This window comes from Ovis canadensis, chromosome 4 (genome assembly GCF_042477335.2).
Source record: "Ovis canadensis isolate MfBH-ARS-UI-01 breed Bighorn chromosome 4, ARS-UI_OviCan_v2, whole genome shotgun sequence".
Classification (NCBI taxonomy): domain Eukaryota; kingdom Metazoa; phylum Chordata; class Mammalia; order Artiodactyla; family Bovidae; genus Ovis; species Ovis canadensis.
In genome coordinates, this window is record NC_091248.1 from 48,061,456 (window position 1) to 48,284,118 (window position 222,663).

The window sequence follows — 222,663 nt, forward strand, 5'->3', positions numbered from 1 at the left end:
TACTGTTGTTGTTCAGTCACTAAGTTGTGTCCGGCTCTTTGTGACACAATGGACTGGAGCATGCCAGGCTTCCCTGTCCTTCACTATCTCCTAGAGTTTTGTCAAACTCATGTCCACTGAGTTGCTGATGTTATCCAATCATCTCATCCTTTGTCACCCCCTTCTCCTCCTGCCCCCAATCTTTCCCAGCATTAAGGTCTTTTCCAATGAGTTGGCTCTTTGCATCAGGTGGCCAAAGTATTTGAGCTTCAGCTTTAGCATCAGTCCTACTAGTGAATAACCCTGTATAACAGAGTTGAACTATTAATAACATTGAATACTTGAGAAACAGTGCCTAATATCCAAAAGTAAATTATATATAATCCAAACAGTAGAATATATTATAAGGTTACTTAAGTTGTGCTGTCAGAGACTTTAATGACTTGAGAAAATATTAATACTAAGGAAAAAATAAAAGTGTACAAATTATAATCCCAGTTTTGCAGCACACATGCAATTAAATGCCAAGGAAATACCTTAACATGCTAATACCACTAATAGTATTATCTCTGGGTGGTGGGTTCCCTAGTGATTTTATGTTCTTCCTGATAGTCTTCAATATTTTCCAAAATGTTAACAGTAAACATACTTTATTGTTATAGTCAGAACACATGAAACAGGAGAGAGAGAAGGAGAGAGAGAAAGGGACCTGCACATTTTATGTGGAAGTGCTTATTAAAGGGACATTAGGGGCGTGCCACAGGCAATTCAAACCAACTTACATTGGGTCTGCCAGGTAGATTTTTCTAGGTGCTCAATTAAAAGAAATCTGGGTGCTCCTTTTGAAGAGCAGGATAAGTCATCCATTCAGAGAATTTTAGAGGAAGGGATCCCCAACACTAAGGAAGCTGTAATGTTCGTCTTGCTCACCACTTGGTGCCTACCACCCAACTCAACATGTTTTTGAATGAAGAAAAAGACTACCCCAGTTATCGTACAGATTCCAGGAACAAAAGGACTTACTTGCCCAAGCTTGCACAGTTATCCCCATTAAGTAACACCAGTAGCATCCATGGTTCCTTACTACTGCTTTCAACGCCTACCACATCTACTCCTTGTCAGGCACTCTCGGGTGCTTTACAATGTATCAACTTATTCAACCCTCGTAACAACCTATGGGTTAGGAATTGTCATTATTCTCATCAAGTAAGTGAGAATACTGAGTCACAACCTGGATCTAAATTTCATTCCCCTTTTCTTCCCCGCCATTTGATGCACATCCAAATCACCCCCAAATTCGATCTGACGCCAGCTAGTTGGATTCTTACGAAAGGATGCTCCTGCGGCTCATCTGGGTGTGTTTGTGCGTGACGCGGGAAGTAGGAAGCATTTAAAGACCGGCCGCCGGAAAACAATGTCCCGAGGTCCTGGATTTTACTCTGGCTCGCCCCCGGAGCGCCCCTCCTGGTGGACCGAGGGGACCGGGGACGGGAGACACTCCGGCCTCTCTCCCCCTCTACAGTGTAATGAAGCTCTAGCCCCCGGCGACCACGCGGCGCCCCAGGACCGGAGGGGCTGGGCCGCAGACCCCGCCCGCTGCACCTGCTCCCGGGCTCCCGCGTCCCCGCCCCGCGTCCCGCCCCCGCGCCGCGCCCGCGCCCCGCGGTCCCTCCCTCCGGCGTGACGGGAGCACGGGCGCCGGCCGCCGGGGCCGCGAGCACAGCGGAGCCGTCAGCTGTGAGCTGAGCGCGCAGCCCTAGCGGCCCGGGAGCAGAACGCGCCCCACCCCGGGAGGCTGCTTTCCAGCCGGCCGGCGGGCCGACCGCAGCGGGAAGGAGATGCTGTTCCTCTGCGCGGGGCCGGCGCGGGGGAGGGGCCGGGGGCGGCCGGCCAGGGCTCCCCGCAGCGGACTCTCGCCGCCCTGGAGCCCCGCCTGGATCTGCTGCTGGGCACTCGCCGGCTGCCAGGCGGCCTGGGCTGGGGACTTGCCCTCCACCTCCGGCCGCCCGCTTCCTCCTTGCCTGGAGGTGAGCCACACCTGCTCTGAAACCTGGAGTTTGCGGGGGGTGGGGGTAGGGGAGAGGGGGCGACTGGAGGTGAAGGATGAGGGTCATGGCCATTTATTGCTCTCTGCTGTCACCTCTTTCCTTCCTGGGAGGACCGGGCTTTTCGTTTGTTTCCAGGGATGAAGTTGCCAGCCCCGAGAGGCTGGCCGAGAGAGGATGTGTGGCTTTGCTGGCTTTGAGGGGATGCTTTCTGCACTCCTGTGTTTTAAGGGCTCTGAAGGACTTTGCGGCGCTTTCCTGGAGTGTCAGGCTTGAGGACCTGGGACCAAGGGGAGTTTTCACCAAGGGCAGAGGACTGGGGAAGCCCTGCCAGTGGGGTTTGGCAAGCTGGCATTGCCGCCGAGGGCTTCCAGCTCCCCCTTCGCCACTCCCCAGTGTCTACAAACCCCTTCCTTTGCACTCAGCGTCCTGATAAGGCCCCGGGGACTTGCCAAGCCAGTGTGTGGTGTCGCTTGGCATCCTTTTGGCAAAACATGGATGTGAATTAGGAAGAAAAAGAATGTGTACTTAGGGAAGAGGTGGGTTGGTCATCTAGAAAATTAGAAAAGACAGAGTTAATATGCTCCTTTTGGGAGATGTTCATCAGCTGGCTGAAGCACTACTACTGTGTATTTTGAAGTTTGAGATTATCGTTGATATTCAGCCAAGAAAGATAAATAGGAGTGATGAGATTTTTTTTTCCCTGCTTTTGGGAGAACTGTACTTAATAATGCCAAAAATGTACAGGGGATGTCATTGGTAGCTGTACTGGGTGTTTATCTTTCCCTTTAGTGTTCCAGAAAGTGCATCCTCTTAATGAAAATCAATGAGGGGAAGGAAGCAACATTTCTGACCTACTTTGAGTGATTATGTTGAGGAGGATGTGAGGAGTGAATACTGTTTTAGGAAGATTGCTAGGAATCAGGGTGATGGGTCATTTTATTTTAATGTAACAAAAATGGGTTAGCTAATATCCCCCTCTGGGAAGCAAGACCAGATCTTGTTCCTTTGTGTCACTTTTTAATTTTACCCAGGCTCGAATTATAGAATATCTGCATTCTAGACCTCATCCATCATCCATATATTTCACCTTCCTCTCCCACAGTCTCAGTCCTAGGACAGACTGAAATGAAAGAGATTCAGATCAAAGGCAGGTATACCAGCACACAGTAGTGTTATAATTGGGGAAATCAGGGCAAGAGCTCAGCGAACAGCTGTGTTTAATTTCAGAGCTTATTAGGATAATTAGTTGTTTAATCTGTGTTCTATCACCTGGAAATAGTCCATTCTTCCAGGCTTCCAGAGAAAGCCCACTTTTTGGTCATCTTCAGATTGAGTAGTTATAACGGGACAAACTTAAAACCTTGCCTCCAGCCCCTAGTCCCAATTATGCAAAACCTTTTTTTTTTTTTCCCCTGAAGTGAAAAGTCAGATTCTTGTAAAATTAATTTTTACTGATGGAGGCTTTACTTGAAACAGGTGAAAGTGAGGGCTAATGAGGGCTAGTGAGGGGGTGGTGGCCACTAGAGCTAGACCGATCCTTTAGGTGAGTACATGTTCTACCCATGCAGACCCAGACAGGATGGAGTTGCACCCTGAGACAGATACAGTGAAACCAGAGGCAGGGGGTTGACTGAAGGTTCCAGAAGGCTGTGTTCAGTTAACTATAGTGAGTTTACAAATTTCACTTGACTCAGTTCCTTGATGTTTCAAGTTCGAATTGATGGGAATAAATAAAATTATAGGAGGACGCTCCTGAACATGCCTGTGGCTTGTGTTTTTAGAAATGGTGACGCGCAGATCCAGTTATGTTCTGATGACTGACGAACAGTTAGTAGATGTTTAACTGGGAGTTAGGGGTTCCTTTGGCGGGGCCAGGGGGCTGAATCTGCTCTTTGGCCTCTGGTCTAACCCACTGAGCTAATTTATAGAATTGATTTTTTTTCTCTCTAACTTTAAGAGGGATATGAGAATGGAGGAATTTTTCAGGCTTTGAGGGGAAGAGTTGGCTGGTGCTTATGTGTGGGGAGGGGCCTTCCGGTGAGATACAGCTATGGAATGTAGGCCAAACCCTTGCGAATAAAGATATAACACTGAAAAGTAACTATTTTGTGTCCACTCCTGCCTGTTGATCCCTTTCCACTCATTATTAACAGAAAAGGAATGCCCCACATAAGGGATAGCACCACTGTGGTGGGGAGGACAGTGAGAGCCGTGAAAGTGAGGGAGGGGTATGAGGCTGGAAACCAAAGCCAGCTCTTAATGACAAGGAGAGGATGTCGAAGGGAAAATCTGCAGGTGATTCTAAACCTCATGGCTGCCAGTACTTTCAGCCTCATCCTCATTTATCAGTATTTTTATAAAAAGTCATCATGTTTAACTGAATCATATAGACTCTCATTTTCCTTGCCTAGTTTTGGCAGAGGAGAAGCAGAGAAAGCTGACCTGGGGAGAATCTTTTTATGATCCCTTGAGTTCACAGGAGAGTGGCTGGGATACGTGCGAAGTTTCACTTAAGATTCTTTGCAGAGGATTGGACTCTGGGTGAAACTCATATAATACAGCTTCCTTTGTCAAAGTCATTGATTATGGAGCAGAGAAGGCGAGAAAAGTGATTACTTTGGAATGCTCAGCTGGGGATCCAGTCAGTAGGGTGGATGCACAAGCGCAGACAGAGGAGACAGTAATAAAAGTACAGTCAGTGTGCCAGCAGTTGAAGGACACCAGTAGGATATGACTTTGATAAATGGCGTTTAAATTAAAACAACAACAAAAAACAGGACTAAACATCAGAGAGTATAGAACTAATTTTCTTCAAACTATTTATGGGGGAACTTAAAAGGATAAGTATCTTCTAGGTTTCTGGGTATCTGCTTTACACTTGTAAAATGATAGTGATAAAAAGAGATCTTTCTGTCTCAATTGTGAGCATGAATATGAGTTAAAAGTGGGTATGAGTCAAAGGAAATTTTACAAATATATGAAAGTTGATGATTGCTAGCTGAGTAGCAGAGAAGGCAATGGCACCCCACTCCAGTACTCTTGCCTGGAAAATCCCATGGACGGAGGAGCCTGGAAGGCTGCAGTCCACGGGGCTGCTGAGGGTTGGACACGACTGAGCAACTTCACTTCACTTTTCACTTTCATGCATTGGAGAAGGAAATGGCAACCCACTCCAATGTTCTTGCCTGGAGAATCCCAGGGACAGGGGAGCCTGGTGGGCTGTCGTCTGTGGGGTCGCACAGAGTCGGACATGACTGAAGCGACTTAGCAGCAGCAGCAGCTGAGTAGACCTCGATCCTGATGTTTCAGGAAGGGTCTACAGAGAAACGTCAGAGGTTCAGAGAAAATAGGCTTATCCAAGAATTGAATACAATGGAATTTTTGACTCATTAGTGGGACTGCCAGAGGAACAAAAAGATAAAAGCCAACAGATGATTCAGAGTTGGAGTAAGGAATTAGAAGAGAGAGTGCATGAGAGAAAAGTGCATAAAAAGAACAGAACTAACTGAATTATGTATGCATTATTTAAATTTGGAAAATTAAATCACAAACTCGCTTGATTCTTACTACGATGTTCTATAGTCCTACATAATATAATTCTTCTGGTTTCTCTGAATCTTGATTGAATCATGACTTTTTGGCCAATGGTTTTTATTCCACCATTGCTGAGTTTAAACCGTTACTGTGCTAGGCAAAATGTCAGCTGATGTGAAATTCCAAATTAAAAAAGTAAAATTTAATTGGGTAAGGATGAGTCAGATATGGAAACTAACAATTGCGGTGAAGTGATTTGTTGCCATGAAAGAAGAAAGGGGCCGTAAAGCTAGTGGGAAGGATAAAAAAAGGCCCTGCAGAAGAGGTGAGGGAGTCCAGAAAGATGAGTAGGAATTTGCCAAGCAAACAAGGGTCAGATGTGAGGTTGGGCTAGTTTAGGGGAAGACATTTTTGATGTAGAGCGCAGACTGAAAATGGCAGCAGCTCAGAACAGTTCCTCTCTAACTGGATATAACTAGAGTGCTGCATGCTATGAGGAGCCTGATGAGAGATGAGCCTCAGAGGCAGGCAGGAGCTGATCATAGAGGACCTTCCATCCTGCTAAGAAGCTGCTCTTCATTTGGTAGGTGATGGGAAGCCATAGAAGGGTTTAAAAATCACAGGTAAGAAAATATAGTTTGGCAACAGTATGGAAGTCACATAGGAGTGGGACATAGAAAGAGGTGAAGCCTGCCAGGAGCAGTTGTAAGCGTCCAGGTAAAGGATGGCAGAACCTCAGTTGAGGAGTAGTTGTGAAGATGGAAAGAGGGAAGGTAAAACTGCCTGTGGGTAGATGTGGAGGGTGAGGGGATGGAAGGTTCTGCCTTGTCTAGAGGCTGGTGCCTCCAGCCTCCATGAGGAGGAGTATGAGGAAGAGGAGATAAGGAGCTTGGTTCTCGAGAGCCGACCTTTCAAGGGTTCACTATGCAGTTAGGTGGCAGGCCCTTTGGCTCAGGGCCGTGGTCTAGGCTGGAGTGGAGACATGGAGCTCACTTGAATGAAAGGCATGGTTGACCCTGCTGGATTGGATGAGATCATCCAGGGAGTGAGCACAAGAAGTGAAAGATGGAACTTGGGTTTTACTGATGTTAAAGGGGGCAGAAACTGAGACGAACACAAAGGAGACAGATAAGGAATAGCAGGTTTCAGGGAAACACAATAGTGTGGAGTTAGGGGGAAAAGGAGTGCCTTTGGTGAAGAAGAGGGTTGTTTGTAGTGTCAGTGGTCCAAAGAAATTCAAATAAGATGAGACCCGAAAAGCGAAGTTTGAATTTGACAGTTAGCTCCCTGGTGCTCTTGCCCGAGTGGGTCCTGTGGAGTGGTGGGATGGTACTAACTGGCAGGTGAGGTAGTAGTGATGGCATGCATGCATGCTAAGTTGCTTCTGTTGTGTCTGACTCTGTACGGACTGTACCTCACCAGGCTCCTCTGTCTGTGGGATTCTCTAGGCAAGAATACTGGAGTGGGTTGCCGTGCCCTCCTCCCCAGGATCTTCCTGATCCAGTGATCAAACCTGCATTTCTGATGATTACTTTCATTGGCAGGGGGATTCTTTACCACTGGCACCACCTGGGAAGCCCAGTAGCAATGGAGTAGTGTTTTGTTATTATGGTATTCCAAGATTTGCTAAGAAATTGGGTCATCCATGTCAAAAGTCAGAAGACTTGTAAGTGGTCCTATTTTCTGTTTGAGACTTTGATGGGAATAGTTGAGAAATAACCTTTAACCTTTCTGTAGGAAGTCTCTGAAGGTCATGGGCTGTGGGTTAAAGGCTTAGGGAGTCTAAAGCCATACTGTCACTGAAGAAGTTAGGACTTGGCTTCTGTTTTCAAGCAGTTAACATAATTAATCTTGCCTGTTATGCTTGTGAAGGTGAATTTTCCATTTCAAATTCTTATGCTCAGAACCATTTCTCATGTTTTAGGCAAATGCAAGCAAGTATTCACACCATCAATATTTACAATGTAAAACCAAGAGTTGACAGATCTGTGAAGTGTCATATTTTAGCACAAGGGATAGAAATAGCAGAGCATAGTATAGAGTGCCACGTTTTCCTATCAGAGTGTATTCTTCAGCACTGCCTTGGATCCTAGAATAATTCTTGCTTGTTGCAAAAAAAGTTAAATTTTGGTGGTCATCTCCTTCCCCCTGAAGAAAGTGTTAGTCGCTCAGTTGTGTCTGACTCTTTGCGACCTCATGAGCTGTAGCCCATAAGGTTCCTCTGTTCATGGGATTCTTCAGACAAGAGTACTGGAGTGGGTTGCCATTTCCTTCTCCAGGGGATCTTCTCAACCCAGGGATCGAACCTGGGTCTCGTGCATTGCAGATTATTTATCATCTGAGCCACTGGGAAAGCCCCCCCCTGAAAAAATCAAGGATAATTCTTATCCCTTTTGCCTTTCTTAATTGAAGTTATATGTAATATTTCAACATTAAACATATTTATTATGTATTCATGTACCAGGTACTAGCAGTAAAATGTTGAATAAAATGTGTGGTCTTCCTCATGTTGAGCTTTATAATCTCATGTGGGCAGACTCAAAGTGACACTGTATATCAGGTAAATACATTTGTCATAAGTTGTGATGGGAACTGTGTGCAGTGGGTGTGCAGTGGGTGTGCAGTGGGTGTGCAGTGGGTATAGCGTTTTTAGTCTGGTTGGGGTGGGAGGGATTCCCCAAAGAAGAGATTTTTAAGCTGAGACCCACAGCATGAGTATGAGGCTGTGGGTGGTGATGGTAGAGCATCTCATCCAGAGGAAACCTTTTACTCCTGGATCAGTTCCTATGACCTGCTTCCCAGGTGGCCCAGGTGGCGAGGAATTCACCTGCCAAGCAGGAGATGCAGGTTGGATCCCTGGGTCAGGAAGATCCCCTGGAGAAAGAAATGGCAAACCACTCCAGTAGTCTTGCCTGGGAAATCCCAGGGATTTAGGAGTCTGGTGGGCTGCAGTTCATGGGATTGCAAGAGCCAGACTTGACTTCACAACTAAACCACCACCATGTCTAACCCTTCCTAGAGTACTAAACACAGACAGACTTTTCACTGTTCCAGCCTGTTGTTTGCTCTGGGGCATCCATACCCTGTTCTACAAAGTCTTCACACACAGACCTATCCTGTAAGGCTGGGTGACTTGTACCCAGCCGTGGGGCCACATAAGAGTGGGAGTCCATGCAATGATCAGGGTGCCCAGCCAGCTGCCCTGATGCACATCTGCATCCATCCAGAGGAAAGAGGGCCTTTGTCTGAGTCATATGCCCAGAGCCGGTTCCATTTTCTGATTCACTCAGAGGTGCAGGAATGCCTTACCAGAGGCTCTGAGCACCTGCCCCTCCAACTCACCCAACATGAGATAGACTCATTAGGGCAGGCATTTCATCCTATTCAGCAAATGGTGATTAACTGTCTTCTTGTTTAAGGCACTTTAGGGGTTTTAGAAATGAGCAAGGTACAGGTCCTCTTCTCTGGGGGCACTAATCATTGCCTTGAAAATATCGTAGAGTGAGTGACTTCCACTCTTTTCAGCTATAAAAAGGAATTGATCTTTATAACACATTTAATCCTAATTGACACCTTCTCTTAATTGTACCAGATTTAAGACTCTGAAACAAAAGCCCAGGGATCAGAATATATTGAAGTTTATTCTCAAGTCAATTTACAGCTCTGGAATTCAGGATGTTATTTAACCTATTTAAAACTTCACTTTTATGAGGTTCTTTCCCCTTAGTCCATGGCTCTCAAAATATGATCCTAACACTAGGACTGTCAGTATTCCCCAGGTACTTGTTAGCAATGCCGGTTACTGGATCCTGTACACACCCTCTTGAATCAGAAACTCTGAGTTTGAGGCCCAGCAATCTGTCACAACCAGCCAGCCCTCTACAGGATTATGAGGCAGGCTAAAGGTGGAGACCACTGCCTTAGGTATAAAGTGAGGGATACAGTTTAATTGTCTGAAACCCAGGGATCTGTTTTGTTGTTAGAATTTCTTCAGCTGTAACTCTTGCTAACTTCCTGCTTCTGCAGGGCATCTTTGTTATTGTTGTTTAGTTGCTAAACTGTGCCTACTCTCTGCAACCACATGGACTGTAGCACGCCAGACTCCTCAGTCTTTGGGATTTTTCAGGCAAGAATACTGGAGTAGGTAACCATTTCCTTTTCCAGGGGATCTTCCTGATCAGGCATCAAACTTGTGTCTCCTCCATTGTCAGGCAGATTCTTTACCACTGAGTCGGCAGGGAGGCCCACTTAGGGATATCTAGTATTAATGTTTTAGCACACTTCCTACCTATGTATTTTCTTTTCCTTTTTAGCTATAAGTGAGTGCGTAGTTTATGTAGATGTTGTATCTTTTTCTCTCTTATTTAAGCATTTCCCAATGATATTAATGTTTCTTTATAAGTATTTTTGTAATATTTATAAAATATTTTAATATATGAATATTGCAAAATACAGCATCGTTTGAGTACCTGCCATTGTCTACTTATGAGCCTTTTACTTCAGCCTTTCATTGAAAATGCCCTTTCCAAGGTCAACAATGACCTCCTCTTTGCTATAATAAGTTCATCGGTCATGCCTCACCTTTCCCTGCTTTATTATATCACTGGACCAAGCTGACTGCTCCGTCACCACTGAAACACCTACTTGGCTTCAGGCATCCCGCGCTCTCCTGGTTTTTTCTTATTCCACTGCAGCCCTTCTCAGTCTTTGCCAGTTCTTCCTCATGTCCCTGATTTCTTTACACTGGGACTTTCCTGCTTCAATCCTTAACCCCCTTATTTTTTCTGTCACCCTCTCTCCTCACACTGTGGGTGATGTCATACAGTTTTTTGGTTTTAAATGCCATATGCCAATGGACCTCTCTCAGTTCCCATCTCCTGCGTGGCCATCTCATGGCTTCATGACAAGCACAGCCTGGATGCCTATGCTTGGGTAAGTGTCTCAAACCTGATGCATCTGAAACTGAGCCCCTGCTCTTGCCTGCTCCAGCTCCTGTGTGGTCTTCCCCAGTTTTTTGACTGGCAAGTCCTCCCTTTGAGTGACTCAGGCCTCAACATCTGGAGTCTCCCCTGACTTCTTGTCCTCCCATGTCTCACATCCAATCTGTTAGCAAACTCTCTGGTCTCTGCTTCCGAAGAGCCAGAGTCAGAGCTTCTCACGCCTTGGCCTGCTGGACCACACCACCAGAAGACCTCGCCTGGATGATGGCTGTTGTTTCCCATCTTGATCTCCAGTTTGATCTCAGCAGAGCAGTCAAGAGATCCCATTAAAACATGTGTTATCTTTTGCTCAGAGCTCTTCTAAGGCTTCGTTCAGAATCAGAGATCTGATGGTGGCTTGCAGGGCCAACGTGATCCGGCCTCCATTAAGCCTCTCATGTCATCTTACTATTCCCCCCATTCTCCATTCTACTTCAGCCTTCCCGTTCTCTCTGCTTCTTGGAGAACGTGTTGTGGAAACTTTCCTCAGGGCTTCTGCCCTGGGTCTTCCTTTGCTTTCAGCTCTCTTCTCAGATACCTACTTGTCTTTCTCCCTCATGTCCTTTAGGTTTCTACTCACTTGTCATCTTCTCAGTCAGGCCTTCCCTGGTCACCTACTTAAAATTGCAGCCATCTCTCTATCCCCATTTCATGCTTTTATTTTTCTCCATATCACTTTTCAGCATCCATCATAATATACATTTAAATTATTTAGCGTTTATGAGCCCGCTGTCAGTAACTCTTAAGTTCCATAAAGACAAGGCAATCCCTTCCTCCATCCCTTTCTTCCTACTTCTTTTCAGAGATAAGCTACTGCACTCCAGTATTCTTGCCTGGAGGAGTCCATGGATAGAGGAGCCTGGCAGGCTACAGTCCACAGAGGTGCAAAGAGTTAGACACGAATCAGTAACTGGACACACACACACACACTGTATCCTTAGCACCTCAAACAGTGCCTAGCACTGTGTCAAACAAATGAGTAAATTTAATTTTGATTGTTTTTAATTCTTTGTAGTATAAAAATACATACACAACAATATCATAAGGAACAACACAAACCATTGAATTCCTGATTATTGAAGATATTATAAAATTGCCTCAGAGATCTTAGATTGAAGGATATGAACCATACTGTACTAAACAACAGTGAAAAGTGTTATTGATTTATTTATTATTTTTAATTGAAGTATAGTTGATTTACAGTGTCATGTTAGTCTCAGGTGTATAGCACAATGATTCAGTTTTATATTGATATATTTTTTTCAGATTCTTTTCCCTTATAAGTTGTTACAAAATATTGAATATAGTTACCTGTGCTCTAAGTTGGTCTTTGTTGGTTATCTGATTTATTATAGTAGTGTGTGGGCTTCCCTTGTGGCTCAGATGGTAAATAATCCGCCTGCAATGCAGGAGACTTGGGTTCAATCCCTGAGTTAGGAGGATCCCCTGGAGGAGGACATGGCAACCCACTCTAGTATCCTTGCCTGGAGAATCCCTACGGACAGAGGAACCTGGAGCGCTACTGTCCGTGGGGTCACAGAGAGACGGACATGATTGAGCAGCTAAGCGCACATAGTAGGGTGTATGTCTGTGAAAAATTATTAGTATTAATTTGATGGTGGAAAATGCTGTCTCACTGATGTAATTTGCATTTCTTTAATCACTGTTGATGGTCGGTATTTTTAATGTGACTTAGCTTTTTGTATTTCACTTTTTGTGGAATTTCTGTTTAGGTGTTTTCATTTACTATTTTTCTTACGTATATGGTGCTTTTAATATATACTAAGGATATGATATATACAGTACTTTGAAAACACATTTCCTTATATTTTTTTCCTGTCTACATGCTTTGCAATAATATAAAATCCAGAGAAAGTAATTAATTATTCAGATAATAAGTATGTATATGGAATTACTTCCCTTAACATATAGCATAGGAATAAATTCTAATTAAAAAATCTAATGTTTGATACATAATACTGTGTGACTGACTGAGAAAAATCCTGAAACAACTGCTGAGTGACCAAGAATTCTTGAGTTTCGATTGACAGTCTTTATTCTAAGAGTGTTCTTTTGAAATTTCAAGACCACCCTACTTCATTCGCTGTTTATTCTTTTTCCATGGCCATTCATGTGTTTATTTGTTCATGTGACATTTAATGAGTTCAGATCATGTATTTCTCTCATAGGTAAACTAATCGTATGGAAGTCTATGACTACAGATGGGTTAAGTGCTGTGATGAAGTTATGCAGAGTTTTATAGAAGCAGAGATGGGGGACTGAATCACACTAAGGAGTCCTGGTCTCAGAGAATGTGCTGTCTGAGCTGTTTTGAAAGAGTTCTGCAAGTGCTTTATAGTATGCACAGAGGCCAGCCTATCTTATTAGCCAAAGTAAACTGATTGTGTGACTACACAGAGGAGTTAAATCACATGACCACTTCACGGGCTGGAGTAAAGCCGTATGAGTGACTGTGGCAAGAGAGAACTAGATTATGAGGAAGACTGGGACTGAGGTTTTTGTGAGAAAAACTTTGGGGAATCATTGACATCAGGTTAGACAGATTATTTTGTTTGTCAGTGGAGGAATATAAAAGGGGGTAATATTGGAGGCAGGAAGATCAGTTAGGAGGCTGTCACCTCTCCCATGAGAAGGAAAAAAAAAAGAGCTAAGCAAACGGTCAAAGGGGGAGTCTAGGAGATGGATTTGACAGCTGAATGATCAATTTCAGTCTACCACAACTTCTAGGGGTTTTGCCTTGTGCTACTTGGTAGACACTACCTTTCACTGAGATTGAAAATGTAAGAGGTGAATAGGGCTGCTGGGAGAAAGGATGAGTTCATTATTGGCATCCTCAGCTTAAAGTGCCCAAGGGACAGCCAAGCAGTGCTCTTCCAGAGACAGCTGAATGTTTGCAAGTGCATCCAAGAGGTGACTTGGGAGCCAAGGGGCACATAGTAAGAGGTAATTGAAGCCAGTGGTGTTGATGAGGTCACCTCGGCTGTGAGCACCGTGTGTTGAGGAAGGTGCTCAGGGAAACACCAGCATTTAGAGGCAAGCAGGGGAAGAAGCGATTAGGAAAGAGTGAAAGCACAGAAGCTGACTAAGGGTCGAAGGGTTAGGTGACCAATCAATCTGCAGTATGATACAGGCACATGGTTCTTGATGTTTGGTTAGACATTTGAAATATCATGTCCCTGTGGACAAGATGCAGAAGTATATGCTGAATGATAGTATATCTAGGAAGAGTCTTGGATACGTGAACAAATGTACCCTGAGGTTATTAATTCAAGGACTTAATGATAAACTGGAGGAAGATTTCCAATGTAATAACCTTTGGTCTTAGTCTCTAGTCTCTGTCCTGTTACTGTTATACTTTGACTGTTGAAACAGTAGTGTGGTTTTGAGAAGGCTTAACCAAAATTTGTAAAGTGAGAAAGCTGAGAAAGATGCCTAATGAGTTGGAAAACAGAATTGGGATTCAGGTGATTGCAAAAGGCTAGAGTAATGGGCAAGCATAATTGTTTTAAATGTGGACTGTCCTTTTTGGTTCTGAAATTTAGATATTCAAGTATAAGATGAGGAATTCTTGCTTAAAAGTACTTTTGAAGCCACAAATGTCATGTGGCTGCCAAAAGCAGTGATGGGCAGGCAGAAGGATTCTTTGGTTCTATTAATATAGGCAGAGTGGTTGGCTCATAGAAAGTGGACATTTAACAGGTCAGTAATATTCTTGCCTTGAGAACCCCATGAACAGTATGAAAAGGCAAAAAGCCTCTTGATGAAAGTGAAAGTGGAGAGTGAAAAAGTTGGCTTAAAGCTCAACATTCAGAAAACGGACATCGTGGCTTCTGGTCCCATCACTTCATGGTCAATAGATGGGGAAACAGTGGAAACAGTGTCAGACTTTATTTTTGGGGGCTCCAAAATCACTGCAGATGGTGATTGCAGCCATGAAATTAAAAGATGCTTACTCCTTGGAAGAAAAGTTATGACCAACCTAGATAGCATATTGAAAAGCAGAGACATTCATTACTTTGCCAACAAAGGTCCATCTAGTCAAGGCTATGGTTTTTCCAGTGGTCATGTATGGATGTGAGTGTTGGACTGTGAAGAAAGCTGAGCACCAAAGAATTGGTGCTTTTGAACTGTGGTGTTGGAGAAGACTCTTGAGAGTCCCTTGGACTGCAAGGAGATCCAACCAGTCCATTCTGAAGGAGATCAGCCCTGGGATTTCTTTGGAAGGAATGATGCTAAAGCTGAAACTCCAGTACTTTGGCCACCTCATGCAAAGAGTTGACTCATTGCAAAAGACTCTGATGCTGGGAGGGATTGGGGGCAGGAGGAGAAGGGGACGACAGAGTATGAGATGGCTGGATGGCATTACTGACTCGATGGACATGAGTCTGAGTGAACTCTGGGAGTTGGTGATGGACAGGGAGGCCTGGCGTGCTGCGATTCATGGGGTCGCAAATAGTGGGACACGACTGAGCGACTGAACTGAATACCACTTACATGGCTTCCCTGATAGCTCGGTTGGTAAAGAATCTGCCTGCAATGCAGGAGACCTCGGTTCGATTCCTGGGTCAGGAAGATCCCCTGGAGAAGGGATAGGCTACCCACTCCAGTATTCTTGGGGTTCCCTTATGGCTCAGCTGGTAAAAAAAATGCACCTGCAATGTGGGAGACCTGGGTTTGATCTCTGGTTTGAAAAGATCTCCTGGAGAAGGGAAAGGCTACCCACTCCAGAATTCTGGCCTGGAGAATTCCACAGACTGTATAGTCCATGGAGTTGCAAAGAGCCAGACACGACTGAGTGACTTTCACTTAGGGTTTCCCTGATAGCTCAGTTGGTAAATAATCTGCCTGCAATGCGTGAGACCTGGGTTGGATCCCTGGGTTGGGAAGATCCCCTGGAGAAGGGAAAGGTTACCCACTCCAGTATTCTGGCCTGGAGAATTCCATGGAATCACAAAGTTGGACACAACTGAGCGACTTTCACTTTACTTTCAATACAACTGAGGTGCAGTATTTGAAGAGGGACATTGGAATAGGGTGATGTTAGTTTAAGGTGTAAATTAGGAAGATGAACTATTTGGAGAGTGTCTCCAAATACTTGATGATGGGTCAAAGGAGCTGAGGCTGTTTAGCTTGAAGAAGACTTAAGGGGACCATAGTAGTGAGCCTCAAATAACAGTCAGTGCAGTCACGCATAAGAGATATTGGTGTAGTGCTCACTTAGAGGACAAGATTAGGCTTAGTGCTGATAGAAGAATGCACAATTTAGTTCATCCAAGAAGATGTTTGATATCTGTAGAACCATGTGCTGCTACTTTTAACTCTGAAAGTTGCAGAGTTGTTGTTTTTTAGGACAGACTGTTGTCTTGGGTCACGTCTGTGTGGAACCATGAATTCTGCTTTACTGCACTGCATCTGTGTTACTGTGGGCTTCCCTGGTGGCTCAGGAGGCTAAGAATCCTCCTGCAATGCAGGAGACATGAGTTCAATCCCTGGGTTGGGAAGATCTCCTGGAGAAGGAAATGGCAACCTACTCCAGTGTTCTTGCCTGGGAAATCCCACGGACAGAAGAGCCTGGTTGGCTATAGTCCATGGTGTAGCAAAAGGTTGGCCAGGACTGAGTGACTAACACTTAGGTTCAGTTCAGTTACTTAGTCATGTCTGACTCTCTGTGATCCCATGGACTGCAGCACACCAGGCCTCCCTGTCCATCACCAACTCCTGGAGCTGGCTCAAACTCATGTCCATTGAGTCGGTGATGCCATCCAACCAACTCATCCTCTGTTGTCCCCTCCTCCTCCTGCCTTCAATCTTTCCCAGCATCAGGTTCTTTTCAAATGAGTCAGTTCTTGTATCAGATGGCCAAAGTATTAGAGTTTTAGCTTCAGCATCAGCCCTTCCAATGAACACCCAGGACTGATCTCCTTTAGGATGGACTGGTTGGATCTCCTTGCAGTCCAAGGGACTCTCAAGAGTCTTCTCCAACACCAAAGTTCAAAAGTATCAATTCTTTGGCGCTCAGCTTTCCTTACAGTCCAACTCTGACATCCATACATGACTGCTGGAAAAACCATAGCTTTGATTAGATGGGCCTTTGTTGGCAAAGCAATGTTTCTGCTTTTTAATATGCTGTCTAGGTTTGTCATACCTTTTCTTCCAAGGAGCAAGCATCTTTTAATATCATGGCTGCAGTCTGTGGTAGATTTAAGGGGCAGTTTAATGAATGTATGTGCATTGCTACTGTAACAAGTGAGAAGATAAATCTTTCTCCTTGGTGGTTTAATCCTAGGACACATTCTTTTTTAATCTTTCATCCGTAGCACTGTATTCTAAGATTGCTACATTGTAAACATAAAGCAATGCCCTTTGGTGTTTAACATCCTAAAGTTGAGAACAGGAAGAACTGGCCATTTGAAATGTAAGTTTACCCCTGACTTCTATGTGATAATTCTTGGGCATATCAGTAATGCATACTAGGAGAAAATTTAAGCCAAAATAATCAGTTGATGCTTAAGTAGATCTGAACTTGGTATGCTAGAAAGTGCTTCACTATCTAAATAGCAGGTAAATGCTAACACCACTTGCTTTAACTTTTTTTTTTTATGGTTTCACTTTTCCCATTTGACCTTTTTAAAATTAAAAGCAGTGTATGTATAACATTTTAGAAAAGTGAAGTAATAAAACCATCCTTAATCCCACCAAATAAGCACACCACTCTGAATATCTTAGCATTTGTAATAGGAATAACACATATTTCTCTGCATGTATTTCATGCATGAATTTACATGTATGTTGACAAAATGGGAATATTCTGTACATACAGTTGGTGATTTTTTTTTCGTTTAGTAATATGCTGTGAATTTACTGCCACATTTTAATTCAACTAAAATTTTATTCAGTGCTTGTTGTCAGGTAAATCTTTGACTTTATTCTTTGAAAAGCCAGTTTTAACAAATAATATTTGACCAATCCATAATCCATCGTTTCTCTATCGATTTGTTTTCTATGCCAAATAGGCATATATATTCTTTATGATCTATTATTTTATGTATAACATATGAGGCATATTATATAAACATACAAACATTTATTTGATTCCTTTTGGGCTACTTTGTATCTGTTGGTATTTTTGTACCAAGATTGCTCACAGAGATTTATAATACAATTTTATATAATATTTTTCGCTTTTCTCTCAGATTTCTCAACTGTTCTCACTCCATTTAGTCTTCCAGTTCAATTTCAGAATACTTCTGAAAATTAAAAAAAAAATTCTCCCGGAAATTTTTTCTTGGATTCTGTTGAATTTCATTTATTTGGGAAAAAAATGTCATCTTTACAGAATTATCTTCATATTTGAGGGCAGAATCTGCTTCAGTGTTTGAAGCATTCTGTATTTTTCACCTGCACAGTCCTTTATACCTGTTTTGTGTTACTATTTTCTGTGGCTGTTTCCCCTACCATTTTACCTTTTGATTTTTCCCTGATATATTGAAAAGCTAGTGTATTTTGAAAGTTAATTGTGTATCTAGTTTCTTACAGAGCAGTCTTGGTAATTCTAATATTTTGTCAGTTAATTATCTTCAGTTTTCTTGGTAACAGTACTATTTATTGAATGAGTGTATAAACACTTTACTTATATTAACAGCAGTTCTCACAGCAGTCCATGCCTCTGCTTTTAGAGATGAGGAAACTGGAGGTGAAAGGCAATTAATACCTTGAAGAAGATGACAAAGCTGGTGAGCCATGAGGCTGGGATGTATTTGTCTCCAGAGGCCTCACTGAACCCCACAGCCTTTTACTCTGCCTACCCGGGAGACTGGTCTATACTTAGAGCTCGTGACAGCTGCTTCCAGGAGGCTACATACTGAATTGTATTAAAGGACACCGAGCAGCTACTTATAGATTTTTTCTCTTTTAGTCAATCATTGTCATTATTCTGTTTTCTCAAGGTAGTAATTGCCTTTTCCTCTGTTTCAGAACTCCGCCGTCCCCTCCAAGGCAGATATTAGTGTTGCACATGTCTTCACTGGGGGAGCTCCCTGTACTGCTCACTGGGTCTCACCCTCAGACGGCTGGGTGCACAGTGGGTGCTTTGGTCCTCTTGCCTCCGGGATTAGAGTTCTGTGCAGTATCCCTGGACCAGCTCCTGCTGTCAGACAAACTTTCTGTGCTGGTCAGCTGAGGGGATCTCATTCTGCCTATACTAGATTCTTGATTAGAAAAATGTTTTTAAAATTTTGAAGTAGCAGAGCTGTCTGTAGTATTTCCACAGCAAGCAGCACGTGGCAGGCACTGGACCTTGAGTATGTCTTGTTACTGTCTTCATCTGTGTGTACTGAGAATAAAGAATGGAGATGAAATCGAGGGTGAGGGGTATTGTTCTGATGATGTCTTCAACTACAAATAAAAGGCTAAACTCGGTTGTAAAAACAGTATATACCAAAGACGATTGAGAATAAAAATCGATGGACCACTGTTCTATCATTTTACCACAACTATATTAATGTTTTTATTCCTCTTTTTTTAAAGACTTGTGTCACAGTTATACAAGTCAGACATTGTTCTAAGTGTTTAGGCATATTCATGCATTTAAAAATAATCATCTGTTATTAGTCTGTTCATTGTTCATATGTAAATGATACTGCTTTAAAGTGTTATTCAGATATTTTATGAGAAGATTGAACAATTGCCTCAAACTTTAAAAAAAATTTTTTTGAAGATTAATTGAAGTACACTAAATGACAGACATTTGAAGTATACAGTTTGGTCAGTTTTGACATATGTGTATACTCATGAAACTGTCAGTATAATCATGATAGCCATTTCCAATAGCCCCAAAGGCTTCCTGCTTCCGTTTTGTAATCCAGCCCTTCCTCTGCCCTGTCCCCAGGCAGCCACTGATTTGCTTTCAGTCACTGCAGATTCACGTGCTTTTTCTAGATTTTATATAAAGGGACTCATATAAGCATATCCTTTTTTTTGATCTGGCTTTCTTTCACTCATAATGATTCTGAGATTGATTCGCACTGTGGTGAGTATCAATAGCTTGTCCCTTTTTATTGCTGAGTAGCATTCCATTGTATGGCTCTGCCACATATGCCCATCTATTTTTAACATGGCATAGTTTTAACCATAGCACTTGATATTCTCAAGCTCTGGTATGATAATGTGATCTGTGAATATCAAGAACTCATTAGTGAGGACTCCAAATAGGTTGTTTATAAAGTGCAGCAGCAGCAGCCTGAAATGTAAATGTAAGCACTCAGGGACTTTCAGCATCCTGACATACTCTGGGAGTTAATTTAGTTTTCTGTTTCATTCAGTGCTTAGTGCTATTTCAGACAAATCTTGATTTTTTTGGGAAGAGCTAATCATTTAGTTAGATCAACTTGTTGGAACGGCTTCCATTTGCCTGCCTATCTGCCAAGAGATCATTTCATGATCAGTTACTGAATGCATGTCTCTCAGAGTGCAGGTGAAAAAGGAGGATCTTCCACCACTCATTTGAAGGCTAAAATAAGGACTTTTATTTATTTTTCATTCATAGTGATGAGCATTTGTGGACTGTCTGGATAGTGAGAGAAGTCTTTGTGTTCATTTGGAAGGATAATTCAGTATACTGATTACGAGTTGAAATTTTATTTATTTATTTAGTTATTTTCCACAAGGGACACCTGAGCTCCTTATCAGGTCAACAGACTCAACAGCAATCCTTGGAATTATATTTCTATAAGCATAAATCTAGCAAGATAGCTAAGTTAAACTGTGTGTTTTTTTTTTTTTTTGTGGAATTTTGGTTGACTAACATGTTTGTGTTGAGAATAAGGTAAGAATTCTTTTAGAGTAATGGTGGCTCTGAAAACTCTGGTCTTTTTTTTTCTCCAGAAGGACAAATGTACTGACATGAGTGATGACCGTGAGACAGGCTACCTTGTCCCGTGTAGGGTTATTTTCTTTGTAGCAGCAGGTGAGGACTTTGGTAGGACAGAGAGAACGAATGTCACTCACTTGACTTCCTTGACTGCAAGTTTTGCATCTCCGTGGTGGACACAGAGAAAGGTAGGCTAGTCCTTAACCTGACCTTCTTTTTCAGGTATGACTTGTTTTGGACCTTCCCTTCAAAGCTCGGCTCCTTACCTTTATTTCTTTAATTTCCCACTCTCTATTCAACTCACTGTAGTCTGGCTTTTATCTCAATCATTTCCCTAAATGTCTTGTTATGTAATCCTCTCCTAATTACCAGTGGTTTTTTTAATCCTCATCCTGCTCTTTTTCTCTGCAGCATTAAACCCTCTTTTCTAGGTTGCTCCTCTCTTGCTTTCTGAGATACTTCTGAAATCTTGTATTACTCTATTGTAGATCCTATTTCTTTAGCTAGCTGCTACTCTGTTACTCCTTTGTAAATGCTGGTTATTCCCAGGTTTTTGCACTTGGTCTTTGTCTTTTTACACTGTTCGTGCCGTCTTTGAATGATCTTTACCCATATTTTACTTTATAATCCTTATTTTCTTTAAATAGAAGTAATACATTCTTATTATAAACAATTTGAGTGTTTTGAACAAGAAAAAAGATACCTGCAGTCCCACTATGGAGAACCAGTGTTAATATTTTTCATCCAATTGCCTGTCTTACCTACAAAGTTGTTTAAATGACTCTTTAAATCCAACCTTCAGTGCTTGATTCTCCATCAAGTTCCAAAAGCACATTGACAACTCTTTCATAAATGCCTCTGGTAGGATATCCTTGACTATTTAAAATTAAAAACATCTCAAACCAAATTCATTATCTTCCCCTCTACTTGAAACTAGTTTTTCTTCTTGCTTTCATTTTTGATTGGTTGATAGTCATTGACCTGAATTCGTTGGTTCTCTTTGCATCTCTGAACTCCAGGTGGATCCAATTAGTCATAAAATAGTTATTTTAATATCATATATAAGGCTCTTTATCATGTGGCCTCAGGTGACCTCTCCAGCTTTTTCCTTCTGCCTTTTACCCCCATTTCACCCCTTTTATTCTGTGATCTAACCACAGTTCTCAATTTCCAGAGATTATCATGCACTTCCATCTGTGGATGCTTTGCTCATGGCTATGTCTGCAAAACCATTTCTTCTCCTCAGTACAGCTAACCTTTAATTATTATTCAGAACATGGATTAAATGTCCTTTTGGGGTCTGAAATACCCACTTCCCAGCAGAGTGAATCCGAAGCATAACCCTTTTTACACGGGCTAGGATTTGTCCTGACTAAAGAAGAAGCCCAAATGCAATGGCTCAATTATGAGTGTTTGAAAATATATGAGCATTTATTGTCTGAAAATAAATGACCAGAGACTAGCCTTCAAGTGTATTTCAAGCAGCAGACCTGGGGCTAGTGAGTAGAGTTTATAGTGAGGAACATTTTTCTTTAGACTAAGGAAGAATTGTAACCTTTGAAGATATATCACAGTGAAAAGGACTTTATAGCTCTTTTATAGCTCTTTATCCGTAAATGTCAATAAGCAGTCGCTGTAAATGACTGTTTTTCATGGATCCATTAATTTAATCAACATTGTTAATCACTTTGACAGCCATTGTGCCTGAGGTACACAGATGAAAAAAAAAAATCCTTTAAGGAGTTTATAATCTAATGTAGTGGTTCTCAACCTTGCTGCACATGAGAATCATAGACTAATAACATGTTTCTAGTTTAGTAATCTCTGAGGACAGGGCCCACTCAATATGCCAGCAAATATGGAAAACTCAGCAGTGGCCGCAGGACTGGAAAAGGTCAGTTTTCATTCCAATCTCAAAGAAAGGCAATGCCAAAGAATGCTCAAACTACTTCACAATTGCATTCATCCTAGTAAAGTAATGCTTAAAATTCTCCAAGCCAGGCTTCAACAGTACGTGAACCGTGAACTTACAGATGTTTAAGCTGGTTTTAGAAAAGGCAGAGGAACCAGAGATCAAATTGCCAACATCTGTTGGATCACTGAAAAATCAAGAGAGTTCCAGAAAAACATCTAGTCCTGCTTTATGGACTATGCCAAAGCCTTTGACTGTGTGGATCACAATAAACTGTGGAAAATTCTGAAAGAGATGGGAATACCAGACCACCTGACCTGCCTCTCGAGAAACCTGTGTGCAGGTCAGGAAGCAACAGTTAGAACTGGATATGGAACAACAGACTGGTTCCAAATAGGAAAAGGAGTATGTCAAGGCTGTATATTGTCACCCTGCTTATTTAACTTCTATGCAGAGTACATCATGAGAAACGCTGGGCTGGATGAAGCACAGGCTGGAATCAAGATTGCTGGGAGAAATATCAATCAGCTCAGATATGCAGATGACACCACCCTTATGGTAGAAAGTAAAGAAGAACAAAGAGCCTCTTGATGAAAGTGAAAGAGGAGAGTGAAAAAGTTGGCTTAAAGCTTAACATTAAGAAAATGAAGATCGTGGCATCTGGTCCCATCACTTCATGGCAGATAGTTGGGGAAACAGTGGAAACAGTGACTGACTTTATATTACTGGGCTCCAAAATCACTGCAGATGGTGATTGCAGCAATGAAATTAAAAGATGCTTACTCCTTGGAAGGAAAGTTATGAGCAACCTTAATAGCATATTCAAAAGCAGAGACATTACTTTGCCAACAAAGGTCCATCTAGTCAAGGCTATGGTTTTTTCCAGTGGTCATGTATGGATGTGAGAGTTGGACTATAAAGAAAGCTGAGTGCCAAAGAATTGATGCTTTTGAAATATGGTGTTGGAGAAGACTCTTGAGAGTCCCTTGGACTCTTGCAAGGAGATCCAACCAGTCCATCCTAAAGGAGATCAATCCTGGGTGTGCATTGGAAGGACTGATATTGAAGCTGAAACTCCAATAGTTTGGCCACCTGATGTGAAGAGCTGACTCATTTGAAAAGACCCTGATGCTCGGAAAGATTGAAGGCAGGAGGAGAAAGGGATGATGGAGGATTAGATGGTTGGATGGCATCATCGACTCAATGGACGTGGGTTTGGGTGGACTCCGGGAGTTGGTGATGGACAGGGAGGCCTGGCGTGCTGCAGTTCATGGTGTCACAAAGAGATGGACACGACTGAGTGACTGAAGTGAACTTAACTGAGGACAGGGCCCAGGAAATACATTCCTGTGTACAGGTTAAGAATCACTTGTGTAATGTTTATGTTTCAAAGTGTCATTTATGTGTCACCTACTCTGGCTGGCCATGTGATGTTCATTTATTCTTTGAACAAATATTTATCCAGCCCTTCTTATGTTTCACTTCGTCAATGTGAAAAACAAAGTTTCTCTTCTTACAGAGTTTATAGAATGGTAGAATATAGATATTACACAAATATATGAAGGTGGTGTAAGTCTAAGAAGAAAAATAAGGGAGGTGAGGGGACAGAGGAGTTGTCGGAGAGATCAGGAAAGATATGGCATTTCAGCAGGACCTGCATGAAGAGAGGGCTCAGGCCATGTGGACGTCTTGGAAAAGGGCTTCCAGGCACATGGAAGAGGCAGGGCAAAGATGTGAGATGAGTGTGTCCTTGCCATACTCAAAGGAGAGTGACCCATGGTGGCTGGACTGCAATGAGTGATGGGGCAAGGCAGGAGATGCAGACATAGAGGGCACAGCTGGATGGGGTGTGGCAGAGGACATGGCACCTTTTCGGGCATGTTAAAGACTTTCATTTTAAACTTCCAGAGATATTACAAAAAGTAATATGATTTATATGTAAAAAGATCAACCTAGCTGCTATGTGGAAAACATGCTATGTTAGATTATTACAGTAATCTTGTGAGGCATTAGAGCAGCTTAGATTATGGTTTTGGGTGAAGTGATGGGAAACAATTGGATTCTGGGTATATTTTGTGTACAAAGTATATTTTTATGTATTTGAAAGAGGCAGTAGGCTTTACTAATATCTCTAAAGAAGTGACTTGTAGGTAGAGAAAGAAGAGGTCAAAGACCAAGTGCGAGGGCACCTCTGGAGAGTTCAGAGGGCCCAGGGAGGAAACAAGTGTCCTGGGGGCTAGATAAAGAAAGTGCTGAAGGAGGGGAGATGGAGGGACTGAGTTGTCTCTAGTAAGAGGAATGTTAAGAACTGACGGTTGGATTTTGCCAAGTGGAGGTGGTGGTCTTGAGAAAGCAGTTCTGATTGACTGATAGAGGTGCTCATTGGTCATCCAGGTTGACTGACAGGAATGGACTCTGGAGAGAGTGAGAAGAAAGGAGGCAGATGCAGTGAGAAGAGGCAGCTCTTTTGAGGAACTTAGCTGTTCAGGGGAGAGGAGAGGAGAGACAGGAGCCAAAGGGGAAGGAGCAGATATTTACTTGCCAAGAGTAATGCTGAACAGACATACTTAAGATTCTTTCCGGTGGCAAGATTTTGTTCTATGATTAGTGACTCTGGTTTTATTGGATTTTTTTTTTTTAAAGAATTAAGATGAAGCACACCTTTATTTTTCTATCCTGTTGAACTTAGGACACTTTAGTGTCATATGACTGTCCCTTCCCTCTAGCTTGGAGGTGTCTTTTAGTATTAGGCTGCCATAACAAAGCACCACAAACTAGCTGGCTTTAAGAACAGCTATTGATTGTCTCTCAGTTTTGGAGGCCAGGAGTCCTAAACCAAGATGTGGGCAGGATTGGTTCCTTCCAGGGAAGGGTCTGTTCCATTTTCTCTCCATGGCTTGTAGGTGGCCATCTTCGCCATAGGTCCATTCACTTCTGTCTTCTCCCTTGGCCTCTCTCTGTGCTCTCATTTCTCCTTCTTGTTAGGACATCAGTCATATTGGGTTTGGGCCACCTTAACCTCATTTTATTTTATTTTATTTTTTTGACCTCATTTTAATTTGATTATTTTCTATGGAGATTCTATCTCCAAATAAGCTTACATCTTGAGATACTGTGGGTGAGGACTCATTGTAAGAATTTTGTGGGGGGCCATAATACCTTTACTCTCTGTAGACTCATTTCTGAAAGTTTAATAATGTTTCACATTTTTCTGCTAGGTGGTACTTAGGTATAATCATTGGCTAGTCATTCTGGCAACAGACGTCACCTAGCGGATTTGGACCAGGACGGTGGATTTCCTGATGTAAAAGGGACACACACTGAATTGGACTTTCCGTGAATCATCCTTTTGAAAAGAAATATAAAATGAGTTAGAAAGGTGGTTTTTATTAATACTTTGTATTCACACAGGGTCAGGCTTTATTTAGAATCCTCATTTCTCTCATGAGCAGAAATGAGAGAGTAGAATGAGTGAGCCAGCAGATGCAGACTTTGTCTACATAGGGAGACAAGAGAAGCCATGGTGCCTTCTCTGAGAAAACACCAACCTGAACTCTGTGTATCATCTCCGTGGTCTTACCAAGATGGCAGCACAGCCTAGCTCTCAATAAAGACCAACATCAGACCCCATCATGTATCACCCTTATACAGAGAAGTTGTTTAAGAAGTTTTGTTTGCATTGAGCATCATATAAAGTGTCTTTATTTTTATATCTGGGTGTATGATCCATTGAAGTGTTTCCAGCAAATTTTTGGCTATCCTGTTCTCTCAAAAGAGTTGCTTCTCTTCTAGCATCAGGCTTTTTTGGAATACATGCCATTAAGATAGCCTCATAAAACAGTTTGTGACTCTAAAGGATTTCATTTGGAAACTTAAAATGCGCCCATAACTAATGATTGCAGTTGTCAATACATGGGCCCATTAGCTCTAAATTCTCAGTGCAACAAGGGAGAAGTGTAAACTTAATTGACAAATGGCAAATTTTTTTGTGTGTGTGTGTTTGTGAGCTTATTGCTTCCTTGTAGTATTAAGGCAGAACACAATGCTTTTAAGTGAAGAAAACATCTGTGATGGAAATTAGTGTTAAATAGAATGCTTATTTGGTTCTTTTTCAAGCTACATTTTGGCTTGGGAACCTAAACCTGTGGCAGTGCCCTAAGGTAGCCACTGAGCAAAGCTCTTGGAGACGGAGGTTTAAATAATTACAACTTTTAAAAAATATTGTTTAACTTTAAACACTACAAAAACCCCAGCTGGAAGAAAGTTAATTCTTCTCTTATGTAAAATACCAGCAAGCCTCTCCTAAGGGGATATTCCACAGATTAAGCTTGGCAAGGGTCCAAATACGAACCATATTATAGCAGATGAGTTTTTAGGAAGCATGAGTGCCACAGACCTGGGTATGGCATAAGCCCTCTTGGAGATGGTCGCCATTAACTCTACCTTAGAGCCACCAGAACTTATACAGGACTGGGGAAACAAACTCTTGGAGGCCACTAACAGAACCTTGTGTGCACCAGGACCCAGGAGAAAGGAATAGTGACCCTACGAGAGACTGACCCAGACGTGCCTGTGAGTGTCCAAGAGTCTCCACCGGAGGCATGGGTCAGCGGTGGCCTGGGTCAGGGGCACTGAGTGCAGCTTGTGTGCATGGGACCTTTTGAAGGAGGCCACCATTATCTTCATTACCTCCACCATAGTTTGGCCTCAGGTCAAACAACAGGGAGAGAATACAGCCCCTCCCATCAACATAAAATTGGATTAAAGATTGACTGAGCATGGCCACACCCATCAGAACAAGACCCAGTTTCCCCCTCAGTCAGTCTCTCCAATCAGGAAGCTTCCATAAGGCTCTTATCCTTACCCTTCAGAGGACAGACAGAATGAAAACCACAATCACAGAAAACTAACCAAACTGATCACATGAACCACAGCCTTTTCTAACTCAGTGAAACTGTGAACCATGCTGTGGAGGCCACCCAAGATGGACAGGTCTTGATGGGGAGTTCTGACAAAATGTGGTCCACCGGAGAAGGGAATGGCAAACCATTTCAGTATTCTTGCTTTGAGAACTGCATAAACATCATGGAAAGGCAAAAAGATAGGACACTGAAAGATGAATTCCCCAGGTTAGTAGGTGCCCAATATGCTATAGGAATCAGTGGAGAAATAACTTCAGAAAGAGTGAAGAGACAGAGCCAAAGCAAAAACAACACCCAGTTGTGGATGTGACTGGTGATGGAAGTAAAGTCCAATGCTGTAAAGAGCAGTATTGCATAGGAACCTGGAATGCTATGTCCATGACTGAAGGCAAATTGGAGGTGGTCAAACAGAAGATGGCAAGAGTGAACATTGACATTTTAGGAATCAGTGAATTAAAATGGCCTGGAATGGGTGAATTTAACTCAGATGACCATTATATCTACTACTGTGGGCAAGAATCCCTTAGAAGAAATGGAGTAGCGATCATAGTAAACAAAAGAGTCTGAAATGTAGTACTTGGATGCAATCTCAAAAACAACAGAATGATCTCTGTCCGTTTCCAAGGCAAACCATTCAATATCTCAGTAATCCAAGTCTACGCCGCAACTAGGAATGCTGAAGAAGCTGAAGTTGAACAGTTTATGAAGACCTACAAGACTGTTTAGAACTAACAACCAAAAAAGATGTCTTTTTCATTATAGGGGACTAGAATGCAAAAGTAGAAAGTCAAGAGATACATGGAGTAATAGGCAAATTTGGCCTTGGAGTACAAAACAAAGCACGTCAAAGGCCAACAGAGTTTTGCCAAGAGAACGCACTGGTCATAGCAAACATCCTTGTCAAACAACACAAGAGAAGACTCTACACATGGACATCACCAATGGTCAACACCGAAATCAGATTGATTATATTTTTTGCAGCCAAAGATGGAGAAGCTCTATAGAGTCAGCAAAAACAAGACAGGGAGCTGACGGTGGCTCAGATCATGAACTCATTGCCAAATTCAGACTTAAATTGAAGAAAGTGGGGAAAACCACTAGACCACTCAGGTATGACCTAAATAAATTCCCTTATGATTATACAGTAGAAGTGAGAAATAGATTTAAGGGACTAAAATTTAGTCACTTTAATAGACAGAGTGCCTGAAGAACTAAGGACAGGGGCTTGTGACATTGTACAGGAGGCAAGGATCAAGACCATCCCCAGAAAAAGAATTGGAAAAAGGCAAAATAGTTGTCTGAGGAGGCCTTACAAACAACTGAGAAAAGAAGAGAAGCTAAAGGAGAAAAGGAAGGATATACCCACTAGAAGGCAGAGTTCCAAAGAATAGCAAGGAGAGATAAGAAAGCCTTCTTCAGTGATCATTGCAAAGAAATAGAGGGCAATAACTGAATGGGAAAGACTAGAGATCGCTTTAGGAAAATTAGAGATACCAAGGGACCATTTCATGCAAAAATGGGCACAATAAAGGCCAGAAATGGTATGGATCTAACAGAAGCAAAATATATTAAGAGGAGGTGACAAGAACACACAGAAGAACTATACAAAAAAGATCTTCACAACCCAGATAATCACGATGGTGTGATCATTAACCTAGAGCCAGACATCCTGGAATGAAAGTCAAGTCAGCCTTAGGAAGCATCACTATGAACAAAGTTGGTGGAGGTGATGGATTTCCAATTGAGCTATTTTAAATCTTGAAAGATGATGTTGTTAAAGTGCTGCACTCAATATGCCAACAAATTTGGAAAACTCAGCAGTGTCCACAGGACTGGAAAAGGTCAGTTTTCATTCTAACCCCAAAGAAAGGCAATGCCAAAGAAAGCTCAAACTACCACACAATTGCACTCATCTCACATGCTAGTAAAGTAATGCTCAAAATTCTCTAAGCCAGGCTTCAACAGTACGTGAACCATGAACTTCCAGATGTTCAAGCTGGTTTTAGAAAAGGCAGAGGAACCAGAGATCAAATTGCCAACATCCGTTGGAAAATTGAAAAAGCAAGAGAGTTCCAGAAAAACATCTACTTCTGCTTTATTGAGTATACCAAAGCCTGTGACCATGTGGATCACAATAAACTGTGGAAAATTCTGAAAGAGATGGGAATACCAGACCACCTGACCTGCCTCTTGAGAAATCTGTATGCAGGTCAGGAAGCAACAGTTAGAACTGGACTTGGAACAACAGACTGGTTCCAAATAGGGAAAAGAGTACATCAGGGCTGTATATTGTTGCCCTGCTTGTTTAACTTCAGTGCAGAGTACATCATACGAAATGCCAGGCTGGATGAAGCACCAGCTGGAATCAAGATTGCTGGGAGAAATATCAATAACTTCAGATATGCAGATGACACCACTCTTATGGCAGAAAGTGAAGAAGAACTAAAGAGCCTCTTGATGAAAGTGAAAGAGGAGAGTGAAAAAGTTGGCTTAAAACTCAACATTCAGAAAACTAAGATCATGGCATCTGGTCCCATCACTTCATGACAAATAGATGGGAAAAAGTGGAAACAGTGAGAGACTGTTTTCTTGGGCTCCAAAATCATTGCTGTTGGTGACTGCAGCCATGAAATTAAAAGACGTTTTCTCCTTGTAAGACAAATTATGACCAACCTAGGCAGCATATTAAAAAGCAGAGACATTACTTTGCCAACAAAGATCCATCTAGTCAAAGGTATGGTTTTTCCAGTAGTGTGTGAATGTGAGAGTTGGACTATAAGAAAGCTGAGCACCGAAGAATTAATGCTTTTGAACTGTGGTGTTGGAGAAGACTCTTAAGAGTCTCTTGCAAGGAGATCCAACCAGTCAGTCCTAAAGGAAATCAGTCCTGAATATTTATTGGAAGGACCGATGTTGAAGCTGAAACTCCAATACTTTGGCCACCTTATGTGAAGAACTGACTCACCAGTAAAGACCCTGATGCCGGGAATGATTGAAGATGGAGGAAAGGGGACAACAGAGAATGAGATGGTTGGATGGCATCACTAACTTGATGGACATGAGTTTGAGTAAGCTCCGGGAGTTGGGAAGCCTGGCGTGCTGCAGTCCATAGGGTCACAAATAGCTGGACACGACTGAGTGACTGAATTGAACTGATTCCTCTTCTGGCTCCATGGTTTACCTCATTGATGACCACAGCTCAACGAAATCTGAATTCAGTGTTCTTCCGTCGTCATGAAATCACAAGCCTTCCAGCTTCTCCCTTCACTTTCTCATGTTCAGTGACTCTAGAAAGACATCTTTTTCTCTGGACTTGCTTGGTGCCTGTACTGATGAAATACAGAGAGCATATGGAAGCAGATATATGCGTAGGTCTTGATTTTATGTTTTGGTAGACTGATTTATTTAAGCAAAAGCAAGAGGAGAACATGTTTGTTTAAGGCTTTCCTTTCTACCAGCTGCTGTGTTTTCTCTTTCTGAGGCTGGCTTGCCAGAAGTGTACACCTTTACTCCCACACTATTTGACAATTTCCAATTGATGACTTTCTTTTCAGTGAATTAACTGGCTCCCTGTAAAATGCATTATGTTAAACATGTATCATTTAAGAATAGTGTGGAGTTTTGAAGAACTGTGCTCAAATTTGGTTTTGTTTTTAATTGATTAAAAGTATTTCATGATAAAGGCTTAGTGTTTCTTAAGTATTAATTACAGAACCAGCCTTAATTTACAACAGCTTAAAGAGCATACCATCTAATTTTAATTATTCAGAAGAAACACTTCATATTTATTGTAATTATTTTTTGTGAATCAGTTATTAGAGAGGTAATGTTTAATTGTATCTGCATGTGCCAAAGAGTGGTGGGATTGTCATTGAACAAGGAAGTCAAGAGACCCAATTATGGGGTTTGTTTTGCTGCTAACTCTGTGACCTTGGGTAGCTTGCTTTCTCTTGAACTTGATCTCATTTGGAAAAGAAAGAGATTGCTTTAGATAATCTGTAAAGGTTCCAAAGTCAACATTTGATGACTTTCTTTTTTTTCTGGTTTTATGTTTTTAGAGAAACAGGGACTGTATCTTTGCTTCTTGTTGGATACTTTTGACTGAATGTGGAATTTTTCATGTCCAGATGGTCATGGGCTTCTCCGGTGGCTCAGTCGGTAAAGAAACTGCCTGCAGTACAGGAGAACCGGGATCCATCCCTGGGTCAGGAAGATCCCCTGGAGAATGAAATGGCAACCCATTCCAGTATTCTTGCCTGGAAAATCCTATGGACAGAGATGCCTGTTGGGCTACAGTTCGTGGGGTCGCTGGAGTTGAACATGGCTTGGTGACTAAACCATGACTAAAGCACAGTATGGTCATACCAGGCAGAGGGATGTAGCTTGGTAGTTCCTAGAAAATAAGCCTTGTTTACAAGTAGTCAGTGAGAAGGCTTGGTGAATCAAGCCTGTGCTACTTTGGTTTGACCCAGGCATGTGTTGGCATTTTTTTTTTTTTTTTACCAGCACCTGATTGGTTCTGTGATTTTCATTTGGTCATCTAAGTCAATCAAGTTTATTCTTTGAGTATGAGATACTTAACATTCCTCAGGACAAGAGTTGGGAGCCTTAGAAGGTCAGCCTTCTGTAGTTCTGCCTTGAGTTATAGGACAATCTGGAATAAGGAGGGGTCTTCCCTCATGACTCAGGGGTAAAGAATCTGCCTGCCAAGCAGGAGACGCGGATTTGATCCTTGGGTCGGGAAGATCCCCTGGAGAAGGAAATGGCAACCATTCCAGTATTCTAGTCTGGAGAATATCCCATGGAGAGAGAAGCCTGGTGGGCTACAGTTGTACCACGGGGTCGCAAAGAATCAGACACCACTGACTGACTGGGTTACAGTTGTACCATGGGCTTGCAAGCAGTCAGACACCACTGACTGGGCTGCAGTTGTACCATCTGGTTGCAAAGAGTCAGACACCACTGTCAGTCATCACTGAGTGACTAACATTTTCACTTTTCAGCATATAGGGCTTCCCTGGTGGCTTAGGTGGTAAAGAATTTGCCTGCAATGCAGGAGACTCAAGTTCATTCCCTGGGAAGATCTCCTGGAGAAGGGAATGCCTACCCACTCCAGTATTCTTGTCTCAGAAGTCATATGGACAGAGGAGCTAGGTAGGCTACTGTCCATGGGGTACCAAAAAAGTTGGACACAACTTAGCAACTAAACAACAACAGAATAAGGAAGACATAATCTCATCAATTAAATCCAAGACAGCTAACCTAGGGTTGTTCTGTAGGAAAAGAGTCACATGTTAGTGACGTGAGACAGGCTTGAGTGGAATTTGCTTTTTATTTTAATTCTTGTTAGTTCAGTCACTGATGTATGGCCTTCAACTGCCAAGACCTTGCTTTTCATTGAAAATGATCATGCCACACAGGCATGTTTTATAAGAATCACTCCTGAACAGATTTATACCATAGTTTATAGCAAAGAGACTCAACATGGTAAAGATGTCTATGCTCCACAAATTGATCTATACTTTAAAAAGAATCCTCTAAGATTCAAATATAGTTTCCCGCCACTGAAAGTGTGTCTCTGTTGGAGAGGTACAGTAGGGAATGAAATGATCCTCAGGTTCATAAGATAGAATATATCTCAAAATTCAGACAAAGAAGTGTGACAAGAGAAGTTACTCTAATAACCTACAAATGAGAGTGTAAACTGTTAAATACTTTCTAGAAACAGTTGGGTAATATTTGTTAAGAGCTTTGAAGCATTTTCTCACCAAGTATTTTATACCTACCTTCTGTAATTCTCTTGAGTAAATTGGTTAACTGAACAATGATGTATGGATTATGTGGTTCATCTCAGCATTATTCATAAACAACCCAAATATTTAATAGGTAAGGTTGGTTAAATAGATTGTTTCTTCTATTAAATGGGATACCATGGGACCATTAAATGTGATGACATAGCAGCATAATTATTTACATGGAAAAAGTTTACCATAAGTTGAGCAGGTTAATCCCTTGGACAGAGGAACCTGGTGGGCTACAGTCCATAAGGTTGCAAAGAGTCCAAAACAACTGAGCACAACAGGCTAAAAAAGATGTTATGCAGACTTGGTTGTAGGTATATAGATATGTATATTGATTTGGAAAAAATGTGCAACAGATTTACAGTGAGTATCCCTGTAATGGAAAGATCACGGGTAGTTTCCCCCCTACTTTGCACTCTTACCTCTAATTTTTCTGTCAAGACCCATGGATTCTTTGAGGAAATAGAACATGCCAGTTGAAGCACTTGAGAGTGAGGACTCTGCAGGCAGTCTAGTTGGGTTCAAGTCCCAATCCTGTCACTTACTAGCTGTCCCTTGAGCAAGTCAGTTTATTTCTCTGTCTGTCATTTGTAGAGATAATAATAAGTAACACTAATAATAATAATACCAACCTCATAGAGCTGCTGTGATGATTCAGTATAATTAATGTATGTGAAGTCTTTAGAACAGTTCATAGTAAGTACCATATTTGTGTTAGCTATTGATATTTTTGTAATAACATTAGTAAGTGAGGGACTAGTGGACAGACAAATTAGCCTACCTGGGACTCACTGGTTGAGGAAATGGTCTCTTAGAGGGTCAAGTGACTGAAATAGTTTGGTAAATTTTAAAGAGGAATATAATGATTAGGGGATTTTCTTTTTTTTTTTCTCTACTGTTTTCTTAAATTTTAAAAATAAGTATTGTGGTGACATTTACAAACATAAAATTAACTGTTTTAAAGTGAACAGTTCAGTGGCGTTTGGTATATTCACAACGTCGTGTAACTATCTCCTCTATCTAGTTAATAAATGTTTCTGTCATTCTAGAGTAACCCCCTGTGCATATTCATCAGTTTCCCCTGTTTCCCCTGTCCCTGCAGCTTCGGCAACCACCAACCTGCATTATGTTTCTCTGAATTTATTTATTCTGGGTATTTTGTGTAAATCATATAATATGTGACCTTCAGTGTTTAGCTTCTTTGACTTAGCATAAGGTTTTGGAGGTTGACTGATGTTGTAGCGTGCATCAGTACTTCATTCCTTTTTGTGGCTAATAATCTATGATATATATGTATTATAATTTGTGTATTTATTCATCCACTGATTGACACCTGGGATCTTTCTGTACTTTGGCAGTTGTAATAGTGCTGTCATGAATTGTTTATTTTTATTAAAAAATAGTTTCTTCAGTCAACAGAGGTTTCTTTTAGAAAATTTAGAGAATATGGACATGCATATATGTACAAAAACACAACTGTATTAAAAATATTTTCTTGAAAGAGAAAAATTGGAAATCTTATTATACATTCCATTTTATGGAAGTATTTACCATCTAACATTTCAAAATATTTTCTGATGTCTATAAGTATTCTGGTACATCATGATTTTTAATAAGCAGAATTTATTTTGCCAGTCTCTTCTGTGATTAAAGCTTAGCTTTGGATCCCTATTTTAAGTAATGCTATGATGAGTATCCCTTTATTTTTTGTCAAAAAGTGCTTAGTTACTTTTCTATGGATAAAAAAATCTTAGGAGTATAACTGTTTTGTCAGAATACATATTTTTAAGGCTTTTGATGTATATTGCCAAATTTCCTTCCAGAAATGTTAGGCTGATTTATATTCCTACCAGCAGTATTTCAGTGTCTGTTTCCTCTTTTTTTTTGTACATTAAAAAATTCACAATCATTGTCATTTTAATAAAAATATATTTATTATATTATTATACCTTTATTTCTATCCATATAAAACATTTTATCATATTTACTGTGTTCATCCTTTTTTGAATGCCTGCTTCATGGCCTTAAGTGAATTTGTCTTTTTCTTAATAATTAGAATTTTAAAAAATATATAATGAAGATGTTAGTCTTCACAATCTGTTACAAATGTTTTTCCTAGTTTGCTATTTGTCTCCTCATTTTGCCTGTTGTATTTTGGTTGGAGGGAACTTCGAAGTCTTTATGTAGTGATATCTATCATTCTTTGATTTTTTGGTTTCTACCTTCCTCAAATTTTTTCCCCAAGTCTTTAAGTGATTGGTGTATGATTTTGATAATGAGCAAAAATCCTATACTGTCTTGAATGAATGTGGCTTGAAACTTACATATTGTTTACAAAGGCTTCTTCTCTCAGTATTTTTTTTTTTGCTATATACTAACTTTCTTCAGCTATTTAGAAGAAGACTGCCATTAACTGGAAGCTTCTTGTACCATCAGCTGAGGATCTTGTGTGTTATACTTTAGAGACAGACATAGATTGCAAGAAAACAGGGCACATCTGGGATTCATTCAGGGAACTCATTTCCATGGCATATGTTCCAGTCAGAAAAAATTCGCTTAGTCTTTTCTCTATAGTTTCTCTGTGTCCAGAGTCTTACAATTTGCGTTGACTTTTGAGGTACTCATGTCCTCATTCATCAAAGACAGGTTGAATTTTGTTCATTATACTTTATCTGCCTCTACAGGAAATTGAACTGATTCATTGCTGAGGGAAATTGTTTTTACCTTTTGAAGATCATTTAACTAGAACACCTCATTTCTTAGCCATCTCAATTGATTTATCATACACAGGTAAAATATTCTTGCATCTTAGGGAAACAAATTGTATGAATCGATGGTAACCTAGGTAAGCATTTAGTATTTTTCTTGCATTAAATGTCAGAATGGGAAGTGACTTTTCCAGTGGTATGAAATGGAACATCTGTTTACTGCAGGCTGAAGATGTTAATGAGAAGTGATTTAGTTTTTATCTGCTTGTTTTTGTATTTTACTTCTGAATGATCTCTTTTTTTTTCTTTGTATAAAAATAATACATGTTTATTATAAAAGAGATCAGGAAATAAAAGAAAGCCAAACATGCTAGGATGATTACATTAATGCTTTTGTGTATATCCACTCCATATATATGGGCTTCCCAGGTGGCGCTAGTGGTAAAGAACCTGCCTGCACTGCAGGAGATGTAGGAGATGTGGGTTCCATGTCTGGGTTGGGAAGATTCCCTGGAGGAGGTCATGGCAACCTACTCCAGTATTCTTACCTGGAGAACCCCATGGGCAGAGGAGCCTGGTGGGCTACAGCCCATATGGTCTCAGAGTTGGACATGACTGAAGTGATTTAGCATGCATACATTCCATATATGTGTAGTCATTCATGTATTTTATAAAGATGGAATCGTGTTACACTTATCATCTTGAACCATATTTCCATATCAGGGAAGATATAACACAGTTTGTAATGAGTGCACAGAATTCCTCTGTGTGGATGCATCAAAATGTATTGCAGTAATTCTCCATTATCAATCATTTAGATGTTTCCCACTTTTGGATATTGCAGTTATGTAATAAACATTGTTGTAGCTCTGTCTTTTCTATATCTAGATATTTATCTTTAGATATTTCCTCAGGACACATTCCTGAAAATGGAATGTATACAATTTCTGAACCTTAAAAACATTTTTTCTTTGAGAAATGAGATTGTCAGAAATGTAGAAGTCTACACTAGATATCTTTTCAAATTTAATAGATGAAATAAGAACTTCTCTTCATTGTAGAGACATTGTTTATCTTTCTACAGCTCTCTTTCTGGCAATTCATCTTCCAGTCTAATTTATTTTCCCTCCTGTGGAAAATAAAATTGAGAAGCTCAGTGGGATAGGAATTCTAGAGGACTTGCTTTTTATCTTTTTCTTGTTGGAAATTTGATTTTTTTTTTTTTGGTTACTTTTTGAGGGCAGGTGTTTGGAATGGTGGTTTCCATTCTTCTGACCATGCCTGGCCTGTTTGACATTTAGGAAAGTTTTTACTGATGGTGTTACTGTTTTCCTGATGATCACTACTCACCTTGTCCTAAACTTCTGCCTTCTCCTTCCCATGGACATGAAGAGCCCACCATGTGCAGCTGCTGCTCAGCATAATGGGGATGGAGAGAGGATAGGTTCCATGGCTCAGGAGAGTCGCTTGACATGTTGCAGCAAATAACTCAGTAGGGTCAATTCTTATATAACTGACAAAAGCAATTGAAATATGAACTGTAAATTATTTGGGCATTGCCACACAATTTGCTATGATTTCTGACTATTTTGTGTTCCTTTCCATGCCAGTCTTTTTATTATTTTCTTAGATCTTTATAATTTTATCACTGAAAAATAATTTTATTCCAAGAACAAAGTTATGTTAATGGTTTGGGGCTCAAATATTCCTATATAACTAACCCTAAAATAAAGGTGTCATTCTTATCAAAGTCATTGAGAAATGATGAGTGTTTCTCTGCCTCTTGAAGGTTAAAACAGTTTACTGTCTGTTTGCTTTTGTTTAGACTTGTTTGTCTCAGGTTTCAGCTTCACTGTGAATGGTGAAGCACAGATAGTGCTAATTTAGGAGCAACTTGAGAGTGTGAGAGTAATCACACCTTCAGAGGGATTTGTTGCCAAGAAAGGAAGTTGTTGCTGTTATGTCCAGTGCTTTAATTAAGAAACTGGCCACTGCTGCTGGTCAACGGACAACCAACCTACTTTAAGAAAATTGTTGTGTAAAGTACTCATTCTGAAACAATAAAGGGATGCTGATATTAGAAACATTTGATTTTTGAACGATTTGTCATGGGTACTAGTGAAGAAGTGAGTAGGTCATGTTTGTTGGAAAGACTTCAGGCAGATAGCAGGAAAGAGATGGGATTAAAACTTGTGTCAGAGAACTTCTAAAGCAGATGTCCTGTTTGTGTCCAGTGATCTTTAAAAGTGTTGCAGTTAACAACCGATTGACTATCAAATCTTCTTTGAAAAAATGACTGCTCAGGCTTTTGCACAACTTTTAATTGAGTTGTTTGTTTTTTGATAGTGAATTATATGACCTGTTTATATATTTTGGATACTAACCTCTTATTGATCATATAATTTGCAATTTTTTTCTCCCATTCAGTAGATTGTCTTTTTTGTTGTTGTTATTGATGGTTTCCTTTGCTTGCAAAACTTTTAAGTTTAATAAGGTCCCATTTGTTTACTTTTGCTTTTATTTCTTTTGCCTTAGGAGACAGATCCAAAAATATTGGTATGATTGATGTCAAAGAGTGTTCTGCCTAAGTTCTTTTCTAGGAGTGTTATGGTTTCAGGTTTTACATTTAGGTCTTTAATCCATTTTTGTATATAGTGTGAGGAAATGTTCTAATCTCATTCTTTTGCATGTAGCTGTCCAGTTTTCTCAGCACCACTTATTGAAGAGACTGCCTTTTGTCCATGGCATATTCTTAGCTCCTTTGTCATAGATTAATTGAGCAGAAGTGTGTGGCTTCATTGCTGGGCTCTCTAACCTATTGGTTTGTGTCTGTTTTTGTGTCTGTACCTTGCTGTTTTGATTACTATGGATTCGCAGTATAAATGATACCTCCATCTTATTCTTTTTTCTCAAGATGACTTCAGCAATTCAGGACCTTTCGTGGTTCTATAAATCTTGGGATTATTTGTCTTAATCTGTGAGAAATGTCATGGATATTTTGATAGGGATTGCTTTAAATCTGTATATTGATTTGAGTAGTATGGGCATTTTAATATTATCAGTTCTTACATTTCAAGAATATGGGGTATATTTCCATTTTCAAATTCTTTCATCAATGGTTTATAGTTTTCAGAATATACATCTTTCATTTCCTTAGGAAGTTGATTCCTAGTTTTTTTTAAAAATTCTTTTTTGATGTAATTTTAAAAAGAATGGTTTTCTTGCTTTCTGTTTTTGATAGTTCAGTATTAGTATATAGAAAAGCAAAAGATTTCTATATATTAATTTTGTATCCTGTAACTTTTTGGGCTTCCCTGGTGGCTCAGAGGTTAAAGCGTCTGCCTGGAATGCAGGAGACCTGGGTTTGATCCCTGGGTCAGGAAGATCCCCTGGAGAAGAAAATGGCAACCCACTCCAGTACTCTTGCCTGGAGAATCCCATGGACGGAGGAGCCTGGTAGGCTACAGTCCATGGGGTCGCAAAGAGTCGAACACGACTGAGCGACTTCACTCACTCACTCACTCATCCTGTAACTTTACTGAATTCATTTATTAATCTAATAGTTTTGGGGTGAAGACTTCAGGGTTTTCTATATAAAGTATCAAATCATCTGTGAATAGTGACACTTTTCTCTTTGGGAAAAAATTGGGGTACCTTTTCTTTTTCTTGTCTCATTGCTGTGACAAGGGCTTCCAATAATGTATTAAATAGAAGTGACAAAAGTGCATTCTTGTTCCTGATTTAATAGGTAAGATTTTCATATTTTCACTGTTGAGTATGATGTTAGCATGGGTTTGTCGTAAATGACCTTTACTATGTTGATAAGTGTCCTATCTTTACTAACTTTGATGAGAGTTTTGATCATGAATGGGTTTTGCATTTTGTCATCTGCTTTATTTGCATCTGTTGAAATGATCATGTGATTTTGTATCCTTGCCTTTGTTAATATGGTGTGTCATACTGATTAATCTGTGAATATTGACCACCCTGTATCCCTGGGATGAATTCTGCTTGATCGTCGTACGTGATTCCTTTTTGTATTGTTGAATTTGATTTGCTAATATTTTGTTGAGGACTTTTACATTTTTACATTTATGTTCACCAGAGATAATTGTCCTATAATTCCTTTTTTTTTAATTCCAGTGTCGTTGTCTGGCTTTGGTATCACAGTAATGTTGGCCTCACAGAATAAATTTGAAAGTATTCCATCCTCTTTAAGTTTTTGGAATAGTTTGAGAAGTATAGGTGTTAGCTCTTCTTTATATGTTTGGTGGAATTCCTCTGTGTTGTTGTCTGACTGTGTACTTTTGTTTGCTGGAATCTTTGTTTTTTTTTGGTTAAGTACAAATTCAATTTCACTACTAATGACTGGTCTTTTCAGGTTGTCTATTTCTTCCTGATTCAGTGTTGGAAGACTGTATATTTCTAGGAATTTGTCCATTTCCCCTAGGTTGTTCAGTTTGTTGGCATGTAATTGTTGAATTCTTTTATGGTTTTTTGTACTTATATGTTATCAATTCTTATTTCTTTTCATTTTGTTTATTTGGGTCTTCTCTCTTTTCTTCTTGATGAGCCTGACTAAAGGTTCATCAATTTTATCTTTTCAAAGATCCAGCTCTGGTTTCATTGATCTTTTCAATATTTTTTTTGTCTCTATTTCATTTATTTCCCATCTAATCTTTATGATCTTTATTATTTCCTTCTTTCTGCTGACTTTGGGCTTTATTCTTTTTATAATTCTGTTAGATGATTGGTTAGGTTATTTATTCAAGATTTTTCTTGTTTTCTTGAGGAAGGCCTTTGGAGCTGCTTTTGTTGCATTGCATAGATTTTGGAAAGTTGTATTTCCATTTACATTTGTCTTGAAATATTTTGTGATTTCCTCTTTGATTTTTTCACTGACCCATTGGTTTTTTTAGTAGTTCATTATTTAGTTTCCCACTTTTCTTATATAATTGATTACCAGTTTCTTATTGTGTTTGGAAAAAAACGCTTGATGTCAGTTCTCTTCTCTTGAGTTTGTTTTGACCCAGAGGGCAGCAGCAGGACAAGAAGGACTGATGCAGGCACTCAGCTTGGTTGGGGTGCAGGCTGTGGTGCTCTGGCCACAGACAGAGATTGGTAGTGCTTCTGATATGCTGCCTCTGGAAGCACCAGTAATGGCTGCCCATGTCCTGCTCTGCCTGCTTCGGGTCTGAGCCACCTCTGTGTCTCACAGCTGAGCTTTCATCTCAGCTGTAGCAGCCACTGCCACACTGTGAAGCACCCATGCCTGGAGGGTTGCATGGCTCAGGGTAGAGCACATGCCGTGGTGGTCATGTTAAGCTGTCCAGCCTCTCATGCAGTCTACATTTGCCTCTCTCCACCCTACTTTGTTTTATGGGTGTTTCCGCTTAAAGACATTTTGTTTAATATACATCATTAACTCATTAGTATTGACTTCATGGCTACTAACACTATAGCTTATTCCTGAAGCCTTTCTCTGTCAGGCACATCACAACCTTCTAGGAACACTGGCCGGCACTTTCAGCCTGGTGGTTGGGGCCCATTTTAAAGGGCAAAATTACTTGTGTGTATGTACGTGTGTTAGTTGCTCAGTCATGTCTGAGTCTTTGAGACCCCAGGGACCACCATCAGGCTCCTCTGTCCATGGAATTCTCCAGGCAAGAATACTAGAGTGGGTTGCCATTTCTTCCTCCAGGGGATCTTCCCAACCCAGGGATCAAATCCGGGTCTCCTGCATTATAGGTAGATTCTTTACCATCTGAATTCATATAAAGCCCAAATCACAAAAACTTGGCACAACATATACTCTGAGAAGAGCACTTAGTTACAGTATGACAGCTGAAACAGGAAAGACAGAGCATCATCTTTTTTGACCTCAGCTAGGAAAATGTGTATTGGATGATTCAAATTGTTGCTATCTTGTCCATATCTGTGAATGATGGCCAAAGTGCTATGAATTTTGATTTGGGGGCTACAGACAAATTTTAGTGAGTGGGAGAATTTGCAAGTGAGAAATCTGTAAATAATGAGAACCTACTGTAACTCTTTTTGGTAGAACTTTTAAAAAATAAAATAGGATTGAACTTAATTTCAATTTATCTTGATGATGTAGGCTCATCATTATGAAGATGCTTATGAAGTTAATCCAACATTTCTTTAAGAATCTGTCATTTCTATCCCCACTCTGTACCCCTAGTTTATTATCATTATCTTCTTTATCACCTGCTCTGCCTTCACTCCATCTCTGCTGGTACTTCTCAGTATTGCAGCTTTAAGTTACTAACCCTCTTCTTCCCTTTCCTGATGCTCCTGTAAACTAGGGAAAACCTCAAGATTTTAGGAGGAAGCAGAAAACCGCACTCATAGAATGATTAAGAATAGTTTGTAGATATGAGTTAAATTCAATAAATATGAGTGTGAAAATGAGAGAGGGACTTGAATACATTACCTTTGTGACAGCCACTTCCCTTCTGACTCAGAGTCTTTTGTTAACATTGTTTTCCACGGGATATGAGATGCTTCAGAATGCCATTTTTTTTTTGCCATCAGATTAGTGAGGATAACTCAAGCTTGGGTTAACATTTTGAACTCTTTTTCTTTCTTTTGGTGATTGTATAAAAACTCTGATAGTAATCTTGGTCATTTTTGCATGCTGCTGCTGCTACTAAGTCGCTTCAGTCGTGTCCGACTCTTTGCGACCCCATAGACAGCAGCTCACCAGGCTCCTCCATCCCTATTGCTGCTTATAGGAACATTAACTTCTTCTTAAAAGACTAGATGCTCAGGTCTAGAAACACAAGCTAAGTAGCTTAGAGTAATAGCAGAGCTGACGAGGAAGTTTGCCAAACACTTCTTGACTCTTGTGTTTGTTTCTGTTAGGTGAAACAGCTGCCTCTCCAAGCCTTGGAGGAGTGGCCTTGTGGAGGAAATGAAACTTATGTTCAAGCTTTCCCTAGCTCCTGTTTGTCTCACAAACCTTTGTGATCTTCCAAGCAACTTGATTTATTGTTAATAACTCCCAGTGGGTGAGGATGTGCCAAGTCCTGTCAATGGTCCAAACGGAGGGATCTCAGTTGGCATCTAGTTTAGTTTCAAGCTGACTGGAAGCTAGACCATCAAACAGCAACTTTTACAAATATATCCAGTCTTGTGGGACCACAATCATAAATCCTGCTGGTCTCCAGGTTGGGTGATCAGAGGGGGTCCCCTGTGGGGCAGTTGCAAAAACTGGGCTTCTGGAAGAGTGTATAAACTCTTTTTAGGGAGGTACCAGTGAGCCATGGCAAAGTAGAGAGAGAGAGCAGAAAGATGGCATTCCCAGGCCTGTGTTCTCTGAGAGTATCTTTTGGTCTTTATATGTGTTCCAGACCTGAAGCCTGCTTCTCAGATTAAGGTTGGGGTGTGTTACAGTCAGCTGTCCAAACAGTGCCTTGAGGCTGATAGACTTCCAAGATCTCTCTGATTGTTACAGTTCTGTGGGACTAAGAATGCAAGCCTACCAGTTTCAGAGCCAGGTCATCAAGGAGCATCCCCTGTGCCGTGGGTACCAGAACTGGACACCAGATGTAAAAACTGGGGCAGCAGACCTGTGGTGGAGCTTCCTTTAGAGATGCTGGCACTGTGAATTGCAGTAGCGGGGAGAGTGTGAAGTTTGTACCGCCTTCTGAAGTCTCTGGAAAGGTTTAAGTTAGCCCTTAGATGACCAAAGACTTCTTTGTGCCCAGTTCAATAGCATCTTTACCATATTTGTGTAATTTTGAGCTCTGATTCCTTCCTTTTCAGACCAGCTTTAACATTTTTTTTGTGGTCAGTTTTCTGGAGGCTATTCCTGTTATTAACTTTCTTGGCCTTTAGTCTAGCGCCTCACTCCTTGGTCTGTTCAACAGTACCATGTAGTGTAAATTTTTGGCTCTGCTGTGAACAGTTGCAGATTTAATGCTACCTTCTGCTAGTGGATCCATTTCAGATAAGACTTTTGTTATTCCTTGTTCATTCTGGTTGGAATGTTCTTTTCATCCTTGCCTACATTAGATTTTGCTCCCATCATATTTTTGTTGCAGTACAGTATGTGTTCAGAGTGTTATTCACATCCTAAATGCAAAAATGATCACTAGCTCAGGATAGAGAGGCATGATATAATTGAATAAAAACTTACTGTTTGCATGTAGAAAGTCCAGCTCTTTTTAATACTGTAGCCACTAGCCACATGTTGCTGTTGACTACTGGAAGTGTGAGCAGTCCAAACTGAGACATGCTGTCAGTGTAAAATACAGTCTGGATTTAGATGGTTTAGTATAAACAAAAGAATGTGGAATCTCATTAATATTTTATGTGATTAAGTGTTTAAATGATACTAGGATAGGATAAATATATCGTAATTAATTTTACTGTTTCTTTATACCTTTTTATCATTTTAAAGAACATACTTATAACTCGTTTGTTTCTATAACTGGATTTTTGTACCTTTATTCTTCCTCACCTGTTTCATTCATCCTCCCACCTCCCTCCACTCTGGCATCTACCAGTTTATTCTCCTGCTTCCCTGGTGGCTCAGAGGGTAAAGCGTCTGCCTGCAATGCGGGAGACCTGGGTTTGATCCCTGGGTCAGGAAGATCCCCTGGAGAAGGAAATGGCAACCACTCCAGTATTCTCGCCTGGAGAATCCCGTAGACGGAGGAGCCTAGTGGGCTACAGTACACGGGGTCGCAAAGAGTCAGACAAGACTGAGCGACTTCACTTTCACTCTTCTGTTTTGTAATGTTTGTTCATTTTAAGATTTCACATATAAGTGAAATCTTGTGGTATTTGTCTTTCTCAGTCTAATTTGTTTCATTTAGTGTAATACTCTCTAGATCCATTCATGCTGTTGCAAATACCAAGAGTTCCTTCTTTTATGGCTCTCTTATCTTGGGTAGTGTGAGTAGTGCTGCCGTGAACATGGGCGTGCACATATCTTTTTGAATGAGTATTTTCATTTTCTTTGTATAAATACCAGGAATGGAATTGCTGGGTTGTATGGCAGTTCTAGCTTAAGTTTTTTTGAGGAACCTCCACACTGTTACTAGTGGCTGAACCAATTTACATTCTCACCAACAGTGTTAGAGGGCTCCTTTCTGCGCCCACCCCCCCCGCCCCGTTCTCAACCAAAGTTACTATTTGTTGTCTTCTTGATAATGTCCATTTTGACAGGTGTGAGGTGATATCTCACTGTGGTTTTTGACTTGCATTTCCCTGATAATTAGTGATATGAGCATCTTTTGTTCTCTGTAATAGAACGTGGCTGAGTGCAGCCCTTGGCATGCTGCTGTTGCTGTGCACCATTACCCTGCACCCCATTAGGAGGCTTCCGTTACCACCGTGGGACCATTAGTGGTCCTGCTCAGCCATTGATTGATGCTGCAGTGGGGCCCTCCCACAAGCAACCAACTGTCAGTGAGTGACCTTTACTGGGCCCGTTCACCAACTGGTAATCATTAGGTAGAGAGTTAGGTAAAAGGCAGATCCCAGCCTTCTTCCTGGGGACGCTCCTCCTCACCTTGTAACAGAGTGCGGTGAAGGGCAGCTCTTAGCACAAGGCTGCCTGCTGTGCACCATTACTCTGCACTGTGTTACCAGACAATGGGTCCGCTCAGTCATTGGTAAGCGCTGCAGTGGGCTCCTCCCACAAGCTACCAACGGTCAAGGAGCGACCTTTAGTGGTCCTGCTCAGTCACTGGTTGGTGCCGCAGTGGGCCCGGCCCACAAGCAGCCAACTGTCGAGGAGCGACCTTTAGTGAGGCATTCAGCCAGTGGTTGATGGAGTGGTGGTTTTTAGGTGGAGAGTGAGGTAAGAGACAGGTCCTGGCCTCTCTGAGCTCACCTGCTCACCAGGGCCACCCACTGGCCTTGGCTCAGGCCTTGAGGCAGCAGTGAATCTCTCCCCTATCCCTGTCTCCTGACCTAATAGTAGCGGCAATCTTCATTTGGGTGGCCTGAGGAGCCTGAAGGCCAGTTGGGTCCTGGACACCTGGCTCCCTCAGCAAGTAACAGCTGGGCAGGGTCTGGGGACCTGTCCCTGAGGGAGCCACCAACGGAGGTCCTTCAGTCAGGGCCTGGACCTCAGAGGGGAAAAGTTGTACCTTGGGACCTTGCCCTTTCTTGACAGAACAGAGAATAACATTTGTTTGGTACAGATTTAGAGGAACATTATTACCTGACCTCAAGAAAAAAGACTCTGACACCAAGGAGCTTGCAGCAACTAACCGTGGCCCTCCCTTTTCAGAGAAAAGGGCTTTGCTGAAAACTTTTGGAGAGTTTGGGGGTTTTATGGCATGACCCACCCATTTCCTTGCATAGCCCTTAATAAACCTTTCTCTGTCCAGTCTCTGACATTTTGATACTGTTTGGCCTCACTGTGTGTCAGGCACATGGACTTGTGTTTCTGTAACATGTCTGTTGGCCATCTGTATGTCTTGTTTGGAAAGATGTCTATTTAGGTCCCCTGCCAATTTTTAAATTGAGTTTTTTTTGATGCTGAATTATATGAATTTTTGGTATATTTTAGATATTAACCCCTTAGCAGATATATTGTTTGTAAGTATCTTCTCCCATTCAGTAGGCTGCCTTTTTGTTTTGTTATTAGTTTTTCACTGTGCAAAAGCTTTTTAGTTTGATGTGGTTCCAGTTTGTTTATTTTTGCTCTTGTTTCCCTAGCCTGATTAGACATATCCAAAAAATGTTGCTAAGAGTGATGTCAAAGAACATACTGCTTGTGTTTTCTTCTAGAAATTTTATGCTCTCAGGTCTTATGTTTAAGTCTTTGGTCATTTTGAACTTATTTTTGTATATGGCATGAGAAAGTAGTCCAATTTGATTTTTTTGCATGTGGCTGTCCAGTTTTCCCAACACCTTTTACTGAAGTGGATGTCTTTTCTCCACTGTATATTCTTACCTCCTTTGCTGTAGGTGAATTACCCATAAGTGTGGGTTCATTACTGAACTCTCTATTCTATTTCATTGATCTATGTGTCTGTTTTTGTGCCAGTATCATCCTGTTTTGATGACTGCAGCTTTGTAGTATAGTTTGAAATCAGGGAATGTGATACCTCTAACTTTGTTCTTTTTCAAGATTGTTTTGGCTATGTGGGGTCTTTCATGTTTCCACAGAAGGTTTAAAGTAATTTGTTCTAGTTCTGTGAAAAATGCCATTGGTAATTTCATAGGGATTGCATTGAATCTGTAGACTGACTACCTTGGGTAGTATGCCATTTTAACAATATTAATTCTTCCAATCTATGAGCACTGTATATCTTTCCATTTGTTTGTGTTGTTCTTTTTACTTTTAAATCAGGCCACTAGGGAACTTAAAATTATCTCTGTGACTAGCATTTGTTGCTTATATTTCTGTTCAATAGTATATAATATAAAGTTGGTATAGATGTTATATTCTAGGTATTTACAATGTATAAACCCTATTTCTTATTTTTTCTCTTATATCCCTCCCTTCTTATAAATATACCTGTAATGTTGTCCTGTTGAGGAGAAGGTAAGACATAATGTGTTTATTCAATGATCAACTCCCTAGTGATCACTAACCACACTTCACATTATAGGTAGTTGCCATGCACTTCTATGAAAGCTCCCAAGATACTAAATTAGTAAAAGCTGGATAATATGAGATCATATTGTTTATGTGCTAAAGTTAAGCCAACTGGCAATTTTGAGAACTCACTGAACCTGGAAAAAGTGTATTGAGAATCTGCTAAAAAGAGTTTGAAATAAATTTCAGCAATCCTTGTTTTCAAATATGAATTCTTTTGAAACTTGTTACTATCAGTCAGTGAGAATTTAATATTATCAAAGTGTTGAGCAGTCTTATGCATTGTAAAAAGCTGGATGCTATTTTCAAGTCTACGGAGGTGAATTCAGTCCAGGAAATGTTCTGTCCTTTATTATTTTGTTTGGTATAGCATCAGGCACAGGGTTTATTTGCAAACTTGTTTTGTGGCAGCATTTTAAAATTTGAGAAGCCTTTATTATAAAAGTAACATTTTACTCATATGAACTTGGACAATGCAAAATTATAAATGCCGAATTTTAATGTAATGTCTCTCATAATTGTGTCTATATTAAATATGGTAATATATAGTTTTTAATAGACAATAAATAGAACATGTGTAAGGGTTTTTTTGTGAAAGATAGAAACCATATTGAGTGAGGGCCACATTTATCCAGTTTTTCCTTCCTGGGCACTGTTAATCCTCTGTCATTGCATATAAAATTCAAGCAAAAAGCAACAGTTTTGGGATGAGGAGTTAAGAGATCAGAGTTTGGGGCTGCCAGGGTGACTGGATAAGGAAATAGAAAATCCAAGAAAGGAAGCACGAAAGAAAATGCCTCAAAAATCCTTGAATTTAACAATGTCACAGGATACAAAGTTAACATAAAAAAGCCAGTTGTATTTCTGTATATTGTTGTTGTTGTTGATCAGTCATTCAGTTGTGTCCGAATCTGTTACTCCATGGACTGCAGCACGCCAGGCTTCCCTGTCCTTCACCATCTCCTGGAGTTTGCTCAAACTCATGTCCACTGAATCAGAGATCCCATCCAACCATCTCATCCTCTGTTGTCCCCTTCTCTTCCTGCCCTCAATCTTTCCCAGCATCAGGGTCTTTTCCAATGAGTCAGCTCTTTGCATCAGGTAGCCAAAGTATTGGAGCTTCAGCTTCAACATCAGTCTTTCCAGTGAATATTCAAGGTTGATTTCCTTTAGGATTGACTGGTTGGATCTCTTTGCTGTACAAGGGACTCTCAAGAGTCTTCTCTAGTACCACAGTTCAAAAGCATCAATCTTTGATTTTCAGCCTACTTTATGGTCCAACTCTCATATCCCCATACATGACTACTGGAAAAACCATAGCTTTGACTAGACAGACCTTTTGTGGCAAAGCAATGTCTCTGCTTTTTAATATGCTGTAGTTTGTCATTGCTTTTCTTCCAAGGAGCAAGTGTCTTTTAATTTCCTGGCTGCAGTCACCATCCACAGTGATTTTGGAACCCAAGAAAATAAAATTTGTCACAGTTCCCACTTTTCCCCCTTCTGTTTAGCAACAAACAATTAGAAAATGAAATTTATAAAAAATAATTTGCATGATTGCATTAAAAATATGAAATCTTTAAGTGAAGAAACTCTACACTGGAAACCAGAAAACTTTACAGAGGGAAATTAAAGACAGAAGTACCATGTTCATAGATTAGAAGACTCAATACTGTTAAGATGTTAATACCCTGAAACCTTGGTCTCTAGTCAGTGCAATCTCAATCAAAATTCCAAGTGGTTTTATTAAAATAGAAAGTGCCAGTATGATTCTAAAATTTATATGAAAATACCAAGAAACTAGAATAGCTAAGACAATTTTTAAAATAATAAATTTGGAGAACTTACAGTACATGATTTTAAGACTTATTATAAAGCAGTAGAAATTAAATCAATGTAATATTGGCATAGGTCTTCCCTAGTGGCTCAGTGGTAAAGAATCTACCTGCTAATGCAGGAGATGCAGGTTTGATCCCTGGGTCAGGAAGAGCCCCTAGAGAAATAATAAAGGCGATAGCAGAATGAAGTGTTCCTTTCTTTTGCACTAAGATTCATCTCTCCTGTCATTTCCTAAAAACAGGAGAATTTCTCAGTGAATTCAAGTTAAAAGTTCTTGGTGGCTTTCAATAGAAATGTATAATAATATATTGTGTTGTGCTCAGTTGTGTCCGACTCTTTGTGACCCTTTGGATTATAGCCTGCCAGGTTCCTCTGTCCATGGGATTTTTCTGGCAAGAATACTGGGGTGGTTGTCATTTCCTCCACCAGTGGATCTTCCTGACCCAGGGATCAAATCCGTGTCTCCCGCATTGCAGGTGGATTCTTTAACCTCTGAGCCACTGGGGTAGCCCAGCTTTTCCCAAACAAAAGTGAGAGTGTGCTAGGCATTTTCCTATTTAGCCTGTGATTTTAGCTCTATAATAATATGAGCACAGGTTGAAGTTGTAGATACTCCCTGCATTACAGCTTTATTTTTCTCCATTTATAGCTATAAAATAAGGTTAGCATACTTGAATCCTAATTTCAAAGATTTCCAGTTGCAAAGTTGGCAAAACTATTGTTGAGGTCATGTATCAAAATCTTGTTTTTCATTCCACCCTGCTCCCCTCCCCACTTAGAAGGAATGTATTTGTTTATAAGAATTAAAATTATCTGTGGAGTGATGTAGGAAATATTAAATGTAAATTTTACTGTGAAGTTTGCAATAGCCACAGGCATCGACTTTATTTCTGAATATAGAAAAAAAGATTTGAATAAACGAAATGCTTTGATTTTAGACTTTTTTTCTTTTATTTTTTTTTTAAAAAGGGTTTACTTGAAAAGATGAGACTTCAAAGGTAGTGTTTATAAAAAGAGTTTTATACACTGGAATTTTAAAGGATATTCTTTAAAGCTTTCCTAGGCTTATTGGAGAAAAACAGAAACACTAATAAATCTGTACAAATTTCTTCATTCTAGTGTGGAGACTTAATATGCTTGTTTTAAAGATGAACTTATAAAATGCTTTGTGAGCACACTTCATGCTTATTAGCTTCCTTGACAGCTGGTGGTTACCTTGAGCCTTTTTATGGCTAGAGGTGAGATGATCAGAGGAAGATTTAGGAATACCACACTCTCTTTCTCTACTTTCTCTTGGTCCAGACCTTTATGTCCACTTACCTGAACTGTTAGATTAGCCGGTTGCCTGACTTTCTGGGTGAAATAGCCATCCCCATTGTTCCTAACCCCCAGAACACTGGGGTATTCCCCTGAATGTAAAATTAGATTCAGATACTTCTGGCATGTAAAACTCACATGATTTTTCTTCACACTTATTTTTTTAGTCCTTTATCCTACTGCTCCTTCTCATACCCTCTGCTGCTGCTGCTGCTGCTAAGTCACTTCAGTCGTGTCCAACTCTGTGCGACCCCAGAGACAGCAGCCCACCAGGCACCCCCGTCCCTGGGATTCTCCAGGCAAGAACACTGGAGTGGGTTGGCATTTCCTTCTCATCTCATACCCTCTACACCAAGTCAAATTTTCTCCTCACAATTTGTGCAATAAAGCCTACATGTGCTCTGCAGTGAGTTTCGCCTTGATGTTCCCTCTGCGTGGAACATTGTTCCCTACTTCTGTTCTGTATGTTGAAATCCTACCCATAGATCAAATCTCTCCTTCCTCCGTGAAGCCACCCTAGGATCTCTCTAGTTGAGTGGAATGCTCTTTTTGCATACTGGGTAAACTTGTACCTTTATTGTAGTAATTATCACAATTCATCTTGTGTGCTGGTTAGTCTTATTTTTCCTATAATGAAGATAAATGTTCATGTCTTGTAAGTATTTTTTTTAAACCCAATAATGCTTAGCAAAATTAGAGATGCAAATATTTTTTGAATTCATGAATCACTGAATTCGGTATGTTTGTTTTCCTCCAATTACTGAATTCAGTATAGTACTACTCGCTATGTATATTGATTATTTTCTATTTATTAAATAGTTTTTCTATGGCTTACTCATGTTTCTCTGATTACTTTTATTATTTTAAACTTAAAGAAAGTTGAAAAGATAGTTCAAGAAACATCTGTATACCCTTTATCCAGATTTACTAAGTATTTACATTTTGTTCCAATTGCTTTATTCTCTGCCTTTGTCTGCTTGAACTTGGAAGCATTATGTTGCTTTCCTAAGGATAAGATCCTTCTCTGACTCAACCATAGTATAATGATCAAAAAAGGATATTTTACATTGATATTGTATTCCTGTCTAATCTACAGTTCATAATCAAATTCCATCAGCTCAAAGAATGACCTTTATAGCTATGTGGTGGTGACAGAGTTGCTAGGTCTTGTCTGACTCTTTGCAACTCTATAGCCTGCTAGGCTTCTCAGTTCATGGGATTTCCAGGGCAGGAATACTGCAGTGGGTTGCAATTGTCTTCTCTAGGGAATCTTTCTGACCCAGGGATAAATCCCAAGTCTGAGCCTCCAGGAGCTACTTTCCTCCCTAATTTAGTATTAATATATAATCTGGCATTCCAGATTGCCTTTTCTTGTCATGTCTCTGTAGCCTTCTTCCATCTGGAATAGTTCCTCAGTCTTGTCTTTATTGATTATGACATTTATGAAAAGTATTTTGTCAAACATTCCATGAATTGGGCTTGTGGGATGCTCTGGAGTCAAATAGCACATGTAATGTTATGTCCTTCCCTGTACATCATGTTAGGAAACGTGATATCAGTTTGCCCCAGTATTGATGGTGTAAACTTTGATCATTTCATTAAGCTTGTTAGGACCCTCCACTATAAAATTAGTTTCCCTTTGGAATCAATTAGTACTTTGTGGTTGGTACATTTGAACTCTCAAGTATTCTGGTTCTCACTGAACTTTTACTTACTAGGTACAAACTGCTATGTATAAAATAAACAAGCTACAAGAATATATTGTAAATCACAGGGAATATAGCCAATATTTTATACTGACTTTAAATGGAGTATAGTGTATAAAAGTTTTGAATGCCTATGTTATACATCTGAAACTAATCTACTATTATAAATCAGCTATACCTCAAAACAAAAACATGTTTAGCCACTTACTTTAGCAACCATTAATGGTTTTCTGACTGTTATTTTTGTTTCTCTACTTGTTAGTTGAACTTCTATTGATAAGAAGGCCTTTATTGGTGCCAAGACTATACAGTAGAGAAAGAACAGTCTGTTCAGTAAACAGTGGTGGGAAAGCTAGGCAGCCACATGCCAAAGAAAGCAACTGGACCATTATCTTATACCATATACAAAAATTAACTCAAAATGGATAAAAGACTTGAATGTTAAGACCCAAACCCATAAAACTAGAAGAAAACACATGTGGTAATTTCTTTGGCAACAGTCTTGGATGATACTTTTGTATCTGACACTAAAATCAACGGTATCAAAAACAAAATAACTAAGTGGGACCACGTCAAACTAAAAGCTTCTTCTGAGTAAAGGAGACCATCAGAAAATGAAATGGCAACCTACTGAGTGAGAGAAAATATTTACAAATTTTGTATCTAATAAAAGATTAATGTCCAAAAGGTATAGAGAACTCACATAACTCAACATCAAAGAAGCAATGTGATTAAAAAATGGGCAGATAAACTGAATAGACTTGTTCCCAAAGAAGACTTATAGATGGCCAATGGGTGCATGAAAAGATGTTCAACATTGCTATCAATCATCATCATCTATCATCAGGGAAATGCAAATCAAAACCACATTGAGATGTCACCTCACACCTGCCAGAAAGGCTATTATCAAAAAGACAAGAAAGTGTTGGCAAGGAAGTGAAGAAATAGGGAGACTGTGCACTGCTGGTAGGTATGTAAATTGGTGCAGCTACTATGGAAAACAGTATGGAGGGGCCTTAAAAAATTAAAAATAGAGCTGCCATATGATTCAAAAATCCACTTCTGAATATTTATCTAAAGAAAACAAAAACACTAACTCAAAAATTTGCATTGCCCCAATGTTCATGGGAACATTATTAATAGTAACCAAGATATGGAAACAACCTAACTGTCCATCTGTAGATGACTCGGAAAACAAGGTGTGGTATGTAAATACACTGAAATAGTGTCCAGCCTCAGAAAAGAAGGAACTCTTGCTATTTGAGACAACATGCCTAGATCTCTGTGGCATCATGCTAAGTGAAAAATGTGAGGTGGAAAAAGATCAATACTTTATGTATCTCACTTATCTGCATATGTGTACATGCATGCTTAGTCATGTCCAACTCTGTGCGACCCCATGGACCATAGCTCCTCTGTCTGTGGAATTCTCCAGGCAAGAATACTGGAGGGGATTGCCTTTCCCTTCTCCAGGGGATATTCCTGACCCAGGAATTGAACCTGGGTCTCCTGTATTGCAGGCAAATTCTTTACCTTCTGAGCCACCAGGGAAGCTCACTCATTTGTATGTGGAGTCTTAAAAAAAATATCTCACCAACATAGAACAGTTTGGTGGTTGCCAGAGGGAGGAAGTGTATGAGTGGGTCAAATGGCTAAAGGTGGTCAAAAGTCCAAATTTCCAGTTATAAATAAGTCATTGAAGTGCAATACGCAGTATGATTACTATAGTTAATACTGCATTGCATATTTGAAAGTTGCTAAGAGTAAATTTTAAAAGTTTTCCTTGCAAGAAAAATTTTGTAAGTCAGATGACAGCTGTTAATTGGACTTACTATGATTATCATTTTGCATGTATACAAATATTGTACACCTGAAACTAATGCAGTGTAGTAGACCTAGGTTCCATCCGTGAGTTGGGAAGATCCCCTGGAGGAGGGCATGGAAACCACTCCAGTATTCTTGCCTGGAGAATCACCGTGGACAGAGGAGCTTGGTGGGCTACAGTCCACGGGGTCACAAAGCATCGGACACAACTGAGCAACTAAGCACAGCATGACACTCCAATAAAAACCTTTAACTTGTGTTTTTATGGACTGATAGATTCTTATTTTAGTCAGTAATTTTGATTATTTTCATTCACATATTGACTCAGATTCGGGTAATCAAAGCCCCTTCAGGCTAGCTATTGTGTCATTTTTACCAGTTTCATTTATTTCTTGAACATTTCCTTACTGTATAACACAAGATGTTCTAGGCTTATTGTATACTTTTCCTGCCTCAGCCCTTGAATTAGCCCTTTCTCCAAAGCACCTTGGAGAAACCAAGAAACCTTGATTCTATTAATGAAGGATGATATTTAGAACTGAGATCTGGGAGCCAAGCATGTTTCTTCTACTGGGTATCATTTTTTTCTAGATCTTCTTAGAAGACAAAGCTGGAAAATTTATGCTTGTGTGTGTGTATACGTGCATGCTTGCACACACACACACATCCTATTTATTTCTAAACTTAACTGTTCATGTGAAAAGCTATACATTTATATTGGTAGTTTCAATTCAATCAGACAACACAGATTACTTCCATATTTTTCTCTTTTCTGTATTTGTAACTCCCTTTTGTAGTGGTAAGAAACCTGGTTTCAATATGTTGAGTGTTTATGCTTATTTGCTCAAGTCTAGAGTGCGTAGAAAGCAGTTTCAGAGTTGCTGTTCCCATACCACTGTGTTCCTTTCCAGTTAATCCTCTCTTCAACCCTGCTACCAAGAGGCATCAACTTTTCTGACACTTTTAACCATAGTTTAGTTTTGCTTGTTCTAGAACTATATATAAATGGAATTATATTGTACACATTTCTTTTGTGTGTATCTGGCTTCCCTTAGCATCATGTTTTTGAGATTCATTCACACTGATTTATGTATCTGCAGTTTCTTTTAATCCTGGGCAGTATTCCCTGGTGTAATTGTACCACAATTTGTTTATCCTTTCTTTGGTTGATGGGTATTTGGGTTGACTCTTGATTTTAGCTATTATGAATGAAGTAAGTGGCTATGAAGATTTTTATCCAAATCTTTTTTGTGGAAATTTTGTTTTCATATTTTGGATTAGAATTTTAGGAGTAGAATAGCTGAACCGTTGTGTAGGTGTTAACTTGACTGTATCAGAAACTGCAGGACCCTTGTTCCTAAATGGTTGTTTCAACTTCTCACTTCGACCTGCAAAATATGAGTGTTCCATTTGTTTCACATCCTTGTTAACATTCTGCATTTTTAGTCTATTGAGTTGTAGCTTTTCCAGTTGGATGAATAGTAGTACCTCATTGGGATTTTAATCTTCATTTTCCTGATGATCAGTGAGGAAAATTTTTTTATATGTATGTATTGATCATTTGTATATTTTGGTCAAATTTCTGTGGAAATCTGGGACTGATTTTAAATTTAGTTGTTTTTCTTTTCATTACTGAGTTGTAGGAACTCTTTTTATATTCTGACTTTGAATTATTTGCTAGAAGTGTGTTTTCAGAGTATTTTCTCCAAGTCTGTGCCTTGCCTATTCTCTTTTTTCTTGTTGAGTCAGACTTTTAAATTTCAGTGAAGTCTAATTTACCTTTTCCCCCCTTCTTTTTGAATTGTTGGATTCTGTATCTTGTTAAAGAAATCTTTACCTATTGTGAAGATATTCACTTGTTTTCTTCTAAAAGTTTTATACTTTTTAACTTTAACATTTAGGTGTATGATCCATCTTGAATTAATTTTTTATATAGCTTTAGCCATAGGGGTTGAGGTTTATTTTTCCATAGGCGTATTCTGTTGTCCAGCACCATCTGTTAAAAAAGACTCTTTTTTTCCTATTTAATTACTTTGGCACTATTTGAGCAGTTAGTTGCTTGTGTGAGTTTCCTGAATAATTTTAATTATAAACATGGCTTTGATTTTCATTGAGCTGTTACTTTATGTTTTAAGCAGCTTTCATAAAAACCTTTACTCGGGTTTCACCTATAGGGACAGTTTGCTGTGGTTTGACTACTTTCTTCATCAAATGACAGGATAAGTTGGTCTGTGAGGTCTAAAATATGTAACCTGTTTCTTTCAACATTGTCCTTTTGCTAATATAAAAGGATTCCTGCCTAGTTTCTTTCTCACCTTATTTAGAAAATAAAGACCTGAATAATGTAGTAAATCAGTCTTTAATTTTTAACAAAGCATTATATGCTATGATGCTTATAGTAAGTAAATTTTTTAAAAGTGAAAACAGCTGGCAAACTTTTCACCCACCTCCTTTCCTCTCCTTTATTTTTGTTCATCTATTCAGCGTCTGTGTATTGAGCTCCTATTGTAAGCTGCCTCACTGTGGGCCCCTGAGGATGAATGGCAATTGGCTTTTTGTAATCACATTTCATAAACCTTAGAGAACAGACAAGGCTGAAATTTGCCATGATGGGTACCTGTACTCAACCCATAAAATATGCCCACACATGCATATACATTCCTCCTCACTCTTTGGAAGAGTGAGGAAGCTGCCTTAGAGATCTCATTACTAGTAGCTCTGGGCTATTGTGAAGCCAAGTCTGAGTTCTCCGTATGGCTTGCTGTTTAGGATTCATTTTCCCAAGGTTAACAATTTTCTTTTGTAGTCTAATATTTATTCTTTGGAGGAGAATACTTGAAATGGTCTCATTTTTCTGTTTTAAGACCTTTCAGCATAGCAGTTTTAGGACTTTCTCTCCCATTAGTGGCTTTCACAGTGAGAATGCGCTGTCTGTAATTAGGCCTACAGCTGATGATGGGCCTCCAGTAGCCATCAGCATGCATACTTGAGAGTGTGTCTTAGGGAAAAATGTGTCGAGTGACTGTTATCTCTAATCCACTGGAGCTGAGCAAGAATAATGGCAGATAACAGGGCAGGCTCAGGCTCAGTGCTCCCAGAAAGAGTTGCTTTCTGCAGCGTCTTGTGTTAAAGATGCTTCGAGTTTGTGGACAGAGCCCTTGGCTGACAAGGCAGCAGCATTATGTTTTGGATGTGGACATGTATTGAATTTGTATTAAGTTCTTTTGTAAGGCAAAGTGCAAGTATATAATGAAATAAGTAATGTGTGTAGAAACATTGATTTTTGTTTCATCCTGGTTCACAGAGGCCAGGTCTGTTCCTGACTGGTTGTTTCAAAGGGGGCTGATCTTTAGCCTGCAGCTATTTTGCATTCATTTTGGAAACAAGCACATTCCTCCTTTGTTGTCCCCAGCCATCCAGGAAAGAGGGGCATCGGTTGTCATATCCATTATTTATCTGTGAGAAACAGTTTTACTTAATTATCTTCTCTGCTGTTGGAGGCCTGGTTTGGCTCTCTTCCTTTTGAAAGGATAATTGGACTCAATGCTGTTAATACATTTCAATTAGTGAGCTCATGGCACAGCCAGTGCCTCACACTTAGTTCTTAAGATGGCTTTGTAGATAAGAACCTCTGTAGCAACATGAGAAGCTGGGAGGTGCCTGCTTCCTTAGAGCCCCATTCAACTCTCAGAGCTTCGAAGCCAAGCGCAGCTGTTCTCAGCACCGTTATTCCTGTCTGACCCCACTGAGAAGGCAGAGCCGGCTTTCTGGGTTACTTCATGTGGCTCCTTTGTATTGTACCTTTCCCAGCTTCAGAGAAAAACCAGCTCTTTACTCCAGCATAACATGGCTTGTATTTAGAGAGAATGCTTTATTTGATCTAGCTTTATGCTCTGAGCTCCTGCTTCATTATTTTTTTTTTAGTTGAAGTATAGTTGACTTACAATGTTGTGTTAGTTTCAGGTGTGCAGCAAAGTGATCAGCTAAACATATATATATGTATATATTTTTTCAGGTTCTTTTCCATTATATGTTATTCCAAATTATTGTATATAGCGTCCTGTGCTATACAATAGATCATTGTTGTTTATCTGTTTTATATACTGTAGCACATATCTGTTAACCCCAGATTGCTAATTGATCCCTCCCCTCCACTTTCCCTTTTGGTAACTGTAAATTTGTTTCCTATGTCTGAGAGTCCATTTCTGTTTTATAAATAAGTTCATTTGTATCAGTTTTTAGATTCCACATATAGGTGGTATCATATGATGTTTGTCTTTGTCTGTCTGACTTAATTTAGTATGATAATCTCTAGGTCTATCCATGTTGGTGCAAATGGCATTATTTTATTCTTTTTATGGCTGTATATATGTGCCCATCTTATTTATCCATTCCTCTGTTGATGGTCAGCTTAGGCTGCTTTCATGTCTTGGCTATTGTAAATGGTGCTGCTGTGAACACTGATGTGCAGGTATCTTTCCAAATTAGAATTTTCATCTTTTCCAGATATATGCCCAGGAGTCCAGCTCCTTCATTTTAAAACAAGGCATTTGAACCACAAAGAGCTTTCAGGTACTTTTGAATTCTGAGGTCTAGAATCTTCAGTGAATGTTGAGGTTCTGGAGATTTTAAGTCATAAGATCAGAAATTCAGGACCCAAGGTGCCAGTACTCAGGTACCATGGCTGGTACCATGCATGTGTGGCCTTGGGAAAGGGTGGGTTCAGCTAGTCCCTGTCCGCCTTTGTGAAAATGTGGGGCTGCAACTTAAAACACCTCACTTCTTCCTTACTCTTCTTTGAAATTAATCAGGATGGTGCTTCTCAGCTGGCATATTAACATGCATTTTTAAAACATAGTTTTCAAATGCCTTCATTAGTCTATGTTACACTGTAGTTTGCTGGGAGGATAGTGTTCTCTTCTGAGGAGCATAGACCGAGCTTCTGAGAGGTCAGGTGACTGCCCCACCTTCGTCACCCTTTTGGTGCATGCTAAGGCTGGAGGTGAGCACCTCAGTTTCTAACCTCTGATATTAAGGATGCCACAGGGTGATGGATAATAACACTAACAGATGATTTTCCAGGTTCCCTTTTACTCTGAAGTCAACTCACAGTTGAGAGCATAAGGAGCTACATTCCTTATATTTTAGATCAGAGAAAGGCCTGTGTTACAGTTCCACAAAGCAGGGCCTATGAAGAGATGGCAGACCTACAGAACTTCTGTTATTCCATATTCACTCATCTATGTGGGGACAGAAAGCCTCTATAGGGAGCGAGACTGTGGTGTAGTAATTACCCATTTCCCTCCTCTTTGAAGGGTTACTCATCATGTTTCTTCTCCAAAACCAAGCCCCAAAGCCAGAGACAACATGTAGCATGTAGCACCGGAGGTTTTGAAAGAGGGTGGTTCACATTTCACCTGGAATTCCTCTTGGTTGGCAGCTCACAGAAGTACCCCATGTTTTCTTGACAAAAAAGAGCTGGGGGATGGGGCACTTGGGTGTGGAGAGGGTGGAAGCATCCAGCCCTGCATACCAAAACTTTACAACAGTCTCCCAAACTGAAGGGTAAGGGGGGCTGGCATTTCCTGAGGACCTTTCTATTAAGGATGGGACAGTTAGCTGAGTGGGAGGCATTGTTGGGCTTCTCTAGTTGATGTGCCCAAACTAAGTGAGGATGTACATGTCTGATGAGGAAGTGTAGTTCTTACCACTGCTGGGTTCTCGAGGAAATGCAGAACCTCCCCTCGCAGTATCTTGTGTGCCTCTGTGGAGGGAACAATACCTGGTGGTATGCTTTCTATCCCAAGAGTACTTGGGAGGTAGAAGAAGGCTTTAGCATTTGACATTCATATTGGGCTTCCCTGGTGGTTCAGATGGTAAAGAATTTTCCTGCAGTGCAGGAGACCCAGGTTCAATCCCTGGGTCAGGAAGATACCCTGGAGAAGGGCATGGCAACCCACTCCAGTATTCTTGCCTGGGGACTTCCGTGGATGGAGGAACGTGGCAGGCTACAGTCCATGGGGTCACAAAGAGCTGGAAACAACTGAGTGAGTGAACACTTTCACTTAGGGGGAGAGGTCATGTTGATGGCAATAACAATTGCTTGTCACTGGCATAGGATGGAAAAGTAGCGTGGGGCAGGGACGGGACAGCAGGCCCCTCCATGCCCAGCCTGGCAAGAACTAGTACCTGTGTACAGGCACAGTCTGTGTTAGAAGGGTGGGGCACCCTGGCTTTATACTGGGTCAGACTGAATTTTAGACTAGAAGTGACTGGAAACATTGGATTGGATTGAGACATTCCTAATTGGCAAGTTAGTTTGACCTTTGCCTAACTGGATGAGAACCTTGACTTTGACACTGGTAACATTTCATGAAAAAAAACCCAGCACTGCGTTGACTCGTCAGCCAAATCTGCCAGAATAGATCTGCATTGACTTGTAACTCTGGTGGATCACAGTTTACTCCATTAAGTTCAGATGTGCATGGAAAATAAAGCTGCTCCATTTCTCATACCAGAGTTTCCTCAATCTGTCTAATGGCACATCTGTCCCTCCTGGGACTTGAGCTTCATTGAGGGGGCGTTAGACACACCTGTCTCACCATTTGCTTGCACAGCCTCCTTTTCTTCCTCACAGCACTTTGGGAGCCTGATGTGGTGGGCTTCCTTCTTCCGGCTGGACCATGATTTCCTTTTCTTAATTTCTTGGCAGGATGATTTCCGGGGAGCCTCGTTTATGGAGAAAAACAATACACAAGACACTGTTATCTCTGGTACACATTACCTCATTTAATCCTCTCCCCGTTCTGAGTGACAATATTTCTGATAATAAATAATCTTTTCTGAATGGAGCTCAGCGAGGTCAAGGTCACTCATCTAGAAGGAGGCAGAATGGAAATGTGAACTTCTCAATCCGTTGTGTTCCCCTGTTCTCCTCTCCAGCACATGCTGCTGTTGTAGATCAGCTCTCTTGACAGAGTAGTGAACTTGGCCAGTTACTCAGCGGTGCAGCTACTTTTTGACAGGGGTCACTGGATGATGCTTTGTTTTCTTGATTGAAACCACTAAAATGATAGTGCTTTCCGTAGGTTTTTACTTAGCCAAGCTGAAGCCTGTGACGTGACTCTGACGAGTAGGGTTCATTCCCTCTTGGATATTTTGTGCAGTATGTAGAATGTGGCTGGCACTTACTTAGATTACTGACAGAGGCAGAGGAATGACAACAGTAGACGGCTGGCTCAGGAGCCCCAGTAAGTCGGGGACACTGCAGGGCTGAGTCAGACGCTGAGTCTGAGCCAGTGAATGAATTCAGGCTGCTTTTTTTTTTTTTTTTTTTTTAGACTTCTTCAGGTTTCTCTGGCATGAGCTGAATTTACAGGACACCTTGGTGTTGACTGGGACAGGGGTTCAGAAGCTTTCTCTCTCAGGCTTAGAAAACCAAGCTTCAGATTATGGCCTGGGGACAAGGAGGGCTTTTTCTAAAGAGTCACCTCTGAAGTCTGCAGTTACCCAGGGTGTGCCACTTGAATCTCACAGCTTCCTTTGACACATGCCTTCCTTTGGCGGGGGTAGGTGGATAAATTAGGAGTTTGGGATTAACACATACACACTGCCATATTTAAAATAGATAATCAACAGGGATCTAGTGTATAACACAGGGAACTGTACTCTCTAATAACCTATATGGGAAAAGAATCTGAAAAAGAATAGATACATATATATGTATAACTGAATCACTTTGCTATATACCCGAAACCAACACAACACTGTAAATCAACTGTACTCCAATATAAAATAAAAAATTAAAAAAGCACAGAAATTCTTCCCTTTCTCTTCCTTTAAAAAGAAAAAGTGTTGTGTCCTGAGAGGAAGCCCAGCCTTTGTTGACCAGTATTCACCAGGACAGTTTCACAAGGGGTTATGTGGCAGCTTGCAGGGAGGGGCATATAGTGTCCCTTGGAGCTTTTGACAGTTCACACGGCATTTCTGCCTTGCATATGGACAGTAATGTGTTCTCTGCAAGGGTAATCTGGCTCTTGTTGATGTGTTTTTCAGTCAAATTCAGGGAGTTCCATATGGCACTGTTTTTATTCTTGCATCCTCTTTGTTAGGTATTGACCTTTAGACATGTAAACAGTCTGTTCTGGAAACAAATGTAGTGTGAAGGAGGATCATATCATGTGCATGGATCTTTGTTATGAAAATACAAAGAGTTTATCTTCAGTGTTTTAGGTCATGAAATTATTCTCAAACACAGGAGTTCATGTGGGAGAACAGACTCTGTTCAGTGTAATTTAGATTCAGTCTCTTAAAACACAGGCGAAATATGGTGCTAAAACTGTATGAATGTTGTTTTCATAGGCAGAGCTTGTTATGGCTCTGTCTTCCCTGGGGAGGCTTGGGGCTTTAGTAGGTGATGTTGATAAATCTGGGTATGCTGTCTCCAGAAACTGCAGCATAATTCTGACGAACAGAGCAGAGAGGCGACCCAGCACACATGATTATGGGAACTGACCTAATTTTCTACTCCAGGCTATCATTTCAAAGCATATATATTCTTTACTCTGCATTATATATACTCCACTGATTTTTATTATTGAATAGTCAAGCTGGTAACTGATAGAATATATAATTTACTAAAGTTAGTTAAGAGTTACCTACAGAGTTTGCTGATAGGGGTACACATTTTTCATTTTAATTGTTTCCCATCTAGGTCTTTTGTTAGGGAGGTTTCTTTATTCCTATGGCAGAGTAAAGTACATGACACAGTGATTGAAACAAACTCTGTTTCCAAAAAATGCTAAAACATCAAAGTACTGAATATTCTGCATTAATCAAGTAGGATTACATATTTGATGTTCTTAAGTGGTCTCACTGGGGAATGCCAAGAAAAGGCTGTTGGTGCCAAATTAGGGGTTTTGTCAGCTATTTTTTTTTCCCTTTGGCTGATATAGACTGGGTAATTTACAAGGTGTCTTTTCTTAATCTCTTTTCCACAATGTCAAATATGGATAATACCAGAATTAGGAAGGGAAGAAGTGGAAATGGGAGTACCAGTTTGGTACTTTTATTTTTTGTTAACCTCAGTTCAGTTCAGTTCAGTCGCTCAGTCGTGTTCGACTCTTTGCGACCCCATGAACTGCAGCATGCCAGGCCTCCCTGTCCATCACCAACTCCTGGAGTTCACTCAAACTCAACATCCATCGAGTCGGTGATGCCATCCAGCCATCTCATTCTCTGTCGTCCCCTTCTCCTCCTGGCCTCAATCCCTCCCAGCATCAGAGTCTTTTCCAATGAGTCAACTCTTCGCATGAGGTGGCCAAAGTACTGGAGTTTCAGCTTTAGCATCATTCCTTCCAAAGGACACCCAGGGCTGATCTCCTTTAGAATGGACTGGTTGGGTCTCCTTGCAGTCCAAGGGACTCTCAGGAGTCTTCTACAACACCACAGTTCAAAAGCATCAATTCTTTGACTTTTAGCCTTCTTCACAGTCCAACTCTCACATCCATACGTGACTACTGGAAAAACCATAGCCTTGACTAGATGGACCTTTGTTGGCAAAGCAATGTCTCTGCTTTTCAATATGCTACCTAGGTTGGTCATAACTTTCCTTCCAAGGAGTAAGCATCTTTTAATTTCATGGCTGCAATCACCATCTGCAGTGATTTTGGAGCCCCCCAAAATAAAGTCTGACACTGCTTCCACTGTTTCCCCATCTATTTCCCATGAAGTGATGGGACCAGATACCATGTGATTCCTATATAAATCCATACTATAGGCTTTTTCATAAACAGCGATTCAGTATTCAGATACCCAAACTGTATAATTAGGTGAGGATGTCTAGAGAAAATCAGTTTGTGTGGTGTAACTGACTGGATGAACATGTGACTGAGAGCTCCATCTATGACCTATTGGAGATTTGGGTCCACATGTGATCCAGAAGGAACCCACAGATACCCTAGGTCAAGTGACCTTGGTCAGAAGGGACACTCATGATACTTCTTTAGATCAAGCATTGTGATCAGTCTTGAAGAAATCTGAATTTCTCAGCTTGCTACAAAAGCCCATCAGCTTCACAGGCTGTTAAGTGTCTTCTCATTACAGTTGAACTACTTCTGCCTAAATTTTCTAAATGTATGGAGAAATAGGTAGACAACTAAGGTTGGAATTTTTAATCCTGAAAATTCGGATCATTCCTGGAATCATTTGTCTGGCAGTTCCTTGTGGGAGATGGCGGAATAGTTAATTTGAGCATGAAGGATGAGCAGAAGGGGACTGGCAGCTTCTCATCTCTTCTTTCTTAGTTGCAGTCAAAAGTGAAAGTGAACTCGCTTAGTCATGTCCAATTCTTTGCAACCCAATGGACTGTAGCTCACCAGACTCCTCCGTCCATGGAGTTTTCCAGGCAGCAGTACTGGAGTGGATTGCCATTTCCTTCTCCAGGGGATCTTCCTGACCCAGTGATTGAACCCAGGTCTCCCAAGTTGCAGGCAGATGCTTTACCATTTGAGCCACCAGGGAAGCAATATGATAAATCCCTGTAGTACTCCCCTGGCTTCTTTTTGTGATAGTCATCTGCCTTTATTTAAATTTATATGTGAATACCACCTACTCAGGAAAACAGTGTATTTAGGTTACTTTCTAGCTCCTTTCATTGGGCCAGACTTTTTGAAAAATTTATCCAGTATCCTCCCCTCTAGATGCTTTATTCTAAAGGTTAAATACCCATGGAAAGCAATGGGGTATGCAGAAAAATCTAAATTTTGTTTTTTCCCTTTTGTGTGTTGATTCAGTTGTAGGAATAGGTCATCCTTGAAAAACTAGTACCAAGCTCAGAGAGAGAAATTTGTAAAGTATATAAATGTAAATGCTGAAATGTATAGAAGTAAAGGCTGAAATATATAAAATGTAAATGCTGAAATAGCTAAATTTGTGAATTTGCTTGAATATAAATGTGGTTAATATACTTGGGGCCTCCTTGGGAGCTCAGCTGGTAAAGAATTTGCCTGCAGTGCATGAGACCCTGGTTGAGAAAATCCCCTGGAGAAGGGATAGGCTAGTCACTCCAGTGTTCTTGAGCTTCCTTGGTGGCTCAATCCATAAAGAATCTGCCTGCAGTGCAGGAGACCTGGGTTTGATCCCTGGGTTGGGAAGATCCCCTGGAGAATCCCCATGGACATAGGAGCCTGGCGGGCTATAGTCCATGGGGTTGCAAAGTGTCAGACTCAACTGAGTGACTAAGCATAGCAGTATCATACTTAAAATTGTTTCAGGAAATGGTCAGCCAAAACTTCTGAGCCCTTCTCGGGGCCTGGTCTATACTACATTCAGAATATATATCTAGCAGAAAGAAGAACAATGTGATGGTTAACATACCTGTGTTAGGGAGTGCCCAGACTTTTGGCCAGACATTATTCTGGGTGTGTCTGTGAGAGCATTTATGGATGAAATTAACATCTGAATCAGTAGAGAAAGTAAAGCAAATTTCCCTCTCATTGAGTAGCCCATATCAAGTCAGTGGAAAGTCTGCATAGAACAAAAAGGCTGACCCTTCTGTGAGTATTTCCAACTTTTATCATAAATTTAATAATCTGTTATTTTAGTTGTTAATTTGTCTAACTAGAACATGTTTCCCAAAGGTGAGAATCTTGTCTGTCTTCTTCACTTCTCTTGCATTTATCTCAGTGGTGGGTTTCATTGCAATTAAAGTTTTGGCTCAGGAATATACATAGCCTGGTTTCCCTACAGTATCATTGTGACCAAGTTGCTATGTCTTCTTCTGTAACATAGGGCTAACTGATAGAATTGTTCTGAATTAATCCACAACAGTTGACTCCCCAGGAAAGTTTCTTTTAATGACTCCTCTCCTGTCTATGGGCTTTATTTACTAAGTGAAGTCGCTCAGTAGTGTCCAACTCTTTGCGACCCCGTGGACTGTAGCCTACCAGGCTCCTCCCTCCATGGGATTCTCCAGGCAAGAGTACTGGAGTGGGTTGCCAAGATACATTCTTTAATCTTGACTTTATTTCATGCTCTTTCTCTTGACCCCATTCTCAGTTTTGGGAGGAAAGTCACTTTATGACTCTTATTATATGCTTAAGAAAAAGGAAGAAATCACAAAAAGTTAACAGGCAGCCTGGCCTTGGGATGAAACACAAAGTTGGTTGTGGTAGCCCAGTTGGTTGCTCGAGTCTTGCTCACTTTCATCTTCCTTCCTTCCACCTTGGTTTTGTTCATAAGTCTACCATGTGCTTCTGGGTAAATAACTATGCATACAACTCCAGGAATGCTTTCTGTTAGTATAAACTAGGAGTCAGTCAATTATATGAATCCAAATCCAGCCCTCCACCAGTTTTTCTCAGTATGGTTGGAACACAACTTTTACTCATTTATGTGTTGTCTATTCCTGCTACAGTGGCAGTTGAATAGTTTTCTGATGAATGGTCTGAACCAATTGTCAAGGTCTTCCCCTTGCTAGTTGTTAAAAGTGGGCATGTGATCCTGTCCTGGCCTGTGAGAAATGAGGGAAAATATCCTTGACCATAGAGAGAAAAACTGACAGACATGATTATTTATTCTGTTTCTGGATATTGTGTTTTATAGCTGGGACTACTATAACCATCTTGTGACCACATTAAGAATGAAGCCAACCCTGACTGTAACCCTTACAGTTAACCTGCAAACAACATGGGTTTGAATTGCACAGGTCCACTTTCAGTTCAGTTCAGTTGCTCAGTCATGTCTGACTCTTTGTGACCCCATGAATCACAGCACGCCAGGCGTCCCTGTCCATCACCAACTTCTGGAGTTCACTCAAACTCATGTCCATTGAGTTGGTGATTCCATCCAGCCATCTCATCCTCTGTCGTCCCCTTCTCGTCCTGCCCCCAATCCCTCTGAGCATCAGGGTCTTTTCCAAAGAGTCAGCTCTTTGCATGAGGTGGCCAAAGTATTGGAGTTTCAGCTTCAGCATCAGTCCTTCCAAAGAACACCCAGGACTGATCTCCTTTAGGATGGACTGGTTGGATCACCTTGCGGTCCAAGGGACTCTTGAGGATCTTCTCCAACACCACAGCTCAAAAGCATCATTTCTTCAGCACTCAGCTTTCTTCACATTCCATACATGACCACAGGAAAAACCATAGCCTTGACTAGATGGACCTTTGTTGGCAAAGTAATATCTCTGCTTTTGACATGCTATCTAGGTTGGTCATAACTTTCCTTCCAAGGAGTAAGTGTCTTTTAATTTCATGGCTGCAATCACCATCTGCAGTGATTTTAGAGCCCAAAAAATAAAGTCTGACACTGTTTCCACAGTTTCCCCATCTATTTCCCATGAAGTGATGGGACCAGATGCCATGAACTTTGTTTTCTGAATGTTGAGCTTGAAGCCAACTTTTTCACTTTCCTCTTTCACTTTCATCAAGAGGCTTTTTAGTTCCTCTTCACTTTCTGCCATAAGGGTGGTGTCATCTGCATATCTGAGGTTACTGATATTTCTCTCGGCAATCTGATTCCAATTTGTGCTTCTTCCAGCCCAGTGTTTCTCATGATGTACTCTGCATAGAAGTTAAATAAGCAGGGTGACAATATACAGCCTTGACGTACTCCTTTTCCTATTTGGAACCAGTCTGTTGTTCCATGTCCAGTTCTAACTGTTGCTTCCTGACCTGCATACAAATTTCTCAAGAGGCAGGACAGGTGGTCTGGTATTCCCATCTCTTTCAGAATTTTCCACAGTTTATTGTGATCCACACAGTCAAAGGCTTTGGCATAGTCAATAAAGCAGAAATAATGTTTTTCTGGAACTCTCTTGCTTTTCCCATGATCTAGCAGATGTTGGCAATTTGATCTCTGGTTCCTCTGCCTTTTCTAAAACCAGCTTGAACATCTGGAAGTTCATGGTTCACGTATTGCTGAAGCCTGGCTTGGAGAATTTTGAGCATTACTTTACTAGCATGTGAGACGAGTGCAATTGTGAGGTAGTTTGAGCATTCTTTGGCATTGGAATGAAAAACTGACCTTTTCCAGTCCTGTGACCACTGCTGAGTTTTCCAAATTTGCTGGCATCTTGGGTGCAGCACTTTGACAGCATCATCTTTCAGGATTTGAAATAGCTCCACTGGAATTCCATCACCTCCACTAGCTTTGTTTGTAGTGATACTTTCTAAGGCCCACTTGACTTCACATTCCAGGATGTCTGGCTCTAGGAGAGTGACCACACCGTCGTGACTATCTGGGTTATGAAGATCTCTTTTGTACAGTTCTTCTGTGTATTCTTGCCACCTCTTCTTAATATCTTCTGCTTCTGTTAGGTCCATACCATTTCTGTCCTTTATTGAGCCCATCTCTGCATGAAATGTTCCCTTGGTATCTCTCATTTTCTTGAAGAGATGTCTCGTCTTTCCCATTCTGTTGTTTTCCTCTATTTCTTTGCATTGATCACTGAGGAAGGCTTTCTTATCTCTCCTTGCTATTCTTTGTAGCTCTGCATTCAAATGGGTATATCTTTCCTTGTCTCCTTTGCTTTTCGCTTCTCTTCCTTTCACAGCTATTTGTAAGGCCTCCTCAGACAGCCGTTTTGCTTTTTTGCATTTCTTTTCCATGGGGATGGTCTTGATCCCTGTCTCCTGTACAATGTCACGAACCTCTGTCCATAGTTCATCAGGCACTCTATCTATCATATCTAGTCCCTTAAATCTATTTCTCACTTCCACTGTTTAATCATAAGGGATTTGATTTAGGTCATACCTGAATGGTCTAGAGTTTTCCCCACTTTCTTCAATTTAAGTCTGAATTTGGCAATAAGGAGTCATGATCTGAGCCACAGTCAGCTCCCAGTCTTGTTTTTGCTGACCCTATAGAGCTTCTCCATCTTTGGCTGCAAAGAATATAATCAATCGGATTTTGGTATTGGCCATCTGGTGATGTCCATGTGTAGAGTCTTCTCTTGTGTTGTTGGAAGAGGGTGTTTGCTATGACCAGTGCGTTCTCTTGGCAAAACTCTATTAGTCTTTGCCCTGCTTCGTTCCATACTCCAAGGCCAAATTTGCCTGTTACTCCAGGTGTTTCTTGACTTCCTAGTTTTGCAGTCCAGTCCCTATAATGAAAAGGACATCTTTTTTGGGTGTTAGTTCTAAAAGATCTTGTAGGTCTTCATAGAACCGTTCAACTTCAGCTTCTTCAGCATCCACTTATATGCAGTTTTCAATAAATATATGGAAATCTTTTTTTAGGCTTGTGATCATTTGAAAAAAAACCTGACAGATGAATCACATAGCTTAGAAATATTGATAAAATTAAGAATAAGTAGGTATGTCATGAATGCATAAAGTTTATACAGATACCAGCCTATCCTTATGTACGCATAAAGTGAATGATATTTAATGTGAAATTAGTAGTGTATTTCTTACTGTTTTATAACTTGGCTTTAAAGAATTATAATACCATATAGGATGCCTCTCTCGTAATTGGAGGAAATATGTATCAGCCTATTTTCACAGGTAAGTGCATTAAAATGTAACACTGTTTCTAACACTGTATTATGAGTATGGCTGTAATACTCTATACCATAAAAGTTTTACAATGATTCATTCATTAGGTATAGGCTAGGCTTCCTCAAAGCAATTCTACTGATCCTACTAGGCTTCTATAGAGTAATCATATGTTGCATCTTCATAATCAATGTATGAATCACTATTCTTGTACATAAATGTGAATTTTTTTACATTTTACATTTTTGATATCTAATGTTAGTAATTGGAGCAGGAAATGGCAACCCACTCCAGTACTCTTGCCTGGAAAATCCATGGATAGAGGTGCCTGGTAGGCTACAGTTCATGCGGTTGTGAAGAGTTGGACATGACTGAATGATTTCACATTCACTTTTCAGTTTCTTGCATTGGAGAAGGACATGGCAACCCACTCCAGTGTTCTTGCCTGGAGAATCCCCGGGACGGTGGAGCCTGGTGGGCTGCCGTCTATGGGGTCACAGAGTCAGACACGACCGAAGTGACTTAGCAGCAGCAGCAGCAGTAGCAGTGTTAGTAATATGATAACACCTACAGTGTTTTGTATCATATGAGACAATATTGATGTAGGTGCTGAAGACAATTCATCTTGTAAACAGTGTAACAGAAAATGTATTAATAAGTACAGTATGGTATTCTTCTTTCATATAATTTTCTTAATAACTGTCTTTTCTGTAGCCTACTTTATTGCAAGAATTTATTGTAAGAATACATATAACATACCAAGTATATGTTAATGTGTTAATAGGTTGTTTGTGTTATTGGTAAGGCTTCCAGTTAGCAGTAGGCTATTAGTAGTAGTTAAGTGTTTGGGGAATCAAAAGTTATGCAGTGATTTTCACCCACATTGGGGGTCAGCAACCCTGACCTCCACATTGTTCAAGGGCCAACTGCAGTTCAAACCTGAATCTTTCAGGACATCCTTAAGCCACTGAAGTCAACTTTAGAAAGTCTCACATCTTGGTGACTTCATGTTATATGACAAAATTCAGCTTTCTTATTAAAACTAGTTTGAAAAGGTGTTTACTTATAGTCCAGGGTATTTTAATAGATATATTATCATTTAACATGTTGAGATGAATGAATTAGTAATAAAGTGGGGGCAGGAAATGTAGCCCTGTCTCTTTTACTCTGGCTTATGGAGGCATTGATTTATGGGTGAATGCTAACGTATGTCTATAAGACAGATTTCTTTCTTTTTTTTTCAGTACCAGCTGAAAAGTCAACTTTTTCTTATCACCATTCTCCCATTTAATTTCTGAGACCCCAATAGGTTTTTTTTAAAAAACATTTTTTTCTGTATTACCATTGAAACTGCCTTGCACCCTGCACCCTTCCGTCCCCACCACTCCCATTACCCAAGTTCAGTGATTGGAAAATTCCTTATAAATGGCTTTTGTGTTGTAATGTATTGGGAGGCCCTAAACATGTTATATTTTAGATAGGAATTGCTCAACCAGTTCAGTTATTAAAAAATATATCTGTTAGTAGAGCTGTTTCTCAGGGATGTGCATTTTTATTCCTGCTTTGCTACATCATTTAAGCATGTAAGATGATTGATGAGGACTTTATATTAATTTGACAGCTTTTATCTCGGAATTTCAAAACACCTGATAAATGACTTCAATTTACTCATTGTTATCCCTCTTAAGTCAAGAGAATGTTTCATGCTTATCATTTCAACTCTCTGTGTGTTTGGAAGAAAGGAAAGTCTAATGTGGTTTCCTCAGTTCCCAAGTGGGCATCTCCTTTCTAAGGTTATTCTTCCACCCTTCCTTCTGTGTTTAGAGTAAAGGGATATGATTGAAAAACTGCCAATACTATGAATTCAGAATCTGCTGAACATTTGTGTTATTCTAGAGTCAGATAATATAAAGAGATATAAGACTTAATTCCTGCGTTCACAAGAGATTAAAATTTGGCCAGGAATCTAAGATTTGTAATAAGAAAGGAAATCTGAGGGATCATATTAATAGTGCAGGTGAAGCAGCTAAAGGAGATCAAAGAGAGATTTTGATTTGGAATAAATTTCATTGAGAAGAGTGTTAAGTGGGTTTGTAAGAAGAGAAGAATTTAACCAAGTGGAGTGTGTGTGTGCATGTGTGCACATGAGGCATTATATGTGAGGGGAAGTCATAGTAGAGGGGGCAGATGAGCACATAGTACCTTTAGAGGTAAATGATTAGACTAATTTTGGTGGCGTGCTGTTGATGTGACGATGTGTTTCCAGGGGGTGCAGTGGTAAGGAATCTGCCTGCCATGCAGGAGACAGAAGAGATGCAGGTTTGACCCCTGGGTCAGCAAGATCCTCTGGAGAAGAAATGGCAACCCACTCCTCTATTCTTGCCTGGAAAATTCCATGGACAGAGGAGCCTAGTGGGCTAAAATCTAGGAAGTCACAAAGAGTTGGACACGACTGAGCACACCTACACATCATAAGCAATACTGAGCGCGAGTTGAAGTGAAGGGCAAGTGGTTTGGACAGTATAACAATTTGAAATCCATGATTGCATTTGCAAATAAGAATGATTCATAAAAGAAAATAAGATCATAGAATACTCTTCAGTTCAGTTCAGTCACTCAGTCGTGTCCAACTCTTTGTGACCCCATGAACTGCGCAGCACAAGAGTCCTCCCTGTCCATCACCAACTCCTGGAGTTGAACCAAACTCATGCCTGTTGAGTTGGTGAGGCCATCCAGCCATCTCATCCTCTGATGTCCCCTTCTCCACCTGGCCTTAATCTTTCCCAGCATCAGGGTCTTTTCCAATAAGTCAGCTCTTCGCATCAGGGGGCCAAAGTATTGGAGTTTTAGCTTCAACAGCAGTCCTTCCAATGAATACCCAGGACTGATCTCCTTTAGGATTGACTGGTTGGATCTCCTTGCAGTCCAAGGGACTCTCAAGAGTCTTCTCCAGCACCACAGTTCAAAGCATCATTTCTTCAGTGCTCAGCTTTCTTCACAGTCCAACTCTCACATCCATACATGACCACTGGAAAAACCATAGCCTTGACTTAGATAGACCTTTGTTGACAAGGTAATGTCTCTGGCTTTTTAATATGCTATCTAGGTTGGACATAACTTTCCTACCAAGGATTAAGCGTCTTTTAATTTCATGGCTGCAGTCACCATCTACAGTGATTTTGGAGCCCCCCAAAATAAAGTCAGCCACTGCTTCCACTGTTTCCCCATCTATTTCCCATGAAGTGATGGGACCAGATGCCATGATCTTCGTTTTCTGAATACTGAGCCAACTTTTTCACTCTCCTCTTTCACTTTCATCAAGAGGCTCTTTAGTTCTTCTTCACTTTCTGCCATAAGGGTGGTGTCATCTGCATATCTGAGGTTATTGATATTTCTCCCGGCAATCTTGATTCCAGCTATGTTTCTTCCAGTCCAGCATTTCTCATGATGTCCTCTGCATATAAGTTAAATAAGCAGGGTGACAATATACAGCTTTGACGTAGTCCTTTTCCTGTTTAGAACCAGTCTGTTGTTCCATGTCCAGTTCTAACTGTTGCTTCCTGACTGCATATAGGTTTCTCAAGAGGCAGGTCAGGTGGTCTGGTATTCCCATCTCTTTCAGAATTTTCCACAGTTTATTGTGGTCCACACAGTCAAAGGCTTTGGCAGAGTCAATAAAGCAGAAATAGATGTTTTCCTGGAACTCTCTTGCTTTTTCCATGATCCAGCGGATGTTGGCAATTTGATCTCTGGTTCCTCTGCCTTTTCTAAAACCAGCCTGAACATCTGGAAGTTCATGGTTCACATATTGCTGAAGCCTGGCTTGGAGAATTTTGAGCATTACTTTACTAGCGTGTGAGATGAGTGCAATTGTGAGGTAGTTTGAGCATTCTTTGGCATTGCCTTTCTTTGGAACTGGAGTGAAAACTGACCTTTTCCGATCCTGTGACCACTGCTGAGTTTTCCAAATTTGCTGGCATCTTGGGTGCAGCACTTTCACAACATCATCTTTCAGGATTTGAAATAACTCAACTGGAATTCCATCACCTCCACTAGCTTTGTTTGTAGTGATGCTTCCTAAGGCCCACTTGACTTTGCATTCCAGGATGTCTGGCTCTAGGTGAGTGATCACACCATTGTGACTATCTGGGTTATGAAGATCTCTTTTGTACAGTTCTTCTGTGTATTCTTGCCACCTCTTCTGAGTATCTTCTGCTTCTGTTAGGTCCATACCATTTCTGTCCTTTATTGAGCCCATCTCTGCATGAAATGTTCCCTTGGTATCTCTCATTTTCTTGAAGAGATCTCTAGTCTTTCCCATTCTGTTGTTTTCCTCTATTTCTTTGCATTGATCACTGAGGAAGGCTTTCTTGTCTCTCCTTGCTATTCTTTGGAACTCTGCATTCAAATGGGTATATCTTTCCTTGTCTCCCTTGCTTTTTGCTTCTCTTCCTTTCACAGCTATTTGTAAGTTCTCCTCAGATAGCCATTTTGCTTTTTTGGATTTATTTTTCTCGGAGATGGTCTTGATTCCTGCCCCCTGTACAATGTCACGAACCTCCGTCCATAGTTCATCAGGCACTTTATCAGATCTAGTCCCTTAAATCTATTTCTCACTTCCACTGTTAAATCATAAGGGATTTGATTTAGGCCATACTTGAATGGTCTAGTGGTTTTCCCTACTTTCTTCAATTTAAGTCTGAATTTGGCAATAAGGAGTTCATGATCTGAGCTACAGTCAGCTCCTGGTCTTGTTTTTGTTGACTGTATAGAGCTCCCCTCTTTGGCTGCAAAGAATATAGTCAATCTGATTTCAGTAATTACCATCTGGTGATGTCCATGTGCAGAGTCTTTTGTGTTGTTGGAAGAGGGTGTTTGCTATGACCAGTGCATTCTCTTGGCAAAACTCTATTAGCCTTTGCACTCATTCATTCTGTATTTCAAGGCCAAATTTGCCTGTGTCTTCAGGTGTTTCTTGATTTCCCACTTTTTCATTCCAGTCCCCTATAATGAAAAGGACATCTTTTTTGGGTGTTAGTTCTAAAAGGTCTTGTATGTCTTCATAGAACTGTTCAACTTCAGCTTCTTCAGCGTTCCTGGTTGGGGCATAGACTTGGGTTACTGTGATATTGAATGGTTTGCTTCGGAAACGAACAGAGATCATTCTGTCGTTTCGGAGATTGCATCCAAGTATTGCATTTTGGACTTTTTTTTGACTATAATGGCTGATGGCTAGTCCATTTCTTCCATGGGATTCTTGTCCACAGTAGTGGATATTATGGTCATATGAGTTAAATTGTCCCATTCCAGTCTATTTTAGTTTGCTGATTCCTAGAATGTCGACATTCACTCTTGCCATCTCCTGTTTGACCACTTCCAATTTGCCTCGATTTATGAACCTAACTTTCTAGGTTCCTATGCAATATTGTTCTTTACAGCATTGGACCTTGGTTCTATCACCAGTCACATCCACGACTGGGTGTTGTTTTTGCTTTGGCTCCATCCCTTCATTCTTTCTGGAGTTATTTCTCCACTGATCTCCAGTAGCATATTGGGCACCTACCAACCTGGGGAGTTCCTCTTTCAGTGTCCTATCTTTTTGCCTTTTCATACTGTTTATGGGGTTCTCTAGGCAAGAATACTGAAGTGGTTTGCCATTCCCTTCTCCAGTGGACCATGTTCTGTCAGACCTCTCCACCATGATCCCTCTGTCTTGGGTGGCCCCATGTGGCATGGCTTAGTTTCATTGAGTTAGACAAGGCTGTGTTCCATGTGATCAGATTGGCTAGTTTTCTGTGATTTTGGTTTCAGTCTGTGTGCCCTTTAATGCCCTCTCTCAGCACATACCGTCTTACTTGGGTTTCTCTTACCTTGGATGTGGGGTATCTTCTCACAGCCACTTCTCCTGACCTTGGATGTGAGGTAGCTCCTTTCAGCCGCTCCTGCGCCAAGCAGCCACCACTCCCTCTCCTAATTTAAACAGAAATACAGTTATTAAATTAAGAGATTTATTAGGACTTGCTTGGTGACTCAGATGGCGAAGAATCTGCCTGCTATGCAGGAGACCCAGGTTTGATCCCTGGGTCAGGAAGATTCCTTGGAGAAGGGAATGGCAACCCTTTCTAGTATTCGCCTGGAGAATTCCTTGTACAGAGAAACCTGGTGGGCTACAGACTGTGGGGTCGCAGAGTCAGACATGACTGAGCAACTAGCACTTTCACTTTCACTCATTTTTAGAACTGATTAGCTGTCTTCCAGCTATTTATAGGCTTTCTCTCATGTTCATCCCCCAAATGGATGATTTCCTTGTCTCTTTTGAGGTTCCACACACGGTAGTTATGGTATTTTATTGACATAACTCATCATTTCTTGAATTCATCCATTTGTTCTAGAGGAATGGCCATATCTCATTCAGTGTTATGTTTCCAGGGCTTATTCCATGGGAGGGGATTACTGTGTGATGGTTGAAGTGATCTCGAGTTCTGAGTTCTTAATTTATTTCATAGGATTTCAGTTCTGTTCTCAGGGAATCTGCATATTTTACAGTTGTAGCATTTTTAACAGGATAGAGGTCATCACATTCTTTGATTATAAAGATTTCAGGTAGAGAAATATATTTCTTATATGTGGAACCTAAAAAACAGACAAACTAGTGAATATAAAAATAGCAGGCTTCCAGATATAGGGAACAAACAAATGATTAAGGGGGGTGGGAGTACAGGTGGAAGCGGGACAATGTAGTGGTTAGGAAGTGGGAGATGCAAACTACTGGTGTAAGATAGGCTGCAAGAATGTATTGTACAACATGGGGAATATAGTCAATATTTATAATGGCTGAAAATGGAAAGTAGTCCTAAAAATTCTATAAAAAAGGATTTCAGTTGGTGTTTTCAAATCAGAACATCAATGAAGACATTAGACAAGTTTCAACATTAGAATGATAAAAGTTCTGTTCCCATTAACAGCATAAATGAAAAGAATTTTGCCTTTTCACTTAATGTAATAAGACTGTCTGTGCTGAGAGAGGCAAGGAGATTTTATGAGGGCTCAGTTGAAATTGCTTTTCCTAATTTTCCCACGTGAATTTAACTAAAAATAATGTGGGTCTGATTTCTTTAGGATAAGCTTATGGTAAATTTCCATTAAAAAAATTTCATCCTCATTAGAGCTTCTTGGACTAAATCTAGAAACGCTAGATTTTATAAATATCTTTCATTAGTAATTATGTATTTTTAATCAGCTTTCTGTTGTAGCAATAGTTTGTTTTCCTTTGTTGACACATTTTTTTTATTTACACACTGTAAGTAGTACTCGTCCAATATTTATTACCTCCTCTTCTTTAATGATAGAAACCTGGGCAGAGTGGTTAGTTAAGACACTTTCCCAGGCTTCTTTGCAGCTTGTGGCCATGGACCAAGTTTTGGCAAATGAGATATAAACAGCTGTGTCAGATGAGATTTTCTGGAAGGGTTTTTAAAAAGAGGAGGGCACCCCTTCTCTCCTCTTTCTCTTCAATTTTTTTTGCCTTGCTGACTGTCACATGAGTAGAATGGCAGGAGCTTCAGCAGCCATCTTGGATCATGAGGTGGCATTGAGGCTGAAAGTCAGAGGGATGAAGCAGAAAGACAGGAGGAGCCTCCTGACTTTATGGAACCTCCAAACATGCTCTGAACTGCTTGCTTTTTGCTTGCTTTTCCCTAAAAGAACAAACCCTGGCATAGCAGAGTTGGGGCACATTTTCCCAGCTGTCAAGGATAATTTTGTAATTATATTTATAATCAGGAACATCATGCATGTGTTTTGAGAGAAGCCTGTAAAATTTTGTCATTGACCACACATGTGATGATACTCTTAAGTAATAAGGAAGTTTAGAGGTGAGAAGCTCTTTTCCGCGAAAGAGAGGCTGTGTGGTAAACTAGATAAAACATCAGACTGGGAGTATGATGCCTTGGATAGTTTGCCCTGGTTCTGTCACTGACGAGCTAGTCAATAACATAGGTGTTTAATAGCACAGACCCCTTGTTTCTTACGTATGAAAGGAATCATCATTGCTTTCAGTCACCAGATACTGCCACTTGCCTTGAGTTTGCTCTATACCAGCTATGTGCGGGCACTTTGCAGTCCTTGGGACTTCCGTTAGTGCTTCATCATCATCTTACCTTCTATTATGATATATGGCAGTTCTAAATGTGATACATTCATAAATAAGTCTGTGATTACATATATGGATCACACAGTGCTGGTGAGTTTATTACAGCTCAGGTGAATAAATTCCATTTTGTAATGGTGACTCTATCCTATAGATGAAGGCAACAAGCATTGTTTCCTTTGACAGGGGGTTTCCAAGCTTTCTGGCTATAACATTCTGTAGAGTTAAAGGTTATATTTCAGGGAGATTATATTAATTTTTTGTAGTTAGCAGCTGGGGGGCTTATTTCTTTTCTTTAAGCACTGAAGAAAGGATTATTTTATAATAAAGGTCACAGACTATATGGATTTAAATTGAAATAAGACCTTTAACTCACTTAGCTAGTTCTTTAACTTTGCTGTTTGTTCAGTGTGCCTTAGTGGTCCAAAGAAAATAAATAATTTCTAGACTTTTTTGTTTGTTTTTTTGTCTCCTGAGAAGAATAACAGCTAGCTCAATAGTTTGAAATCTTAAGGAACTAAGATTTGCAAGATTCTTTCTTTTTGTGGCATCTCTTAAAATAATATTTTGACCTATATTTTTCTCTTTTAATTTTATCCAAGGGAAAATCAAGGTTTGGAGAGCTTATTGTCTTATTTACAGTAATAAGGAGGCACTATTTTCTTTATATTTAAAATTTGTAAATTTCTGTTCCTTGGAATCTCAGTTTAGAGAGTAGAACTCAGGGCATTCCACTTCAAATTTGAAGCCTAGCATACAAACAGTAAGCATCAGAATGGTGGTTAGAGCTGCATATGGGGATATAAGGTGAGTTAGAAACAAAATCAACTCTGCCTCAGAAATTTCTTTCCAGTCACTTCTGCCTACATGGTAGTAACATTGGCAATGGCATGGCCATTTGTTTTCTTTAAATATAAAAGACAAAAATATGTGCAAATGTTGCTTTTATTTTTTTTAATTGATTTATTTTAATTGGAGGCTAATCACCTTATAGTATTATAGTGGTTTTTGCTATACATTGACATGAATCAGCCATGGGTGTACATGTGTTCTCCATCCTGAATCCCACTCTCACCTCCCTCCACATCCCATCAAATGTTGCTTTTAAATTATGTATCCTAATGTGCTTGTTTAGGATACATAAGGAGAGCAGTCCTGGGGTTCTGTGGAAGGAATGATGCTAAAGCTGAAACTCCAGTACTTTGGCCACCTCATGCGAAGAGTTGACTCATTGGAAAAGACTGATGCTGGGAGGGATTGAGGGCAGGAGGAGAAGAGGACGACAGAGGATGAGATGGCTGGATGGCATCACCGACTCGATGGATGTGAGTCTGAGTGAACTCCGGGATTTGGTGATGGACAGGGAGGCCTGGTGTGCTGTGATTCATGGGGTCGCAAAGAGTCGGACATGACTGAGCGACTGAACTGAATGTGCTTGTTTACATTTGCAGTTGTTCCGAAGACTTTGAAAAAAAAAATAGCAGCCCGTAGCCCACTGAACCTCATTGCGCATCATGCTGGTTCACAGCCCGACTGCCTCAAACTCTTCGGAATTGAGAGCTAAGGTAGCCAAAAGCCACCATGTGAGAAATCTCCCATCTTAAAATAGGCCTGGACCCAGATTTTTACTCATGATTATCAAGGACTCTGACAGACCTGAGTGTGATCACAGGCTAATGTTTCTGCTTTATGGTTGAAATAGCTAATGGTTAAACCTACCTCTTCTGCTTAGTTTGAGCATGCATCTGCATAACTGTGATCACAGATGATTTAGATTCCTTCTCATCAAGAAAAGGGTCAAGGAATTTCTTTTTTGCTCTCTTATCTAGGTTCTATAATTTGGGGCTTAGCCAGATACTAGTGAGGGATAGGAGAGCTACACTGCTTCTTCAGAGAATGGTTACTATGATTTTAAGAATGAACATTTGGTTAGTTGCTCTTTATTAATGTAGTAGAGAATTTGGATCCAGTGGAAGATCCATTTTCTGTTACAAGTTCTATAACATATTACATTAGAAATAATAGGTTCAGTCAGATGGCAGCATTTCTTATTTTTAAGCTGTCAAATTAATCTAGATCAGATGACTGAAACAGTCCCGCACAGTGCATATTGTCCCTCCCAGTTAATTCAGACATTGATTGGTAATTAAAACATCTTCACTTTGGGTATTAAACTTTACTCTGAAAGAGAAGAAATCACAAGAAAAAGTCAAACATATTTGCAACAGTTTGGATTCTGGCCGTCTAGTTCTTCAAGAGTTAATTCTACTCATTAACCTCAGCATTAGCTGCAACTTTTTACAGTTTATGGTATTAATGCTTTAATGGTCTTACACATTGAGAGATTTAGACTACTCAATTGAGATTTATCAATTGGGCAAAGGTATAAATTTTTCCTTTTCTAATAATTTAGTTAATATATATTTATCAGGTGACACAATGGGACCCACTTGGAACTCATATATGGGCAACCTGAAAGTGGTGGGAGTTATCCTTTGTGGCAGAACTTTGACCAATGAGAGAAGGAGTCAGTGGATCAGTTCTTTCTTTTCCTGCTTCTGGACTGGCTGGAGATCCAATAGCTTCATACTGCCTCTCTGAAGACATTCTGCCAATCTGAGCAACCAGTTTATAAGGTAGCTTGGTGACCCTCTCTCTTATGTTCACTTTCCTTCCCTGCCTCTTCTTTCCCTGGAGTTGTACTTCTCAGTACAGTGTTTCCACATAAGCTCTGTTTTCTGAGGACTCTGGAGTCATTCTGCTCTGAGAGAGAGAATCATTTGGTGGGATTACAAGATAAATATGATGAGTGCAAGAGTTGTTTACAGGATCTGGGGGTTTAAGCCACTTAATCCTGGCTAATGTAGGGTGGGTAAGTGAGAGAAGGACTCCTAGAAGGAAGAGCTTCCTGAGTTGACACTTGCATGATGACTAGATGTTCACTGGATACCTGAAGCAGAGAAGCACATTTCAGGTGGAGAGAATCCTAGAGGAGGCCAAAGACAACTCTAGGGTCATTTGCTGGATGGAGCATATGGTCTCATGGCAGATGGTGGACGATAGAGCTGGAATGTAGAGCCAGGTCATAAATGATATTAAATATCCCTACTGGGAAGATGAATTTAGTGGATTCATGGGCGGCAGAAGCTAAATCATAGTGCTGCTACTGCTAAGTCGCTTCGGTCGTGTCGGACTCTGTGACCCCACAGAAGGCAGCCCACCAGGCTCCGCCATCCCTGGGATTCCCCAGGCAAGAACACTGGAGTGGGTTGCCATTTCCTTCTCCAAGATCATAGTGAGTTGATGGATAAATGAAAAACAGTGGTGAGTTCAGAGCACCCTTTCAGGAAGCCTGCCTGGGAAGAGACAGAAAGGAGCTGGAGTCAGACATGAGCTGAATTGATCAGAATCCTAGCAGGAAAACAGCTCACACAAAACATTCACCTGAAAAGCGTTTAATAAAGAAACTGTATGGAGGTGTGGACTGATTTTAAGAGAAACAACCACAGAGGCCCCAGGGACTATCAGGAATAGATCAGAAAGCTGTTAGTACTCACAGCCCTGACAGAGAGGGAGGCAGTGGTGTTTAGGGAAGCTGCATGGCTGTGGATGGTGAAAGGGAGATAAGCACTTCGCTCTCCTATCTTGCTGGAGCCTCCTCCTATTGGACAAAGAAAATCAGAATCCAGCTTTCAAAGGCGTGTGAGTGATGAAGTCTACAGAGGTCAGCTTCTCTGGGCCTAACCTGGAGCAAATGAGGGTGGAGACTGGATTTGAGGACCGAATGATGAATCACCATAACATGGGGTCAGTGGAGAATTTTTTTAATTGATGGGAGAGACATGAATAATTTATACATTGAGGGGAGAGAGAGAGAGGGAGAGGCAGAGTAATGAATGGAACATTCTTGAAAGAATGAGGCTTAGAGAACAGTCAGAGATAAATTTTATAAAATGGTAAGGATGCACTGTTGCATGAGACCTGAGGGAAGAAGGCAAGCTGGTTAAGTAAGTTTGTGCATGCACAGACACCCACAGGAGAAGAAAGACAATTTGGGGAAATTTGTGCCTGGAGGGATTTTCTTTTTGAGGTCAGATTCGAGGTTATCTGTTGAGAACGAAGGGACTGAGTTTTAGTATATGGCTTGAAAATATTAGTGTTAAAATTGTGAAGAGAAAAAGTAAGCTGATTAGAGGAGGAATAGAGAAAGACCACTGAGTAGGGTCCAGCTGAAAAAGTGCTCAGTAGTAGAAGCTGGTAATGAGAGGGAAGTACCCATAATATATATTAATAAGTAAATTGCTCATGTTAGGAGCTGCGATGTGGTGAAGATAATTTTACTTGTGCTATTTTTGACTCAGCTCTGCCTTATGCATGCTGCTGGATCTCAGTAATCTTGAGTCTCAGATTTCTCACAATACTCTATTTCCTCAATTCTAAATCATCATTTATTTTAAAAGGCACCAGAGTTTTATTAACATTTTGGAGGCTTGGAGAAATCGCCACTGTGTTAAATGTACAATATTTTCCCCCAATCAACAATAGTATAAATATATTTACTTAGTTACATGGGCTTCCCTGGTGGCTCAGTGGTGAAGAATCCACCTGCCAATGCCGGAGACACAGGTTCAATCCCTGGTTTGGAAAGATCCCCTGGAAAAAGAAATGGCAACCAACTCCAGTATTCTTGACTGGAAAATCCCATGGACAGGGTAGCCTGGAGGGCTATAGTCCATGGAGTCACTAAAGAATCAGACACGACTGAGCCACTTAAAAGCAACAACTTAATTATGTATCATTTTTCTTTAATATCTCTGTCAAAGACCAAGTCTCTGTCTTTACCTGAAATATTTAAATTCTTCTGAATAACTGCTATCAGCCGCCCCTGAGATGGGGTGATGTTTTTCCTTTCTAAACCTTTACTCAGTATCCTGGTTTGTATTGGCTTGACCTGATACAACCTCTGTCTTGCCTTCCATGACATTGATCTCTGTCTAATTTTCCTCTGTCTTATTCTACCCACTCTCTTGCATTCTCTCACATTCTGCCTTTAATCACCCTCAAGATTCTTCTGTTTTATTGATCCATGCCCTGACTCAACTGAGTGTAGGAATTGGCCAGTTTATATTCTTAGCTCTAAAGCTGTAACATAGTTAAGGCTGGACTGTGGCCTCACATTTCCTATTGTTTCTGTTACTTCCCTGGTGGCTCATATGGTAAAACCGTCTGCCTACAGTGTGGGAGACCTGGGATCGATCCCTGGGTCAGGCAGATCCCCTGGAGAAGGAAATGGCAACCCACTCTAGTACTTTTGCCTGGAAAATGCCATGGATGGAGGAGCCTGGCAGGCTACAGTTCATGGGGTTGCAAAGAGTTGGACATGACTGAGCGACTTTACTACTACATTACTGTTTTTTAAAAAAATTGTATTTCCTAACATGAATGATTTGAGCCCTGTTTTGGAAACGTCCTTAAAAGCTTCTTTAAAATTCCCTTCCCGGGACGGGCTTCCCTTCCCGGGACGGAGCTCCCTCCCCACCTCCTTTGTCTCCTTTTTCGTCTTTTATATTCTACCTTATGACCCAGCAATCCCACTGCTGGGCATACACACCGAGGAAACCAGAATTGAAAGAGACACGTGTACCCCAATGTTCATCACAGCACTGTTTATAATAGCCAGGACATGGAAACAACCTAGATGTCCATCAGCAGATGAATGGATAAGAAAGCTGTGGTACATATACACAATGGAGTATTACTCAGCCGTTAAAAAGAATTCATTTGAATCAGTTCTGATGAGATGGATGAAACTGGAGCTGATTATACAGAGTGAAGTAAGCCAGAAAGAAAAACACCAATACAGTATACTAACACATATATATGGAATTTAGAAAGATGGCAATGACGACCCTGTATGCAAGACAGGAAAAAAGACACAGATGTGTATAACGGACTTTTGGGCTCAGAGGGAAAGGGAGAGGGTGGGATGATTTGGGAGAATGGCATTCTAACATGTATACTATCATGTAAGAATTGAATCGCCAGTCTATGTCTGACGCAGGATACAGCATGCTTGGGGCTGATGCATGGGGATGACCCAGAGAGATGTTATGGGGAGGGAGGTGGGAGGGGGTTTCATGTTTGGGAACACATGTAAGAATTAAAGATTTTAAAATTTAAAAAAAAATAAAAAATAATTAAAAAAATAAAATAAAATAAAAGACGCTTGCTCCTTGGAAGAAAAGTTATGACCAACCTAGATAGCATATTCAAAAGCAGGGACGTTACTTTGTCGACTAAAGTCCATCTAGTCAAGGCTATGGTTTTTCCTGTGGTCATGTATGGATGTGAGAGCTGGACTGTGAAGAAGGCTGAGCATCCAAGAATTGATGCTTTTGACTGTGGTGTTGGAGAAGACTCTTGAGAGTCCCTTGGACTGCAAGGAGATCCAACCAGTCCATTCTGAAGGAGATCAACCCTGGGATTTCTTTGGAGGGAATGATGCTAAAGCTGAAACTTATTTTTTCCCTCTAATCCAAGACTAGAGTCGTATCTCTGTGGCCTCTTCCACCTATGTACATATGAGTCTGTCTCTGGTTCCACTCTCACCCTTTCTATAGTGAGGATGCACATAAAATTATGAACTCAAAATAAAAAGAATGCTGGCCAAAACAAAACAAAACAAAAAGCTTCTTTAAAAAATAATTTGGAAAAAAGCTTTTTTCTACGAAGTTATGGTTTTGTTATGTGTAATTAAACACTGTCTCTTTGGAGTTCTTCACAAGTGTTTAGCAGATCATATTGCAGGATACAAGAAGGGATCCTGTCCTAGCTTTTGAGCTTTGGTGGCCTATTTTTAGGGGATGGACCACTTCTGCCTGGCTACATTCCATTTTCAGGGCGAAGTGGCCTTAGGCACTTACTCTCTTTTGGTTTCTGTGCCACATTATTGTGTCATTTTTCGTTCAGACCTTATAGGTAACAAAGATAAAATACAGCTCCTGGGATGCAAACAACTCAACTGAAGTGATAATGTCAGGCATGGATAGTTGAATTAGTGTTCAGTTTACCCAGGCCCAGGCTGTGACAGTCTTGTCATTGTGTGTAGGTAGTGATGAGTCTTTTGCTATGGATTTTTAAGTCTTCAAATTTACAGCTTAAAACTGAAGAAATGTGCTATCTCCCTCACATTATTGCCATGAGAATCAAATCAGAAATTACGTGTGAAACATCTTTATCAACTGCAGTGAACTAATGTGGTTCCAGCCCTTATTCTCTATGGTGGGGTGGTCTGAAATATAATTCAGCAAGAGCTCTCTGGCATGTAAAGCTAAATATTACTTAGTAATACTCTATCTTGTATATGAATAATCATCTCATGTTTTATAGTGATTTCTGTTAGTTTGCTTATGCTCACAGTCCTACCAAAGAAGGAAAGAGGATCCTACAGTTTTATTATACGTAGACAAGAAAAATTGAGGGGAGCCATCCTTATCTATATTTTCTAATTTTTCTATAGTAAATTACTGTTATTTGCATAATTACAAACTTGGCAATATAAATAATATCTAGATTTTGAAAATAAATGTCTCATGGAAGACAGTTAAAATAGCTGCTTTAAAATTTTTGCTTTGACAATTCTTAGTATCTTCTTTTGGGCTTATCACATGGTGATTGTCTTTCTCTTGAATATCAATCAGATTTTCTTAGTTCTTTATATAGCAAATATTTTTTTATTGTATTCTGAATATTTTAAATATTATGTCATGAAACTCTGGGTTCTTTTAAAGTTTTCTATAGAAAATTTTTTTTGTCTGTTTTAGCAGGCAGCTGAGCTGATGAGGTTCACAGCATAGATCACCTTCTGTATGTGGTGATTCCAGTGTCCATTGAGGTTTCAAAGCTTTTGCTATTTGTTGGGGGGAGGGACAGAAGGAGTTACCTACCCTGTCTTGAGCTGGTTTATGCTGTACTTGAGTTCTCTGTGACTTTGAGATGCTGCTTTAATTGTATTCCATACATATCGAGCTTGAGGGTGAGCCGGGGAATTGTGTGATTTACTTATACACACAGCTAGGAGGTCCTCTTTTCCATGACTCTGGGGTATTTTCCAAAGGACTTCTTTTATATTTCCTCTGGCCGGAAAGATGGATTCCTCCATAATTTTAGCCTCCATGCTTTTCTTCAGTTCACTTGATTGGGATGAAGTGGTAACAGAAAAAAGGGATAAAAAGGATAATAAGAATACCCATCTCTTCCACTGCTCCCAGCTCTTTACACAGCGGGAGGTCCTTGTTGTAGTTTCTTTATCCAGGGAGATGGTTTTCTCTTGGGGCATTAGGTCCTTGTGTCACTGCAGCGGCATCTGTGTAGTTGTGTAAGTGGTGCTGGCCTTGGGGTGGGGCTGGCAGAGAAAAAAAGGAAAAACACAAGCACACTTTCCCCCCGCCACCTCCTCTACCCCCATTCTTTTTTAGCTCACAGGGATCCATTTTATTGATCTGCCTGGAAAGTTGGAAGATTTTGAGTCACATCTATTAGACAGTGCCCTGACTGGGCCCACCTTCAGCTCGAAGCCAGGAGATTCAAGAAGAAATGAAACCAGCAAACTGACTATGGTTGTACTAGTTGTTATTCAAAATTTGACATTGTTCCCCAGGTCACTTGCTATTTAATTTTGCGGAGTCTTGCATTTTGTGTAAATGCAAGCTCATTTTTGGGAAAAAGAAACTGTATTAGATGTTCTGCCTCCTGTCTGGCACCCAGACTAGTTTATTAAAACTGACGAGGTAACATGTCCATAGCATGGCCTGGCCGGGGCTAGGAGTCCTCTGATTGGCTGCCTAATCAGAACTGCCTGGAATCTTGGAAGAGGTCCTCAGAGGGTATTGAACTCATGAGGTATGCTGCTATATGAAGAAATGGGAAAAGGATGCTAGCTAGATAGATCAGCAGGTATCTACTCTTTCTCATTTTTATAAAAAAATCTCAACAGATTTTAAAAGTTTGATTTTTAGGAGTGTGGTTATGATAATAGGCATTGTTGTTGTTTAATCACTAAGTCACGTCTGACTCTTTGCAAGCCCATAGACTATAGCCCGCCAGGCTCCTCAGTCCATGGGATTTCCCAGGCAAGAATACTGGAGGGAGTTGCTGTTTCCTTCTCAAGGGGATCTTCCCGACCCAGGGATCCAACCTATGTCCTCCATTGGCAGGCGGTTCTTTACCACTGAGCCAGCAGAGAAGCCCGATGATGTATTAGGATTATACTAGTTAAAAAAAAAAAATCTGTTAATTTGAGAGATTCTTATAGGGTCAATTGAGTTCAAAAGAACTCAAATAACTAGTTTGTTTTTATTAAGCTCACACAGTTTGTAAGCAAAAACATGATTTGGATGTCAAAATTCTCAGAGCCTTTTATCACCTATGCTATTTCTGTAGACTCTTAACAAGTAAAGCTCAATTTCAAGTGACAGCACTGACAAGAATTAACTTTTGAATTTAAATTGCATTTTATAAATCTTTTCTCTCTGAACTCTGCCAGTGGCTTAGGTGAGTTAAATGTGGAGTTTTTCCTTTCCTGAACCAAATTGTGAGATCAGCAAACTGTGTAGTCAGAGGTTCTCCACTGTCTTGTTCTCTTTTTCTCCCAGCCAACTCTTCCTGCTTTTCTTTATCTTCTTTATATTTACTTAAAATCTTTGTTTCTGCCTGCTTGTACAGTACTTCAGGTCTGAGTCTTCTTTTCCATGCTCCCTTCTACAGAACTTACAACCTATGTCTTGTGGCCTTTGCCCTTAAAGCCTTGCTAATGATTGACCCATCAGAAAGGCTAATGCATGGTAATAGAATAATCTTTCAGTGGTGTCCTTTGAATTTTTACAAGTCCCATTGGATACCTATTTTAAAGTCAGAATAAACAGGAGCATTTTTTTTTTTAATGTCTTGCTTGGCAAAGCAGATACCCAAATTTAGGGGAAGAAGTACATTTTTATTAAGAACTGTAGAAAAATTTAAAAATACAGAATCACAAAAGAGAAAATAAAAATCACTATGTTCTAAAACAACAAGGTCCTACTGTATAGCATAGGGAAACACATATCCTGTAATAAGCCATAATGGAAAAGAATATGAAAAAGAATATAACTGAATCATTTTGCTGTATACCAGAAACTGACACAACATTGTAAATTAACTGTACTTGAATTTAAAAAAATCGCTATGTTCTCTATGGTCTCTACTCAGTTTACTGCTGTTAATTTTTTGTTATACATACCCACAGTAACTTTTCTCTGTATTAATACATATCCATGCCTACAAGTTCAGACATATTATTTTGTATAATTTTAATATTATATTTAAGTGTCATAATTTTATCATAAATATGGCAATGACTTTATCATTTTAGAATGGATTATATAAAATCCATCATGTGTGCACAATAATTTATTAACCAGTCCCTTATTGTTGTGCATTTAGAGTGTTTTTAAGTTTTTTATGATTTTAAATAATGCTATGATGTAAACCTATTATGGTTTCCGTGGGTTATATGTCCAGAAGTAGAAGTGGAATTGATGTGTCATGGGTTATGTTTAATACATTTCTGAAACTTTTGATGCAGTTTCTCTTGGTGCTTGTTAAATAGTAAGTTGTTGCTCAAATTTTGCAGAAGCAAAGGCAGCTTTTCGGTTTCAGCCTGATTAATGTAGAAAAATTTGGATTTTATATACATATAAGCTCACAACTATATGTTGTTAGACATAAAAACCAATTTCTGAGATTTATTTTTTTTGGAACATTGGACTTTTATCTATGATTTTACATTTTTATTTTGGGTGAGGCCAAAAAAAAAAAAAAAGAAAGAAAAGAAAGGAAAGAGGGGAAAAAAGAAGAAAAAATTACCTCTACTCAAGAACCCTTCAAGTTGTAGGCCAATTTTCCTGCCATCCCTGGAAATTCTGTCTATTGAAGTAGTAGCTGTCTTTCCTGCTGCTCTTTTCTTTGGATCTTGTTATGTAAACAGAGATCTGTGTCCAGGTCTTTGTGACCCCATGGACTGTAGCCTGTCCGGCTTTTCTGTCCATGGAATTCTCCAGGCTAGAATACTGGAGTGGGTAGCCGTTCCCTTCTCCAGGGATCTTCCCAACCCAGGGATCGAACCCAGGTCTCCCACATTGCAGGCAGATTCTTTACCATCTGAGCCACCAAGGAAGCCCATAAGAGAGATCAGTATCAACCTTTAGACAAGGCAAGAGGGGCCCCTACCTTGTCTCTGCTGCAGAGGGCCCCCCGCCCTGGGCTTCCTGTGGCTGTGTTCCCCCACCTGCCTTGTAATCTATGTGCCAAGGAGATGGTGCCCACCTAGATGTCACATTTCCTTCTTTCCCTGCCCTTTTATACAATACTCTGGCTAACATGACTTTGCAATTGCATGCTTACAAGTCCCAGGTCTGCTTCCAGGGTGTTCAGTGGCTTTTTTCAGGTCCATACTCCTGACTGTAGACGGTGTTATTGTGGGAGGGGCACTGACAGAGCTTGAATGTGCTGGTTGGTGTCACCACTTGTATATGAGGAGGCTGTTCAAGGTGTGTGGTGAGTGTAGAGGATGAAGGACATTTCAGTTTATACTGTTGCCCTTGGTCCTGCCAATGTGAGGTATAGCCTGAAGGAGAACCTGCCCCACAATGCTTTGTGATTATGGAGATTCCTTTATGCTGTTACAGGGTCGGGGCAAAGAGGAAGCCTTCCACGCCGAGAATAAGTCACGTTTAGGGCACGGGGGGAAGGAAGAACATAGTATATTTTATTCTGTGTTTCAGTGTTCCACATATGCAGAAGATTGAAAAAGAAAACTTGGGGAAGCAGAGAGAACATGAATCAAGAAAGGCTTTTCATGCTATGCTAAGATTATGGACTTTGTCCTCTGGCTAATTTGAAGTTGTTGCAGGATTTTGAGCAGGGATGACATAATGAGAACTGGCTGCTGCAGAAGCAGGAGGCCAGTTAGGTTGTTGGTAGTCATTCAGATGGCAGAAGATGGTGATTGAAATTTGACATTGGCCTTGAGGATGGAGACAGGACACTTGCCTACTACGGAGGGTTGTGCTTCAGACTAATTCAAGTAGGATAATGTAATGAAAATTATTTTGGAGCACTTATCAGTCAGTTCTCTTCAGTGGCTCAGTTGTGTCTGATTCTTTGCAACCCCAAGAATCACAGCATGCCAGGCCTCCCTGTTCATCACCAAATCCCAAAGTTCACCAAACTCATGTCCATTGAGTCGGTGATGTCATCGAACCATCTCATCCTCTGTCGTCCCCTTCTCCTCCTGTCCCCAATCCCTCCAAGCATCAGGGTCTTTTCCAATGAGTCAACTCTTCACATGAGGTGGCCAAAGTATTGGAGTTTCAGCTTCAGCATCAGTCCTTCCGATGAACACCCAGGACTGATCTCCTTTAGGATGGACTGATTGGATAGCCTTGCAGTCCAAGGGACTCTCAAGAGTCTTCTCCAACACCGCAGTTCAAAAGCATCAGTTCTTTGGCACTCAGCTTTCTTCACAGTCCAACTCTCACATCCATACATGACCACAGGAAAAACCATAGCCTTGAGTAGACGAACCTTTGTTGGCAAAGTAATGTCTCTGCTTTTGATATGCTATCTAGGTTGGTCATAATTTTCCTTCCAAGGAGTAAGCGTCTTTTAATTTCATGGCTGCAATCACTGTCTGCAGTGATTTTGGAGCCCCCCAAAATAAAGTCTGCCACTGGTTCCCCATCTATTTCCCATGAAGTGATGGGACCAGATGCCATGATCTTAGTTTTCTGAATGTTGAGCTTGAAGCCAACTTTTTCACTCTCCTCTTTCACTTTCATCAAGAGGCTCTTTAGTTCCTCTTCACCTTCTGCCATAAGGGTGGTGGTATCTGCATATCAGGAGCACTTACAGGATTTTGCAAATGTCATTAGTGTTTTTATGAATAACAATAATGATATTGTGGATAAAAGTTAGGTTCCAGCAAGTCTCATTTCTAGGGTAAGCAGATGTGAAAATCAGTTAAAATGCAGGGGTAAGAGTCTCGATGTGAGGCATACCATCCATCAAGGGCACCTTTCAGGAAGGAGGAGTGTGGCTACTAGTTTGGGAGAGGCGGTTCGGGTGGAAGGACAGTGGCGCTGGGCTTGTGTTTCAGTGGGAGAGTTTTGCGGTGGGTCTTGTCATTTAGTATGCAGGTGTGCACACAGTCCCTTGTTTTTGATAAGCTGCCTTTTCTTCCATCTGCTACACTTGATGACCCTGAATCTGTAACCTTTCTAGTTCAACTTTTCTGGAGCAAATAATTTTTTTCTCTTGTGATTGAAAGGGAATGGAAGAGTCTACACTTTTAAACAGATTTTCAGTCTTTTTGTTGTCAGCTTTGTTTGCTTTGAGATGTGTGGTGCCTTCAATTCTATGTCTTTCTGTGGCTCATGTCAGCTTTCCTCTTGTTATTGTCTGGATGTGCAGTCCTGAGCTGTTTTGCTTTGATAAGTCTGCTAGAGTTCACCTAGGTATCCTATCTTCCAAACAAATTATTGACACTTGCATTGTGCTTTTCACTTCTAGTCTCTTTATTTTTGTCATTTATATTATTTTTATTCCTTTTCTCTCTACTTTTTTGAGAATCTCCATTTTTTACAGGTTTTGGGGAATAGGGATAATCAGCAAGTTTAAATATAATTAGATGGTGAAATAATAATTGCATGTGTTTAAAGACCTTTAGTTCAAGGACATAACATTTTCCTCAGCATTTTCTATGAAGTTTTTTTTTTTAAACTAATATATCTAACATTGGTAATAGAGATTATCGGGCTGCAGTCTTAAGAACATTGACATTTTCCTTCATTTCTTTTTGGGTAGACTTGTTTTATTGTATTGTTGTTCAGTCACTCAGTCATTCCGACTCTTTTTGACCCCATGGACTGCAGCACACCAGGCTTCCTTGTCCATCACTGTCTCCTGGAGTTTGTTCATACTCACATCCATTGACTTGGTGATGCCATCCAACCGTCTCATCCTCTGTTGTCCCCTTCTTTAGCCTTCAATCTTTCCCAGCATCAGGATCTTTTCTAATGAGTCAGTTCTTCGCATCAGGTGGCCAGAGTACTGGAACTTCAGCTTCAGCATCAGTCTTTCCAATGAATATTCAGGGTTGATTTCCTTTAGGATTGACAAGTTTGATCTCCTTGCAGTCCAAGGGACTCTCAAGACTCTTCTTCAACACCACAGTTCAAAAGCACCAGCCTGGTGCTCAGCCTTCTTTATGGTCCAACTCTCACATCCATACATGACTACTGGAAAAACCATAGTTTTGACTGTACAGACCTTTGTCAGCCAAGTAATGTGTCTGCTGTCTAGGTTTGTCATAGCTTTTCTTCCAAGGAGTGAGCGTCTTTTAATTTCATGGCTGCAGTCATCATCCTTAGTGATCTTGGAGCCCAAGAAAATAAAATCTGTCACTTTTCCCAAACTTGTTTTAGAATGTTCTTTGCAACTTTTCCTGATGTTCCATGACAATGCAGGAGATGGCTGGTTCCTCTTTATCTGGAACAATGAAAATATGAGAAATGGGATGTAAGACTACAAGCATAACTTAGGACGCACCTGAGTTGCTTGTGGTCTTAGGTTTGGCACAGACAGAGGGGAGACAAGGACTAGCCCATTGTATATCTTTATCAGTTTGGACTGAGAGCCAGAGAAAGAAAATGGTCTGAGCTGGATCCTTCCAAGAAACAGTGGGCACTTCTTTTTAAAAAAATATTTTTTATTGGAGTATAGTTTATTTACAATGTTATGTTAGTTTCTGCTGTACAGCAAAGTGAATCAGCTATATATAATACATATATATATATATATCCATTCTTTTTTCAATCCTATTCTTGTATAGGTCATTATGAAGTAGTGAGTAGAGTTCCCTGTGCTTTATAGTAGGTCCTTAGTAGTTATCTGATTTATATATAGCAGTGTGTAATTATAAGCCTATCTCAATCTCCCAATTTATCCCTCCTTCTTTTCCCCCTTGGTGACCATAGGTTTGTTCTCTACATCTGTGACTCTCTTTGTGAATAGGTTCATCGTACCATTTTAAAAAAGATAACTTATCTAAGCAATATCATACTATATTTGTTTTTCTCTGTCTGACTTATTTCACTCTTTATGACAATCCCTAGGTCCATCCATGTTGCTACAAATGACATTATTTTGTCCTTTTTTATAGCTGAGTGATACTCCATTGTATGTATGTACCACACCATCTTTATCCATTTCTCCATCAGTTAACATTTAGGTTTGCTTCTGTGTCCTTAAAAAACTAAAAAAAAAGCTGTCATTTGCTCCAGCAATCCCATTGCTGGGCGTATATCTGAATAAAACCACAATTCAAAAAGATACCTGCACCCCAGTTTTCACTACAGCACTATTTACAACAGCTGAGACATGGAAGCAACCTAGATGTCCATTGACCTGGGCACTTCTATTCATACTAAAGTGTAAGTCCCGTGAGAGTAGGGACTTGGCTGCTTCATTTCTCGTGGTATCCACAGCATCTCCACAGTGTCATGGGGGAGATGTGCAGTGAATATTTATTGAATGACAAAATAAGTTGAGTACCTATAAGGCCTTGTTTACAAAGACAGATATTGAATTCAGGTTCAAAACATGAACATTTTCAAAATAGTTTCTAAAAGCCATCATGTCTGCAAATGTAGAGAAGAGGATGTATCATAAATAGATCAGATACATATTGCTTTACTTAGCCTTAGGTTCCCATGGTAACTAACTTCATGTTCCTTCTATAAAAAAATCTGGGTATGAATGTTTCTGCACAATGCTGTGTGCTCATGTACTTGATCATGTAGGCTAAGGAGGTTTTTTATTATGTCATGTGTGTCTGCACTGAGTATCCTCCTGTTTTTGACCTTCCCATGTAGTAGGATGTATGCCCTCACCCATGGGAACTGGAGTTGGAACGTTCGTGCTGAGCACTACAGTCTCATGGTTTCTCTTTTTCCTTCCTGTTGTCTCGCTCTCTCAAATAGGGTGTCACACACTTTGCTGAGACTTAAATTTGAGGGCCTTGCTCCAACAGGAGTTGCAGTCTCATCAAATATAAGACTATGCAGTTGTCAGCATTTCACATAAAAATACTCAAAGAGAAAGAGCCTCATTTGAAGAAAATGAATTAAGTTTGCTTTTTTTGGTCTCTTCCCTCTGTGTATGTTCTCTTAGGTATCAGCACTTTTTCTTCTTCTGTCTCTATTGCTTTTGACTCTATAAACTCGAATATGTCCTCATCTACTGGATCATTAAAATTAACTGTGGTCAACTCTAAATTGACTGCAGAGGGGAGGCAGGGAGCATCAGGGAACTGATTTGCTCATAGGAGAGTCACTGACATGAGTACATCTCATTGGTTCATTTTGTTGGTTCGTTTGTTCTTTCCTTAGTTCACTTACCCACCTGTCTTAGCCTAATGTATTTCACTGCATGTCTTTAGGCATATTATCTTCAGACTTGGCCTCACTGTTTATCACACCTTATTAGACTTGCTAGTTATGAAGGAACTGATAAGCATTAGAGCAGTTACAAACCCCACCTGTCTTCCAGGGCTTTCTTCTCAAAGCCTTTTCAGGTGGTTCAAGATCACAGAAATTTCTTCTGACTCTGAAGTCATGATATAATGAGGTCACATCATGCATATTACCCTATTTTTCTAGAAAATGATCCCTAAAATGCAAGCCATTTGATTGCTAAGAAATGGATAACTGATAAGGGCTTAAAGAAAAATTGGCTGTTTTGAGTTTATTGAAAGTGGTACCTGTTTTATTTTCTGGTAGAGTTGAGAGATTTTTATTGGTAATTTTTTTTTTTTTTTACCTTATACAGTTTTAACTTGTCCATTGTCTTGTAATGCCACTGTTCAACATGGAACCCTAGATCTTTCTGCTTTCTTATAAAATTATGTAGGGTGTGTGTGTCTGTCTGTCTGTCTTGGTGCTCCAACAAAAACATAAACTTATTGAGTACAGGGACTGTGTGCTATATTTATTTTAAATCTCCCCCATGGCATTTAGGCCATAGTACTTACTTAATAACTAAAGTGTCATGTAGTAAGTGATCAAGTGAAAATCAATCAGTCTTGTCCGAATCTTTGCGACCCCATGGATGCATGGAATTCGCCAGGCCAGAATACTGGAGTGGATAGCCTTTCCCTTCTCTAGGGGATCTTCCCAACCCAGGGGTCAAACCCAGGTAGGCTGCATTGCTGGCAGATTCTTTACCAGTTGAGCCAGAATGATATAAATTGATGTTCATGTATGAAAATGAAATATATTGATAGGTTTGTGTGCTCAGTCACTTCAGTCATGTCCGGCTCTTTGTGACCCTGTGGACCATAGCCCACTAGGCTCCTCTGTTTATGAGATTCTCCAGGCAAGATTAAGGGAGTGGGTTGTCATGCCCTCCTCCTGGGGATCTTCCCAACCCAGGAATTGAACCTGCATCTCCTGCTTTGCAGGTGGATCCTTTACCACTGAGCCACCTGGGAAGCCCTAACATAGGTATAAAGCATGATAAATGATATATGTTAATGTCAATATATAAATACTATATATTTATTGTCAATATGGGATTCCCTTGTGGCTCAGCTGGTAAAGAATCCACCTACAATGCAGGAGACCTGGGTTCGATCCCTGGGTTGGGAAGATCCCCTGGAGAAGGGAAAGGCTACCCACTCCAGTATTCTGGCCTGCAGAATTCCATGGACTGTATAGTCCACTGGGTTGCAAAGAGACACGACTGAGCGACTTTCACTATTGTCAATATAATGTCAAGAACATATATACACATATGCATATTATTTTCATATGTGAGATATATTCAAAACATTGTCTAGCCTATGTGTAGTTAAACTATAGCAACTGTAATCATAATTGAGAGATGATACCCCAGATTTTCTGTGAGAACTATAAGGCTTTTGTAATATAAATGACTTTTGCCTTAAGGGTGTCAGAGAAAGCCAGTGGTCAGTAGTTAAAACGGTAAAAACAGATTTTATTCAAGAACTATTGCAATGGGGTTTAAGAAACCTCAGGCTCAAATATAGCATAAGCAAGTGGGGATTTATATCCAAGGAGCAAGGTGAGGGTCAGTGGATGGAAAATTACTAAGAGGAAACATCAAGGATAAAGGGGGATTCTATCTAAACTGACTTGACAGGATTCTTGATAAAACTGGGTGATGCAGAGATGAACACAGAAGCCCAGAGGTCAAGGCTTCATTGGGAAGAGAGTTCAGAGGAGGCTGACTGATGATTGGTCAAGGAAACAGTCTTTTGTAGGGGCTACTTTAAGTAGCTAATATTTTTTTGGGTGTATCCTGACATTTTCTGTTTAGGTGTAAGAAAGCACAATTTGGGAGTTTGTGCCTATACTTGATTTGTGAGTGAATGTGTGTGTGTGTAATCATGATTTGTATTGAGGAGTAATCTTCTAAGCATTTGCTGATATCTACTGAAAAAACAAAATGCACAACATGAGAGTTATGAGTGAAGTTTTGTTTGGGGCAAAATAAAGGCTATACCCTGGGAGAGCGCCTCTCAGAGAGAGCTCTGAGGGGCTGCTCCTAAGGAGTAGGAGAAAAGGGCAGGATGTATGTGATTTTGATGAAGAGGGTACATGCAGTGAAGAACACATTTTGAGAAAAGGTGGCTGCTAGTAATGAATTTAGTGGTTTTCTAGATATTAGAAGATGCAGGAAATTAGACTCATAAAATCTTCTCCTAAAAATGTATATCTGCAGGTCTGTTCTTCCAGTTTTTTCCCAGAGCACAGAGTGCCTCATTTCTGATCTCCATCCTGAACTCCTTCCAGAGGTGTTGAAGGTCACTGTCTGCAGTAGCTGGTGACTTTGTTTTTGCAAATGGCGAGCCACAGTTTTTCATCCACTCTCATCAGGAGTAATTCCATGCTCTATTTCTTTTTGGGTTGTTTCCTTGGTTCCCATATATTTACAATGTTGGATTTTCAGAGTGTCCCATCATTTTGTTATTTGAGGCAGTGTTTTCATTCCCCAGTGTTTTGTGATTTGCAGACTTGTCTAAATAACTGCCATCCCCTGAGTGGGGTCACGACAAGCCCTTCCTCCAGTTTATAATTTAGAGTGTGAATTGTGAGCGGATGTTCTGCTGTTTAGAGTGTGCTCTGACTCACATCATTATGTTTGGTGATAAAGTGTCAGGAGCCCTGTAATGTTGCAAAAATTGACAGGAACTTTTCTTCTTGTCAGGAGAATTGTGAAACATGTTGAAATAGGCAGAAAAGATGACTGACCTGTTTAGAGCACCTTTCTGAATGATCAGTTTCTGTAGAAGTTTGCATTGTCCCCTGACTTTGAACTGTTTTGCAGTACTGTTAGATGTAGGAAATTGGTAAGAATACAAATGATTCCTGTCCATAGAAATGAAAATCCATTTTATTTTTTGGAATGTAATTGATCATTGCCCTTAGGATATTTCCCAGGTCTGCATCTCTTAGTTCATCTCACTTTCCTGGTTGACAGTTGATATGTGTTCTTTTGAGTTCTCCTTTGAACTGGTGACAATGGCTTATTTCTGGATTGACTTGTTAGCTAATGACTTAAATAAAATATTTGACATATTAATTTTGTATTTATACTAGAAAAATTTTCTTTTTAATTTCTCTTTGATACCCCCCCCCCAATTCCCATTTCCAAGGGATAAATTTAGCTCAATATCTGTTTAGGTCTGTGGCCAGAGTTATGAGGTATTATCTATAAATCTGAAAATGAATGTGCTGTAGCTCTGTTTATTCAGTACCTTGAATACCATTCAAAATATTTCGGGAGTGTATATTGTATCTTGAGTGATTTTACTGCATCACACTATTTCTTAGATCTCTGCTGTGGGTTTAAGGGTTGACTTCAGAAGTAGATTAAAAAAATTATTACTGGCCTAGATGAAATAGCCTATTAAATAATTTAAAAAATAAAACCCATCAGGTAGGGGCTGCAGTCTAAATTTCTGACCCCAAGTGCTGCCCTCCGCATGAAGTAGGTTTGCATTTCAGTGTTTTTAAATGATAAATAAACACATTATAGTTTCCTGCTGGAGTGCTAAGAATTTTGTAACTTAACAATAGCTGTGCCTCTTTAGATTTCAAGGGTATTCTAGAGAAGGCAGGTAGAATAAAGAATCATAGGAAGACTAATTGGCATATGACATCTACCACTGCATCCAGAAAACACAACATACCTTTTCTGTGTACTTACTGCTCATAACTGGCAACCTGAATAACACAGAGGCCAAGGTGACAGACTTTTCTTGAGCTTACCTGTTTTATTCAGAGGTCTTGCTTCATTTGAAATTCATGCCATACTTTTCAGCATCATTATTTTGCAAGGAGGATAACAAATTACATATGAGGGCCAGGATCCTTACAGTGGGATATGCAGATGAGAAAGAAATACTTCCTAATACAAATAACTGGGAACAAGGGGAACAGGAAAACCATTATGCAACTGCATGGCTGGTTTAGGCTATTCTGCAGTAGGAGATTATGGTAGGCTGAATATTACTCCTCCTACCAAAGAAAGGTGCCTATGTCCTAATCCCTGGAATCTGTGTATGTTACTTTATATGACAGGGGGAGAAAAAGGCTTAAAAAACTGTGAAGATGTGAGTAAGAATCTTGAGATGAAGATGGTTATCTGAATGGGTCTTAAATGCAGTCACAACGGGGAGGAAGATGAAGGCAGTATGTCCACAGAGGCAGAGACTGGTGTGATGGCAGCTGCAAGCCAATGAAGCTGCAGACACCAGAAACTGGAAGAAGCAAGGAATAGATTTTGCCTTAGGGCCTCCAGAGGGAATGTGGCCTGGGTGGCACTTCAGTGATGCTGGCTTTGGACTTCTGGCCTCCAAAATTGTAAGAGAACAAATTTCTGTTGTTTTAAGCTGATAAATTTTTGGTGATTTGTTACAGCTGTCAAAGGAAAACTAATACAGATTTTACAACCTGAAAGTGGGGAGTTGCTGTAACACATAACTAAAAATGAGCAGGTGGCTTTAGAATTGGGTAATGAACAGAAGCTGGAAGAATTTAAAGTACGTGATAGAAAAAACCTAGATTGCCTAGAACAGACTGTTGACAAAAATATGAATGTTAAAGATTCTTCCGTGATGATTCAGGAAGAAGTGAGAAACACAGTAGTAAAAGTGAATATTAAATTGTCCTTAGCAGAATGTTGGTAGAAATTTTAAATATGCTACTGGTTAAGGCTAAAAAGAACATGAGGAACACATCGTTGGAAATTGGAGGACAGGTGACTTTTGCTATATAGTGGCAGGAAGTTTAACAATTTCATCCTGTTGTGTGGAAGGTAAGTGATACTTGTAAGTGATGAACTTGAATATCAACAGGGGAGATTTCTGAGCAAAGTTTCGCAGCTTACAATAAAATGTTAGAGGAAAGAGAAATCGAAGGGAGAATTGTTAAAAAGAAATCCAGACTTGATTACTTGGAAAATTCTCAGCCTGTGCAAATTGCAAAAGATGCTAATTTCAGAGATTCACTGTTAGGAAAGTATGCTGTGGAGACAAGGCCCAGAGTGTGGCTGGAAAACTTTTGCTACTGTCAAAGAAATTAGGTGTGTGATTCATAGATCTCAACTGTCTTAGCAGAAACCAGGAACAGAGATGGGATTATCCAGGAAAGATTTTAGGAAGATCTTCTGTCTATGGCATGAGATATACAGGAGACCCACAAACTTTATGATCAAAGGGGAAATACTGCCAGCATCAAGAAAATGATGGAGATAGATGAAATGGAGGAGGGCTGTTGGATTCCCAAAACTTTACATGCAAGAAGAAGTCCAGTAAAACTATTCAACTGCAAATATGTTTTTATTAAAAGAAAATTTCAGAAGAATGACTCTGGTAGAGTCTTGGGCCCAGAGATTGGAGCCATGAACTATAGTGGATTATTCCCAGACCTTGAAACATTATGTAATTTGCCCTACTGAATTTTGAAATGTCTTGAGATGGTTGACATCATCCTTCCCTTTCTTCCACTTTATCTTGTTCTGAGTGGGAATGTCTATCACTGTTGTTAATGTCAAAAACCATTGTACTTTGGAAGCAGGTAACATAGGTCCGCAGATGGAGAGGAATCTTGCCCCCTTATAGATCATAACCAGAGTCTCCTTGATACTTGATTTAAATGATTAGATTTGGGATCTTTGAACTGATGAGATGTTAATGAGGTTTTGGCCTTTCAATTGACACTGTAATGGGTTGAGACTTTTTAGGGAATATTGGTATGTGGTGAGTATACTTTGCATGTGGGAATGATGTGAAATTTTGAAACCAGAGGGTGGGCCATGGTAGGCTGAATAATGCCTTCCTCTTCAAAAGATATTCATATCCTCTCCCCTGGAACCTATGAGTTGTTATCTTTTGTGGATAAAGAGGTTGAAGATATGAATAGGTTATGGATCTTGAGATGGGGGATTTTTTTTTTTTTAATGATCTCAATGGACCCTAAATGCAATCACAAGAGTCTTATCAGAATGAGATAAAAAGGAGATCAGACAGAAGAGAAGGCAGTGTGACCACAGAGGTAGAGACTGGAGTGATTCAGCTATAAACTAATGAATGGCAGCAGCCACCAGAAACTGGAAGAGGCATGGAGAGCATTCTCCCCACAACCTCCAGAGGGAGGTCAGCCTGGTTGACGTTTTTATTTTGGCCCAGTGATACCAAGTTTGGATTTTTTGCCTCTAGAACTGTGAAAGGATAAAGTTCTGTTGTCTCAAGTGGCTTACGTGTGTGGTAATTTTGGGCAGCATCTGCAGGAAACTAATACAGAAATAGAGGGAGAATCAAATGGTTTCTGCTTATCTGTGTCCTCTTGTATTCTGAGTGTGAGACATCCTTACGATTCTTATTAGACTTGTAACTATCAGGCTCTTATATTCAAAACTGTGACCACTTCTATTTTAAAACTAGCCTTCTATTTTAAGCACAATTGCATTATATAAACTGAAACCACTAGTAAATAAATGGAAGGCTTGAGTTTTGCTCTCAGCTATGTTGCTTACTAGATGGGTATGTATGAGTAAGTCCCCTCTGAGTTTTAGTTAAGTAATGGGAATAATGTTAACTGTCTTTCCTAATCCACATAATTACTATGAGTATTTAATGACATAAATACGTGTGAAAAATTCCAGATAAAGTGCATGTAAGATTCTATAATAAACTCTTAACTATGCTCCTTCAACCTATAGGAAAGTTTTCATGAGCTATTTTGTACACAAATCACTGAACACATGAAACACTCCCCCCACCTTAGATAAGATGCTAGAAGTGGAATTTTGGAGTCAAATTTTTTTAAACACATTAAAGCTCTTGGTACAGAATGACTATTTCTCCCCAGAAATCCTATACTACTTCATTCTCTCTTTGGAAGCACATATGAGTGCTCAGTTTACTGCACTGTTACATTAGAGAGTTTTAAAATAAATTTAAATGCCATGTCAACTTGATGAAAATCATTATTTGTATTTCTTTGGCAATGTTCAACTTATTTTGTATATATATTTTTTGTTAGTTGCTCAGTGGTGTCCAGATCTTTGTGACCCCATAGGCTGTAGCCCTCCAGGCTTCCCTGTCTGTGGAACTGTCCAAGCAAGAATACTGAAGTGGGTTGCCATTCCCTTCTCCAGGGGACCTTCCCAACCCAGGGATCAAACCCAGGTCTCCTGCATTGTATATACTTGGCTATTTGTATTGTTCTTAGTGAACTGCTTGTGTTCTTTGACCATATTTCCAATAGTTATTTGTCCTTTTCCTTACTGATTTTTAGAAACCCAGTATTTTATACTTTAAAGATTATGGTGAAATATATAAAAATCAAATTTAGTACCTTAATAATTGTAAGTGTACAGTTCAGAGGCATTGAGTACATTCATATTGTTGTACACCCATAACCATTCATTTGCAGAACTCAGAAACCTGGTATTCTTAAGTTAATTAACCTTTGCTGTATGTTTCTTCAGCAGTTCATTTTGTTGTTTACTTTTTGCTTTTGTTTAGGATGACTTCTGATGTATAGTGTTTAACATTTGTATGCTGCCAAATTTAGTGAACCTCATTGTGTTTTCCTCCCTCCCTCTCTCTCTTCTTTCCTCCCTTCTTTCCTCCCTTCCCATCTTTCCTTCTGGAAAGCCCTTCCTATTTGTAGGCTTTATTTTTTTAAAACATATGTAGATTTGCTCTTAATTGGAAGTAAAACATATTAGAAATCCAGATTCTTGTCAAATAACATAATCTCAAATTGTCTGTTACCAAGCTTTGTAAAAAAAAAATCCTATTTGAAGAAAATCCTATTTAGAGATGATTGCTTGAAGGATATAATGAATCTTATTTCTGGGAGAGAGTCTGCTGAATGCAGCATAAAGCCCTTGGCTCCCAGCTCAGTGATTATACCTTCTTTAACTCTCAGTCCTTTTCATTTTATCTTTAAGAGTGTGCAGATATTGAAGCAGGGGAAACAGAGCTGCAGGTAGTTTGTGCCTTACCTTATTACCACTGGTTAGTTCCTTCCTGCATGTCATTCTCTGTACCCACATTGCCTTTAAGAAGAAGAAGAATTCTACCACTAATAAGTGCTAACTCAGTGTAGCTTAACCTGGCTAACATTTTACTGCTGCAAAGCCATGCAAAATAGGAAATACTATTATTCTAATTTTACCAATGAAAAAAGTAGATGCTTTGAGAGGTAAAGTGGCTTGTCCAGTATAGCACATTGATGGTATGTGGAAGAATAGGATATCAATTCAAACTCAGACCTGATCCCAGAACCTGCCTCTTAACTGGTATTTTTTCTTACACACACACGCACACACACACACACACGCACACACGCACACACACACACACACACAAACTTCCCTACCTCCCGCACCTAGTTTTCTGATGATTATGTGACAATATTTCTGTTCACTTCTGTTATTAATGAACAGAGTAGATGAAACCACCTAGCAACTTCTAAAATATCGAGCTGAAAATATTTTGGGCTAGATTTGTAGCTTCTGTCATTCTTGAAATGCTGCAGTGAAATGAAATGCTACATTTTTTCCTCATTCCTATCAGCTCAAGGTCTCAGTGATGTGCTCTGAGCAGGGGTGGTCAACGTGAAGACAGAGTTCAGAGCAACCAAGGGCCAGAGACAAGTGGGTTGGTCTTACTTGGCGACTGTAGTAAATGGTCTATTTTACAATTAGTGATTGAAGATAGTCTGCTGTGGTGGGGATATATTGAGCCTGGAAGAGCTGCTTTAAAATTTGGTAGTCTTTTAATTAGTATTTGGATGATTAATTATTATGTCTTCAGCTAAATTTTAAATGAAGTGAAAAATTAGGTCTGTGGGAACAATTCTCTTATTTCTTTCTTTGAAAAACTTAGGACAGTGACAGCCTTCAATTTCTTAGGGTTATTTTGCTCATATATTCACATCTATCAATTATTCAGATCTTAAGAAGCCTGCAAAAATAGGGACATGTGCTGTTGCCTTTTGGGTGTGTGAGATTATAGGTCCCTGGCCACACCATTAAGTGTATGGCTGTCATGTTCCTCTTCAGAGCCTCAGCACCTTGTATTGTACATTTTTTTTGCAAACTTTAAACTTTTTATTTTTATTTTATTTTTTACACCCTGGTGGCTCAGATGGTAAAGAATCCACCTGTAGTATGGGAGATCTGGGTTCAGTCCCTGAGTTGGGAAGATCCCCTGGAGAAGAAAATGTCAACCCACTCCAATATTCTTGCCTGGAGAATTTCATGGACAGAGGAACCTGATGGGCTATAGTCCATGGGGTCACAAAGACTCAGATATGACTAAGCGACCTAAACACACATAGTCGATTAACAATGTTGTGGTAGTTTCAGGTGAACAGTGAAGGGACCCAACCATATATATACATGTATCTATTCTCCCACAAACCTCCTTCCCATCTAGGCTGGCACATAACATTGAGTAGAGTCCCATTTGCTATACAGTATGTCCTTGTTGGTTATCTGTTTTGATGTAGCAGTGTACACATGACCTTCCCAAACTCCCTAACTGTTCCTCCCTCCCACCCCTGCCCCTGGCAACTGTAAGTTTGTTTTCTAAGTCTGTGAGTCCTTTTCTGTTTTGCAAGTCAGTTCATTTGTGGCATGATATATATTTTTTTTAATCAAAAAACTGCATGATATGGATGGAGTCTCAGAAGAATGAGGATCAACCAGAGAGAACAGTTTGGAATGAGGCTTCCAGGCAGGTTTGAGAGTGACTGAGAAAGCACAGTTGTCCCATTAAAACTGGCTCTAACAAAGACTTGTCTGTGATTATTTGCAGAAAGATTACCACTTTGAATATACAGAATGTGATAGCAGTGGCTCCAGGTGGAGAGTTGCCATTCCGAATTCTGCAGTGGACTGCTCTGGCCTGCCTGACCCAGTGAGAGGCAAAGAATGCAGTATGTTTTGACTTTTTGACTTTTTTCCCAATTAAACCATAAGTCCTTTATATGAGCCTGAGAAGTTAACTGTGATGCCTATAAAAGACCTTGGAAAAAAAGAGCATTGTTGTCCAGCAGAACAGAAGCATCTTTTCTCAACACCTAGTGCCCTTAGGTCTGAAGTCTGAAAGGAGATGCAGGCTATATTAAGGGGCGTTATTTTTATTTATTTGTCTTGAAAAATCTGGTTTACTATCTTACTTGAAATTCTAAAGGGCAGAGTGGCAGAATTTCTATTTAATAGATTTTTTCTTTAAATTTTAAGGGACTTTTCAGAGTTTTGCTACACATAAATACCATTTGGTACACATAATATTGTTAAACACATTGTGTGAAAGGTGCCATCTTTGTCATTTGTAGGTTCAGTGACATTAAGAACAGTTACATTTTTGTGCTTTCCTCCCCAACACACATCTATAGAACTCTCTCACCTGGCAATGGATTTGTTTTTGTTTTAACCATAGAAATATTATAATTTGCCTTTTTAGTGTACAGAGAAATTAGAGAATTTGTCTATCATGTTCGACAGCTTGTCTTGTAGCAGTTAAGCAGGTTTGAAGTGTAACATGAATTAACAGAAATATGTCATTAAATTAATTTTCATTTATAGACTCTACTTTTAAAAACCCTTGAATTTGGTGAGTCATAAGATCCTGCAGTAAAGTTGTCTTGTAGTATTCTAGAGTTCAAAGCCAGAAGTAAGACAAAGATTATTTTGGTTTTTCTACAGTCTTCCAAATGGTATTCCTAAAAGCTGACTTCTTTTGTTCCCAAATGAAAAAGCAGATAAGCAAATTAATTAAACAGATAGCTAATTCCTTCCTCTTCATGGGAAAACTCTATCTCCATGGTTGGTTGGAGGAGTTTTAGCATAGGTGTGGATTTAGTAATAAAAGAGAGACGGGAAGATGGTATGTCTTAGGAAAATTAGAGAAGAAAGCCATTATTTCTTGGTGAATGATATTAAATGAATATAAAGAGAACCTGAGAAATTCAGGTTAGCTAGGGAAAGGCTTGTGTCCAGCAAGAATCTTGGGAGGATAGTGGGGCCAGTGAAGGAGATGATCCATGGCTGGAGTATATGTGACCACCTCTGCAGAGAGAGGACCAGCTCTCAGGGAGGATTCCAGTTAAAAGGGAAACATCCTGAGTATTGCCTATGGAATTAACTCATTGTAAAATTGCTTCTGTCACTTTTCTGAAAAATCTGTATATCTTTTATCTATATTTACATTTTCCTTATGGGCTAAGTCCTTGTTTCCCTTGTAAACAACCCGACTGAGGTGGAGTATGTCAGCGTTTTGAATGTATCAGATCTCTTCAAGAAAATTAGAGATACCAAGGGAACATTTCATGCAAAGATGAGCACAATAAAGGACAGAAACGGTATGGACCTAACAGAAACAAAAGATATTAAGAAGAGGTGGCAAGAATACACAGAAGAACTGTACAAAAAAGATCTTTATGACCCAGATAACCACGATGGTATGATCACTCACCTAGAGCCAGACTTCTTGGAATGCAAAGGCAAGTGGGCCTTAGGAAACACTATTGCTAACAAAGCTAGTGGAGGTGATGGAATTCAAGTTGAGCTGTTTCAAATCCTAGAAGATGATGCCGTAAAAGTGCTGCACTCAATATGCCAGCAAATTTGAAAAACTCAGCAGTGGCCACAGGACTGGAAAAGGTCAGTTTTCTTTCCAATCCCAAAGAAAGGCAATGCCAAAGAATGTTCAGACTACTGCACAATTGCACTCATCTCACACACTAGCAAAGTAATGCTCGAAATTCTCCAAGCCAGGCTTCAACAGTATGTGAACCAAGAACTTCCAGATGTTGAAGCTAGATTTAGAAAAGGCAGAGGAACCAGAGATCAAATTGCCAACATCTGTTGGATCATCGAAAAAGCAAGAGAGTTCCACAAAAATGTCTACTTCTGCTTTATTGACTACACCAAAGCCTTTGACTGAGTGGATCACAACAAACTGTGAAAATTTCTTCATAAGATGGGAATACCAGATAAGTAACAGAACCGAACATGGAACAACAGGCTGGTTCCAAATTGGGAAAGGAGTACGTCAAGGCTGTATGTTGTCACCCTGCTTATTTAACTTCTATGCAGAATTCAGTTCAGTTGCTCAGACTTGTCTGACTCCTTGCGACCCCATGGACTGCAGCACACCAGGCTTCCCTGTCCATCACCAACTCCCCAAGTTTACTCAGACTCATGTCCATTGGGAGAAGGCAATGGTGACCCACTCCAGTACTCTTGCCTGGAAAATCCCATGGACAGAGGAGCCTGGTAGGCTGCAGTCCAGGGAGTCTCGAAGAGTTGGACACAACTGAATTACTTCACTTTCACTTTTCACTTTCATGCATTGGAGAAGGAAATGGCAACCCACTCCAGAGTTCTTGCCTGGAGAATCCCAGGGACAGAGGAGCCTTGTAGGCTGCCATCTATAGAGTCACACAGAGTCAGACATGGCTGAAGCGAGTTAGCAGCAGCAGCATGTTCATTGAATCGATGATGCCATCCAACCATCTCATCCTCTGTCATCCTCTTCTCCTCTTGCCTTCAATCTTTCCCAGCATCAGAGTCTTTTCCAATGACTATGCAGAGTACATCATGAGAAATGCTGGACTGGATGAAGCTTAAGCTGGAATCAAGATTGCCAGGGGAAATATCAATAACCTCAGATATGCAGATGACAACCACCCTTATGGCAGAATGTGAAGAAGAACTGAAGAGGCTCTTGGTGAAAGTGAAAGAGGAGATTGAAAAAGTTGGCTTAAAATTCAACATTCAGAAAACTAAGAGTATGGCATCTGTTCCCATCACTTCATGGCAAATTGATGGGGAAACACTGGAAACACTGACAGAGTTTATTTTCTTGGGCTCCAAAATCACTGCAGATGGTGACTGCAGCCATGGAATTAAAAGATGCTTGCTCCTTGGAAGAAAAGCTATGACAGTCCTAGACAGCATTTTAAAAAGCAGAGACATTACTTTGCTGACAAAGGTCCAACTAGTCAAAGCTATGGTTTTTCCAGTAGTCATATACGGATATTAGGGTTGGACTATAAAGAAAACTAAGCTCCAAAGAATTGATGCTTTTGAACTGTGGTGTTGGAGGAGACTCTTGATGAGTCCCTTGGACTGTAAGGAGATCAAACCAGTCAATCCTAAAGAAAATCAGGCCTGAATATTCATTGGAAGGACTGATGCTGAAGCTGAAATTGCAATACTTTGGCACCTGATGTGAAAAACTGACTCATTAAAAAAAAAAAAAACCCTGATGCTGGGAAAGATTGAAGGCAGGAGGAGAAAGGGACGACAGAGGATGAGATGGTTGGATGGCATCAGCAACTCAATGGACATGAATTCGAGCAAGCTCCGGGAGTTGGTGATGGACAGGGAAGCCTGGCGATGCTGTCGTCTGTGCGGTCACAAGAGTCTGACACGGCTGAAGAACTGAACTGAATGGAGCTGTTTCAGCAGCTGTGCTGCTGTTGACTGGCACTGGCTTTTGAGTACTGATTGTTCCTTTGAAATGGGCTACGGTGGAGTATTTACATGATGGAAATTGAGGAACACTACAAATCAGCTTACCAGCCATACAACTAATTAAATTCATTGGCCAAAATTTCAAAAATATGCTTCAGAATTGATGTCTGACTAGGAATTATTTCTGTCTGTTGCCAAGGATGTTTTTTGCTCATTATTTATTATTATCTTCCACAGATAATGTTATGAATTTGACATGCCAGCTAGAATTACTCTAAAAACTCGATATAGTAAAGTCATTATTAGTTGTAAATCACTTTAAATGATGATAGTACTTACTTTTAAAATGGTAGCCTAACATGATACTACTTATGAGATGGCTGGGACATTTTTTATCTTGCTTTGTCTGAAATCTGAATTTACATGTATTTCTGTATACTATAGTTATATCTGCTCTGGAGGTTGTTAGTCTGGCCTCTGATTGTGACTGTTCTTTATATGATAAAGGCAAGTTATTTTGAAACTCACAAGAAACTTAATAGAGGCAATTACCTTAGAAGCTCAGTCAATTCCTAACATTAAGCGTGGTGCTTAGCACATTACTGGCCATCAAAGCACTGCTGAAGGCAGTTATGATAATAACTGAATATTCCTTCAGTGGCTTAGATGTTCTAGTGCTAATAATAGCTACCATTTTTCATATATGGATGATAGGCTAACCACCGTGCTTGGAGCTTCATATAATTTTCCATTGTATCCTCACAACAACTCTCTCTGATAGCTAATGTCAATGTCTCTGCTGATAAGAAAACTCGGAGTTAAGATGGTGAAGTAAGTTACTGCAGGTTGGGTCATATAGGCAGGATATGGCAGATATGCGGCCAGATACAGACATGTCTGATTCCAGAGCCTATCTGGACATATAAGCTGGCATGGGGGTACATATAGCTCTATCACTGGCCATCTTCAAGGGAAGATATTAGAAACGTGTGCTTCAGGATAAAAGAGGATAGAAACGTTGGGGTTCAGGAGCAGCTTGCTATCTGCAAGCTGTGTGTGAATGATGCCCAAACCTGAAATGATGGATGATGCCCACAGGCAGTAGACTCAGCAGTTATGTTATGACGATATCGCCCAGCAGTGGGGCCATCTAAAAGAAAATTTAAAAATTAACATGTCTGCTTCACATAAGTGAAAAATATTTAGGGCAGTGCTTATGTGAGACATAACTTCCCCAGATCCCACTGTTCTCAGTGAAGCAAAACCCAGAATGTGGACTCAGTTGAAATTCCTGTAGAATCTTCCAAATGTAATTGGCTAGATCTTTCCCTCTTTCTCAGAAACAAACAGTACCTGAGGCTTCTCCTTAGGAAAAGAATTATAGAGATGTTTATGTAGCAACTGTACATTTTAAAAAATAAAATTGATGGGCAAGCTGTATTATATCTTTATCTTGTAAAATCTGGTTGCATGGCTCTGAGTGAAGTAAGTCAGGCTTCAGTTTTTTTTGTGTTACATCCCTAGACTGTATATGAGCTTGAGGCTTGCTGCACTCAGGAAATGGGAGGGAGAGACCTCTGGTTATTAACTGACACAGCTTCTCATTGTCCTCCTGACCCCTCTGCTGTGGAGTCCTCAGTGTCTTAGGCAGTGCTGCACTGGGCAGGCCACCGAGATGACTTCATTTCTCTCTGTCGGCTCCAGGCTTAGCTCCAGAAAACTTTGCTGCCGTTTCCAAGTCCTGGTGCCGAGTCTCATGTCTGTGGACATCATCCACCATTGGAGGTGTTGGTGTCATTAGACACAGCTTACAGGTAGCATGTCGTTCCCGAATATAGCACTTGTTACTTCCTCCCAAAATGAGGTGATATAACCCCGGTCCCGACGCCATCCCCTCTCTACTGTTGGATCACTTTCCTCTTGCGCAAGAGTTTTAAAACTCTTCGCTTGACTCTCTGAGTGTTTGCTTGACTTTCTTAGATTATTAAAAGCAATAGTCATTCTGGAATGGTTTCCTGGGTGGGATACCTTCTCTCCTTCTCCTCTCTCTTACTCTCACCAACCACATTGGAGAAAAGGGACTTTTTGTTTCAAACGAAACTTTATAAATAAAAGCCTGGCTACTAGGAGTGAGGAAAGAGCTCCTTTCCTATTGCCTTATGTATTTTCAGACATGTCTGGAACACCAAAGGGAAAAAAACATAGCAAGATATCTCTTCCTTTGGGGAGTGTGTATTTCTGTTGTCTACTACTTCACATATTTCTCAGCCTGTGACTTCAAGTATAACCTTAACACATTGCTTTCTAATCGGGAATGACTAAGGTATTTGTAATCCGATTTGTTATGTTAACATCAAGTCATAGTATTGTGGGCATTGTTTAGTCTTATAGTTCATTATTTGTATAAACTAACATTTGGCTCTTAGATTTTAAAATGCTATATTTAGATATTAAAAAGCCCTTTAATACAGTTGTTTTCCTATTTTCACTTTGTCTCTCAGAGCTGTTGCTATAACCTACATTTTATGGGCCTTAAGGTGAAGGAGAGGTGACAGTTTGAATCAATAATTTTTGATTCCAGTTGGACTAAAAGAAGAGGAAGGATTGTCATGGAAAGGGGAGTTGGTTTTAGCTTCCTGGGTGGGATATTTAAAAATCCCTTTTTCGGAGATCATAGCTCCTTGAAGGGGAAGGCAATGGCACCCCACTCCAGTACTCTTGCCTGGGAAATCTCATGGACTGAAGAGCATGGTAGGCTGCAGTCCATGGGGTCGCTAAGAGTCGGACATGACTGAGCGACTTCACTTTGACTTTTCAGTTTCATGCATTGGAGAAGGAAATGGCAACCCACTCCAGTGTTCTTGCCTGGAGAATCCCAGGGACGGGGGAGCCTGGTGGGCTGCCATCTCTGGGGTTGCACAGAGTTGGACACGACTGAAGCGACTTAGCAGCAGCAGCAGCAGCAGCAGCAGCAGCTCTTTGAAGTGTAGGTGCTTCCCCAGGATTCAATACATAGCCTGTTTCAGTTGTGTGGAGTTGTTATTGATATGGCAGCCAGAACATTTGGGAGAATTGAGTACATTGGTATTGCATGGTGATTGCATTCTGTTCTGCAACATTTCATGTAAACAAAGGGTGTTGAGAGGTTTTTTTTTGTTGAGAAATGCCAATACATTTTTTTTTTTGGCTCTCCTCATCCCTGGTGCCACAGGCTAAGTATAAGGAAGGAGATAATGGGATGAGGACAGACTTTTTTTTTTTTTGACAGGGGGGCACTTCATTGCTTGGCTCATGGATGGATGATGGGTGGATGGATGAATAGATGGACGGAAAGGCATAGAAAACAGAAGCTTTGTACAAATACAAAAATATCTATATCTCTTTCTAGAAGGCTTGTTGAATCAAATTTAACCACCAATTAACAAACTAAGTTGTTATTTACTTCACTGCAGGGAGATAGGATGGACATTGCTTAATTTTCTAGGCCCTCCCGTCCAATTTTGATGCTTTATGACGTTGAGAATTAGGAGTCTCTAGGTCTACAGGCAGAGAAGGCAATGGCATCCCACTCCAGTACTCTTGCCTGGAAAATCCCATGGACAGAGGAGCCTGGTAGGCTGTAGTCCATGGAGTCGCTGAGAATTGGACACGACTGAATGACTTCACTTTCACTTTTCACTTTCATGCATTGGAGAAGGACATGGCAACCCACTCCAGTGTTCTTGCCTGGAGAATCCCAGGGATGGGGGAGCCTGGTGGGCTGTTGTCTATGGGGTTGCACAGAGTCGGACACGACTGAAGCGACTTAGCAGCAGCAGGTCTACAGGCTCAGATTTTATGTCAGTGTACAGGCGGGTGGAAATCCCCTCCCCCATCAACTTAAATGTGTTCTAGGTTCTCCTCTGGGAACCTAAACTTGTTATAAACATTGGCTGCTCTCAATGCCAAGTATTTCTGACTGATAAGTTTATTACTTTCAAATTGCATTCTGTGTCTTGGTGCCTGAGGCAAGCTGGGAACACCCACCAAGGTGCTGATGTTTTAGTCTAATCCAACTTTTTTTAAACTTTACTTTATAATACTGTGTTGGTTTTGCCGTACATCAACAAATGCCAATACTTTTTAAAAACGGCTACTGCGATATCCTCTTGATGAAGGGCTGCAGTGCACATTTTCATAATAAAGTCCCTGAGAAACATGGTAATTATTTATGGAACATTTACTGTGTTTTAACTGACTTCTGTTTTACCCAGTGTTTCCCAAGTGTATATGATTATAGAACTCTTTTATCCAATGTGTAGTTGCACCCTTTTGGCTAATTTCTGCAGATAATGTTTTTGGGGAAACGCAGATTTAAACACAAATGCCAGGCTAATTTAGGAAATTTTTATATGTTTTCCTTATGCTATGGTTTAGCTAATTTCATTGCTCTGTAAGGCTCAATGGAAGCACTACCAAATGGGTGTCCAGTCCCAGACTTCCTACTGATCATGGGCAGGCATGATATATACCTGGGATGAAACCCCAGATCTGCAACAGATGTATGTTTTGAGCAAAATATTTAGTTCACAGCTATTTATTGAGTTTTAATCCATTCACTAAACATTTGTTGAATATTTCCTATATTCTTGACAATAGGGATCCAAAAATATTCCATAAATGAGCACTAGATTCCTATTTTCCAAGACTTTTCATTCTAATCAGGGAGCAGATGGGGAAATAAATTATTTCTAGTATAGGGGCAAAGTGCAAGATAGATACAAATACCTAGGGTGATCTTGCCAAGAAGGGAGGGCTGACTTGTGCTCAGAGGGAGTCAAGAGACCTCACAGCAAAGCAGATGTGAGTTTAAAATGCAGACTGAATAACCTTGGAAATTTATCTGACCCTTGGCAGGTTCATGTGAAAAATTGTGTCCTGATTTAGAATTGAGACAGGGATTAAATGCCTTACTTAATGGGCTGTATGTGTTAATTTTCTGAGGATCTCTGAGGTGAACCCTCAAGGATGACCTTCATGAACTTGAAGCAGAGTGGCATTTGCGGCAGAGGGAGCACGGGTGGAGATGCAACTTAGAGGCAGCACTGGGTTTCCTGGGGGCCCGGGCAGGTGTGTGTGGATGGTGCTCAGGGAGAAAGTGAGCAGGGACAGATAATGCTGGCCAGTCTTACAGGCTCCAGTGTGTTATATCAAGGACTTGAATCCGGAGACAGCTGTTTGCAGGTATTTGAGGGCCTTAAATGAAATAATAAATATAGTGTCCAGAATCATAATTATATAATAATGTAGCTTACTGAAAATAATAATAGAAATTATAATAGCCAATCTTTACTTGCTCTATGTCAGCATGATTGTAAATGGTTTACATGTATTCTCTCAAATCCAGGTATCCTAACAACATTGTGAAGTAGGTACTTGGATTATCTCCCAAAGATATGTCAAAGGCAGGACTGGGATTTGAAACAGAGCATTTTAGCTCCTGGGTCCATGTTCTTAACCTGTATGGTGTCCCATCTCTTTGGGCAGCATTCCAGTGTTTGTTGAACAAGTGTTAGGCCCCTTCTTGAGGCATTGTGCTCATCTTACATTACCTCTTGAAAAAATGTTACGCAGATCTATAGGTAAATGGATTTTTTTTTAAACAAGATAGCCTCTAAAGGCTCAAATATGTTGCTTGGTGGGTTATTTTAATTGATTGATTACCTTATTGTAAATTTTATCCTTAGTCGTGTCTATTTTTCTGGAAGGGAGGGGAAAAACATTTTGAATTTAAGGCACATTTGTAGTTATATCCTCAAATACAATGGATTGCTTAGGGCTTTTTTCCCCGTGTCTAGAAAACTGTTGGTGCTTGATGCCTATAGTGTACATTCATTATTTAGCATGTAGTAATAGTAGAAAAATATTGATTTTTTTTAACAGTAGAGACTAGAATCTAGTCTAGTTTCCAACTAGAAAACTAAGAATTTCTGATTCTTAATTTAGAATAGAGTCTTGTTTCATTCTTCCCAAGAGGGGAGGAGCTGTCATCCTCTCCTGGGCCCTAAGACAGCTCCAAACACTGGGATGTCTATTGATTGAATAACATCAGTGTCACCAAGTTAGAGTCTGCCTTCAGTGCTTCATTTCTGTAGGTTAAACACAGAGATCTAATCAGACTAGTGAAAATCTGTTCTACATATGAAAGGATCGAAACCCTTTGTCCTCAAGCTTTGGGTGTTGATGCATCAGATTTCAGGTGAGAAGAAGACTGGAGTTAAATCTGCTCAGCAACACGCAAGTGGTTGGTGAAAGGCAGGAATGCATGAGACTGTTAAGAGAACAGATCAAAAGCAGGCTTTACATCAGTTGAAGTGTTTGATGGGAGCTATGGTTGAGGAAGCTTCTTTGAAAAAAGTGTTTCATAAGGAGATGAGAGGACCCAGCCCTCAAAATGGCAAAATCAAGGGCAGAGGAGCTATCAGGAAGTACATGGTGACTGGCACTTTATAAGGAAGAGGAAAAATTCAGGGTGATAAGAATCAAATTGTTGGGACATAATTGAAAGTTGAGAAAACTGATTTCACAGGTGCATTTCTCTGCCCTCTTTGGTGACCTCATCAAATACTCTTTAACATTTTCCTTCCCCTGACCTTCACTATTAGACTTTTTTTCATAAACCTTGTGTTATCCTGAAACTCCAGTACTTTGGCCACCTCATGAGAAGAGTTGACTCATTGGAAAAAACTCTGATGCTGGGAGGGATTGAGGGCAGGAGGAGAAGGGGACGACCCAGGACGAGATGGCTGGATGGCATCACGGACTCAATGGACGTGAGTCTGGGTGAACTCCGGGAGATGGTGATGGACAGGGAGGCCTGGCGTGCTGTGATTCATGGGGTCTCAAAGAGTTGGACACGACTGAGCGATTGAACTGAACTGAACTGTGTCATCCTGTGTTCAGTGAACTGGAATTTGTCTCCTTCACTATTCCCTATCAAACACTGAAGTCAAGAAGCCACAATAAAATATGTTTGTGTGTGTGTGTTTTAAAATAGGAAGTTTTAATCTAGGCTCTCTTAATTTAATGGGGATTGTAGCTGTGGTGTTACTTGGATCAATTTTCCTCCCAGGAGTTGGTGATTTTGGTCATAGGGGTGGGGGACAGATTATTCTTGCTGATCAATCTTTTCCATGAAGCGCAGTGACAGTCACACCATCCTAACTGGTAGGGTTCTGTGAGGATTCGTTCACTGGAAAGAATGTTAAAGTGAGGATGAATTTTCAGAGATGGAAAGGCAATCCTTTGAATATTCTTTTCAATAAAACAGTTAATTAGAACACATCAGCCAGAACTGGTTTGTATTAATGTAATCCTTTGTATATCTCTTGTCTTCCTTTCATCTTTGCAAAATGAGAGGTGAAAATTTTCTCCCTTTTCTGTTGAAGAATTGCACAAACCTGAACTTACAAACATAACCCTGTGGCCTCCATCTTCATCACTGTATCTTAATGGAAAGTTAAACATGTTTATTGTAGGTTATTTAAGAATTTGGTTCTTATCATTTAATTGCACCACTTCAGACTTTGCACTGCAGCTCGTATGTTACTCAACGTGGCTAAGCAGCCCTGCTGTAAGTAGAATTCATGTCTTTTACTTCTAGGGCAGAGATGTGTTTTTCGGATGCTATTCTTTACTTCAGAAACAGTAGATTTTTTTTTTTTAGCTTAGCTGTAATAAAGTCTTTTGGCTTCATGGTACTGCAGGGAAGTATGTTTATTAAGTAGAGAGTCATAGGAGTTATGAGCCTCATAGATTGTGAGTCTGCCCGTGGTGACTGTAGAGAAGTTGAGCTAAGATACTCCAGGTCACACAGATGAGCAAACTTGGCATCCATACCAGGAGGGTTTGTACCAGGTGATCTTAAAAGTCCCTTTTGGTCATTCTGGTAGTTTTAAGTGTCATTACATACCATAATTTATTCATTCTGTGATCAGATCATGTCTCATATTCCATGCCTTGTGAATTAGAGTGGAAATATAATATCTCTTCTCAATGTTCATGAGTATTTACTCCTCACAGAACACTGCAATGTCTGCCATTGTTAAAATTTGCATAGTGTTACCATCTTCTATTCTCTTCCAGCCTTATCTTGAACATGGCAAACAGGTGATGTGTTCACAACCAGCCTTCATTGCTGCCTTGTGAATTTTGACCAGGAAAATAAATAAATAACAAATACAGTAAGTAAAATATAATGAAAGAGAACAAGGAATCCTTTTAGCCAAGGAGAAAGAAAAATGCCTATATGTAAATAAGAACATCAACAAGAAATGGCCTGTTTTAATGCACTGTTTTGGTATCTTCCTATCTCACTTTAATTTTGTAAAATGAGATAAATTATTTTTCTTCTCTAAGAATTTCACAATTAAGAACCTAAAAAAGAGAGTATCCAAGCATTCTCCTTGTCACAGGCATGGAGGGAGGAAGAGCAGCCAAGATTTGCTGGACTGAGTCTGTTTAGCTTCTTTTATTTTATTTGTATTTTTTGACCACAAGCATGGCATGCAGGATTTTAATTCCCTGCCTAAGGATCAAACCCAAGCTCCCTGCAGTGGAAGTGTGGATTCTTAATCACTGGGCTGCCAGGGAATTCCCTTAGCTTCTTTTAGATGCCATTTCCTACTTCCTTTCTGTTTTCTGTGGGAAGACTTGCAAACCTGACAGGCAGTTGTAGCTTTAATTATCTGATAATGATAATTGACTGGCTAAATGATTAATAAAGATCAGCCAGTCAGTTCAGGCTCTCAGTCATGTCCGACTCTTTGCGACACCATGGACTGCAGCATGGCAGGCTGCCCTGTCCATCACCAACTCCTGGAGGTTGCTCCAACTTCTGTCCATCGAGTTGGTGATGCCATCCCACCATCTCATCCTCTGTCATGCCCTTTTCTTCCTGCCCTCAATCTTTCCCAGCATCAGGGTCTTTTCCAATGAGTCAGATTTTTGCACTGGGTCACCAAAGTATTAGAGTTTCAGCTTCAGCATCAGTCCTTCTGATGAATATTCAGGCCTGATTTCCTTTAGGATTGCCTGGTTGGATCTCCTTGCAGTCCAAGGGACTCTCAAGAATCTTCTCCAACACCACATTTCAAAAGCATCAATTCTTCAACACTTAGCTTTCTTTATAGTCCAACTCTCACATTGATACATGGCTATTGGAAAAACCATAATTTTGACTAGATGGGCTTTTGTTGGCAAAGTAATGTCTCTGCTTTTTAATATGCTTTCTAGGTTGGTCATAACTTTTCTTCCAAGGAGCAAGCGTCTTTTAATTTCATGGCTGCAGTCACCATCTGCAGTGATTTTGGAGCCCAAGAAAATAAAGTCTGTTACTGTTTCCATTGTTTCCCCATCTATTTCCCATGAAGTGATGGGACCAGATGCCATGATCTTCGTTTTCTGAATGTTGAGCTTTAAGCCAACTTTTTCACTCTCCTCTTTCACTTTCATCAAGAGACTCTTTAGTTCTTCTTTACTTTCTGCCATAAGGATGGTGTCATCTGCATATCTGCGGTTATTGATATTTCTCACAGCAATCTTGATTCCAGCTTATACTTCATTTAGCCTGGTATTTTTCATGATGTACTCTGCATAGAAGTTAAATAAGCAGAATGACAATATACAGTCTTGACATACTCATTTCCCAATTTGGAATCAGTCCATTGTTTCATGTCTGGTTCTTAACTGTTACTTCTTGACCTGCATAAGTGAAAAGGTAAAATATATCATTTTTGAAACTCATAATTTGTGCATTATTTTTCCTGTTTGGACTTTCCTTAATGCCATGAATAATAATAGCTGGAAGAGAGTTCTTCTTTTGTAGTCAGGAAAGACAATGCATACAGCTTTAACCTTGTTTTCTTGATCTTATGTAAATAAAATGAGACAACTGAAGAAAATAAATGTATTGGGTCATCTTAATTCTGAGATTGATTTAATTAATCATTTTCCCATAAACATATGCAATTTATTTAGTTATTAACTTATGTTAACTGATTAGATATTATATATTTTTACAGTGAATTTAGCTTAGTGAAATGTGAATTCCATCTATTTTGAGGAAAGTAAGTCTAGAGTAGATTAGTTGCCTCATGAGAGCAGGGACTGTTTCCATCTTATTCACCGAATACCCTTGGTGACCAGTGTTTGCCTACTCAGTACTGGATCCTCAAGAGATATCCACTGAATGAAATAATACAGTGTGATTCCCTTGTATTTACCTGTAATGAGAGTGCATAGGCACTCTATATCATCAGTATTTCATTGAACAAGTAAGTTTAAAATTCTTTTATTACTGCTGCTTATTGCTGTTTACTGTTCAGAAAACAAATTTTAGTAACAAATAACTTTGAGTTAAAATAGGAAAAATGGATGAATTATGAATAAATGTAATTGATAGCCATTATCTTTCAAAGCATGAGGTCTCCGAAGGAAGAAAATCACCACTAAGAGGCCCTTGTGGTGAAAAGATTAAAAATATATATTTTTTAATTTTTAAGGCATAAAGCATAGATGATAATCAGCATATAAATGATTCAGTTTAGAAGCCATTATTTGGTACATTGTATAGGGCTTAGGTTAAAGCATCTGCCTGCAATGCGGGGGACCTGGGTTCGATCCCTGGGTCAGGCAGATCCCCTGGAGAAGGAAATGGCAACCCACTCTAGTATTCTTGCCTGGAGAATCCCATGGATGGAGGAGCCTGTTGGGCTACAGTCCACGGGGTCACAAAGAGTCGGATAGGAATGAGCGACTTCACTTTCACTTTCACTTTCATAGGGCAGTTGCTTGAAGATGGTAAAGCCGTAAATTTTCATGTCATATTTTTATTCTCAGAGTAGTTTTCAGGCTTTCATAGGACCACAAACAGTTTTCTGAGAGAGGGAGGGAAAGTGGTGACCTCCTTGAAATGTGAATGAATGGAGTCAAGGAGGGTTAAGTAAATTACCTAGCCATTTGCTGGTTGGTCACCTGATTTTTTTACACCTGCATCTTTCAGTTTTTATAGTAGTAGAAATTGATGTCAGAAAAGAAGTATAAAGCTGAGAAAAAGAATACTGAATTTAGCACATGACTTCTTGGTTACAGTTTGGATTTTAAGAGGTTGAGTTTTTTTTTTTTTACTTTTTTATTGAATGAAAGATTCTCTATATTCTATAATGCTTTACAATTTTCAAAAATTTCATATGCATGATTTTATATAATCCTATAAAACCCCTTTTAAAATTACCCCATACCACTATGTGGCCCCCCCTCCCACCCCCCGGCTTTCCCTCTCCTCATTGGTACCACTGATTTGTTCTCTATAGCAGTTAGTCTGCTTCTTTTTGGTTTTATCAACTAGTTTCTTGTATTGTTTTATAGTCAACACATAAGTGATATCATACAGCATTTGTTCTCTGTATTACTCATTTCACTTAGCAAAATGCACACCAAGTCCATCCATGTTGTTGCGTACGGCAAAACTTTGTTCTTTTTATGGTTGAGTGTATGTGTGTGTGTGTATGATGTGTGTATATATATATATATATATATATATATATATATATAATGTATATATAAGGTATATATATAAGAAGGTTGGATTTTTAACATCACTTTTACTGGATGCTTAGGTAAAGTATGAAATCCCAAGCTGATTCCACTGTTAAGTAGTGTGTGACCGTACTCAAATAAGAGCTTTCTCTTCTCATACCAGAACTTTGGAGTTTGCTTATTTTCCATACAGTTACTCTAGGATTCAAGGTTGTTGAAGAAAAAATAGTATTTATTTGAGAAATAATTAATTCTTTAAATGAAATAGAGTCAAACTCGCATTCACAAGAGTGAAAACAGCTATATACAATAACTGTCATCCGGTTTTTGTTGAAAGAGTCTTCTATTAATCTATGAAATTAGAGTACACCCTCACACTATACACAAAAATAAAGACTTAAATATAATACATGCCACCGTAAAACTCCTAAAAGAGAACTTAGGCAAAATATTTTCTGACATAAATTGTAGCAATATTTTCTTAGGTCAGTCTCCCAAAGCAATAGAAATAAAAGCAAAAAAAAAAAAAAAACAATGGGACCTAGTCAACCATATAAGCTTTTGCACAGCAAAGGAAAGCATCAGTTCAGTTCAGTTCATTTCAGTCGCTCAGTCGTGTCTGACTCTTTGCAACCCCATGAATCGCAGCACGCCAGGCCTCCCTGTCCATCACCAACTCCCGGAGTTCACTCAGACTCACATCCATCGAGTCCGTGATGCCATCCAGCCATCTCATCCTGGGTCGTCCCCTTCTCCTCCTGCCCCCATTCTCTCCCAGCTTCAGAGTCTTTTCCAATGAGTCAACTCTTCTCATGAGATGTCCAAAGTACTAGAGCTTCAGCTTTAGCATCATTCCTTCCAAAGAAATCCCAGGGTTGACCTCCTTAAACAAAATGAAAAGACAACCTATGGACTTGGAGAAAATATCAGAAACTAGCACAACATTGTAAATTAGCTACTTTATTTTTTAAAAAAGAATCTTATGTTGTACTGTATATACATTTGAATGAAAAGTTTTGTTCTTTAGATTATAAAAATCCTTATAATCTGACTGAAATCCAAAGACCAAGAAAGCAGAGTTAAATAGTAGAAAGTAGATGTAGTTAGTAGATACAAGAAAAGGAAAAGCTGGTTCTCATTGGTGCCGCCAGAGGAAGTTACTATGGTTGTGCTGACATCATCTCATGAAGTAAATAGAGTTTAATAAGAATGTGTGGCTTGTCCTTTTCTTTGACATGTGACTCTAGAGCTGGCTTCCAGGATGGAAAAAAAGATTGAGCAGGAACAAGTAATTAAAATACAAAAGCTATAGACTCTTTAGCTCTTTGGTATTGTTAAAGGCCTTATAACTATTAGACTAACTTTGACCATGTAATTATTCTAAACAGAGGTAAAATCATCAGTTCAGTGGCAGAATTCTTATTGTCCCAGACCTCTGAATTATATTACTAATAATTGTGGCAAACAGTTATTACATGCTTTATGTCAGGCATGCTGCTAAATGTTTTATATTGAATATCTCATTTATTCCCAAAACTCTTAGATATATAATTACTATTTTCCTTTTATAAGTGTGGGCACTGAAACTTATGGAAGTTAATAACTTGCTAAAATATTTTGTAAATATGTGTGTGTTATATTAAAATTTTCATAAGGTGTGTGTAGGGAATTGTTATTGCTTTGTAATGCACATGAATATTGTTGAACAGTTCAAGACAGCAAATGAAGGAAAATATGAAGTATAATAATGAATTAATTTTAAATTACTTGCCCTTTTTGCATTGATTATAATAGTTACTGTTTGAATTGAATTTTCTTGGGACTTGAGCTTTAGAATCAGAGAGATAAATCTGAATATCATCTTAGCCACTTGTTAACTGGATAACTTTCTAATCAGGTTATTTAAATGTACTGTGCCTCAGTTTCCTCTTCTGGCAATGGGCATGATATCTTTCTCCTTCACAGGTCTGTTGAAAGTCTTTATTATTCATGGATTCCATATTTATAAATTTTCCTACCTTAAATAATTTATTTGTATCAAATCAATCCATGTGATACATTTGCTGTCATTCGCTAACATGTAGAAAGCAGTAAAATGGATCTCCTGATCACGTGGTCCCAGCTGAGGTAAAAGAAAATGACCTTGCCCTCTTATTTCACATACTGCCAACAATGTCCTTTTAACAGTCTATTTCGTGCCATGTTTTCCAGTTTTTTGTGCTTTTTATTGCTTAATTTACTATTTTACTTAATTTTTTAAGTATTTACTTAATTTTTTTTTTTTTTTTTACTGTTTTTACTTAATTTACTAAATTAGTGCTGAAGTGCTGGCCAGTGATCCTAAGTACAAGAAGGCTGTCCTTTGCCTTTTGGAGAAAATTTATATGTTAAATAAGCTTAGTTCAAGTATAAGTAGAAGTGCCCTTTGGTCATAAGTTAAATGTTAACAAAGCAGCAATATATTTTATTTTATTTTTTTAATTTTATTTTTACTTTATTTTACTTTACAATACTGTATTGGTTTTGCCATACATTGACATAAATCTGCCAGGGGTGTATACGAGCTCCCAATCCTGAATCCCCCTCCCACCTCCCACCCCATATCATCTCTCTGGATCATCCCCGTGCACCAGCCCCAAGCAAGCATCCTGTATCTTGTATCGAACATAGACTGGCACTTCGTTTCTTACATGATAGTATACATGTTTCAATGCCATTCTCCCAAATCATCTCACCCTTTCCCACTCCCTCACAGTCCAAAAGTCCATTCTATATATCTGTGTCTCTTTTGCCAAAGCAGCAATATATTTTAAATAAGATGTTTTTCAGCTGAAAAATGTGTAAAACAAGGTTCTATATTGATTTGTTGATGAAGATACTGTGACCAGAGAATTCCAGGTGTCTAACCCTGTATTTCCACAGGAGCAGTTTTATTATTCGCCAGGTTAGTTTTCATGATAACTCTGTATGACTATTATGAGTAAAAAGAACTGACTATGTTATAAATAGTCAATACATTCACTAGTAACATTCTCTCAGTTTTCCTTCTGACCTTAGATAAGGAAATACCTCTGAAAGAGTTGAGGATATTCTTAATGACTTTAAAGGATAATGAGTTCTCTTTGGAATAACAGTTACCTCCTTTTTAGATCCTAGGGTCCACTTACCAAAAAATTACTTCTTACTAATTAAGTTAAAAGTTCAGTTTTGGACACTAGACTAAACTGTCTTCAAAGATAACTTTGTTTTATCAGAAAGTGCATATTTTCAGCTTGACATGCAGTGCAGTCTCTCTCACAGCTATTCATCTCTGACACTGTGCTGTGAAAGTAGCTATAGATAATATGTAAGTGAATAGTTGTGACTATGTTTCAATAAAACTTTATGAATACATGCAGCAGGCCAGGTTTGGCTGGTGAGCTCTAAATTGCTGACTCTTCAGTTCAGTTGCTCAGTCGTGACTGACTCTTTGCAACCCGATGGACTGCAGCAAGCCAGGCCTTGTCCATTATCAACTCCCGGAGTTTACTCAAATTCATGTCCATTGAGTTGGTGATGCCATCCACCCATTTCATCCACTGTCGTCCCCGTCCCCTCCCGCCTTCAGTCTTTTCCAGCATCAGGATCTTTTCCAGTGATTCAGCTCTTCACATCAGGTGGCCAAACTATTGGAGTTTCAGCTTTAACACCAGTCCTTCCAATGAATATTCAGGACTGATCTCCTTTAGGATGGACTGCTTGGATCTCCTTGCAGTCCAAGGGACTCTCAAGAGCCTTCTTCAATACCACAGTTCAAAAGCATCAATTCTTCAGCATTCAACTTTCTTTATAGTCCAACTCTCACAACCATACATGACCACTGGAAAAACCATAGCCTTGACTAGACAGACCTTTGTTGGCAAAGTAATGTCTCTGATTTTTAATATGCTGTCTAGGTTGGTCATAACTTTTCTTCCAAGGAGTAAGCGTCTTTTAATTTCATGGCTGCAATCAACATCTGCAGTGATTTTGGATTCCCCCAAAATGAAGTCAGCCACTGTTTCCACTGTTTCCCCATCTATTTGCCATGAAGTTATGGGACCAGATGCCATGATCTTAGTTTTCTGAATGTTGAGCTTTAAGCCAACTTTTTCACTCTCCTTTTTCACTTTCCAAATAGGAAAAGGAGTGGGTCAAGGTTGTATATTGTCACCCTGCTTATTTAACTTATATGCAGAGTACATCATGAGAAATGCTGGGCTGGAAGAAGCACAAGCCGGAATCAAGACTGCCGAGAGAAACGTTAATAACCTCAGATATGCAGATGACACCACCCTTATGGCAGAAAGTGAACAGGAACTAAAAAGCCTCTTGATAAAAGTGAAAGAGGAGAGTGAAAAAGTTGGCTTAAAGCTCAACATTCAAAAAACTAAAATCATGGCATCTGGTCCCATCACTTCATGGCAAATAGATGGGAAAATAGTATCAGACTTTATTTTTTTGGGCTCCAAAATCACTGCAGATGGTGATTGCAGCCATGAAATTAAAATACGCTTACTCCTTGGAAGGAAAGTAATGACCAACCTAGATAGCATATTCAAAAGCAGAGATATTACTTTGCCAACAAAGGTCCGTCTAGTCAAGGCTATGGTTTTTCCAGTGATCATGTATGGATGTGAGTTTGATTGTGAAGAAAGCTGAGCCCTGAAGAATTGATGCTTTTGAGCTGTGGTGTTAAAGAATACTCTTAAGAGTCCCTTGGACTGCAAGGCGATCCAACCAGTCCATCCTAAAGGATACCAGTCCTGGGTGTTCATCGGAAGGACTGATGCTGAAGCTGAAACTCCAGTACTTTGGCCACCTCATGCGAAGAGTTAACTCTTTGGAAAAGACCTTGATACTGGGAGGAATTGGGGGCAGGAAGAGAAGGGGATGACAGAGGATGAGATGGCTGGATACCATCACCGACTCAATGGACATGAGTTTGAGTGAACTCCGGGAGTTGGTGATGGACAGGGAAGCCTGGTGTGCTGCGATTCATGGGGTCGCAAAGAGTCGGACACGACTGAGCGACTGAACTTAGTTGAACTTTCATCAAGGGGCTCTTTAGTTCTTCTTCACTTTCTGCCATAAGGGTGCTGTCATCTGCATATCTGAGGTTATTGATATTTCTCCCGGCTATCTTAATTCCAGCTTGTGCCCTCTCTACCCCAGCATTTCTCATGATGTACTCTGCATATAAGTTAAATAAGCAGGGTGACAATATACAGCCTTGACATACTCCTTTTCCTATTTGGAACAAGTCTGTTGTTCCATGTCCAGTTCTAACTGTTGCTTCCTGACCTGCATACAAGTTTTTTTCAAGAGGCAGGTCATGTGGTCTGGTATTCCCATCTCTTTCAGAATTTTCCACAGTTTATTGTGATCCACACAGTCAAAGGCTTTGGCATAGTCAATAAAGCAGAAATCGATGTTTTTCTGGAACTCTCTTGCTTTTTCCATGATCCAGCAGATGCTGGCAATTTGATCTCTGGTTCCTCTGCCTTTTCTAAAACCAGCTTGAACATCTGGGAGTTCACCATTCATGCATTGCTGAAGCCTGGCTTGGAGAATTTTAAGCATTACCTGACTAGCATGTGAGATGAGTGCCATTGTGCAGTAGTTTGAGCATTCTTTGGCATTACCTTTCTTTGGGATTGGAATGAAAACTGACCTTTTCCAGTCCTGTGGCCACTGCTGAGTTTTCCAAATTTGCTGGTATATTGGGTGCAGCACTTTCACAGCATCATCTTTCAGGATTTGAAATAACTTCAACTGGAATTCCATCACCTGCACTCGCTTTGTTCATAGCGATACTTCCTAAGGCCCACTGACTTCACATTCCAGAATGTCTGGCTCTAGGTGAGTGATCACATCATCGTGATTATCTGGGTTGTGAAGATCTTTTTTGTGCAGTTCTTCTGTGTATTCTTGCCACCTCTTCTTAATATCTTCTGCTTCTGTTAGGTCCATACCATTTCTGTCCTTTATTAAGCCCATCTTTGCATGAAATGTTCCCTTGGTATCTCTAATTTTCTTGAAGAGCTCTCTAGTCTTTCCTATTGTGTTGTTTTCCTTTGTTTCTTTGCATTGATCACGGAGGAAGGCTTTCTTTTCTCTCCTTGCTATTCTTTGGAACTCTGCATTCAAATGGGTATATCTTTCCTTTTCTCCTTTGCTTTTCGCTTCTCTTCTCTTCGCAGCTATATGTAAGGGCTCCTCAGATAGCCATTTTGCTTTTTGCATTTCTTTTTATTGGGTATGGTCTTGCTGCTTGTTTCCTGTACAGTGTCACAGACCTTTGTCCATAGTTCATCAGGCACTCTGTCTATCAGATCTAGTCCCTTAAATCCATTTCTCACTTGCACTGTATAGTCGTTAGAAATTTGATTTAGGCCATACCTGAATGGTCTAGCGGTTTTCCCCAGTTTCTTCACTTTGAGTCTGAAGTTGGCAATAAGGAGTCATGGTCTGAGCCGCAGTCAGCTCCCGTCCTGCTGACTCTTGATTTAGTGTGATGTATGCTCTTGGTTTATGATATTGTTTATCAGTTTAACTAGAAGACCTATAAACCATATAAAGTAAAATAAGATATTTTTTAATACTATGTTTCTCTCTTGGTTGTGTTGGTAGTGATCACAACCATATGTTGTGAGCATTTATTAAATGCAAGAAGCTGTACAGACCACTTTGTACTGTATTTTCTCAGTATATCCCTATAGGGCAGTACTGTGATTATTATCTGATTTTTCAGAGATAGAAACTCAGGCCTGAAGTACCTCACTCAAGGTCACAGTTTGGAAGTGGTACAACTTGATCCAAGAGAGTTTTGACCTTGCAGCCAGCATGTAATACTTTTTGCCTAATCTTTTCTTATTTTCTGATACCCTCCTAATTTGAAGGTTAGAAGTTCATTTTACAGTATCATAAACTTTTTTGAAGAAAACATTTATTCATTGGATAGTAAGTAGATGAATATGGGTTTTAGCACTAATTCTTTTTTTTCTAATTTAAATTTATTTTATTTATTTATTTTTCACCTTTGTACCTTTATTTTTATTTTTTTTAAATTTTAATTTTTACTTTATTTTACTTTACAATACTGTATTGGTTTTGCCATACATTGACATGAATCCGCCACGGGTGTGCATGAGTTCTCAAACATGAAACCCCCTGCCACCTCCCACCCCATATCGTCTCTCTGGATCATCCCTGTGTACCAGCCCCAAGCATCTTGTATCCTGCGTCGAACATAGACTGGTGATTCGTTTCTTACGTGATAGTATACATGTTTCAATGCCATTCTTGCAAATCATCCCACCCTCTCCCTCTCCCTCAGAGTCCAAAAGTCCGCTCTACACATCTGTGTCTCCTTTGCTGCCTTGCATTACAGGGTCATCATTACCATCTTTCTAAATTCCATATATATGTGTTAGCATACTGTATTGGTGTTTTTCTTTCTGGCTTACTTCACTCTGTATAATCGGCTCCAGTTTCATCCACCTCATTAGAACTGATTCAAATGTATTCTTTTTAATGGCTGTGTAATATTCCATTGTGTATATGTACCACAGCTTTCTTATCCATTCATCTGCTGATGGACATCTAAGTTGTTTCCATGTGCTGGCTATTCCTTAAAAAATTGTAGATAGAACTGCCTTATAACCCAGCAATCCCACTGCTGGGCATATACACTGAGGAAACCAGCATAGAAAGAGACACATGTACCCCAATATTTTCACAGCACTGTTTAAATTTGTTTATTTTAATTGGAGGCTAATTACTTTACAATGTTGTATTGGTTTTGCCATACATCAACATGAATCCACCATAAATGTACACGTGTTCCCCATCCTGAACCCCCCTCCCACCTCCCTTCCCGTACCATCCCTCTGGGTCATCCCAGTGCACCAGCCCCAAGCATCCATGTATAATATCATATAAGAAATGAATTTCCAGTCCAGGTTCGATGCAGGATACAGGATGCTTAGCTCTAATTCTTTAATTTTTTTTCAAAATTATCTTGTTCTTATTTTTTGCCACATTTCCAAATGTATTCTAAGAGGGAAATCTATCTAAATGTGAGGTTTTGCTGCTTCACTGTCTGCTGGGAGATTTGTTTTTCTTCATCGGGTAATTTGGAGGTTTTATTTTGTTCTTGTTTCTTTAATATCCTGATTAAAGGATTAGAAAGCTCTTTGCTATGTTTGAGTCACTAATACTGCCCTGAGCACAGAACCACACATTTGGGGGACATAGATTTGCGTTTGCTGAATGAGTAATAACAACAGAAGAATTGCCGTCTTTTCTGTGACTGTGTCATCTGTTCTGCACTTTGCCTGTGGCTTCCGTCTCTGGTTCTGTCTGAGGATTTGCACAGAGCCTGGCATCAGTTATAAAAAAAAAAAGTGGAGGCTGTGGAAATGACTGGGTGGGAGTCATGAATATTGAAAATGTGGACTCCTGGTTTCAGAGTGGGGATAGTTGTTTAGCTGATACACGTGAAGCACTACCCTCTTGTTATCCCCTTTGTGTTTATGTTACTCACTGGATCAACCTTTTTCATTCATTTTATATTTTATTTGAATATAGTTGCTTTATACTGATGTGTCAGTTTCTGCTATATAGCGAAGTGAATCAGCCATGTGTATACATATGCATGCATGCAAGCTGAATCGCTTCAGTCGTGTCTGACTCTGTGCAACCGCATGGACTGTAGCCTGCCAGGCTCCTCTGTCCATGGGATTCTCCAGGCAAGAATACTGGAGTGGATTGCGATGCCCTTCTCTAGGGGATCTTCCTGACCCAGGGGTTGAACCTGCGTCTCTTGTCTCCTGCATTGACAAGGGGGTTCGTTACCACTAGCACCACCTGGGAAGCCCATGTATACGTATATCCCCTCTTTTTGGATAAACTTTTTATTTGCATTTAGTATTAGCCAGGTACAATTAGCTAATATTCAAAAATAATGATGCCTGTTTTTTGGAACCTCGAAGTCTCACATCAGTTGATAAGTAATATTTGCTTCTCTGTTTTTTTTTTATCTTTAAGGGAGGCTGTTACAAAAAGAGTATTGTAGGAGTACAGTGGGAGCCCCATTTGACTGCCTGGAGGGACAGGAACCCATCTTCTGTTATAAAGAGGGTCATTTTTGAGTTAGGAACAGGAGTTTTTAGGGTGAGCACATGGGTTGATCAGGAACTCCAAAGACTAGAGTGACAAGAAAGAGGATGAAATATTTTGGGAGTGATAATAATTTTGTTACGGTTGGAAGAGAATTGGTCAAGTGATGAACCTGGTAAGATGGGGTGGGGACAAACTGTGAAGTCTTTGTAGTGATAAGGAAAACTTTGGAAAACTTTAATTAGGGTGTAACATGACCAGAGCTTTATAAAAACAATGCTAGTAATAGGTATGAAGGGAGGAAATTGAAGGGGGGGCGTGTGATGACTAATGGGTTATGTATTTTGCCTTCCAGCTTTCTCCTGTGCTTCTGGGGAGTATCTAGAAATGAAGAACCAGGTATGCAGTAAGTGTGGTGAAGGCACTTACTCCTTGGGCAGTGGCATCAAATTTGACGAATGGGATGAATTGCCGGCTGGATTTTCCAACGTCGCAACATTCATGGACACTGTGGTCGGCCCTTCTGATAGCAGGCCAGAGGGCTGTAACAAGTAAGAATCCAAAGGAGCCTTGAAAAGGGTGTAGTTGCTCTTTTCCAGAAAGAAGTTGAGGATAACCTTGGTAGTGATTGGGATTATAGGTAAACTAACCGTATATGTGCTGCTGAAGCAAGAACTATAGGTAAACTGATTGCAAATAGTCATATTTTTTAGACAGTCCTTGTGAATTACATAGCTGTATTTTCATGAAAGAAAGAAAGAAAGAAAGAAAGAAAGTGAAGTCGCTCAGTCGTGTCTGACTCTTTGAGAATCCATGGGCTGTAGCCTACCAGGCTCCTCCATCCGCGGGATTTTCTTTTTCTTTTTTTTTTTTATTATTATTTTTTTCGTCCATGGGATTTTCCAGGCGAAAGTACTGGAGTGGGGTGCCATTTCCTTCTCCAGGGAATCTTCCCAACCCAGGTATCAAACCCAGGTCTCCCACATTGCAGACAGATGCTTTAACATCTGAGCCACCAGGGAAACACCAGGGAATTTTCATGAGGTTAAAGTAATTGCTCTTAGGACATAATATATAGTATGAAAAATGCAATAAAAGTATTAGAAAAGCAACTTAGTTTTCTAATATATTTATAACTATATTAAAGCCAGCAGTGCTATAAACACTTCTCTAATTTTAATGAATATTTTCCATTTTTAAAATTTTCCTTGAAAAGGAAAAATGTATAACCTTCATTCATTTGTACACTTGATGATTTTCTGCTACATAGAGTGGGCTGAACACCTAAGGTAGAAAGCACTTTTACTTAATTTCCACCTTTTTAATAGGAGATTATAGCTTTGCCTGTGACAATATTGGAGGAAGGCTAAATTGTTTGGGAAAAAACACAGAATTCTTATCTTTGGGTTCTCACCCTTCCTGTTTTCCCATATTGACTATTTAACATTCCCTTTCATGTGCCTGTGTTTTGTACAATTAAACTTCCAGCCTCTGGCTGCCTTCTGACAAGAATGGTCACATTTTTCCCCCTGAGCTGAAATGATTCAAATAAAAAAATGACTCACATTTTTCACCCTGAACTAAAGATGTCGGAGAATTATTTAGCTGTGACAGATACGTTTGCTCCTCCTTCCTTCCTACCTTCCCTTCATCCCCCTTGCTTTCTAGCAATCTCTCTCTCAGCCAAGAGACATTTTTACTCTTCTGATAATGGTCATTTCATCATATAGACTCGTGATATTAGGTAGCACTAATAGGATTATTTCTCTCTATATATAAACATTATATGTTCAGTTCAGTCACTCAGTCATGTCTGACTCTTTGCGACCCCATGAATCGCAGCACGCCAGGCCTCCCTGTCCATCACCAACTCCCAGAGTTCACTCAAACTCATGTTCATCGAGTCAGTGCTGCCATCCAGCCATCTCATCCTCTGTCGTCCCCTTCTCTTCCTGCCCCCAATCCCTCCCAGCATCAGAGTCTTTTCCAATGAGTCAACTCTTCACATGAGGTGGTCGAAGTACTGGAGTTTCAGCTTTAGCATCAATCCTTCCAATGAACACCCAGGACTGATCTCCTTTAAGATGGACTGGTTGGATCTCCTTGCAGTCGAAGGGACTCTCAAGAGTCTCCAACACCACAGTTCAAAAGCATCAATCCTTCAGTGCTCAGCTTTCTTCACAGTCCAACTTTCACATCCATACATGACCACTGGAAAAACCATAGCCTTGACTAGACAGACCTTTGTTGGCAAAGTAATATCTCTGCTTTTGAATATGCTGTCTAGGTTGGTCATAACTTTCCTTCCCAGGAGTAAGCATCTTTTAATTTCGTGGCTGCAGTCACCATCTGCAGGGATTTTCAAGCCCCCCAAAGTGAAGTCAGCCACTGTTTCCACTGTTCCCCCATCTATTGCCCATGAAGTGATGGGACCAGATGCCATGATCTTCGTGTTCTGAATGTTAAGTTTTAAGCCAAGTTTTTCACTCTCCTCTTTCACTTTTATCAAGAGGCTTTTTAGTTCCTCTTCTCTCTGCCATAAGGGTGGTGTCATCTTCATATCTTAGGTTATTGCTATTTCTCCCGGCGATCTTGATTCCAGCTTGTGCTTCTTCCAGTCCAGCATTTCTCATGATGTACTCTGTGTATAAGTTAAATAAGCAGGGTGAAAATATACAGCCTTGACATACTCCTTTTCCTATTTGGAACCAGTCTGTTGTTCCATGTCCAGTTCTAACTGTTGCTTCCTGACCTGCATACAGGTTTCTCAAGGCAGGTCAGGTGGTCTGGTATTCCCATCTGTTGAAGAATTGTCCACAGTTTATTTTCCACACACTCAAAGGCTTTGGCATAGTCAATAAAGCAGAAATAGATGTTTTTCTGGAACTCTCTTGCTCTTTCCATGATCCAGCGGATGTTGGCAATTTGATCTCTGGTTCCTCTGCCAGAGGAAAAATTATATGTATGTGTGTATAATTGTACACACATATAAATGCAGTTGACCCTTCAGCATTATGGGGGTGGGAGTGCCTACCTCCTTAAAGTTGAAAATACACTTACAACTTTAAGTTGGCCCTTTGTATCCTCCCTTCAGCAACTGGTAGATTCAACCAACCATGGATCCAATAGCACTGTAATGTGTATTTAGTGAAAGTCATCTGAGTATCAGTGAACGGTGCAGTTCAAACCCATGTTGTATATGTATGTACATATATTAATACATATGTGTGTATATACATGCATACTCAGATAACCTCTGCTTTTCCAGAGTTTGTTTATTTATTACGTCATTTCACTTTTATGGATGACCTATATTAGTACCTGTTTTTGTTAACCAAGAGAAATCCGAAGAGGATTTTCACTTTTACCAAAAAAAAAAAAAAAAAAAAAAAGGCAAAAGGCAAAAATGCTATTTAGCATTGATTTTGCAGCAAATGGAGCCACCCTAGAGGCAGTTTGTACCCTGTGCAGTAAGAGCAGCTGCACTAAACTCTTTCTGGGAACTACATTCAGCATCTCAGCATCAGGTCATCGTAACTTTGAACTGTATCTGTGGGATCATTGCTTTCTCACAGTTTATTTTTAAATTAATTTGTGTCCTAAGGTAATTACTTCTTTGCTTTATACCATTTCAGCTTATGAGAGATTTCACAGGAACACTGTACCTTTGTATAACGTGTGAAACCTTTATGTGTGTATAATTTAAATTCTTTAAATTAAAGAGTTCTTAGAGGAGGATACCAGCAGAATGTTATGAGACCTCAGATCTTTGTTTTGGTGAGCAGGATATATTCACATGGCTTTTTTCTCTACTTGAAATTGCTTATTCATTAAAGAAATCGAATGATAAGCAGAAATTTTTCAGTGTATTGAGTATCATTTTCTCAGTGTAAATTTCAGTCTATCACTGCTAAGCTTGTCTCCTTTCCTCCCTCCCTCTCCCTTTTTCCTTTCTTCTATCCACCGAATCTTGCTTTCTTTTTACTTCTTTTTAATTGCTTGGATCATATAGAAGATGTGTGTTGAACTTTGTAAGAAGTTGTCAGAGATTTTCAAAATGATTGTTAGCATTAGACTCTAGCAGTGTATTTGAATTCTAGTTATTTACATTGTAAAATATTGTACACAAGTCTTGGTTTATTTTAGTCTTTCTAGTGTATGTTATGAGAAATGGTATTTCTTTGTGTTTTTTTTTTTTTGCATTTCCTTCTTTATTAAAGGTATTGAGCACTATTCATATGTTCATAGTCCATATGTTTGTGGGTGTGTGTGTGTGTGTTAAGTGTCAAATATTTATCCATTTGTTATGTTTTGGGGTCAGTTGATTATTGAGCTGTAGTAGTTCTTTGTGTATGCTTGACAGAAAGGAAGTTTTGTCATGAATCTATATAATATGTAACCTATACACATATACATGCACATATACATATATGTGTGTGAAATAGTTCTTTTATCTGCAGCTTTTGCTTTCTCATTTTCTCAGGGGTGTTTTTAAATAACCAAAAATTTAAAATTTGAAAAAGTACAATTTATCAATGTGTTCTGTTGTAGTTAGTGTTTTTACATCTTTAGATATCTTGCAAAGGCTACAAATTACAATTCTTAAAGTATAATTAGTATTGTTATTATACTTTTATATAATATGTAAAGCTTTACAACAGTATAGTTACCTTTATACCCTTATCCTGGTGCTATTATCATAGGTTTAGGAACACATCATAAACCCTGTAATACAATGAAATGTGTTTTAAAGAATCAGTTAATTTTTAAAAAACTTGAGAAAAGTGTAGCTTTATGCTTTTATCTGTGTATTTACGGTTGTTGATACTCTTTTCTCCTATTTTCTAAATGTTTGTTCAGTATTATTTTTTTAATCTGTAAAATTTTCTTTATCATTTCATGCAGGTCTACTGCTCATAACTTCTCTCAACTTTTTGAAATCTAAACACATCTTTATTTAGCCTCAGTTTTGAAGAATATTTTGTTGGACATAGGACTCTGGACTTTTACTTTTCTCCTTCTGTGTTTTAAAGGTGTTCCATTACCTTCTGAACTCTCCCTTGTTTGTGATAAGAAAAAATTAGCTGTAGTTTGCTTGGTTAGCTTCCTTTTGTATAATGTTTCATTGTTTCCTTGACTACTTATAATATATTCTGTATTTCTTTGCTTATAATGTGTTCTCTATTTCTTTGCTAGTCATGTTGAGAGGTGGAAGTCTCAGTCTTTTATTATTATTATTATTTTGTTAGTGAAGACAAAGAATTTGCCAAAAATCTCACTCTCATAATCCAGATAGAAAATTAAATTTGAAGAGAAGGATATTAAGTTGTGCTGTCATACAGTCTGGTTGGAAACATTTTTGGCCCAAAATTTGACACATGACTCAAAGAAAGCGTTGGTTTTCTTTGTATTTTCACTCTGCTTGAAGTTGACTGAGCTTCCTGGATTTGTAGGTTGATATTGTTATTAAATTTGAGAATTTTTTAAAGCTATTCTTTCACCAGTAATGTTTTTCTGCCCCCCTTCTCTCCCTATTTTCCTTCTATAACTCCATTTACATGTATGTTAGGCCACTTGGTATTGTCCACAGTCACTGAGACTCCATTTTTCCCCCCATTTTTTTCTCTTATACTTCAGATTACATAGTTTCTATTGCTCTATCATTATTTCTTTTGCAGTTTCAAACTTGATCTTAAGCTCATCTACTGAATTTTAAATTTCACAAATAGTAATTTTCAGCTGTAGAATTTCCATTTAGTTTTTAAAATATTTATTTCCCTTAAAACAGTTGAGATTATTCATGCCTTCACTTACTGTATTCATCTCTTGATGTTTTTTGATTATATTTTTAAAAGCTATCTTAAATACTTATCTGTTTCTTTTGATTCTTTGTTGTCAATTAAGGATCATATTTTACCACTTCTTTGCATTTCTAGTAAATTTTTAATGTATCTTAGGCATCATGAGTGTTACAATGTGGATTATTTTTTCTTTTGTGTAAAAGACGTTGGATTTTGTTCTGGCATTACCAGAAGAGTGTCTCGTTAGGTTTGGTATTTAGAATTTTATAAGGTGGCTCTGTGTTGGTTTCACACTTAGTTCTAGGTCATGGTCTTTACTCTAGGGCACACTATAGCCTACTCTGTTTTTATAAATAATGTTATATTGGAACACAGCTGCACTCATTTATTTATGTGTTATCTATGGCTGCTTTTGAGCTATAATTGCCTAGTGGAGTACTGCAGGAGAGATCGCATGGTTAATAAAGCCCCAATTATGGGCTCTTTGGCCGTTTATGAACAAGTCTGTGGATACCTACCCTAGGGCATGGTCCTTATTCCTAAAATGTGGCACTTCTGGAGTCTCAGATGAATGTCCAATGTGGTTATTTTCTCCTCTCTGGCTGGCCTGGAGATCCTGCAATACCCATAAAAGTGACCTCTCTGATTTTGACTTAGTTTTGCAGTGGTTGTTCTCTACTAGGCCTGCACATTCCAGCCCCAAGCCTGGGCCTATAGAGAAGCTCCATGTGGACTTCTGGAGCCCCCGTTTTCTCTGCTTCTCATGCCTGTAAATTCTGGTTATTTCAGCTTCCTCCAGACATTCATCCCTCAATGAGACCACTGTGCTCTGCTTGGGAGCTGTCTCTCAGTTCCAGAGTCTGGAAAGTGTCCTGAGAATGAATGAGGTCAGGGTCAGTTTGGGCTTTGTCTCATGCATTTTCCTGCTGTCAAGAATCTCAGTCCTGCACTGTCTAGTGTCAGTGCCTGAGCATGGCTTATGTGTTTTGTTTAGTTCACTAGACTGTTAAAGAAAAGGGCAAGTCCAATACCAATTAGTGAGTCATGTTGAGATGTGGAAGTCTCAGTCTTTTATTATTATTTTTTTGTTAGTAAAAAGAATTTGCAAAAAATCTCACTCTTATAATCCAAATGGAAAGTTAAATTCAAAGAGAAGGATATTAAGTTGTGCTGTCGTACAGTCTGGTTGGAAACTTTTTTGGCTCAGAAGTTGACACATGACTCACTGTTGATTAATCTAAGAATTAGCTTATGGTTAGATTTATAATCCAACTTTTGTTCACTAGTATATTTCCTTAATCTTTTATTTTTTAGATAAAATTTCCTATCAGACTTTTGCTCCTACTACGTACTGTGACACTGTGATTTACATTTTATTTAGGTTTACTTTATTATTTTTTCCATCTGGCTGATCATGTACTTTTTTTAAAAAAAACTGAAATATAACAGTTGCATAGCAAATTGATATTATGCTAGTTTCAGTAGCATTACATAGTGATTTGACAGTGGCATATATTATGAAACGGTCACCACAATAAGTTATTACAATATTGACCATATTCTTTATCTTGTTTTTTACAACCTCATGATTTAGTCATAACTGGTGGTTGGTACCCCTTCATCCCCTTCATCTATTTGGCTCCCCCCTCCCTGGCAACCACAGAAAACTAGTCTGTTCTCTGTATCTATAAGTTCCTTTGTGGTTTGTTTCTTAGATTCCACTTTTTCTCTCTCTTTTTTTTCTGCTCAATGTTATGTGGCAACCTGGATGGAAGGGGAGTTTGAGGGAGAATAGATATAGGTATAACTGAGGCCCTTTGCTGTTCACCTGGAACGATCACAGCATTGTTAATTGACTATACCCCAATACAAAATAAACATTAAAAAATATTTAAATTCACTTTAAAAGGACTTTTTCTAGGATGATTTCTTCTCTTATAATAAATGGACACCCCTGCCAATATGTGTTTGTAAATAAAACTTTAGGTATTATTTGAGAGTAATTCCATCAAAGACTGCTAGAATTAGTGACCAGCTATCTAGTGATTACATTTTTGGTGATAAGCAGCAGCTGCATAGCACATTAACTGCATAATCTTAACAATGATTTTAGGAAGTTACATGCCACAGACACGAACCTTTTTTCAAGCAGTGGTGTTACGGCCTTTGGAGTCCACATGCACTTCAGACTTCGCTGCTGTGCTTTGTCGGCAGAACTGCTTTTAAATCTCAGTTATAGAACTTGTGAACAGAGAGGTTTCTGAATGCTAACATGAAATGGTTTTGTTTCCACAGCTCTTCTTGGGTCCCTCGTGGAAACTACATCGAGTCCAATCGTGATGACTGCACAGTATCCTTGATCTATGCCGTTCACCTCAAGAAGTCAGGTTATGTCTTCTTTGAGTACCAATATGTGGACAACAACATCTTCTTTGAGTTCTTTGTAAGGCCTTTTATATTCTAGAATTCACTTCTTAAAGGGCATTCATGTAAAATTTCTCTTAATCAGTTGTTCCCATTTCATTGTGTGCCTCGGCTTTTTGTGTTAACTGAAGCTTTTGATAAGAAATATTTATTTTTTCTATAATACTTTCTGGTTGATAATTATTTCTTTACCTCTGAGTTCTCTCCTTGTAGAATAACATTCACGTTGTTTTCCTTTTGGATATGATCATTAGGTGACCATTTGGTCGAGACTTTTTGTGTGATGAATATATTTCCTGAGATTCATTTAATTTTTTTATAGTGATAGATGCTACTTTGTCTAAAAATATGTTTTCACCAATCTTGGTTTTTATTTAAGAAGATTTTTCTTCTCTTTTCAATTTTAAATATTTGAATTATTTAAGTGTACTCATGGGCGATATTTCAGAACTAGAAGTGACTATATCTTGCTGATTGCCCCAGTTTTGTACAATATAAAAAAATCAAGGGATGAGGTAGTTGATGTCTTTGGCAAGAGATTAAATAACATTAAAGACTATAAGATAAAATAATAGGCTAACATAATAGGTTGTTACCACAAACATTATTTAGCTATTTTATGTAAACTGTACCTAATTGTGCAAATATTTGTTGTGGCAGTGACTCAAATGCTTGCAAAAAGTTTGTTCCGATTGACTTCTTAAACCCCGCCCGCACCCCCCCCCCCCAAAAAAGTATGTGTGTTGTGCAAGTAACTGGGAAAATATCTCGTAAAATGTTTCTGTGGCCCAGATTGCAGGAATAAATGTACTGATAATGCTAAAGCAAATTTATTTTGCTCTTGATAATGGAAATTTCTAAATCAAAAGTTTGCTAGGAAGAAATATTTTCTGTGAATGTATGAGCCTAAAATTTAAAGTCAAGAGATTCTGGCGCATGTCCCAACTCTGCAGTTGCTGGTTGTGTGTTACTGGACAACTAACTTTTCAGCTCTCAACATGCCTTTTTGTAAAGAGGATTGTAGACCAGACCTTTTAAGGACCCTCTTAACTCAAATATCCTTTGATGAGTTTAAGATGTTAAGCAATATTCAAACAGATTGGCTTTTTAAGTTACATTTTGTTTGCAAGACACTTCTCAGAGTGAATAACTCCATAGTCCATGGGATATTTTTGCAATATTACTACAATAAAGTTAAAAAGCACGGTAATTGTATAATTGTTTGAATAAACATTTAGTTCTGTGTTGTCTATTAAGTCCCTTGAGAGTTGTCAGTGAAGATATTCTTAAGGCATGAAGTTTCATTGCTGCCTCTCAGTGATGCCTTTGTTCTTCTGGTTATGGATTGAAAGGGATAGTGAGTTTATGTTTCCTCTTCTATTGATATTTCAGCTTAATAGGTTGCAATCAGAGAGTCGATGCCTTATGTCCATCCTGCTAGTAGTTAATGGAAAGGCAATGTCTGAAGATTAAAGGATGCAGATGTACCTGTGAACGTTACAGATTGAAAGCAGTAAAGTATTTAATGTTAGGAGTCTGGGAGTTTCATTCAGCTCTCCCCTCCACACATACTTTTTTTTTTTTTAATGATAAACTCAAACCTAGACAGAAGAAGTGATTGGACAAAGGTTATACATTTACTAGTTACTTTTAGAATGAGTAACGAGAGAACTCAGATCTCCAGTATGCTACTAGACTGTCAAAATAACACTTAGACGTATGATATCCGCTGAGAAAAAAGCTTTCAGTTTATGCAAACATGGACCAGAAAAGGTATATACAGGGTTTATATCTGTTTAAAAATGTCTTAACACTCGTATTGATTGTCATTATGCTTATAATATAAATATGATACTTAAATTCAGTTAAAGCAAATATCCTCAGTAGCTGATTTTCTCTGGTTTTGGCTGTTAAAAGGATCTGTTTTCTAGTTAGTTAAGTCTAGGAAATAGCTCTATGAAGAAGATATTAATGCTGTTTGTGAAATTAGTCAGGGGAATGAATGAAGTAGAAAAATGACCTAAAGAATAGAGAAATAACCATTTTGGAGGAAGTATAGATGATGAGATATTATTTCAACCCTATTATGATGCTGACTTTTATGTGCTCCCTTGCTAAGTCATGTCTGACTCTCTGCAACCCCATAGACTGTAGCCCGCCAAGCTCCTCTGTCCAAGGGATTCTCCAGACAAGAATACTGGAGTGGGTTGCCATTTCCTTCTCCAGGGGACATTCCTGACCCAGGGATTGAACCCAGGTCTCCTGCATTGCAGGCAGATTCTTTACCACTGAGCTATGAGGAGAAGTCAAGACTATAAATATAGCCTCAAGAAGTCAAGACTGTAGAAAAATACACAGACATTTTTGATGTCTGTGTATTTTTTGTAGACCTGGAGAGGTATGTCCCAACTCCTAGGTATTTTAGCAGAATTTTCTGGAAAGCACAAGATGTTTGGTGCTGAAGATATTAGCTGTATTTATTTGAATTGCTGTAGAGTATCAACATTTGTCCCCAAATACCAAGCAGAGTCTTTGACTTTGGCTATAGCCACTTATGTACACATTTGGGTTAAGTGTTGGGGAACTGAAAACAAAGCAGATTTCATTTATTTTTAATTTCAGGTTTAAATTGCCCTAAATCTTATAAAAATAAACTTTATACTATTGGGCCTGCATGGTGAGTACAAGCTTTTACATCTTTGTAATGACTTTTTCTCCTCTCTGTGAATTTTCAGTGATAACTGCCCTCTCTTCCTCTGCCTTCCATGCTCCTGCTTGCCCAATTTCTGACTTCTTAATGGGCTTGTCTTTTTGTTACAATAATGAGAAAGATTCACTTAGAACTACGTACTCATATGCAGTTGTCACTCAGGCTCCGGAGATCTGGTGTGTTTACTTGTTGAGAATTACTCGTGGCTGTTGTTTCCTACACATTGAAAGAAGCTCTTGTAGCCTGTCCTGTGGTGAGTGACACATCTAATTAAAAACCCCGTTCACTGAGCTTTACTGGGCCCTTATGTTTACTCCACAGATTCAGAATGATCAGTGCCAGGAGATGGACACCACCGCTGACAAGTGGGTGAAGCTCACAGACAATGGAGAATGGGGCTCTCATTCTGTAAGTCTCTCTTTGCTCTTCTCTCATACCAACCCCATTATTCTCCTTTCTTTTCTCAAACTTATTTTTAAAAGTTTATTTTAAAGAAAAAAATTATCTTTTAATTTCTAGAAATTTCTAGTTAGGGAAGAAATTGCCCCTAAGTTTCATGGACTCAGGCTCTTTCTAGTATTATTTTCTTTCCTTTTCTTTTCTCCTTAGCTCCCTCTCCCTGCTCTTTCCTATCACACTTCAACTGTCCTGCTTTTCAAGGGAGGCATTAACAGGAATGAAGTCTACTCAGAATTAATATACAGAACCTCTGGGTATGTAGGTTTACAGATGTGGTAATCACATGAAAGATAATCAGTGACTCTTGGCATTGGATGGATCCTTGAGTTTGAAGCATCACTACGAACAAAGCTAACCATAGATGTGATGGAATTCCAGTTGAGCTGTTTCAAATCCTAAAAGATGATGCTGTGAAAGTGCTGCACCCAATATACCAGCAAATTTGGAAAACTCAGCAGTGGCCACAGGAATGGAAAAGGTCAGTTTTCATTCCAGTCCCAAAGAAAGGCAATGCCAAAGAATGTTCAAACTACTGCACAGTTGCACTCATCTCACACGCTACCAAAGTAATGCTCAAAATTCTCCAAGTCAGGCTTCAACAGTACATGAACCGTGAACTTCCAGATATTCAAGCTGGATTTAGAAAAGGCAGAGGAACCAGAGATCAAATTGCTAACATCCATTGGATCATAGAAAAAGGAAACAAATTCCAGAAAAATTTCTACTTCTGCTTTATTGATTATGCCAAAGCCTTTGACTATGTGGATCACAACAAACTGTGGAAAATTCTTCAAGAGATGGGAATATCAGACCACCTGACCTGTCTCTTGAGAAACCTATATGCAGGTGAAGAAACAACAATTAGAACTGGACATGGAACAAGAGACTGGTTCCAAATCGGGAAAGGAGTATGTCAAGGCTGTATATTGTCACCCTGCTTATTTAACTTCTATGCAGAGGACATCATGAGAAACGCTGGGTTGAATGAAGCAGAAGCTGGAATCAAGATTGCTGGGAGAAATACCATTAACCTCAGATATGCAGATGATACCACCCTTATGGCAGAGAGCAAAGAAGAACTAAAGAGCCTCTTGATGAAAGTGAAAGAGGAGAGTGAAAAAGTTGGCTTAAAGCTCAACATTCAGAAAGCTAAGATCATGGCATCTGGTCCCATCACTTCATGACAAATAGATGGGAAAACAGTGGAAACAGTGACAAACTTTATATTTTGGGGGCTCCAAAATCACTGCAGGTGGTGACTGCAGCCATGAAATTAAAAGACGCTTGCTCCCTGGAAGAAAAGCTATGACCAACCTAGACAGCATATTAAAAAGCAGAGACATTACTTTGCCAACAAAGGTCCATCTAGTCAAAGCTATGGCTTTTCCAATAATAATGTATGGATGTGAGAGCTGGACTATACAGAAAGTTGAGCACTGAAGAGTTGATGCTTTTGAATTGTGGTGTTGGAGAAGACTCTTGAGAGTCCCTTGGACTGCAAGGAGATCCAACCAGTCTATCCTAAGGGAAATCAGTCCTGAATATTCATTGGAAGGACTGGTACTGAAGCTGAAACTCCAGTACTCTGGCCACCTGATGTGAATAACTGACTCATTGGAAAAGATCCTGATTCTGGGAAAGGTTGAAGGCAGGAGGAGAAGGGGATGAAGAGAATGAGATGGTTGGATGGCATCACCGACTTGATGGACATTAGTTTGAGCAAGCTCCAGAGTTGGTGATGGACAGGGAAGCCTGGTGTGCTGCAGTCCATGGGGTTGCAAAGAGGCAGACACGACTGAGCAATGGAACTGAACTGAGCTTCTTTTATCCAGGTTTCTCTGCAGTCACCCCAAGAAGTGATTTTCAAACTTGTCTTGTTGGGGACTGTTCTGAGCCCAGTTCTGCACAGCTCTGCATATCACAAAATTCATCCATGTCTGGAACTGAAAGCTGCTTTCTATCTGTTACCCATTGTTCAAAATTCTACCCTTTCTGGTTGTGTCTGGCAAACTGCTTATTTCTTTAAGGACAACCCTGAGTGTTTGAAGGCATTTATTAGGTAACACAGTCTCTGAATCTGTTATTATTTGAGGCACTGTCCCTTTGGAGTGAGACATGGATTTAAAATCTAGAAAAATGGTATAGATGAACCTTTTTACAGGAAGAAATAGAGACGCAGATGTAGTGAACAAACGTTTGGACACTAAGGGGGGAAGGGAGTGGGGTGAATTGGAAGATTGGGATTGACATATATACACTACTAGGTGTGAAATAAATAACTAATGAGAACCTGCTGTATAGCACAGGAAACTCTACCAAATGCTCTGTGGTGACCTAAATGGGAAGGAAATCCAAAAAAGAGGGAATATGTGTGCATATATAGCTGATTCACTTACTGTACAGCAGAAACGAACACAACATGGTAAAGTACTATACCCTAATTTGATCCCTGAGTTGGGAAGGTCCCCTGGAAAAGGAAATGGCAAAGCACTCCAGTATTCTTGCCTAGGATATCTCATGGACAGAGGAGCCTGGCAGCCTATAGTCCATGGGGTTGCAAAAATCAGAAATAGCGACTAAACAACAACAGCAGCTCTGGTTTATAGTCATTGTATTTCTTTAGGCAACTGACTTTGTCTTTTTGACTCTAATAGTTCATATGAGAAATAGGACCAATCTTGCAGAGTTAAATGAGAGGATACATTTGTTACTCAGTCGCTCAGTCATGTCTGACTATTTGTGACCCCATGGACTGCAGCATGCCAGGCTGCCCTGTCCTTTACCATCTCCCGGGGTTTGCTCAAACTCATGTCCATTGAGAGGATACATAGGGAGGGCCTAACATAGTGCCTGCCGTGTAGATTGAACACTGTTTCAATAAGTGACCATCAATCCTTGCCTTTGTGCTGTAGCAGATACCTCATCCTTGAGTGATTAATATAATGCATCCTTTCAAAATAATTTTTTTGATCTCTATGCCTGGAAGTGATATTAGTACCAATTAAGATCCATTCACCTAAGCTTTCGGTCCTCTGGGCTTTGAAGGTACAAGTAACCCTTGGCAGCAAATATGCTTTCTTCACTTACAAAGACTTAACACAAAGGAAAAAATATTTAATGTACTGCTTTTCTGACTCTCTGGCAGGGTGAGGTAGTCAGATATGTTTTAATTTTATATTGCTTGAATTCGCCCAGGCAGACTCCATAGAAGAATAAGGGTGGCAAATGATAAAGCAAAACACCCTTCAGTTCAGTTCAGTCGCTCAGTCGTGTCTGACTCTTTGCAACCCCATGAACCACAGCATGCCAGGCCTCCCTGTCCATCACCAACTTCTGGAGTCTACCCAAACCCATGTCCATTGAGTCGGTGATGCCATCCAACCATCTCATCCTCTGTCATCCCCTTCTCCTCCTGCCCTCAATCTTTCCCAGCATCAGGGTCTTTTCCAATGAGTCAGCTCTTTGCATCAGGTGGCCAGAGTATTGGAGTTCAGCTTCAACATCAGTCCTTCCAATGAACACCCAGGACTGATCTCCTTTAAGATGGACTGGTTGCATCTCCTTGCAGTCCAAGGGACTCTCAAGAGTCTTCTCCAACACCACAGTTCAAAAGCATCAATTCTTCGGCACTCAACTTTCTTTATATTCCAACTCTCACATCCGTACATGACCACTGGAAAAACCATAGCCTTGACTAGACAGACCTTTGTTGACAAAGTAATGTGTCTGCTTTTTAATATGCTCTCTAGGTTGGTCATAACTTTCCTTCCAAGGAGTAAGCATCTTTTAATTTCATTAGTTTACTTGACTGAATCAGCATGAAATTGATTGGAAAAGTAATTTGATAAAAATGTTCTGGTGGCAAAGGAAGCAAATATTAGACATTGTATCATTTACATTATGGAGCCATAGAGTCAAATCAGGCTATTCTATAAGAGCAGTCTTATTTTTCTTTTGTTGCTGTCAAAGTGTTGTTTGTTAAGTAATTTTAAAAGGAAGCAAACTCGTTCTATTACCTTTTTGTTTTCAGAGCCCAGAGACTTACTTATGAATAGTGACAGCAATCAGTATGTAATTGGGCTAAGTGCCTCTCACAATCTAAATTGAGTCTTTTAAATATAAACCAAGTCTTCATGCAAATGATTTGAAATTCATTTTATCTTCTTCCACGCTTGAAGATTTTTCTGTTCCTCCCTCTTTACTGTATTTTTGGGGTTGGCAAACTTTTTTTTTTTTTTTTTTTTACAAAATGTGAATTTAAGCAAAGCTTAAGTCTCAATAAGTAGTTGATTTAAATTTGTGGGTTCCAGATAATCGTGTTTCATTATAATGTGTTGAAAAGTATATAGGGGATTAACTTTGATATAGGTATGGTTGGAAGTAGCATGGTTCATCTGACCTGAGTGTCTTGTGTTTTCTTTACAGGTAATGTTGAAATCAGGCACAAACATACTGTACTGGAGAACTACAGGCATCCTTATGGGTTCCAAGGCAGTCAAGCCAGTGTTGGTAAAAAATATCACGATTGAAGGTATTTCACATCTGTCTCTTTTAGTAGTCACCTATCCCATTTTAAAATATCGACTACATTGTTGGTTTCATTGGTTCAAGGAGATATGGGACAAAAATTAGCAGGTTAGGCATCATATTGGCCTAGAGACTCTGGTTTTATTTCTGGCAAGTTGGCTGTTTGTTTTTCCTATCTCTAAACTGAATTATTTAATCTGTGTGAGAAAGTAAAAAATAATGACAATTGTAGGTGTCTTGAAATAAAAGAAAACAATCTTTATTAATAGCTTACTCTTCATTCAAGACTTCATTGTGCTGGCATAGTACTTATACAAGTCACGATTGTATCCATAAAAATAACAGTGAAATAAATATCTTGGCCTGTCTCCTACACCTTTTGCCTCTCTTAACCAACTGCATTTTCTGACTCCTGAGAGTGGACAGTATGCTCTGGCATGGTTCATTATCAGAGCTACTTTTACTTAAAGCAGTGATTCTCTTTTATTTAACTTTGATTTACATTTTACTATGGTATAATTGTGCTTCTTCCTTCACTTTTCACTTTCATGCATTGAAGAGGGAAATGGCAACCCACTCCAGTATTCTTGCCTGGAGAATCCCAGGGATGGGGGAGCCTGGTGGGCTGCTGTCTATGGGATCGCACAGAGTCGGACACGACTGAAGCGACTTAGCAGCAGCAGCAGCAGCTGTGAAGCTAACTCATTAGTTATAGGGACATCTGCTGGTGATACCTGGACTTACAAACCTGAAGAAAAGTCAGCTTTTCCCTGGGTCTGTGGGTCTTGTCTGTATGTAACTAGTGAGCATTGGAGAAAAAGGGAACTGGTAGACACAGCGAGAAGAGAATGATACAGAATTGGAAGGAATCATAATTTACTCCATTTCTGATTAATGAAGTTGTTTTGATAGCTGAGCTTATACCCTGATTCAGTTCAGTTCAGTCACTCAGTTGTGTCGGACTCCTTGCGACGCCATGGAATGCAGCACGCCAGGCTACCATGTCCATACCAACTTGGACCTTACTCAACTTCACGTCCATTGTGTTGGTGATGACATGCAACAGTCTCATCCTCTGTCAACCCCTTCTCCTCCTGCCTTCAATCTTTCTCAGCATCAGGGTCTTTTCCAGTGAGTCAGTTCATCCATCAGGTGGCCAAAGGACTGGCGCTTCAGCTTCAGCATCAGTCCTTCCAATGAATATTCAGGACTGATATACTTGAGGATTGACTGCTTTGATCTCCTTGCAGTCCAAGGGACTCTCAAGAGTCTTCTCCAACACCACAGTTCAAAAGCATCAATTCTTCAGTGCTCAGCAGTCTTTATAGTCCAACTCTCACATCCATACATGATTATTGGAAAAAACATAGCATTGACTAGATGGACCTTTGTTGGCAAAGTAATGTCTCTGCATTTTAATATGCCGTCTAGGTTGGTCAGAACTTTTCTTCCAAGGAGCAAGTGTCTTTTAATTTCATGGCTGCAGTCACTAACAGAGTGATTTTGGTGCCGAAGAAAGTAAAATCTGTCACTGTTTCCATCATTTCCCCATTTCTTTGCCACAAAGTAATGGGACCGATGCCATGATCTTCGTTTTCTGAATCTGAATTTTAAGCCCACTTTTTCACTCTCCTGTTTCATCAAGAGGCTCTTTAGTTCTTCTTCACTTTCTGCCATAAGGGTGGTATCATCTGCATATCTAAAGTTACTGATATTTCTCCCAGCAATCTTGATTCTAGCTTGTGCTTCTTCCAACCCAGCGTTTCTCATGATGTACTCTGCATATAAGTTAAATGAGCAGGGTGGCAATATACAGCCTTGACATACTCCTTTTCCTATTTGGACCAGTCTGTTGCTCCATGTTCGGTTCTATTGTTTCTTGACCTGCATACAAATTTCTCAGGAGGCAGATCAGGTAGTCTGGTATTCCCATCTCTTGAAGAATTTTCCACAGTTTGTTTTGATCCACATAGTCAAAGGCTTTGGTGTAGTCAATAAAGCAGAAATAGATGTTTTTCTGGAACTCTCTTGCTTTTTCTATGATCCAGCGGATGTTGACAATTTGATCTCTGGTTCCTCTGCCTTTTCTAAAACCAGCTTGAACATCTGGAAATTCATGGTTCACGTACTGTTGAGGCCTGGCATGGAGGATTTAGAGCATTACTTTGCTCGTGTGTGAGTGCAATTGTGTGGTAGTTTGAGTATTCTTTGGCATTGCCTTTCTTTGGGATTGGAATGAAAACTGACCTTTTCCATTCCTGTGGCCACTGCTGAGTTTTCCAAATTTGCTGGCATATTGGGTGCAGCACTTTCACAGCATCATCTTTTAGGATTTGAAATAGATCAACTGGAATTCCATCACCTCCACAGCCAGCCTTCTTGATAGTGATGCTTCCTAAGGCCCATTTGACTTCGCATTTCAGGATGTCTGGCCCTAGGTGAGTGATCACACTGTCATGACTATCTGGATCATAAAGATCTTTTTTGTATAGTTCTTCTGTGTATTCTTGCCACCTCTTCTTAATATCTTCTGCTTCTGTTAGGTCTGTACCATTTGTCCTTTATTGTGCCCGTCTTTGAATGAAATGTTCCCGTAGTGTCTCTAATTTTCTTGAAGAGTTCTCTAGTCTTTTCTGTTCTTGTTTTCGTCTATTTCTTTGCATTGATCACTGAGGAAGGCTTTCTTATCTCTCTTTGCTATTCTTTGGAACTCTGCATTCAAATGGATATACCTTTCCTTTTCTCCTTTGCCTTTTGGTTCTCTTCTTTTTTCAGCTATTTGTGAGGCCTCCTCAGACAACCATTTTGGCTTTTTGCTTTTCTTTTTCTTGGGGATGATCTTGATCACTGCCTCCTAAACAATGTCACGAACCTCTGCCCATAGTTCTTTTGGCATTCTATCAGGTCTAATCCATTGATCTCTTTGTCACTTCCACTGTATAATCATAAGGGATTTGATTTAGGTCATACCAGAATGGTCTGGTGGCTTTCCCTACTTTCTTCAATTTAAGTCTGAATTTGGCAATAAGGAGTTCATGATCTAAGCCATAGTCAGCTCCTGGTCTTTTTTTTTTACTGACTGTATAGAGCTACTCCTACAAGACTTTCTAGAACTAACACCCCAAAGAGATGTTTTTGTTATAGGGGACTGAAATGCAGAAGTAGGAAGTCAAGAAATCTTGGAGTATCTGGCAAATTTGGCCTTGGAGTACAGAATAAAGAAGGGCAAAGGCTAGTAGAGTTTGCCAAGAGAATGCACTGGTCACAGCAAACACCCTCTTCAAATAACACAAGAGAAGACTCTACACATGGATAGCACCAGATGGCCAACACCGAAATCAGATTGATTATATTCTTTGCAGCCAAAGATGGAGAAGTTTATACAGTCAGCAAAGAAAAGACTGGGAGCTGATTGTGGCTCAGATCATGGACTCCTTATTGCCAAATTCAGACTTCAGTTCAGTTTAGTTCAGTCGCTCAGTCATGTCCGACTCTTTGCAACCCTATGAATCGCAGCATGCCAGGCCTCCCTGTCCATCACCAACTCCCGGAGTTCACACAGACTCACGTCCATCGAGTTAGTGATGCCATCCAGCCATCTCATCCTCTGTCATCCCCTTCTCCTCCTGCCCTCAATCCCTCCCAGCATCAGAGTCTTTCCCAATGAGTCAACTCTTCACATGAGGTGGCCAAAGTACTGGAGTTTCAGCTTTAGCATCATTCCTTCCAAAGGACACCCAGGGCTGATCTCCTTTAGAATGGACTGGTTGGGTCTCCTTGCAGTCCAAGGGACTCTCAGGAGTCTTCTCCAACACCACAGTTCAAAAGCATCAATTCTTTGACTTTTAGCCTTCTTCACAGTCCAACTCTCACATCCATACATGACCACTGGAAAAACCATAGGCTTGACTAGACGGACCTTTATTGGCAAAGTAATGTCTCTGCTTTGCAATATGCAATCTAGATGGAGAACAGAATGGCAAACCACTTCAGTATTCTTGCCTTGAGAACCCCATGAACAGTATGAAAAGGCAAATTCAGACTTAAATTGAAGAAAGTAGGGAAAACCACTAGACCATTTAGAATGACCTAAATCAAATCCCTTATGAGAAGTGAGAAATGGATTCAAGGGATTAGATTTGATAGAGTGCCTGAAGAACTATGGACAGAGGTTTCTGACATTGTATAGGAGGCAGTGTTCAAGACCATCCCCAAGAAAAAGGAGTGCAAAAAAGCAAAGTGGTTGTCTGATGAGGCCTTACAAATATCTGTGTAAGAAGAGAAGTGAAAGGCAAAGAAGAAAAGGAAAGATATACCCATTTGAATGCAGAGTTCCAAAGAATAGCAAAGAGAGATAAGAAAACCTTCCTCAGCAATCAATGCAAAGAAATAAAGAAAAACAATAGAATGGGAAAGACTAGAGAACTCTTCAAGAAAATTAGAGATACCAAGGGAACATTTCATGCAAAGATGGGCACAATAAAAGACAGAAATGGTATGGACCTAACAGAAGCAGAAGATACTAAGAAGAGGTGGCAAGAATACACAGAAGAACTATACAAGAAAGATCTTCATAACCCAGATAACCACAATGGTGTGATCACTCACCTAGAGCCAGACATCCCGAAATGCAAAGTCAAATGGGCCTTAGGAAGCATGACTACAAACAAAACTAGTGGAGGTGATGGAACTCCAGTTGATCTATTTCAAATTCTAAAAGATGATGCTGTAAAAGTGCTGCACTCAATATGCCAGCAAATTTGGAGAACTCAGCAGTACCACAGGACTAGAAAAGGTCAGTTTTCATTCCAATCCTAGAGAAAGGCAATGCCAAAGAATGCTCAAACCAGCTCACAGTTGCACTCATCTCATATGCTAGTAAAGTATTGCTCAAAATCCTCCAAGCCAGGCTTCCATAGTACGTAAACTATGAATCTCCAGATGTTCAAGCTGGATTTAGAAAAGGCAGAAGAACCAGAGATTAAATTGCCAACCTTTGTTGGATCATTGAAAAAGTTAGCGAATTCCAGAAAATCATCTACTTCTGCTTTCTTGACTACACCAAAGCCTTTGACTATGTAGATCACAGCAAACTGGAAAATTCTGAAAGAGATGGGAATACCAGACCACCTGACCTGCCTCGTGAGAAATCTGTATGCAGGTCAAGAAGCTCCAGTTAGAACTGTACATGGAACAACAGACTGTATCCAAATCTGGAAAGGAGTACGTCAAGGCTGTATATTGTCATCCTGCTTATTTAACTTATATGCAGAGTACATCATGAGAAATGCTGTACTGAATGAAGCACAAGCTGGAATCAAGATTGCTGGGAGAAATATCAATCAGCTCAGATATGCAGATGACACCACCCTTATGGCAGAAAGTGCAGAAGAACTAAAAGCCTCTTGATTAAAATGAAAGAGGAGAGTGAAAAAATGGGCTTAAAACTCAACATTCAAGACACAAAGATCATGGCATCTGGTCCCATTACTTTGTGGCAAACAGATGGGGAAACAATGGAAAAAGTGACAGACTTTATTTTCTTGGCTCCAAATTCACTGCAGCCATGAAACTAAAAGACACTTGCTCCTTGGAAGAAAAGTTATATCCAATGTAGACATCATATTAAAAAGCAGCGACATTACTTTGCCAACAAAGGTCCATCTAGTCAAAGCTATGGTTTTTCCAGTAATCATGTATGGATATAAGAGTTGGACTATAAAGTCAGCTGAGTGCCGAAGAATTGATGCTTTTGAACTGTGGTGTTGGAGAAGACTCTTGAGAGTCCTTTGGACTGCAAGGAGATCAAAGCAGTCAATCCTCAAGCCTATCAGTCCTGAATATTCATTTGAAGGACTGATGCTGAAGCTGAAGCTTCAGTACTTTGGCCACCTGATGTGAAGAACTGACTCATTGGAAAAGACCCTGATGCTGAGAATGATTGAAGGTGTTAGGAGAACAGTTGACAGAGGATGAGATGGTTGAATGGCATCACTGACTCTGTGGACATGAATTTGAGTAAACTCCGAGTTGTTGATGGGCAGGGAAGCCTGGCGTGCTGCAGTCCATGGGGTCACAAAGTGTAAACACTCAACTCAGTGACTGAACTGAACTGAAGTAACAGAGCTTCTCCATCTTTGAATGCAAAGAATATAGTCAGTCTTATTTCGCTATTGACCATCTGGTGATGTCCATGTGTAGAGTCTTTTCTTGTATTATTAAAATAGGATCTTTCTATGCCAGGGCATTCTCTTGGCAAAACCCTGTTAGCCTTTGCTCTGTTTCATTCTATTCTCCAAGGCTATATTTGCCTGTTACTCCAGGTATCTCTTTAATTCCTAGTTTTGCATTCCAGTCCCCTAAAATGAAAAAAATACATCTTTTTTGGGTGTTCTAGAAGGTCTTGTAGTTCTTCATAGAACTGTCCAACTTCAGCTTCTTCAGCATTAGTGGTTGGGACATAGACTTGGATTTTTGTGATACTGAATGGTTTGCCTTGGAAACGAACAGAGATCATTCTGTCATTTTTGAGATTGCACCCAAGTACTGTATTTCACACTCTTTTGTTGACTATGAGGGCTACTCCATTTCTTCTAGGTGATTCTTGCCCTCAGTAGTAGATATAATGGTCATCTGGGTTAAATTCACCCATTCCAGTCCCTTTTAGTTCACTGATTCCTAGAATGTCGACATTCACTCTTACCATCTCCTGTTTGACCACTTCCAATTTGCCTTGATTCATGGACCTAACATTCCAGGTTCCTATGCAATATTGTTCTTTATAGCATCGGACTTCCATCACCAGTCACATCCACAGTTGGGTTTTATTTTTGCTTTGACTCCATCTCTTCATTCTTTCTGGAGCTATTTCTCCACTGTTCTCCAGTAGCATATTGGGCACCTACTGATCTGGGGAATTCATCTTTCAGTGGCCTATCTTTTTGTCTTTTCATACTGTTCATGGGGCTCTCAAGGGAAGAATACTGAAGTTGTTTGCCATTCCCTTCTCCAGTGGACCACATTTTGTTAGTACTCTCCACCATGACCCATGTGTCTTGGGTGGCCCTACATGGCGTGTCTCATGGTTTCATTGAATTAGACAAGGCTGTGGTCCATGTGATCAGTTTGATCAGTTTTTTGTGGTTGTGTTTTTCATTCTGTGTACCCTCTGAAGGATAAGGATAAAGGGCTTATGGCAGCTTACTGATGGGGGAGACTGACTGAGGGGAAACTGGGTCTTGTTCTGATGGGTGGCGCCGTGCTCAGTAAATCTTTAATCCAATTTCCTATTGTTGGATGGGTCTGTGTTCCCTCCCTGTTGTTTGACCTGAGGCCAAACTATGGTGGAGGTAATGAAGATAATGGTGGCCTCCTTCAAAATGTCCCATGCATGTGCTGCCAGTGCCCCCAACCCTGCACCAGGCCATCACTGACCCATGCCTCTGCTGAAGACTCCTGGACACTCACAGGCAAGTCTGGGTCAGTCTCTTGTGGGGTCACAGCTCCTTTGTCCTGGGTCCTAGTGTGCAAAAGGTTTTGTTTGTTCCCTCCAGGGTCTCTTTTTGCAGACCTGTGTAAGCTCTGGTACTTCTATGGTGGTGTTAATGGTGACCTTCTTCAAGAGGGCTTATGCCCTTTCCAGGTCTGCTGCACCCAGAACCCCTGCCCCTGAAGCAGGTCACTGCTGACCCATACCACCCATACCTCTGCAGGAGACACACAAACACAGTCCTGGCTCAGTCTCTGTGGAGTCTCTGGGTCCTGGTGCACACACGGTTTTGTTTGTGCCCTCCAAGAGTCTGTTTCCCTAGTCCTGTGTAAGTTCTTGTGGCTCTATGATGGGGTTAATGGCGACCTCCTCCAAGAAGGCTTATGCCATACCCAGGTCTGCTGCACCCAGAGCCTCTGCCTCTGTGGCAGGCCACTGCTGACTCGTACCTCCACAGGAGACACTCAAACACTCAAAGGCAGATCTCAAAGGCAGGTCTGGCTCAGTCTCTTAGGAGTCTTCTGGTGGACACAAGGTTTTGTTTGAGCCCTCTGAGCATCTCTGGTGGGTATGGGGTTTGGTTCTAAATGTGATTTCATTTGTCCTGCTGTCTGGCTGGGGCTTCTCCTTTGCCCTTGGATGTGGGGTATATTTTTTTGGTGGGATCCAGCATTCTCCTGTCGACAGTTGCTCAGCAGTGAATTGCAATTTTGGAGTTCTTGCAGGAGAAGAAGAGTGTGTGTTCTTCTACTCCGCCGTCTTGCTGTGGAATCTCACACTGATTATATACCTCTATCAAATCTGAATCTCTTAACTGTTCACTATACTTCATTGTTCAATTCAGTATGCATCCCAGCTCTCTGCAACCAGTAAATACATTTGTGATGTTGAATTAATGGTATATAAAAGACCTGGGTTGAGCTTACTATTAATATTTCTCTTTCACTTCTGGTAGCAGAAGCAAGGACACACTGATTTGTTGCTGTTGGGCCCTTCCCCTATATTCTGTCTCCCTTTACCACACAGGGTGACACAGGCCCTCCCTCCATGCTCTGTCTCCCGTTACCACACAGGGTGACACAGGGCCCTCCCTCCATGCTCTGTCTCCCGTTACCACACAGGGTGACACAGGCCCTCCCTCCATGCTCTGTCTCCCGTTACCACACAGGGTGACACAGGCCCTCCCTCCATGCTCTGTCTCCCGTTACCACACAGGGTGACACAGGGCCCTCCCTCCATGCTCTGTCTCCCGTTACCACACAGGGTGACACAGGCCCTCCCTCCATGCTCTGTCTCCCGTTACCACACAGGGTGACACAGGGCCCTCCCTCCATGCTCTGTCTCCCGTTACCACACAGGGTGACACAGGGCCTCCCTCCATGCTCTTTCTTCCACTACCACACAGGGTGACACAGGCCCTCCCTGCATGCTCTGTCTCCCGTTACCACACAGGGTGACACAGGCCCTCCCTCCATGCTCTGTCTCCCGTTACCACTTAGGGGTGATACAATGTCCTGCCTTAATGCTCTTTCTTACATTACCACACAGGGGTGGTACAGGGCCCTCTCTCCATGCTCTGTTTCCCATTACCACACAGGGGTGGCCTACACATCAGAATGCTTTCCTTGCAAGCCCGGCACCTTTAGCAACAAACCAGGTTCGTTCATCTGCCAAGTGTGTCCCAGAAACACCTATTCTGAGAAGGGAGCCAAAGAATGCATCAGGTGTGATGAGGACTCCCAATTTTCAGGTAAGATGAGTCTCCAGTGTATACTCTTTGATCTTTTCTGCTAAAGTTATGTTTGTGGACAGTGTATTGGTTGTAAGCCAGAAATCACACACAATGTGATGAAAACGGTGGGCCAGAAACCAAAGTCCTGAAATGAATTCATACTTAGTGGATAAAATAGGACTTCTAATTACTTCTTACTGCAGAAGTTTTCTTTTTGTCTGTAATGTTTTCTGTTCCACAACCCCCAGGTAGCTGTTTTGGATATGTTTATACTTGCCTAAAAAAAATTCATATTGTACTTTTAGATGATTCGTTGGCATGGAGATGTACTTAGAAACTTAATTTGTTCCAGATTTACAACATGCAGTGATAATGGAGGAAATCTAATGTTTTCTTAGAAAGCTATGATATGCTTCTTATGTACCTTGGAAACATTTTATTGCTCTAGGAAAAATAAAAATCCAGGCCTTCATTTGCTCTAGGCCTAACTAGTTCTACGTAAATTCTTCTTGCAAGATTATTTTTACTTTTCACTTGTCTGCTTTTTGTTTGTTTGCTTGTTCATATTTGCCTTTTTTGTAGAGTCACAACATAAATGACTCATTTCTGAAATGCATTCTTGTGTTGCAGAAGAAGGATCCAGCGAGTGTATGGAACGCCCTCCGTGTACCTCAAAAGACTATTTCCAGATCCACACTCCATGTGATGAGGAAGGAAAGGTACAGGCTATGTTCAGTCATCTACATCCCTCATTTATCCACCTCTTTTCCTATTTTGAACAGACTACAGGTTGTTCCTTAGTTAAATGAGCAGATATATAGCACGTGTGTTTAAGTAGCACAGAGGAAATTTAAAAATTTAGACTCCTAAGTCCACCTTTCTGGCTTTGATTTTCATTTCTGCTGCTTATTAGGTCGTCCCTGTAGGTAGCTCAACCAATAAAGAATCTGCATGTGATGCAGGAGACCAGGGTTTGATCCCTGGGCTGAGAAGTTCCTTTAGAGAAGCAATCCACTCCCAGTATTCTTGCCTGGGAGAGAATTCCATGGACAGAGAAGCCTAGCAGGGTCACATGGGGATCCATGGGATTGCAAAGAGTCAGACACGACGGCGACTAACACTGCTTATAGTGCTATGTTGTGTGCTCTGAGTCTCAGATTTTTTCACCTGTACAATGGGAGTAATATCAGTACTTACTTCATAGAGCTGCCATGAAAATACATGAGATACTCAATTTAAGGTTCCCTAACACAGTGTCTGGTGCGTAGTGAGTGCTCAGTCAGTTACTGCTATTGTAAACAGTTAAGTTTTTTCAGGAATATTAGTATCAGGAGAGCACAGCCTTAAAATGTGTTCTGTGACCCACAGAATGAAGATAATGTTTAACTTCTCTTTAATTATTTGGTTACTCAGTAGGTTCAGTCAATAAAAACCATGCAGCCATAGGTTGGTGCAGTTATGGCAGATTGCTATGTAATTGCATTTAGAAAATGCAAATTAATTACCATATAAATGGCACTTAGCCAGAGGAAGGATACAAACTCAAACTCTGCAGTTGACCTGCCATTGTCTTAATTAAAAAGTTAGCCTTACCAGTCTATGTTAGTAGGAGAAACTGAGATTAAGGTGGCTGTGATGCAACATTCTTTGTGTATGTGTGCATCTTTGAAATAATGACATTGATTTTTGTCCTTAGGTTCTAATCTGTAATTTTTATATTTATATAATTGTTTATCTTACCCTTAGTCCTTAAGCTTTTTAAATTTACTTTCCAATACTTAAGACAAAGTATATTCTTATATTAACAGTATAGCAAGTACTTAGAATAGGTCAAAGGAAGGACAGTTTAAATTATGGACATTTTCATTTAGAAGTGCATCTATTAATTTCAGTCAGAAGAGTAATGTTAACCAGCTTTTAAAGAGCAAGGATTTATGAAGTATGGACTATGATGTTGAATGTCGTTAATGGCCAAGTAAGAGCTATTTCTATTTAGAAAATATATGCAGAAAGCCATTGCATGCTAAGTCACTTCAGTTGTGTCTGAGTCTTTGTGGCCCTATGGACTGTAGCCCGCCAGGCTTCTCTGTCTATGGGGGTTCTCCAAGCAAGAATACTGGAGTGGGTTTCTGTGCCTTCCTCCATTAAGGTGAGTTGAAAGTAATTTGGAATAATGTTTCTTTAGTTAAACTTTTGTTGGCTAAACTTTCTTTTGTGATGAGTAAGGCAAATTAAATTTATTTTATGTTCAGTTCAATTCAGTCACTCAGTCGTGTCCGACTCCTTGCTACCCCATCAACTGCAGCAGGCCAGGTTTTCCTATCACCAACTCCCAGAGCTTACTCAGACTCATGTCCACTGAGTCAGTGATGCCATCCAACCATCTCATCCTCTGTAGTCCTCTTCTCCTTCTGCCTTCAATCTTTCCCAGCAACAGGGTCTTTTCCAGTGAGTCAGTTTTTTGCATCAGTTGGCCAAAGTATTGGAGTTTCAGCTTCAGCATCTTTCCAATGAATATTCAGGCCTGATTTCCTTTAGGATTGACTGTTTTGATCACCTTGTTGTCCAAGGGACTCTCAAGAGTCTTCTTTAACACCACAGTTCAAAAGCATCAATTCTTCAGCACTCAGCTTTCTTTATAGTCCATGTCTCACATCCATACATTACTGGAAAAGCCATAGCTTTGACTAGATGGACCTTTGTCGGCAAAGTAATGTGTCTGCTTTTTAATATGCTGTCTAGGTTGGTCATAGCTTTTCTTCCAAGGTGCGAGCATCTTTTAATTTCATGGCTGCAATCACCATCTGCAGTGATATTGGAGCCCAAGAAAATAAAGTCTGTCACTGTTTCCATCGTTTCCCCATCTATTTGCCATGAAGTGATGGGACCAGATGCCATGATCTTAGCTTCCTGAATGTTGAGTTTTAAGCCAACTTTTTCACTCTCCTCTTTCACTTTCATCAAGAGGCTCTTTAGTTCTTCTTCACTTTCTGCCCATAAGGGTGGTGTCATCTGCATATCTGAGGTTATTGATATTTCTCCCAGCAATCTTGATTCCAGCTTGTGCTTTATTCAGCCTGGCATTTGGCATGATGTACTCTGCATGGCTGAGTGGCTCAGAGGTTAAAGTGTCTGCCTGGAATGCGGGAGACCCAGGTTCGATACCTGGGTTGGGAAGATCCCCTGGAGAAGGAAATGGCAACCCACTCCAGTACTCTTGCCTGGAGAATCCCATCGAGGGAGGAGCCTGGTAGGCTACAGTCGATGGGGTCACAAAAAGTCGGACACGACTGAGTGACTTTACTTACTTACTTTGCATATAAGTTAAATGAGCAGGGTGATAATATACTGCCTTGACATATTCCTTTCCTGATTTGGAACCAGTCTGTTGTTCCATGTCCAGTTCCAGCTGTTGCTTCTTGACCTGCATACAGATTTCTCAGGAGGCAGGTCAGGTGGTCTGGTGTTCCCATCTCTTGAAGAATTTTCCATAGTTTTTTGTGATCCACACAGTGAAAGGCTTTGGTGTAATCGATAAAGCAGAAGTAGATGTTTTTCTGGAAGTCTCTTGCTCTTTTGATGATTCAACAGTTGTCGGCAATTTGGTCTCTGGTTCCTCTGCCTTTTCTGAATCCAGCTTGGACATCTGGAAGTTCCTGGTTCATGTACGGTTGAAGCCTGGCTTAGAGAATTTTGAGAATTACTTTGCTCGTGTGTGAGATGAGTGCAATTGTGCAGTGGTTTGAACATTCTTTGGCTTTTGAATGGAAACTGATCTTTTCCAGTCCTGTGGCCACTGTTGAATTTTCCAAATTTGCTGGCATATTGAGTGCAGCACTTTCACAGCATCATCTTTTTGGATTTCAAATAGCTCAGCTGGAATTCCATCATTTCCACTAGCTTTGTTTGTAGTGATGCTTCCTAAGGCCCACTTGACTTCACATTCCGGGATGTCTGGCTCTAGGTAAGTGATCACACATTCGTGTGATCACGTCATTTGACTTCACTTCACATCACATCACATCACACCACATCACATCACATCACTTCATTATCTGGGTCACGAAGACCTTTTCTGTATAGTTCTTCTATGTATTCTTGCCACCTCTTCTTAATATCTTCAGCTTCTGTTAGGTCCATGTCCTTTATTGTGCCCATCTTTGCATGAAATTTTCCCTTAGTGTCTCTAATTTTCTTGAAGAGGTCTCTACTCTTTCCCATTTTATTGTTTTCCTCTATTTCTTTAAAATGATCACTGAGGAAGGCTTTCTTATCTCTCCATGCTATTCTTTGGAACACTAGTCTTTAATTAAACTGTAAAGAAGGCTGAGCACTGAAGAATTGATGTTGTTGAACTGTGGTGCTGGAGAAGATCTTGAGAGTCCCCTGAACTGCATGGAGATCAAACCAGTCAGTCCAAAGGAAATTAACCCTGAATATTCATTGGAAGGACTGATGCTGAAGTTGAATCTCCAATATTTTGGCCACCTAATGTGAAGGGCTGACTCATTAGAAAAGACCCTGATGCTGAAGAAGATTGAAGGCAGGATGAGACGGGTATGGCAGATGATGAAATAGTTGGATGTCACCACTGACCCAATGGACATGAATTTGAGCAAGCTCCGGGTAATGGTAAAGGACAGGGAGGCCTCGTGTGCTGCTGTCTGTGCGGTTGCAAAGAGTTGGACATGACTGAGAATTGATGCTTTTGAACTGTGGTGTTGGAGAAGACTCTTGAGAGTCCCTTGGACTGCAAGGAGATCCAACCAGCCCATCCTAAAGGAGATCAGTCCTGGGTGTTCATTGGAAGGACTGATGTTGAAGCTGAAACTCAGTACTTGGCCACCTGATGAGAAGAGCTGACTCATTTGAAAAGACCCTGATGCTGGGAAAGATTGAGGGCAGGAGGAGAAGGGGACAACAGAGGATGAGATGGTTGGATGGCATCATCCACTCAAGAACATGGGTTTGGGTGGATTCCAGGAGATGGTAATGGACAGGGAGGCCTGGTATGCTGTGGTTCATGGGGTCACAAAGAGTTGGACATGACTGAGCGACTGAACTAAGCAGCACTGAACAGCAATAAAAACATTACTGAACCGTGAATGAATAAGATCTAGTATACAAATGGATCTTGTTTTCGCTATAATAAAAATATTCAAAAATCATGTTTTTATTATGTCAGTGAGTAATGATGTCAGTGAATAGAATGATAAAATCTAGTTGGCCTGTGCTTAAAGAAGGTGTGCTGCGATTCATGGGGTCTCAAAGAGTCGGACACAACTGAGCAACTGAACTGAACTAAAGAAGTAGAGTGACATATTAAATATAGAGTGTACTGCGTGCACATACATGCGTACACACACATATGTGGGCACATGTGTACACCCACAGGCATATTGTGTACACAGATACACACAAATTATGGTCTTTTTGTGTTCTTGATAAATAGCAAAACAGTGTACCGGCACTCCATAAATTCAGTGATTCTTTTTAAAAAATTTCAATTGGCATATAGTTGATTTACAATCTTATATTAGTTTCTGCTATATAGTAAAGTGAATCAGTTATACATATACATATATCCACTCTTTATTCTTTTCCTAGATAGGTCATTATGGAGTACTGAGTAGAATTCCCTGTGCCATACTGTGGGTCCTTGTTAACTATCTCTTTTATATCACTGATTCTTTAAAAACTGATTTAAGTCTTACTTTAAGAGAGAGGTTTCTAGCTTTAGAAGTGAACAAAAAGCAGTAGGAACTTAATTAGATAACATGTATAGTGAAGACATGTCTATTATACACATCCATTCGAATATTTTCCAATTTTATTACATTTTCGTTTGTTCTGGTTTCATCTTTTGAAGAGTTATTTATTCTTGCTTTGAGTAGCCTGGCAATTTGCTGGTGGCTTAATGATGTTTCCCAGGGCATTCATCGACTGTCTTTTGACTCTTATTGTCCTGTCATGCTCTTCTGGATCTTATTGTCCCCTTGCTTGGAGAGCATCATCAAGGGAAATGGCTCTTGAGGTATACAGATTTTGAACATTATAATTCATATGACATAGGAATGTTCAAGTTTTTGAAACTTAGTTATTTGCTTGCTTCCTGCCTATCAGTTCAGTTCAGTCGCTTAGTCATGTCCGACTTTGCAACCCCATGAACTGTAGCACGCCAGGCCTCCCTGTCCATCACCAACTCCTGGAGTTTACCCAAACCCATGTCCATTGAGTCAGTGATGCCATCCAACCATCTCATCCTCTGTCATCCCCTTCTCCTCCTGCCCTCAATCTTTCCTAGCATCAGGGTCTTTTCAAATGAGTCAGCCCTTCTCATCAGGTGGCCAAAGTATTGGAGTTTCAGCTCCAACATCAGTCCTTCCAATGAACACCCAGGACTGATCTCCTTCAGGATGGACTGGTTGGATCTCCTTGCAGTCCAAGGGACTCTCAAGAGTCTTCTCCAACACCACAGTTCAAAAACCTCAATTCTTTGGCACTTGGCTTTCTTTATAGTCCAACTCTCACATCCATATATGACTACTGGAAAACCATAGCCTTGACTAGACAGACCTTTGTTGACAAAGTAATGTCTCTGCTTTTTAGTATGCTGCCTGCCTATAGGGTACACTTTTAAGGAAAATTTTAATTGGTAACTGGAACCATTCTAATCCTGATTAATAGACTCTCATTCACATCATGAAAAATGTGGAGTGTCTACTCATTCACTCATTCATTCAGTGAATCTTTACTGAGCACTAGTTATATGCAAAGTGCTGAGTGATGAGGGCAGAGCCAAGTAAGGACAGACAGAAGAAGATACATGTCTCCATAGACTGCAGAGCAGTTGTTGTTCAGCTTTGGTGAACATCAGACTCCCCTGGAGGTTCCTGTCCCAGATTTTCTATTTCAGTAGATCCAGGGCATGGCCTGATAATGTACATTTCTCAGAAGTTCCCAGGTAATTCTGACTCTGCTGGTCCAAGATCTCAGTAATTTAGGAACGTCTGGTCTAGACTTTAGAAAAAGAGTTAATCTGTCATAGAAAATGAGTCATTATTTCTGATCATTATTAGTGCTACAGGAGAGAAGTCTGAGCTTTTGGGTGCTCTGACCAAATCAGGGAAGGCTTCAGAGGTATGTAAAACCTGGGTGAAATGTTTATAAAAAAAATCTATAAAATCAAATGTTTTACATATAGTTCTTAATCTAGCCATAGATCCACTAATCGTATCATTTGGTCCACAGCTCTCTGTCTTATCCACAGGGAGATAATGAGAAGCTCTATCAAAAGTTTTGTTAATATTAAAAGATGCCCTCTCTTGAGGAATACTTGTCTGTTATCCAGTCAACTAGTCAACATTCTTCTGGGCTCAGATCTCAAGCATTGAATCTTTGCATGTGTTTGTATACAGCTATATAGGTATACCTCATGCAACATTTGTAAAATGTGGGTTCTAAACAACCTTTAAAAAACAAAGCACACATGAAAATTTCAAGTTCACTCCCTGCTATGAAAGCATGCCTACTCTAGCACTTGCTTATGTCATGAGTTGTATCCAGTGCAACTCCCTACTCTCACCCCCACATCTGGTCACACTCAGGCTCCATACCATGTCAGTTTGGCTTCTGTAGTTGGAGATAATTATGAAATTAATGTATTGAATTTAAAAAATACTTTTCAGAATTTGAGTGGGAACAGGCAGGGCAGGAGTCCCTTGACTCATGTGACTGGGGAAGTTATCACAGAGCAAACAGTTTTACCAAGCCTTTCTTTTGCTCTTCTCACTGATTTTCTTGGCTCAGTTTGATTTCCTTCTCAGATAGCTTCTTTCTGTGGTGCCAAATATACTCTGATATCTCCATTCCAGCCACTATCATCCTCACAGAATTTGATCAAAGGAAGGCTGAACAAAGTTTCTGAAAATACTGGCCCTGATTGAATCTTGAGCCCATCTCAAAGCAGACATTCTGTCCAGTAGTGTGAGCTACTCTGGTTATACTGCTTAGTTCACTTGCTAATGTCTACGGCTGGGAAGGCTAGACCATGTGGCTCCCAGTTCCTTTCATCACCACACAAGGTAGTTCCAAAAGAGAAAGAGATACTGTCTGTTAGCACAATAAAATGAGAGTGATTCTGCATAGATTCCAGAACACACCACTCTTAAATAATGTAGATCTGGCAAGATTGTCTTGAAATCCTGGGAATTCCCGCAGATTTTGTAGATACCTCTTTTGATACTTATGTGATGATCAACATTTGCAATACTTTGATATGTTTTTCAGTCGCTAAGTCATGTCCAACTCTTTGCAACCCCATGGACTGCAGCACTGCAGGCTTCCCTGTCCTCCACTATCTCTCGGAGTTTGTTCAAGTTAATGTCCATTGAGTTGGTGATGCTATCCAACCATCTCATTCTCTGCCGCCTTCTTCTCCTTTTGCCTTCAGTCTTTCCCAGCATCAGGGTCTTTTCCAGTGAGTCAGCTACTCACATCAGGTGGCCAAAGTATTGGAGTTTCAGTATCAGTCCTTCCGAAATATTCAGAGTTGATTTTCTTTAGGATTGACCAGTGTGATCTCCTTGCAGTCCATGGCACTCTCTAGAGTCTTTCATATGAGATCACTTTATTGCAAATACTTGTAAAGATGACTGTTTCCTTCACCAAACTCTCTGCTTCCCATAGACAGAAATATGTTCTTAATTAATAAAAAATAACAATTTTAGGTGTAGTAGAGTACCCAGATGGAGAAGGCAATGGCACCCCACTCCAGTACTCTTGCCTGGAAAATCCTATGGACGGAGGATCCTGGTGGGCTGCCGTCTATGGGGTCGCACAGAGTTGGACACAACTGAAGCGACTTAGCAGCAGCAGCAGAGTACCCAGAATGCAGAAGGTAGTGAATTATCTTTTGAATGAGTTAATGAATGAGAGAATTAGTAAGTGAATGTGTGATTAACACAGTTAGAGTGTTGTGTTCTGTCCTCTGTAGAGGCTTGAGGAAATTTTGACAAAATGGGAAGACTCCAGAGAAAAGAAGTAGATAAGTACTCATATGAAATATTATTGAAATTACTAGAAATATTTTTTTCAGATTGGAGGAAAGACCCCATTGAATGGTGGACTGGTGATCATCTTTCTGATGTTTCCTACTAGTCCAAAAGAGATTTTATCTCTTTCCTTTGAATAACCATGACATTTCATGTTTCTCTTGGAAATGATGATGATGATAATAGTAATAGTAGTGATAGTGTTAATAGCAGAAGCAGGTGTCATTTACATATTGATCTACATGCTTGCTTTGTGTGTATATTCAAGCATTGCTTCCAGTTATTTTTTCAACAGCTGTGTAACTGGACTTCAGTATACCCGGTTTGAAAATGAGAAAACTGAGGCTTAATGAGATTAAATAATTTTTTTAAGGTCATAGCTATTTGTGGCTATGTCTTAAGACTAGAGTTCTAATCAACTCTGTTGTTTTCCAATCTGATGCTTTTGTATCCTCTTCATATATTTTCTTTTTATATTATAGTAGTTTGTAAATCTTTCTCTTACAAACAGAGGTTTGTAAACCTTTTTCAGAACAGTTTGTCTCACTAATATTTAAATTTCCTACAATGCTTTCTTCTACATGTAGTAGATACTTAGAATTTCCTGAATATTAAATTTAAGCATTTGAAAGAAAGTCTTAGAATAAAAAGCAAGCGAAATGTACTTGGAGCTTTTGTTTCTTAATTAGGATGATGGAAAATTTTTCAGTGACTAGGGATTTCTGAATTTAAAAATTTCACAAGTCGTCTTTAACATCTTTACTGAAAAGAAAGCTTTGCTACTGCTAAGTCACTTCAGTCGTGTCCGACTCTGTGCAACCTCATAGATGTCAGCCCACCAGGCTCCCCCGTCCCTGGGATTCTCCAGGCAAGAACACTGGAGTGGGTTGCATTTCCTTCTCCAATGCATGAAAGTGAAAAGTGAAAGTGAAGTCGCTCAGTCGTGTGTGACTCTTAGTGACCCCATGGACTGCAGCCCACCAGGCTCCTCCGTCCATGGGATTTTCCAGGCGAGAGTACTGGAGTGGGGTGCCATTGCCTTCTCCAAAAGAAAGCTTTACTGAGATGTAATTATCATACCATAAGGTCATCCATGTATAGTGTCGATTCAGTTTATTATTATTATTGTATTTAATTTTAGAACATTTTCTTACCTAAAGCCCCAGCTAGAACCTTCAGGACAATGTTAGATCCCCATGGTGTCTTCCACATAATGGAAGAATAGGACCCAGGCTTTAAAGCATTTAGAGAAGAGACAGGGAGGAAATGACAAGGAAAAACAGCAGCAGAGGCTTCATAAAAAAGGAATCTTAGTGAATGTTGATGCATTGAAGTGTGGGCTGAGGACCAGCCTAGAGCATTTGTGGATGTTGAGCCCGACCTTGAAGGAGGGGTCCTTCACACCTTGGCAGAATGGTGTGGTACTTCTAAGAGAAGTGGTGATAAGTGCCCAGTGGTTTGCAGCTGGAGAGGATCAAGGTTTGGGAGAGGCAGAGAGGTGAGTGATAGACTGTCTGCCTGAAAACTTTCGAGTTAGAACATCATGACGCACACGGCTGTGATGCCGGAGTGGCAATCAGTAAATCCTTTTAAATCACATGTAATTTAGCTTAGATGAGTTGTCAGTCTGCAAAGGGTTTGGTGGGTTTGTGCAGAGACTTCCAAAGGGAGAAACCTGTCAACCGTGAACAAACCCAGTCTCAAATTTGAATGGTATTTTTATGTGAAAACCAGCTTCCAATTGATACCTCCAATGCGTCTCTTTAAAACATGTTTTACTCATGCTTAATATAAGTATACACAGATCTTACAGCTCTTCTGTAGCCTTAATGGCAATCTGCTAAGTTTTGCTCTATTAGGGTTTTAGTTTCATAAAGCATTTCATAATTTTATCTCAACTTGCCAAAGAATGAGTTGATTATTGGTTTTTCACCTGCACTGTCAGCCGTCTGGTACTAAATATCATTAATATTAATCATTATCTTTCCTCAGTCAGCCACACTTGAAAGCATCTGTCCGCATTAGAGAGGCACAGAATCAATCTGCATGTGAAGCAAGAGGCTTTGCAAAGAAAACTTTTACTACAGAGCATTTGCAATTTGACTTCCAAGTGTTTAAAGGTGGTGCACATTTTCTAAATTTTAAACATATACTGTGCTTGGTTTGAAAATCATGTGGTTAAGGCGTTTGTCTAAAATCAATAAAAATTTTTTTTATTATTTTTACCTTCACCAAACCAACTCTCCTTGGCTAGTGCTAGTTTACCATTTACTAGCTGTGTATGACTTTGGGGCTCTTATCTGAAGTTTCCTCATTTACAAGCTTGTGCATAATATAACTGAGCTCCTGAAATGGTGGGGAAGATTGCACAAAGCCTCCAGGATGAGCCTTCAGTGCACAGCCTCAGCACCACACCCACTCGCATATGGGAGCCATCTCTTCCCAATAGCGCAATACCTCACACGTAACTCAGTGCAGTTTTAGTTAATGTCAAAATAAATCAGCAAATTTGTGAATTGATCATCATTAGAGACTTGTTTTCTATACTTATTAAGCCAGACTTTAAAAAAGAGAATCCCCCAAACATAAAGTGTTTATTTGCTTACATTCTCTGAATTTTATATTGTCTTTCTCAGAGGAATTGAGAGCTTCTGTTGGATACAGGATCTAATTAATTTTTTCAGCTATTTAGGAAACTCCAGCAAGAATAGCAATCATTTTTGCAGATGGTGAGAAAGGCAGATGGTTGAAGTGGCTGGTTAAGCTGTATCATGACATAGGCCATAAATGTAGAATTGTAAAAAAAAAAAAAAAACAAAAAAACCCAAACAACAGTTATTTATAATTCTGTTGAGACATCTAGTTTTTAAACTATGTTCTTAAGTAGCCTTCATCAGATAAGGTAATTTATTAATAATTGAGAATAAAATTGAGTGGCCTCAAGGGCTTACTATATATGATTTATTATTAACTGGAAATAACTATAGAGAATTGGAGAAGGAAATGGCAACCCACTCCAGTGTTCTTGCCTGGAGAATCCCAGGGACAGGGGAGCTACTGGTGGGCTACTGTCTATGGGGTCGCACAGAGTCGGACACGACTGAAGTGACTTAGCAGCAGCAGCAGCAGCAGCAACTATAGAGAATTGTCTTTAATTTTGATTCTCCTGCTTCAATACTAGACTTATCATTGCTTTCAAGGAGAAATGGTACTTTCAGCTGAACATATGAAACAAATTTTAGCCTATTTTTAAAAAGCATGTTCAGCTGTGAAAGAACTTGAGTGATTTTTCTCTTTGCATGTAGACTGCCTTTTCTATTTTTCCGCTGAGCATATACATTTTGTTTTGAAATGGCTAACTCACTTAATGTTTCTTTCTAGTTCCAAAAGATAAGAATTTTATAATCACAATTTCTGGGTTTGGCTGACTTGTAGCTACTTAGTTGTATTTTGTTTTATTTTTGGGTACACACATGTGTGAGAAGAAAAGTTTAAAAGACTACCCTCCATGAAGGTAGAGGAGACCTTAATCCTGTCATTTAGAACACAGGTGACAGGGCCTAGAAGCCTCAGGAGGAAATAGTTTGGCTATGGCTCTTGTAGTCTAACCTCAGGTTATTTGGAAAGACTCAGAGAACAGCTACCAGTGTATGAAATAACGTGATTGAAATGTGAAGCTAGAGATATTCAACTAAAAAAGTAACATTTTTGTTTTACCATCACTAAGTGCAAAGCAAGATGATGTGGGCTGTAGAAAGGGGAAAGGAAGAGAGTAGTGAGGGCTGGGTCTCAACACCAGGAAGATAGTCTGCAGAGAAACTTAGGGCACTTTTGGAATAAAGTGAACAAGTGGCTAGAAGAGTAAGAGTTGCAGTCATGTTCTGTATGTTTGAAAGAGGAATTTCATAATGATACCCTGTATATATGAGGTAAGGTCTTTGCAGCTTAGTGTAAAACCATTTGGAGGTAACTGTCATTTTCCCACCAAAGTGTTTTTTTCTGCCTCATTTTGTTACTGAAGTTTTAGATTCTCTTCAGCTGGCTCTCTGTTTTGTCACTATTTGGACCTTACCTAGGCTGTCAGTTTAACATTTTTGTTATTGGAAGTTTAAAGCAAATAAAGCATGTTACAGGACCTGCAAGTTTTTTTTTTTTTTTTTTTTCTTTTGCAGACACAGATAATGTACAAGTGGATAGAGCCCAAAATCTGCCGAGAGGATCTCACGGATGCTATTAGGTTGCCCCCTTCTGGAGAGAAGAAGGATTGCCCACCTTGCAACCCTGGGTTTTATAACAATGGATCGTCTTCCTGCCATCCCTGCCCTCCTGGAACGTTTTCGGATGGAACAAAGGGTATGGGATATCAATTGGCCCAAGAATCGGACCTTTAGTAAAATAAACTTGTTGGGTCACATTGACATTGTCCTGAATTGCTTTTATGGAAAATTCCTTAAAACACATAATTTTCTTATCTCACAGGCTGAAGAAGAGTTAAGAAATATAAAGGAATTATGAGACTGCAGTGGCTTATTCAGTATAGCAAAGAATATTTTTTTAATGGCATTTCATGTAACACACATCCTCTTAATGGGATGATGCTTTGGATATTTTTAAGAGAATTCCACTAATTTAAATGATTAAGGATAAGTGCTCCTTTTCCAGTGTGTGTGTGCACACAAACATTGATGTAAGCATAAAATACAACTCCTATTTCAATTGGAATAACCACATTTTATACCATAATAATAGAAAAAACTGATTATTTTGATCAGACAGCAATTAAATAGTCCCTAAGTAGGTTGTTTCAATGTGTGCGTTTGGGAAAAACTTAACAATATTAAAGAAAGATGGTTACAGAATTTGTTTTAATTTTATTAGATAAAGATTACAATGCATTATTGTTGTAGATACCTTACTTGAGTATAGCCATGCTGTATGCTTAATATCCAGAGCCTTTGAGAGCATAAAAAGCAGTTGAATTGATTTGTGTTGAAATCTGCTTGCTGCAGGCTATCAATAGTATGATATATCCACTAATTTGAATTTAGTTTTCTCATTTGTAAAATTGCAGAGAATAATATGTAGCTCATCATCGTTGAGAACTTATATGAAAATGTCTCTGTAGTACTTCAGTACCAGAAAATGCTTGCTCAATAAACAATGTCTCCCTCTCCCCTTCTTTTACTGATGTGGTAATGCAGAGTGTCTTGGCTACATGAAAACAATGGTTGTAAAAGACCCTTTATTTCAATGTTGCAGATTTAAATATTAATTTAAATAAGGTTTGTTTATAAATCTGACTCTTTCCACACTCCTCAGCTCCTGTCATCACTTTTCAGTACAGACTATATTTTAAATTTCAAGTCATCAGTCCATAATTGATATAATGTTCTATTAAGTTTAGTAACTAATAGGAAGGATGTAATATTTCTTTCTTTATGAAGTGGGGGAAACTGATTCTAAAATCACATGTAAGAGAAGTTGTTTCAGAGTTACCTTTCTTATGCAAGTTTGTAATTTCGTATACATGTTTGTAAACATGGTCATAGACTCCATCGGAAGAGGAGTCGGAGGTGATTTAACCCTCCCCGAGCTCAGTGCTGAGCCAGAAAACCAAGCCAGGCAGTATAATTCAGTATAAGCAGTTACGCCCAGAAATGAAATAAATTATTTTAGAAGAGTTTGTGTTCATTTCCTTTTTCATGTTAGTCAAGTATATGTATACTCTACCCAGAATTATTTTTCTTTCAGACTGCTCTTGAAAAAGTTCTTAATTCTTAAGAGCTTTACTCTCTCTCCTTACTATTTGCCTCCCTGATGATTAAAGTTTAGTAGTGCTTGGAACAGAGGAAGAGGAAATTAACCAGAAGTGACATCATTATAATTCTCTGTCCCACTTATCTCTTGTAGAATGTAGACCATGTCCAGCAGGAACGGAGCCTGCACTTGGGTTTGAATATAAATGGTGGAATGTACTTCCTGGCAACATGAAAACCTCCTGTTTCAATGTTGGGAATTCAAAGTGTGACGGCATGAATGGTGAGTTCAGAATCAGCCTTCTCAATGTATTTTGGTGGTAGTGTCTCTTGGACTCACTTGTGTAAAAACACACTAAATATTGGTATGAGGAACCTTAATCTTATCTCTTGGCTACTTGTCTTCCCAGACCTCACCTAAAATTAGTTAATACAGTGCCACAGCCACATGACTGTCCTATAAGAATATAAACTATTTTGCATTTTTGAGTCAGTTTTGAAATAAATATTGAGGATCACCACTTATGGTTGTTATAAATACTAGAATAGATTACTAAGGGAGACAATGAAATTTATGTTGTTTTCTTGGAAGGGTCATAGTGTATACATACCACTTCATGAAAATGTTCTGCCTGGTTTGGTTTTCTGGCTCAGCACTGAGCTCAGGGAGGGTTAAATCATCTCTTACTCTTCTTCCTATGGAGTCTATGACCGTGTTTACAAACATGTATCAACCTCACTTACTGAAAACTTGGAAACATGGCTGAACTCTATAGGATGGTTGCTGAATTTTATTTGTTCTTACATTTTAGTGAGCGTACACTTCATTATTCTGTAATATTTGTTGTTCGAATGAATGACAATATCTCTATGTATATTTTTAAACTTGATGCTAGATATAGATGTTACAGATATTAAAATGTGCTCTTTACTTTTACAAGTTTACTGGTATTTTTTATCAGTTCAGTTTTTCTCAATACTATAGTTAATCATTGGGAAAATGCTATTTAATCACATCTGTTTTACATTAGCGCCTATCCAAAATAAACAGATTTGAAATGTGGGGAGTGAGGTGTACACATGAATACTCAGTTTGACAAATCCTAGGTCCTTGAATAATTTTGGTTAAACAGATTCATGAAGGAAACCTTTATATATAAAGAACATTATGGAACAGTACTCTTTATCACCTAATAATCCCACTTCTGGGATTTTTTCCTAAAGGAGAAGAAGAAATTACATAGTAATTATTACCCGACTATAGGATTTTTGTTCTAAAATTATCATGTGGTTGAGGAAGTTTAAAATATTGCAAAAATAAGAAGGAGAATGTATTGATGAAAGCATTGGTACATTTGTGTGTGCATGCACTTACTAGTAAAGATTATCTGAAACATTAATTTTTTTAAAGAAGTTACTCTTAGTCTAAATTTCATGACAATATTTGATTTAGCCACTTGTTGACTCATTCACTTGTTGTTTAGTTATTAAATCATGTCCAACTCTTTTGCCACCCCATGGACTGTAGCCTGCCAGCCTCTTCTGTCCATGGGATTTCCCAGGCAAGAATACTGCGGTGGATGCCATTTTCTTCTTTGGGGATCTTCCCAACCCAAGGATCTAACCCGTGTCTCCTACATTGGCAGGTGGATTCTTTATCATTGAGCCACCAGGGAAGGCTTCTCCTTCACTCAGAGGCTATAATTTAAATTTTTGCTGATTTTCTGAAATGTTCAATTATTAATTTAAGTATACATCTCTGCAATATTAGCATGTGATACTGAAATAGCAAACAGTAAGTGAAAGATACAAAGATAAAGGAGATTATAATTTTATGACTGGTGGTTCAGTAAGTAGCCTCGAGGAAAGCAGTGCTCAGAATAATGAGGATCAAAGTGAGAGGCCCAGGGTAACTTGTCTGGTGAGGTCATTACTGCATCATGGAATTAAAGTGGATGTGCTTTGACCAACTTGACTGTGTGACTTGAAGTACTTTGAGGTTCTTTTGTATGCTCAGTTGGAATTTCCCATGGTTGTGGAACAGGTATGTATAAGTACATCTTTATGTACTGGAATTTTGCCTAAGAGGAATTTAGAGTTGAAAACAAATTAGTGTTTATTCACAAAGCTTTCATTGAGCTTTATCTCTAATAACAAAACTGGAAATAATCTAAATTCCAGCAATATGATAATGTTTATAAAAGTCATGCTGTACTAATTGGATGAGATGTTATGTAATCATTAAAAATGACAGCCATATGGAAAACAATTTGGCAGTATTTCAAACATTTTGAATGGTCCTGTTCTCTAACCCAGTAATTTCACGTCTGAGAATTTACACTAAGGAAACTGTGTGATGTAAAGAAAGAAATTATGCACAGATATGCTAATTTTAGTATTATTTATGAGAGTCAAAAATATGAGAAAACAAAGTTTTCAATATGGGGTATGATTAAATAAAATGATGATATAACCTTAGAGCATATTGTTAACTCTTTAACACTAGATGTAACAAACATCTTTAATGGGAAAGTATTTTTGATATAATGATTATTAGAAAAATGAGAAGATAATGCCAAGTGAAAAAAAAAACAGAAAATAGATTATACAATAAAACCTAAGGTATATTTTAAAGAAAATTATGCACTAGATAAAGAGTGAAAAGAAATACTCTGAAATGTTGTTCATTACTTGGGCTGGGAGGTTTCTGAGAAGTTTGAATTACTTCATTGTTTTCATTTAGTCCACTGTATTTAATAAATATTCCTCATGTATTCACATTGCTTTCAGAATCAGAGTAACAGTACAAAATATTGGCTTTAAAAAATATATTTATTTGACCCAGTAGTTCTGATAGCTTATGGTGAATGATGTTGGATTCATGATCTCCAAAGAAGCTTTAGTTTTGGGACCAGGCTTGATCACTCAAGAGCTTTTGTGTAGCAAAGTTTTATTGACGTGAAAAAAGGGACAGAGAAAGCTTCTGACATAGACATCGGAAGGGGGATGGAGCCTGCCCCCACTCACTAGTCTTATCTAGGCCTTATACACTTTTCAGACCCGCTCCCACAACGTCCATTTTAAGATGACAGGATTAGTCAGAAGGTTCTCAAGGAGAAACATGTCCTCCAGCAGGATACATTGTTGGTATATAATCATGCTACAGAGTTTAAGGAAAAACATATCCTTGAGCAAGATGAGTTGTTTTGTTGTGCAGTTATTAGCTCTGGGCTTAAAGAAAAAAAACATTTGGCCCTTCTCTCCTCCTTGAGATCTCCAGACCCCTATCTCCTCCTTGAGAGCCCCAGAACCCTTTCTCCTCTCAAGGGCCCTGGACCCCTTCCTCCTTGAGGGCCCCAGACTACTTATCAACCTACCTAGGAATTAATTCTCTCAGTTCTTTTATTGGTATTCTTTTCTAGAAAAATATAGAAAAGCTTTACCAAAAATATGTTAATTATAGTGTCACTTAAACTAGCTAAAAAAGCTAAAACAATCCAAATGGTTACACTGGATGTATGGTCAGCAGGAGGTAAGTCTGTAGTGGGAGTGATTTCTTACATTATGAGAATTAGTTATATCTGTCTACATGATAAACTATCAACTCAGTCATTAGCATGTTGGTGAACCATTTATACATAAAAATGCTTATGTAATAATGTTAGTGTATAAAACTATGAAACAAAATGTCATCAGCAATAAGATTTCAGTTATGTAAAACCATGTATGCATCAAAAAGATAGTGAAAAGAAACACCTCAGAATGTTAACAGTAGTTTTTTTCTGGGTGGTGACTTTATAAATAATTTTACTTTTCATCTTTAAATTTTTCTGTAGCTTTCAAAATTTTACAGTAAGTATAAATGTGATTTCTAAAAACATAAAAATTAACACAAAATAGAAATTATGTGTAGAAACCTGAAAAATGTGGGATTCATTCTGAGGGAAAAAGCAAAATACAAAAGTGCTATAAGAATGTATCACAAACTGGGGGGTTTAAGACCACAGAAATTTACACTCTTGCAGCTCTGGAGGCTAGAAATTTGAAACCCTGGAATTGGCTTCCCCCTAGACCAGGGATTCCCCAGTAGCTCAGAAAGTTAAGTGTCTGTCTGTAATGCAGGAGACCTGGGTTTGATCCCTGGGTCAGGAAGATCCCCTGGAGAAGGAAATGGCAACCCACTCGGTACTCTTGACTGGAAAATCCCATGGATGAAGGAGCCTGGTAGGCTACATTCCATGGGGTCACAAAGAGTTGGACGTGACTGAGCAACTTCTCTTTCTTTCTTTTTAAGACCACAGAAATCTACACTGTTGCAGCTCTGAAGGCTAGAATTTTGAAACCCCAGAACTGGCAGGGCCATGTTCCTCCAAAGGCTCCCTGGGGAGACTCTTCCTTGCCTCTTCTAACTTCTAGTGGCTCCAGGCATTCCCTGACTTATGGCAGCATAACTCCAGTCTCTGTCTCATCTTCATGTGACTGTCTTCTCCTTGGGTCTCTGTGTCTCTGTGTGCTTATATGGTGTTCTTCCTGAGTGTCTGTGTCTAAATTTCCCTCTTCTCATAAGGACACCATTTGTATTAGATTAAGCCTCCCCCTAATGACCTCATCTTAACTTGATGATATCTACCACGGCTCTGTTTCCAAATCAGGTCTGTTCATGAGTACAGGGGGTTAGAACTTCAATATATGTCGTTTTTTAGGCAGGCAATATAATAAAACATATAGTAACGGCCAGTGTTCAAACATGAGATATATTTGTTTCCTCTTGCAAAGATTTGCCATTAATAAGTTTTGCCATTAATTAATAACCTTGTTTGATGGTATTTGGAGGGCTGCATCTCCTTACATTTTATTGTGGCCATTTCAGTCCATGGCATGCTGATTGTTTCTTTGCAGAGGGCAGACTCACATCACATTCTATGAGCACATATTACCCCCATACTTTGACTGGTCTTAGCTGTGTCGCTTATATTCTACTGATTTCATAGTGAGGGTGGACCCAGTCTTAGCTTTCTTTCCCTAATATGTATCATGGTTTGTGAGACTCAATGCCAGTTCAGTGAATGAATAAGTAAGTAAGTGAATGTGAATAGGTGTTAAATTAGGGAACAATAATACAATGAACTCTAAGAAAGAACACCAGACCCCACATCTTCATTAAGTAATTTGAAGTTTCTATTTCCCATTGGTTAACTGAAGACTAAGATTTTTTTCTTAGTTTATTAAACTGGATAAAAACCATCTGTTCTTGTTTAAAAAAATCATGCTTCATTGAGAAGACTGTTGTTAGTTTTACCATTAAGTAACTTTGTTGCAAAAATATGCATTACTTGATTATTCCTGGAGAATCATATGCAATATCTTTATTGATATCTAGGCATCTACATCTGCACGCAATTTACAACAGGAATTAAAAAATAGGGAATTCTTTTTTTTTGTGGCCTTATATAAAAAGATTGTTGGAAATCATTCATGGAGTTTTTGGTGATAACCTTTATCTTTTCTAGGTTGGGAGGTGGCTGGAGATCACATCCAGAGTGGGGCTGGAGGTTCCGATAATGATTACCTGATCTTAAACTTGCATATCCCAGGATTTAAGTAAGGAAAACCAATTCTGATTCCCTTATGTAAGAATCCTCATGCTTGTTTCCCAACAGAAACAGATGAAGCAGAACTGCTTTTATAAAATATATTATTATAATACTGTGATGTACTTAGCAAATAGCAAGCTGAGTAGGATAGTATAGATTTAAGAATATCTATAGAATCAGCGATTGGCGAACTGTAATTGTTAATTGTATATTAGTTAGATGAAGCTGAAAGTTTTAAAAAAATACTCTATCCAAACATTATGAAAACTATGACTCTTGGATGCTTACTTGAGAGATAGTAGTCTAAGACATTTGCAAGAGAATCTTTTTTTTGCTTACTGTTTTTTCGCAGTTCTGTATGTAAAGCACTATGTCACACATTCACAATTTGCTGTAGTCCCCCATGTTGAATTTCCCAATTGGAGTTTTTTCTTGCTATAGGCTATATGGCGACATTTACCCCAGGAGGTCTGAACATATCGCTGTGGTTTTGTAGACTCCGTGCAGCAGTAGACTAGGAAGAGAGAAGAGCATGGCTTTCAGCCTAATGAATAAAGTGACTTAATTTTTTCAGATTGTACTTAGAACATGCTATAAGTATCATACTTTTAATCTGTTAAATAGACCACCAACATCGATGACTGGAGCCATGGGTTCTGAACTGGGAAGAATAACATTTGTTTTTGAGACTCTCTGTTCAGCTGACTGTGTTCTGTACTTCATGGTGGTAAGTGAAAAAGTGGCTTTCAGAGGTAAATTTCTAGGCTTAGCATTCTCTTTCAAGTGTGAACTTATTTATACAACCTGGGATAAGAATCCCATTTTTCTTCCCGTTTTTAGAATCTTCCAAAAACATTTAAAAATGTCTAAAGAACTCACTAAGAGTTGCTAAGTCTACAAAGCACTCATTCCACATGGAGAGAAATGAGTGATGAGGTATGGGTGACAGAAGCCAAGAAATATTAATCCTGTAGAAAATTTCTTCAAAAAATATGCCACTAACAGAAGTGAAAATTCTGCCCTAGTAACCACTCAGCAGTTCAAACCACCATGAGGGAAAAGCATGTATTAATAAGTGAGAGGACAAAGTAATGGAGGTGGGAGAGCATTGGGAAAAATGACACTCTTCCTTGTTAAATTAATACATGTAGACAAAGGATTTTATTAGGTACATGTCATAATTTTGCCCATTTTTTTCCCTAGATGTCCTATAAATCTTATCTAATAGCTTGAGAAAAAGTAGCAACACAAAATTTACTAAGACATCATGCAGGTATTAGAAGGTTGTTGGCTAAGAGTTTAGTGTTATCATTAAGTGGTGACATCAATGGCATTATTAATTATTTTCCAACAGTCCTTTCAGTCAATCAGTTCAGTTGCTCGGTTGTGTCCGACTCTTTGCGACCTCATGAAAAACAGTACACCAGGCCTCCCTGTCCATCACCAACTCCCAGAGTTCACTCAGACTCACGTCCATTGAGTTGGCAATGCCATTCAGCCATCTCATCCTCTGTCATCCACTTCTCCTCCTGCCCCCAATGCCTCCCAGCATCAGAGTCTTTTCCAATGAGTCAACTCTTTGCATGAGGTTGCCAAAGTACTGGAGTTTCAGCTTCAACATCAGTCCTTCCAATGAACACCCAGGACTGATCTCCTTTAGAATGGACTGGTTGGATCTCCTTGCAGTCCAAGGGACTCTCAAGAGTCTTCTCCAACACCACAGTTCAAAAGCATCAATTCTTCAGTGCTCAGCTTTCTTCACAGTCCAACTCTCACATCCATACATGACCACTGGAAAAACCATAGTCTTGACTAGACAGACTTTTGTTGGCAAAGTAATACCTCTGCTTTTGAATATGCTATCTAGGTTGGTCAGAACTTTCCTTCCAAGGAGTAAGCGTCTTTTAATTTCATGTCTGCAGTCACCATCTGCAGTGATTTTGGAGCCCCCCAAAATAATGTTTGACACTGTTTCCACTGTTGCCCCTTCTATTGCCCATGAAGTGATGGGACCAGATACCATGATCTTCGTTTTCTGAATGTTGAGCTTTAAGCCAACTTTTTCACTCTCCTCTTTCACTTTCATCAAGAGGCTCTTTAGTTCCTCTTCACTTTCTGCCATAAGGGTGGTGTCATCTGCATATTTGAGGTTATTGATATTTCTCCTGGCAATCTTGATTCCAGCTTGTGCTTCTTCCAGCCCAGTGTTTCTCATGATGTACTCTGCATATAAGTTAAATAAGCAGGGTGACAATATACAGCCTTGACGTACTCCTTTTCCTATTTGGAACCAGTGTGTTGTTCCATGTCCAGTTCTAACTGTTGCTTCCTGACCTGCATACAGATTTCTCAAGAGGCAGATGAGGTGGTCTGGTATTCCCATGTCTTTCAGAATTTTCCATAGTTTCTTGTGATCTACACAGTCAAAGGCTTTGGCATAGTCAATAAAGCAGAAATAGAGGTTTTTCTGGAACTCTGTTGCTTTTTCCATGATCCAGAGGATGTTGGCAATTTGATCTCTGGTTCCTCTGCCTTTTCTAAAACCAGCTTAAGTATCTGGAAGTTCATGGTTCACGTATTGCTGAAGCCTGGCTTGGAGAATTTTGAGCATTACTTTACTAGCGTGTGAGATGAGTGCAATTGTGCAGTAGTTTGAGCATTCTTTGGCATTACCTTTCTTTGGGATTGGAATGAAAACTGACCTTTTCCAGTCCTGTGGCCACTGCTGAGTTTTCCACATTTGCTGGCATATTGAGTGCAGCACTGTCACAGCATCGTCTTTCAGGATTTGAAATAGCTCCTCTGGAATTCCATCACCTCCTCTAGCTTTGTTCGTAGTGATGCTTTCTAAGGCCCACTTGATTTCACATTCCAGGATGTCTGGCTCTAGGTGAGTGATCACACCATCGTGATTATCCAGGTCGTGAAGATCTTTTTTGTACAGTTCTTCTGTGTATTCTTGCCACCTCTTCTTAATATCTTCTGTTTCTGTTAGGTCCATACCATTTTTGTCCTTTATCCAGCCCATCTTTGCATGAAATGTTCCCTTGGTATCTCTAATTTTCTTGAAGAGATCTCTAGTTTTTCCCATTCTGTTGTTTTAGTAGCTAGTTAATAGTCTGTTAACAATTTCCTGCATGATATACAAGATATGTGTAGATTTAAGTATTAACTCATGATGGTAGTAAAAGAAAATGATGACTAATCTTCAACACATCTATGAATAACTAAGAAGCCTTTAATTCTCTCAGATCCCTCTCCTCGTTTCGTCAATCTGTTAGTTCCTATTCATACTTAGTGCCACGACTGAAATTCAGATTCCCGTTATCTCTCAACAGTAGTCTGTTGTCTATTTTTCTTACCTCCATCCTGTCAATTTTGCTGTCAAATTATCTTTATAAACATAAAAACAATAGTAGAGGCAGCCCTCACCTTTAGGGGCTTTTTATTGCCTGTGGCACTGGTTCTCAAAGTGTGGTTCCTGGAGTAGCATCACCTGAGTACTTTTAGAAATGAAAATTTCTGAGCCCTACACTAGTCTTATTGAGAAACTGGTGATAGGGCCCAGCGTTCTGTATTTTAGCAAGCCTTGAGGTTGGTTCTAATATGCATTAATGCTAGAGAACCAATAGCTTATAAATACACTTAAAATTCCTTAGCATGGCATCTATATGGCTTTTTGTATTCCTTGCCCAGCCTCTGTTACCAAAGTACTGTTACTACTCAGCCCTCTTTAGACACCCTGGATTGTTAGTGGAACACTCTACTTTTTCATTTCATATGCCTTGGCACACTAAGCTAGCATGACTTTCTTTTTTGTCTGGTGAACACCCATTCACACAACACTTCAAGGGCAGCTCAAGCCTCACCTTTCTGGGAAGCTTTCTCTTATTCCTTTAAGTAAAGTTAACCACTCTCTCCAATGTGCTCCTAAAACCTTTTGAGAAAACCCTATTTTAATTATGTGAATGTATTCATTATTTGTCTCTCTCAGTTGATCAAGCATTCTTGAGAGTAAGGATCATACATATTACTATTTATTTTGGAAAATCAATCTTGAGCGTTTTTAGCTCATAGCAGGATCTGTTAGTTTTCTTTACTCTGTGATTTGATTTCTGCACAAGAATTTTAGAGATGATATCACCCAAATAACATATCAAAATGCTTTGAAAATCATGTAGTATTTTGCAAGGGTAAGGTACAAAACTAATATTCCATTTATTATTGAAATAAACATCCAGAAGGTGTTTAACAAAGCACTATCAGTATATTGTGAGATGCTTTTTGGAAATGGCATGTGTGACTATTTGGTTGTTTGGTAATGTGAGAAATTATGTAACGTGTGACAAGCACACATTGCTTTATAACATGTTTGTTGTCAAAGCTTGCCCTTGCATCATAGAAAGAAAGAGATATGGCTTGAGCTCATGCCATTTTTTTAATCAACATTTGGGATAACTAAAAGAAGCCTATCCAAATTCCTAAGTCATCTTTTAGGGTTTCTGCAGGGAAGACTTAATTAGAAAATTCAGAATTAGTCCCATTTTTCATTTCAAATAAATTAGATGTGTGTTACATTACTTGCTCTACTTGCTGCATTTGCTTTCTGACCATGTTAATGACATAATATGGGTTGGACTGTCACACATTCATATAATATTCTAGATATTGAATTTAGCTAAGGAAATCAGACATAAAATGTTACACAGACTCGTCTTTTTAGAATTCAAATATAAACAGAAGAAGATTGCATGAACATAAAATAACATTCTAGCTAATCTGCACTGTAAATTGCAAATATAATTCAGGGAGAATTTAGAATTCCTGTGTAAGAGTCACCTATCAGAATCACTCAAGGGAAAAAAAAAGATGGAAAGAAAGCATTGTTAGTTTATGAGGATCCTAGAAGTTTGCTGTCAGAAGTTTGTTTTATTTTTCCTGTGTGTATTTCCTATGCTAGAGTCACACACATATACACATATACCAATCTCTCTCACAAAAGGATAACTCCTCAACATACTGATTTGAGATCTCTTTCAGGTTATATTGGCAATGTGGTTGATATATTGTAATTACTAAGCTAGTGAGTGCTTGTGTAGAATTGAAGGGAAGGTTTTGAGAGTTTTAGGCTTACATGCTCTGCAGATAAATTACTGTAAATATAAACAAAGGATTGTGATGTATATACATGTATATTCATACTGAATTTGTGCTTTCTTATATGTATTTATTTTCTACTATATTTTAGGATATTAATAGAAAAAGTACGAATGTGGTGGAGTCATGGGGTGGAACCAAAGAAAAACAAGCTTATACCCATGTCATCTTCAAGAATGCCACATTTACATTTACGTGGGCATTCCAGAGGACCAATCAGGGTCAAGATGTAAGTTCCAAGCACTTAAAAAAAAAAAGAGCAAAGATGATACTCCTTGTGGAGATTTATACAAAGTGCTGACTGAAATCTACTGGAGGAAAAGACTTAGTTTTTTACTGATGTGAAATCAATCATTTGGTTATGCGTAGACTGGTATAAAATTATATATATATGTATATATACACACATATTTATTTGTGTTTTGAAAGCAAGACTATGAAATGGAATGACAACATATCTTAGAATTGCTCTACACTTTGAATAAACATAGCTGTTGAAAGTTTAAGAGGAAGAAAATCTTACTTTGTAGTTACTTAAAAACTTACTTGTAAGGCTTTCTGAGCCTTTGGGAAGGCTGGTAACTTTCCTCCTCTTCGTCTGAATGATCTGTCACTTGCTCAGATGCCGTTTCTTGGTGTTGGTTTGTTACTTCAATGTCATGATTGTCACCTGCTGTGGCTTGAAGACTGTATATATACATGTTGTTGGGTTAACACACAGAACTATTCTCTTACTTTCTGCTAGAATAGAATAGACCTTAATCCTCTCGTAAGTATTTTCCATCATATGCTTCCAGGACATGTTATTGTTGTCGATCTCCATCATAATAACCTTCCGAGGGTGGGAATAAGGTAAATCACTGTTTAAGACGCTGCCTTAACACTATGATGGCAGATGGAGAGCGTTTTCTCTTTTCTCTTCAGACTTTTATTGAGGAACCTGTTCCTCAGGTTTCACTTGACTCCAGCTGTGTTTTATGAGAGTTCAGAGTCCCAGCCTGTGGGGTGTGAACATGCTATAGAAGACTTCCTGGCCTCCCTTTTGTCTTTGCCTCAGACAAAAAGCATTTAAGAAGCTGCTCTCTACTAGTGGTGCTCACTGCTTGATGAAAACTAGACCTTAATTGACTCAGTGTCACAAGAAGGAAAAGTATTAGTAAGATCCAGGTTTTTACTCTCTGTTGTGCATCTGGTAGAAGTCACAGTGTGTTGGTTAAGGAAAGTGCTAAGGAGGGAGAGGAGACCCAAAGAACCGATGCAGTTGCATCAATGTCACTCAGTTTAAGTAAGGACTTTTTGATCCTTGGTCCAAGTCTTTTTCAACTTACCACACTGTAAACATCATGATAAACACGTTTATCATGATATTTAGACTATATCAGAATAAACAGTGATGGGGGATATCATATTGGTTCTTCCAAGTCTATACATATGCCTGAATTTTTACCATTTATGATATAATCTCATATTGATTGTGACAAAATTCCTGGAACTCCATAACCATGAAAATTAGCTTCTAGTGTTAAGTCTTAGGTGCTTCCCTGGTGGCTCAGAGGTTAAAGCATCTGCCTGCAATGCAGGAGACCTGGGTTAAGTCTTAATAATTTTAAAAAAGAAAAGTACCAAAAAGCAGTACTATTAATCTACTGTCAGTTATAAACTGCTAGGTTGGAATACTTTGCTTAGTTATTTTGGTGATATGAACATAAAACAATCTGGTTGTACAACTGAGTGCTAAGGCAGAAGTCATTACTTTCTGCTCTCTTTTTAGAATAGACGGTTCATCAATGACATGGTGAAGATTTATTCTATCACTGCCACTAATGCAGTTGATGGGGTGGCGTCCTCATGCCGTGCCTGTGCCCTTGGTTCTGAACAGTCGGGCTCATCGTGTGTCCCCTGCCCCCCAGGCCACTACATTGAGAAAGAAACCAACCAGTGCGTGGAGTGTCCACCTGATACCTACCTGTCCATACATCAGGTCTATGGCAAGGAGGCTTGTATTCCATGTGGGCCTGGGAGTAGAAGCACTCTGGTAAGTGGGTCTGTATTTCAGTTACCCCCAGGAAAGCATATTTTAATAGACAAACTCAAAGGTTTCTCTTAATGTTTCTAATTTATATTTATAAATGGCTTTTTAAATTCCCTTCCTTATTTTACCTTGCCTTGCATCTATTGAATGCTTAACATGTGTCTTGAAAGTGATAATTACTGGGGACATAGAATATTAAGAACATCTAAATAAGAATAACTTCTCAAAATATTAAAAGTGATTTCTTGTATATTCCATTATGGCAGAACAAGTAAGCTGCCTCTCTCTATGTAGGCTGTAGGTGTATATGGAGAACAGCAAGATTATCTTGTAACATTTTAAGGGAAAGGATTGATGCTATATTATAAGTGAAGTAAAAAATAGTTTCATGTCTATTTGAACTGGCATGATAGGACATTTTGGCTATTGGTTAAAAATACCTTTCCACAAGAAACTAATCTTAGAATAACTTCACTCTTTAAAAAATTCTAACTCTTCTGAACTTTGCTTAGAGAAATCTAGAGTTTAGAAATTTTCTATATTAGAGTGGTAAAATATGCCATGACTAAAACAAAACTACTGAAATAGTTTTTAAACCTAGAACTTTTAGGAAGCACTTTTTTTTCCATAGCAGCTAATGCTTTCTTTCCTGCCATATTGTTTTTGCTTTGTTTTGTTTTACATTTCTTAATGTTTATGGTCAAAGGACCACTCAGTGTGCTACAGTGACTGCTTTTTCTACCATGAAAAAGAAAATCAAAGTTTGCATTATGACTTCAGCAACCTCAGCAGTGTGGGCTCCTTAATGAATGGTCCCAGCTTTACCTCCAAAGGAACAAAATACTTCCATTTCTTCAATATCAGTTTATGTGGGCATGAGGTGAGTTCTGGCAAGGTGAGATGGGGCTATGTTTTAGCTCTGATTGAGCTGTCTTCTGTGTTGGTGGACCAATAAAATCTCTATGGAAACTAACAGCCAAATGTCAGATAGTGAGCTTTGACAGCTTAAATCCTTTGTTGCCTTCTAGCATATTTTCTCCACCAGCAGCATCCTTGTCTGGTTCTCAGTCCATCAAAGCACTTATCCAGTCAGTTGAACCCCCAAAGCTTGAAGCTATGGTATAAGGGCTTTGAGGATCTTTTATTTTTGTAAAGATGGGTCAGGTTTGTCAATCCCACCTATTTCTTAGGCAGAAAGTTAAGGTTTGAGAAAGTTTTATTGTTGTTTTTCTGGTCAAGTTTATGTTAAAAAGAAAAGACTTTTCAGAGGAAGTTTGTCCAAAAACAAAATGGAAATAAGCAGGGGGTAAGTGTCAGTTGATGAGGTGGCCTCTGCTAATAAATTATGGGATTTAATTTTCTTTGGGAAGAAGTGGAATTTTAATTGATACTGGTAAGGGGAGAGTTACAGGACTATGTATCCAATAATTGTGTGGGCATACAAGGTTGGAGTTGGGATGTATATATTCACCCTTAGCTAAGTTGAAAATATAATAAGTCATTTTCTCCATATCTATTCCCTTATTAACTCCTATAGTCTTCATTTTGAACTGCTGTGCCAAACTTTGTACAAAGGAAATAAAAAGAGATCTCATGACTACAGAGGTTTTCAAACAGAAAGATCTATACATTTTTACATGGTATGACATTTGTCCTATCCTGATTTTACATGGGGCAGTCCAACACACTCACTTGATTAATCGCTAAGTTCACTGAATATATAATTATATGTTAAATACCTATTGTGTTAAATGCTGTGTAAAGCAGTGAATACGATTAATTCCATTATATTGCGTTGGCTGAAAAGTTTTTCCAGTGTTTTCTTAAAATGTTACAGAAAACCCAAAACAAACTTTTGGCCAACCCAATATATCACGCTTCTTCTTAATCTCCTTCCTGTATGACCACGGTCTTAGCTTTCGTCTTCTCTCTTCTGTCTTCCTTCTCTTTCTTTCCTTTTTATTCTAATTCTTTTACTGTTATTCTCTTATTCCTTTCCTCAGTAGTTTCTCTCTGCTCTTTTTCTTTGTTTCTCTTTTAGTCTCAACAATTTAATTTAAGCTTAGTAAAAATATATTGCACCTGTATTGTGGTGAGCAGGCTTGGTGGAGAGAAAACATTTTATAGGTTAAGATTGCTAGCTGCATTAAGAAAGAGAAATCTTTGTTCTTTATGCCCATCTGTGCACATTTTACATCTAAGACCAGTAAAATAGTGTTTCTCTTTTTCTTTATATATTTCTTCACAGAAATTATAGAGCAAGCCAAAGTGCTTTTTAGTGGAACTACAGTATATTTAAACATACTACATTAAAAAAATTAAAGTCTTCCCAGTTTTATAACTATCCTCCAAATGATTAAAAAAGTAAGCTCCTGTATTCCCTTTAACATACTGTAAACTTGAGCAGATCCACATCATTGAGTCTAAGAGTAGGTGAATAAAAACACTTATAATGACCAACTGTTTAGAATTTAGATGTTGTCCTAGATTTTTATATTTTCTTTTTTAGACTTGACAATACTTTTCTGCCACACACAGGTCTATTCAGGAGAAGGAAGAGCAAGTGTTTTTTTTTTTTCTTGGCATTAAAACTTTCACCAGCAGTTTTCCATTCCCTTTGTATGCACTGTTGTCTGAACAATTGAAGATTTCATAGATGACTTATGTTTCCTTAAGTCAAGTGGCTTTCCTCTGGCACAAATGAAGTCTATAGTTGGGGGAGCAGTGCAGCCTTGAATCACTGTATTCATTAGAATGTCAGATTTTAACCCTGTTTGAACATTGAAATTGGGTAAAGAATCTGCCTGCAATGCCGGAGATGCAAGTCTGATTCCTGGGTCAGGAAGATCCCATGGAGAGGGCATGGCAACCCACTCCAGTGTTCTTGCCTGGAGAATCCTATGGACAGAGGAGCCTGGTGGACTGTAGTCCATAGGGTCACAAAGAGTCAGGCATGACTAAAGTGACTGAGCACCCGAGAGCTTTTAAAAAATGCTGGTGCCTGAGCTCCCTCACCAGATCCCTGAAATCAGAATTGTGGTGAGGAGAGAGCCAGTGCTCTGCTAGAGTCACTAGGAAGCTGAGATCCAGTTTAGAGACTTAGCTTCAGTAAAAACTTCTTTCTGACTTTGTTTTCCTAGGGGAAGAAGTTGGCTCTCTGTACCAACAATATAACAGACTTTACAGTAAAGGAAATGGTGGCAGGGTCAGACGATTACACGAATTTGGTAGGAGCATTTGTGTGCCAGTCAACTATTATTCCTTCTGAAAGTAAGGGTTTCCGAGCAGCCTTGTCATCACAGTCCATCATTCTGGCAGACACATTTTTGGGTAAGTTTCATTTGGTTCATATATTCATGCATGCATTTGTTTAAAATTATGGTACTGATAACTTGTCTCTGCAGTGGTGCTTCCCATAGGTGATTAAAACCCACAGATAATCCTAAGTCATCACTTTATAACAGGGTTTAGAATTCCCTACAAGTAAGGTCTTTTGATCATTCTTAATGAGTATTAGAAGCTTCCAGAGTTATGTATTAATTCATATGACATGTTGATCTCTGGCAGTCTGTGCCTTTCATCAGATTTTCTAGGAATTTAAGAGGCAAAATAATAATAACCTCCCAAACTGTGAGCAAAAGAAGAGTAAACAAACACAATATGGACTCAAATCATAATATCTGTCACCAGTTTTCATCATCTTTTCTCATACCAGAGGAAATCTGGTGACAAACAGCAAGAATGAGTGTGCTAAATTTTATTTTCCATCTGCCCTTTCTATCTCTGGTCTGGAAAGTGTAGGAAACTTTAAAAATAATTCAAGTCCCTAACTAGTTATTCTTAAGGATCTGGTTTATTAAAATATCTGGAGTAGGATTAAGGATCTAACGATGCATATGATAACCTAACAATTTAAAGAGCTTCTTAGATGATTTTAATCTGCAGCTAGATTTGAGTCTATAGATTGAATCTATAACCATTGTTATAGACTCTGGACTTTCCTAGTGGTTCATATGGTAAAGCATCTGCCTGAAATGTGGGAGACTTGGGTTTGATCCCTGGGTTGGAAAGATCCCCTGGAGAAGGAAATGGCAACCCACTCCAGTATCACTTACAGACTCCAGAAGAATTTAGCACCGAGGACAGTTGCTATAATTTTCAGCACCAAGGACAGTTACTGAGCTTGCTTTCGGCATCAGAACTCTTAGAACAAAGGTTGCTGTTATTGTTTGCATTTTGACTCTGCTATCATTTTGCATGGGGTTGATGGGTGGGGAATCCTAAAAGCAAGGAAAGCCTTGCTTTTAGATAAAACGAAATTTGAAGTTACTGTCTGGAAATATTTAGGGCACACAAACTTTTATTTTGTCAAGTGTGTTTATAATGAATGTGAATGGATGAAAATCTACATTGGCAAGGTAGCCCAGCTCATTCGACATAACTTACAAGAGGCTTAGAGTTATAATAGTAGATTGTTGAAATGTTAAAACTAGAAGGGACTATGCAGACCACCTAAATTATTGCATGCATTTTACAAATTCAGGACACAAGAATCAGGGAAGTTAAGTGACTAAAGCAAAATTGCAAAGTTAAGGAGTAGAGTATTTTTTATTCTGGAAACCTTGTAAGGTTTATTATTCTTAACAATAATACATTAATTTTACATGATATTCCTAGTTAAAATGACAGCCTCAAAATAAAGCTATTTTCTCTTTAGATATAGAGACTAAGTAAACCTAATTTTCCCATATTGCTTAATCGTTTCTTTTTTATTGTCATCTAGGAGTAACAGTTGAAACCACATTGCAAAATATTAATATAAAAGAAGATATGTTCCCAGTTTCACCAAGCCAAATACCAGATGTGCATTTCTTTTATAAGTAAGTGAACATGCTGCTTCTTTTGATTATTTTCTTAATTATAAGGACATCACTTCAGGGTTTCTAACATAGTAGCTTATTTTGAATAGATAATCAGTAGTTGGTTCTTAAATGAAAGACTTAGAAAAAAATAGGAAACATGGAATATTTAGAAAGCATTATGTAATTTTTCTCATATATATAATCTTTTAAATAAGGCAATAAAGAGACTCTTCATTGTCTAGGCAGTAATTATTTGTAATTCACACATCAAAACATCAGCCTAAGTCACTATGACCTCTAATACCTTAAAAAATTCTTTTGATTATAATTTTGATTATAATTACAATAGCTCTATTAATCCTTTGATGATAGCATATCACTTTACCTGTGGAGCAGGCAGCTTTTCATAGGCAGTGAAAGTAAATGAACTAAGTCTGTATTAAAATTCTGAATTGATGAACTTTGATAAATTTTTCATTTATTCATAGAGCATAGGGGCAGTTATACACAGGACATTTTTGTTTATGAAGTCTGGGTCATATTTGTTTTGTGAAATGACCTTTGCCTTCTAATAGGTCTTCTACAACTACAACCTCTTGTGTAAATGGCCGATCAACTGCTGTGAAAATGAGGTGTAATCCTGCTAAACCAGGAGCGGGAGCCATTTCTGTTCCCAGGTAGTTTTATTTCAATATGATTCTGCTATGTATGTATGTATCAGGAAGCAAAACTCTTCAGAACCTTGCTATTTTAAAACATGTTCTCTATGGGTGTAAAGCAGAAAGGGAACAAAGAATCTGTAGATTTTTTTTTCCAGATGTGCTGCTTGCCTGTTAAGAGGTATAGGTCCTTGCAAGTCTCAACACTTTCAGTCTCCTCAATGACAGATTCTCATCTTGTTTGCCTGCATGTCTTAATTATCTTGAGAATTATTTAAGTAATATATAACTATATTGTTTGTATCTTTTGACTGAGTCTTACTATCTAGTATCAGTTTTCTTAAGAGCTGGATTAGGACTTTCCCTGGATTATAGTTCTTTGTCAGCAAGGAACTATCTAGGTGACCTAGATTAAGCAATCTAACCTCTTTGTCATAGTTTCTTTCTCTATGAGGGATGAAGGTCAGGTTAGATGAGTTTCCTGTTCTTGAGTTCTCTAATCACTGGTGGCGAAATCACCAAGTTAGAGTCTGACCTGTAGAATCCATAGCATCGTTCCTTTAACTGATTGGCATTGAGCTGTTAGCTGTCCACAGTCTGCTGCTGCTGCTAGATCTGATTAATACAGCCACTTTGGTTGGGAACAGTAAGAGAAACTAAGCAATTTTATGAATTTAAAATTGTAAACTTAAAAAATGCTTTCATAGTGTCTCCTGATTTTTATTTTGTATAGTTATTCATTATCTACTATGTAGATTATTTATTTCTAATCTTTTTAGGGTTAGGGTACCTTTGGATTATAATTTGATTTGCAGATTCTTCTCCATCAAGCTAGCAAAAAATGTATATTTAAAAAAGTGATTGACTTAATTTTGTTTTTGTTACTTTCACTGTAACTTTTATGAGATTTTAATAAATCCTGCTTATATTACATCAGGATTGGAAATTAGTGGTTGAAGCATTGATTCAGTTATTTGGGTAACTTAAAAAATAATTACAGTGATAACATAGTATTTTGAGTTCATTTCTGGGCATAAAGTCACACTAGCATTCACCTCTTACCAACTCTGTTTCATTAATTTTTCTCTTCACCTATTCAAGGTGAGATATGAATATGATGAGCACAGAACATAATAAAACTGAAAGAAACAGAGGGAGGCTGTAGCTCAAGGGCATCATGTGGTAGAGGATCCCTGGGCCAGCATCCAAGCTGGAGTCGGGGCAGCAGAGCACACTTTCTTTGTGAGGAGGTGTATCCAGAGATTTGTTCACTATGCTCTGATATCTCACCATATTGCTTTGAGTTCAGACACTTGTTCTATTTACTAGAGCACTTCTGAGGGCCTTTTTTGGATCTATCAGCTCAGTTTTCTTGGTCTAGCCTCTGGGAGCTCACATGAATGACTTCTAAGGCCTCCTTCAGGAGCCTCTATGACTTAAGCAGATAATACTACTGAAGTCAAATGCTGTCCTTTAGAAAATGCACTATTCTAACTCTCCCAAGGTGGGTTCTGATGTTCTCATACAATGAGAAAATGATAGTCTCATGATGTTAAATGATGGCATCTAGAAACTAGCTTTTTCCTTGTGAGAAGAAGAGAAGTTAAGTTTTTCCTTTGACCTCAGGCAGTTTTTTCTACTTGACTACCTTTGCAAGGATTTCCCAAGATCAGATACAGCAGAATACCTTGGAGTGTCTATTGTAAAACTGATTTTTAGGCCTTCACTGAAACCGAAAGAAGCTCCAAATGTTAAGCACCAGAATATTTATAAAACCACAAGACAGTTCTGACATGTTAAAATTTGAGAACCATTGATCTTAACCCCCATTTTGGAAATATTTTTTTCTGAGACAGATTCTCACATTTTGTTTTGCATTTTAATTTTTTGAAATGCTAAATTAAAAGGTTGTGGTCTACAGGGTGGATTCTGTCATATTTTTCATAAAACTCTGTTCAATTATGATGCATCCTGCAGTTTGGGACTGCTGCTCTAGGGAACTGCTTGAACCTCACAACCTAAATGTGCTCAGAGTGAAAGTTGCTCAGTCGTGTCCGGCTGTTTGAGATCCCATGGAATAGTCCATGGAATTCTCCAGGCCAGAATACTGGAGTGGGCAGCCTTTCCCTTCTCCAGGGGATCTTCCCAACCCAGGGGTCAAACCCAGGTCTCCTGCATTGCAGGCAGATTCTTTACCAGCTGAGCCACCAGGGAAGCCCAAGAATACTGTTGTGGGTAGACTATCCCTTCTCCAGTGGATCTTCCTGACCCAGGAATCAAACCAGGGTCTCCTGCATTGCAGGTGAATTCTTTACCAACTATGAGCCACCTGTGCTGACCTTTCATTCTTTCTTGAATCTTGAATTTCCGATCAGGACACAAGGGGGCACTCTGTGATCAGAACATGAGAAATGGAAGCTTGTACGGAAATAATCAGAATATTTTTTTAGCTGTAGGTTTGAGTAAAGATTTCCTACTAACAGTAAAGAAATGTTAACAGAGCCAAATTTACTTAGGCTACTTTTGAAGGGGGTTTAATTTGCATTTTTCTTTTTTGAGCTTTAAATTCTCCAGGAGATAAAGAAAGGTTCTAACTAGGCAATTGCCCTGTGAAATCTCATATGCTTACCAAGAAGTCACTATGGAAAGACCTTGGCAGCTCAGAAAGGGTGCTGTCCCTTGGAATTTTCTCTTGGCAAATAACCTTACAAACCAGGCAAAGGTGACTTTAGCAGTAGTGATGTTGACTGGGGCTCCGTGTCTTGGTGACCAGGGAAAATGTCACAAGATCCCCAGCCCTGGGAAAAAAAATGAGAATGTCTTCACAGAAAGCGAGAGGGGCAAGAGAAAAGGAGAACTGTGTGTTCTCTGTGGATCTCACATGCAACGTAGAAGGAGCAGCAAACATCCTGGGCCGCCCACAAACCTGCAGTTGGAAACTCCAGCCTGTCTGTTTGGTCTGGCAAATGAAGTTGGTTTCTAATTCCACAAAGTGTCTGGAGGATGTGAGACATTTTCAACGAAAACTTAACAGCATGATGTCTGTGGCAGATGAAATCAGAGAGCTGGAGTGGACTTTTGAGATTAGTGCAATTTGTACCTTGGCCAAAGAATAAATTGCTAACACCGTCGACCACTAATATCCCTAAATAGATGCCTCTCCAGTTTCTACCTGAAAGGCTTCCCAAACCCCTAATCATGATCCTATGTGGTTAGAGGAATTGAAGATTCTCCTTTCATTAGGAAACGTTTAGACCTAAGCACTGTGTCCAGAGTATTTTTTCAAAAACATGAGAAATTGTTGTTAGTTTTATCTGGAAAGATTTAAAAAGGTTTGAAAGTTTTTTTAAAAGCCTTATTGGAAAACAAGTAGAGGGAACCATTTTTACTCTGATAATGGAGATGTCATTGCACATTCGGGATCCTCCCATCAAACCCATTTACTCGACACAGTAGAAAACACTGAGAACCCTGGTTGTGTGCATAGCTATAGAGTGTCAGTCATGATGGGATGATTTCCTGATTCTGTTGTTCTTTATATGTCATCATGCTTTTATCTCGTCATTTCCTCCCATCCTTCGTAGGCAGAGATTTGCAAATAAACACAGTAAACAGAGGGAAATAGCACATTTATCTGGGAACTACACTGATCTGCAAGTTGTTGGTGCCTTCTTTTTAGTGACTCATCTTTCCTCAAATAAGGTTGTCTTTGTTAATGTTCTGGGTTAGAAGAATATCCTCCTCCTTTATCTCTTACAACTTTTAACCACATTTAACTGCTTGGGTAGTTGATAAATAAGTCCAAAATCACTTTGTGAAAACCTCCTTCAAAACCAAAATTCATTTTTTTTCTAAGTGTAGCTTCTGAGGAGATTGTCTCTCACAAAAGGGATGCTTCACAGTTCTGTCTTGAGTTTTCAGAGGCTGAGCACACCAGGGATTTCTTCCACAGGCTCTAATTAAAATCTCTGTATCAAAGTCATTGGATTTATTGGCTGCTAGTGTAGTGCTTTTGTTGGTAGTTGGGGAAGGACCGTTAAAGCCAAAACAGTTGTCTAGTCATTTTAATTTATTAAGAGCCAGAGAATAACTATTGTTTAAATGAGTTCCTTGTTTATTTCTGTTCTCTGCACCCTTTAGGGACAGATAATATATAAATTCATATATAGGTTAAAAAGGCAATAGAACTCAATTAAAATCAAACATGTTCTTAGAACATTGAAAAGTAGGGAGGCATATGAAAGGACTGTGATCACAAGTGAAAACAACTGAAACACGTTATGATCAAGAAATAGAAGGAGGAAGAGATCAAATGGTGGAGTAGGACAACACAGAGCTCACCTCCCCCCATGAACGTGTCAAAAATACATCTGCGTGTGGAGCGGTTCTCACTGAAAACACACTGGAGACTGGCAGAAGGACTGGTGTGCACCCAGGATGTAAAATGAAGAGTCGCATGGAGTCAAGTAGGAAGGGAGGAGAAGTGGTCAGGATGGACCCCTGCCCCTCAGAAGGGACACAGAAGAGGGAGGAGATGTCACAAGCTGGGAGATCCCCCTGAGGAGTGAGTGGTTTCAGCTACGTAGAAAACGCTCCAGCCTTGGGGTCTGACACATAATGAAACCATCAACAAAATGAAAAATAGCCTGCGGCTGCTGCTGCTGCTGCTAAGTCACTTCAGTTGTGTCCAACTCTGTGTGACCCCATACATGGCAGCCCACCAGGCTCCCAGTCCCTGGGATTCTCCAGGCAAGAACACTGGAGTGGGTTGCCATTTCCTTCTCCAATGCATGAAAGTGAAAAGTGAAAGTGAAGTCACTCAGTTGTGTCCAACTCTTTGTGACCCCATGGACTGCAGCCTAACAGGCTCCTCCATCCATGGGATTCTCCAGGCAAAAATACTGGAGTGAAAAATAGCCTACTGACTGAAAATGTTTCCTAATGAGATGCCCAAGAAGGGATTAGTACCCCAAATACATAGATAGCTCATACAATTTGTCGATTTTAAAAAATGTACAATATGAGAGTTGCGAGTTAAGTTTTATTTGGGCCAAAATGAGGGTTGCAACTGGGGAGACAGCACCTCAGATAGCTGTGAGAAACTGCTCCAAAGAGGCAGGGGGGAAACGTCAGTATATATGTGATTTTTGGTGAAAGGAGAATACGTGCAATCAAGCCCATATTTTTCCAGTTTTCTGCTAGTCTTATGAACACTTCACTTATCACAAGGAATAGTGTCACCAGGAAGGATTTTAGTACTTTTCTAGATATGAAGAGATGCAAGAATTGAGCTCATAAAATCAGCTCCTGAGAATATCTAACTGTCTGAAGACCTGTCTTGCCAATTTTCCCAGAGCACAGAGTGCCTCATTTCTGCTCTCCACCCTGAACTCCTTTGGGGGTGTTGAAGATCAGCAGCAGAAGTACATGGTTTAATCCTTCTAAAGGTAGGTGGCAAGCAGCCATGGCAAGTGCCAGTTTGTAGTTGACAAACGCAATATTTTTTAAAAAACACACACTTTAAAAATTGACAGAAGACCTGTATACACATTTTTTTTCCCCCGGAGAAGACATGCAGATGGCCAAAAGCACAGGAAAAGATGCTCCACATTTCTAATTATTTGAGAAATGCAAATCAAAACCACAATGAGATATCACCTCAACGCTAGTCAGAATTGCCGCCATCCAAAAAAGTCACAAATAACAAATGTTGGCAAAAATGGAGAAAAGGAAACTCTAGTACACTGTTGGTGGGAATGTAATTAGTGTAGCTAACTAGAGCCAGATGTCCTGGAGTGTGAAGTCAAGTGGGCCTAAGGAAGCATTACTACAGCTAGTGGAGGCAATGGAATTCCAACGGAGCTATTTCAGATCCTAACAGATGATGCTGATACAATGCTGCATAAATATGCCAGGAAATTTGGAAAGCTCAGCAGTGGCCAAAGGACCCAAAAAGGTCAGTTTTCATTCAAATCCCAAAGAAGGGCAATGCCAAAGAATGTTCAAACTATTGCACAATTGCACTCATCTCACATGCTAGCAAGGTAATGCTCAAAATCCTTCAGTCAGTCAGTCAGTTCAGTTGCTCAGTCATGTCTGACTCTTTGCGACCACATAAATCACAGCACACCAGGCCTCCCTGTCTATCACCAACTCCCAGAGTTCACTCAGACTCATGTTCATCGAGTCAGTGATGTCATCCAGCCATCTCATCCTCTGTCGTCCCCTTCTCCTCCTGCCCCCAATCCCTCCCAGCATCAGGGTGTTTTCCAATGAGTCAACTCTTCCCATGAGGTGGCCAAAGTACTGGAGTTTCAGCTTTAGCATCATTCCTTCCAAAGAAATCCCAGGGCTGATCTCCTTCAGAATGGACTGGTTGGATCTCCTTGCAGTCCAAGGGACTCTCAACAGTCTTCTCCAACACCACAGTTCAAAAGCATCAATTCTTCAGCGCTCAGCCTTCTTCACAGTCCAACTCTCACATCCATACATGACCACTGGAAAAACCATAGCCTTGACTAGATGGACCTTTGTTGGCAAAGTAATGCCTCTGCTTTTCAACTTCTATGTAGAGTGCATTATGCAAAATACTGGACTGGATGAAGCACAAGCTGTAATCAAGATTGCCAGGAGAAATGTCAATAACCTCAGATATGCAGATGACACCACCCTTATGGCAGAAAGCGAAGAGGAACTAAAGAGCCTCTTGATGAAGGTGAAAGAGAAGATTGAAAAAGTTGACTTAAAAATTCAACATTCGAAAATGGAAGGCCATGCATCCAGTCCCATCACTTTATGACAAATAGATGGGGAAACATGGAAATAGTGAGAGATTTTATTTTCTTGGGCTCCAAAATCACTGCAGATGGTGACTGTAGTCATGAAATTAAAAGATGCTTGCTCCTTGGGAGAAAAGCTATGACAAACCTGGACAGTGTATTAAAAAGCAGAGACATCACTTTGCTGACAAAGGTCTGTATAGTCAAGGCTATGGTTTTCCAGTAGTCATGTATAGATGTGAGAGTTGGACCATAAAGAAGACTGAGCACTGAGGAATTGATGATTTCAAACTGCGGTGCTGGACAAGACTCTTGAGAGTCCTGTGGATAGCATGGAAATCAAACCAGGTCCTAAAGGAATCAACCCTGAATATTCCTTGGAAGGACTAAGACTGAAGCAAAAGCTCCAATACTTTGGCCAACTGAAGCCAAGAGCCAACTCATTGGAAAAGACCCTGGTGCTAGGAAAGATTGAAGGCAGGATGGAGAATGGGATGACAGAGGATGAGATGGTTGGATGGCACCACCTATTCAATGAACATGAATTTGAGCAAACTCTGCGAGATAATGAAAGGCAGAGAAGCCTGGCATGCTGCAGATCATGGGGTCACGAAGAGCCAGACACAACTGAGTGGCAGGACAACAACTGTGGAAAACAGTATGAAAGTTCCTTAAAAAACTAAAACTATAACTACCATATGATCCAGCTATTCCACTCCGGGGTGTATATCTAAAGAAAATAAAAACACTAGCTTGGAAAGGTACACACACCCTAATGTTTTATAGCAGTATTATTCACAATAGCCAAGATATGGTAAGTAACCTAAATATCTATCAATGAATGGGTAAAGGAAATGTGGTATATATTGTGGTGTGTGTGTGCATATATATACATGTGTGTATATATATATATATATATACACATACATGCATACCTATATATATATAATAGAAAGGAATAATATTCAGCCATAAGAAAGAATTAAATCTTGCCATTTGCAATAATGTTGGTGAACCTGGAGCATATTACATTTAGTGAAATAAGTCAGAGAAAGTCAAATAATGTATGACATCACTTAAATGAGGAATTTAAAAATAAAACTAGTGATAGTAACAAAAGAAAGATTATAGAGAACAAACTAGTGGTTACAAGTGGAAAAAGTGAAGTGCAGAGGGGTAAGATAGGGGTAGAAGGGTTAAAAGGTACAAACTGCCATGTATAAAGTAAATAAGCTCTAAGGATATATTGTACAACACAGGGAATATAGCCAATATTTAATAATAACCTTAAATAGAGTATAATCTATAAGAATATTGAATTACTCCGTTGTATACAGGAAACTAATACAATATTGTAAATTGACTGTTTGAGTTTGAGCAAGAGGAGAGTAAAAAAAGCTGGCTTAAAACTCAACATTCAAAAAAATGAAGATGATGGCATCCAGTCCCATCACTTCATGGCAAATAGATGGGGAAACAGTGAGAGACTTTATTTTTGGGGACTCCCAAATCACTGCAGATGGTGACTGCAGCCATGAAGTTAAACGATGTTTGCTCGTTGGAAAAAAAGCTATGAAAAACCTAGATAGCATATTACAAAGCAGAGACATTACTTTGATGACAAAGGTCCATTTAGTCAAAGCTATGGTTTTTCCAGTAGTCTTGTATGGATATGAGAGTTGGACTATAAAGAAAGCTGAGCACTGAAGAATTGATTCCTTTGAACTGTGGTGTTGGAGAAGACTCTTGAGAGTTCCTTAGACTGCAAGGAGATCAAAGCAGTCAGTCAATCCTAAAGGAAATCAGTCTTGAATATTCATTGGAAGGACTGATGCTAGAGCTGAAACTCCAATACTTTGGCCAACTGATGTGAAGAACTGACTTATTGGAAGAGATCCTGATACTGGGAAAGATTAAAGGCAGGAGGAGAAGGGGACGACAGAGGATGGGATGGTTGGATGGCATTACTGACTCAATGGACATGAGTTTGAGCAAGCTCCAGGAGTTGGTGATGGATAGGGAAGCCTGTGTGCTGCAGTCCATGGGTTTGCAAGGAGTTGGACATGACTGAGAGACTAAACTGAACTGAAATTGACTATGAGTCAATAAAAAAAAGTTTATGAAAAGTAACCAACATCCAGATGTATCCTAAAATACTGAATATCAAGATTGAGGCTAGAATCTACCTTGTATCAGTTTCCCTATGTTTTTCTTCATTCACAAAATAATTTATCCTACTTGGGAAAAAAATGAAATAATTCTAATAGAAAATTGTTAAAAGTATATACTTTAAACACTAACAAATCTTAAGATATGGTATAAAAATATCATGAAACAGTCATCAAGTTTTGTGATCAAGTTTGAAATAAAGATGATAAAACTTGACATGTTTTAATTTCACTTCAGAAAATACAGAATCTATAGATAAAAGGGACTAGAGAGTGTCAGTAAATTTAGTTTCTCCAGATGTTCAACAGATGCTGACTTTTGGTAGTTAACCCAAGTAGAAGCTTTAGAAAGAGAAGTATTTGCAGGAGACTGGTAAAATCTTCTAGATCTAGACTTCTAGGTCAAAATATCTTGTGTTTAAACCCCATCATAAGTGACTGATACTCTTCAGCCTTAAGGCAGATGGAGTTAGGACAACATGCAATGAATTTTATGGACCCGACATAACAAGAGTTTCTGGGCTATGACAAGGCATCCTTAGCAGAAACAGGATGAACTTCCTGAGATTCCAAATCTGAAAATAGACAGCAGGAAGTCAGAGAGCATTGCCTTGACAGAGGATGCCAGTCTGTATACCTTGAGACCAAGGAACCCCAGGAAAACTACAGATGCCCCACATGAAGGAAGTTCAACAACAATAGTGGCCTGATGCCAGATGATAAATGTTCTTGGCACATTAGAGAGTCACCTTTCTCACCAGTCTCCTGAGACTAACTCCAGAAGGGTTGGAAAGGTACTGACAACATAGATGAATTTGTTTTACCTTTGGATTTCGAATAACGTTTAGGGAAAACTGTTTACAGTGATCTATCAATTATCCAAATATTAATAATAGATTTTTTAAGGTGATAATAGTTCATAAAAACACAAGGTTCTTCTCCATGGATTCATAATATGAACCAGCTAGATCCTGTTTTAGGTAAGATGATTCATTCTGAAGAGGACACTAGTAACTGATCTATGAAATATATTCCATTTTAGAATCCAAGACATAACTTTCTACAAAAGATTTGTCTGAATTCTTAAACATTACTATAGCCACCCTGATTGATAAAGCAATCCCAGAAGCAAAATTGGGAAATTAGAAAGCCTGTTACTCATTTCTCAGTAAACCAAATCAAGGTTTACCTAGTTGCCCTTTGAATATGTGGTGGTTTCTCTACCTATAATTCACAGCACGTTGGGCCATCCTGTAGAAGTCTAGCTTCCCATACCCCAGCTATCCATGACTTTGTCTTATTTCTTTAAACATGTGCCCATTGGTTTCTATGGTGATCATGCAGAGCAAAAGTTATGTAGAAGCACAATTAGTGACACCTGAAAAAAGCTGGTTGGGAAGTAAAAATGATGGTGACCCAGGTCATCAAAGGGAAAAGTATTTCACAAAGATAAAATGTTTATATTACTACATTTTTTTCTCGTATCTTTTTTCTGTTTTCATTTGTGTATGTAAGCATGATTGAAATCACTATTGCTTCATATATTCTTGTTTTCTTCCCCAGGGAAGGCCTGATTCAAACTGTGAAAATTAGGTTCATAACAAAGAATCAAATTTTGATGCTCCGCATTTCTAATGATTCATTGAGTTAAAAGAATTTAAGAATCGATTCTAAACTAAACTGCTTTTAACCTAAGACTTTCTTTTAAAAAGTGAAGTCTGCAAAGGGAATGCACTGAATCATTGTAGTGTTTTGACACTTAATGCCAGCTTTATAAATTGTATCAATGTCTTGATTTTTTTTCATATTTCTTTGGCTCTACCAGTTCCTTAGAAAGTGATGTGCATTGTTAATAGTCTTTTATATTTTGCAGTTCTTTAAACTTTGTCAAATGGTTCTCTCATTTTATCCTTTATAACCACCCTGTGAATGCAGTATAGCAGACATTCTGCTTTTGACAAATTACAGGAATGACATGGTGGGGAGGGAGGGTGAATCACTTATGGAAAAACACAAAATCATTTGAAAATCCTAGTTAGGACTGTAATCCAAGTCTTCTGTCTTGCTTTTTGCAACTTTGATTAATTTTCTCCTTTTCTTTTGTTGAGTTCTTTTTTTCAAACTTTAGCAGACTTACTCTTTCATTTTCCCAATAGAAACATTTTTTTCCTCCTTTTAAAGTTTTTCTGTGTTGGAAAGATAAAGTAGAAAATAATTCTGGCAGAAAAGATTTGAACAGGAAAGCCTCTTGGTAATTTTTGCTAACTGATCAGAAAACTGTAATTATTTTGAAAGTTGTAAATCATTGTTATGCATATAATAATTGTGTTCTTGAAGAATTTCTCCAATTGGTTGCCCAGTTTTTCTCAAAAGAACAATTTTAAGTTGCTTTTACTGATCTGGAAGGTAGAGGGTAGGAATAACTTTTTAGGTGGCATGGTTTTCGTCTATTGTAATTTCCTGTTTTAAAAAAATATCTCTCTGTATTTTTTATTCTGAATGTATTTATTATTCCCTTTTTATAAAAAGAGAAATTAAAGCAAGTGAGAGAGTCAAGTCATTTTTCCGAAGAGTCACTGTTCACCATTGTTCATAGCTGTGACAAGACTGGGCCTCTGTTTCTGAAGCATGTCATATAGAACGTTGCTGTTTTCACATCCCACCCATGTTCACCTAGTCTACAGCACACAGACACTTTGGAAAGACAGACATATAAAAATGCATCAGTTATCAGGCGTGTGAATTTGTTTCAGTGTTCATATTAGGGTACCTTAGAATGTATTTCCTAGTGGCCCAGATGGTAAAGATTCTGCTTGCAATTTGGGAGACCCAGTTTGATCCCTGGGTCAGGAAGATCCCCTGGAGAATGGAATGGCAACCTACTCCAGTATTCTTGCCTGGAGAATTCCATGGACTGAGAAGCCTGGCCCGCTACAGTCCATGGGGTCACAAAAGAGTTGGGCACGACTGAGTAACACTTTCACTTTTTCAGAATACATTTAGTTAACTAATAGTATGAAATTTTACCTTTCTGATAGACTGAAGTTTTAGATAGTGAATCATCGAAAGGCATTTGAAATGAAAACTTAAAAAGGGTGTTTTTTGGATTCTCTGTATTATTGTGTGTCTGTCGTTTTGCTATTAGTTGTTTCAGGGCACCTGCACTTTGCGCAAGCTAAGGTCTGAAGGAGATTTTCAGGGAAATGCCTTATATTTACACAGCTTAACTTAAGGGAAGTGTAGTACACAAGTTGAGGGAACTATATGCCCCTGGTTTTAATGAATTCATGAACAAAACAGTCATTCCTATTAGAATCTTTCTGAATAGTTTCTTGCTTCAGTCAATAAGAATTCTGTATCCAGTAACAGCATGTTAATTTTTGAGCTATGCCATGTGTACCTGTCCTTAAAATGAAAGAGATGAGTTGACATAAAAGGCATACCCACCAGAAAGCAGGATTTTAAAGTCTGCATGCAGGTCCTGCCTAATGGTTGGTTCAGTGCAATCCCTCATCTGGGTCCCAGCCTTATTCATCATCACTGAGTGCCTCTTGTCAAAGGAAGTCATCCTCAGACTGAGGAAACCCAGGATTGCAGAACCATTTACATCACTGAGCTGTGTGTTGACTGATGGTGGTGTTTCTTTTTAACATTAGACAATTTTGTTTGTATGTCTTTCCCCTATCCTCTGCAGACCATGGACCTCTGTGTCTTTCTGTCCTCTAAACCACCTCACTTCTGTGCAATTACCTTAAACAGAAACTGCAAACCTCCTTCACCACCTAGTGCCTGTGTGCCCAGTACTCAGTCACTGCCTTGTTCTTGAAGCTCCCATGACAAGACCTGCTTGCACTTTTGCTCCAATTCACTTACCATTCCATTCCTATGGCAGGAATTCCCTTGCGTCCATCCCTTTTATTCTATCTCCTATCTAGAATATTCTAGACATGGCTCAGGCATCACTTTCACCAGTAAACTTTGGAGCTTTTTTTTGGTCATTACCTGTGCCTGTTTCTCCTTTAAAAAGAAAAAAAAAACAACTTGACAGAGATATAATGCACACACCATTGCAATTCACTCATTGAAAACATATACTTCAGTGGTTATTGTATATTCTGAGTGTGTAACCATCAGCCTAGTGGATTCTAGAACCTCTTCATCATTTCGCAAAGAAATCCCATACCCTTTAGCTATTATCTCCTTAAACCTAGTAAGTGGTTCCTAACTCTAAGCAATCACTAACCCATTTTCAAATGTTTTATAGAGCTTCCTATTATGGACTTAAATCTGGATAACATCATAAAAAATGTGGAATTTTTATTTGCTTCAGTCACTATGCATAATATTTTTGAAGTTCATCTAAGTAGGGGCATGCATCAGTACCGCATTCCTTTTTAAGGTGGAGTAATAATTCATTTTATGGGTATACCATGTTTTGTTCATCCATTCATCTGCTGATGGACGTTTTCATTGTTGCCACCTTTTGGATATTATGAATAATGCTGTTAGGAACATTCATGTACAAGTTTTTGTGTGGAGATAGCATTTTTATTTCTTTTGGGTATTTCCCTAAGAGAATTACTGAATCATATGATAATTCTGTTTAATTGTGTGAGAAACTGCCAGTTTCTTCCAAAGTTGCACCATTTTATACTCCCATCAGCAGAGTGTAAAGACTGCAATTGCCCAGCAACCTCCCAGCTTTTGATTCTAGCTATCCTGGTTGGTGCAGAGCGGTATCTAGTTGTGGTGGTGTCTCCTTGAGATTTTTTTCCATGTGTTTCCTCTGCATCTATGTATTGCTTCCCAGTATGCAGTATGTGCTCAAATGTTGATTGGACTCAATTGACTGTGTTACAAAAGCTGTTGGTTTTGTTGTTTTCCATGATTTATTTCAGCAAGTGTCCAGCAGGCACCTGTGATGGATGTACATTCTATTTCCTGTGGGAGAGTGTGGAAGCTTGCCCTCTGTGCACTGAACATGACTTCCATGAGATTGAGGGTGCCTGTAAGAGAGGATTTCAGGTAAGGGGCAAACTGTCTAAGCAGAATAGTGTCATTGAAGATACAACGGTTCAGTCCAGTATCACATTTACAGCATAGACATTTGATTCAGTAGTGTGGCTAAAGCTTAGAGTTAACTTAATGAGACATTAATATATATCTAAAATAAAGTTTGATACCTATACTTCTGTATGCTGAGGTAGCTGAAGATGTGTACTGGAATTGGGAAAATAAATTATACAAAGGGGTTGTAGACTTATGGGTATTTACCGAGATCATAAAGAAATGATATAACGAATCCAAGATATAGCTTATAGAATGCAGTTATAGGTATAATTAAGATGAGGATGATAAAACTGACTCTCCACAAGAAGCATATATAAAGAGTAAATCTTATGTGCACTCACACACGTTAATCAAGATCCTACTCTATGTTTTCTCTGCATTCACTTGTTTTTTAAAAGTAAAGTTAGGATTCTATTTTGTTTTCTTTATACATTTAATATATTTCCCTTGTCATTAATTTTTTTTAAATGACTTTTTTTAATAGAGAAATATTCCCTGGTGGCTCAGATGGTAAAGCGTCTGTCTACAACGTGGGAGACCCGGATTTGAGCCCTGGGTTGGGAAGATCCCCTGGAGAAGGAAATGGCAATCCACTCCAGTACTATTGCCTAGAAAATCCCATGGACAGAGGAGCCTGGTAGGCCCCAGTCTATGGGGTCACAAAGAGTCGGACACGACTGAGTGACTTCACTTCACTTCATTCTATTATGTATGCAATTTGGAATTTGATAATTTCCCTGTTGAACATTTAAGAAAAAATTGAAAATCATCTTTTTGTAAATAACTCTATAGTGAATATCTTTGTTAGACATTTGATTCTTTCCTTAGAGTTTATTGCTAGAAAGATATGGCCATTATTAAGGTTCTTGATACTTATTATACTATTAATAAATTGCTTTGGTTACATCAATTTGCTCTTATACTAATATGATGTTTGAGAGCACCCACTTCACTATACCAGCTTTGACTAGTACTATATAAAAGCACACTTTTCCTCTTTCAAAATGACTTACTTACTACTTTATCCTCTCTAAATTCCATTGAAATTGCACTGAAGGAGCACAGATGAGGGGATTCATCAGTACCAGTGGTGAGGATCCTATTGGAAAATGGACATCAGAGGATCAGAGATTCCAGTGGGATTGGAGGGCATGGCAACCCATTCCAGTATTCTTGCCTGGAGAATCCCCACGGACAGAGGAGCCTGGTGGTCTATAGTCAGTGGGGTCGCATGAGTAGGACACTACTAAGTGACCCAGCAAAGAAACACTGCACACCAGGTAGATGGGATAGAACTGACTTTCAGGTCAGCGTGGAGCACGCTAGGGTACTCACTGTGGACGGTGATCAGAGAAGGGAGCTGTTCTATCCAGGAAACTCTTAAAGAGCTTGTAGTTGGCAGGTTGGAGGGTCCAAGTGGGAGAAGAAATCGGAATGCCCCCACCCAGTCCCATACACTCAGCATATTTGGAAGCAGTAGTTTCCACCTCTAAGGAAAAAAAAAAAAAAAGAGAGAAAAAACAAAACATTGAGAACTATTCTCTAAACTGGTACTTTCCATTTTTGAATGACAGTGAACCTGTAGTAAGAAATACATGCTACATCAAGCCTAGGAAATAGACACAAACTCAGAAACATAGAGATATGCCTAAAAATAAAATTTTTATGAACAATACTTTAATATTTTATTCTTATCGAGCATAGGCATAATGGTACAAAATATGTTTCATTAATACGTTAATACAAAATGGAGACATCGCCAAATAGATAACACTAAACCAAAAATTAGGAAATACTTAATTCAGTAAGTGTGTTTACTTGTTGATAGCTCACACTGGCTCAGAGCAACAGAGCCAAAACTGCTCAAATATCTTAGGCATGGCTGAGCCAGTTTCCTTTAAACCTTTGTAAGTGGGTCAAAGATAAAAATTTCAATCTCAAAAAATGGTTTCTTTTTAATCCTCATAATAATAATGATACATTTTTATGCTTCACAGTAGAAATTAATCTATATCTTTTCTCTAGAATTATGATAAACTTGCTACCTTATAATTATTTTTTTAAGAGTAAATGAAAAATAAAAGATGCATTCCTTTTTTTGGCCACCAAGTTTAATTCAGGAGTTTTGAGAAGCCAAATGACCTTTTATCCAAACATTCTTCAATATTTAATATTTCTCTTCTGAAAGGTAGTGATTATAAGTTTGAGACAATGGGGAGGCAACTATTTCTCTAATTTTATCTTGTTCAAACTATCTTCATTAAAAAAACCTCTGTTCAACATCTTATACGAATGATTGAAACAGATAGTTGTGAGGTGATGCTTTTTAAATGTTTGGTTTTGCTTTAAGAATAATACCTTTCGGAACACTTTGTTGTGTTTGATATGTTGAGGTGTGTAACTCCCCCTATAGTTCCAAATTTATTTTGAGAAATATTAAAATCAGTTACATATGCCTTTCTGTTATGTTTGGATGTCAAATTTGAAAATATTTGCCAGATGAGAGGGAGCTTCAAATAGAAAAAAATGAAGTGTCCTTCTTCAGGGTATTCATTGCAATATTCATTGTCTGCACTAGCAGACAGACGGGTTTGATGCAGTAAGTGGCTATGTTTACTGCCAATCTCTGAATATTATAGCTTGAAATGTCTGTTCTTTGGTGAGTTTTCAATACACATGACAACTTTCCCTGTATCTTCCATTATGTCAGTGAACCAGGATGGATTTCTTTGGATGCCAAAGCCTTTTGATATTAAAAAATGATTGTAAAATGTTGAGATGGGTATCTTTTAATTTTTAAATAATTCTACTGTGTTTCTATTATATTGTCTGCTCTATTTCTATTATATTGTCTGCTCCATTCTTTATAGTTTTGCACTTGATATTGACTAAGAATATGTTTCTCTAATTTTATAAAGATGTATAATCCAGACGCACATGAAGTTAAATTTACACACTACAATTCCTCCACATACAGCTGATATAAACTAAAAGAGCTGCATGACTTGTGATAAAGTGCTCTTATCAAATTGAATCTCAAAAATCCATACCAGGTTCTAAGTGCGTATTAAGCATTACTTCTAAATGTTATATAGTGGTAGAGATTTGAAGAGATAGTGTGTTATTACTGGGAGGTAAGTTTTAAAATTTATCTCACTCTGTTCACAAAATATCCTTATATGCTGCAAGAATAAATTTTTCAGCTGCTCTGTCAGCCATTTTCTTGTTTTCCAAAGACATGACTTAATGTAGGGAGGTGAAAGTGGAAGTAAAACTCACTCAGTCATGTCCAACTCTTTGTGACCCCATGACTATATAGTCCCTGGAATTCTCCAGGCCAGAATACTGGAGTGGGTAGCCTTTCCCTTCTCCAGGGGATCTTCCCAACCCAGGGATCGAACCCCAGGTCTCCCACATGGCAGGCAGATTCTTTACCAGCTGAGCCACAAGGGAAGCCCCTAATATAGGGATAAAATTTTGTAATTAATAGAATGACTAAGAAATGTATAAAATGATCAAGTTAGAGAATGACTAGAAATTCTGTCAATAGCTTGACTTTATTTTTCCTTAACAATATGAGGAGCTTATTGAGAAGTTTAAATCTCTGGGTTTACAAGTATGTGTCTTTTTAATTCTGAAGTTTTAATGGCTTGTTTATAAGACCATCACTGAACATTAGAGCTTGCCATTTGCTTTGGGTGTAGCTTATGTGATACAACCATATAAACTCTTTCACAGCCTTTTTTTTTCTCTTGTTGGAACACCCTTGAATTGAAATCAGTGTTTGCTGACTGGAGTTAACATTTATCTCTTTATTGTTATTATTTACATGTAGAGAGGCAGCAGTTCAACCTTGTTCATGCTTCCTCATTCCTCACCTTTCTTATAAAAATTATATGAGCCATTTAAAAAATAATTTTTTCACATTAAGTTTAATAAAGTGTTACACTAAAATTTTTTTCAATTACTAACATCCTTTCTAAAAAGTTCTCAACCAAAACTTTGTTGAAACTTTTCCTCAAAGGAAATAGGATTCTCCTACACATCATTTACTTCAAGACTAACTGTGAAAGTGTATGAGTGTGTGAAATTAAACATTATGGTGTTATGCTTCTGTTAGCGTGTAGATAAAGTTACCATCATTCACCAGAAAATTTCAGGAGGCACACTGAGTAACAAATGTAATGCCTCATGTCATTTAATGTCACTGGACATAATCATCATGCAGATTGCTGCTGGTCACTGTATATGTTGAAATATATAAGGAATCTTGCCTGTACTCTGATTTTTGTCTCTGATCTCTTATTTGATCTGTTCATTAAATTGCTGGTTGAGACCCATTGTTTTTATTTTACTATTTACTAGTTGATTGCAGGGAGCAGTTTGAAAACATTGCCCTAGCAAAATTGTCGTCTACTTTGGGAGGACTAGAGTAAGTCCCTCAGCTGGGTAGCAATGACCCAGAATAACCTGCTCCTTATTTTGGCCTGGGGAAGGGGGTACAGGCTGCATGCCTACCCCACACTAGTCACCTAAGTCTGCCTGTCATGCTTTGCCTGTATGTCTGGCTCCAGGATCTGTTCTGCTATGCAGGGGAGAGGCTTTTTGGGGAAATGGATCTACGTGATGAGTGGCTGAAACCCATCCCAGTTAGTTATATTAAACAACCCAAGCTTTCATTTAAAAACATGATTAAGTCAGGGCTCGTCACATATTTGAAGGAAATATCTCAAATGGGAGTCATTTTTGTTCAACCTTCTTATAAGGAAGCAAACATGATCTGACAATTGATGGTCTTGTTGCATTTTCATTCATCATTTCCTTATTCTCTCTCTTCTATGTCTCTTTCCTCTCTTCGTGGAGCTTCAGCTTAGATAAAAGCTGAATAATCCTCTCTGCCTACTGTCAATAAAGGGTTAGCAAGACCTCCTCCTTCTAAATCTAATTTCGATGTCCTCTTTGTGTTTTGAAAGGAAACTTTATATGTATGGAATGAGCCTAAGTGGTGCATTAAAGGAATTTCTTTGCCTGAAAAAAAGTTGTCAACCTGTGAAACAGTTGACTTTTGGCTAAAAGTGGGAGCAGGCGTGGGAGCTTTTACAGCTGTTTTGCTGGTGGCTCTAACTTGCTACTTCTGGAAAAAGAATCAGAAGTAAGTAACCTCCGAATAAGAATGAGGAATCTCTTTTGTCGTGAAAATTTTAGGTTTAATCACCATACTCAACAATTTCTCCCAGAGCCAAAAGAATTTTCTCTTAGTTGAAAGAGTTATGGGAAAGGTCTTTAAGAAGGCAAATGGAATGGTTGTTATTCTGATAACAGAAAGACTAGAGAACATTAGAGATAATTGCACTGGACTCACTGTTTTTATAAGATAGAGAACAGAGGCTCCAGGCTACTCAGGTAGATGGGAGCAGAGCTCAGAGCAAAAGGCAGATTTTCTCTGTGTGTCTATTTTATTTTCATGACATCATGCTGCCTTCTTGCCCCATCATTGTTTTTTCAGTTTCTTGTGGGCAAATATTTGCAAAGAAACAGACTAAGCATATAGGCAAGTATCATCTTTATTTACTCCAGGACTTCAAGAATCTGAAGTTGAGTATTCAGTCTAACTACCAATTATATATTGATACATTATATGATTAGGCTTTTAAAAAATGATTTACCTGTCAGTGGGGCTGTGAAAGTTTTTTTTGTGTTATCTAAGGACAGTTATAATCTGAGGTGGGAAATAGAAAGCAATGAGTGAAAAAAGTAGTAAAGACCAAATCACTTGCCTATATATAATGTTCTCATCTTATGAACTAAACTTTGGAAAACTGCATATTAAATTAGTTCCCAAATATTTGTAAAAGATGAAAATTTATTCATACCTCTTATTTTCTCTGTTTTTCAAAAGTTTGTCATAATCGGCCACTTTATGTGATGTAAAATAAATCTTATAGAATTAACTATATTGTACTGAGTCTCTGAAATTCTGGAAAAGATTGGTATATAGATGGTAGATTAATGAGACCACATAGTGTTATGGTGATGGGTGAAGGAAATCTGTTGGTGAAGCAACTTTACTCCAAGACAATTAGCTGGTGTATGACCACCCCAAATAAGTATTAATTTATATTAAATGCCTCTTTATCTATTTATATATTCACCACTACTTAGACTGGAGTACAAATATTCCAAATTAGTGATGACTACGAACTCGAAAGAGTGTGAGCTCCCAGCTGCAGACAGCTGTGCTATCATGGAAGGAGAAGATAATGAAGAGGAAGTTGTATATTCCAATAAACAGTCCCTCCTGGGAAAACTCAAATCCTTGGCAACAAAGGTAACAGCAGAATTTTAACCTGGTAATACTGTGTGTTTATGAGTAAGAGGCCATATTAGCCTAACAGCAATGTTCTTGAAAACTCTGTCATGGAACATATCTATATCTCTGTGGGTATTTATCTGGTAGGAATACTTTTGGAAATACAGAAAGATGTAAATACAAGAATAATCACTGCAGTATTGTTTTGCTGGTTAACCAGGTAGAAACAACTTTTAACACCGTCAGGAAGTATATATTTCCATATATCAAAGCAGTGGGATGCTGTGCAATCCTGCAGCTGGTACAGATGGAGATGTCTGTGTGTACTGATATGTCAGTAGGTCCAAGGTCAGTGAAGTGAGAGCGACCGTAGACTATCACATTTGTATTAAATGTACATTTATATTAGTATCTGAGCAGGAAACTACGAATGATAGCTGCATTTTGAGAGTTTTTAATTAATGGGTGTCTTTCATCTTTGAAGTAATACGGTTTTGTAATATTTGAATTTGTACAAAGATAATGTATTAATAGTATTACAAAAACAATTTTAGGTAAATAAATGATCCAATGTTTATTTATATATTTTGTTTTAGAACAAGATTGTTTCATTTAGAGAAAATAAAAGTTATATAAAATGTTGAGATATTACCTTATCAGATGGTATCACATTAATCAGCTTTGAAATGATTACTATATCCAAACAGATAACATGAAGCCTTACATATTATTTGTAAACGCATTTTATTGACTTAAAAGATAAAACATGGCGCTTTACTTTTGCAAGATTGAAAATAGAATGAAACATGAAAGAAACTGCATTTCAAAGGATTTTCAGCAGGCAGGGCATGTGGCAAAGGTTACATTTATTGTGGGTGCTTTAGTAATCATTTCCTAATTTAGGTACATAAATATATCATAGGGGATCATTTAAAAATAAATGAATAAGCCCTATTCTCCTTATACTAATGGCTATTTGATTTTGCTTACTATGCTAGTTTATGGAGGGTACTATTGCTAAGGGACAGTGAATGTACAGTGATTGTCAAGAGCTGAGAATTTACCCTACTTATAAGCTAACAAGTGAGCCTCCTATGATTTCATGGATACTTTAGAAGACATAGAATTTCTGATCAGAGACAAAGGACAGTTTAAATGGTCATAACAGAAGCACTAGCCAAAACCTCAGCATTTATCCCAGTTTCAAAGCCTCACTTCCTACAGATTACTCTTGGTGAGCTGCATTATAGGTAACGAACCTATAATGAACTTGGGAACCTAAATCTTTCAGAATGGGCAGCAAGCATCTCTGCCTTTGTTCCAAAGAGAGATATTATTATTATTGTACTGGACAGTTAGCATCCTCATTCATTGCTCCAGAGGGAAACACTGTTTTCAAGACTGTACGTGAGCTTGCCCTTTGCTCTGGAAGGATGTAACATCTTCATATATATATAAAGATGTATATATATAAAGTCTTTCTATATAAAGACTTTTGAAAAGGTGCCAGTGCCTGGTGGCTCAGATGGTAAAGCGCCTGTCTACAATGCGGGAGACCCAAGTTCGATCCCCGGGTCGGGAAGATCCCCTGGAGAAGGGAATGGCAATCCTCTCCAGTACTATTGCCTGGAGAATCCCATGAACAGAGGAGCCTGGTAGGCTACAGTCCACGGGGTCGCAAAGAGTCGGACACGACTGAGCGGCTTCACTTTCACTTTGAAAAAGTAGTCTAGAACAAAGGGGAATCAGTGTTGTATTCACAAGATATGCAGAAATACCAAAGGACCATAGAGAGTTGTCTCCCAACAAAATCCAAACCTCCGTAGCAGTTTGCATCTGCTCGTCCCAAATTCCTAATCTTTCCTTCTCCTCCTACCCCTCATCCTTGGCAACCACAAGTTTGTTCTCTACGTTTCTGTTTTGTAGATAGGTTCATTTGTGTCATATTTTAGATTCTACATATCAGTGATATCATATGGTGTCTCTTTTTAATGACTGACTTCATTTAGTAATTAATCTCTAGTTCTATCCATGTTGCTGCAAATGGCATGATTTCATACATTTTTTTTTATTCCATCTTTTTAAATTTATTAGCAACCCATAGAGTGAGTGTGAATAACAAGTCAGTTTTCCCTCCAGGAATCTACTCTGATTAACCAAGAGTAGTCTGATTTTGAAAAGATCTTCGCAGTTGTCTAAGAGCTACATGATCTAAGGAGGATGTTTTCATAAACAGTTAAATTACACTCCTAGGGTACAAGCTATGCTGCTTCTAGGAGAGAAGTTAATGTCTGGTTCTTACAAAAAGTATAGTCCTGTAGGTACACTTGGTGCCAGCGGAAAGAAAGAATTTATTTATGATTGTTAGGGACACCAAGTGGAATCTCTTTAACTAGGCAGCACTGGTTGATAGTGCCTGCGACCTTCTTGCTGGCTTATAAACCTTAGTGTTTCTGATTCACCTCTGACAGCTGTGTCTCTTTGTCTTTGGAGAGACTGCTTGAGGACAGTTAGTCCAGCTTTTCCTGTTTGCCCATGCCGCAGACTGGGTGGTATTTGTCCACTCCATGGAATGATTGAGTGATGGGAATGGACATGTCGATTGTTATTTTGGGGCAGAAGCTGGCACCATACCAGCTATTTCTATACTTTTCATTAAGTTTAAGGGGGTATGGCAACCAAAATGTGGTGAAAGCATCTGCTGGATTTGGTAAACAGTAGACTGTTAAATCTAAGGCACTTGCAAGAATTTGAGAGTGGAACATTTTCCTTCATTGGGAGGTGAAAGGGTAACTTTGAAAATCAAAAACCTTTGCATCTCTCAGGGTGTAAGGTTACTCCTTCCCAGGTGCCTCATTATCAAACTACACTGTTGATCCTCCACTGCCACAAATCAGTATGTCCCTTTCAGTAGCTGAAATTCCACCTTATTTCTATTCATCTACTGGAGTTCTGTGCCTGTGAACATTCAGGTCCAGGAAGGTCAAGGGCTTTTAAACACACTTAGGGAGACCTAGGGTGTTTTGAACCTTTCTCCCTGTGGGCTACAGTAGAAGTCTTTTTTTTTTTTTTTAATTGGAGTGTAGCAGCTTTACAGTGTTGTGTTAATTTCTGCTGTACTAACAAAGTGAGTCAGTTGTACACATACATTCAGTTCAGTTCAGTTCAGTCGCTCAGTCGTGTCCGACTCTTTGCAACCCCAATAATCGCAGCACTCCAGGCCTCCCTGTCCATCACCAACTCCCGGAGTTCACTCAGACTCATGTCCATCGAGTCAGTGATGCCATACAGCCATCTCATCCTCTGTCGTCCCCTTCTCCTCCTGCCCCCAATGCCTCCCAGCATCAGGGTCTTTTCCAATGAGTCAACCCTTAGCATGAGGTGGCCAAAGTACTGGAGTTTCAGCTTTAGCATCATTCCTTCCAAAGAAATCCCAGGGTTGATCTCCTTCAGAATGGACTGGTTGGATCTCCTTGCAGTCCAAGGGACTCTCAAGAGTCTTCTCCATCACCACAGTTCAAAAGCATCAATTCTTCGGCACCTAGCCTTCTTCACAGTCCAACTCTCACATCCATACATGACCACAGGAAAAACCATAGCCTTGACTAGATGGACCTTTGTTGGCAAGGTAATGTCTCTGCTTTTGAATATGCTATCTAGGTTGGTCATAACTTTTCTTCCAATGAGTAAGCATCTTTTAATTTCATGGCTGCAATCACCATCTGCAGTGATTTTGGAGCCCCCCAAAATAAAGTCTGACACTGTTTCCACTGTTTCTCCATCTATTGCCCATGAAGTGATGGGACCAGATGCCATAATGTTCGTTTTCTGAATGTTGATCTTTAAGCCAACTTTTTTACTTGCCACTTTCACTTTCATCAAGAGGCTTTTTAGTTCCTCTTCACTTTCTGCCATAAGGGTGGTGTCATCTGCATATCTGAGCTGATTGATATTTCTCCCGGCAATCTTGATTCCAGCTTGTGCTTCTTCCAGCCCAGCGTTTCTCATGATGTCCTCTGCATAGAAGTTAAATAAGCAGGGTGACAATATACAGCCTTGATGTACTCCTTTTCCTATTTGGAACCAGTCTGTTGTTCCATGTGCAGTTCTGACTGTTGCTTCCTGACCTGCATACAGATTTTTCAAGAGGCAGGTCAGGTGGTCTGGTATTCCCATCTGTTGAAGAAGTTTCCACAGTTGATTGTGATCCACACAGTCAAAGGCTTTGGCATAGTCAAGAAAGCAGAAATAGATGTTTTTCTGGAACTCTCTTGCTTTTTCCATGATCCAGTGGATGTTGGTGATTTGATCTCTGGTTCCTTTGCCTTTTCTAAAACCAGCTTGAACATCTGGAATTTCATGGTTCACGTATTGCTGAAGTCTGGCTTGGAGAATTTTGAGCATTACTTTACTAGCATTTGAGATGAGTGCAATTGTGCAGTAGTTTGAGCATTCTTTGGCATTGCCTTTCTTTGGGATTGGAATGAAAACGGACCTTTTCCAGTCCTGTGGCCACTGCTGAGTTTTCCAAATTTGCTGGGATATTGAGTGTGGCACTTTCACAGCATTATATTCCAGGATTTGAAATAGCTCTACTGGAATTCCATCACCTCCACTAGCTTTGTTCGTAGTGATGCTTTCTAAGGCCCACTTGACTTCACATTCCAGGATGTCTGGCTCTAGATGAATGATCACACCATCGTGATTATCTGGGTTGTGAAGATCTTTTTTGTACATATATCCCCTCTTTTTAAAATTCCCTTGCCATTTAGGGTTCCATGGAGCATTGAGTGGAGTTCCCTGTGCTGTATACTTTGTTCTCATTAGTCGTCTACTTTATACATAATAGTGTATATACATGTCAATCCCGATCTCCCAGTTCATCCTTCCCCCTCTTCCCCGCCTTGGTGCTCATGTTTGTTCTCTACATCTGTGCCTGCTTTCTGCCTTGCACAGAGGTTCATCTGTACCATTTTTCTAGATTCCACATTTATGGAATAATATACAATATTATTTTTTCTGACTTACCTCACTCATGGATGACAGTCTCTAGGTCCACCCATGTCTCTGAATGGCAGTTTTGTTCCTTTTTAAGGCTGAATGATAACCTATTGTATATACATACCACATCTTCTTTACTGATCCTCTGTTGATGGACATTTAGTTTGCTTCCATGTCCTGATGATTGTTTATAGTGCTACAGTGAACACTGAGGTGCATGTATCTTTTGGAATTATGGTTTTCTCCAGGAATACACCCAGAAGTGGGATTGCTGGGTCATATGGTAGTTCTATTTTTAGTTTTTTAAGCAACCTCCATACTCTTCTCCATAGTGGCTGTGTCAGTTTACATTTCCACCAATGGTGCAAGAGGGCTCCCTTTTCTCCACACCCTCTCTAGCCTTTATTGTTTATAGATTTTTTGATGATGGCCATTCTGACCAGTGTGAGGTAATACCTCATCGTGGTTTTGGTTTGTGTTTCTCTAATAATTAGGCTGAACATCTTTTCATGTGCCTCCTGGCCATCTGTATGGCCATTTATTCTTTGGAGAAATATCTGTTTAGGTCTGCCACCCATTTTTTGATTGGGGTGTTTGTTTTTATTTGATATTGAGCTACAGGTGCTTTTTGTATATTTTGGAGATTAATCCCCTGTCAGTTGCTTCATTTGCCAATAATTTCTTCCATTCTGAGAGTTGCCTTTGTCTTGTTTATGGTTTCTTTTGCTGTGGAAAAGATTTTAAGTTTGATTAGGTCCCATTTGTTTATTTCTATTTTCACTCCTTTAGGAGGTGGGTCATAAAAGATCTTGCTGTGATTTATACCAAAGAGTGTTCTGGCTGCATTTTTCTCTGAGAGTTGTATAGTGTCTGGCCTTACATTTAGGTCTTTAAGCCATTTTTAGTTTATTTTTGTGTATGATTTTAGGAAGTGTTCTAATTTCATTTTTTCACAGGTGGCTGTCCAGTTTTCCCAGAACAACTTATTGAAGAGACCGTCTTTTCTCCATTGCATATTCTTGCCTCCTTTGTCATAGATTAAGTCACCATAGGTGTTTGAGTTTATCTCTAGGATTTATATCCTGTTCCATTGATCTGTGTTTCTGTTTTGTGCCAGTACTGTCATGTCTTGGTTACTGTAGCTTTACCAGATAATTTGAAGTCAGGGAGGGTGATTTCTCCAGCTGTTTTTATTTCTCAGGATTGCTTTGGCTATTCATGATCTTTTTATTTCCTTACAAATTATAAATGTTTTTGTTCTATTTCTAAGAAAAATGCCATTGATAGGGATTTCATTGAATCTGTAGATTGCTTTGGGTAGTATAGTAATTTTCATAGTATTGATTCTTCCAATTAAGAACATGATATAATCTCTCCACCTGTTTGTTGTTGTCTTTGATTTCTTTCATCAGTATATTATAGTTTTCTAAGTACAGGTCTTTTGCCTCCTTAGGTAGGTTTATTCCTAGGTGTTTTATTCTTTTTGTTACATGGCAGGAGTATTGAGTAGGGTCTCTTGGAGCACAACAGAAGAGAAAAGAATACATTCTTTAGTGACAAGCTAAGGAGAAACTTCTGGGAGAAGTTGGATTTTCTTTGGATTCTTGAATTTAGAGCTTTAAAAGATCATTTTGTATGCCTCTTTATTTAATGCATGAGTAAACTGAGACCTACCAAGAGAGGGTGAGTTAGGAATTAGAAACTGCATCTTCTGAGTCCCAATTCATAATTTTTCTTTCTCCATGCTGGTGTTTCAGTACTTTTTCCCAACCATTGATTGATAGCCAATGATGTGTGAGGCCTTGGGTCATTTTATGGGAATTAAAAAGTGATAGAATTCCTGCCATCAGGAGATTCCAGTTAATTAGTGATGTTAACCACATACACATACACATATGTATGTATATATCCCACCATATCAGTTATAGGAGCAAAATCCCCTGTGAATACAGAGGACATGGTGACGAAAGCCCTGTGAAGCAAACATGACTGTATAGAGGGCTTCCAGTGTTTTACTTGAAACATTGCCTGGAGGATAACCAACAGGTCTCTGCCTCCCCTTCCTGAGGAACAGGTTAAATCAAATCTTCTGAAAGCAAGGCCACAAAAACCTCAGCATTCCCTTCTAGTTCATGGCTGATGTCTAGTGCTCTTTCCTGTAAATACACAGTGAGATCCTTGAGGGCAGGCATTTTGTATCCCATAAAGTCTAGTCCGTGTTCCTGTTCCTGCAACATATAGATGTTTAACAAATATTTGGATTATCGATGGTTATTCCTACAAAATTAAGGCTGGGACATGTGAGACTTGAGGTAGATTCTCCTAGAACCAGTGGGTTAGGGTGCTGCAACCTGCAGGCTGCTCTCCCAGGGATTTGTTGCCTGGGCAGAGGCAGGGAAATGGGATATGCTGGTTTGCATTGTGATTTTTTTTCTTTTTCTGTAATCCTGACCATGTAGCCCTAAAGTGGATCTGAAGTCTTGGACTTCTCTGCTCAAATGGGAGAAGATACAAAAGGAAACTGATTCTTCTTGACAGATACTCAGAATCTATTTCCTGTTATTTTCTCACTTCACTTTTCGGTTTTATACACATATCCATGTGTACCCAGGACTGATCTGCTTTATATTTCTTTTACTTTTAAAATAATCCTATTTCTTTTCATCTTTTTTCTCCTCAACAGCATAGTCTCTCCACTACATTATAGCAGCCTTTGGAAAGCTTTGTCTAGCAATGAAAACATTGGGAAAAATTTCACTACTTCCTTTTCTCCCCATTAAGGAAGAATAATTTATCTTAATAGATTGAATGCATTATAAAACAAATTCCATCAATGATATACTTGCATTCAAATTTTGATTTATTATCTGAGATGGCTTGTTTTTAATATCTTTAGTAAACATGATCCCCAAAGATTTTCCTTAAACTTAACAGTGAACCCAAATGATCGTATGTCTTATTTGTGTTCTCTTTATTTCTGCTCTCCTTTTTTCTTATTATTTACCCTATGTTATCTTGAGAATATTTAGTTTACTGTCTGCAGTTTACATGGATAGGTCATCTCTTTCAGCACTCAGATCAGATGTCCTCCTTGGAAGGGTCTCAGTGAATTTCTTCATAAGGATCACAGCTGTATCTTTTGGTATCTATTATAGTCATGTGTTTGCTTCTATTTTGGGTTGTGTGTCTTTGGGGTAGGCATGGTATCTGTTTTACATCTACTACCCTCCCCTTTAAATGTAAAATCCCAATTATGAATGGCTGGTACATACATTGAACTGACTTCAGAACTTACTTTCTGGGTAGGTAAGATCCTAAAACTTACTGTAATTTTAATGAGTTGTTTTTGTCTTTATATTTTCCACCCATAGGAAAAAGAAGACCATTTTGAATCTGTTCAACTGAAATCCTCAAGATCTCCAAATATATGAAAAGACAGTGCTGTAGCTGTCAGACTAATGAACAAAGAAACCCACTCTCTAGTTTTACAGAACCATAGTTTAGAGCCTGTCCTCATATCCGGCACATTGGCGATGTTACAGAGGAGGGCCACGTCACTGAGAAGGGAAGGAGGTTGAAATGTTAGATTGCCTTATCACATGGTCAAGTGTCTTGCCAAAAATGAGAAAGCAAGTGGTTTGAGTCTCAACTGAAGATGAAGCTCAACTCAGGAAGAGATTTATCTGTATATACACATAACTCAAAACCAAGGTTAAGCCCACCAGTGCACTGCTGATGCATGCCGTATAATTAATGGGTAATTTTTCTTCTTTATAAATTCTATATAAAAAGTGTGTTTGGAGGGCTGATGTGAGCATATTCATTGTGATCCCATGTATGTCTTTTCTTTGTTTATATTTTGGGGAAGATTTGAAAAATTTTTTAAGGTACAGTTATTTTTCTCATTATTTATTTTCCTGACCAACCTTTAAACATGTTTTCTATTAAAAATGATGAACAAAGAAAAACAATAGATTTTTCATTTTTCCATAGGGTATCCTTCTTGATTTCAGGAGCCTAAGTAAACAGTAATTCTTAATGAAGAGTCAGCATGTGTTTGGGTTATCTAAACTTATAATCGCCTTTGAAATTCCATCCTTGTTGGAACTGGTAAGAAGGGCTTTTTAAGAAATGGGATTCTTAAAAAAAATAAATAAAAAGGCAAAGAGAAGCTTAGACTTTCCCCTAATAAAAACAAGCTGACACTATCACAGAAGTCAAATGGCTTGAAACAATTTATGTAATACTTGAAGTATAATTTAGAATGAATAGGAAAGCTTTTTTTTTTTTAATCAAATCACTTCCAAAGTCATGAAAAAAAAGTGGGATGGCTTGTGTATCAGTACAGATAACTGTACAGAGGTACTGGGATAATGTATGGCCTCCCGAAAATGGCAGTGGGTACATTTGCCCTGTGTCAAGCATCAAAGGTTACACGCTAGACTGTAAGGATTGTTACTTCCATAGAAGTTTGCTTTTTAAGTTACTTAGAAATTCAATTTTAGAATATTGCATATATCTGTATTCAAAATAAGAATGTTGTTGTACCATAAGCAGCTATGAAATCAGTATTGTTGCTCTTATTAAAAAATGATCCAGATAATCGTGGTATTTTCTCTAATGGACAGGTTATACTGATATTAGCAGGAATTGAATATTTGTCAAAAGAAGTTTGAACGAAGCTGGGTATGACCAATTTTGTGTAAACTTGTTTTAAAACTAGGAAAGAGGGGAGTTTCCTGACCAGTTATAATCTAAGGTGATCTTGTTTGTTTTCAATAAACAGTGATCTTTACAGGTTTTAATCCAGAGTTTTAAAAAGATTGGTAATTGGCCAGTGAGGTAGGGCATAGGGACAAGTTTGTTAAATGTTTTGCCCCCAGTCTGTCAATGAGGTATGCCTTGTAATTTTTGATTCAGCAGGTCATCCTTAGTTTTGTGGCCAATGAAGGAAAAATAAATAATTGAATTTATTTCACTGGTGGGTAAAACAGTGGACCATTCTGTTATTGTTGAATGAGTGTTTGTTTTGTGTATGTCACTACTGTTGGACTCATGAGTATAGGTGAGGTGGGCTTTGTTGTTTTTTGTGAAATTCACAGAGGATATTGCTTACATACACCTCTTCTACATTTAATTTCTTACATTACAGTGAAATTATTTTGGCATTGATCATTTTTATCCTGCCATGCTGCTGGTGAGCCATTCCCCATTTTGATAAAAAATTAAACAAAAGAATAAAAATACACTTGAAATGCACCGTTTCAGAGGAGCCCTGGCAAAGTTGTGTAGACTGGACAGAGTCAGGAAGTTTCTACATGATCACCTGCCACCTCTGTCTTCATCTTTGCTGTGTTCAGCATGTATGTTCCAAGCCATAGAGATAATTGGGATTTGCTCACAGATAGTGTCTTTCTTCTCTTGTCACTGGACTGAAATCTCTGACATGTCAAAAATGCCTTAAATTTTAATGAACTCTCAGAAAACATAGTTGGTATTGAAAATTTTATTTATTTTTTTCTTATTTTAGATATTAAATAGATTTTGGCAGCTCAGTCCCATCTTTGGAAAGAGCTGACTTTTCCATTTGGATCCCAGTGGATTGTCATTTTATTTCAACCACTGAAGAAGTATGACAGAAGGAGGATATTATGAGGAAGATATTCAGATGAATTCTGGCTATAAAACTTACTTTATGTCTTGCCTTTGCAAAGCTCAGTGTAATGTTGAAAGGCATAAACAAATTAATCACGTTTCTGACTTTTAATTGACATTTGTTATATCTTTTCCCTTCTAGGTGGTAGAAGAAGAAGTTATTTGTTATTTTTCTAAAAGGCAGTTGTGAAGCCTTAAATAATCCATTAAGTCAGCTATCACCTATAAAATCTCATAGTACTCTGTCAAAACATATTTAAATCAGTTTTCCACTGAATGAGATCCATGGATAAATTATATCATGCCATTTAACGGTGTTGAGCAATTTGACTTGTATTCACTTGATTTAAAAGATTGAACTTTATTTTTATTGACTTTTCCCCTCTTTGATCACTAGTAATCAAGTCCTTTCCAGGATTAAAAATGTTTCATAGTATTTTTGTGTAGATTTTTGTCATTATTTTCTTCCCAAGGAGAGAAAAGGTGATTTAAATGGTTATGCGGAAGGATCACCTGTGTCTAGTCATTTACCCTCTGGGGTAGTTCAAGACACATCTGGTCAACTGTCATCTGACATCTGTCAGTAGAGCTACTTCCTGTGAATTCATGGTCATTCCTGATGGGAGGCTAATTAACATGCAGGTCATTTCTCTCTTCCTCATGAAGGAAATTTCCTGAGAGCTGGGGTGGGAAGTTGATTTCATTGGCAGTGTATTGCTCACATTTACCTCTCTGTACTGAAGATAGGTAGAGTAGAACTTCTTCAGAGGATTTATATATCCTCACATCTATTTCCTAGTGACTATGAACATTATCTAAGGTTTACATGACCAAGTTCTAAATTAAGCTTGCTCTAAGAAAAGGACTCAAGGAGGATAAACCTAAAAAAATACCAACACCTGACTTCTTCTTTGGACACTAAAATGGAGTTCACCTTCATAGTAAATGGCCAGAGATTACACTTTTGCTGAATTTTATTTCGGTTTAATGTTTTCAGATGAGTTCGTTTTAGAATCATAAATGAAGTAAGAGATGGGGACAAATAACTGAAAATTAATTGATACTACTAATACAGTTGCTATGAATGGATATTACTGTTGCAATTGTCTGAATCAGCAGTCCTTTTCTGTAAAGGGTCAGGTAGTATTTTCAGCTTTTCAGCCCATGTGGTCTCTGTTTCAGCTCTGCCATTGTAGCGTGAAAGCAGCCACAGGTAGTCTATACACAAATGGGTATGGCTACATTCTGATAAAACTTGATGTACATGGAAATTTGAGTTCATTTCAATTTTACTTGTCATGAAATATTACTTTTGGTATTTTTTCTCCAATTATTTAAAAATGTAGACGCATTCTTAGCTCACAGATTTTATAAAATCAGATGCTAGGCTAGGATTTGACCTGTGGGCTGTGGCTTGCTGACCACTGTTTTCTATCACTACAACCCACAAGCAAAACTATTTGAAATAACCTATTTCCACAGATTCTTTGCCCTTTAGGAGTTTATACCTTCAAAGTTTCTCAAGTCTTTACAGATGATCAAGAAAAAAATAGCCCATTACCTTCCTTTGGTGATTTAATCACTCACCAAAGACAAAGCCAGATACTCCTCTGAGTTCCTTTTATAGTTCTGGGACTTGATTGTAGATATTGATTAGGAAATGATAAAACAAGTGAATTGGTTCAAGTCAACCAGTAAGACTGATTTAAAAGTCTTTTCTCATTGTGATTTCTATAACATTTATTGCTAAGGTAACTAGATTTGGAGATAATATTCAATCTCTTTGGCAGATTTATTTCAGTTAACTATTTGGAAGTAACATATATTGATGCATAAAAGTAGTGTCAGCCTAGATTCTTGAGCTCTAGTGCTGCATAGGGTTCGCTGGCAGCACTGGAGCATCCATTGCATGTATTCAGGCCATGTACACCTCAGTCCACACGTATTTACCAAATCCTATTTTAAGACTGACTGAACTGCAAAGGACACTTAGGATTCCTTTAATAATTGGTGGTTCAAGAAACAGACCTCCAATTGCCTTGAGCAAAATATCCCAGGTAGGCTTTTCATTTGCTGGAATTTTCCTCATCTTATTAATAAAGACTCCTGAATGAAGAATACTATATAAAACAGCTTGTGGATATTGGTAAATTTGGTTTTGAAGGGAGTAATATTCCTTTTATCGTAGCTAGCCATCTAAGGTTTTCCATCCAAGCCATCAACAGATTTCAGATTACCATTTCTTGGGTTAAATTAATGAGTCCAACCAGTGGGGATTATGCAAATCTAAACTTTCTTTCACAGAGTAGGAGTGATAATTGCCTTATTCATGGGTTTGGGCCTTGTTAGGACTGTGAAGTTTTTAATCCATACTGACCAGTCCATCCTGAAGGAGATCAACCCTGGGATTTCTTTGGAAGGAATGATGCTAAAGCTGAAACTCCAGTACTTTGGCCACCTCATGCGAAGAGTTGACTCATTGGAAAAGACTTTGATGCTGGGAGGGACTGGGGGCAGGAGAAGAAAGGGATGACAGAGGATGAGATGGTTGAATGGCATCACTGACTCGATGGACGCGAGTCTGAGTGAACTCCGGGAGTTGGTGATGGACAGGAGGCCTGGCGTGCTGAGATTCATGGGGTCGCAAAGAGTCAGACATGACTGAGCGACTGGACTGAACTGATGTTCCATCTTCCTGGCACCTCACTTTATTTTTGCTTCTCTGTGGCCTTTTGCTACAGAGCTCTGACACCCCAAACTATCATGGTGGATACATGGATAAAGCAGGGGGGCTAGCTGAGAGGAACTGCGGGGTTGAAGTCTGCAAAGGTACACTGGCTGAATTACCTCCTTTCTCAGCCACTCTGTTAATTTGTCTTCTATGTGGTCTGCAAACCAGCTTGCCTCACAGTTTGCATATGGGACCTTTTTATGTTACTGTTTTTATGTTACTGAGTGGGCAAGTGAATATTAGTGTTTAAACTAGAGAGGACACAGAGAATTTCAAAAGCTGTAAACACTCAGGAATCCAACAAAAATCAACCATATCATGTGGCTCTGGCATGTTTTTTTATGAGTGGGATACATCATTCTGCTTGAGTTCCTTGCATTCAGGACGTTTTTGCAAAGATGGATCAGCTCAGCAAGTTTTATATTCTGAGAGAATGAAATGTTGTTACTGGAGTTAAAAAAAATCAATCCAAAACCTATTGGTTTGAAATGGCTCATGTAAAAAAGATTTTGTGGTTGCTATTTTCCATACATATGCTGAATGCTCTTTAAAAAAATTACTACTTCTAGGGATCACATGTTAGGGTATGTGCATTTCAGTAGGAAACACGGTTCATGGCAGGGAAGAAAAAGATGATGAGAGCTGTCAGTCAATGCACTTTCAGTGTAAAGACAGGGAGTGAAATACAGTGACCACAGATCAAACCCAGTCCTCAGAAACACCCACTCAGGATTCACCCACAACTTAATTGTCTTGTTTAAGAAGATCCACGATCAGTTTGATTGTTTTGGGCATCAGCAGTGTCTCTGAACAACTTACCTGATATTGTCTTCCTCGGCCTGTCAAATCCCATCAGTGGACTAAGTTATTTTCTCTACCATCAGCCTTGCCTCAGCCTTGATTTTGAGCAGGTACTCATTCTGAGTACACCTGTCTAGCACTCCTGCCAGTTTCAGTCACAGCAGAGTTCTTTTTTGACATCCAGTGTCTTTTTTGACATCCAGTGTCTTTTTTGAAACTACTGTTACCCAATCTGCCACGCCCACTCCCTCCCATCCATGTTTTGAATCTGAGAATTTAGAGACTGTTTGCACTGTTGTCTTTGAGCATCTGGTAAGTTTTGGACACATTGATGAGGGTGCCAATTCAAAGGCCTCTAGAGGGAAGAAGAGAATTGCTAACATAGGACTCAGTTTATTTCCTTCAAGGCCAGTCATGTTGGCTTTTATGCACCTACTCGTTATTTCTGGATATTTTAAAAACAGTATCAGTCTTGATTATCTAGGCCCTGGTTATTTAGCCTGTGGGTCCCTCCTAGCCTCTTCTTCCTTCCTCTCACTGTCTCCCTCAGTGGCAGTCTCCTCATTAGCATATTTTCCAGTCTTGATGCTTCTTAAAGGCAAGTACTTGGTAATCTTCTTTTTCCCTATCATGAGTTGAAGCATGGCCCCCTAGAAGTTACATATCCTAATGTTACTTCATTTCAAAAAAAGGGCCTTAGCAGATGCAATTAAGGATCTTGAGATAAGATCATCCTGCTTTATCCAGGTGTACCCTAAATCCAATGACAAGTGTTCTCATAAGAGACACATAGAGGAGAATGTGACATGAAGACGGTTGCAGAGATTGGAGTGATATGATGTCAGGAAGCTGACCACCACCAGAAACTAGAAGAGGAATGGGACGGATTCTCCCCATAGCCAATAAGGTGCAGCTGTGCAGAGTCAATTTTTGTTGTTTTAAGCCACTGAGTTCATGTTATGTTGTCAGATTAGTTACAAGAAATTAATACATGCTCTGTCCATGGTATCCGGTGCAGGACCTAGCAGATAGTTAGATTCTCAGTGATTTTTCTACATTAATAAATAATTTGTGACTCAAGGACTTATCAGGAGAAATAGGACAGTACTGGTAAGAATGACCCCATTTTAGCTTATCTGTGCTTTCCCTGTGTGCTCCTTTATTTAGGTTAGTAAAATATTCAAGTTTAGTGACAAGTCTATGTGCTCCTAAACATTGTTCTTGGGACTTTGGAAAAGAAGATATCCTGCATTTTCATTGCCTCATTCAGCTGTGAACCACCAGAGTAATTTTCCAATGGAATAAGATGCTTTTCCAGGCTCCTTGCTAGAAATTTAGGTGGTTTTGGGAAATGAGAGCCATCAAACCTTCCC

The 222,663-nt window shown here is 39.3% G+C and overlaps 1 protein-coding gene across 2 annotated transcripts; it reads left to right on the forward strand.

Annotated features, from left to right (window-relative positions):
- The first annotated feature begins 1,659 nt into the window (after window positions 1-1,659).
- On the forward strand, window positions 1,660-217,094 carry ELAPOR2 (endosome-lysosome associated apoptosis and autophagy regulator family member 2). Of its 2 annotated transcripts, none has more exons than XM_069587760.1 (22): window positions 1,660-2,006; window positions 104,135-104,255; window positions 128,876-129,071; window positions 136,617-136,764; window positions 139,777-139,863; window positions 144,340-144,445; window positions 153,528-153,680; window positions 154,293-154,381; window positions 166,888-167,068; window positions 168,626-168,754; window positions 173,982-174,072; window positions 174,690-174,792; window positions 179,314-179,451; window positions 180,994-181,257; window positions 181,961-182,134; window positions 184,395-184,584; window positions 186,038-186,134; window positions 186,692-186,793; window positions 200,621-200,747; window positions 205,766-205,944; window positions 206,955-207,120; window positions 215,475-217,094. In XM_069587760.1, the coding sequence occupies exons 1-22, from the start codon at window positions 1,818-1,820 to the stop codon at window positions 215,532-215,534; spliced, it is 3,090 nt and encodes a 1,029-aa protein (XP_069443861.1). In that variant the 5' UTR covers window positions 1,660-1,817; the 3' UTR covers window positions 215,535-217,094. The 2 variants fall into 2 exon arrangements, with proteins under 2 accessions (XP_069443861.1, XP_070148482.1); XM_070292381.1 differs by having other exon boundaries at window positions 181,133-181,257; window positions 182,035-182,134.
- Window positions 217,095-222,663: the final 5,569 nt, after the last annotated feature.

Bases quoted from the DNA above. Each gene is read 5' to 3' on its own strand.
- ELAPOR2 (XM_069587760.1), top strand. From the start codon at position 1,818: ATGCTGTTCCTCTGCGCGGGGCCGGCGCGGGGGAGGGGCCGGGGGCGG. The intron at 186,794-200,620 runs GTAGTTTTATTT...GATTTATTTCAG, and splicing joins GGAGCCATTTCTGTTCCCAG to CAAGTGTCCAGCAGGCACCT. The intron at 207,121-215,474 runs GTAACAGCAGAA...TTCCACCCATAG, and splicing joins TCAAATCCTTGGCAACAAAG to GAAAAAGAAGACCATTTTGA.